Here is a 286,112-nt window from a genome sequence, read left to right as displayed (position 1 = left end):
ACTTTTCAGCACGTGGTTGTGGCTTTTGGCAAGGCTACATTTTGTCAGAACTGGGAAAAGTTAGCACACGGAGATTGCATGGCCTCTCTAATAACTTTTGTTCAATGTGTCCCCTTTTTTTTTCTCCACTCCAGGTATCCATCTCATCTGTTCTACCACAAAGCTGTGAGCATGTTACTGGAGCGATATCCACATCTTGCGGACACCATTGGGGATGGATTTGTTAGTACCAGTATCCACTGATGTTTTTTTCTTTTTTTATCCTATGACCACTCACTGAAAGGAAAAAAAAATTCAATTTTCTCTGCACCTCTTTGTAAGCGAGAGAAGCAGTGGTGACATTTTCTGCATTGTTCCGTGCATTCCTCGAGTTCAAAGTTAAGACCCTTGCCTCTCCCAGGTATAGTCTGCTTGTAGAAATATTGGTTTATCTGCTCCGCCTTTTACTTACTGAAATTAGGTGTACGACTTTATGTGCTTAAGGCAGAAGCACTTCCTCAGCGAGTCTAAGGGGATTTTTGTTTGCAATGGTCTATACTCGCTACTGGAAGATGAACCCTGAGGTAAGGACAAAAAAGGGACGACACGACAGAATTTCCCCTTTGTCCTTATCTCAAGGTTCATCACCTAGTATGTCATACCAGCTACACTGCATCCTCTCTCTTCTAGTGGTCTATAGTGTCATCATAAGATATGCATTGGCATGTTCCCCTCACTTTTCTCTTGTCAGTGACATGCGTTTTGAAAGACAAGGATGAGTCGCTGATTTTTAATGAATTAGAGGTTGGAGCAACCGAAACATGTGCCACCATCTGGACAAAGTGCCGCACGCTAAAATTCTTTGCGAATTCGCAGATGAAGGGCTCGTCGTTGTCTCCAAAGAAATGCCATTGACAACAGGAAAACAAAGAATACAACATTGACTGTGCTTACTCTATTCGCGAGCCCTGCATGAAGAAATGCCCCCTTAAATTTAATCTCCCTTCATCGCTGTATGAAAACCAAAGAAAAAAACGTGAAGGAAGTGGTCCCCTGCGTGGCGTGCTGCTCACACACAAAAAAGAAGCCTAACTGCCATTGCTTTTCAAATTTTGCAGAGCTCATGGCTTGTAGCTCTGAAGAACAAGTTTAAAAATGAAAGGAGGAAACTGCAAAACAACCATGAAGTGCAAAAGCAGCGGGAAAAGTTCGGGAGCCATCGGCGCCGAGTTAGTAGCGAACGTGCCAACTCCGAGCTACAGCGAACCAGGCGACAGGTAAAGGCACTGTTGCTGTTGCTCGAATTTCTCCCATCATGGGAGCTATAATGGGTTTGCCGCTTGTTTTTCACTTGGAACGGTTTTGTTGGGCCACCATGCACTCTTGTTTTGCTTTGCATGATTATTAGCTTTGTAGCTTTCGAACCACACTTTTGTCACATGCGCTGCATTTCTGTAGCTGCCAGTTCTTAATTTGAAGGTGCAGCAGTATCCATTATACTTAGGGCCTGACTTTTTCGCGTTTAATCCGAATCCGACCGATATTTCCCCCCCCACAACGACATTAGAAAAATTCGAGTTTAACCCAAATTTACCCAAAAACCCATTCCAAAACCAACTCCTTAAGTCAGGCCCTAATTATATTTCACTTCACATTAATTTTTCTTAGAAATGACAAACACCTTAGGGCTTGTGCAACATCGTTTGGAGCACATCATTGATGGGACACTGATGGGACATTGATCAGAGGACCCTCCACATCAAGTGTCTTCAACATTCCTTTTTTTAGAATATTCCACTTGGGACAGATCATGAGGATGATGCAAGCCTTCAAGCACACGAAGAATGGCTGAAGACTGAGCACAAGAAGAGGAGCCCCAATGAAGAGCAAATCAAGATACGCATGGCAGCAACTTACAAAGGAAGGTGCGCAAAGCTGGCGGTAATGCCTGTGCAAGCGTCATTAGAAACATACCCCTACATAATGATTGCAGAGCGGGTAAGATCACCAGCAATTGTCCTCGATGCATATTATAATGGCTTGCTTGGCTATCAGTTTTTCAGAGACTTCGAATGTCTCACGCAGCGGCTGGCTCTCTCTGCGGTCCAAGATGGCATTCAAGAGGTGGTCAATCTTACACTCAAAGGCACAATTTCCACCAGCAGTTCACTTCTTCAGATTGTGCAACAAATCCCCCACTTGGATGATGTCTGCTCAGCACGAAAAAAGCGTAAGCCACTGCTTGTTGTAGTGTATGTTTGCATACGGCAGCCATTTGGTAATTACATTTGTTCTGTCACAGACCTTTTTGCTGTTGCTGCAGTGCGCATCATGTGCCGTTGCCTACGTGAGCCGGATGGCATCTCGCAGCTTTTCATTCATGAAGACGTAGATGTAAGTTTTTTTACTTGTGTACAACTTTGTCACATAGCTTAGGTTGCTGCTTAGTCATCGGTTTACATGAGACTGTGCATTAATACAGTGTGTGAGAAGGGTACAGTAAAAGCCTGTCAATTTGCCACTTGCGAATTCGAATTTCCAGATAATTCGAACATTCATGGTCCCGCCAGCTTCCCATAGACATCTATCTATAATGCCCCTCATGCCTCACATGCAGATCTCTCCTACTAAGGATAATTAAAACTGAGTGCCACCTCCCATGTAAAAAGGTAGCCTGCCAAAGTGATTTTTGCCATCTCAAAACTACCACCACTGATGTAAAAAATTAGAGCTGGTGCTTGTGTGTGTGGGATGAGGTCCGCCTTAGGAGTAGAACAGAATTGCACAATTCCGCAAAATTATGTGGCAAGCGTCTATCTCCATGCAGCGTACCGGAATCCATGAAGTTCCGCGAAATCCTCATAATTTTGACGGACTTCTTTACAAAGGAAACTTTGGGCGATTCCAGTTTTACCAGCGCTGGATATGGCTCTATTTCCTTTAACTTTTGTTAATACAAGCGCCTTTTAATTCAAACTTCTTTTGCGTCCCCATGAAGTTCTAATTAGCCAGCTTCTACTCTATCAGCTTTCGATGGTAATCTTATCTGTATTGTACAGGATGTCTGCTTTAATTGAAAGCAGAACACCTCACTAGCAGAGCAACAAAGGAAAACTGGATGACATCTTTGTGGTATGTACTTGCTTTACAAGGAGGCGCTACAGCACCTGTTTATAACAAAAATGCCACAAAAATATTTTTACAGCCCTGCTCATGAAGTGTTGTTTCCAGTGGAAGCAGACACCCCGTATTTCTTGCATTGGGAGGCCATTTGTTTTGTTATCCACCGTGTTTCTTCATTACCTGCTGTCGAGTTAATTGGCTAGTCGTTTCCAGCAGCATTGTGCTAACAACTGCATGCAGTGACAGTGGCTATTTTGATGCTGTGTATGCCACAAAGCTTCATCAGCCTCTGCTGCCACGTAATACTTGTCATTTGTTCTTCTTTATCTTCCATATTCCTATCATATGCTGCTCTGTATACTAATGAGCCTCTCAGGTACGATAACATCCCTTGAGCTCAGTATGTTGCTCTTTGGTTATGCAGTGTCTTTTTTTTTATTGGAGACAGCACGTCACAAAGAGAGCAATAAAAGAAAACTGGAGACTGTCTTCCTGCTAGTTGAGTTAGAGACAGGTGGTACTTGCTGTAGAGCACCAGTTTTTAACTGAAGTAGCAGAAAAAGTGTGAAGTGCTGTGTTTCCAATAAAAAAAAAAAAGAAATGCTGTGTTGGATATTCTTTACTATAATACTCAACTTCTGGTAATTTGTGTTTCAGCCTGAAGACTTCCCTTCGACACCTTGTGTGCGGTACACAGGAGCATCTCTAGAGGAGGCACAACACATGCACCTGCTAGTTGAAAGCCAGGAACTTTTTCGAATCATCAATGCAGAAGACGGTGTGGCCGCAATATTTGCTGCCTACTGGCTCTTTCAGGCCATGTATGATGCAAAAGTTTTCAACGTCCTCACGTATATCGAACACCAGTGGTTTAAGCTGGGTGTGACAAAGCCCAGAGCATCAGTCATCCGGCTTGTGAACAAAACTGTGAGTGGTTTGTGAATGTTCATGACCCCATTTAGTGCTGTAAGTTATTTTTTCAGCAGGTGCTCATCAACTAAAGCTTCCTTTTCTTTTGCTGAGTATCCTGTATAAAGTATGAAGAAAGACTTCTTTTTTTTTTCCCCCGGAGGGCAGGGTTGCACGTGGGAACAGCCATGTTACTCAACTTATTAGTGCATATACAGTGAGATGGTGTTAGTGCATTTTGTGTTTATGCTGCATTCTCATTAGCATGTTTTCTTCAATATTGCATTGTTACATGCGAAGGTGTGTCAGCTGTTCCCTGCCTAGTCATATTACATGTAGGGTGCCCCAGTAACCGTAAAGTCAGTCTTACTAATATTCTATGCAACGTAAAAATATGCAGTGAATGGCCTGTCGGCGACCGAAAGTTTTGCCACGCATTATAGGTAGCTTTATTTCATTTCAATTCGTGGAAATTCAGTTTTCTAACTTCGAAATTTGCCTGGTTAACCTACCTTTTCTTTTTCTCATGGGAATAGAATGTCAGTTCCCAATTGTCCTGATTCTGCAAGGACGTACAGTCCCTAGCACAGCGAAAATTAGTGACGTAATTGAGCGAAACTGAGCACTTGGCTCCGCCTACCTCTGTTGCCCCCCCCCCAATTCCTGAGCTCGAAAAACCCCAACGAAAGGAGGAAAGGCCACCACGACTAGCCAGGAAGAGAGGATTTTGGAAAAAGCACGTCACTTTTCCGCAGCCGTGATACATGTGACTTTACGGACGCTGATTTCCGATCCTGTTCCTCCAGCTGGGCGTGACAGCCTTTCGTCGTTTTTCTATTTTTTTTTATTTTTTTTTGCGCTAAGAAAAGGGCGATAAAGATAGGCGGAGCCAAGTGCTTTAGAAAATTTAGGAAGTTCAATTTAGAAAAATTAATTTCCACGGATTGAAATGAAGTAAGATTACCTGTGACGCGTGGTGAAACATTCGGTCATCGACAGGCCGTTGACTGCATATTTTCATGTTGCATAGAATATCAATTTTAGACTGCTTTCATGGCTACTGCGACATGTATATCCTGCCACAACATTGTTTGTGTTGAGTAACTTTCTCTTATTTATTGAGTATTTATTTTAGTCAGAGCTTACTTAGCCACTTAGCCACTGACTTAGATGTGACTTTTGGTTTCACCGTGCCAACAGGTGGGCACTGCTTTGGAAATTTTACGTCACTGTTCAAGTGAATGTCTAACACAATAAGCACATTTAACTATAGTTGGAAGTTCTGAAAAAATGGATGTTGGATAGGAGTCCGCACAACTGCTTTTTAAAATTTTGCCAGCAGTATACAGAGTACTGTTTATGCTACGTTCATTATGGTTGTAACATACCCGTACCTCAGAAGAGAAAGTGTTCCCTTATCAGTATGTCAGCTATCTTGGCACATGTCCTGAAACACTGTGGTCTTGTGCATGAACGGACACCCATCTGGTTCCAGTATTGCCATCTTACAAGTGCTATCATCCCTGTGTGCTTTCGTGGCAGTGGTATCAACTTATTTGTGTTAGAATTTTATGAGACTATGCAAATAAAGTGTCACATATCGTTATTTTCCATCTGCATTTTCTTTCAGGCACACATTTTTCTCACCTACACCCTTCTTAGTAGGGTGTAAATTCGGCAAGGGGTGTTGATATACACCTCAAAAGGAGTCAGTTATGGTACCTGGGGTGTAACCAAAAAAAAGGAGTATAATTACACCATTTTTTGGGAGGGTGTAAGGCTGGCCAAGGGTGTTAAGATACACCTAAAATGGAGTCAGTTATGGTATGTGTGAATTACACCCCAAAAGGTGTTCTGGATTTAACAGTGTATACCATGGATATCTTTTAAGCGATAGCATATAAAAGTGAACAGGCTTCCGTGGGTATACATGCTTTGTGCACCTATGTAGTACTGTAGACGAGTCTTGGATGATACGAACTCCTTTTTCATGCCCTGTGAGATTCGTATCATCGAGATCCTGACGTAGCAGCTGTTCATTTTTTTCCCCTATGAAATGATTTCGCATCGTTTGCCGTTTTTGCACAGAGAATTGCACCCCGAGAATGCCGCACAGTACGCATTATATCTGGGAACCTTAGGCGCCGCCTGATGTCAGCGTCCCCTGGGCTTGCAATAGGTGCAACGCAAAAATGACACGGAATCCGATTTTTCGGCTACTGCTCTGGAAACTGCGTTCTGATGCTTTTGGCAATCGGGAACCACATATCCGTTTCCTGAACAGCAGCCGGAAAACCGCATTGCGGGTCATTTCAGAATTTCAGCCATTGCCTGTACAAGGACCTGAGGTCACGTGACATCTAAGCTGCTCAGGTTTGACGCATACTGCGTCGTGTTTTTGGGTGCAGTAAGCGGTATTATAAGGATAGCCAAACAGCCCATAGAATAACCGGTATCAAACACCTCTTAAAATAAGGGTAAAAAATTTTACGATTTTTTACGCTTACTATCCGTCATTCTTGTATGCGTAAGGTGTTGACCCTTATAGTATGGGTAAAATATTTGACGATTTTTGACTCTTACTATCCGGTTTCTTTGTGAGAGTGCGGTTAGGGATATTGGTCGGTAGTTAGTTGTCAAGTGTTTATCGCCTGTTTTGTGGACTGGAACCACCATACCTGTCTTCCAGTCATTTGGTAGTTCACCAGATGTAAGGGATTGTGTAAATAGCTTAGATAGGATAAAGGAGCAATACAGTTTGGAATTCTTGAGAAACTTGGAGTTAATATTATCGGTGCCGCATGAAGAATATATCTTAAGAGATTCGATAATCTTAACAATACCAGGAACACTGATTAATACAGGATGCATACATACGAAATTGCTATTTGGAAAATCATGAGGAAAGTCCGCGACACTACTGGTAAACATTTTCGTTTCATGTTCATGTTCATGTCATGTCGTTCGAGTTCATGGTTAGACACTTTGGCAGATAACCAAGTTTCTGTAAGCACTACGATGTCCGCATCGCATGTATCAATAATGTGGGTTAGTTCATCGCGTTTTTTTTTTTTTTCAGTAAGCTACGTATGCTAGTGACCAACACAGATATGGCGGAATCACGATTTACTTCACTGCCTCTCTCTGGTTGTTATGCAGTCCAGTTACTGGGCGTGGCTGGAGCAACAGTGCCATTAGGGATAGCCTTTTGTTTGGCTCTATAATGTTAGCACTCGGACCTGTGTGGCTGCATTCCGTAATGGCACTGAGTTTAGGAGCCGCTGACGTAATTTGAGAGATAACATCAGAGCAGAATCATAGACAAAACATTTGTCACCCGCGTGTAATCTTTTGTACTGAAGACGGAAAGGCGTTTGAAGGGATCGACCGTATTCAACCAGTTTTTTCCTAGCCAAACGGGTTGCTAAAGAAAAGTCTTCAGATACCGATATATTGGTTCCCTTTAAACGTGTTCTTGATTTAAGCACTTTATCTTTTATTTTGTAGGACGAGAATTTGACTATAATGGGTTTCGTTTTAGTCTCTGAAATACTTCCCATTCTGTGCGCCCGAGCAATGCTGTCGCTCTCTATTGCAACCTGCAGTGAATCGCGAATAAAGTTGATCACTGCACTTTCTGATTCGTCACACGTTTCGTGTAACTTATCGGGCAGACCATGGATTACAACGTTGTCACGTCGAGACCTGTCCTCTAAGTCGTTCAGTCGCGCATGAAGTGCCATATTCTCACTTTTCATAGTGGTGTTAATCATACGTAGTTCATGCAGTTCACTTTGAACGGTATCAATAAACGAGACGCGTTGTTCAACAGAGTCGAGTCGAGTATTAATATTAGACAGTTTGCTCTCGATTGATTGTTGATTCTGCTTTATCGTCTGGACTGATTCGATGAGAGATTTCGGACCTTCATCCAACGTTGCTGTGCGTTAATTTAATTCGTGCAGCAGCTCAATGACCTCATTCAGTTGCTTAGTTTGTGGTTGCGCGGAGGTGGCACCATTTTTAGGGCCCGGATTACTTTCAACATCTCCGCATAACAATAGATATTTGGAAAGAACAACGCAGTCGGAAAACAGACTCAAATACACACGTGGGCTCGGCACAATGAGCAAAAAATGGTGATCACTACATGCAGTGGAGAAGTAACTGACCTGAATAACGCGAAAGGCATGTTTAGCGAACATTGCAAACCGACATTCGCCGAGCCCACTGAAGATGTTGCAGTCGAGCAGAGTTCTTGTAGGAATACTGTGTGACGTATTCCCAGATGATCCAATCAAAAAGCATGGTTCATCCACGCGTTTTGATAAAGTTCGAAGTGGGTCACAATCCTGAGGCAGAGGTACTTGTAGAAATGATTCCATACTGAAGAAGTCGTGCTGTACCGGACGATAGTGTATATCGCTTGGGATGCTGCCTGCCACCAACAGGATCTGGATAACGAGAACGGCATGTTCAGCGAACATTGCAAACCGACATTCGCCGAGCCCACTCATGGCAACGCTTTCATTATGATTTGGTGATCCCCCCTTTTTTTCTTCTATCCATCACCATCATAATTTGGTGATTATTGGTGGAAAAGCCGCAGTAGCTATCACACTCCAAACGTGGGTCAGCAGCAAAACTATACTCAAAGAAAAAAGGGGCTACAGTCACAGGCGTACAAGGTGCCTTTATCTTTTACTTTGCTTTATTATTTTATAACATATTATGATAGCAGCATAGATCTCGTATATGAAGGTGCGTTAGCTGCAGCGGGCGGAGAAACACGTCAACGTCGGAAAGAGTCAGGTCATCGCTGCCTGCGAGCACTTGAAGTCCTCCAGCGAAGTGGAAAACACACAAGTGTAGAAACACAGAAAGAAGAATAAGACAAGCCAGCTGAACTTCGCAAAAGAATTGTTTCCTTGAGAATGAGTACTATTTGTTTGGGCCCCTTGAAGAGCACCTTGGGTGAAAGACGTTCACCACATATGAAGCCCTCCAGAAAGGTGTCCAGAAGTGAGAGAACTGAAGTTCTGAGGCTGGAACAACATAGAAGGGACAATCACATACAAGGCCTCAAGTTGCCTAAGAAATTAACGATGAAAGATGAAAGTCACTGAAAAGGTTAGCCAGCGGTGATCCAGAAGATGTGGGTTCGAGTCCTACAGCTGGCCAACCTTTTCAGTGACTTTCATCTTTCTTCGTCCAGAAGTGGTTACGGTAGCAGCCCACAGAGCCACAGCGACGGCAGAGGTGTCTAAATAACGTCGATCGGTGCTCATTCAATGAACACAGAGAAGCAGCGCTGTTCCGTGACACCACCTAGAGAGCAAGCGTGTGGTATAAGTGGTGTCCTTCACTCCCAGAAAACAGCTTTTTTTTTCCCTTAGAGTGTAAGGCTCGTAATGTTGCGGTCATCTTGTAAAACTCAACGTTCACAATAATGCAGGAATGTGCTGTCTTAGGTTAAAACCACACACCCGCACTGAATTACATAAACGCTGCGGTTATCTTGTAAAACTCAACGTTCACAATAATACATCAAAGTGCTACGTCTTAGGTTGAAACCACACACTACACTGGATCAGTTATAGGCCTAACACTCTTTATGAGTTCAACGATAATCCAAAATACGACGGTTAATCACACTAACTTAGTGAACGTTGCTAAATGCGTAAGTTACTCCAAGCACATTCTTCAGGTACACGTTAGAACGCACAATTGAACATTGGGTTTGTCTGACAAAGTTGAGCTGGCGGACATTCCATCGAAGAGAGTATGTAACTAGCGCGTGACTAATTACCTAGAATTCAGTAATGAGCTCTTTAATTGGGGGATTACGGGCAAAGATAGCGGAGTGAGAGGAACTCTGTTTGGAAGCATCTAGAATTTTAAATATACTGAAACGAGCATGTGCGTTGAAATATCGTTAGCTGAATTCTGCTATGCAAATGAGCTGAAACCGGAACCGCGAGCATCAGAAGCGAAGAATGGACTGCCCTCATTTCACGTGCTTTGGAGCGATGCAGATGATTGGGCCAGGCGCTGATCTGCTGGCCAGAACAACCACTTGGCGGCATCCTGGCAGAGGGCGGTAGCAATGTGGGGGAGGTAAACATTCTTTCCAGCACCGTGTGTCGAAGATTTTCGGCGCACGTCAAAAGAACCCCAGGTGGTCTAAATTATCCGCAGTCCTACCCTGCAGCACGTGCAAAATGTCGCCACAGTGCGCAAGCAAACTCTATGTGTAACATCACGGTACCATTATCATTATTACCACTTGGCGGTCAATTACCATATTATCACCGCTATGGTGGTCCAGATAAGCAGACGACGATGAAGGTCACGCTCTCCTCAGGCGAGCGGTTTTGGTTTTGGTTTCGGAACATTTGAATGGAAATATTCGGCGATCATCGCACGTGCTCGTTTCAGGACTGCTAACTAATAGAATGGTTTCTACGACGGAGTAGGAAGACTAGGGGGTGAAACTGCCCATAGAAGCAAGCGCCGGCGCGCGACCACATTGGGGAAGACAAAAAAGGCAGTTGCTGACTTTACGCGACAGATGGCAGGGCGGCGCTGTCTTCCGTTTTGCGCTTTTGCATGGAAAGTTATGGGGAAAGCAGTGCTTTTCGCGAGTCCGGCAGCCTTTACGGATGAAAACAAACTGATGAACGTGAACGATGTTTGTCTTGGCAATAAAAGGTCACGCTTGTCAACTACATAACGCTCCTTGTTCAGGGGCCCATCAACGGGAAACAATTTCATTCTTTCGCCTCTCGGTTCTGTTGAGCAGACGACGGGAGCACGATTTCCGCGAAAGCGTTTCATCTTCTTCTTCTTTTCTAGGGTTTAAATCACGTGTTTTAATCACGCTGCCCGACAAGCGACAGTATCACGTGACTGCATGCTTCGCAAATTTTGCGTCCTCGTGCAACAGATGGCACTGTGGGCTGGGGCGCGGAGCGCGTGCCCCTCGTACATTCTCCAAGGTACATCTAAACTGGTAGCGAAAACAAGCGAAAATACCAAATCAGACCTATCGGCAAGGCTACCATCATGAGGAGCGAGAGATCCTGGGTGTTGGTAGTAGAGGTACGATCGTAGACAAGAAAACTGTACAACATGGGTATGGCTTGTGTGCGTACTAATAGGTCATTCAGAATTTCAATATAGAAAAAAAAAACGTTCTGTCGCCCCACTCGTGCACATATACGAAATCATCTACCACCCCAGTACATTTCCGTAGCCTGTTCCTTTGCGGGTTTGTCGCAGTGGGCGTGTTGCATGTTTATCCGTGCATCTCTGTCTCCGTGCCGTGTGTCTGTGCATTGTAATACGGAGTTCGTACACTTTTTGGGTTAAACGGGAAGCGACATTCACATCTCAGAGCCGTAGACCAAGATTAACACGTGTGAACAGGTGAATACAATGCCTCCCCTGTTGCTGGCCTCGCGAGAAAAAAATATGGGACGAGCAGCCATGATAGTGTAAGTGTAAGTAGGAATCAGCTGTGCACCAACGATGGCATGTTTCGTTGCAATGGACATTTAATGGCCACTCATTGAATAAATGCAAGCGCCTAATCACAACGTGTACGTATAGTTCTAGGTGAGAAATGGAGCTTGTGTGAACCTAATTTTTGTGTGGTCATAAGGATGCCCTTCTGTTTGGAGTTGTCAAAATCTGTGATAACTGTATGTATTTCGAATTGATATGTTTCATTAAACCTGATATGATTTATTTTCCTGTGTGTTCGTCTGGTATTGTTGCCTGGGTGAGGAAAAAGGAATAGAACGCAAACAAAGCGCGTGAACTTAAACCTGCCATAGCTAATTATGCAGTACCTCTTATTCATACTGCTGTCGTCACATCTGACATCATTTATTTACAGTCGTAGTAGTCCGCGCAACGGATTGATGGCGGTGGCCGTCTCTTTCATGGCGTCATTCTGAAGACACAGGGACCTATGGGAGTTGCGCTATCTGTTTAGATATACCTTGCATTCTCTGGTCGCGGCAGAGAGTGAAGTTCCATCTCCTAGTCTTCTTACTCCGTGGTTTCTACGAATACTGTCTCCCATTGTGCTATATCTCTTTTGCCCGAAAGCCATTAATTAAAGAGTTAATTAACCTTAGGTAAATGGTCATCTATAGTAGTTAAAACTCCCTTCAAGAGGGTGTCTGCCAGGCCGTATAACCTAGCCGCAGAAAGGGCATTTATGCTGTTCCCCATTTATGCTGTTCCCCAATTCCTTTATGAAAAATCTGCAAAGCATAAACTAAAAAATAAAAATAAAAAACTCGGTCAGCGGAAAGGTAGTCGGCAGCTTAAGAGAGGGGCAAACGAGAAGATGGCTGACGTCAGGTGGACGAGGAAGCCAGTCTACTAGTTTTGTTAACGCGAATATTCACAGGTTTGCTTTAAAAGCATGCATATGTGCTCGAAGTGCGACGGGCGAATTCTGCTGTGATTCAGAGGCGTCATGCTGCAGCCTAAGCTCTAGGCTTCTGGGCGGAATTCATATGTAGATCCCGAGTAGTCCCAGTAGTCCCGAGTAGCACATATATTGCTTTGATGATTAAAGGAGCATTGAGGTGACCACAATTTTTTTCCTCGTTTTTAACTGGGGCGTCTTCTGCAACGAACATAATGAGCTCTTGCGAGAGAACGATGAGCACAGGTGACATAGGGAGCGACCGCGAGGCCCCTGTTGCGCACATCTTTGAAAAAGTCTCTCCTCGTGAAAAGAGCGCGTCGCGCACCGAGCTGACGTCGTGACGTAATGTGATCCCCCATCACACGATCCGTGGTACAGCCGCACACTTCAAACATGTATAAGCGGCGCGCAAGCTGAGAAGAAAACAACAAACAAATACAAGTGGTTCGGGGATCTGACCCTGTCACTCGATGATCGTACTAACCGTCCGCGGGTGTTTTCTCCGACAATTTTTTGTAAATTCTACTGCGCGGCTATGACACTCCGCAGAGCGGAAATATCTCCTGGTGGACAGCTTCACAGATGAGGCAGGGTTTCATAGTCCTTAAAGGGTAAATGTGATGATTACTGAATACCGAAGTGAAGGGAAGCGACGTTCACTTTCGGGTAATACATATCACACCGGGTGTAACATGACTGGTGACTGTCGGGAGGGAGGACGCGAACAGATGGCCAATTCCACTTGCAGAGCTGGGTCAAAATTTTACTCCAACAGGTTGCAAAAATGGTTCGACTGGCAGCACGCGGTAAGATTGAGATTGTTGCTTTGGGGAAACAGAGACAAAACCTTTACTCCAAGCAGCAGTACTTTTTCACCCGTCAATTCAGAGCCGTGTGACACAGCTGAAGTACTCGGTTATATAGGACATATCTCTGCTCTGTCTCAGCTCTGCCTTAGCGGCTCTGAAGCCTCAGTTTGAGAAGTACTTCCCGCAAGCCAAGACAAGAGGCGTGACTGGATCAGGGACCCATTTGGTAGGATCTCTCTTCCCGAGGGCAATAGTACAGCAGAGGAAGAGCAGTTCATAGACCTGAGTTCAGACTCAAATTTGAGGTTCCAGTTTCCGCAACAAACCACTACCGCAATTTTGGGCAGGTTTGGCCACGGAATACCTGCTATTGACGAGAAAAGGCATGGAAATATCGCTTCCGTTTACCACAACCTACTTATACGAGCTAGGCACAGAGTACAGGTCACAGCTTGGCATCGAGCGTGGACTGAGAGTTGTCACTACGGAGAGGTAGCTATGCTTCTGTGGTCGTGCGCTCCTGCCGTTGCGCAGTGCTTTTTGCACAGTAAACTCGCTCTGAATGTAGTTCAAAGAGAATGTCAGTGTATCGTTTTGATATTCGAAATTGTTGTTAGCCATAGAAGTAAGCGTATAGTGGACAATACGTTAAAGGCACTGCTTTTCACTAATCAATGGAATACCTCGTGAAGCCAATGCCGTGTAGTGAGGAGGTGGCCCGAGAACTTTGGCTGACTTGATGGCTTACGGATACGTTTATTTAAAAGAAAAGAAAGAAAGGAAACGTTAGCCATGTAAAGAGCCAGCTTATACAAAGGCTTATAGACGTTGGTGCAGCGTTTATCAGTTCACATACACGCACAATCGCGCTGACGTTGTGTAACCTCCAAACAGCGGTGCAAAAATAAGGAGAATAAAATCAGCTGTTGACCTTGAATTTACAGAAACATAAGGACAATCAGCCTGCCTACTTATCAGGCGCATCCTATTTCCAATACATGCATCAACGGCCATTGCGTGCCGGTTGCGGCACCCCAGACAACGACCCCAGCGCCCGTCCACGACTTCAACGACTTCACCATTCATCGACCTCTCCCTGCCCCGTGTGCTGTGCCGTGCCATGGACATGTCCAGTCCCAAGCAGCACAATGTACTGAAAGTCAAGTGCAATAGGGGTTGACGGTATGTGTCTTATCAATGTTCTTTAGTTGCACGAGCCAGTTCAAGGCCTTCCACCTACCCGTCCACCCCTATTGCACTCGACTTTCAGTACATTCTGCTGCTTGGGGTAGTGCGCGTCATCCACGGTCGCGCTTGCTCTCTCCCTCCTGTGTCGACGTGATTCTTTGATCTTTCTTATCGCCGCTTCGCGTCTGAGGGGGGGAGCCCTGTAGCGAGCCGTGGACAACGACGAAGATTGCCACGCGCCTGGAGCACCGGCCTCAGTTCCACCGGCGCGGCCATGGAGATAGGCCACCGTCATCGCCTCTCCGTGGCATACCATCACCGTCGGTCCGGACTCATGTAGAGGAACTCCACCTCCTCTACAGTGCCTTTATATGATGCAGCCATGCCTTTCCACAAGATGTCTTTTTCTTTTTTCTCTTTATTTTTCTTTCTCTTTCAGTCTTACCACAGAGGCTCCTTCGAGGAAACGCACCAAAAATAGCCGATGCCCATTTCGAATACCAACTATTCTTCAAAGTGAATTCCTCGTAAATTGTGGGACCAAATAAAACACCTGTTAATTTCGATTTTGACATGGTTGTGGCTCTGTAAAGGCTGGTCTAGAGTCCGACGTAGTCCTCGCCCACCGCCACACGCGTTCCGCGCCGAGAGCCATCGTTCGCTACGCCACGCTTCCTCACCCTATCGAGGTCATGGTCTAACGCGATTCAGAGCAGCACAAAAAAAAAAAAGAAAAAATAAGAGAAAGAAAAAGAAAAATGAAAAAGGAGTTTTCTTTTTTCATGTTTCGTAGTGGGAAAGCGGTCATATCTGTACCCGCGTGCTGGAATCCCACTAAAGAGAATCTGTGTTCCCATCGTTTGTACTGTTATGTTTGTACTACTGTAAAAGGGTTGGTACTCCCAAACATGGACTCTGAGTTGAATTAGAAAGACGCACGTTTTCCCAGCCTTTCTCCTTGTTTTGCTTGTCTCTACAGTCCACCCGTCGTTTACTATACAGGGTGTCCCACCGAAAAAGGGCCAGGGGCTAAAGAAAAAACGAAGTGCTCTACACAAGTGTAACCAACTGTACGTGCTTGGCAGTTGTGTGGTCTATCCAAAAATATTTTTTCATCGCCCCTTGTCAATTAATTAGCGGTAATTAATTTTCTGACTTTTTAATTATCGGTTTTAGCTCTCAGATGTCAATGAGCAAGTTGTAGTACATGTCGAAAAAGACCCAACTGAAGTGGTTCGAGGTGGCCATGGCTTGTGGTTTCGTTTTTTCCCGGGTTTAAAAGTTGGTTTCAGATGCCGGGCGGACCGCAGATCGCTGCCCACAATCCGGCACCCGCGCGACGGTTCCAGCGCCCTCCGGCCTTGAGATTAGCGCTTGGAGACCACCCTTGGGCCACGTCACACAAGAGGAAGATATTTCACCTGTTTCACGGCACACCAATCAGAGAGCACTGCAATCGTCGCGCGCGGGCGCCGAATTATGGGGAGCGATCTGTGGTGCGCGCGGCTTCTGAAACCAATTTTTAACCCCGGGAAAAAACGAAATCACAAGCCATGGCAACCTCGAACCACTTCAGTTGCGTCTTTTTCGACATGTACTACAACTTCCTCATTGACAGCTGAGAGCTAAAACCGATAATTAAAAAGTTAGAAAATTAATTACACCTAATTAATTGACAAGGGGCGATGAAAAAAATGTTTTTGGATAGACCACACAATTGCCAAGCACGTACAGTTGGTTCCATTTGTGTAGAACACTCCGTTTTATCGTTAGCCCCTGGCCCTTTTTCGGTGGGACACCCTGTATAGGCACGGATGTTCCTTTCCTGTTTCGATCAAAAGCTCAATGGGCGACGTCATGTTGGTAAATGATAGTCCACGCCGTACACAGCTTTCTGGCCACCGCCAGATGTAGAGATTTGCCTCATAATTGCTCTGTTTCCCCGACGCCGGCTGACGTAGTCGCGCGTTGCCGCTGCGCGTCGATATGCCCCGCTCCGTCGGACTCGAAACCAGTCTTATAGTATGGTAAGTCGGCATTGTCGAGTAACGGGAACGCGTTCCTTTTGCTGCTGTGGTAGCGGGTAACGCATTTAGTCCCCTTTTTCGGTGGCGTGTACAAGTTTGCTATTCACGATAAGGTATTCATGGAAGGTATTTACGATAGCGGTTGCTAAAACACGACAAGCCAGACACCTGATTCCTTTGAAGCGGCTAACATCATGTTGTGAATCTTTGGTTTGACAGCTTCATTTATTGTTGGAAAGTATTTATTCTGAGGCAGGAACATGCAAACAGACAAATTCAACACAAGCCTCTTTCATATGTGTCTTTATTGCATCGTTTTTGTAGAGCGCTTGCGACCCTGTGCACAGTGTCTTTCATGTAATGTCGTCAATGCCGTCCGATACCACGGAGTTACAGTGTAAGCGACATACCGGGGAGCATTCGCGCAAGTATAAAGCTGCTAGATTTGCCGCCACTGCTGTGGGAGACGCGGGCGTGTTGGCTAAACAAAATAAACGTAAGTAACGTGTGTAACATGCCGCCGAAAGGCGCACTACCGTTGCTGCCCAAGCAGGGGCCGAAATACGCGTGACTGCATAAATACTAAACCGATACTCACAAGTACTCAAGTCACAAGGAATGCAGGAGCGCAATGTGGGAAAGTCATTTTTTTCTGTTGTGCCCCCCCCCCTCCCCTGGCACAGGGGACGTTCAATTTGGGCATCGTGGGTAATGTGAATGTGCCGGTCACATGTAAGTGCTAAACGATAGACTGTGCGTTCTCGTGAAGTGTTAAACGTGCCGTAAACAGGCCGCCAGACATTTCACAAATAATGGTACCCCATGAAAAGACGAAGGTCAGAATACCCAAATATACATTTCGTTCGGCTCGTGCAGGCTCAGTGACCCATATAAACGCTTTCAAATATGAGTAACCAGCGCGCCTCTCTCCACCACTCATACGTCGCATGGTTACATATGCTTTTGCCGTCCAGTCGGGGGGCCGAGCTCCGAACAAGTTTCAAGTGAAGTTTCAAATTATCATTATCAGCTGTGAGGCGGAGTGTTCAATTGGTTTCCGTGGAACTACATTTTGCGCTCCTTGGTTTCGAAATTTAGCGTCATGACATCTCCAACATCTCCGGGTGGCGCAAATGTCAGCAATTGGGATGCTATCACATGACGCGATTCGAACTCGGGTACCTCCCAGTCACAGCATGACATGGTCAGCACCCTAACCACTGTGCCACGAGAGCTGGTGACGCGATGCCGTGTGACTCAAACCAAAATAGGGCAGCCTTGTCGTCGTAACCATTGGAAGATGACCCATCGCGCACCTACCTAAGGTTCCGGGACAGTAGCGCCGGATATTCATTCTCTCCTGCGGTGTGCTGCGTGCTACTGCGCGGAAGACGTAGTGCGCGCATATCCTTTCCAGTTTCAGGTTGTAACTGTTTAGATTTTGAAGAGAATAAGACTAGTCAATTCATCTAGTCAATTTCCGCAAGTGAAATAAAATCATACGTGGAACCTTTGATCGTAATTGGCGAGAAAAGCGTCACTTCAAAATGATGTAAAGTTAGAGCGCAAGGCGGACCTAAAACGCGAAAGAGTGCAGTGAATATTTCATCCGTATGCTACAGCGTTTTGGTTTTGAGCACTAGACATTGCAGGATGCTTTCACTGCCTAAGTTGCAATAATATAACGCAGAGAAATGCGCACCTTGTATACCTGTTTACGTCCCCTTTAAGCAGGGTTCGTACTAAGCTGCGTTTCGTTTTCGTGTGGATACGGGCGAACGTTAGTTACAATGGCAACAGACTCTTGCGAGACATTCCGCAGCAGAGCGCAAGGAGTTGGGCCGGGCTGAAATATCTTCGACGCACGCATCGAGCCGCAAGCAGGAACCAACCGCAGCCTTCTACGCTTTTGTGCTCAAGCGCTTGTTCCCTTCGGTGTAAGATGAATTGCAACATTGCCGTAGTAAAGAGGGAGTGTACGGAAGTTGCTAGAAAGAAAAATGCAGAATTAATTACACTTTAACACTTTAATTACACCCAAACTAACTGCAGTCTGCGTTACGCCGAACTCAAACGTGGACTTCAAACTTTCCGCCATAACACGTCGTGAAAGGCGCGCATTGGCTGACACTTGCGGTGCCCGCATGTATGTGAACAGTCCAGCGGATTGTTGATGTCGTAAGTATACGCGCGCATGTATCTGGACGCAATGAAACGCGGAAGTCAAAAATTCAAATTGGGAGTAGATGAACCAAGTAGTGTGAACCAAGCTTTAGAGTGTGCGCAGCATGGACTATATCTCCTAACACAGTATTCACAAGGTCATTCACTGAAAGAGTTGAAAACCACCAAATCGAAGAGGAATCGTCCGAGTGATCGTGTACGGTGAAACACACACGTTCAGGTTCAGGGCCCTAGGAATAAATAACGACTCCTAGCAGATCGGAAGGTCTTAACGATAATGCTATGACTCATATGACGTTGATGATCTCTGACTTGACAGCTTCCTCTATCGTATCGTTTCCGTAGAGTGCTGGCAATCTGCCAAAACTCCCGTTCCTTGGTCTGTTATAATGACAGTAGTGCTATCGCATTTCATAGATATTTAGCAGCGAGCCAAAGAGCACACTCATTTTTTTTGGTCAGTCGTTTCGCTATTCCGTGAATTCAAACCTATGATCCTCAGACATTCCATACCGCGTCATTTTTGCCTGCCGTGGTCGTGACAAATGATTTACGACCAACAATGTTGCAAACAGGCAACTTTTTTAATTGCAGTCTTTCTTCAACACAGAGGCAAAAATATATCGTCCGTCCGAAGCAGCACGGCAATATTGGCCCAATATTAGACCCATATGGGCTGCCAGCAGGATTAGCAGTGTTGGTCCAACCTTGGCTGCCAATATGGGGAGAGCAACCAGGCTCCATATTGGACCATGATGGGCTGCCCATATTTGCAAGCCCATTTTGCCCATGTTTCGCCAATATTCCCGTGGTAACGCCAACTGGGAGTCCGTGTAATAATAGAGCGTTATCCAGTATAATATGTGCCACAGATGTTACGTCTCTCTTCTCCTTGCTTTTTCATTTCAGCAGATCTTATTGATCCTCGTTGCATAGCGTTACAAAAACAACACTGCATCGCCCTAAAAACCAAGAACAGGCGCTACGTCCGTCTTGTTGAAGGAACCTTGGCGGTCCCACGCAACTACTAATGCCAAACACCCCTCAGAAACCTTCATTGGGATCGCAATTGTACATAAACCAAAAGTTTCCAACCCACTCCTAGAGTACAAATGAGCGAAACACTTTCGTGACGGTAACGGACATACGCCTCGGCAACTCACACCGCCTGCAGTAGCTTGTGTGGGAGAGATTTACTGAACGAAACTTGAAAGCACGTAGCGTTACAGAAGAGACATCCCTTCTTATCAGACATTGCGTTTTTTACTTGACCTGCCGCAATTCCGTTGTCATTAGAGGAACCAACGACATTGTGGCCCGAATGAAACGTCCGATCCGAGTGTCGCGCATGCGCATTAGTTGTAGGACACGTCATTCACTCAAACGACCACGGCCTCTGTCGGTTTTATCGATTGGCATTGGCATCGCGAAGCAACATGGCGGCTGTTTGCAGCAAGTGGAAAGTTGAGTTGTTGAGTTGCTGTGCAGGTTACACTGGGATTGCCAGGTATGTTAACTGTTTCAAACAATGTGTATCGTTTGTGGGACATTGTTGGATGTAAAGAACGTATGGAATTGGGCATTTCACACGCTTCAACGTCCAATCTTGCCGTGCTGCTTGGGCAGGTGTACAAGTATACCAGCAGGGGTACGTGCCATTTTCTGCATTTTCAGTTAATATGGGTTGTACACGGGCAATATTTATTTATTTATTTATTGGTTTTACGTGCCCGCCAACAGCGTGAGCTTACATAGAGGTGTACAAAACGAAGGTTATAATTTACAAAAAAGATAAAATATTACACAGAAGATAAAAATGAAAAAAAAAATATCAGCAAAAATGTCCACACTAGTATTTCCAATGTCATTAAAGCAACACTGCATGTGCGCCAACGGAGAAGACGAGTGACAAAAACGTGGATAAAAAGTACGATGGGCTGTACAATGTCTAGATGGCGCATGAAAATCAACACTGGCTAACAACAGAGGAGCATCTATTTTACCATGCACGACATAGAACAAGAAAGTCATACCTCGAACGACGTTGTTTCAGTGATGTCATCTTAAGCTTCGTAAGGAGGTGGTTGTATTCATAAAACCATTTTCTTTCCGAGTGCCGATCATAGATGATTCGCACAAACTTATTTTGCACATTTTCGAGGAGATCTGAGAGTGTGTTAGAGAGACAGTTCCAAACGACGGATGCGAACTCCAACTTGCTTCGTACTAGACAATAAAACAAGCAGACAACAGCGCAAGTTGTCTCGCGACGTAAACACCCAATTATTATTACAACAGCGCGAAAGTCACTAAAATTCTTAGACGACAAATGAAGCCCATCATCCTCATTGCGGAGCAATACAGGGATGACACATGGTTGTTGAAATATGGGGCCCACATTGCCAGGATTTTCCCCCATATTGGTTGGCAATATGGGGCCCATATTGCCAAGTTTCACCCAATATGGCGGAAATCCTGGCAAAACGGGTCCCATATTGAACGCGTACCGCCAATGCCCAGCCAATATTGGTCCAATATTGTGTGCTGCTTGGGATACTGTGTTCGCCACTGTTAGGGCTCCTTCACACGGCCGTTTCCCTCGCCCGTGTCCATATTGGTACAGAAAATAACCCATTAAAACCTATGGTGCCGTTCAGACGGTATTTTTTTTCACGGCCTGTGTGTCCTAGTCGCGGCTGTCACTGGGTGTCTTCTTCTTGCCCGTTTACGCGGATCACACTCGCCTATGTCATTCGTCTGGGCACAGATAGCGACCCGTGTACTTTTCGTTTTTGCCTGTGTGTCTCAAAGATGAACGTAAAAACAGAAACGAAGAAGTCTAATTGCAAAATGCACCAACATTTCCCCATTTCTTATCGAGAGTTTATACCACTCCATCATGCCCTCTTGCTAAGCGATGATGCTCTTACAACATTTTTAGAGGTATACAGATTTTTTATGGCAATTGGTTTATGGCAATTTGCACTTATCTGGAGCTCTTAAAAGCTTTTTGTGTCTCCAAGGTGTGTAAAAGCTAATAAATAGCTTATAAACACGGAAACATTTCGATAAGTTCCAAGGAAACTAATAAGCCACGTAACATCGCATTTCTTTTTGCAGTACTACGACAGCACATTTCCATTGACTAAGGAACAGAAGGCATTTGAGAAAAAAAATTTCAACAAAACTCATCCTAGATAATGGTATGGTATTTGACACGCATCAAGTGTGTCTCATGCAACAACACTGCACTGTGCACGGATCTCCCTTTATCATTTCAGCTGAAATAATCATGCTGGAAGGATTGACGTGCGTCTGCCGTAACAACATCCACTTCTTTTTCTACATCATGGGCAGCAGCCACGAGAACGAAGTAAGGTTTGTACTTTCGTGCTCGTTGTTACCTAAAAGCATAGGTCGGCGCAATCATGATCGCAATGCCTTATCAAAGCCTGATGATCGCGATAATGAGTGCGATCACGAAGCACTGACAAGGCTGCCGCGATCAATGCCTAAAAGTCAGTTGGGATAGATATGTTTACAAGTACCAAACATTGCCACACCAGCACTGGACAGCTGTTTCGGCCTTCTTGGACTTCTTCAGCACTGCGCAGGTGAGCAACGTTTGAGTGGGTGGCATCACAAGAGACTCACCAATGACACCCCAGTGCAAAGCCAGTGAAATAGATATACAGGAGGGAAAAGTAGCCAAAGTTATTTGACAGCTGACAGGTCCCTGGAGTCAGGGGTGGAATTCTTGTGTAGTTAGTTGCCAGATAAACGCCGTTGAGAGTGGTTTTGTCTTTGCGTCGCTCCTCTCGATCGAACCTACCGAGAACTCCACTGTGTAATCCAGACGGTAGCGAGTGAGGTATCGAAAGATACACCATATACTACCACTTCTGCTGCCGAAACATTGGGTTACGCTCGTGAAGTTCCGACGCCATGGATAGGCTGAAGACTTCGACGGACAAAGACCACCAAACTTATCAACCAGGTGTGTTCGCTGCTTCAAGAGCCCCACGCCACCGTGACTGCCCTCAACGGCCTCCGTGATCGTCTCATCGCAAGCACCGATAAACTCAAGCAACTCAGCGCCCAAACCGTATTCCTCATAGCGGACGATGAGCTGGAAGCCGAGTAGTCTACTGTGGGAGACTACAAGGACCAATTTGTAAAGACACTCAGTGACAACCAGAGTAAATTAGCTGTCTTACAAGTGTCCTCTAACGATCCCCCTACCGATGGCAAGTCGGTGGCCCGTGGAAAGAAGCCCCATAACACTGGCTTAAAACTTCCTAAGTTTCAGTTGATGCAGTTCAAAGAATAATTAGTGCAGCGGCAACCGTTCTGCGAGCAATCTGAAACGGCTGTCCACAACAGCGAAAACTTGTCAGAAATTGAGAAGTTCCAGTACCTGTGTTCTGTCCTCGTGGGTCCGGCATCGAGTGCGATATCGGGATTGCAGTCCACTTCCTCATGCTACAAAGAAGCCACAGACATTCTCGCAGAACGTTTCGGAGTCAAACGCCGTATTGAACGTGGAGATTTGAGCAACCTGAGACATATCCCTCCGGTGAAGTCATGGGAAGACATTCCAGCTCTCCGAAAGCTATACGATCCTGTGCAAACGAATTACCCGACGTACAATCGCTCCGTGTCTCAAGTGCAACGTATACTTCCATTATGGTGGACATTCTTCTGTCAGTGCTTCCCTCAGACATCGTCGTGGAGTATCATCGGAGATTGAACAGTAGCACTCAAACTTCGAAATTTTCTTACCTGCTGGACGATGATGCCGCCTGCGTCGCATCGCAGGTATCATCAGGATCAGCATCGGAGGCATCGCAGTTCTCCAAAGCACTGGTGAAGCTCCTCAATCTGTTGCGCGTGGAAATTGAGAGCGGATAACATTCGGGTGTACTGGACAGGAAGTGGGACAGCGCTCCGTGCCCTAAGCGCAAGCAAGAAGTAAATCATCCATCTGCACCCGTGCTTCACGGCACAAAGAGAGATCTGTTTGTTTCTTCTGCGCCTCTGAAAGTCATGCTAACGACACCTGTCCTTCTGACGTAACGCTGAAGGAAAAGACGAGAAGGTTTGCATTCGCGAGATGTGTTAGATGCACGAAGCAGGGGCATCTCACCAAAAACTGCTGCTACTAAGTGCTAAGTGCAAGAAGTGCGGTGGGAGACACTGTGTCTCGATGTCTGGTCCATCCTGGAAGCCCAATGTATCGCAAGATGATGCCCAGCAGATGGTGACATTTAACTTATTTTCCGGAAGCACTTCTCTTCCACCACACGATACGAAATTCTTACTACAAACTTTTCATGCTTGGAATACCACCGATCGGAACTCCGCGTACCTTCGAGGTATATTCGATGGCGGCAGTCAACGAACGTTGATCTGCGAAGATCTCTTGGACAAGTTGGAACTCGTGCTGACTTGGACAACCAACATACGCCTCAGTACATTCGCAATTTCGTGTAGCCACCAACCAAACCAGAGCTTGAAGGTTGTCCAGTTACGTCTGCAGAGTCGTGAAGGCGTCGTGTGAAGAAGTCATGTGAAGACGTAGACCAGACTCCTATCAGCTAGTCGTTTGTTGAAAGCTTGAGCACCGAGGACATGGAAATTTTCTTCTCCATCCTTCTATTCCCGCAGTAGAGGGCATCAGCCAGCTCGTTGGGACAGACCAAATGTGGAAGCCTCTGGCGGGACCGTTCGGTGATGCGAGGACCATTCGGAGCCTGGTAGCCATCTCCACGGTGGACGCTTCAGGGTGAGCCGAGCACCGCAAGCGCCATTTCTAACGCTACAAACGTAATGGCCTGCGTAGCGCAAGCAGGGGTGTCCGCTGTCGAACAACAACAACAACTTTATTATGAGATGATGAATGGGGAGTTTCATGCAATCAGCTTCATCCAATTTCAGTTCCCGTTTCAGTTGCAAGGAGTTTCTTCCAATGACGAGAACGGAGTCTCGCTACGCCACTTGTGGGGACTTAAGTGCATAGTGTTTGGGATCACTTTTTTTTTCGGCCCCCAACATGCTTGAGTAGGCGCACTTGCCCTTTCATCTATATACCGGCCGCGTCACCCGTGAGGAAGAAAACCCTAGTCATTGGGACAGTTCCCCACGCAAGACAACGTAACCTGTATTACTGTTCCTCAACTTCTGTATGTGTATCAGTCCTTTGTAGTGCGCGCAAGCTTTGTGCTCGCATTCAGAACATTAGTGCTCGTATTAAGATGACTTGATTTCTGTTACCATGGGTGTTGCATTTTGCTTTAAAGCCGAGCAGAACCGTCAATGCTACCTCACTTAAAATAAATTAAGGCGACAAAGACACAGCATATGACGTTCACGCGGACAATAATATCCAAAACAGTTGCCGTAACAACAGTCCTCTGTGTCAGTTGCTTACGGGACGCATCCTATCTAAAAAATCCTCATGGGGACATCTATCACAGAGGCAGGTAGACATGCAAATGTAAAGAACTATTTGCAAGGAAACTTCCCTGGCGCCAAACAAAAGTCTAGTCAACGTAACGTAATAAGAGCATGAAGGCGCTCTGTCTCGCTATAGACTGCCCTTGTTTAATAAGTACCCACCCAGCAAGTGGGGGCGGGGGTGGGTTCTGATGCCTTTTAATATATGGGAACATGCACAAATTTTAACTTTATTGCATACAGCATTTTATCGGTGTGTTATTTGTTTATTTCTTTTCCATATGCCAGTGTCGCTACCCATGACAGCTTGTCTTCTCATTTTCAAATGTATTCATCATTTGATCAGCGTATCTTGTGTGTTGTTAATGATATGGATAGTAAATACAAATTAACGTTTCACGTTTACATTCACATTTTAATTCACGGTCTGTAACCCTATGTGCGAGAAACGGAATTTCAGAGCGGAATGCATTTCGGCCCGAATGCCCTGTTTAAATTAGATGGCTCTGCTCTTGTCTTGCAGCGTCAACAGAGCGCAGGATTTTCCATGACACTCCTCGCGAAGTGACTATCATAGAAAAACCTGCGCCATGCAACTGTTGCAAGGCAAGCGCACAGCCATCTCATATAGACGGGGCCTAAGAACGAAGCACATGAGTAGTAGAGATGGCCGCACCTATCACAGGCAGCACAGACGCTATCCCGGCAGGAAACAAAAATAAATAAACACAAGTTGGAAAGAGACGCGCCTACCACTACGGGGACGTCCTGTGGCGGACGTGGTGGACGCGTAATCCGAAATAAAATACGTAGTTTTGGCTTGATTTCGTTCGTCGTCGTCATGTCTCCTCCACGGCGCGTGTCAAAGTCAAGTCAATCGCTTGTCATGCGTCGACTACCTCGTCGAATATGATGATGCTATCAGCAGCTACGCGAGAGAAGGGCACGCTGCTGGAAAGGCTCCAGATATCAGCAAGAGCCGTGGCCATGCCATGCCGAACACTCATAAGAAGTGGTTCGACCTCGACTCGTTTCCGAGTAGCGTTTGACGTATGACCACACACTGCTAACTCAAGACCTCTCAACGAGCACATGGAGAACGTCATGACCTCCTACATGACGGTGGCTGCCTTTCTGGATTTAAGGCGGGCGTTTGACACCGTGAGCCACCCTCACCTTCGTCAGGGTTTGCTGTATGCTGGCGTCGGCGAACGAACTTGCCAGTGGATCTCTGACTACCTCACAGATAGGACCATGGAAATGATAACAGCAGACGGAAAAACCAACTCAATGCCAGTTAACCAAGCACTACCACTAGGGGGAATGCTTTGCCCTACCCTTTTCAATATTGTCATGGCTGGACTGATACCCCTACTCCTCCAAAGTGTGAAAATCACTGTGTAGGCGGACTATGTGTGTATCTGGGCCAGCGGACGACATGCCAGCCGAATCAAGAACACTTTGGAATATGCCATGGAAACAATCACAGCATTCTTCGAAGAGAGCGCTATGAACCTTTCCCCGGAGAAAAACTGTGTTCATAGCCTTCACCAGGAAAACCTCAAGGACTCCAGCTTAACAGTAAGGGGTGAGGCAATCAAGAGAACATCCAGCCACAGATTCTTAGGAATCGTCCTACACAGAAACTGTCGTGGACATAAGAGATTCGAATAGTTTATCAGAAGACCAAAACCTATATCAACATTATGAAGATTATGGCCGGTGTAAGGTTTGGCAATACGAGCATGATCATGAACTTTCATCAGGCACTGGTACGCCACTCACTGGCACATAGCATTCCACACCTACAAAATATCACTGCTCATCAGGAAAGACAACTGGATGCAATTCTAGGAAGGAGTCTTATGATTTGCCTTGGAGTGCCATGAACAACCAGAACGTCTCTTGTTCTCGCAGAAGCACGGGGGCCCCCTGCGGTCGTACTTAGGTGCCAAGAGCTAGAAAGACATCTTGTTCGACTCATCACACGGCACTCCGATCACGAGCTCATCAAAAAAGTGGTAGGTAGGCACATGAGCAGCGCAGCCCGGACTATAAAGCAACTACCGAGAAGTCTCCCAAAGAAAAGGATACAAAAAATGAAGCAAGACCGACCTCCTTGGCCCTTGTACGAACCTAGAGTACACGTGACCATCCCAGGCATCAATAAGAAGGCTGACACAAACTCATCAGTGCTCCGGACACTGACCCTGACACATCTACAAGAAAAGTTTCTAGCCAAGACAATGATATATACGGATGGTTCATGCTCCCAGGGGGAATCTATGAGTGCTTTTGTTGTCGAAGACGTCAGGAAAAGATACCGGCTATCCCATGGCACAAGAAACCTGAGACTATCCAACTACCTATCCCACATCGATCCGGAACTAAATGGTATCATCCCTAGAAATCAGCATATAGGTCTATTCAAACAGCCGTCCACAGAATTCACCTGGGACAACTCTACACTCAGGCGACTCTCTACCGAATGAGGAGATCAGCATCGCCACTATGTGCTACATGTATGACGCGGGAAGATACGCTCCACGTGATCATCCAATGCCCCGCCTTCAAACAGCACCGACAAAGGCTGGAAGCTGTCCTAAGCAAGCTCGACTCGCCCCCCTTCAGTTTTTGTAAGATGCTAGATAAATGGCTCTGCTCAAAATTGCAAAAGATAAACAAAAAAATTTAAATAAAGGGGCATCGCAGACCGCTTCTAAACCTGGACTCAAAAAATTGAGACCCAAAGCGAAAGCGCCACTTGTCATTCACTCAAGAGTGACACATGCTAAATACTTTTCTGTGCATATCACCTATACCACCTACAAGAAATGGAGCTGCAGGCGACATATGAAGTCACCATATACCTCCATCAAACACTCAGTTAAAAGAAGAAGAAGATGATGAAGCAGAAAGGTCCCAAGATCAAGTCGGACTCGTTGCTCGTTTTACTTCGGTTTCAGATTAACCGAACCGCAATGACGAACCGAAGCGTTCGGTGCTCCGCCTGTCAGTACGGATGTTCGATGCACTGGGGTTTCTCGCACTGCACTTCATCCGCGTGACACTTTTATTTCAAAGTATATGGGAACTAGGACCAAGTTGGGACGAATCTCTACCAGAGGATGCGCAGCGTGACTGGACGTGATGGACTGCAGAAATAATTTTAACAGCCGTCCAGCGGTACCCCCTGGCGGGAAGGAAGGGCTCAGCGGGTCTGCAGCTTCATGTGTTCACGGATGCCAGCCCCCTTGCATATGGCGCATGCGCGTACCTACGAGCAGCGAACAGAGTCGGGCAGGTCAGTCTGCATTTGGTATTTGCAAAATCACGTGTCGCACACTTGAAGAAGCTAACGTTGCCGCGACTGGCACTGACGGGAGCAGTCATTGTAGCTCGTATAGCGACTTTTTTTACAAGCATCACTTCTTGACAAAAGAGTACCCACATTCTTCTGGACTGACTCAACAATCACACTGTCTTGGATTCGAGGCTCTGCCAATCGAAGCCATTTGTTTCGAACGAGGTGTCTGCGATACAATCGCTCATTGATCCATCTGCGTGAAGCCACTGCCCTGGCCATCAGAACCCGACCAACGCGCTGTCACATGGACAAACAATCGAGAAACTGAGTGCGCGTCAACAGCGGTGGCACGGGCCTGCCTGTCGTTTACAAGCGGAAGAACATTGGCCACGCACCGAACTTCAAAACAGTGACCATCTACAGCCTGTCGAAGAGGAAAAACGACGACAGGATGCGGTTGTCATGACTACTGTGGTTACTTCACCACCGTTGGTGACAGCGTTGAGCCTCAGCAACTACATAAAACCCAATTAACAACGGAGGGGAAGTCAAAACAACTGAAACAAGGGGACCTCGCCATCCTTTGACACGATAATGTGTCGAGACGCATCTGGCCAATCGTCCGCATCGTCACTTGCCACCCAGGAAGAGATGACCACGCGCGTGGCTAAACAGTGAGGCTTCCGACGGAGACGGCGACCAGACGGTCCGGACAACAACTATACCCACTCGAATCGTCGAGACCATCGTGTAGACGCGTTAGATAACCAAGCTGTCCTGCGCTCATGTCGGGGGGGGGGGGGGGGAGGACAGAATAACAACAACTTTATTAGGAGATGATGTATGGGGAGTTTCATCGCCGGGGACGATACTCTACCCCATTGCTGGCGGTGATGCGGGGAATGAGACAAGAGCTCCTTCACAATAAGGATCGAAGTCCTATTGCGTCCTGTCCTATGGCGGGTGTGAAGATGTCGTAAAACTAGCGAAACGACGCGAAATACGGAAAACGTCACCCCAAACCACAGACCAAGGGGTAAATACAACTCTGGAGGAGTTCGCAAGATGTCGTCGAGTTACACCCATCCCGACGGTTTGGTGCAGACTTGCTACCGAACTCATAAATAATTTTGTGTTTGCGTAGCGGCCTTTGGAGTCAGGGGTAGAATTCTTGTGAAGTTAGCTGCCAGATAAGCGTCGTTGAGAGTGCTTCTGTCTTTGCGTCGGTCCTCGCAATCGAGCCACTGTGTAACTCCAAACGTAACGAGTGAGGTACCGGAAGATACACCATATGTTAGAACAGCCTCTGCCTGTTCTAATGTGAGGCCTTTCTGTGCTAGTCCACTGATCAGTCACAGTGAGTCACTGCCCAGAGCATACACATTTTTATTTTCTCTACAGCCTACGCTAGTATGCAAAACAATGGAAGAGTCAAGATCACGGGTTCCATCCCGGCCGAGGACTGTAGCAATGTGGGGAAGGTAGATATTGCCTCCAGATTCACGGCACAGGTGAATAATAATAATAATAATAAAAAAATCAAGAACAAAACACTGGTGGTGGAAATTACTCGCAGTCCTACCCTGCTGCACGTGCAGCATATACTCACACAAGTGTGGTCTGAGTCACGTTACGTGTAAATATATTCCTTGCTATTATATCAATTGACAGAACAGCCACAGAACCTAGAGCCTGAACAGCTGAAAACCGAAACCACAGCTTCGTTGTTCCTGGAATGCCCATTGCGTGCTCATGCCCCGCGGAGCCGTGCCTGCCGCGAGGAATAGTCAAAGTCATCATGGTCATATTGTTGTGGACAGGGTTTGAGCGAGCTAACCTTCCACTGCAGCCGGACCATACGAAGTCATTGATCCATCGTGTAGTTCACGGGAAATACTTTCTCTCGTGACGTCATCCAAATGATGGGTCCCAATACTGGAATGACCGCGGCAGAGAAGCTCAGTGTGCGTTCTACATGGCTCTGATTCAGCTCCTGCCGGGAGAACGGCATCGACATCTTCCTGGAGTTGTCCGCATTGTACCCCGCGGTGCTTCAAATGTTCAATTTCGCTAACGACCCAGTGGATACATTGGCCAAGGATCCTAAATTCGTCACCCACTCCATGACCGTGATCGGTCAGGTGACGGCTATGGTGGATGATCTGGACAATTGACCTTCTTCGACAGCTAATCAAGAAGAACGCCCGCATACACAGCTATCGACGTGGTGTTCTTCCTGAGCATTTCGCCATCCTTGTCGAAGTCGAAAGCGATGAAAGCCTTTGTTTTGAATGCAAATGCATCCGTAATAGTTTGTGTCTTACGTCAATATTTCAAGAAAATTTCCTAGTTCTCGGAACTCCCAGGCAGCACGGGCCATGCCATTTTTAATATATTCCGTAATGGTCAGCAGCGCCCCAAGCAGTGAACAAACCAACTAGATCCACAAAACTACCCATTGTGTAGGGTGACATCTTTTCCAGTAGAATTGGCTTCTTCTTTGCTTCTCGCAATTATTTAACGTCGTTTTGGATGGGTCACGGATACCGATTTCTCGATGGCACCTCCACGTACTGAGGTGCATGACTGGAAAACAAGCAAAAGCCAAAAACCTAAGGAAATTGGGAAATAAAGAAAATCCTTCTCCGACACACCTAGGCTCATCCATTTTTAATAGGGATGGGCCAACCGAAACCTCGAATCCTAGGCAGGGATTCGAGATTCGGGAATCCGAATGCCTGTGCCAAAAACGAAGAATCGAATCTTTCGAATCCACCAACCACGTTTAGCAAGGTGAGACGTTGGGCGTGTAGAAACACGCTTGTAGTAGAGTTGCGCAGAATACAACATGGCCACAGAAGAGAACCTGCAGAAACCTGGCCGTCACATTTCGTTCTGCCGGAGAAATGCTATCTCCTTTTCAGATAGGTGTATCAACGGTGTCGCCATGCATTCACCTCATTACTTATCTATTACATCTGCCTCCACTATCTCCCGTGTCAATCGGCAGGAAGACCTTCAGTAGTCGATGCGGCAGCACAATGTACTGAAAGTTGAGTGCAATAAGGGTGAACGGTATGTGTCATGTCAATGTTCTTTAGCTTCAGGAGTCTGTTCAAGGCCTTCCACCTACCCGTCCACCCTTATTGCACTCGACTTTCAGTACATTGTGCTGCTTGGGTGGTATCTGAAAAACTAGGTACACACCCACATCACTTGCAGTGGAGTGCCTGCCAGCCTTCCCTTTTGTCTTTTGCCATGACTTAGGAAGGCTTCGGACAGTTTTTAATTGCGGGAAATTTCTTTTTTAGTTAAACTTCCAAGCGAACCTCACTTTTCTTACAAAAATATGAAGTCCTCCACGGATAACCACAGACCCAACAAAAATTATGCACAGCATCGCAACAGAAATAGTCGAAAAAGACTAGTAATATTTCCGCTTTAGGCACGCCTGCTTGATTGTCGCAAAGAACAGCGCACGGAAGATGCGGGGAGAGGAGGAAGTGTTCCCGCCTCTTGTTTTACATTTCTTTCCCCAGCTTATTGACGTTGATGTTGGTGACAACCGTCTTATGACAAAAAAAAACAACCATTTTATCACAAAGAAAGTAAAACAAATGAAGGCGGGAAAGGGGTTTGCCACGCTTGCGTATTCGTTGTAACTTTGAGAATTTGAGTCTGTTCTCTTTTCTCAATGTCGTTATTCTGCCAAGGGTCCTGGTAAGAGCCGGGATGCATTGTTTAAAATTGAGAAAGGCGGAATGTCAAGTTTAGTATCATTTTTTTTGTTTAGTACCTCAAGAGTGACCATGAAATGAGGACATTTCATCTTCTTAGAAGGGGTCTGTCAGCGTCACTGTCAGCGTCATTGTCATCGTCAGCTGACATGCTCATCGTCAACGTGCGTAAGTGGCGCCACCACAGCGCGGCGGCGATTAACGGCGGTGCGCACGTCGTAATTGTCTGTCGTCATTCATAGGTTACTGCAGCACGTTGTGCGACGAACTATTCGGCACTTTACCATCCTAAATTATGTCTGTAAATACGTCTCACCATGGTTAAACGTTTGTGTCTCTTGCTATCCCGCCTGCCGCATGATTTATTTCAAGAGTTTGGCGGAAGAAGCAGTCTTGAAGTGAGCCACGGCCAGTCCACCTCCCTTCCACACTTGACAACCCAGGACGTTCAATTTTTCATCCCGCCTCACAGTTTACATTACTCAGGTCTGAAAGAGTTTATGCGGAAAGTCATACATTACGAGTTTAAACGCAACATGGTTTTGCTGTTAATTGATTCTTAGTTTTACGGAAAGAATTCAGACTCGATAGTGTATTTATTTCCTGTGGTCGACGAACAAAATGTTAATGAATGACATTTAAGAAGTATAAGGGTACGTTTTCTCTTAAAAGTGAACCATTAGTTAATTTGCTTTTCATTAAACAGATACATAAATTCTGCTTCAGAATACGTTTCAATAGAAGTGTTTTCCCCCTGGCTTTTTAAACCCCTTCTTAAGAAAGGATTCGAAAGATTCGAAATTCGTAAGGTTCGTGGATCCTCACAACCTTCCTTGGATTCGGACTCGCATTCGGAAAATTCTGGATTGGTATATTTCCTCCTAGTCAATTATGGACATGACGGGGCAAAAGGTTCCTCGGTGCCTTGACGGACCTGCAGGAAGCAAACGTAGACTAGGAGTACGCTATAGGCCTGTTACGCTGGGCCAGGTGGCGCTGCAAACCTTGTGTGTCAGCTCCACTAGTGGCGACCATTTCAACACACGGTCGCTTCCTAGCAGGTGGCACTCATTCAATGCTGGCTATGTTGGTGTGGCTTTACCGTTTATAGTCTGTTTTACGGATGCAAAAAAGTCGAAAGGACTGTCAAATTCCTTCGAAAAAAGTTGAAACACGTGTACGATGTGCAGCGCGATATAATGTGTGCAGCACGACGACGATGTTTGTATGCACGTGTGTATATCGCGAATGACGGTGTTTGTTAGAGTGTTTAGTGTGCTTATGGCGGGCTAGAATAAATGGTGTACCGATCGCCCTATTCAGTTCATGGAGAGCGCGTGGGCATGGCCGTGGACAAGATGGCGTCGATTTGCACTAGCATTTGCGGCGCTGCTCGCAGCGCGCCTGGCAGAAACATTTTTGTGTCGCTCAGAAGAGCACATGGCTTCGAGTCACTTGCTTCTTCCGCAAGATGCGTGGACCCACACCGCACCGCTTTGAGGTACCGAAGAGTGCCATCCGCGCCAGAAGGCACCGTACCTCGCGCAGCGCGAGATCGTTGTCTGCTGCTGTATGTGTTTGCTTTCTGAGCAAAAAATAGAAAGAAAGCAGTTTTGTACAAGGACTGTCGTCGGACTGTGGGGCCGCTATCCGTCTTTGCTTCTATTTTCACTCATGAAATCCAGCGCGTGGCCATGAGTACGTCATTGTTGAAGCGACACCGTAGCTATATAAACACCATAGCTGATTACGCGCTATACGTTACGAGACGGACGGGAATGGAAAAGCGAACTTCGCGGTCTTGTTTCTTGTCGAGTTGCAAAGGGGGCAGAAAAGGCACGTGGGCGATTCCATGCGAAATGATCCAGCGGACCTGCTCGGCCCCCATAAAACGATCCCGGATTTTTACGAAAATTTTTTTAGCAGTCCCTAATCGTGCAAAACGAGACACCAGGAAACATTTCTTCCCAAATCTCAATGTGGCGGGTGCTAGACATGAGCAAAGTTCGCAGCGCTGGCGAAAACCGTGCCTGGCATGAACTGCAGGTGCGGCTCATAGAAAGCACCTAGAACTGTGCGGTTTCTTCTGCATATAGAGGAAACTATGCTCTACACAGCGTCCAAATCCCGGTTGTCGTGCTGTAATCGGTGCAGGTATACAAAGGCCGGGAGTTTCGCATTTTCCTCCTACTCCGCGATTTTTTTGCGGAAAATCAAACCATTAAATTTTGATGAATATTTTTTCCTGCCAATACCCCAAGGAATCCTTCAACAGGAAACATCGCCAGACACGTAACTTTCATAGCCATTGCAGGAAAAAAAGAGGAAGTATGCGATTTTTCCAAAATTCGCTACAATCGAGCGTAAAACACGATATGAAGAGGTCGGAAGAGACGCCTGAAACCAACGCAGTTTTATAGAACGAGCCTTCCTCTACAACATATTAAAAAATCTCGAGGGTGTTTTTTCATATACAGGAGAAAATATTTTTTTGTAGTAGAGGGTATTGCGACCACAGTGACCCACGTTGCGTGTATCCAGTGGGGTGCTATATTTTTTTCTTGGGCTCCTGTTTTAATTCTTTTTATTTTTAATTTTTCTCTGGTCTGGTTGGGTTTTAATGGGCAAGCAATATGCAGTGGCACAGACTTCTGCAAGGTTACCATAATCTTTGCTTCTGTAGCATAACACGCGTATTGCAATCCTTGGTGGTTAAGTTTATGGCATTGTGTCCGGTGTGCGCGGTGCCGGCAACGGAGATTGGGGATTAGCGGTGATGGGCAGGTGTAAGTAATACTTTTTGTCGTGTGAGCTAAAGCCATGCGCGAATGAGCTTTTTGACATCCGCATCCTATCCAAAAAATCCGCGTCTCCCACAGCACGCAGGAATAGTTCAGTTTCTATGCTCGATATATCAGGCCAAATATCCAGCAAATAAACGTTATTTCCCGTCAGCACAAAACAGCAAAAAAAACGCCAACAAAAAAAGCTGTCACCAAACTTCATCCACACGGGCGACTTCCTCTCTTTCGTTCTGACAATGAAAACCCCGGAGCGGCATAGCTTTTCTAGCGAGGACAGGACCTGAGCGTCCATGATGCTACCAAAGGATACACGACAGCAAGTACAGATTCCACGAAAGATTATACGGCACCAAGCACAGCAGCACATTTTGCACCAAACGGGATAAGTAGAGTCTTTTGCAAGTGAAACGCAAGATCGGCGCCGAACGCGCACCTCGACTCGACTCTATGTTCTGTACCAGTGATTTCCCCAGAAATGAGAGAACTGATGTTCTGAGGCTGGAACAAAATAGAAGGGGCAATCACATACAAGGCCTCAAGTTGCATTGACTTTCATTTTTCATCGTTAATTTCTTAGGCAACTTGAGGTCTTGTATGTGATTGTCCCTTCTATGTTGTTCCAGCCTCAGAACATCAGTTCTCTCATGTTCAACAATTGCCGCTTGCGTCGCTCCCTGTCGTATGAATGTGTGTATGAGTGTGCAAAAATGTAAGAGTGAAAGGAGGATGAGTGAGAGAGAGTGACTGGTTGTCCTTTCAGATGACGCACACTGGAAGTGGCTGAGAAGGCGTGTTAGCCTAGCTCAATTGGTAGAGCCTTGGACTGGTAATCCAGAAGATGTGGGTTCGAGTCCTACAGCTGGCTAACCTTTTCAGTGACTTTCATCTTTCATCGTTACAAAGATGAAGTGTCGCCAGCTAGAAAGACTTCAATTCTGACGCTAGCCCCTGCCTCCTGGTCGAGGCAAAAATTGATGGACTTCTTTGGAGCCCCCGAAAGGCAGGTTCAAAAAGTTAGAGAACTAAAGCACAGCAAAGGGGGCCTCGGGTATCTCTCAATTATTCATTAATTTAATTAAGTTACAGGCGTTAAATAACTACGCGTATGAATACTAGGAAAACAACGCTTCAGCGGTTCGGCCGTTCGGCCACCATTGGGGACGAGGCTATTTGAGAAAATAGAGTAACGACGGAGCCGTACGGTGTTGCGGGATGTGCTGCAAAACCATATACGACTACGCTCGAGCTAACTTCCAAGCCATCAACGAGGGTCTTGAAGCTCTGTTTTAAAATTCCTTTCATGGCACCTCGCCTCACTCCATTGAGGATAACTGGTCCCTCTTTCGTGACAACATAAACTACCGTACCGAATACCATGTTCCAAAGATAAGAGTGAAATCTTATGACCACAATCCTTGGTTCACGAAAAGTCTCAAAATCTTGCTAACCAAGAAAAAGCGTATATTCAAGAAGGCAAAGCGTCTTGGCGACGACGTATAATGGGCTAAATTTCACTACTGTGAACGGGAATACAGGCGCTCGATCAAGGAAGTGAAACATAAGTTCTTTACCATCTACCTCCCGTCTCTCTTGACGAATAAACCAAAACAATTTTTGAAAATTTTATCTCCGCCAAAATCCCACCTTATCAGTCTCACTGACACCAACGGCGATACTATCGCCGACAACAACTGCGCCAACGCTTTCGCTTATTCCTTCTTTTCGTCCGTTTTCAATACCGATAACGGGCACACCCAAACTCCAGTATCAGTAATCGCCTCCTCACCTATGGTCCCCATTCATATCACCACTCACGGCGTTTGTAAAATCATTGCGCCACTTAAGCTGTCGTCAAGTGCTCGTCCGGACTCTATTAACCCGAAGGTTCTATACAACACGAGATCTATTTCCAGCAAGATTCTTGCATATTTACTCAGTCACTCCAAGATTCTGCTTTACTGCAGGACTGAAAGACGGCGAAGATTGTCCTCATCTACAAATCAGGCAACTGCCACATCGTTAATAACTACCGCCCCATTTCGCTCACTTCTATAGTATGTAAAATTCTCGAACACATAATCTTCTCCAACGTAGTTAAGTACCTTGAAGAAAAATGCTTCTTCTATCCCTTGCAGCACGGGTTTCGAAATCTCTTTTCGTGTGAAACTCAAGTAGCCAGTTTTGTTCACGACATCTTTCTCCACGCGGAAAATAATCATCAGACTGACGCCGCTTTCTTAGACTTTCGCAAGGCCTTCAATATGGTGCCGCACTCTAAGCTTCTATATAAACTCTCTCTGCTTAGCCTCGACCCGTATGTCGTCCGTTGCATAGCTCAATTTCTGACTAATCGTACGTTATTTGTTACTTGCAACAACCACCTATCCCCAAATGTACCTGTGCTTTGCGGTGTCCCTCAGGGTTCAGTCCTCGGCCCTCTCCTTTTCGTTATCTATATAAATGACCTTCCTTCAGGCATATCTTCCACGATTCGTCTCTTTGCTGACGACTGTGTAGTGTACAAGAAAATCCTCTCTCCTTCTGACCAACTAACCTTACAAAGCGACCTTTCACTAATGCGGCGTTGGTGCAATGAGTGGCAAATGCCTCTTAACACTGCAAAGTGTCGCATTTTGTCGTTTTCTCGAAGACGAGTCTCCTGTCTTCCTCCCTTCCCCTACACTCTAAGTTATATTTATTTATTTATTTATTTATTGTTAGTAACGCAAAGGCCAGAAGGCATTACATGGGTGAAGGGAATACGAAGAAAATTATAACAACAATAACGGTAATAACAGTAACAATAATGAATAAACAATGTGACTGGGAGGCCAAACAGCCCAGACAAGTGCAAAATTTAAAGTACAAAATAAGATGATTATTTTCGCTGCCAGGAAAGGTGATGCGCTGCTGCAGATTTGAAGGATGAATGATCATGGATGGATGCGGTTCCCTCGGGCAATGAATTCCAAAGTTTGATGGCGCGCGGGTAGAAGGAGTGAAAGAATGCGTTTGTGTGACAGAAAAATGGCTCGCACTTGTAGGAATGATTGACACGCCTGCTCGTATAATGAGCTTGGCGAATGTAGGAGGTTAGGGGCACAGAAGAATGGAAAAGGTTATGAAATAAATCTAGAGTTTGAACAGTTCGGCGGTGCTCTAAAGGGTCGAGGTCAAAAGTGCATTTCAGACCGGTGACGCTAGTGGAAGAGGAGTAGTCATTGGCGATGCATCGAACGGCATGATTTTGGACGAATCCGATGGATCGAGACAGGAACGATTGGTGACGATGCCACATACATGAGGCGAATTCCAGTTTTGGACGGATGAGCGTTGTACACGCCAAATGCTTCACTTGGGAAGGTGCATGACGGAGATTGCGTCTGAGGTACCCTAGACATCGGTTCGAATCATTGATAACATGGTTAATGTGAGCATGCTATTGGAGGGTTGACGTAATATGAAGACCGAGGTACTTATGACATGAACTGTTGGTGATAGGTGTGCCGCTCAGTGTGTATGGGTAGACGTCTTGATGTTTCCCAACGTGAAGGTATGTGCATTTAGACAGATTAAGTGGCATCAGTGATGTGGAGCACCAGGACTCCACAGCTTGAAGATCGTTCTGTAGAAGTGTTCGATCAGCTGGATTATTGATCTGTCTGTAAATGACGCAGTCGTCGGCAAAAAGGCGAACTGTGGAGCTGAGGCTATGTGAAATGTCATTAATGTATATGAGAAATAGTAGAGGCCCCTGGACAGAGCCTTGAGGAACTCCTGACTTAACAGGAGATAAAGAGGAAGAATAATTGCTAACATGTGTATATTGCATCCGTGGGAGGAGATAATTTGACAACCACTGCAATAGATTCTCCGGTAGATTTAGTTGAGGTAGTTTTACAAGCACTCTGCTGTGAGGAACTTTATCGAATGCTTTTTTAAAGTCCAGGAAGATAACGTCACTGCTTATACCCTTATCAAGATGAAAATGAAGGTCGTGTATGAACGATGGAAGTTGAGTGGTACACGAATAGCCGCGACGGGAACCGTGTTGGAAAGGGAAGACAAAAGAGCGGGATTCTAGGAAATCCGTAAGGTTCGAAAAGATCCCGTGTTCTAATAGTTTGCATGGGGTACTTATGAGTGATATAGGGCATGTAGGATATCACATTAACCCGAGCAGATTCTTACAAATATCTTGGAATCCACCTTTCCTCCAACATGACTTGGAACGAGCACATCAACCACATAACTAACGCTTCTCGCTCCCTATGCTTTGTTAGACGCACCCTCAGGTTGGTGCCCTCCATCTTAAGCTCCTAACCTTCACGGCTGTTGTACGAAGCAAGCTGGAATATGCATCACCTATTTGGGACCTTCCCCAAAAGTATATCTGCGACGCCATAGAAGCCATCCAGAATCGGACTGCCCGTTTCATTTCCAACGACTACTAATTCAATACCTCTGTAACCGGATTAAAATCAAATCTTAATCTCGACTCACTCGAACATCGTCGCCGTCTTGCCAAGTTAGCCCTCTTCCATAGGTTCTTTTTCATCTTGCCACCGCACCAATCGCCCATCACCCGCTCGAGTGTCATTTTTCCTCGCATCGGCCACACTAATAAGGTCACACGCTTTCATTGTAATACCAATGTTTTATCCAGATCATTCTTTTGTTCAACTGCCATCGGATGGAACAACCTCCTATCATCTCTCGCAACTATTATCGACCATACAGTATTTTGTAACACCCTCTCCCGTTCAGTTCACCCACAAGACCACCACGCTTGTATGTTAGTTGCTATGAAATTTTTCTCCTCCCTCTTATCATATGTGTTGATTATCTGTACTTATGTGAACGAACTCCCTGTTTCGTGCTTTAATACTTGTTTTCATATAAGTTTGTAATGTCGTTGTTTCTTTATTTTCCTGTTCACTTACTGCTAATTGTGTTGTTCTTTTTTGCTTGCTTGTTTGTTTCTATCAAGTTGCTGTAGATGTATCTTACGCTCCAGTTCCCACCCCTATGTAATGTCCTCCGGACCCTTGGGGTTCTCCAAATCAATCAATAAATAAATATGAATCTTATACGAGTGCGCGCAAGTAGCGTCTGATGTACGTCCAGGGTCTCGTCATGATACAGTGCGGAATACTGCGACACACTTGATTGAAAGCATTGCTGCGAGTTAGCTTGTTTCCCGACTGATTGTGCGCTGAACTGAACTTGCATTTTTGTAAAACAACTTCAATATCATGCAGTCGTAGCGAGATAGTTTCCTTGGTTTTGTGGCATATCGCGCTCACTTCATCTGTTTTCTCTTGGGCCCCGTTTGGGCTATCGCGGTCTCAATGGGGGTCCTGACACATGGTTTGGGAAACACTGAGGCATACTGTACATTGTTACATGTGACATATTGTAGTGTACTGAAGCCAGCTTCACTGCTGTATTGTTTCTTCGCATGGTTACTTCTTCATGGTTACTTGAATGAGGAATGCGGAGAATGAGGAAATGTATGCCTTGCATGTTCTGGATGTTCTCTAATTGCTGACCCCTGCCGTTGGGCTAAAATCCAGCAACTACACAAAAAGATTAACAAATGCAGAACAGGAGACAGAAACACGGACACAATGACATGATTGAGATCATGATATGCTGCCAATTTTTTTCTGTGTCTCTGGTTCTACATCTTATGAACATGTGCCACATTGCCAGCACCCTTTCCTTCTAGCTACGAAGAGAGCCTCTCAGTAATAAAAATGCAGGTTGTCAAATGCACGTAAACAGTGCTTACATTTTTGGGGTCTTCGCTCATCTAATGTTTATGGCAGAAAATGCTCCTGTAGTTCACATGGCATACTCAATGTGAGTGTGCTCCACAGCCACAAACTACATTGTACATTAGCACTGCAGTATGTTTATCGGCACACATGAAATTATCCTTCATAAGTGCATCATGCAAGCTCATTGATTCTGATGCTAATTGCTCATGAAATAACATGGGGTGGGATGAAAGACACTGGAATTACATGTTGCGTCACTAGCAGTGCCGTACTCACTCAGCAGTGACATCACAAGCAGTGATTTTTCACTGAAGTAGCCTGTAACTCTGTAGCCTGTAGCCTGTAGCCTGTAGTAGCCTGTAAGCCTGTAACTCAACGATGTAATTCACATCTTGGTTGTAGAAAAAGTAAGCACATGTTTGTTATTACCTGGTATACAGTTGAAACTTGTTAATGTGATGACGGTCATTCTCGTGGATTTTGGCAATAAAACCGTTTTAGGATAAAAAAACACCTGTCAAGTTGTAAGCTATGAAAAGTAGTAAATTGAGTGAGGCATTTTAAATTGCCTTTTTCCCTTTATATTTTCAATGCTGACATACATCAGCTTATGTAACTGTCAATCTGGGCTATTCCAGCCAAAACCAGCCAGAGATGTAGCTTGACTCTCTTAAATATCACTGAAAAAAATTGTGTGCATTTTTTAGACGATGCATATGTCGAATGTAAATCATCTTTTTGTTTTCTTGAACAATGGGGGTGCATTAAACTGTGCCGAAATATGAAGTTGTCCCTTACGAGCTTCCTTCTGACATTTACATATACATCATTTGTGCGCTTTCTTTGCCTGGTGTTAGAGGGGAAGCACGGGTCTGCCATCCAAAAGGGCATGTAGAACGAGTATAAATCTGGTGACGTAGTGTGAACTCAAGAACGGATGACATTTTGGGTAAAGTTTACGATACATTTCCGGCAAATTAGCATTCTTGAAGGAGCCCCAGATTATTTATGCTTGTAACTGATTGCTTGTGATTAGCTTCACATAAAAATATCAAGCTGATCTATATTCATTGTTTAACCAAGTGTTTGAGAATTTCCGTGTTTCGGTGGTGTCAATCGGCAGAACAGTTTGTAGAGTTGTGTTCGCTGGTTTATTCGTGCGGCGTTGTGATTCTACGCGTGTTGTACTGTTCCTGGACACGACTATTATCCCACTATCAGTCTATCAGCTCCGGAACTGGAATGCTTCGTGAGGTGGAGCGGTTGGAGAGTGAGGAACACGCTCAGGCGCCGTCAGATTTCGAGGACTGACAACAAAGACAGGATTACGTGCCACACAAGCGCTTTCCGCTCTGCAAGCTGCGAAAGAACATACTCATCATAAAATGGTACGCACCCATAAAACTGCCTCGGTATTAAGAAATGAACGGTGTGTTCGTTTTGCTTCTAGTTCGAACTTGGTTACAGACTTCAGTGTATCAACAACGCAGTGAACTTCGTATTTACAGTGCACCCATGTCTCAGATCTTTGAATAAGTGCCTTGTGTCAAATAAATATTTCTTTTCGCCAAAAGAAGCTTCAGTTATTTTGAATATCGGGTAACGGCGGTATAGGCGTGAAATCCGGTAGAAGTCGATGGTAGCCAGAACCGGCCGAAAGGTCAGCCAAAGTTAAGGCTCCTGATTGGCCGACCGGCATTGCAGATTTTCTACAACGTTGCGCTCTCATTGGTCGTGTGCCCAGTGTTGTGTGAATTATCTCAAACTATGGGCTCTATGGGGAGCTGTTAGAGCCTGCGCAGCCAGCGCAACCGCCCAACGGTCAGTGTTCAAACTTGTTCTCTCGTGTTCGGTGTGTTGCTGGGAGCTCACGCTAGAGGAGGTACACTAAGCGGGTTTCGCCACCGTGAAAACAGTGTAGCCGCAAGCATTTCCTGCCAAATTCCCGCCACTTGCTTTCAATTGGCTCCGGTCCCCCACGTGACCATTCTCGATCATGATTGGCTGAGGCTCATTTCACCGGTGGATTCGGTTGCGTTCCCTATCACCACCGGTTGCGTTCGTTTCCTCCGAGGTGCCGACCCGTCTGACCGTTGTGCAGCTGTCGTCTGTGTGGGCAGACGGTTATTTCGTTTCGTGGATTTGGAAGATGTTCGAGCCACAGACGAACGCCGGAATGAAAGCTAAGCAGAATGTCAGTGATCAGACGTTTAATACTGCCGCCTAACAATGTGCATAACTGAGTTACGCCTTGTACATCACTTTCTGCCGGTCATCTGTCATGACTTGGTTGATGTGCTATTCTGTATCGCGTTAGTAGTTCCGTTTTGTTCTGCGATTTGAATGCGTCTGATGTGTAATACACTGGTGTGCATGAAAACAAGAACAGCATGTATCGCGTACACCTGGCTCCCCGAATTTTGTCATTAGTCGACACGTCAGTGCGTAACGATAGACAACAACAACAACTTTATTTTTGACCTTGGAGAGTGGGGAGTTTCATCGCCACAGGCGATACTCTACCCCATTTCTGGTGGGAATGTGGGGAATAAAATAACGAGCCCCTTCACAATAACAATCGAAGCCCGATGGTGTCCAGAAATGTCAGAAGCCCGCACCGTCTGCGTAACGATAGCATGTCTTACATTGCGTATTAAGTCAATTAACCTTGCTTATGCTCTACGATATCGTAAACTGGTTCCCGTTTTATTTCATTCAGAAATCGACAGCTGTTCGTGGCCGTGCGATCGCCAAGCATGTAGCCCCTGTCACCTGAAACTTCTACAGCTGTGCTAGGAAGAAGCGATGGCTCGTGTGCTTCACTACGTGCTACGTATGTGTATAATGATATCTACTTTCTCGAAAGCGAACAGCTTCCCTGAAAGATTGTATCATATAATAGTCACGCTTTCTGCTGTTCAGGAGTATCTATTCGTTATTTACTTATTCTGCAGTATTCTGTAATAATCGTGTAGCTCCACTTCCATTCACATGTTACTTCTTGTTTATACTTTTACCATGCCAATAAATTTGTACATGTGCATTCCTACGTCTTCTGTATTTTCATTTTCTGCTTCCCGATAATATTAGCGGATGGCCAGGCGAAGAGCCGGGAAGAGAGGGGGGAGGGCGCATCCAAGTGAGAGGGGTATAGGAGAGGGCACGCAGCGCACATGCGCAGTTCGATCAACTCAGCGCGCGCTTTTTGGCGCCTTTTTCCCGCCACTTCTTCGCGATTCGCTAGGGATGATCACGTGGCCAAGGAGGGCGGTGGTTTTCGTGGCGAAACTGTAGAAGCTACAGCTGCACTCCACTGCTCACGCTACAGAAGTGTTTAGAAGTTTAGTAAGTTTATTTCTTGCCCGGCGTCGCGCGTATTTGGTCTGCAATCTGTTGGTCAACGAGGCAGTTCCTGCATCATGTTCAATGCAATGAACGATGGCGTAACAACAAGCCCTGCTGTAGCAACTTCTAGTTTCGGGGGTGAGTTTTCTTTCTTCTTTGTCCTTCGCTTTCATATTTGTTTCTGCTTGTGTTCAGAATCAGCGGTAGAGCTGTGGAGCACAGCAGCAGTTTTCTTTGTCTGCAGAATGTGGTTGCGTATGAGTGACGAACACAATGGAGTTGTGGGACTGAAATAAATGTGTGGTAATCAAATTCATTGATTACCCTCAGTGCTGTCTGTGTTGCAGTAAAATACGGGTTCAGTGAACACTTTGCCAGGGGCAACATAATTAAGATTATTGCATTGTTTTAAAACAGTGCATACGTTGAGCAGTTCTTTCATTGATAGCTGGCTGTGTAAAACCGCACACATCATGTTGGCGGGGGTATCTCTTGGTTTCATGTATTTATTATTTTTATAGGTGCTTGCAGACTCATGGACTGGAGGTGATGAATGCAACGCTTGTTCTGTGAGTCATTTGTTGGCACTTCAGCGGAGCTGCAGCTACAGTCACATTTCAGGTAAATGAAAACCGTTACCGTTTCAGATCTGACTGTGCTGTTGTCCAATATCGCTGGATTTCTATGTGTTCACTAATATGACGGTAGTGTCAGTTACAGTTGGAATGTTTGAACCGCGTGGTATTTATGTAATTGATGCCATTTAAGTGCAGGCTATCAGAATGATTACTTTTCAGGTTCCGTAACACCATTTCCTTTTTAGCGCGTGCGCATTCTGATTTGCAGAGTAGGATGTGTCACGGTATCTTTAGTAACGTCGACTTCAGAAAGTTACAGAATGCTTAGCACTGCTTCAAACATTGGTAACTTGCGTTACATCGAGGTACACGAAGGTCTGCCAGAACTTCAGTTTCTCGTCTTTCAGCCCATGATGCATGCTGTGTCAAAATTAGCAAAAATAAAGCATGGACTACTATGCCTTCCCCCACGTGAGGAGTGCTCGAATTACCTGATGTCGCCCATGCTCTAATTTTGCCATGGTGTTATGCAAGTGTATAGAAAAAGGTTTCGTCTTGGAATTGTCACTCGGGAGTCAAATGGGTTATGTACAAGCAAAATATGATCCGACATGTATTGATAGGGAAGTATTTGACGCTTGCATGGTGCCTGAATAAAAAATATGCATAATTTTCAGTTCTTCAGTAAACAAGCTGCATCCAACATTTTTACATGGAGGCGAATACTTGTCTACGAAGCAGGATAAAGGCTCGCTATCCAATGGGTTCCCGCCCCTTGCGGTGTCGAAGGCAATGAACTGGCGGATAGCGCCGCCGCAGCAGCTCTGTCGTATCGGACATGGACGTGTATTGCACTGCTGAGAGGCGATCGGCTGTCCATACTTCGAAGCCTTGTGACTCCTCTGGCTACCCGCCGACGGACCGCCGACATACTACCCCCGGCCATGCTGAGCAGAGTTGACCCAGCGCTCGCTTTTTGCATGCCAGCACATATCTCTCGTCAAGACGCCGCATTAGTTCATCGAATCCGCCTCGACGTGGCCTTGACAGCACAGTGGCGCTACCGCTTGAGACAAGTGAACTCTCCCCAGCCGCCGGCTCTAAAGCGAAACGCACCGCCTCCAAAATAATGTCGCCACCGGCGCGCGTACGCTAACGATCTCTGATTGGCTGCGTAATATATGTATAAATATTTGGATGCTCATTGGTCTAGAAAACTGGCGTCAGTTTTCTTTGCGCTGATTGGGCGAGAGTCATTTGACTGAGGAGCGAGCATCCGAACGCGCGAACCGCTCAACGGAAGCAGCCGAACGGAGGAAAGAGAAAAACGACAGGAGACATCGGGCGTCTGTCCGGCCACGCGTGTTCTCTCGGACTGCAACCGTTGTGCACGCAGACGCTAGGGGGTAGTTTGGGAGTTTTGAATGCTTTAGATTTAGATTGTGGCGAACTGCTAATGTGAGAACGGAATGGCACATCCACCTCATCATCACAACAGCGGGAAGACGAACATGACATAGAATCCCTGCACCTCCAAAGGACGCAGAAATCGTCAGAGAGGAAGTCTGCACTCTTTCCGACGTACTGCAGGTGATCGGTAAGACAAGTTTTATTACTTTTTTGTGACTGAAGGAAGTAATGCAGGTTTATCACGTTAAGTGTATTACGTACAACATTTACGAGTCACTCATCAGTACGTTAGCGGCGTTTCATTGTGCAGTGCATTGCCGTAAATTGTACGTTTCTGATATGCCGGTAATCAAATTATGTGTGGTTATGTAGCTGCCCCTCATGCGCGTCGCAGCCGTTCATTCACTGTGATCTACGAACATTCGTGACGAATGCCTTGGTGTTCAAATACGAAATCAAGATCGATTACCTATCATAGCAGTGATTTTCGTGCAGAGTTACGGATCATCAATATATTTTTTGTTTTGTTTTAGTTCTACCGCAGCCATCGGCAACAACGACGCACATAGCTCAGCATTGGCTTTTGAACTGCCCTTCGATGTCGAAGCACCTAAAGCTCCACAAGAACAGTGAAGCCTGTTACAAGACGTAAAAAGATATGTACTCTAGCTTTTTCGAGGCAGTTCCCGAGGACAAATAAAGTTGATTTGCCATACACCATCGCTTTTTGATTGTTTGCTTTGGGACAGCATGATCGTTGCTCTACAGCAAGACAGCAAGCGCCGAAGACAAACCACAAACGGACGAGGCTGGGGGGATAGGGGGAACGAGAGGAGAGACGAAAAACCCGAGGAGAGAAGGGAAAGGAGGTAGGTCTGCGCATGCGCACTGGGCCCCAGCTTTTTTCCCGCGCTGGCCAGCAGAGACGTTGTGAGTGGCTCCTGGGGATCACGTGGTTTGGGCGCCCGCCATTTTCCCTGGACCATTGCGTAAACGGCAGCTTCCGGCGGATGCTCTCCCCACTGCAGTCACTGCGGTGCTGTTGAAGATCTCGAGCACATTCTTCTCCATTGCCCACACTACCACCCTTCCCGCTCCGTACTCTCCGCTTCCCTCAACGAGCTAGACTCCCGTCCCCTCTCCCTCACAAAATTGCTTGGCCCCTGGCCGCATCCAGCTCACCAATGCTCTGTCCTCAAGGTTCTCTTCGCCTTTTTGGACGCCACAGGACTTCGATCCTCATTGTAACGGGACCCATTCCTTCATTCCCCGCTTCACCTTCAGCAATGGGGTAGAGTATCGCTCCCGGCGATGAAACTCCCCACCCATCATCCTGAAATAAAGTTGTTGTTGTTGTTACATGCAGGCATTTATAGTTTTATCATATATATTGTTTCTATTTTCAGTGCATCTTGGAAACGTTCCTTCCTGCTACCCACAGTCGTCTACCACCCCACACGTGTGTAAAGTACTTGTTGCCTTTGGAGCAATCAAGATCAGTGCATGACCCGAAAACAGAGGCATTGCTTGCAGTTAACAGTGATACTAGTACTGCGATTTGTTAGTATGTCATTGTGAATCACACACGTAACATGAAAAACGGTTAGGAGCAACTAAGATCTATTTGAATAAGAACTTTCGTGCAAGAGACTGCACTTCTTCAGGTTACACAACTAAGTGTGACACAAGTAAATATACCAGGAGAACAGATACAATAAAACAGGTTTCCAGAGCTAAGTAAACAACCAGACAGTAATACAATGCATCACGTGAGCAACCGTCACATAAGAATCAGGAAACAGAAAGTGTACGGGTAAATGAGACATTCGGAGAATTGGGGTTCAAACGATTTGGTGGTGAAAAAACGGGGGCACAGGTGGATGTCTAACCCCGTAGGAGGAGAACACAGCTTTTGTTGAACTGCGCGGGAAGGTCCGGGTGACCTTATGGGCTGAAGGGAAAATGGAGCTAAGAATGCTAAGAACAGAAGGTGAATGAAGTAGCTTAGCTGGATGATGGGTTGAACAACTGCAGAGGACCGCCATGAACGTTTAGTCTGTTTAGACTGTTTAATTGTTTAGTCAATTCTGGAATCTGGCTACACCACCGATTGCAAACGCAAAAATCGCGAGTCCTTCTTCATTTCTAAATTTTCTTCTTTAAAACCACGGGGACTAAACGTTCATGGCGGTCCTCTGCAGTTGTTCAACCCATCATCCAGCTAAGCTACTTCATTCACCTTCTGTTCTTAGCATTCTTAGCTCCATTTTCCCTTCAGCCCATAAGGTCACCCGGACCTTCCCACGCAGTTCAACAAAAGCTGTGTTCTCCTCGTACGCGGCTAGACATCCACCTGTGCCCCCGTTTTTTCACCACCAAATCTTTTGAACCCCAGTTCTCCGAATGTCTCATTTACCTGTACACTTTCTCTTTCCTGATTCTTACGTGACGGTTGCTCACGTGATGCATTGTATTACTGTCTGGTTGTTTTCTTAGTTCTGGAAACCTGTTTTATTGTATCTGTTCTCCTGGTATATAGTATACTTGTGTCGCACTTAGTTGTGTAACCTGAAGAAGTGCAGTCTCTTGCACGAAAGTTCTTGTTCAAATAGATCTTAGTTGCTCCTAACCGTTTTTCATGTTACGTGTGTGATTCCCTCTTCGCGGGCTCCTTGACAGTGTTTCTCTTTTTTTTTCCCTTTTCGACGTATGTCATTGTGCAAAGAAAGGAAGTGCTCACGGTGTCTGGTAATTTGTCTGCACGTTTGCAACTCCAGTCAATGGTTACCCTGTATGTTAATATAAATAAATCTTGTACCAACATCCATGGTGCCTCGTTGAATTTTATAGACATAGTTTGCATGAACCACACATACCTGCATGTGCACGTGAGGGACATATACCTGGATGAACCAATACACTAGCCACTAGTGCCAAAATGTATGTGTAAATTATGTATAATTTTAGACATCATGGCTAATACATGTCTATATGACGGCTCAGTGTATAGATAAGTGCTGTCCCATTTTAGACATTTGGTCTAATAAAGGTCTAAATCGATGCTATACTTATCCGGCTAATAGCCGTATTTTAGCGTAACATTAGCTGGGCTAGAGGACGGATACGGAGCAATACAGCTACTTTGTTAGACGTTTAATAGACATTCCCAAAGTCTACATTTAGATATGTTTTCACGTATACTAGCGCACCATGCGTTGCCTGGGAAGTAACGAGACACCGATTGGGTCGCACGACAAAATGCACCACACCACATATTCTTGACTCAACAGCTCCGATTGCGCGGTCAGGTGCACGCACAATCATCCCACTGCCGTTACAACAACTTGTTTTCATGAACATTATGCTAAATAACATACGCATTCAAGCATACTCGCGTCAGGAATTGATATGCACCCCGATGTAGTCCGTTTGAGAATATCACCGTGCCGTTTTATGCTTAACCACATGACTTAAGTAAGCGGCGAGTATAAATGCCAGGCAGTGGTGAACTTAGGCCTAAACAGTTTCCGTTTGTACGACACGACGAATACAGTACTTGTCTCCGCACACCTAGAGTGGAACTTCTGTTCCGGTATGAGAAAGCTAGCATTATGCACTTGCTACCGGCCATGGCAATGGGATTTAACCTAATTTCAACAAGAAAGCTGCTCACCTGAAACCGAGACGAAGATACAAAGATACAAAGATGCAGCTAGCAGAGCGCCAGCAGCCAACTTTCGAAACCGCAGTTCGTGAGCCCACGTTTGTGAGAACACGGTCAGCAGACGACGATCCCTCGGATCTCTAGCTCGTATCAAAGCGGGAGATAAGAGGTGGTTTGATTCGATCACATTTTCGCTGCCCTGATTGCAATATGAGGACACGATGGACAAACGTCGATCGTGTTCGTTGCAGTCCTTAAACAGAGTATGCTCTGTGAAATAGTTATACAGAAGAGTCTGTACCCACTTACAGGAAATTTCTCTGCTTTTTCTCTGTTATTTTGCAGAATTTGTTTTCAGTGTACGGCCGTTATGGCCCGCCGACAGTGACGAGCGTCTCCTGAAAGGCCATCACCAGACGCTGCGGCGCCAGCACTCCTAGGTGAAGAAGTGGTGAACTAAACGGTCCGCGCCCATACCTTCCTCATACTGTTCAAAATGTAGCTCATACTGCGCGTAACGTCGCTCGTACTGCTCATTGCTTTTCTCATATTGCTTATGTCTGCGCACATAGCGCGTCGTTGGCCTTGCCGTGCGGCTCATAACATTGCTCATACTGCCCATAGCGTTGCTCATACTGCTTATTGCTTTTCTCATATTGCTCATTGCTTTGCTCACATTGCTCATTTCTTTACACGTAGAGAGTTCTATCTTTTTTTTTTTTTTCAACCGGGTTTCGTTTCCGATCGCAGACCGGATAAGGAGTTTTCCTGTTAACTAATTTTCGGATAAGTGGGAGGCGTTCGAGTTCTATCACCGGTTGTCTGAAGTCTTTCCAGTCGAATGACGGCTCGGTTCCCCCTGAAGTTGGCCCAGGATGCATACTAACCCCCTGTCTCCCAATCTTTCCTGTTGCTCCCTATCAATCTGCCTACATCTGTGCATCGCTCATAGCGACAGCTGCTTCGCGGCGCTAACACGGAATTTTAAAAAATCCCCGCGATGCCTACCGTTTTGTTACGAGAAAAAAGCGTCACTGCAAAATGAAGCTGAACTATATGTGATACTCCTGTGAATTCTTAAGCAAACATGCTATACTGAGGGCAGCGTACTTCATCTATGAAATTCTCATATACCCCGCCTTTCCACCCCCATCCCCATTCTATCCTACTGTCATCTCCACTTCTGTCCACGCCTGTATACCGTTCACAGTAGCTTATCAGTGCTAACACACGATAAAAATACGCTAGTTTACTTTCGGTTATACCAGTCAAACTGTACTCAAATATATTATTTCGACCTTTTGTTTGCTTGATTTTCACTCTGATTTGTTTTTATGGACTTGTTCAATGTGGAAGTCATTGACACTGATACACCCCGACAAGTACAAATATTTTTATTTTACCTGCAATCAGTATACAAATGCATGCATAAACAAAAAGCAGAAAGCCTACAGCATGAACTGCGAAACTGAAACCACAGCTTCGTCGTCCCCAACTGCGTTGTGCGTGCTCGTGCTGCGTAGCTATGCCTACTTCGGTGTTTTCCACCAGGAATAGGCAATTAACGCCGTCATCGTCATGTTGATGTATACAGTGTTCGAAAGGACTATCCCTGTACTGCATGAGGCCCATACAGAGTACTCGCACCAGTCTATGGGAAATTTCTTTTTCCGTGACCGCAGCCAAATTGTAGATCCCAATATACTGGAATGACCACGGCGGAGAAGCTCAGTGTTTGTTCCACATGGCTGCAATTCAGAACCCGCCGAGAGAACGGCGTCGACATCTTCGTGGAACTGTTCACGTCGTACCCTGTAGTACTTGAACTGTTCCCTTTCGCCAACGACCCAGTGGATACGCTGGCCAAGAATCCTAAATTAGTCGCCCACTCCGTGGCCGTGATCGGTCAGGTTACCGCTATGGTGGATGCTCTGGACAATGCCGACCTTCTTCGACAGCTCATCAGGAAGAACGCGCGCATACACTACTATCGACGTGGTGTTCTTCCAAAGCATTTCACCATCCTTGTCGAAGTGATGAAGACTGTGATGTGTAGAGTGGACCGGGGCTTCACGCAAGTAAACTCTTCCAAGGGCTGGGAAAAATTTTTTCGCCTTCTCACTGACATCACGGAAGACGTGTATGACAACATGGCGCCTTCGAGAAAGTAACTCTTAAAGGACAGTACAGTGTTTGTTAGGAATTCATAAAAAAATAACGCATAGGGCTCCTACAAGATACAGGTTACTGATGCTCACTTTATTGATATGGATATTGCCACTAATCTGATAGTGAGTAGTGTTTCGTTGTCACCGCCTATTGTCTAGCGTTGGGACTCGTAAAACGATAACCTGTAGGGCCCCTTGATCATGCACGTTAGTAAAGCGCACCTTATTCGTGTGGATTAAATGAATGATGGTATCATTATAATATTCAATACATTTTTGTTGTCGCAGCATATTGTTTTAGTAAACTGTAAATCCTAGAGTGCCCGAAATAAGAGTGCCATTAGCTATAGACCCACTTCTATTTGTAAACAAGAGGACGCATTTGCGCATGCGCATACTGCAGATGCCGCTGGTGGGCAGAAGGGAGTAGGAAACCGCATGATGTGTACGGTGTGTATTTGGCTTTTCTGTACCGCGTAGCACATCGAGTAGCTACAGCACTTTGCGGCATGCTCTTCAACCGAAAACACCCTGTGACTCGATGATCGAGCGATTTTTGCCCACCAAACAGGACAGGAATGCAGCCACATCGCTATGACGTCATGTACTGAAGTGAGTCTAAGGCTGCGTCGGCGTTCAAAATGCCATTGAAAGTGATGAAAGTTTTTTTTTTTTTTTTTTCAGTCAGTTTTTCTGTGGGTACGAATGTAACTTAACTGCTGGCACGCACGCTGTTAAAGATTCGTGCATGTTCCACACTTTATTTGAATTGTTACACCAACACAGTAAACTTTTTACACTTTTTTGGTGTAAATGGCTTGTCCCATGGCGCACACCTCTTTGGTGTTGCCTTTACACCCGAACCAAGGGTGTTGTCTAAAACACACTTTAATTAGGTGTATTCCTCATCAAGCACTGTCCGAATTGGCGTTTAAAAATAAGAACACTGTTAAAAGGGGAGTATTCTATTGAAAATACCTTTCAGGATGGAGTTGTTTTGTGGCATATATTCCCTCTCAAACGGCTAGTGTAAGACAATCTCCTGCTGCAGCATACTGAGACATACAGTTCGACGTTCTTGCGTCCATGGCAAGCACCCTGAACACAGCAGACTTCTAGCCGCGGTTTCATCGCACAGCCCCACAGCGCAATGCGTCACAGCACGCCCCGTTAGGTACCGTATGCGTGAGTGCCGAATCTTGAAGAGACGTGGCACCTTCGGTAGCATATATTGGCGTATCGGATGGATCATATACTGAAATCAATTTGTTGGGGGCAAATTGGTTAAGTGTAGTAGCGCGGAAAATATCTGTAACGGTGCCGGGAATTAGTCTTAGCAATTAAAGCGTACGCCTGCAATGAGTCAAGGATACCATCTAAATTCCTGACATCCGTCCCTGTCAAATACTGTGTTTTTAACTCAAGTTATCGTTTTTAATGTGATTAACTGCTGAGTGGAGCTGTGAAACCAGTATATTTTTTCTCTCACGAATTAAAACACTATTCTCAACACCATAACCCCAGTTCGTAATAAAGGTGCATTGCACGTAAACACCTCTTTCAACACCTCACTTTACACCCTTAATGATCGACTTGGAATAAAACGTGGCGTATGTTGATATTACACCTTTACTAATGCTCTTTTTACACCATTTATTGCAGTTTGCGGGATAAAAAAGGGTGATTTTATAAGAATACACCTGTTTTGAGTGAATAAACGTGTAAAATGATTTACTGTGATAAGAACGTGACGTAGCTTAGTTCTACCTTCTGTGGGTGTGTAACTATCTGTACTTTAAAAACTACAACTGAGTGAGACATTGTGCACGGAAATGCACTGTTTAGGCCCTAAACTTTCTTGGCACGCAAAGGCATGCTGTTATGTACTCCGTAACGTAACCCATACGTAGATGGTATGCGAAGCCTAGAGATGGCGAATTCCATTGGCAGAGATCGGTCAGGTGCGGATTGTTCGACTGGGGGAACACGGACAAAATATTCGCAACAAGCAGCGATACTTTTTCACTCGCCATTTCACATGGGCCAAAATGAGCAGAACGTGAAGAGAGAGAACAGGCACGCGCCATGTCGAATGAGGGTGCTCATGTCGGATACTTTCAACTCTTTACGTATCAACGTTTTTCACTGTGTGAGCTAACTACTAGTGCCTCCACAACTACTACTTGTACTTTCTCGGAGTCATGCGGAATGTACCGTTGTGTTCGTCGTTCATTGGCGCCATGCGCACGAGCCGCATGTTTTTTTTAACTGATATGAGCTAATAAAACGTACAAAACCGTTATCCCACTAACGTATGCCCCTGCTACCGTTCACATGTGGCGCGGTCCCCTTTTTCTAAGCTGCCCGCCTTCCAAGCCTCTAGCCACGACAGTTGCCACGCTAGTCACGACTCGCTTCGCCGCCACGTGGCTCACTTTTTTTATCCTCGCTCAGCCATGCTGTTCATAACTGAAACGATGCCACGCAAGAGAAACTCGTACAGTCGGAAAATATACTTCATTCGCGACGAAATGGAACGACATGGCTTCGGCACGGCGAGTAGTAAGGAAGTTATCCAGCGGCTAATGTGCGCAATACACGAGGATCGAGAAAGCGTCTCAAATATTGCCGACGGTACAAGAACGCCGTCTCCCCCACAACACCAGCGAGCTGTCGCCGAGACATCAGAGGGATTTTGACCAACTTTTGATCAAAGCGCAAGCCTATAGCAAATCGCAGCCCTTCTACAGCAAAGTAACCCTCTTTTAACGGTGGCAACTAATCAGCCTCGAAACGTACAAGTCACAATCCCACCAGGCAACGGAAACAGCAATGGCGCAAAAATAACGAATGGCGCAACGTGTTGTTATTACATTGTGTATAATCTTGGCAAAAATAGTTTCGTCCCTTTGCTTCTAGCGAAGTTGCCCAGAAAAAAACATGACAATTAATGCGAATTCTTCACGTTATTTCACCAACAGCAGTAGCTGGCGGGTGCGCCTGACTAGAGGTGTGCGCCGAGGGCATTTTTGTCGACGATGGCGTAGCTTCTGTTTCAGGGCCGACGGCGGCGTGCCACGCCGATCTGCTCCCCGTGCTCCCCGCCCCGCTTTACCCCCTGCCGCGTTACCCGACTCCCGCCTTCCCGCTTCTGAAAAAGATATGCTGAAGTACACCGTGTACATGGTGCTTTCGTTTTGTATAGTCGTTTATACACTCAAGTTTTACAGGTATTAAAGGAACTGTAAAGTGAAATTTGACCCCCTGTTTCTGTGTTCGACCTGGTAGAGTTTGCCTGTGGGATACTGCACACATAGCCTAAGTACTCAAAGCGCGTTAATTCTTACACAGCATAAATTAGAAAACTTAAATCGAACAGTAGGTTGCGCAGGGCAACAGCTAAAAGTCATGATATGAGTACTCCCGTCACGTGGTACCTAAGTAATACACGACGAACTTACGATCGGCTACGAATTACCAATAACCGCTAATTGTAGAATAACAAGAAATACAGGGACCATTTTTGAAAATATCGAAGAAACAGTATCCCAAAATACTGTCAGTGCGGTCAGCGCCCCCTGTTAACTCTCATCTCAACCATATCGCTCGGCATGTATTGCGTCTGCCGAGATTTGTGTATGCAAAAAAGTTCATTTCCTGGCGAAATTGAACAGAACTTCAATTGACATCAATGCAGCAGGTATCTACTGTAGTGTTCGGGGATACACCAAGTGTGCTCTTTCGACAAGGACGTTGTGTACCACAAGATTCCAACGGATAATGCGCGGAAACGAAAGTGGTTGCAAGCGCTTGGTCAAGACATTCGTGATCCACGCCGTATATGCTCAACCCATTTCTCTGACGAGTCGTACAAAATGGTAGCAGCAGGCGGTCGAAAAGTTCTCAAACGGACCGCAGTTCTGACACCAGTGTTTCTCCTTGACGTCTGACGATGCGAACGCCAGTGCACACGAGGTATGTACCGATACACAGGAATAATACATATATATGTATAGTTCATTTCAAATTCAGATTGATTTTTGTGATGCCTAGGCTGCATAATGTACCAAATGGAACATCCCCCTTCTATTGGGGAGCCCAGAGCTCTCGCAGGAGAATATAAACATCAGAGCAGATAAATTGTGCGCTATAGATACTGACCATATTATTCATTTTCAACGACACAGACTTCCATCGTGGCTGACACGAAAGTGAAAATCGGAAGTAAAAGTGTGCAAACGGATGATTTACCGTCGACACCTCTCAACCTTTATCCAGTGATGATTTCAACACGTGTTGTCTATACACGCTCATGCTCACAGGTGGGTCAAGCTCTTGTGTTTGTTTAACATATTAACTTCTGCATTCCTTGCAGGTGCATGATATGACAATATCTTCACCACTGGTGGAACCAGCTGCTGAGTCAACAGTTTTGAATGGTGCATTGCCTGCTGATACTAAAAGCTCTTCTACTTTGCAGTGCAGTGTTGTGCCCTCTGCTTCACCAGACCAGAAGTCGTACATCAAATTCAGAACTGCACTATTAGAACTGTTTCAGAAATGCAGGACTTACGGTGCATCGCAAAAACTTCTCAACGACTGAAACAGACTGAAACATTAAAATAATTCATTTTACTAAAACACAAGCTTTCGAATAGGGCCTGTCCTTCCTTCATCACGTACGATACACACACACACACTTGGTACAGATATTTATACTGATGTACTTTAGAGAAAGGGGACAAAGAAGGTGGTGAGGAGAAAATACAAATTCTTGTTAGAAAGGACTGAGGGTGAAAAAATAATACAAAAGAAGGCACACGAGCTCTGCGTATTTGAATTTTCTGTTACAATAATTCTATTTGCAAGAATGTAGGAAAAGGTAAAAAGAACTAGCTTGTAGTTACTTATAGTAAACAATCTCAATCTGCAATTGCCATGCTCGGAAATTATTGTGGGCCATGTAGTCCACAAGATCTTGTAAGAGAGGGTTAAAAAAAACTTAACGCTGCGGTCAAGTGCCGTGCGGGTGCTGAGCTAAACCCGTGGATGCAACATACTTGTAACCACCTTTACAGGTGTAGTTCCAATACTGAGGGAAATCGAGAGCTTCTGCTTACCATGTGGAGAAATATGACCTTACGTATACACATGAGCTGTCACTCAGGAAACAGTGTATATTAACTTCGAGATAATTGTCTGGGTTTGACCCGGCACGCTATCGACATCCGCGACAGCCATTAGAGACCATGTTTCGATATAAATAGGGAAGGCACTTAGTCATGACGATATTGTCTTTCTTGGCAGAGGATGTAGATCATCTCCTGAGGAAACACCGTCAACTTGCAACGACGTAAGTTACAGTGCAATAGCAGCGGTCTGCAAAAGCCCTAAGCCCGCACCAATGACTGCAATTGGGGTGGTATGGGGGAAAACATGAGAAATTTATAATGATAAAATGAGAAAAGGTTACGAAGATGGATGTGCACAGAAAATGTCTAAAATTTTTCTTCACATGCTTGTGGAGTCAATGATAGGAATACCTCTGAAGAGAAGCCTCTCCACCTGAGGCTTTCTTATACTGATGAAGTCTGAAGTCGTGATGTTTGATAAGCAAGGTGATAGCCTATGTTCTCTTAGAGCTTATGAACTGGAACGTGTTTGCAGCAAACACTTGTGCATTGCATATATATATTGCAAAAGCATGCATCGTTACTGATTGATAAAGCACTTACAAATTCATATGGACACAGAATGGGGATGTTCTCCTTCCTTGTTTGTTCGTTTACTGTTATCACTCGTATGCTCATTCATAAAAATAGTGATCAACAAAGCAATTTACAAGCTTTGGTGTCTGTAGAATGTATTTCACTGTGTAGTGGCTGTCTGGTTACTCCAGAAGGACATGCAGCGGACCTCTATTATGCATAAAAGGGATACTGTTGTGATCAAGCAGTGTTCACGACGAAACCAGTCAGTGTACCTCTGTCCAAATGGCAGGCGTTCAATGCTGCCCACAAGCACCTGAAAGAAAAGTGAGAGCTACACCTCAGTGAAAGCGAATAAACATACACATGGTCCGACAGCACCCACTGCATCACATGTCAAAAAGGCAAAAACCTTTGTATGCTTCAGGAGGAAAGTTTTCCCTTATGGCATGTACACCACGTGCTTTGGGGACTTTTCTGCAGTGCTTTCCTAATGGTCCCCAGAGCCACCCGGTAAACTGTTTGTAGGCAACGTACCGAAAGTTCCTGCATGTACCATGGGCAGGGTAAAATTATATGCAACTTTAATGATAACAAACTGAAGGCACACGCAAATGTACTCAGTTGTTCACTTCGCTGTTCCTGATAAGGGCGTAGTCGTCGCTTTCTCTCACGTAGCAGTAGAACACCTGGAGCAACTCAGTCTTCAGCCACAGCATTCCAAAGTACAGATTTCTTGAAATGCAACCGGGGAGCTGCTTCAGTAACCTCACATTTCGCGGGAACAAAGGCATTCGTCTGCCGTCGGCATCGGCACACATTTGCCGCAAGGACACCTGAACCGAAGGAGCAATACCATATTTCCGCTGTAAGGCTCTCAGCATTTTCTTTACACATGAAGACCCGTTTCCCACGCGGCCAGGTGACGACAATGACGGCAATTCATCCTCCGTCGACGATTCTGCGGATGATATCGTGTCATGCTGGATCTCCGGCGTGCCCTCGTAAAAACAAAAGCTTTGCCGGCGTGACTGCTGGACTATCCCAAGCTCGAGGGCATTCAGATTTGGAAAAATCGACATCACACGGCGTGGACCCCAAAACATTTCGGCCATTACGGTTACGCCACACACCCGAACGCGGATGAGAAAGACGAGACTAGCCATAGCTGACACGAGCCAACCCAGTGCTGCTGCTGAGGGAGTACTCAGCTTTTCGCTCGCACGCGATCTTTGAAATTCGATTGCTCAAAGAAAAGAGGGATTCGGAAAGAAATATTTCATAACTGAGATGTTCTCTTCCTAGGCTTTCATAAAATCATAAGGCTACCATGGGTTGAATTTCACTTTACGGTTCCTTTAAATATAAAAAATGATCAGAATGCAGTGAATAAATGACAGGCGCGCAAAGTTGACATTCATTTTTCATCATTTTCAAGTTCAAAATCTTCCCTTGCCTGCGTTCAGTACTTTCCCGCAGAATTTTTGTCAAACACATAATTTTCTTGCAGAGGTAACTCCACAAGCAGCGTATTGGGTTTCAATGGTGTGCTAAATCACTCAACAAAATGAAGAGGTTTCAATATGTCAGCGAGATCTCTCGTCGTCCTTACCTCTAGAAAATTTGGGAAACGAGGGCTCCTTCAAACAACCCAGCCACCACGCCAAAAAGTGAAGCACGGACACCACAGCCACCCTCGGCAGCAACTCCCTCAACCATCATGGTACGCCATCGGTGCTCGGGGTGTGCACTTACAAGCATATTCTTGCAGCCGGTTTCGGGGTCATATAAGGACTTCAACGTTACCTTGATTTTCGTTATATACCTTGCAAAATGCCGGCTCTGCGTTGTTTTAGCTATTGCTGTGTGACAAATGCTTCAGCTTTTGTATAGTGCTTGCTTTGTTGCCTGAGTCTAGGTGTCTCGACATAAATAAATACAACCTCTAAATATATTTTTCGTAGCTTTTGTTGGTCCCTAATTGCCTGGAGGCGTTTTCAAATTGCATTACTGGCTACTGTAAAACAAGCGATTGAGTTTTGCAAAATGAAACATCACATATCGGTGTCGAGCTGATGCTTCTGGTGAAGTAATGGTATGAGTGTAACAAACGCACGAGTGGTGTGTTTGTCCAGTCCCTCTATTGGTTACCCATACTCAGGCTTTCTACATCAGGAAGAATGGTCATTGTAGGGTAAAACCCTTTAATTTCGCGGCCCTAAATTTTCATGAATCGAGTAACAGGGGTATATTCGCGGCGACTAAATTTCGTGAGCTCCTCAAGCTTTTCCTCTGTTTTGAACTATTGTATTGGAGTGCCCTTAAAGTTCTCGAATTTTCTGGATTCGGGAAATTCACGAAAATTAAGAGCTTGCGAAATAAAAGGGTTTCACATATCTTTATCCTAGCTCTACGCTTGCAGAATGCGCGTCTGTATTCGCCATTGAATGTGTAATTGCATAGTTTAACCTATTGCACTTACCCTTTTGTTATCATGACAGAGACAGCATAGCCTCGAGCCGGTGAAGACCGACGAGTCTATACGGTCCGGAGAACACACAGCGGACTCATTATGAATCCCTCGTGTGATTTCTCTATGCGTCTTGCCTTGTCGCTGTCTTGAGACTCAGTCATGTTGCCTCTGTCGTGTGGTACAAAATAACGGGCACGCGACGCACATTGGATTGCTTGCTGCAGGCGGTTTTTCGTATTGCATACCCTAGAAAGCACAATATAACGGGTATCCCACGCACTACACCGTATAGTCATCTTTGCTAGCGGCACCGTGTAACACGTGCACCAGGCGTTAGAGTGTAGACCTTTGTGTAGAAAGCACGCCGTGACGCCTGTTCTAGGCCGCATTTTTTTTAATGCCTCTTATTAAGTGTCACATGTCTAAGAGTGTATTCACTCCTATATGACAAGAACCGAGTACAGGAGTATGTCTTTACATCGCAGTCGTAAACAAGGTATTTACTAGCAAAGAATTGAGTTTTGGCGCAACCGGAGAAGGAACTAGCGGTTAGTTTTTACAGTATTTTTCGGTATTTTTCTATTTCAGGTAACGCTGCACAATATTTTGTCCGAACTCTTGTTTCCTGACAGAAGTACGCTGAGAGGAATCCCAACGTTATCCTCACTTCCCTGTGTGTGTGTGTGTGTGTGTGTGTGTGTGTGTGTGTTTTATGCAGCGTTCCAAATAATAGGAAATTTCTTGTTATATGGAGGACCTAGACGTGATACAGCAGTTTTAAAGGTAATTTCCTGCAGCATATTCCGCAGCCTTCTCAGCTCACACATAATTTGGCAGAAGAAGATGAAGTGACATTTTTTTCTCTCTCTCTCTCTGTCATGGGTGATGTTCGAGCTGTGTGAGGGCCGTCCAAATTCATCAGTTAAGTGAAAATTTTCCCCAGCGGACTGCGCAACGGAATAACTTGACGTCAACTCGCCATGGCACATTCGAGGAGAACGGTACATATCTTTCAACCCATCTCTGAACAGTGTGTAGCGATAGTTATGGCACGTGCATGGAACCATCCTGTGTGCAAGCACATTTTTGTGGTGGTTGCATTATTCACGCATAGGTCTCCTTGTCGATACGCGGTGCGCACAGTGACGCGGATCAGCACCTTTTCTGTGCCAGGATATCGAAGGAAGAGAGATAGGCCAAAGGGTCGGCCCAAAATCGGCAAGACTCAACCCAAGTACTGTACTTTAGGCAAAATCTGCGTAATATCAGTTTGCCAACCATAACCATATGCTCCTTAGTTTTGTAGGGTGTTTCCTGGTATACTAGCGTCTTCGTAGTAATAAGGGTACTAAATAGAACTGTTTCCTGCATTACTATTTGGTACTAAAGGATAATGCTAGCTGTTTTACTGGGAATAATGTTTCAGAGTAAATGCACCTGAAGTAATGTTTCGTCTTTACACAGCATGGCGTGCTTACAACACGCTAATGGGATAGCATTTGCGACTGTGCTGGGACACGCTGACGCGCTTATACTCTTCCAAAATTATGGTCAGTCATGAATTTGAATTGCACACATTATGGTCAGTCATGAATTTGAATTGCACACACTAAAGTGCAAAAAAATTTCTCTTCGACACAAAGATTTCGTCATCATGACTATAATGCAAAAGGAGCGAGGTTCACCCATTGCGCCCGTTTGAAATTAAAACAGGAATAAAGGTGTCAATTTGGAGGTTCCTGTTTCCTTCCTCCGAATCGGCGCAGAACTTCAAGGCTACGTCACCCTAGACTACGTTATCCAATTGTCAAAGGAAGAATGTTGGGGGAACTGCCTCTTCCTGCATTTCAACGCGGTACGAGGGGAGCTCCTACACTCTAAAAAATAAGTGCCACATATATAACTCCCACTCCTGGAGTCACAATGGCTCCATCAAGGCAGGGGGGTCATTTGATGCCATCAAAGGGAGTCATTTGACTCCCACTTCCATGTATTTGTTTTGACTCCTACCGGCATCAAGTGATCCCATAGGGGGAGCCACTTGATGCCCCCGGGAGTGGGGGGAATCTTCCACCCCCACACAAAAAATGCGCCAAAACGAAGCACCGTTGCAATAAATTCAGTTTCCCTGCAGTACTCGCTAACTGCGCCAGTTCCTGGCCAGAACAAACAAATATAAATTTAGTTTCGTCACTTACACCAAGGTGTACTGGCAGTTCGAACATACAGCAGAAATACATAATTTGTTGCAAATGGTACTCTACATTTTTAACAAGCTACTGAATGGTTCCAGACTATAGGCTTAACATAAGAGATTTTTATTGCTTTGACAATTAGCACTCCTTTGAGACAAGATAGCAGCAACAGGCTAAGTGACTAAGGGCCGGTTTCACCAACGCGAGTTAAAGTTAGCCTTAAACTGAGATCACGGAGCGGCGCGCGATGACGCTGACTGCAGTTTAACTTAACTGCGTTTCACGAACTCAAACTGCGAGTTTAGGATGACCAGTTTACTAATCGGGTTCTCTGGCATGTAGACCGAGTTTCATTGGTTAGATTGTTGGTTTCCGGTACGGTCGCCAGGTGGCAGCATGGGAGCTGTTTTGTTCTCCGTTCTCTCGGCTTCTTGCATCTACGCAGTGCCCGAAGTACAACAATTAGGATAGTTTTGGTGTGCGTACACAACTTCCTTGCGAGTGCTACAGGGCGGATATCCTGGTTAGTGCGTGTGCGACGATTGTAAGTTTTCGAGTCAGGTTGCCACACTGTGCTGACAAGCTGCTTACGTTCAACATACAGCTACGCTGTACGCTGAAGTCATGACTGCAAACAACTGTGCACGGGTTTTGGAGATTGCGTGACGTACTGTGTTCGGTTTGCGTCGTTCCATGCTACCGACCGGTGTGCCACGAAAATAATTTGTGTATCTTTGCTGTTTTACGTGTCTGTACTGCGGTAAGCAATTCGTAAGCTTGTCTACATCCCCTCCCACAATGCCTGGCTCCGTGGAGATAGCATTACTGTATTGGCTAGTTCCATCTCAAATCGAACAATCCGGTACACTTGATGTCTCGAATGAACGGGAAAAAAATATATGTTGAAGCCATCGGTGAGTTAGGAGAAATAAACGCTTTCCGAATTCTCTGCGCTGCGCGGTTCAGGAAATAGGAGAGGAGGAAAAAACTGCCTCTCATAAGGCGACGTCGTCGCGAGCGGGTTTGAGCGTTCGCTACAAGGCCATTTCTTCTCGCATTATAGTAATTTGTTGATCTGGCTTTAGACCACTTAGGGCACAATAGGATCCTTCGTTGGCAGTGCTGTACCGGTTTTTATCTGTCTGTGAAAAAATATCAAAGTTGACTCAAAGTGCCGAAAAACACCATATTCACTGCAGCTTTGCGGACGATGTACAAAACGGATAAGACTGAGCTTTATGCCGTTTAATTTGTCATTCATAGGGCTATCGAATGATGCATAATTTGTTGCTCTACTCTGTAAGGAACGTAAGCGATACCTCTTTTAGTAGCACCATACCACCGAAAAATGACGAACTTCGAAAGCCTTTATCTAAAAAACCCCACCAAAAACTTACTTCGAAAGTTTTATATGTTGTAGGTAGTTCCTTAAACTATGCACAGAAGCAAAATCAAAATTCGGACTTGATCGGTAGGCGCACTGTGAATTTTTGCCAGCCCTATACGCGGAGCGCATTCAAGCGGAGGCACCGTGTCCCGCGTGTTGCAAAATCGAATTTTCCAAAGTGACTTTGAACTTCTGTCTTCATATAAAAAGTAATTGCTGTCATTTGAAACCATTCTGAGGTTTCAAGGTTTCCTTTTCAAGGTTCTGAGCGTTTGCGTTCATAACAATGTTGTAATCGCTGAATCTAGATTGTGGAGCAATCATATGTGCTCGCATTTTTTGCGGGATGTCACACATGCATTGCAAGTGCTGGGAGCCCGGGAAGAACAGAATGATTTTACATCTTTGTAAGAGGCATATCTGTTCAGGGTTATTCTAAACAAGCATATTTACTGTACGCATTATGGCAGGAGGGACGCTGTGACTTCCAGTATTCTTTGAAACATTTCTTTCCTACGGCCCATGACCTCGGACGGGGGAAATTGCACTCAGGAAAATGTTGTTGTGTAGTGCCATACGCACACACTCACGGCTAATTCATGGTGCCTTTTGTGAACCTTGCCGAAACAGCCCGACTGGCGCCGCTGTCCGACATGTTATTCGGTTCGACATGCTGCGACCATGGGAAGGTCCTGATCGCATTTACTCACTGAAGACACCTTGCGCAAAGTTTCGCCTACACACTGAAGACGCTTCACTCACTTCTCGACTACAGAAGTGCATGGAGTGCCCTTATACAGAGTGTGCGACGGCATCTGCATTACCGTAGTGTGTCGTCCTGGTATGTCACCTACCTCAATGCCCACTTCGTTGTACTGCGCTGATCGTGTGGATTTCGCTGACTACCGCATCATACACAAGAAAAAAGTGCTATAGACAAAATATTTCCGCTTTGCTTCGGAGATCGGCGTAGCTGCCATAAAGACTGTGGTTCCACCAGATCAAGCCGAAGGCGTAACAGAAATGGGACAGCTATGCAGAAGAGCTGCTTCAAGTACTTCACAGCAAAGGTGGCTGAATCACAACACGCAGCAATGTTGCCCACATTTGAAAGAAAATCTGACAAGAACCTGCCATCAAAAGTAACATTAAGGAAATGGCTTCCACAACGGCCTAAAGCAGTTCATGACACGAGCACTCTCATCCACCCGGAATGCTCTGCATAACTTACGTTACCCCCCCCCCCCCCCCTTCTTACCTTCGTCACCTTGTCTTCTTCGCTGTCAAGTTCTTGCTATTCTGTGTACTGTAAATGTGCTTCGATATGATCACCGTGGACAAATATACCTCTTATAAAGACGCAAATGTATTCTAAAGCATTCTGTTCTTCACGGGCTCCTAGCACTTGCAATGCATGTGTGTCATCCCGCAAAAAAATGTGAGCACATATGGTTGCTCCATAATCTACATTAAGGGATTACAACACTATTATGAACGCAAGCGCTCAGAACGGTTTCAAATGATAGCAATTACTTTTTAGGTGAAGACAGAAGTTGAAAGCCCCTTTGGAAAATTCGATTTTTCAACACGCGGGACACGGTGGCACGCATTGAATGCGCTCCGTGTATAGGGCTGGCAAAAAATTCACAGTGCGCCTACCGATAAAGTCCGACTTTTGTTTTTTCTTCTGTGCATAGTCTAAGGAACTATCTACAACATATAAGATTTTCGAGGCAAGTTTTTGGTGTTTTTTTTTAGATAAAGGCTTCCGAAATTCGTCATTTTTCGGTGGTATGGTGCTACTTAAAGAGGTATCGCTTACGTTCCTGGCAGAGTAGAGCAACAAATTATGCATCATTCGATAGCCAGATGAATGACAAATTAAACGGCATAAGCTCAATGTTATCCGTTTTGTATATCGTCCGCAAAGTTGCGGTGAATATGGTGCTTTTCGGCACTTTGAATCAACTTTGATATATAACGGACAAATAAACGGATAAATATATAACGGACTCAGCACTGCCAACGCAGGATCCTATTGTGCCCTAAGTGGTCTAAAGCCTGATCAAGAAATTTCTATAATGCGACAAGAAATAGCCTTGTAGCGAACGCTCAAACCCGCGCGCGACGACATCATATTATGAGAGGCAGTTTTTTCCTCCTCTCCTACTTTCCGAACCGCGCAGCGCAGAGAATTCGGAAAGCGTTTATTTCTCCGAACTCACCGATGGCTTCAACATATATTTTTTTCCCGTTCATTCGAGACATCAAGTGTACCGGATTGTTCGATTTGAGATGGAACTAGCCTACTACAAGTAGCACTGAGAAGCAGACATAATTAGGAACGCTTGCATGTACAAGAGCCTGTAAATTTATTTGTAATAAAAGAGGCAGAACAGCGTTTTTCACTCGTTTTTAGCAATTATTCTAATCTGCAATCATCTTCCCTGTTACTATGGTCTGTTATTTCGCAGACGACAGCATTTTCGAAGCTCTGCCTTATAGGTATTACTATTTATTTTCCCACGATGGCGAAACGAAGCCCGAATTTTACCGAAAGTGAGATATCTACTCTGCTAGACCTCGTCAGTAAATACAGAACTGTAATTGAAAACAAGAAAACTGATGGGAAGACAGTTGAGCAAAAAAACGCTACGTGGAAGAAGCTAACTTCGGAGTTTAATGCACTATCAACTGTGCACTTGAGGGTCACTGAGCAGTTGAAGCACTGCTACGAAAATCAAAAGAAAAAATCCCGTAAGGAGCTGGCAAAGCACCGGAATGCAGTGTTTCGCACTGGGGGGGGGGGGGGGGGGGGTCCACCACCATCACCGCTCTCCAGTACCACAATTCAGATTGCCTCTATGGTACCTGGAAATCTACAGCCACTGCAGAACTCCTATGACTCGGATGCTTCAAGAATATTTGATATTTACATCTGCTCCATTATTTTGTTATCCTGGATATGCGTAATTCTCAGGTGAATGGAATTGACCTTCTTTATTTTTAGATGTCATTATCAATGGGACAAGTACAAATGAGATTCCTGTGGTAAGTCTTTTGCTTATTTTACTCCGTTCAGTGATGTTATGTTCTGTAGAGCTGAAAACATTTTGCTGGCGTGTTCGAGAGAGAATGGCTAAAAAGCAAGTGAGCTGGTGATTAGAACTCGTAATATGAAAATCCACAGACTAGGAAGGCACAAAACACACACATCGACAGTCTCAACTTGGACACTTTGTCCTTGTCATTTGTTTTCATACTTCCCTAGTCTCAGGGGTTTAAATATTATGAGATGTACAGATCCCAACAAAAGTTTACGGAACACTAGAGCGGCATATTTCTTGATCTCAGCAACACCCTAGCGGCAAATGGGAGTGGACACACGTACTGAGTGGTGTGTCGAGTACCCGGTCACCTGTTTGTGAGTCTGTTTGCTCCTGTTTGTAGCAACCGTGTCGCTCAGATACACCACTCCAGTGTTCCGTAACCTTTTGTCGGGGCCTGTACAAGATACTTATACAAGGCAAAGAACAAACATTTGCTCTTCTTGCTGTTCTTCCTGGCATTGGACCTCATATGAAAATCAAAATGGCATCCTTGATGCAATGCAGTCATAGGCAAGCCAAGCTAGGCTTGCCTATCATTTAGTTTGTCCGCCAGCTAGCCCACATCTACATCATAGATCTTGATGCAAAGCCTGCATTCTTCTTTTGATATTACAGGAGCGTCAGACTGATTCTGAGGCATGTCTCAGCAGTGAAGGTCTGTGGAATGAGGACAGACATGAACAAGACACCTCAACCTCAACAGACCAGGCCACCACAGAAATATCTTTCTGAAAGTCTAGCCGCTACAGCAGGAGCACCATGTCTACCAGGTGTCCCAGGGACAAGCAGGCAAGTGCACGACACCTCGTCACGTAGGAGGCCTGCGCCACCTCGACGCTCTCTGATGCAGCCAGCACAGAGATCTGCATTGTGGTACAAAAACTGGCAAAATCGAAAATCACGCTAAACCAGAAGAGGTTGGACGTGGCAAAGCTCGAGGAATCCATAGCTAAGGAAAAATTGATTCACGCACAGATGGACACCGAGTACAAGGCTTTACTCCTTGAGTCAGCCCAGCTGGACTTGGAAATAAAACGAAGAAAATTAAATACATGAGTGTGGGAACACACAATGGCTATATCCTCTACGACAATGCATTTATTGCTGCAAAATCACATTGAATACTTTAGGACAAGATACTTCAGAAGACTGAGTGAGAGGACATGAAGGGCTGAAGAAAGAACATGAATTCCCTCTGCGGCTTATGTCTGTGAGCTTCCACAAGAGACTTTTTGCCCGCTCCAAAAATTATCAGGTTACAGTCAACCCTCGATTTATGAACACCCTCGGTTCCCGGAAAAATCGTTCATAAATCGAGGGATTCATGAATCGAAAATTCCGTTAAGTTAGTACTATCGAGCTGACGAAACAGTATTTGCGAGTTGGGACTGTGTTTATAATGCAGTATATTGTGTAATTTTGCTTTCGACCATGCCTTCTGCTGTACACTTGGTCGTCCCTGATGCGTCCCAGGGAATCCCATTTATTGTTCGGATTTCGAGGGGTTAAAACCAAGGGTGCAATATCTGGAAAAAGATTTGTCCGTTCCGGTGTCATTCATAAGACAACGGAATAATCCCTTTGAAGGTTTCTGTTGACACCGGAACGATCCGTTTATAAATTGAGGGCAAAAACGCTAGGCAACTCCTAGTTGGTTCACAGAAATTCCATTCGTTATTCGGATATCGAGGTTCATAAAACGAGGGGAAAATGCATGTAAAAAGTTTGGTTCCTCGTGCTTCTGTGCATAAAACAAGGGAATTCACAAATCGAAGGTTCATAAATCGAGGGGTTGACTGTATAACCAAAATGTCCATTCCAGTGTTACCAGTTCTGAACTCACAAAGCATCTTCAGGAATGCCAAAATTTTAGGGAAGACCTAAGACAGAAAGCCCCTTGTAGGAGTTTATAGAGATTAGGAGCAAAGGAAATTGCGTAAGTATGCCCCCTGTGTGAACCCACTTTACTTTTCTGAGGTTCCTTTGCCTACAGTCACCTTGTTTGAAATAAACAATTGTTTGTTTGAGAATATGTTGTCATGTGTATATGCCTGTTCCATCATATGCAGCCAGCTAGCCAGCATTTTATGCATCCTTCATATGTCCTGCTTATCATCATTCAGGTAGCAACTGCTGCAGATCCTCATGGCTCCTTGCAAAGTTTGCAATTATTTGGGCTCTAGAGCTTGTGGCTCCTGGCTCTAAAGGACCATTCCACACAACATCAACTGATTCATGCTCGACAACTGATTCACAAATGTCAAGCATGCAATTGTCCTTTTGTTGAGCAATGTTATGCAACACCGCTGTTGCAACAATCACCGCCAGAGCAGTGTCAATCTTCAAACGTAGCCCCATCTTCAACACAGGAAATCTCCTCTTCCACACACCAAAGAGTCTGTCTACAGTGTTTCTTGTTGCAACATGCTTATTCTGATATCTCTTTTCTGCAGCAGAGTTAGGTGCTGCTAAGGGTGTAAGCAGATAGGGCCTGCAAGGATATCCTGCATCCCCGAGCAAATGACCTCCTAAGTTTGTCTCGAGGTGGGCTCCAATTCTCGAGCTATCAAAAATTGTGGCATCATGGGTAGCACCAGGCCACCTAGCAACAATGTTAGTGATCCGCAAGTCAGTGTCACATACACACTGTACATTAACTGAAAAGTAGCCCTTTCTGTTTCTGAACAGCTCTGCTGTGTTACCACCTGGTGGCTGTATTGCTACGTGTGTACAGTCAATTGCTCCAATGACTCCAGGAAAGCCTGCAATGTCATAGAATCCAAGCATTGTCCTTTGCTTTTCATCTCGCGCTGATGGGAATTTTATGTAGAGAGGTGACGGTGAGGCAAGAACATGTGATACTCTCTTGATTATACGGCAGACTGTAGACTTGCTTATGCCAGACGTGTCGCCTATAACTATTTGAAAAGTTCCACTAGCATAGAAACGGAGGCAGATTAGGAGCTGGGGTATTGGTGGTACTGAGGAGTTCCTGTCTGATGTAAACTCGAGGTGCTTCTCAATTACCAAGAGGAGATCATACACTGTATGTTTCAGTAGCCGAAATCTGTCATGAAACTGCTTGTCATTTAGGGCTACAAGAGGGTCCGTGGTGTCCCTAGGATAATATCGTGACGGCTGAACTTGAAAACTCAGGTGTAGATCTTCCAGATCCTCGTCGAAGTACTCCATGGCTTTGCATCAGAAGTGATTACCTTCTGTCTGTAGCAGACGACACATATTTATACTGAAGACGATCATAATAATTAAATTTTTTAATGAATACCCTACCATGTAAACCTACTTTTCTTTACGCGCGTTGGTTATGTGAAAATACGTTTTTCAATAAGTTTTATTTTGTGTCAGCGCATACTATGTTTTGTTTATAATCGCAGACGGTAACACACGCACGCATACACGTATGCCTTCGTAACGAGGTGCGAACTGGTTACATTCACCTAACACCCAAGAAAGCTGTCAACATACTGTTTGACTGAAATGAAGCTATTTATGTACAAGAATAGCAAGTAATGCTTGAAATGAAAGGACAGGTACTCTAACATATGGGGTACAAGGGTCCGCGATGCTGCTGATAATCCACGTACTTTATTCACAACATCTGCGACACATCCCTGCGAAACGATGCTCATTACCAGACCAATTTCTCTTCTGAAGCACAAATCCGCCACGAAATCTTCCGCTGCAATACCGCAATACAAACGTCGCCATATTTAACTCACGGGTTAACCGGCCGTTGACGAGCGATCAAGAAATCCGTCAACTTTAACGGGACATTTGGCTAACCGGCGTTCGTGAAACAGGGTTGGTGGTTAACCTCTAGTTTAAGGACCCTTGATCTCGGTTTAACTCTTAACCAGCGTTGGTGAAACCGGCCCTAAGTTACACATGTTTTGCTCTTTAAATTGAAACACCTGAACCACCTGCTCACCTTTGACGTTGTTCACAGCCCTGCACAAAACTGGTGACCCACATCGATTAAGAACCAGCACTTGCTGGCATGCGTAGTGGCTATTGACTGTCCTATACATCTTGAAACCAGTTGCATCCAGTTAGAGTGAACAGCTGAATTATTTAACTTTTGACAGGATGAATGTTTTTGCTCTTGTTCTTTTTTCATTTGCGGTGAGACCAAATGTCATCTACACGGTAGTGCCTTCAAAAACCCACCAGCCTGATATTTTCTGTACTGCAGATACGGAAATGGTACATATGGGTTTCCGAGCTGAGAGAGAACGAGTTCTCATTACCTGAGAGAACAATTCGGATGTGATTCGATATGAAAAGTTGCCTAAAAAATGCGCAAAATAGAATGCAAAAAGGTTTCTGGCAACAGCACGATCGTTATTGTGAAGGGGCTCGTTATTTTATTCCCCCCATTCCCACCAGCAATGGGGTAGAGTATCGCTTGTGGCGATGAAACTCCCCACTCTCCAAGGTCAAAAATAAAGTTGTTGTTGTTGTTACTGATGTGCAGGCTGGTGATGCTGCCACCCCCAGAATTCAGGTAACACTTGCATACTTTCGGTTGATGCTGCCGTTGTTACTGTATAAGAAGTCTGCTATTAACACTTACGCGCTGTCTTCAAAATATTTCCGTATCCTGTTTCATACATTCAAGTAACATTTTACTGCTATTCCAGATTAATTCCCAGTTTGCCCCTGATAACAAGAACATCTGCTGTGTCCTTGCAATCTCACAGGCGTTTGTCACTCAGCTGTAGCACGCAAAAACTGAATAAGTGTGGGCTTTCCAAGGCAACCCCCTCTACAATGGAGGGTTACATGGAAATCAACGAAGCACAGCAACGAGCTATGGCAACTAGTAGTACTTAATCGATGTACATTATGAAATTTGTGCAAGCGTCAATCTGTATATATGCTCCAAACAGTGATTCCACGTTAATGTAACGGTTAATTAGTTAAGCTCTAGGACTGTACACAACGTTAACGGTAAAGAAGGTAGCATGCTGGATGTCCGAACGCATGAACCCTTCGATCAAAACAGAGAATCATACAGAAGCTTGCAGGTCATCTGTTGTGTGATGGATGATGGTAGGATACACACGGGCCTCTCCCGGCTTCCGCAAGTAAAGTATTTTAAGAGTGAAATTATGAATAGCGCCAGGAAAACAGTTCCACATCATCGGATAATAATATAATTTCATAAGTTTTATCTCTTCCACAAACAGTCCATATGATAATTCAGGCGTTAAAATTGAGTTGGTATGTGCTTTTGGTATTTGAATGAAACAAGGTAAAAGGATGATGTTTCTTATCAGCACTGTAGTGATGTGATTGACCCAAGCCATTTTTGAGAACCTACTGCAGGGAAAAAAAAAAACTCTTCAAGCAAAAAAATGGTGGTTTTGAGCAGGTATGTTACATCATCAGGTACACATTATGTGTTTTATTTTTAACATACTTTAAAAAGAGGGACGTACATGTGGTCATCGAACCGGAAGCCCATTTCCTTGTAGCGATTGTCATGTGCTGGAATCAGTTGAAGTAGGTTACCTGTAATGACAAGAATCAGACCAGTGTTCGGCCATAGCGGTGTCAAAATTCGAAAATTTCAGGTGAAGGACAGTACACAATGGAATATAGATAACCGCCAATAATTTCCCATTAGTCATTTTCTGCCGTATGTTGCAGCCACAATACCAAATATGAACGAAATAGTGAAAGAAAATGCCAAAGCTGGCTTACTGTTGAAAAAGTGTGCTCTACACACCACGCCATCTTCTTTAGTTATTTTCGCATAGTTGGGCCTCTTGGGCGCTATCCGTGTAGGACCTCGTATTGCTGTAAAAAGAAAGTGATGTTCGCGTGGAAATTTTCGAAGTTCAATTGACTAAAAATAAATTCCCTGCAATTAAAAATTGTCCAAAGCCTTCCTGGATGGTGGCAAATGTTTCCAGAACTGGTAATTACAGAAGTCCCACAATGCTCCACCGCCTACATCGCCAGTTCCAATTTTTTTATCACTTTACATGAAACACCCTGTATATGCACTAGATATTAAAACATAAATGTGTACTGTGGCACAAACAAACTACTAGCGTGGCATCCGAAGGTGCATATTAACTGCAGTGAGCCTAATTGGGTGCTCCAACACTAGCCAAACTTTACCTACTACTAAAATGAATCATTCAAACATTTAGCTAACTCACTAACTCCGATATCGTACAGCTCCAGTTGTAGGGTCAAATGCCAGTAACCTAGGGGCAGTGATAGAATCTACCTAAAATAAATATTTTGATCTTGATCTTTATCTGCAAATACATATCTGTATTCAGTAAAAACCCTCTATTTAACCTAATGCATGCATGTTTACGGATAATCTTTGTATGCGCCTTTATGTTTATTATGACAGAGGTTGCACGATGGCTGAGATAGGTGTAGAAATATTCCACATATCTTGGAGACCCACCCACCCCTTCTCAGCAAAATAGACCTACAACACAAAGAACTGCTTACCAACTTCTTGATGACTCCATCTGTCTTCTCTCTTAGCAGTGGTGGGAGGAAGCAGAACAGAGCACTGACCAGGGCACCTAATGCGATGGGCAAATTACAATGGCGACTAAATATGTGACACACCTGTAAATTAGCAAGTGTCAATCGCTGTATTATTCAATAAATTGAGATTGAGAAGCATCATACCTTCAACACAGACCCACTGCTTTCTGACCAGCAGACACCTTCATAAATAACCGCAGCAGAAGGTGTACCACTGGGAAGAAGCAGGTATTCGCATGGTCCTGGTGTACCGCAGAATTATCTGAACTGCTAGAGTAGAAAGATGATAAGGTGAGGATTACATATGCATCTAACTTCTGCAAAGCAGGTGCCAAGGTCAACAGCAACAAAACCATGGCTCCAGCTCTCTCCTCCCATGTATGGGTGTTGGCACACGCTTACTGTGCTTCCATTTCAAAGGCAAGGGGCTGGAAAAAGACAGATGCATAATGCATGAAGATATAAAACGCAATCTCAGCTGATGCGGTGTTATTAAGTACAGCTAGCTCAGATGAAGTTGTATACTGCGCAGATATTACACGCTTCACACACAGACACAAAAGAAAAGCTTTCCATAAGAACAAAACGTACACAAAATCATAACATATCTAGCAACTGCATTATATAAAAATCACACGTTATGTGAAAATTCCGTCCTGCGTTGAATTGCGCAAATTCCCCAACCAGTCTGCTTTTCACCTGAATAATGGAAAGGCAGACCACAGGCAGACATGCACATTCGAAAAACGGGGGGAGAAAAAACAACGGATTTGTATGCTCAATTACACAGCAACATGCAGGCAGACGCGACACTGTTTAAAGATCTTCTAAGCATGTGCGTTTGTACGATCGACTTTTGCGTGTACCCTGAGACACACACTCTTCCTCACACAGCACAACTGTCCCTGTATTCATTGTGCAAAGAAGCGCAGAAAACGCATGCAATACAGCGAAATCAGAGATCCATTTACCTGTATCAGCAGTTTGTCCGTTACGGTATCGAAAGCTTGAGCCCCGTAACGCTTACTTCACGTCATCTGCACGGTGATCGCCTCCCACTGAGATTTTGCTTCGTCGACGACTTGTATTTCACAAACAGAGTGACACTCGTGCTATCCTCACGCAAACGTCCCGCGAAAATGATGAACGAACAGACTAGACCACGAACTAGAAAGACCATGTGCAAGTACCCTCGCGCGTTTCTGCATGTTTCAAATCCGTTAACGGGATCCAAAATCTGGAGCGGCAAATCCCGGAGCCTCAAATATGAGTTGGGAGACGCATTATGCGTGTATGTGCACGTTTTCGTTTCTTCTTCTTCGTTTTACTTTTTAGTTGCCTCTAAGCGGTGCACAATCATTGTTTGTACATGGCACATTAGCAGAGCAAATTTTACCTATTTTACTTATTCACCTATGCGTTTTACTGCATGCGAGCAGCAGTTTCACGCAGTCTCACGTTTTGAAGGCAGTGCCTAGCGCAGTGTTGCCAAATGTCGTTCGCAGGAAGCGCTAGGGCGTCCCGAAAAGTCGCTAAAAGTCGCTAAAATCGAAACTGAAAGTCGCTAAAAAAAGTCGCTGCCCCTACTGTGCCCTTTTTGTTCGTTGCACGTTGTGAAACAATGTGGTGACAGATCAACCAGGATGTGCCAGCGAATGAGCGTGGGCCAAGAGAGGACATGAAAAAATTGGTCTGAGTGGATAAGAATGAGAGAAAGTAAAGGAGATTCGGAACCTTGCATATCTTCTGCAAAACGTTTTCTGGTTTTGTCATCGGAGGCACCGAACGTGGTTTGTTTATTGCTTGCAAAAGATTCCGATGACTTCTCGTCTTCTATGCTTTTTTATGTCTGACAACCTCGCATAAATTTCACACTTGCAATAGATGCACAGGGCCCTTTTGTCACAGTCTTTCACTGGACAAAGCTATCCCTTGAATACCGGCAGCATCACCCTCTTGCGGTACTTCTGGTCTTACTTAGGGGGCATTTTGGAAACCACTTGCGTCTAGTCCACGCTGCTCGTCAGGAAAGGGGCAAACTGGCAACAGCTCAAAGAAACTAGCACTGCGAAGAGCAGCAACGAAACTGCACTACGCTGAGCCACTGAAGCTCTCCGTGACATGGGATTGGCCCGAGCAGTTACGGCCGGCAAAAGGTGGCGCGATTTTATATTATTCTTCGACAGAGCTTGTCGTCCACCGAAATGTGACAGGAAAATCACGATTCTTCCTGGCTTCATGAAGGCTAGCGCATGAATGGATTAACGAGATTCCCACTGTCCCTAAGAACACAGACAGAGGGCGAATCCACATGCAACCGAAACAACAGCCACTGTGGGAGCCTGGCCGCTTCGGCGGGACTTGTCCCGCTTAGGGGGTTTGTCAGACCTGAATCAACACGGTGGCTATCTTTGCAGATCAATGGACGTCGGGTTTGATGGAGTCTTCTTTTCCCACCGGTCCTGTTGTGCTTGATCCTTGTGGTCTCGCTAGTCCCTCTCCCCTTCCTTCCCATACTCACTCCCCCATTTTACTATCCTATCTATTACCTCGTGCGACACGGGGGCCTGTTCACTTACTTTTCCACTATTTCCTTTCATTCATTTATATTCTTCAGGCACCCTGCCTCCCACTCAGCTTTCATTTATTCAAATACTTCATTCGTGTCGCTAAAAAGTTGCTGAACATATCAGAAAGTCACCAAAAAATCCGCTAATCCCAAATACAAAATTTTGTCGCTAGACAGACCCCGAAATCCGCTAAATTTAGCGACTTTCCCCCAAATTTGGCAACACTGGCCTAGCGGCTCCACGGGTCCACTCTCCTCACGTTCTCGCACGCAGCAGATTCTGCTCGACGGAGTGCGAGAAGGAATGGGGAAGTCACTGCCAGAGAACGGCGACTGGGGGGTCAGGCGCGCATCTGACTCCTCGCGACTCCCTTTTTTTTTCTTAGAGTGTACTTGGCTGTGACGCGTAGGAATACATGCCTCGGCGGGACGTACGCATATTCTGTAGTAGCGGAAGCCTTCGCTAATACCGCCATACAAGTTAACAGGAACAGAATCAGTCCATGAACGCGATCAAACACACAAATTATAGCCAACGCTCGATAAACGAAAGTTTACGAAACGGAGGTTACACAGTCACTGCGAGGAGCCAAACTGCGATCTGAGTATAGTATGGAAGTATGGATCAGATTGTAGATGCATACGCAACAGAAGCTAGAGCTGGGACGGTTCTAATAGCGGCGTCATATGATTATGATGTCCATTCTTTTTATTGTACGTTCCACAATGCTACTCCAGACACACACAAAGAAAAGGCGGGGGGGGGGGCGGGCTCGGCCGTGTCTGAGTGCTATCCACGAAAGCGACACCATGTCAGATGCGGCAAGATATACGACTCTTTATTCATAGCGTGAAATAAGCGGGTAGGTTGCCGCTTTACCCTACTTCATTTATTCAAGAGGGTAAGTCCTCGCTGGATTTTAGTGAAAGAAATAAAAGTGTCATTACAAGAGGGCAAGGACTCGCTGTGCGCTCTGACAGGCGAATTTGCTTCCATAGCTAATATTTTTCAGTGCTTCCCTAGCTTCCTCGATCGCTCGGTGCTGAACTTTTTTGAACTGGCTTTTTGGGTTCCTGTCGATCCGCCCTATCTTCTAATTGCCGTTTCTTTCGATTCTGATCATGATTTAGTTTCATATATGCCGATATTCTGATAAATTTCAAATTTGCAAATTGATAAAATTTTGGTTATTGCTGCTGATGCCGACATCGCTCAAGATTTAAGTAGAACCTCTGAAGCGCTCACCAACGACACCTTGATCGGCGTCCTAGCTTCACGCGTTCGTGAGATATACTGCACGCTAAGTACGCGTGCCCCTATATTTCGGTCTTTCTCGCACGCGCACGCCACATCCAGAGATTGTGTGTGCCGCCGCAATGACCTTGTTAGCTAGGATCTTACGCGTGTAAGCTATCTGGATTGATGAAGCTGGTTGCAATCCGTATATTACCCACACAGTTAACCCGTCATCAAATTCTGCATAATTTCGTTGCATCGTCAATTTTGACCTGGCTACCAAACCGAATTTACGTTATCACGTGATCATGTGATTTCTACAGGTCTTCCCGCTCATTTTAATCCATTGGTCACTCAGTTTAATCCAAGCGCTACCCAATTTAATCCAATTGTGTACGACTCTGTATTCAGTCATGTCATGACAGCGACTTTCATGATTTCGCCAATGTATCATGAGTTCATGCATGACTACTGATTCAGCAACCCCTGGATCTTGCTGTGTCATGCCGTGTTTTATGACTGCTTTTTGTCATTATGACATTTTATGACTATTTTCATGACATGTGCCATGAATCGATTTTATGGGACTACCGCTCCTTCAAATAGTGTCATACAGTGTTTTATGACTGCCGACGGTCATTATGACGTTTCATGACTATTTTCATGACATGTGCCATGAATCGATTTTATGGGACTGCCGCTACTTCAAGCAGTGTCATACAGTGGTTCGTGACCACCGACGCTCATTATGACTTTTAATTACTATTTTTACAATATGTGCCATGAATCGATGTTAGGGGATACTGCTGCTTCACCAGGTGTCATGCAGTGTTTTGTCTCTACTGACGGTCATTATAACATTTCATGAGGACTTTCATGATACGAGCCCTGAATCAATTTGTGGCACTTCAAACACTGTCATGTTCACATTCTCTGACTATTTTCATGATACGGGTCATGACTCGACTTTATGCAGATACCTTAGCTTCACGCAGTGTCATGCAGTTTTATGAACACCGATGGTCACTAAGGTATTCGTAGATAGTCATAAAACATTGTATAACACGATGTGAAGCAGCTGAGTTGCATCGAGTCGGTCATGATAGATATCTTGTAAGTATCATGGAATGTCATAATGAGCGTCAGTAATCATAAAACTATGTGACACTGTCTGACGCAGCAGTACGCAGGTCAATATTGGGATACGCAGCTGGTATGCGGAGCCGTTATCAGGTGTGATAGGCTAGAGCTTGTTCTGAACAATGCTACGAGGTTCATTTGTAATATACGTGATCGCAGAGCAAGTATGTCCGAGATTAAAAGGCGGTATAAAATTTCGTTATTGGCAGAGAGACGTAAATAGCTAGGCTTGTTCTTATATATAAATCATATCATTCTGGTTGATATGTTACCCCTGCTCATTTTCTCTCTCGTGGTGTAGAGCATCCTTACAAGCTAGGATCAAAATAAGGTTACACAGACACACATAAATACCCCACACTGGTGGCTAGGTATTAGCGAATGGAATGACTTGCCAGCAGACGTTGTCGCACTGTCAGATCTTGGTAGCTTTCAGATAGCACTCGAGAAAATATTATTTTGATTGTAACACACGGACTTGTCTAAAAATTTCTGTTTTCTGTTCCTTCTTCTCCCCTATGTAACGCCTTTACGTAAAGGGTCTTTAAGGAAATGAAATAAAATAATGTCGGTTCATGCCACATATAATGGAAATGGCCATGTAACGTCATAATGGCCGTCTGTTGCCTCTAAAACACTCGTGACACTGTATGAAGCAACGGTAGTTGGATGAAGCCGAGTCATGACACAAACCATGAAAATAGTCATGGAATGTATTAAATACCATTGGTAGTTAGAAAGCACTATGACGCTGCTTAAAGCAGTGGTGGTCCCATAAAATTGATTCATGGTCATATCATGAAAACAGTCATGAAATGTAATAATGACAGCGAGAAGTCATAAAACACTGTATGACAGCTCGAAACAGTGCAAGTCCCATAAAATCGATTCATGACACATATCATGAAAATAGTCATTAAATGTCGTAATAACCAACGGTGGTCATAAAACACTCCATGACACTGTTTCAAACACTGGTAGTCCTATAAAATTGATTCATAGAACATGTCATTAAAATAGTCATAGAATAGTCGTAAAACACTGTATGACACTGTTTGAAGCAGCGGTAGTTAAAAAAATTGATTCATAAAACATATCATGAAAATAGTCATGAAATATCACAATGACCATCGGTAGTCATAAACACTGTACGACACTGTTTGAAGCAGCAGTAGTCCCATAAAATCGATTCATAAAACATATCATGAAAATAGTCGTGAAATATAATAATGACCATCGGTAGTCCTAAAACACTATATGACTGGTTGAAGCAACGGTGGTCACACAAAAATTTATTAATGGCACATACCGTGGCAATTCATGGAATGTCATAATGACTGTCGGTGGTTATAAAACACTGCATGACACTGTTTGGAGTAGCGGTAGTCCCATAAAATTGATTCATTGCACATATGACAATAGGCATATAATGTCGTACCGACCGTCGGTAGTCGTAAAACACCGCATGACACTGTTTGAGGCACCAGTAGTCCCATAAAATCGATTCACGGCAGATATCATGAAAATAGTCACGAAATGTCACAATGACCGTCGGTAGTCACAAACCACTGTAAGACACTGTTCGAAGCACCGGTAGCCCCATGAAATCGATTCACGGCACATATCATGAAAATAGTCATGAAATGTCACAATGACCGTCGAAAGTCACAAACCACTGTAAGACGCTGTTTGAAGCTGCGGTAGTCCCATGAAATCGATTCATGGCACATATCATGAAAATAGTCATGAAATGTCACAATGACCGTCGGTAGTCACAAACCACTGTAAGACACTGTTTGAAGCAAAGGTAGTCCCATAAAAGCGATTCATGGCACATGTCATCAAAATAGTCATGAAATGTCATAATGACAAAAGGCAGTCATGAAACACGGCATGGCACTGCAAAATCCAGGGGTTGTTGAATCAGTAGTCATGCATGAACTCATGATACATTGGCGAAATCATGAAAGTCACAGTCATGACATGACTGAATACACAATCGTACACAATTGGATTAAATTGGGTAGCACTTGGATTAAATTGGTTGGTGTCTGGATTAATTTGATTTCCCCACTGGATTAAATTGGGCAGCACTTGGATTAAACTGAGTGACCAATGGATTAAACAGCGCGCACGTGTTATCCTTCCTACGTTGTATTGAGAGTGTATTCCATATACAATCGAGTACATAATGCACCTGCTTCCAGTAGCCTATGAATCCCACGTACACTAACCCCTTTAGAGACTTTTCAAGTACGAGTACAAGTAACTAAGAAGCATATCTAGCTAAGAAGTAGCTGGTCAGGCAACACACCATCGTTGTACCGACATATTAGCAGCTAACGCAGGTTATATTTGTCCTAATCGGGTGTAAGGGAGAGACTGAGATCAGACCAAAGACAACTAGCCCATGGAACGAGAGAACGTAAAGTGTTTTATCCAAGCGCCAGAGCGCCCTTACGTCTTCATCCACAACAAGGGGACACGGCTTCATCTGCGAGAGGCCTAACCAAATCGCCTCATGAAGGCCAGCCATGACTGACTGCAAAGCCAGGCAGAGATGACTGTTAGGAAACCCCAACGACATGAAAGGGGACTGTGAACAGGATAAACGTGTAAATAGGTTCACTGTGCTTCTCCAAAGGAAGGAAGGCGTCAATGCTGGCACGGCCTCACGTTACATTGGGTTTACCTGAAGATGCCTACTAGTTATCCTTCGGAAGTAGTTACGGAATTTTTATATAAAAGCCAGGAACACACCTTAGATGTCGTTTTTGCAGTTGATTTCTGCGGCAAGGCGAGCATCCTCTCGAAGAAAGTGTGCGACCGCAAGATGAATAATTACCTAAAATCATTAATTAACTCTCTAATTATGGGATTCGGCAAAAGCGAGATGGCAAAATGTGAGACTATCCAAGTTAAAAGCCATTCCACGTTTCAAAAATGTTGAAGCACATGTGCGCTAAAATGTCCACCTCCAATTTTGGTATACAAATGTGCCAAAAATCCAACTTAGGCGACCGGGAACATAGCGAGTACAGCGCTCATTCACGTTAGAGGGTCACGTGATTCGGAGCGGTGGAGATGATTGGAGTAGTTGACGATCAGCGGGCCAGATAAACCGCTTTTCGGCCCAGATAAGCCACGATTGGCGAGGGTCATGCGCTCATAAAGCGCGCTTTTTCTGTATCATCTCTTATGCATACCACATCGCACGTGCGCTTTCATTCTCTTTTATACGTGGAATGGCTTCCAACTCGAGTAGTCTCTCATTATGCCGTCCCGCTTTTGTCCGAAATCCCCTAATTAAAGAGTTAATTAATTCAGTTTAGGTAGTTATTCATCTCGTAGTTGCAAACTTTCTTCGAGAGGATGCCCGCCTCTCCATATAACGCACATGCAAAGACGACATCTATGCTGCAGCATGCGAGAGCACGCTCTCATGGCTTATTCTATAAAAATTATGTAAAGGATAAAAAAATCACCCTGTATGACCGAGGGGTGGGACCGCACGTCCAGTGCTGGTGACGTGTATCGCGTCACGCTCCAGGACTCTCATACTGGTGTGGTGCTGGGTAGTTCCGGCCGTTCAGAAGATCTGCGCCTTGAGTCGTATGTGGACGCTTGCGTGCTGCAATATCGCCTCCGATATCTTATGTGAGTCTAGCGTTGGGCGAGAGCCCTGAACCTTCCAAGAACGTTGGTGTTGTCCTGGGGCCCTATTCTTGTCAAAGTAATTGACCTCGATTACTTTGTGTCTCGCCTGTCATTGGTCGCTACGTGAAGAACAGAGGTACGTGTAGGCCACGCGCCCTCAACCAATAGTCAACTCAAAAGTCGAGCTCTTGATCCTGCAATCTTCGCGCTTTATCGGAGTGTCCATATCACAGCGAGGCCGCCCTTCCGCGTGTTCTCGCCGGAAGCGGAAGGTTGCAGGTTGTATCGTGAAGCATAAATTTGTGCCGACGTGCGATATGTGCGCGTAGAGTGCATAGCCTACAGCGTGGCGTGACTGCCAACGTGGTGAAATGCGCAATGTTTCGCAATCCATGCACATGAAGGTTATTCCGCAGTGAACGGAATACCTCTTTATCACATTAATGAGGCTTGTGCAGTGACGTCACGTTTAGTCATGTGACTCGAGAAAACATATTGCCGCACCGGAGTTACAGTAGGAGGGCATGTCGTGAGTTGTTGCGGTATGCGGTATATTGGAAAAACACACGCTGTTACCTCATTCGGCCCGCAGTAGGACGCATGTGACGCATCGACATGTTTTCCCGAGTCACGTGGCTCAAAGGCGCTCAAAGGCTGCGCGTGACGTCCTGTGCACGAGCCTCATTGTAATACACGTGTACACCTATGCGCCACGTTTTTCCCTCCTTTCCCCCCTGTCATTTATTTCAGTATAGCACATAGCGCCCCCATGTCGTAGGAAAGCGCGACCTTCCTATACTGTTCGTGCGCTAGAGACACCAGTGGACGACGGCTAGGGATACCGGCTAGAGATAAATAAGGGGACCCTAAGGGCGGAGCGTGTTCTGGTAGCTCTGCCCAACAGTTGATGACGTAAAGCAATCGAGCTCAATTAGTTTTGACGAGAACAGCTCCCCTGTCTGTCTAACAATTAGAAGCTCCGCCGGGGTATGCCCATAGATCCATGGTGTTGATGGATGTACTAGCAATGCGATATCAGGAGCCTTGGGTAGAAATGTCCATGCCGTTTGCACCGTGGAGTGGGATTACCCGTTGCTGTGCGCGTAATACGGGCTTGATGTGGCGTGCTTAATCCCATTCGTCGATAGGAACCGCTTAAACCTGTTGTGTGAGCGGACAACATCTGGGATGTCTAACCTTGCCAGACTGAAACCGATGAAAGTCGCGTGATATAGCACCTGAACAGTCACGCCGGCGTGCACGCACAGCTAATTCTAGTGGTAGGGAAAACAAACAAACAAAACAAAACAAAAGAAAATCAGATGTGCAGCGCAACAGTACATAATTTACTTTGCCCGTGTTATACAGCTAAATTTCGGCTTCTCTTTGACCCCGCCTCGTAGATGACACATTTATTGCAAACCCACGTAAGTGCTAAGACCTTTGACAGCGACGGGCTCAATTCCGTGAAGATCGTGTCTTATACGTCGCATCGACAACAACGCAGCGAGATGAAGCGAAGAAAGGAGGTAAAAGAAATGACCAGATAATTGACAGGGACAGCTGTTATCTCGTTCCTCGTTGATCACTTGCAACCTCAATGTCTCCGACGGGATCTTAAACGGAGCCACCGCCATTCTAAAGCACACCGAGTTTGATGAATGGTGTGTGCGTGTGTGTGTGGGGGGGGGAGGGGTATGTAAGGATGATTTAAAAAGAGAGGGTCTACCGAAGCGCGCGTGGCGTCAGGAGAGTACGGGTACATAAACAGCTCTGTCGCTGTCGTCCATCTGATGCTAATGTAACTTGCACCATATATGTGATGATATATGCCGACTAGTTTCGTATCGCTGTTCCGTCGTTGTCACGATTCTCGAAGCGTAGGCAAGCGGGCGGCGGTTTCCGTCCGTGTCTTCGTGGAGTAAGACTGCTCCAAGTCCACACGAGGATGCATCTGAGAGAGAGAGAGAGAGAGAATGCGGTCGCTGAGGGTCGTGCTATGTCGACATCGAACAGCTGTTACTACAGGGGTCCCAATGTCAGGCTGTGTCAGATGCCAGAATATCACGCAGCGGCTTAGTTATCTCCACGAGCCATGGCAAGAACTTCATGAGATACTTCAAGATACTCAAGTTTTACGTACTCTAGTCAGTTGTCTGCTCCGTTGTAAAGGCCACATCGAGGCGCATGCGGTGGATTAATGCAGCATCCTGACGAGATGTGTTTCGTGGCATGCGGAAAGCGAGCGTGGGATCAACTCTGTTCAACATAGACAGGCTTCAACAACATAGGCTTGAGACAAATTGATTCTCCCACCTGCTGCCACTGTGGTGCTCTTGAGGATCTGGAGCACATTCTTCTTCATTGCCCTCACTACGAACCTTCCCGAACCACACTCTCCGAGTCTCTTCGTCAGCTGGACTCTCGCCCTTTCTCCCTACCGAAATTGTTTGGTCCCTGGCCCAATCCAGCCCAGCAACGCTCTGCGCTCAAAGGTCTTCTGACATTTCTGGACACCATCGGACTTCGATCGTTATTGTAAAGGGGCACGTTATTTTATTCCCCCCTTCCACCAAGCACTGGGGTAGAGTATCGCCTGTTGCGATGAAACTCCCCACTCTCCAAGGCCGAAAATAAAGTTGTTGTTGTTGTTCTGCTCCGTTGTTTGATTTTCGCGCGCTTTAATTCCGGGGAACAACTGAGTCGTTCCCTCGACTTATGGCCGAACGGTCGTCCGGAATAAATGCTCGTTACTAAGTCGACCTGGCCTCGTCAATAGTTCGTGACCCGGAACATCGAGCTTCCTGCACCCCACTACACCACTCTTCGCCTGTGACGCACCATCAATGCCCGACATGAATCCTGCCGTTGCGGCGGCATCGGTTGACCCTGTCGCCCTCTTGGCGCAAGTGGAAGCCCTTCCTGATCACTTGCAGACCTAATGCGCACACGATCCACGTATGTGATTTGGCAAGGCAGTATTTCACCGCATTCAACAGATACCATGTCCCACTCCACCCAGCCCTTCTACTGGGTGACACCCCTCTTGTGCCGTTTGATAACGTCATTAAATTTTTGACCACGTGTGGGTTTCTTAGTCAGATGTAGATGATAAGCATTGCTCCGCTTTTATCCAATATCACCGAACTCCTCATGCAAATATCTCATTGTCACACTTGTCGATAGCTTTTAACTGCCATGCTCGCTAGCTATCGTCATCCTCCTCTCTCTCTTATCCTGGTCAATCTCATCGCTCATCGCTCATACCTGTAGATAGGTTTTAACTACCGCACACTCTCTCTCACATCATCTTTCCCATAATCATCTCCGACACACTCACCATAGTTTTGGCGCTCTATGGCCTTTGTTGCCTTTGTGCCATTAAACACATAATCAATCAATCAATCAATCAAGGTGGAAGCGCAAGTCACTCTCGTCAAATCACTTCGCGAGCACCTAAATTTCGGCATCATCATTCGCGCATTACCCAAGGACGATGCCTGCGAAATTCAAGGCCCCATTGTGAATTCCCCAAGCGGCAAGAACTCGTTTGGTGCACCCCTGTATCCGAACAACGCCTACAACAACAGCTATTGACCGCTGAGGATCGAGGAGGCCAGAATTCGATACAGTTACTGCGACACATGCATCGACTTATTGGAGACAGAACCATCGATGACTCCATCCTCAAGGAGCTTTTCTTTCAGCGCCTCCCGCCTCAGGTTTGCTTGATATTGACAGCAGCACGTGATCACAACCTTGAGGCATTGGCGTCAGCTGTCGAGCTGTTTGCGACGTCCCATTGTAGTATGGCAGAGGTCACAGCGCCGATCGAACCACCTTGTTTTGCTGAGACCTCGAGCACGACGTCGAATTCGTCTGGGGAAAACGTCCAGAACTCATTCTCTCACCTTCCCACAACCGTATCAGCGTTAATCGCCAGCGATAGTCAGCTCAACGCGGCGGTGGCGAGTCTTGCCACTTTGATGACGAATTTGTCAACACAACCGCAGCGATCTCGCCACACGACTCACGTTCCCCTGATCGCGCGTCCCGAAGGCAAGGGGGTTCACCTGCTCCGCCTCCGGATAGCCCATTTTGCTGATACCATTACACCTTTGGATCCAGGGCAAGGCGATGCCGAGACCCATGCACCTGGCCGGGAAACCATCATCCCAGCTCCTGAATCCGGCAGGCCTGGCTGGCGGCGATGAAAACCGCCTCTTTTATGTGCTCGACAAGGTAACCGCTGCCAAATGTTTAGTAGACAACAGGGCTGAAGTGAGCATGGTTCCTGTATCTGACGCTGACCGTCGCCATCCCTCTCCAGGCCGTGAGCGCTTCAGACATTGCCTACTTTGGTGAGCGTTCTCTGACATCAACATAAGACTGCGACGGCAGTTCTGTTGGGTTTTTATCGTTGCCGAGGTTTCCCACGCTACCTTCGGTGTGGATTTCTTGAGTCATTATCAGCCGTAGCTGACTGGTCGATAACAGCACCGTTCTCAGCGTCTACGGTATAGCATCACATACCACTCAATTTGTCCGACCATCCCGCTCCAGAGCTGTTTCCCGTTACCTCACGTTCCTATACGAGTTCCTGAAAATCACAAGACCTCACACCGCCGGCTCTCCAATGCTTCCAATGTGACACATCATATCCAGACGAAGGGGCCACCGGTGCATACCCGTCCGCGGAGGCTTCCACCCGAAAGACTGGCCATAGCACGAAGAGAATTCGACAATACGCTTGAGCGCGACATTATCCGAGAGTCATCAACCTCCTGGGCATCGGCTCTACACATGGTTCCCAAAACAGATCCGGGGGTCTGGAGACCATGTGGCCATCATTCGTGCTGTCAACGCCATCACTGTTTCTGACAGATACCTAATCTCCCACATCCATGATTTCACCTTTCATTTACATGGTGCGACGCTATTTTCCAAACTAGATCTGATAGAAGCTTGTTAGCAGATTCCGGTGGAATCCTGCGACATACCGAAGACATCGATAAGAGCACCTTTCATGCATGCACCTTGCATGTTATTCGGCCTCAGAAATGCCTCCCAGACATTCGAGTGGCTTATTGACCAGGTCATACGAGGGCCGCACTTCGGCTTTGCTTACATCGACGACATCTTGGTCGCCAGCTCCGCGCCTGAACAACACGAAAATCATCTCCGACAATTATTTCAGCGTCTCCACGAGCATGGTCTTGTTGTCAGTCCTGCTATGTGCGAATTCAGGGTTAATGCACTTGACCTTTTGGGGGCATCGCATAGGAGCACGGGGCATTCGTTCGTTACCTGGCAAGGTGCAAGCCATTCAGGATTTTCCTTGCCCCCCCCTCCTTACACACGCAGCAAGTTGCGGGAGTTTCTCTGGCTTGTGAATCTCTAGAGGTGCCTTGTGAGCGGCGGTGCACGGATTCCGGAGGATTCTCTGCATCATTACAATAGACTCCAGATGCGGACGATACTTTCGGACATGCGAAACGTGCTACCCCGAATGCTGCGCTCCTCGCCCACCCCATTCCCGGCGCCAGGACCTGTCTCGTCGTGGATGAGTCCGACGCCGCGGTAGCCATGCTACGTTAGCTAAGCAGTGACGGCAAGTGTGTTCCCTCTTGTTCTTCTCCAGGAAGTTAAAGCCCCAGAACAGCGCACAGCACCTTTGAGCGAGGACACTTGGCAGCGCACCCGGCAGTGAAGCACTTGGAAGCTCGACAATTCGTCATTTATACGCAACACAAGCCTTTGACTTTTGCCATCGGTTCAGGTAGCGCCAGACTTGTACACGTTACTAAAAAAAAAGTAATTGATTATCGTTACCGTTACCTTGTACGAAAAAGTAATTTTTTACCGTTACAAATTACTTGCCGGAAAAAGTAATGAAGTAACGCCTTGAAAAGTAACGCGTTACTTTGCCAATGACTTTCGATATCTGAGAAAACGATATAAAAAAAGATAGAAAAAATATATAGAAAAAAGATATCCACAAAAAGATATCTCTTTCGCTCCAGCGCTCTGAACATGCCGGATAGCTGAGGCCACGGCGACAAGTCCTTGCAGATCGTCGACATCGTTGTGATATCGACAGTATTCCGCACAAGACTGACAGGGGCTCATGGTCACAAGAGTGGCATTAGGTTATCGGGGTCGAGAGTTCTGTGAAAAATGTGTCGAGAGGTTGAGAGTTCTGTGAAAAGAGTCCCAACTGGAACTCCCACAAATGACTCATCAGGTTCACGGTACAACCTACAGTCCAACTTACTGCATACAGGGCGGGTTACGGATAGGTAGTACACATGAATGGGGAGAGGACAGTGGACTCAAAAATACACTACACGTGTGGAACACTGTGGCAATTGACCTCGGGGTCCTCGGGTACGTAATTGTTGCGGGAAAAGTCCTAGAAATATAAGACAGCTGCCTTGCACCGAACTTGCAGAGGGCAGTTGGTTTTGTCTTCTCGCGGCGGTGAATCATCCCATATATGTGTGTGTGCGTCGTCCCGAATAATGTGGAATCTTTAGTTTCCAAGTAATCGATTACTTGGTAATTGATTACTGAAAATTGTAATTGAATTACTCAAAAAATTACTGGGCCCCAAAAGTAATCGATTACGTTACAAATTACTGAAAAAAGTAATTGATTACAAGTAACGCAATTACCCGTTACCCGTTACTTGGCCTACATCAGGGAATTTACTACGAACGTGTGTCATGTCGCCGGTACTGGCATCTCTGTTGCGGACGCCTTATCTCGTATTGAGATCAACATGTGTTCAGCAGTGGTACCCTCCTCTGTCGACTATAAGACGCTTGCACAAGCTCAATTAGCGACGCTGAACTCGGCGCTTAAAAAAATGACATAAAAAATCCAACCTTACGTTTTGAAAAGGTATCCCTGCGCATGAATGCGCACTTGCACGTACGTGACACATCAACTGGGTCGCCGAGAGCACACGTCCCCGAGCCGTTCCGACGTCCGGTCTTCAACCTTCTACACGCCATGGCCCATCTCCCAGCGTACGCGCAATCTAAGGCGCATCACGCAACGCTTCATTTGGCCCAGAACGAACGCAGACGTCCCTAGATGGTCGCGTTGTTGTGTAGCGTGCCAGGAGTATAAGGTCCAGAGGCGTATTGTTACACCGCTGAAATCCTCCGCTCCCATGTAAAGTGCTCGTAGAACCCCTTCCGGTATATTATTCCGGCAACGTCGCTGCGTGAGACCTCCTACGCCCCGCATATCACCTTCCCGTTCTGCCCTTCATGTATCTCGCCTTCTCTACCTCATGTCTTCATGCCTCATGATGGCACCACAACCCTTCGCAACAGCCCTACGACGGTCCCTATCTTGTTCTTGACCGGTAGCGAAAGTACTAGAAGCTTCGCATGTAAGGCCGGGAAGAGACCGTATCGCTTGACAGAGTCAAGCACGCCCAAGTTGATTCATCTTCACCATACGGTCCACCTGCCATATCCGGACTTCTGCAAGCACAACGTGCTTTCGACAGGCCAACTCCACCGCGATTGTCCGCACGACGTGTCCAATGGTCTCCGGACTTGTGTAGACGCACCTCTACCGACACCTGACCGCTTCGCGCTCAGTTTCTAAGAAGGGGGGGGGGAGGTACTGAAGAGCGCCGAGGCGGACTAGGGACCAATCAGTTGCCTGCCCCGTGATTTGACTACCGCGTGCTTTCTTCTACAGCTGATTCTTTCCTTCGACTTGCAGCACTTCACTTTGTCCGGAATTAATGTCAGTACTAAGTCTACCTGACCTCGTCAATAATACCAAAGAATGACCTGAGATGGGTAAGATGGTGACCTGATGGCCTGTTTCTCTGTATTTGCCGAAATCCCTGCAGGTTCGAGAATGTGTCCTATAGAACAAGTTGTTCTTGTTGTTGTTGCCGAAGTGACATTTTTGTCTCTTTGTATCGACGTACAGTCCTGTATCACTACTATGTGTTTCTTAGGTGGTCTTCTGTCATGCTTCTGCTTGAATGTGAAGACTGAGGGCACCACAAATTCATAGAGAATCCGCCCTCCACTTGACACGTTTAGGACACAATCAGCCTCTTTGAAGTGCCGTGAACACACTGCTCTCTCAACACTGAACTTTTCTGTTGACGGCTAGCAACCATTTCTGTCTCAGGGAAGCTATGAACAACAGCTTACGTCGCAATGAAAACGGGGGGGGGGGGGATGTGCTTCCTTTCTCGAACATGAGACGTCATTCCGGAAACGGTCGAGGAGGTTAAGAGCTGATGAGAGCGATGGAGGCATTCGCTCCGCGCGCGACCTTTGGATTGCATTAGCTTCGTAACTCAGCATCGCAGAGACATAGCGTTTTGATGTGCACGTTCGGTACACGTAGACCAATATGTACCAGGTGATTTCTTCAAAAGTTTGGAAATGGTTTCAGAACCCCTTTGATACACCTTCAGGTGTCTCACGGCACACTGATTTTTGCCTTGAGTGCGTCTGCTGTCCTCGTTTCGTCCCTGTACACACGGTCATAGCATGTCCATGGCCAATCCATGGCACCGTCGCGTACCTTTCAATCCACTGGTTCCTGAAGGCGCTATCGAGGTATGCACGAGCTTGGGCGTGAGGTCTGGGCAGGAGCACCGTCGTGTTGGAACCACACTTGGCGAAATATTGCCAGCGGAAAATCGGCACAGAAGTCATCTATCAAGGCCTGAAGAATATCGCGCACATATCGATCTGCAGTCAACGGTCCCTTCAAGGAAGACGTCACCAATGGGACTTCCATCAAAAATACCACACCAAACGTTCAAAGACAATTTGTATTGATGAGGCGACTCGCGAAGGTGCGGATTAGTAGGGCTCCAATAACGAGCATTATGCAAACTGTAATATGCGCGCGAAAACGAAAATGGCATTGGGCATTTGTGACCCCTTTCTACGTAGAGAATGTCGAACCTCTTGAACATGAGTGCGCTGGAATTCCGCATTCGAGAACTATCGCTCACACATAACCTCTGTTCGTGCGATAGCGTGCTGGAAAGTGTGTTCTTCGCAGCAGAAGATTCCTCGTCCAAGATTTACCGGAGTCACATTCGTCCTCACCAGTGGCTCACCGCGCCGTGAACACGGACTGGTTTGTGAAATTTACATGTATCAGGGAGAAGCACTTGTGTAAGCCGAAACAGACGCTGTTTTTTAGTCGTGCAGGTGTTCCATGTGGGAGATGCAAACCGATGGATACCACGGAGCAGTGTTTTTGCTGCCGAGAGGTAGAGAATGCGTGTGAAAAGCAGACAGACAATTGCATCACAACTAACGAATATTTCGAAATACTGTGCCTGGACACCGAAGTACTGCAAGTGTCTTTTGCATACATCCGAGAAACTGAAGAAGAGCAGGGGGGGGGGGGGGGGCAACATACGCGGACGCGCAATATGGTCTTTACGCAGTACTTCAACGGCAAACTGGACGGAAAACCCTTATTTGTGCAGGAAATTCCGTTACATCACCTGTCGGCTATTCATAAGGGGGATACGGGGTGCTCTGAGGAAGTACAATAGAAATTGTTCTTCTTGTCTGCGTCGTGCACGCTATTAGGGACGCTTCCCCGTCACTGTGCAGACTTGTAGAAATGCATATATTCAACATGATAACATGAGACATATTGAACATCATAGACATTGAACATATACAGGGTGTCCACGCTAAGTGTGAACATATTTTTTAAAAATATATGTAACACTTTTTCCAAGATGAAATCAATTGCAATATAGCATATGCTGAAGGGCACTCCCTAGCAGGGCATTAGCAAAGTCCAAAGGCAATGTCTTAATTAACTTCCATTAATTAACTTTTTAATTATAAAAGCTACAAAGTTGTCCCAATGAGAACATCCGTTCCTTTCGGTCACCTGATATCGCAGCCGTTTTCAGAACAAAAATCCGTTTGATAGATCACCTGCAAAAAATTCATGAAGGAACGCCATTTTTTTCTTTATTTTGTTCATTGCGCTTCTTAGAAGACGCGTATTTCCTTCATCCCCAACGGGAGAGGCGGAAGGAGCACAGTGCCGCCTCATGCGTCGAAGATGAGCTTTAACTTGCGGAAACAAAACAAAAACAAATGTATCGGGTGACTCTATCGGAACTGGCCTTATCTTGGGTTGCATTTTCTGTTTCCTTTTAATCTTTTTCCAGGACGCGAGAGGCGATAGTGTGCTCTTTCTCCCTGTCACATTGGGGGTGAAAGAAAGACGCGTCTTCTAAGAAGCCCAATGAACAAAATAAAGAAAAAATGGCGTTCCTTCACGAATTTTTTGCGGGCGATCTATCGAACGGATTTTTGTTCTGAGAACGGCTACGATATCAGGTGACCGAAAGGAAGAGATGTTCTCATTGGGACAACTTTGTAGCTTTTATAATTAAAAAGGTAATTGATGAAAGTTAATTAAGACATTGCCTTTGGACTTTGCTAATGCCCTGCTAGGGAGTGCCCTTTAGCATATGCTATATTGCAATTGATTTCACCTTGGAAAAAGTGTTATATATATTTTTAAAATGTCTGTTCACACTTAGCGTGGGCACCCTGTATATTGATGTCAGCAAATTTTCATTTCTTGCTTGCTGCAAGTTTTTGTCATTGCTTTTTCTTTGGAGTCACAGCATATTGTAATTATTAGTTTGTTCCTGGAGGGTTAAGTAACCTGGGGGCATAGCTGTTTTTGTAGATTATACTCATGTCTTGTATATATAAGGAGTAAATAAGATAATTTTCATCAGTGTCATTCAGCTGAACTGTGGTCATAACCTTTTAATATACTTCTTATTGACCAGGTTTCCAAATGCCAATTAATATTTGAACCGAGATTGGGATTTAACACTTAATTAACTCTGTTTTGCTAAAAGGAGTACTTGCAACTGATTCATTATCATATGACCAACTAACATTTCTAAAGGAGGACTTCAGGGCCGACTTCAAGTATTGCGACCCTTGATCTGGGTTCAAAGTTAACCATGCAGCATTAGTGTGGGCAATAATACTCCAAAATGGCTAAATAATTTATTGTGTAAGTTCTCTGTTACTGTAATTGAGATGTACTTTTGGAAAGTACTTTAACAGCCCTGCAAATTGAAACTGGCTTCAGTGTACATGACAAACGCATCGTAACATTTTATTGAAATATAATGTAGGAGCAGGGGGGTAGGACTCGCTCAAAAGAGCGTGACCATACGGGAGCTGCCATCCGTTGGTCATGGAAGGCGTTGGCTTCCGTTGGCTGCTTCATTCCGCTAAATTTGACGTGCTCCTTTCCCAAAATTCATCACTTGCTATCTAAATTCCGCGTACTATGTGCGTATCTCATGTGTATTCGTTAAGCAAATAAGCAGTGAATATCTTGCAACTACATCACTTGCTTGTGTGCTGCCGTTCGTTCACCACTTTATTATCACGAAACTCGACAGACCAGAGCATGGAATGGCGGGTGGTTTCGTTTTTGCCATTTCCGGTTCCCGTTGGTTTGCAGAGCAGCATGAAAATGGCGGTTTACTGTGTGTATTCATTTTTGGAATTCTGTTGCCTTCGGAAATACATGCCTACATTTGTTACGATGGGTAACGATTTATTGATTTCGCTCGCAAAGCATACAAACGCCACTTCAACACCTCATAGGCGGTAAACATCTTCATCCGTGCCGGTGGAAAGCAAAGGGTTGGCGCTGTCGCAGGTAATCTCATAGATAAAATATGGTTCACGTTTGATATGGCAACGTTTACCTTGTGATTCAGATAGCACTACTCAATTCTGCATGTATTCCGAAGATTCGTGCGTTCTCAACGCAATTACACGGCTGGCCTCGCCGTCTCGCTTCCTACGGTGGACGCCGTTGCCTCCATCGGCTCGTTCCCCAGTTTGTCATCCCACGTGACTGCCAGTGTTGGCAACAAACGGAGCAACTCCGCTGTAGTTAGGGAGCTGAAATTCGTCCACTAACACTGTCCATGACCAACGGATGGCTGCGCCCGGGCAGTCACGCTCGGGGATAGGAGAATCCCATTGACGGCGCGCCAAGTACGTTCTCTAGAGTCTTCCTATATTAACTCTATGATATCTTTCTTTTTTTATTGTCCGAGGATTGAGGAAAGTAGGACTTCCTGCCCTGTGACGTTTTGACGTAGTTGATAGAGTTGTAAAACCTGCAACAAAATAAAGAAGATAAGTATAAACAGTTTTGTCTTTCCCTTTTGAATTTAACAAGAAAGTTATATTTTACCATTTGTGCCCTTTTGTAGTCTCTGTTGGTGAAAAGATTACAGCAACAATAATGCTGCAGATAGATCCAACAATGACCTGTCATCTTGATGAAGATGAAAACTTTTCTTCACGTGTGCTAGGTGAAGCAAAAGAAATGTACTATGAAGGTTGTACAAAAACAGCAAATCTCCGTCGACTAAAATTTTATATATATGCATGTCACCACATCGTGTAGTTTCCAGTTCGCCAGTTCATTGCCTTCGACACCGCAATGGGCGGGAACCCATTAGTGAGCGAGCCTATGTCCTGCTTCGTAGACAAGTTTGTAAGCGGTTAACACATCCATTGTTACACATCGGATTGTGACACAATAGTTCAAGGAGCAACTATGGGGTCTTCGATCTCGGGAATGTAAGGCGCTTGTCGACTGCTCCGGTGCACCCATATGAGATGGCAATGGGAAAGCGAAAAACTCCTTGGTGTCTGACACTCCGGGGTGCGTCGATGACGCATGTGTCGCGTTAAGCGCCCGGCGGCTTCTGCTTAACGCACCCTATGTCATAACAAAGCTACCAAGACCAACAAGGGCACAGTAAGGTGTCATTTCGTCAAAATGGCGAACGAGTCCTCTCGAATTGATAAGACTGTACCATATCTTTAAGGCGGTGCATCACCACCGACGCTCTATGGGAATCCCCATACATTTTTCAACTCCCGTAGCGCCGCGAAAATTTGGTTGATCTCCGTGCAACTGCTTTTAAATGGAAGAGGATGCTTATATCTAGTGCCTGATCGAAGCAGATTTTGCGTTTTAGACTCAGAAATTTTTATATCGTCGTCGAAAGGTTTGGGAAAAGCTATATTTCGAGATTCCGCCCGCTTACAAAATAGAGCCGCCCAAAATCGAAAATCTGGCTCGATCACGCACTAGAAAAACATATGAAGAACCAATACCAACAAAAAGATTTCATCTATGTTAAGCCGTTGACTCGGCACACGAGTTTTTGTCAGGTATGGTCATCCGTGGAGTATGCCGCTTCAGAATGGGCAGCGCAGTGCTGCCATCTCCCATGGAGGGTATCGTCACAAGACACAACAATTTGAGCGCTGGAAATGCTATACCGCTGCACGTGCAGGTGGACGACGAGGCCGACGTTGACTGTGACGCAGGAGCACGAGCACACGCAGCTTAGCCCTGCCGCAAATACGTGAACGGACTATACTATACATGAGCTGTTCATTCATCGATGTTTATTTTCTCGGGGGGGGGGGGAGGGACGGGGGAGGGCATGATCGTGGCATGTCATTCCCCCATATAACGCCACCGGGACGATCGCGTTTAGCCTCACTTCGTTGGAAATTGTGTATTAAAAACAGGAATGCAAGAAAAAATTCGGAGCACCAGTCAGCTAACGTATAAAAGGAAACATTTGAAGCAAAGCCATTGCGGACAGGCACGAAAGCTTCTGGCTGTTTGAGACATGGAAATAATTCATGAGTGCAGAACAGGGTTGCGCACTCAGATCACACTGGAGATCACTGAGTCACTTAGTCACTGAGATCACACTAAGTCGTGTTGCAGGCAATGCTCGCAGCTTGTTGATGAATGTTGACAATAACGCCGCCGAGCACTTCAATTCTGTTATCGCGAAGTTTGTTGGGGGAAAGCGGATCAACTTCTGTCAGCGGCGGTCTTTCCAAACACGTGCATTTGCCGCAGCCGTATCAGTGAACTCACGTGAAGGTTTGCATCATCGTGTGCACAAGGAGATGTGTCAAACAGAGCCAGGGAAGTACACTTTGAGCCTTCAAAAACGTTGTAATGCACGTGAACAGGCAAGGGCCAAGCGCCGTGTCAACACCAAAGCCAAGAAGGCCAGCCTTCCAGCCCTGTGTAAGTAGCCCGAGCGCCGAATTGCTGACTATGGGGAACAAGCGCAAAGACCAAACATGGAGCCAACGTCCTTCGCAACGGCATGCATCGACTACAAAAAATTGATTGAGCTCTCAAAGGAGGAGCATGCCGCATTACAGGAAGACACCATAGAGCAGTCGCTGAGCCTCCGGTGGAAACAAGAAAGGAGAAAGCGGCTTACGGCGTCTTTTTTTGGTAGAGTACGCAGAATGCGCCGCGCTACAAGTGATTTAGTTACATGTCAGTATTTTGGGCTTTAGTTACATGTGAATATTGTGGGCTTTAGTTACGTCTGTCTGTCACTAATGCACCTGTTCAGTAGCTTAAAGGCGCTCGGAAACCATCACCCATTGTTGTGCACTTGCGGACATGAAAGTCGTTTCTGAACGCAGAAAAGGATTGCGCAGTGAACTAACACTGCAGTGCAAAATGTACAGACTTTAGGTGTGGCTGACACTGAGCGTCCACCAAGCATCGGACAAGATCATATGGACGTGAACATCGCTGTAGTTTTGGGAGTCCTCTCTAGTGGAGCCCGATATTGAGCCCATGCTCAGTTCTGTGCTGCGCTGAACATGCCTTGTATAGTGACCGGAACATTCGCGAAATATCAGGACCAACTGGCGGACGGTAGCAAGCGTACAGGACAGAGTCACGTACCGGAACTGAGGAAGTGCGGTCTGTGGAAGTGCACTTTTGGAGAGGTTACGTATAACCAACCGGCAGTACTGCCTCTTCGTTGTAGGTACTGGACGACGCCTTGCGGAACGAGAAAAGGGTGGTGTACGTACCTTGCGCGAATTTATAACGACTACCTCCTGCTAGAGCTTGTTGACCCTCGCTATCCTCGAAGCATGCGAATTAGAGTTCCCGATTACAGAAGGACGTACGCCAGGCCAGAACAATTGTAATCAGTGTGCCGTGCGGTTTTTGCTAATCGAGACAAGGTCGTGATGTCGGCAGCCACGACGAGGACGAAAAAGAAAGCTAGAGAGGATTTCTGGAAGTTCCTGCGCGGATAGGCAAGATGACACTCACAATGACAATTTGTTATGAAATGCTCTCACTCCGAGATCCAGACTGACAGAACCACGAGCTGAAGGTCACTTCCAGACGAATGGGACATCAGAGACCCAGTTCGCGGCGTGCTGATCTGTGCTTGGGCGAAGTCTGGGGCCGCGGTTAGTGACGACCAGGATGAGCACAACAGACCCGAATTATAGAGACGACCAAACTGGAAACCTCCATTCGCACTTTACGTTCCAATCAGCTGTATGGTCCAGGCAGACACATTTTTCTCCTCTACCCTGCTTTTCTTCCCTTTTCTTCTTCTCTTTTACATTTTTCCTCCTTCTCCACTGATGTCCAAGGATATGGGAAACGTTATGCAGCCTCTTTGCAGTTTTATTTCATTTCCGCTGACTGTGCAAGTAAATGAAGCGTTTTGCACCACCACAACGTGGTCTGAAATTTGTAAGCCCAGGGTGACAGAAAATAACAAAAACAGGTTGCGGCTTCGTTTCGCAATTTCCGCGTAATGTCGGTAGGCTATAACATGCCGACACCAACGTGTTTCAACCGCGTCGTGTCCAACCTAGCTTTTTTTGTGTGTTACGAGGAATTTCATTTATTATATGCGAAAGCATTGCAGAAATCACACGAAACGACTGGTGACTAACCCTTCGCCCGAGAACAACACAGCACAGAACAGCAACAGATCGACGAAGAAGTTCAGGAGACAGCTGGACAGCCTGTGCGCATTCAAAAGCCGCGCCACTAATTGTTCCGTCTGGATGAGCGCGATATGCGTGTTTACAGTGTTGGACTTGGCATGGGTGAGCACGAGCGGTCATATGTTTGCACAAGATTTCGCTTGACCCGTCGCGCGCCAAGAGAAAACAAAAATAACACAAAAGGAAGACGTTACATCAGCGGTACCGTATTTCCAAGCAAGCGCCAAAATGTTGTGAAGCGGTGTCTGCGCGAACCATTTCGCTCGCTGCGCCATCCCTCGATTGTAGACGACGAAGTGCCGGCTCTGATGCACCGCCTTAAGGGGCTGGGACCCGTTCATTACATCACTGACGCACTATATTGCACGCCGAAATACTGAGAAAAAAAGAATTATTTTTCTACGTGTCGTACTTAGCGAGATACAAGCCCTCGAACACACTCCCGAGCAAGCGCATACTTCAGAGATCTCAGAGTTGCTATTGGCCGCCCTAAGCACGTGATTTCTCGTGCGCTGCCTCACTGGCGGTGGCGGGGGTTATCAGCATGTCAGTCCCGCTTGAATTTTGGCATTCGAGGTGCCCATTTTCTCCTCTTCTATTACCCTCTTCGCTGTGAACGCAAGTCAAGATCCGTGCAAAGAACCAGACTGCACATAACGGCTTACCTACTGGCACCGATGATGATGTAACAATTATTGTAGACAGACAGTCTTTTTGAGTGTTACAAGTTGTTATGATTAATGCACATGAAACCCCGTGAGCAGTAGATGCTTTAGCCCTGTGATAAGAACAGAGCGAGTGTGATGGGCATTAATGCTCTGAAAATACCACTGTTGGGGGTAACTCGTCACTGTAACTAAGCTACCTTTTTCCCGTAACTTTTAATGTAACTCGTTGCCTTTGAGCTCCAGTAACTTATTCAGGAACACGTTCCTATTTTAGGTAATTTTGTCAAAGTAACTTCGATAATGTTCAAAGTTCATTCTGTTGGATTCCGGTCTACAAACATGACAAGACGCGCCCTTTCCCTCGAATGAGACGAGAGCACTTGAGCGCTGGCAGTACGTTCAGAGTGCCTCTGACTACGCTCCCTTGTTGTTGCGCCGTGAGCGCTATGAATTCTATTTTGGCCCTACATTAGGAGGCTCAGGTGTCGCTCGTCATAGCGACGAGTCGTGTATTTATAGTGACAGCGGACACTGTGAAGCAAGATTGAAACTTGGTGCGACTGTGCATGGAACAACCTTCAATGCCAGCTTTGTGCATTGTTGAAGTACCTCATATTACGAGATCAAAATCATCAAATGCCACGCTTCCTTCGTCATATCAATCATTGCTATAGTTTTCGTATATCAAAACTATTATAAAACCTTGCACCACACATTGTGAGACCAAGATCTGAATTAATTATAGAAATGTCAAGAACAAAAAGTTTATATTAAGTAACAAATAATGTGAAAGTAACTATTTACTTTTCCAAAGTACTTGGTTACATTTTTTTGCAATGTAACTGCTTCCTTTTAACGAGTAACTTCCTCATCTCTGGAACACATTATTATATCGATTATCCTGTAGTCAGAAAATGAGAAACGGAACTCGAAGAAATGACCGCTGTGCAAACAATTCTGTATACAGGGAGGCTTTTGTTTTTGTTTTCATGCACATTCTTTTAGAAAAAAAAAAAAAACTGCGTAGTCAGCGTAGAATGTCGTCTTTGTAGATGGAATGTTCGGCCGTGCGCACATTCTGCCGAAGATATTATCGGACAAAATAATAATAAGTCACAGTGCAGGACATAAGCCTCGTACTGTGACGACATACTTGACGCACTGTACTTGCAAACTGTAGCAGGAACAGGACCATGTTTATCTACGTTATTGTTTACTTCTAGTGTCGTCTTATTTCGTTTGTATGAAATCGACAGCTTGCTGTTTACCCGACCTGGAATATTCAGGCGTTGCAAGATTGTTTGTTTGAAGACATGAACACATATTGGGTACCATGTCGTACGTGTCTATTAGTCTTCTACTCTTGCAACATCTGTAGGTTACAGATTTGATAAGCTGCAAGGTGTCAATTCCAGATAAATATGTCGCAAGCTGTATGGTCGACTGTGCGTTAGGCCTGGTGTTGCACAAAGTGGTAAAGAGTGCTAACCATTACAACATGTGCAGTTGAAAGCAACGAAACATACTCTTCCCTGTTGGTGGTAATGCCAACCTGTGCCACGGTAACGGTGACGATAACGTCAAGATGTGGCTGCGGTGTAATCGTCCGTGGCTTTTTTCCTGGGTATCCTACTGTATACTCTCTCTCTCACTGCAACAGGTCCCTTGCCATTAGTCTCCTTGACCATGCAGCTAACATCTTGTTGAGGATATCAGGGGTACCACAGTATATAAGGACCATAACATTCGAAACGTATACCAGTGTTGAAAGTCAACTGAAGGAATATTCGGCTGTGCACTTACAGTTTGTACCGCAGTGCATGTTTGTGAGTTATGGATAGGCCTGTAGATTTCGACAGTTACGTTAATTTGAATATGTTAGCTCCATCGAGTTTCCATGGAAGCATGAACGCAACGATTGATTCGCTTGCGGCACTTAAATTGCAATGCATCATGCGGCTCACTTGTCATTTCGCAGGCTCTGAGCAGTGGACCTCGCCCCATGCCATCACCACCACCACCCTATTCATCATCGCACACCACGCTGTCTCCTCCACATTTAAACCATCCACAAGACTATACACGAAGTAAGTCGCTTCGTATTGAGGTCACTCGAGGCAGCAGTAGCTCGGACAGCGATGTGAACGCCGACACTGCGAAATACACACCCAACGATGTGCCGTGCGCAAGTAGCTCCAGAAGACGTTCCTCCAATGACGACACGTCTCGCAGAAAAACTACGTGCCACGAAATTGAAATTCTCAGAACCATCAGGAGTCGGTCACCGCCGAGAAATCGCGACATAGAGGAAAGTGAGGAAGTGGATGAAGAAGAAGTGGATCGAGCGCGAGATAAACCACGAAAATCGAATCGGATTAGCTTGCTCCCGAGCAACATCATCGATAGAACGGAGAACCACCGTGGCAGCACTTTTGCACTCAAGCGATACAGGTCCTCTTCTAAGAAGCGGCGGAAAACGAAGTCTGCTGCGCCTGTTCCGACACTTCAGGCACCACTGGCCTTAGAAATCCCAGTCCAACAACCACCGAAATCGCGGTCTTCTGGCATCTGCGGATTCTTTGCTTCTCTACTGGGTGCAAACTCTTCGGAGTCACCGCAGGTGCCCCCGTCATCTCCTTTAATTATTATCGCTCCTGTACCTTCGGCGACGTCTGTTCCTGCTCCCTCCGACTCTTCGTCATCGGAAGAGTTGCAGCCAGAGTTTGAAGTGTGTCGCTTGGATGAGGACGGCATAGATCTGATCTGCAGCAAAATCGACCTGAGGAGTATGGTGATTGATCAGATAGAGGAAAATGAGGCGAGGAGTGGGAAACAGCCGATAAAAGTAACAAGGAGTAGAAGGAAGAAGAAAATGAAGAAAAAGAAGGAAGAAAAGAAGAAAGAGGAGAAGGGGATAATAAAAGAAGAGGAAGAAGTGAAGAAGGAAGTATTCAAGATTACTGAAGAGGTCAAGCCCAAGGAGGAAGTCGCAAGGAAAGAACATGAAGAACCAAAAAAGGCAGAGGCAACACAAGCGAAAGTGGCAGAGGCAAAAGCATCCATCCCTGTGCCGCCCAAAGTGGAAGCTGCGTTGGTTCTTGATGATCAAGTTTCACCAGAACCACTTCCACAGGTGACGTGAATAATAGATTTGTCAGGAAAAAAAAAGGTTTGAAACACGTAGAGTAAGGAATCTAAGCAGCAATATTCTATGAAAACGCTTTATATTATATGTACTGAATGATCAATGCGAAATTGTTCATGAGCTTTTTCTTTGCATAAGGAAACAACCATTGTTTAAGGTCACTGTCCCACATGTCCTGCTCGGATTAGTTCATTACACAGCTGTTTGGAATTGCAACAAAACTCAACGTCCGACATCCGGGGTTCCTTATGTGCAAGCCCTATAGCCTAGGTACTTTCAAACAAATGGGCCTCTGACAAAAGGCTGATGAGCCTTTCTGTTCGCCTTAGGGCCAGTTCTCACTTGGCGACGCCCGACGCGACGTCGCGAGCGGGTGGCGGAAATAGACGTGCATTTCCGGCGTTGGAAGAGGAGAGACGTCGAGCCAAAAAAATTGCCATGCCGGTCTCTTTCACGACGTCGGCGAGAGGTGGCGAGAACGATACACTGACGACTAATAAGATGACAGAGAAAGGCCACGCCTCTTCAGTTTTCGTCTGCTTTGGGCGACGGAATGCCACTGTGGTGGGAACATTAAAACCATGCGCCTTGACGGGGCGGCGGAAATGCCCGTCTTCTTCCGCCGTCCGTTCACGACGCCGCGTCGGGCGTCGCCAAGTGAGAACTGGCCATTACTGTACTTACTTACTCACTTACGCCTGTCTTCAGTGGAACCACCTTCCGGCAATATTCATTTAATTGTTGATATATTGCAGTTATAATGCCCGTCAAGGACTCTTGCCTTTTGTGCCTGACCTCCGTTTCCCAGACAAGTGAAAATAAATAAACACAAAACAAAAATATTATTATGTTATAATTAAGTAGCATAGGCATTTCTACCATATGGCAGAGGTTGAAGTGCGATTTCTACAGTACGCATATCCGCATTCTGTTTCTGAACCACGGTGTAAGATAAGTGGAGATGATGACACCCACGCCAGTGGACCGTCCAGATAATGTTCGCTTTCAAGACCCCTTGCCTGGTTGCCATCTCACGGTGCACAAGATAGCTGCCGAGGCCAAGAGCCGAAGACACCCACTTGCAACGCCGCGCGAGGCGAAGGTCACATTTGGCTGTCCTGTCAGTCCTACTACGCACCGAGAGGGCGCTCCCTGACGCTCAGAAGCAGAGCCATTTATAGGGAGATTTTGGCCGTTCTGTGATCTTTTGCCGCCTCATGGGCGGAACGTATTTTGACGTCAGAGTCGTCGTTGCGCCACCCAAAAAGCCTGAATCCAAGCGGAATCCACTTATCAGCCATCTAGTCCGCGCCATATTGATGCTGTCCGCCAGCTCGTCGACAGCTTCGTGGTCGCGCTGAGTGTATTCTACAGAAATAATCTGCTTATGACCCTCAGGCGCCAGTGATAAGGGGGCTTTGTTGCCAAACAGAACAGAGTTCAAGGACGAAAGGTTTTCGAAGCAAGAAGTACGCACGTGTCTTCTCTCCTTGGATTGTAAACAACGATCATAACCAATATGGCGTGGGCGACCGGTTGACGACTGGATAATAATAGATCACGACAGGGGGGAGGTCGTTCAGCCGTGACGTCGCATGACGCGCTTTAAGTTAGGCTTCTCCTAATGGCCAAACTCTCTCTATAAACGGCTCTGCTCAGAAGTAAAGTCCCGAACGAGGGACTTTACTCAGAAGACCAACACTATCTGGACGAGGCCTTCGCATTGCGAGACGAGAGTGTGTCATCAGCTCTTTTCTTTATCTTTCACCGTGTTCCGAACCGTGTTCCCTGTGTGGTTTCCGTTGCATAGTTTGCCGCGTATCATAGTTGTTTTATCTCTGTCCTGCTATGTGCCCCTCCGCTCTCTAGTATTCTGTCGTTACTAATGATAAAACGACTAAATAAATGCCGTGTTCGATCAGTGCAACAATTGGTCGGATGCCGTTCAGGACAGTATTATTTATATATGTTACAACCATTAGGATTTTAACAATGCCTTCTCGCACTGGATGTTGGCAACGTACCCATAATCCTCCTTGCATATTGCTTTTGTATGTCGTACTCAGTTGGCAAAATTTTCTCCGAAGGAACAGTTTTGATGAGCTCTCAATTTATGCAATAGACCATCAAGATGTGTCCCCATGTTCTCGAGTAAGTCATCCGCAATGAGTATAGAACTGGTAATAAAAGCGACGTTGAACCACATGAAGATACTGTGGCGAACCTATTATTAGAACCATCTGTGCCCAGTGCTCAGCTTTCAAGTCTCAAGAATTTGATACGCTCCTTCACAATCCACTTCGTCCAATTGAAGACGAGGCAGAAAATGGAAGGCAGCGTGGCAGTAACAGCTCCCCATAGAACGCATACTTTGAGATAGTTCACACAGCGCTGGGGACAATGCAAATGAAATTGACAGGACCAATAAAGATGCAACGTTATGCATTCCAGTCGGCCAACCAGGGCCTTCTTGCTTGTCTCGCCTTTCAGCCAGTCACACGGCAAACTGAATGGCATTCCCAGAGAAGGACCGAATGTCATTCGTTTGTCATGCATCGAGCTGCACGAAGAAACAGAATGTCATTCGCAAACGACGTCACTGTTGACGGCACACCAAGGCCGAACATATGAAGCATTAGTTATGCTTTTATTTATTTCTCCTGAAACTAGCGAAACGTTAGTATATTTCACAGTGCCGTTGCGTTTTCGACGACACTTAGTTGGCTAACGTAGACGGGTAGAAATCCAGCGAACCGGAAAGGAAGTATGAAGGGAATTGCCTCAGGACGAGAGCCGCCGATATTTCGAACAGTGCTGTCGAGAAGAACAGTCTTGTTAGAAATATCGCTGGCTCTCGTCCAGAGACGATTCCCTTCGTACTTACTTGGCTAAGCAGTGCAAGCAAAGACAAGTAAGAAGCACATCTCGAACGCGCTTGGCAACATGGCGACTGGGAACGAGGGTTGTTCTCCGAAAAACAGTGTTAAGGCCTTCGTCCTTCGTGTCAAAAGTTATCAAAGTCGTGATACAATATTGAAGTGCAAGTTTTCATTTGTCTTTGATTTCTTCAAACGGTTTACCGTTGTTGTTTTTGCTACCCCTCTACTGCGAGGGTACGCAGTCTGTGCGAGAGGGAAAAGCGAATGAGAAGGGACGGAAAGCAGTAACGAAAACCGCCTGGATCCCAATTTTTTTCAGGAACCGTAACCTGAACGTAACCACAATTCACCATCAGCAATTAACCGAACCTGAACCGAAAAATGTGATTTCGGTTACCGGTTCATATGAATTTTGTTGACGCGTGAACGCGAACAACTCTCGTTAGTGGTTTAGTATGCGCGTCTGTTGAAGTAGATCTCTTCAGCACGTGTTTTTCATTCAGAAGTTGTGTAGGCAGCATACCATCTTATGCTCTTGGACCTGTAATCAGATGACACACGCATCGTATGACGTCTATAGCGTACGTCCCTTGTGAGCTATGAACGATATTATTGTGATCATTTAAGATACCAAGCGTTGCACGTTGTTTCCACATCTGTTTGCTTTGTGAGCATCTCACAGCTTCTGAACGCACGTGCGAAATGAATGTGCGCGAGATAATAGAGACTGAAAAAAATATTTTACGGGGAATGTCGCAAACGACCTCGCCGTGCATCGCCCTTTCGGAGCGCAACAGATAAATATGTTCATTTTTACCCCTGTGTTCTTTCTAGCTAATTCTGCGACATCCACGCCGACATCCAAACCGAAAAAATACCTGTTGAATTGTTTGGTGACCGGTGGCCGCAAATATTAAAACGGCGAATCCCGTAACCGAAACAGCTTTCTGAGTTCTGACACTGAACCGTAACGGAACCGGCATTCGTTTCGGTTTCAGCACCTGCGAACGAGTTTACCGACTCATACGCATGAATAGCCATTTGGTTTCACCGTGTGACACGGAACGAATGTAATTCAGTGCGAATGTCATTTGCTGAGAATGACATTCAATTTGCCGTGTGACAGGGGGTATTACTCTGACATTCAATTTGCCGCGTGACAGGGGGTATTACTCTAAGTGCGCTGCAGTAGGTCACCACGAATGCTTTTCGGACGGCTGTTATTCCTGTACTTCAGGACTATCTCACAGTCAACAGACGATAGCCACGGACCTGGATCCTTGTCACGCACGTTAATTTCTAGTTGGGGCTTTCCTTCAGAGACATGTCGTATTTCGCACACATTCCGAACGGTGCGATGTTATCCGAACAACTACCAAATGACAGATACGGAAGACAGGCATTGGAAGAGCTAAGCAGGCCCCCAAGCGTCATTTCCCGGGTTCTCAGGGGAACGTACCCTTTGCGTCTCCAACTCACGGTGTTTGTGAGGCTATCCTCTGCATTTTGTAAACACGGCGAAGGCTGGAGAGTTGAACGCCGATCAATCCCGCCGAACGGCACGTACACCGGAAAATACGTCACGTGCCAGATGTGGTACCACTTTTCCCTGGCATGAGACGAGGGGCGCGCGGGGTGCACCCGGGAACGCACACCGGAAGTTGCTTTGGACGTATTTAGTGCTCCCCTGGCGTTCCTGTGTCCAACCTACTTAACGCGCCCATTGGGATTTCGCAGTAACAGCACAGCTTCCCTCTGGGGTGCACAGGAAAAAAGGGAGGTGGTGGAAGGGAGTCTGGATAGCGGACTGTATGGAGGAAGAAAACACGAGCAGCGTCTCTTCCCTCCGGACGAACATAGCCACCCTCTGGCGGTCGCTCGAGTCAAAACCACCATTACGTCATGTACACCACGTGGTCGTCTCTAAAGTTTCGTTTTTGAAAGATTTTCTTTCGCACTCTCCTCTCCGTGCGTTTTTCCTTTACCTGTCATTTATTGTTAAAATGTGAGCACCTCTGCAGAAACGACGTATGGTAACGTGTTCCTGTCCCGGCTGCAGCTCTCGTTCAACAGAAAGCAGCTCTGCTACGGGATCACGTTTCCTTCGTAAGTACTCAATCGGCTATTTTAGCCGCTTGTGTGTGCTCGAGTCATCTTGAATTGTTGGTTTAGGAGCGAGCGCTGCGGCACAGATACATTTCATATCCTCTGTTGTTGTATACATCTGATTAACGGTGTTCTGAGCACAACATTATTTACCACTTAAAACATGCATACGTTGGCGGTGCGTTGCTACGCGTGATGTTATCGATCCCGCGTACTCGTCCTGCGTTCTGCAGACTGTGACTGGTCTTGTAATAGATGAGTAAACCTCTGAACACACAGAAATAAAAGTTCACGCACGCGTTCAACATAATGGTGAAATCTGAAGTATCACGCAGCTACAGCTCGCGTGGCCTGCTTTGGTAGGCGCCGTGCTGTCCGGGGGTCATGTGAGCGGTCACGTCGTAGACAGGAGCATCCCATAATGCAATGCGAAGGCGGCTACGTTCGTCCCGATGGAAAACGGTCGGAGGGGCACCTCCTGTGTTTCATTGCAGATATTATGCAGCAAAAAGAAAGGGACACACATAGAGGAAGACACAACACGATGACTGCAGTCATCGTGTTGTGTCTTCCTCTATGACTTTTGCTGTGTTTTTGCTGCATAATATGTACAATGTCACGTTACCAACTACCCGAATTATCAACAGTGCCCCTGTGTTTCCTTCCTCCATGGGGGAGTGGCTGTTCTGCCGCATCTGCTGTACCTTTACCGCCTTTCAATATGGCGCGCGGTAATTCGCCTTTAAATTTCTCAGTTTCTTTCTGCTGTTACAGAGGACTCCAAAATTTGACATCGGTGAACTGCTGCAAGTTGACGTACCAGTAATATTTGTCTTTGGTAAGTCTCTAAAGCTACTCACTCTACAACGAAGTGGTCGCCTTTCTCTCAAGGAACAGGTCTCCATCGTGGCAGTCGTGTGGCAAATCGACGTCACACCGTAAAAGATCGTGAAATAAGTGACTCCGAAACTTGCATAACGACGTCGCGACATTCCCCCCTCGGTCTGCGCTAATGCGTTCCAACTCGTCCTTCTCTCAGCATCTGTGTCTGACAGACGCATGGGTTTCCAATTTACGTCCGCACTTTTCATGGTCGCACCGAGAGGGGTGGCAAGAGGTGGGGGGGGGGGGGGGCGTGGACCCACTGGAACAAGGTCGTTTGCGAAAATAGCGCTCTTTTTAGTCATGGGTTGCAATGATTATTCTCAGATATCATCATTGGAACTTCTGAACATCCACACATTGCGCAGAGTCCGTCTCCAGAAAAAGATGTGGTAGGTGGTGGGCATTTGCTCTCTTGCCCCCTCTCCCTTTGGCCCCCCTTGGAAAAAAATACTGGGAACGCAAATGACACCTTTGTGACGCTACTTTGCGGGTAAAGCTAGGTTCTCATTAGCGAGTTTTAGAATACCGTACGCTGTCGCCTTTGCGTACATAATGAATAGCCCGGTGGTGCTGCGCAATGCGCAAAGCTCTGTGTAGTGAGCATGTGCAGAACCCCCAACGCTCTCCCTTGCATAGGCAAAGACTATAGTGTACGGTACAGTACAACTCGCTATTATTGCATTTGTATGCGTACGGACGCTTGCGTATACGTACGACACCCGCGTACATTGCGTTACGCTGTTCACATACATGCGATCATCACAAGTGGTACCAATAAGAGCCCTGCGTCGCGTCCTTACTCTCCAACCGAAGATTGCCTCAAGCCGCATGCCCAGGGGAACGAAACCTTTCAATTGATTTTCCGCCTGCTTGTTGGTGCGTGCCTTAGAAAAAGTTCAGCTCGGGCGAAGTCCTTATCTTTTGCCGCAGTAGGTCCCGCATGCGTCTCTTGCCACGGTAACTGACGCTCGCCGGCACTTTCACGTAGTGAAACGCAGAAGTGTGAACAGTGGTTAAAGTAGCACAAAAGTCATTTTTAACACCCTGTTTTCTTCCTATAAAACTGTTAAGTAGGCCAGTAAGATGCACCATGCGAAGTAATTTACACCACATGGTCATAATTATCGCAGAAATTGAATTTAAAATACGCCGCATAACGCGACCGTGCGCAACGGTGGTGAAGAGCTGTACCAGCCTGTGATCTGCGTGGAACCTCGCGCCGACGCTATAAAGAGAACGCTCGCTGATTGGCCTAGAGAAATGTTGTCTGCTACTCCGCTGTCGTCTGCTACTCGGCTGTTCGGGGTTCTGAAAAAGCCTTTCTCCTCGCTCGGTAATGATTCGGCCGCTCCTTCTATCCCCAATTCTCCGGGAGAACTGGCAAAAGTGGTTTACGGCGGCAAAGGGACAAGGCGCTGATCCCCACTGACCGGCGAACCAGAACGAGTTCTCCTTATAGCGTCACCGGTGACGTGGAATCATACCTCCTCACCCTCGTTATAGTTGGAGTGACGAGTTAAGGATGAACGCGCGGAGCCATGTTTCTGTGAGTTTTTTTCTGGGAAACAAATTTCACACATCAAAACCTTTCGCGCTGTTCGGTATAATGACACACACACTTTCATCAGATGTCTTAATCTGAATTTTTTTTTTATGGCCCTGTGTACTCCTTTAAAGCACGGTTTGCACTATAGCGTTCCAATGCGCGTGAATGTGTGCGCGTCCGTGTTGCCATGGTAACCAACCTGACTCGCCCAGCGTACCACAGGCCATCATAGGCCGCGCTCTTGGTAGAGGAGGATGCCAACGCGAACGCACGCACGCATGGGAACGCAATAGTGTGGAGCGCGGTCTAGCTCGTACGCTTTTGAAACCCATGCTTTACCGATTGGGACATTCAGCGAAAGATATTCCATGAAAAAATCTCGCGTAAACAGGGGCTAATTTTTTCGAGTCATTAAGTGGTTTCGATTTACGTATTTCTTACGCAGTGCAGCCCACCAATGCGATCCTCCGCTCAGATACCCAGCTGCCAATTACGTGTTCGTCCGCCTGGTTCGCACGCAGAGGCGACGGAAAGTAAGCGACAGAAGAAATGTTGCGGTGCATTGGCCATCACCATGAAGGCAGGCACTGCGGCTGTTCCCTATCTTCCGTCACCCCTGTGTGAACCAAGCGCATGAACACGTCATTGGCGGCCGGATGCCTATCCGAAAGAGCGCATTGGCATGCTGCTCCTTATAAGAAATCTGTAGGCTAAAACCAGTTACTTACTCTAAAAATCGCTGTGTGTTGACTCTTTCTTCTTTCTTTCTGTTTTTTTTTTCTAGAACATTTCTTGTTGAAGGTTCCAGTCGGTCAGACACAGAGAACCCAAGCAGCACAATGTACTGAAAGTCGGGTGCAATAGGGGTGGGCGGGTAGGTGGAAGGCCTTGAACTCGTGAAACTAAAGATCATTGATAAGACACATACCGTCCACCCGTATCGCACTCGACTTTCAGTACATTGTGCTGCCTGGGAACTCTCATAATAACTAAAAAACAAGCTAGCGAATGGGGGGGGGGGGGCTCTTAATACTTATGTGAGCCGCCATAAGAAATACGGTAGGCCTAGCGTGTTATGCACGGCGTCACTCACGAGTTCCATGCGCAGTACTTTCATGGAGCAGCACAATGTTTAAACGGTACGATACTTGCTCCTTACGGAATAAGACAATCCAAGCGCACACGTGAGAGCAGACAAAACAAACACACACCTCGCACATGGCATGGCACACGGTGCCCAGTGGAAGCAAGCACGACTTGGATTGGATTGGATACCATGGCACCGAACGCGCCTGGTCTTAACGCGTGGAAAGACAAAGGTATATATTGACAGGTAGCGAAACTCCCATATACTCCTGCCTCTCAGAAAGACGCCACGATAGAGACCGTCGGCGCCGTCCATCCGTTGCGCGGACTACTACGATTGTAAATAAATGACGTAAGATATGACTTCAGCAGTATGAATAATAGGCGGTCCATAATTAGCCATGGCGCTTTCGCGAGCCCTTTCACCTGCACCACCACCGCATTCGCGTACTTCGTTTGCGTTGTATTCCCTTCCTCTTTATCTGACTGAACCACACTAATCACCCAGAGCAGCAACACTAGAGGTGAACGGAGGGAAATTAATCATATCATAATCGTAATTATTAATTGATCATATCAGGTTTAATGACACACATATCAGTTCGAAATAAATAGTTATTACAGGCTTTGACGAAGGGTACGTAAGAACCACAAATAAACAGGAAGTTTCACTTAATGTCCATTCCTCACCTACGGCTAAAGGTACACGTAGTGATTAGCTGTTTCTATTTCTTTAATGAATGATCATAATTGGTTCGTTGCAAAAAACATGGCATCGTTGGTGCACAGCAGATTCACACTCACGCAATTATGGCCGGTCTCGCTATGACGAAATCTTTTTTTCATGGGGCCAGCAACAGGTGATGCATTGTATTCATCTGTTCACACTTGTTAATCTAGAGCTCCGAGATGTGAACGCCGCTTCCAGTTTAATCCAAAAAGTGTACGCACTCCGCATTACAATGCACGGACACATGAGCCCGCCCTTACACATGCGCAGTGGAGCAGGATAAGGAAACGTACTCGGTGGTAGATGATTTCGTATATGTGTACTACTGGGGCAACAGATAGCTTTCTCTATATTTAAGTTAAGAATTATGAATATTAACTTATGAATAAAGAGCCATGCGCGCGTCGTAAATATTTCTTGTTGACGATCGTACCTGACTTGAAAACCCGAGACCCTTCCCTTTCGCGATCGTACCTGTGCTACCAACACTCAGGCTGCGTTCCAATACCCCGGTTAGTCGACTGCCTAGCGGTCTAAGCGGAAGTGCCGCCATGTTAAGTCTCGTTCCAAATCTCGCCAAGTCCGCTATTCAGTCGACTACCGCCCAGTGCGCATTGATGCAGTCTAGTTATACGCCTGACCATCTGACAGCCGGGATGGAGACGCGCGTTGACGGTACCAGCGTGCCCGCTGTTTCTGCTGACTTTAAATGTAAAGTTGCACATAGTGGTATGTTTTTTGAAACTGCGTAGAAAGTTGCAACACATGTTTAGTTGTGAAGGTGACAGTTTATGCACGATGTCCTATAAACTTAGCGCATTAGAGTCCTGCTGCGCTTGCGCCGTACGCATTTCTTGCGTGAGCAACGAGATGGCGCCACAGGTGCCTCGTGGCGCAAGCTCGGCTAAGCAAGCCTGTTCCAATAGTGACAAGCAAAGAGGGTCTACTCAGCTGCCAAGTCAGGCGGCTTCGTGGGCGCGAGGTATTGGAACGCAGCCTCAGGGTCGCTTGAGTCACGGATATGACAGTGTTGGCGGGTCACATTCGCTACCTGGCTAAATCTACCTTGGAAAGACTGTGGCCGAATCTACAATCTCGATCATGGCGCTTCCCGGACTTGGACGCTGGGACGAGTGCTCGCCTCCATACAGCCCATTTGCTCTACCCCCATTGGTCTCTCTCCCAGCTTTTCTTATAGCCTCTCTCCTCGTGATTTCTCTCGCAGAACAGGCTCCGAAGGTGTCCGAAATTAAGTACAATTTAAAAGTTAGGGGTTTTATTTAATTAATGAGTGTATGCAGATGAACCGTTCAGTGCTCAGTTCTTGGTCGATGTCTCGGGCATGCTCGCTGACAAGCAAGTTTTTCGATTGTGCCACCCGTTTACGAATTATTCAGCCCGGGAACCTACCTGAAACATATAATCATACAACCCAGGACAAGGCAGCGGCATCTGGTGAACATGACGGAATGTAGGTAACTGCTCTGACGCCAAACGCACAGACGAACAAAACACAAGCCTCGAGATGCCAAAAATATGTCGGAAAGACCGCCATGTTTCAGTCTTTCGTGTTACTCGGAAGCTTGAGGCTTGTGTTTGGTTGATCTCTTCCACCTCAGAACTGTTACTTCCTCTTCGCACGAACAGCGGACCTGTACCGCCGCCCTATAAGGATGTCCACCAGGGAGCTATGCAGCATGGTAGAATTGTTGAAAACCGAATTTTCATTGAATAATTGAGTTGAACTGTTAATCATATGGGCTATAGAAATTAGCAACAAGTAGCAACACTCAAAACACCAGAGTTGAAGAATCAATCAATAATATATCGCATTTCCTACGCGTAAGAATATCGTACTTTCTTCAATTTAGCGATTGCCTAACGAGTTCTAACGAGTCTCTTCTCTTCCACTTTACACAGGAGGTCCCGGCTCCGGTAAAAGGACCCAGTGTGCTATGATAGCCGAAAAGTACGGCTTTACGCACATCCTTTCAAGCGATCTCGTTCGAGATGAGGTACAAGCTGGCACGGACGTTGGAAAGGCGATAAGTGGCGTCCTGGAACGCGGAGAACTCGTGCCTCTGGTAAGCGGCGTTTTAAATGAACCGTAAAACATTCATTTGTGCTCGTTGGATCATCAGAGTGCTCAACGTTGTGTCGTCTGTGCTCGTCTTCTTAGCGCTTTTATGGTCAATTCAGTGGAAAGATTGCACGTGTGTGCAGCACTAGACTACGTGCAGGCTGCTGGTGTGGATGTGACATGGTGTCAAATCTAAAATGCACCGCATGCGAATGAAACCGTTTAAGGGTTGTTCAGAGCCTTGTGGCGTACGCGCCCGTATTTTGTTCCACTGTGCCAATATAATTATACATTGTTAATTTGCTACATTTTAATTATTCATTTGAAGAGCGGGTTTTTTGACGCACGGCTGCATCGTTGGCCCGGTATTATTCGATGGGACATTACGTAGCTGCACAACTTTACATAGGCTTGAAACGTTGTAGTGGATGAGGCAGTTAGGGCAATCAGAGGGTCTGGGTGCGAACCCCACTGCTGGTGTCCTTTCTTTAACTCCGAACATTCCCATACGTCAACGACACAGCGACATATTGAAAGGTAATCGAGTTGCGCTGGGCTCGCCACATTAAACACCTTGAAACTAAAGTGCTCCCCGCAATTAACATCTTTCTGGCTCAGGATGGGGCTGTGATCATCGTTCCCTGCTCGCAGTTCACGCGGCGTTGGTGAGGGCGACTGTGCTTTACAGCCTTCTTGTTCTGCAAAGGATATCAGCAACATCATTAAATACCCTACGGTCCCTGTTTGCTCGAAGCCTTCGTCGTTGCGTCGGCTGAGGCAGGGCAAACCCTGGCTGAAACTGGTGAACTCCCGGTTGAGGTTCTACGTGAACGTGAAACGGCTCGGCACTTCCTACGTTTGCCTGCTCACATTCCCCGTCACCCGCTCCTCAGGAAACTTCGATACCGCCCTGAAAGCGACTTCTATCGAGTAGCGCAGAGGACACGCCAGACTCTCACTGGCTTCATAGCTAAGGACATTATACCGCCGGAAGCCCCCTGGTTTCTGCCGGTACCGCCGACTTTCGTAAGCCTTCCGAACCTTCTGCAAAGAGGAGATCAGGTCCCACCCTCAAATCCTCCGAGCCATTTTCATGCTCTGGTAGACGAGAAGTTTTCTACGTTTAATGCAGCATATACAGATGGCGCATCCCGAAAACAAGAAGTCCGCCTCAGCATTCGTCATACCATCCGAAGGCGTAGTGCAAGGACGACGCCTTTCACAACCAACCTCCTCAACAGCTGCGAACTCTATGCCATCCTTTTCTTTCTACAACACATCGCTGATTTTACCCACGGGAATGGGCAGTCTTCACAGACTCCAAATCTGCACTTCAAGCTATCGAAAAATTCCGGCATATGAGGCCCCTCCGCACCCCTCGTCACAGATGTGTTAATGGCTTACCACACTGTCTACGCAGCAGTCCACAGGCTAGTTCTCCAGTGGGTTCCAGCCCATTGTGGTGTCGTGGGGAATGAGCGGGCCGACAGCGCCGCAGAGGCAGCACTCTCGTATCGGAAACGGACCAGTGTTGTTCTGCTGAGAGGAGACCGCCGTTCCATTCTGCGCCGCCTCGTGACACCCCTGACTTCCCGTCACTGGACGACCGACATTCGCCCCCTATCTATGTTGAGCAGAGTTGATCCAACGCTCGCTTTCCGCATGCCAAGAAACACCTCTCGTCAATATGCCGCATCAATCCACCGAATGCGACTCAATGTGGCCTTTACAGCTCAGTGGCGTTACCGCTTGAGACAAGTTGACTCTCCCACCTGCTGCCACTGTGGTGCTCTTGAGGATCTGGAACACATTCTTCTTCATTGCCCCCATATCAACCTTCCCGAACCGCACTCTCCGAGTATCTTAGTCAACTGGACTCTCGCCCCTTCTCCCTATCGAAATTAGTTGGTCCCTAGCCCAATCCAGCCCAGCAACGATCTGCGCCCGAAAGCTCATTCTGGCCACCATCGCACTTCGATAGTTATTGGAAAGGGGCTCCTTATTTTATTTCCCACATCCCCACCAGCAATGGGGTAGAGTATCGCATCTGGCGATGAACCTCCCCACTCTCCATCTCAAAATAAAGTTGTTGTTGTTTGAAAGGTTCGGTGGGTGAGTTTTGCAGTGGTATTCCGGCCACTGGCTCGTTTGCCACGAATGTAGTTTCAGCAAGATTGTGCATCACCTGACAGCAGCTTTTCACGAGGCTGGCTGGACGGTGCGTTCGAAAACCAATGAATGGGACAGCGGGGACCGAATTCGTGGCCGGCTGAGTCGCCCGGACTGAGACCGCATTTATGGACTTGACACCATCACCCAGTGTGCACTAAAAGCTAAACTCTCTTAGGTTTGTCCCAATATCGCTTCAAGTGTGGTTTGACGTGCAACAGCTGACCTATCAAAGGACTGCCGCATACGGCGCGGTCGATTCCGAAACTACAATCCCGTTTTACTGCGCGTTCATCACTGATGTTAACGTCGAAAATCCGACGAGTATTAGTGGAGGTATTCCTGTGCAGTTTGATGTAACGCATCGCAAGAGCAGACGACTGACGGTGACGGTATTCCGGAATTCCCTCTCTGGAAACTTTACGCGGACAAGTCCAATCAGTGAGCGCCCTTTGCTGCGCACAAGTCCAATCGGGGAGCTGCTGGAGCCCTTGGCGACCGACCGGCAGGCGCGAGGGATGGCGTCTACTGTCTGCAGATCACGGAGAGTCGGAGATCGACTTGTGGAATGTTGTTTCTGGTTAGCGTCGAATGTGTTCGAACAGCTAGTAGGGTACCACCGTGTCCCCCGCAACATGGTCGCGTCGGAACTGATACTGGTAATCGAAAGTATTTACCAATGTATTTTCAATTTTAATATATTTCGGTGCGAACGCGAAGGAGACGACCTCGGAGACAATCGCCTGCACTTCCATTGGTGTTCCTCGCTGCCGTCATAATGGTGTTGCGATCGCTGGTGCTTGCTTAGCTGTAGGGAGAGTGCGAATCTTCGTTTATTTAATAAGTGGGCCGCATTTGGAGAGAAACTCGGCCAAGTTAACTGTGAAGCGGCGACGAACATTACACGTTTCCAGATGCTATAGTCCCTTTAAGGAGGTATCAACGCTGCATTACATCAAGTACATAACTGTTCATCACGTATAGGTCGTAAGGAAAAGGACATATGAAGGACTCCGTATCGGGGAACGAAGGTCGTTTATGATTATGCTGTGTGTTCGTAACAAACATGGCTCGAGACAGGAGTCGTTCAGACTTCCGTCCTTCCATTCTCCTGCGTTTTCTTTGTTCTTTTACAGCGACAGCTGTGAAGGGCTGAATTTCGTGAAGATCTCGTCCGTACGCCGCATCGCGGAAATGCTTCTCTTCATAGCCGCGAGATGAAGCGAAGAAACGAGAAAAGGGCACGCGATGCATATTGGTAATTTTGGAGGGCCACGTTGGCTTTGACATTGGCATCACGTGTCATCACTTCACATGTCAGGGGTAGGGTTGCCACCAGGCCGGTATTATACCGGCACGGGCGGTTATTTGATCGCTGTGCTGGTTGCCGGTAGGAAAGTGATACCGGCTGCCCTTTGCCGGTATTTGTGGCTCAACACCTTTCATAGAGGCTTTTACGGGGCTTTCCCTTCAACATTCCGCTACAGCTTGAATAAATCTAGAGCACTGACCCAACTCCGTAGTCACCAGTCGTTTCCATAGTTATTCATTATGATTATCATTGTTATTTATTAAGTCGTGTTCGGAGGAGACAAGAGCAGTGGCTGTGTGGAGCCAGCTAGAACTTAGGCCGTATATACAACCATCATGAGATATCCGCCTGCAAAGAAGGGTTTGTCTGCGTCGATTAGTTTTTCAAAGTGCAGTCCAATCCGGTTACTTCAATACGATCCAGTGTAGCGCGATGCATATTGGTAATTTTGGTAGCGTGTAGCGTTCATGCCTGCTTATAGCAATTTCTAGCTTCAATGATCCAGCCACGCACAGGACCATACGTTTCGTCGTATTATCTTGAGCGAGCAAGCTCGCTCTTTTTCTCTCTCTGTGTGTGCTCGTCCACCCCTCACCCACTTTCCCTTTCCCGGAAGCCGTTTCTCCTTTCCCTCTATTCCACCTCCTCTCCCTCAGCCGGTATTTTTCATTACGAAAGGTGGCAACGCTAGTCAGGGGCCGCGCGCGTACCGGCTTCCCGTCGCACGCGGGAGCAGCGAAGACTGCGTCGCGTATGTGTGCATAGGTGAGTAGCTGCGGACCGCGATCGACAGCATCAAGCATAAACGTACGGCAGGCGAGCTCAAACAAACAAATCTGTCGCTGTCGTTTGATTTGATGTCACTATAACTTGCATCCGTATCTGTCAGTTTATTTTCTTTTCTTTAAGACGTAAACGCATTTCTTTTTTTTTTCCTGGATCAATTATGATACTTAATTAGCTGGGTTTAATATACGCCTGCGATTAGAGAAAACTCTGAAGAACCTTCAGAAGATTTCATTCGTGTACTTCTTTCCTTTTTTTCTTTCAAGATTTGATCTATTTTAAGTGGAATACCGTGTATGTGTACATGACGAGCGTGCCTTTAAGCGATTCACATATTGTACATGAAACAGCTACGAGCGTTGCAAAGATGCTGTTTCTGTGTACGGGTTCTGACTATTCTGTAAAAGTACACAAAATTGTGGCAGGTCGTCCCAAATAAACCTAAAAACGGTTCTTTGCTCCGATCTGAACCGGCAGTGAGAGTTTCACAGTGAGGATGGTAATAGGAGCAGAGAAAATGGGCACCACGGATCCCGAAACTCGTGCAGCTCTGACAGACCCACGGCGGAAGGAAGGAGCCACATGTAGTTGATTGGAATCGTGATACTCACGATTCCAATGCATGGAGGAAGGAAGCACAAGGAGTGGCTCTTTCCCTCTAGAACAGCTTAGCCACTCTCTAGCGGTCGCTCGAGTCAAAATCGCCATTACGTCCTGTCCACCACGTGATCCTCTCTAGAGTTTCGATTTTGCAAGGCTTTGTTTCTCGCGCTGCTCTCCGTGTGTTTTTGCTTTTCAAAAGTCATTTATTGTGAAAACGTGAGCATCATCGAATAAACGACGTGTGGTAATGTGTTCCTGTCCCGGCTGCGACTCTCGTTGAACGGAAAGCCGCTCTGTCACGGGGACATGTTTCATTCGTAAGTAGACGGATCAGTAGTTGTTTTAGTCGCCTGGGCATGTTCGAGTCATCTGGAATCGTTCGTTTGGGACCTGGCATTGTGCCGCAGATTCATTTCGTATCATTTGTTGTTGTACAAATCTGATTATTGGTTCGCTAGGTGCAACTTTCTTTAAAACTTAAGCAAGAAACGTACATACGCTGGAAGTCAGTAGTATGTAATGACCACGACTATACGGAACGCACATCTTCATCTAAACACGATTAATTAATCAATTACAGCTAATTGCCCCCCACAGTAATCAGCACCCTCCAGGGAGCCACCACACTAATTGGGGAGCGTCTAACTCTTGTCCAGACCAAGATGTGTGTTTCCGGATGCTCGTGGTCATAAAAAGAAAAAAATAGATACAGATAGGGTGGAGAGGAACAATTTATTCGAAAATCAACGACGCCGTGACGAAGAAACCGCTCCGGAACGTCCGACTGACCAGCGCCCGCCATGTTGGTAGTTGGCACCCTGCAGTTGCAGAGATCGACGACAGGTGGCCACCTAGTTGCAAAGCATCACACCAGATGGCGCCACCATCATAGCTCTATGCAAGCAAGACACAGAAAAAGAAGATTCTAGCAGCAGATAAAAATGTCAACACTGCTAAACAAGTCTAGGCATGCAAGAGAAAAGGCCTAACCGCTACTGATAAACAGCATGGAGAAAACAGTACACATCGGGGAAAAACCTTAGGGGGGACGACCGGTTAGGCCTAACCACAGCATCACAACACTACACAGCTAACACAAGGCGGGAACCGCAAAACGCTAGGCACACAACGCTAAACATGTGACAACACAAAGAAAAGGCTTGGTCACTGCTAAACAAGTCTAAACATGTGCGTACAGGGCACGGCAAACATGCGAGAAAAAGTACGCGGTCCAACAACGCACATACATCGGCAAATCACTCACGTTTTCCCCCGCGACGACGGTGTGTCCACTCCCCACGGCAGCCAGGCGCAAACTGAGCCGGCGCGGGGACTGCGGAGTGACCGAGCGCACGTCTGCACTCTGCGAGATCTAGCGAGCAAGTCACTGGGACGCCGTGCTGTGGCAGATACGCATGCGCGCGCGCGCTCCTAGCGCCCTCTGCGCCGCCCGCCCGCCTGGTTTCGGTTTCACTCTCTGCTCCTCCCACTGCGCGCGCTCTCTTAGCGGTAACAGGTGGCTTCTCAGTTTTGGTTTCGCTCTCGTTTCTTTGCGTGCGCTTATTTGTATAAAGGCAGCGTGCACTGCGCTCGCGTCATCATTCTGACAGATACGTGGAAAACGCCATGTGTGGTTTATTCTCCTGCGTCTCTCGTCATCGCCTGGAGAAGCCAAAAAACTAAGAACTTTGCAAATTTATTCGCGGCATCGTGGAGGAAGCCTTTCAAGTCCACCGCCTGGAATGGTTGCAAGCACGTGACAGCAGCAGTAGACTGACTAAAAGGAGTCCAACTTTAGCCTGGATAATCTGTGTTGGGCAGTTCCGATCTAGAGGACAACGACGACAACGTGTAAATCAAAGAGATGCATTTGGCTACGAGTCTCAGTCTGTTCTCTTCTTTCGCGCAATGTGTATGCACGCGACATGTCTTCCCACGAACATTTTCATTTCCGTCATCCTTTTCGCTGTATTTTAAATGGCCCCCCCATGTCCGGCAAATCTAGTTTCGTTGTGAATGTACTGAGGAACCTGAACGACGTCGTGGACAAGCCGTCACAAATATTCTACGTACAGAAATATGCTTCGCCAAGCATGCAGGACGAATTTGGGGACTTTCTAAAATTTACCAAGGAGCTACCGCAAGAGTGGGACACGTCGCGCGCTTCGCTCATCGTCGTCGACGATCACATGACCGACGCTGGTTCCTTGAAGGAGGTGACCGATCTTTTCATTCGGGGTTCTCACCACGCCAACGCCTCGATCTTCTTACTCGTCCAAAACATCTTTTTCAACAGTAGCCATTTTAGAACTATAACCTACAACACCAGTTACGTCATCCTGTGGCGCACCGCGCACCAGATGGAACATTTCGGGCAACAGCTATTTGGCAGAAAAAGATTGGAGTATTTTCTGGACGCATATAAACAAGCAATGTCGTCGCCCCACGCTTATTTACTCTTGGATCTTCACAACTATACGCACGAGGACCACAGGTTGCATAGCAATTTCTTTACGGGTGAACGTCAATATATCTACGCTCTGAAATGAATCTCAGCTATCACCTCACTTTAGTCAAAGTACTCTCCACTCTACCCCCTCTGTGCCGCCGCGGCGTCTTGAGACGTTCTTCTTCGTCCGACATGAAACATCTCTCCGAAATTTGCCTCTATGTATTGAACGGAAAGGTGCGTCTAGCTCCAGACACGTTCTCGCCTTTGAAGAAGCACAAGCGCTGCTTGCGACGGCTCGCCTACAAAAAGATTCAGAAGAATCTGCAGTGTTTGAAAAGCTATCCATCTCAGCAGCGATGACAGGGCGTTCTTTCGTTGGTGGTTCCTCTCCTACTTTCTGCCGTGTTGAATCTTTTTGCCAATGGCCAGGAGAATTGAAGTGACCACCTCCTCCATCGGGAACATTCTTTCCTCAAAGGAGAGTGACGACGTCAAAGTGAAACTCTTACTGCAAGCACTGTATATTTATTTTTTCACGACATACACAAGACGCTTGCGAGACGATCTTCTAACGTGCTGTCCCGATGCTCGTCGCCGGTCACCGTGACGTCGAGGGATGTGTGGAGAAGCCAGTAGTGATGGACGATAGGTCGGCTGAAACCCGCGTTGATGAGGCACGGGTTGACTGTCTCTCCTCGTCTATACTTTTCCAACAGCTCGAGCTTGTAATCTATGAATCTCTTCATTTTTTTTGCAATCTTCCCACTGACGGTGAATAGACATAAGGGTATCATCTTGAGAATCGAGCGAAAGTCACCCTTGCAGCCATTGCCGTGAATATAATCGCGTAATCGTAGCAAGTCCCGATACATTCGCGTTTGCACACAGGTTGCAAACCTCTGCTCGGGCATCATGACTGAGATGGAATGAGAGTACACACAGCCTTTTTTTATTTATCATGAGAGGTTACACATGAATGAGGCTCCAGCTTTGGTTTCATAGCTGGGAAGACAGCCCAGATACAGACGAAGGATCGAGTCTAACCTGGGCTTTCTCGACCAGAGTCCACCTCAACGACAGGTGGTCAGCTGATCGCCGATCCGCAAAAAGAAGGTCTTCGGAGGAGGCTTGAAGGTCAGGACCAGGGGTAGATCTCCCGTCAGTATCCATTCGTAATCTGCACGAAAGAAGCGTGAGCCACACGCGTTTTTATTTTAAACACACACACACACGTACAATCTTCTTCAGTCACAGAGTCACACCGATGGTACATCTACTCCGTCTTCCATCAATAGTCGAAATCCTTTGCAACGTACGTCGAACAGTACTGTCCGACAGCCGAGAAATGGGCGAATCGATCGGTTCGTCCAATGCCTTTGCTCTGAAAAAATGTGATCGATTATAGAACGTATTAAAAATAACGAGGAAGCGTACCTTTAGATCACAATCCACCCAGTTGGTGCGGAAGAAGCGAGCACTGCCAATATCCCGAAATACGTGAGTCTGGAAACGAAACTCTTCAAACATTTTGACGATGATGACGACATGGGTATTACTTACGAGGACCTACCTAGCTGAGCATGATGGCACGAATGACGACCAAATGATCACTTCAACATTTATAGTAAAGCTTTTCCTTTCACTCTCTATAACGTCCTTGAACGTGTTTGGACATATTTTGACGTGTTTAGACACGAATCCCGCGATAAGAAAAACGTCACGCAGCATGAATGAGACTAGTGGTTAGTGTATCGCGTCCAGTGTAGCAGGTTCCTGCGGTCGAATCCCACTCTGGGCCTTCTCGTTGTCATATAGAAGTCTGCCAGAACCCACCAGAGTGTTAGCTAGACATTAGTGTAATGTTTTATTCAGCGTCGATGGTATCATTGTCATATGCGACATCGCTAAGAAAAAAGGCGCGAAAGACGGAAGGCGGGGTGGGCGAAGTACAGACAACACCGTCGCAATGCGAGGAGGAAGAGAGCGGTGTAGCGACTGATCGAAAGCCCATGAGGGCATCCATCCATTCACAACATGAGTCGTTTTGTGGACCAAAATGTAAGTTGACCGTCTCTGCTGTGAGAGTGTATTTCATGTATGGCATTGTTTTTCAGGAACGAATATCCGCAGTCACTCCATGACACTGAACACACACAGGGACCCATCCCATCCTCTTTCATCATCATCAATCTCAAGTGTTCCTCAACTGAAGGGAAAAATAAGCATTGTTTCCTAAGAGGGAATCTCGTACTTATTTTGTTTGACCATGCTGTCTCATATGTCAGTATGACACCATCGATGCCATGCTCGTGGCCGTAGAAAGAGAGCACGAAGCTAGAATAGAGAATCTCGGTAACAGCCCAGTCATCCTTTCAGATGACGACGATGACAATAGGGTCAGTAGTCCGCCTTTCGTGCTACCTGAAACGGACAATGACAAATCCCTAGATGGGCACGACAGTGGAGACGAGCTGCTCATGTGGGAAGGGGATCAGTCATATGCAGATTTCATTCCTCTGTCTGGTAGGGCTAGAGATGAATCACCAAAATGCAAGCTCACAATTTCGAAGGGATGAGGACCCCGTTGAGGGTCGTAGAATCGTTGAATTACGAGAACACGTCCTAGAGAATCATCCCTCCGTCACGGAGAGACGATTTCTTCCTTTCTTTGTCACAGATGAGGCATTCGACGGGACGGCTACCAGGTACATGCTTCTCTGTTCTCCGCACGATGACAACGTTGACGATTTGCGACTCTACCTACCGAGCATAGCTCCAGTAATCACGCGCGTCCTGCAAGCATATCCCATGCCTTTCAAATTTTGTCTGTGCTCGAAAGCGCTCATGATTAAGGACGGAGCCGACGGCTTGACTTCTCATCTGCTTCACGTGAACTTGCAGTTGAGAGTGGTTCATAACCACCAAGAAATCGAAGGCGCGATAAATTCTGCCATCGCAGAATCCTCGCAACGCGTAGAAAACTATACGAGAGAAGGGTCTGGTTTCACCTCCAACGACGTCCAATGTGTCGACTCAAGACCGAAGCGGATTGGGTGCACGATCAAGCTTCCCAAAATGTTGAAAGGAAAAAGAAAGGCTCTTACAAACGTCAAACTCCCACCGAATCACGAAAACGAGTGTTTCAAATATAGCGTGCTGGCAATGTTGCATCCATTGAGGAGTAAACCAAACCTTCATGTCAGATGCCACAAATACATGAATCCTTCGAATCCGGAGACACGCGTAACGTACTGGCCACCTTGCTTCCCAGTCACTTACAAAGACATTACCCTGTGGGAGAGAAAAAACAATCTCCGTGTACATCTATGTGTTCGACGAGCAGACGAGTTCGATATCTACCGGACGGGTTCCCTGCAAGCTCTGTAAGGATAAGGTCCATCTGCTCGAGGTTAGGGAGCACATCTATGGAATCAGAAAATTTAGCACTTTCATGGGACGAAGTGACTATTTTTATTGCGAGAAATGCACGTCCGACTACAGGACGAGAGAGGCATTGCAGCAGCACGAATGTCTGTGTCGAGACGTAAACGAAGTGATTCTCGAACTGCCAAAAGCGGGGGACAGTGTCTCCTTCAACAAGATACAGTACATGCATCCCTATCCCTATTTTGCGGTGCTGGGCACGGAGAGCGTTTTGGAAAAGGACGCACTCGTGAAGGATGAGCTCGTACTGCATGGTTGTAGTGAGAAGCTGGGACGGAAAAATGGCAGGCCCAGACGGCTATTTGGGACCTAACGTGGCAGAAAAATGCTTGCTCGCGCTTAAGCAATTTAGGGATCAAATTGATAGGTTGAACCTTTGTCCCTCACCGTTGGTCATGAGTATGGAAGACCACTTTCGACACGAGAGTACGACTCACTATAAATTTTGTGTAATTGAATTTAACCATCATACACGGAAGGTGTCGCATCACGACCACACCCGCTTCGTTGAGCCTGGTTCATCGAATTTTGTCGCGACGCTGTGTGATGCGTATTACCTTACGTGTCGTAACACCAAAGAACTCGTTGTGTGCACAACTTGCAATACAATTTGAGCTCCCTTCTTTGCCATATGGACGTCCTAAATGTGGGTGAACCGTGGATCTTAGCTTCGAGCTCGGAAAAGATAAGAGGGTTCAACATTGGCGATCTCCATTTCCGCGATACCACACTGTTTTTTCAACCTCTCTTTGTCGAACCTGGTGGAAACTCTGCTCGCCAGCAGTGGCGAGAACGCGCTTCATTGTACCCGTCAAATGTTTGGTGACTGTTTCCGCCACCTCCTCAGAAAGGGCATTTGTCCGTACACCTTCGTTGACAGTTTCGAAGCGTATAATTTGCCCGCGCTACCGCCAAAGGAAGCTTTCAAAAGTGACCTGAATGACCAAGAGATCACGGCCGAGGACTATCAGTACGCCGTCGATATTTTTGAATTATTCGAATGTAAGAACCTCGTCGGTTACACGCGTCTCTACGTCACGCTGTCAGCTCTGTGATGTCGTGCTGTATTTAAGGAAGATTGCGCAAGAGACGAATGGGATGGATATCCTACGTACCGTTCCCTCAACAGTTACGCGTGGGGCGGCGCTCTGAAGCTCACCAAAGTTCAACTCAAGCCCATGAGCGATCACGAGATGTACGAAACGATCGAGAAGGGAATCAGGGGTGGCATTTATAACAGCTTCCACAGCTACTGTCGGGCTAATCACGAGGGGAGCGACGATTACGATCCCCAGCAAGAAAAGACTTTTATCCAGTGCCTCGACGTGAACAGTATTTACCCGTACGTGATGACTTTCCATCTCCCGACAGGAGGTTTTGAGTGGGTCGGTCCTTCGAGGTGGAGCGAGATCGATTTCCTCAACATTCCTCACGATTCGGAAGTGGGTTACGTCTACGTGGTAGACATGTCGTATCCCGCAGAACTGCACGCGGTCACCAGGGATTTTCCCCTGGTACCCGAACACAGATGTGTGGACGAGAACGAACTCTCCCCCCACCAAAGACACTTAAAACAGGCGTTGATGCTGAACGCCCCTCCCAGAAAGAAACTCTTGCTGACGTGCCAGGACAAGGAACGCTAAGTCGTTCATTATGCATTGCTCGCACTGTACGTGAGGATGGGCATGAAAATAAAATGTGTTCACAGCATCCTCTCGTTCCACAAAGACAACTTTTTGCGAACCTTCGTGCAGAGAAACGTCGTGTTGAGGAATGCCACGACCACGAAATTCGAGCGACTTCTGTAAAAAACCATTTCGAACAGTACGTTCAGTAAGACGATACAAAATGTGAGACGGATGAAAAGGTACGCTGTACCCTACGACAAAGAAAGTGCACTACGAAAAGCTAGCTCTGTCGACAATCAGCATTTTCACATTCTGAGTGACAAGTGCATCTTGCAGGCACCCTCTTTACGTGGGCTTTGCCATATTAGAGATATCCAAAGTCCGAAAGTACAGCTCCATCTACGAGTCGCTCTTTTCTCGCTTGGCGTGTCCAGTGCAATTGATCTATAGCGATATGGACAGCATAATTTTTCCCTCACGTGTGAAAGCCTGGAAGAGCGGCCGATGAAGACTGAGAATGAGTTAGATCTGTCTTCCTATCCGGCTGACCACCCGCTTTTCAACGACGAGCACGCGAACCAGATGGGGTACTTCAAAGACGAGACGGGATGTATTGTTATTCAAGAAGTTATACCCATCCGAGCGAAAATGTACAGCATTCTCTTGGCTGGGTCACACAAACGGATCGCGAGAGCGAAAAGAGTTAAGAAAGACGTGGTGAGGAAACACTTATTGCACGAAGTGTACTGAGATTGTCTGTTCAATGAAAAGACAGTCTCTCAGAAGCAGTGGACCATCCAGAGTATAAAGCAAACAATGTACACTATTTCAAGACTCAAGAAGAGCTTGGTCCCCTACGACGACAAGCGCTTTCTCGTGGATGCTGTACACTCGTGCCCTTACGGAAGCTGTGAATACGGTAGGCTGTGATGATGATTTGACGCATATAGGATTATGGTAGTACTCTCTCTTTGTGTAGCACCAGAAAACCCGGAAGGGAGCCTGAGAGCGTCGTCGTCAGGCATCGAGTGACCGTGGAACAAAGAGCAAGTCCTTCGCGCACGCGCATGTAATCGAGAATAAAAGTTCTAGTCCAGATATGCTTCTCTCTTTCTCCCTCAGAGAGGAGAAGCACAGGTTGTGGCAGTGTGATAGTGGAATGGGTGTACGAAAAGAATGACCATTCCGTCATCGTGCTGGTGCAGTGACCTGCGCAATGACGACGCTACGATGAAGATTTCCCGTTCCTTTTCTGGCACGTCTGATCATCTCGTAATGTTCTCTTTGTGAGATCAAACAAGTCAGGGAGGTTGCAGGCATCTATCGGCAAACTCCTTTCTATGTATTCAATAAAGATGTTTCAGTGAAAAAATACAGAATCTCGTCAAAGTTATTAGGACTGTTTAAGGCGTTGCATTTCGATAACCAAACGGTATTTCAATAAATCGGTGACAAAGTTCACGATGTAGACTGCTTGCAAATGTCGCTGCTTCCGCAGGGCGTACTTAATATGAGCAATGGCACGAGCGAGAAGGTCCACGATGCCTGCAGCGATGTAGTTGAATTCTGCGCTGGCCAAGCTCACAAATTCGCTCATCAGTCCCAGGGGTCCGTCTGGAATCGTTATACAGACGTTCTTGTAAAGGGCGTAGATCCAACGCACCATCTGCTGCAGCGGCCCCCGCGAGATTTCTCCTATATTGCCAAAGCCTACCATATCTATCACGTAGTGAAAAGCATTGATGACGAGCTTGTTCCGGGGACTTTTGTTGTTGAAACTTTCATTCTCCACTTCTTCCCAAGAACCGTGGGTGCGGGAACAATTTTGTAACGAGTGGTAGCTGAACATCTTCATGTACTGATGTGAGCGCAGTGCGCCCCGCCTTTATACAAATTATCGCGCGCAAAGAAACGAAAGCGAAACCGAAACGGAGAAGCCGCCTGTTACCGCTAGGAGCGCACGCGCAGCGGGAGGAGCAGAGAGCAAAACCGAAACTGCCCGCGTGACCACCTCTATGACGGGCGGGCGGACGGGCGGGTGGGGGCGTAGCGCAGAGGGCGCTAGGAGCGCGCGCGCGCACATGCGTAGCTGCCGCGGCGCGGCGCCCAGTCACTTGCTCGCTGGATCTCGAGGAGTGCAGACGTACGCTCGGTCGCTTCGCAGTCCCTGCGCGGTTCAGTTTGTGCTTGGTTGCCGTGGGGAGCAGACGCACTGTCGCCGCGGGGGGAAAGGTGGGTGATTTGCCGATGTTTACGTGTTGTTGGACCGCCCTCCTTTTCTCGCATGTTTGCCGTGCCCCGTACACGCATGTTTAGACTTGTTTAGCAGTGACCAAGCCTTTTCTCCGTGTTGTCGCATGTTTAGCGTTGTGTGCCTAGCGTTTTGCGGTTCCCGCCTTGTGTTAGCTGCGTAGCGTTGTGACGCTGTGGTTAGGCCTAACCGGTCGCCCCCCTAAGCCTTTTCCCCGATGTGTACTGTTTTCCCCGTTTAGCAGTAGCGGTTAGGCGTTTTCTCTCGCATGCCTAAACTTGTTTAGCAGTGTTGCTATTTCTGCCGCTAGTATCTTGTTGTTCTCTGTCTTTCTCACATAGAGCTATGATGGTTGCGCCATCTGGTGCGATGCCTTGCAACTAGGTGGTCACCTGTCATCGATCTCTGCAACTGCCAGGTGCCAACTACCAACATTGCGGGCACTGGTCACTCGGACGTTCTGGAGTGGTTTCTTTGCCACGGCGTCGTTGATTTTCGAATAAATTGTTTCTCTCCACTCTATCTCTATCTATTTTTTTCTCTTTTTATGACCACCAGTATCCGGAAACGCACACCTTGGTCTGGACACGAGTTAGACGTTCCACAGTTAGTGTGGTGACTCCCTGGAGGGAGCTGATTACTGTGGGGGGTCGCATTTAGCCCTAATTTATTAATTAATCGTGTTTAGATGAATATGTGCGATTCGGGATAGTCGTGGCCATTCCATACTACTGAAGTCACCGTTGCCACACGTGACGATACCGGTCCCGCGTACCCATTTGCGTTCTGCACACTGACTGGTCTTCTAATAGAAGAGTAAACATGCGAAAACACAGAAGTAAAAATACAAGCATGCGCTCAACACGGTACTGTCATCTGAACTGTGACACAACTACAGCTCGCGTCGTTTGCTTTGGTGGAGCCGTGCTCTCTGGAAGGCCACGTGAACGGTCGTATGGTAGAGAGGAGCATCCCAGAATGCAATGTGAAGGCGGCTACCCACGTCCCGATGGAAAACTGTTGCAGGTGCCGATCCTGTGTTTCATTCCTATATGGACAGACCCGACCGCCGCCAGTGAAACAGCACACCAAAAGTCACCTGACTACAGCTGCCAATTGGGAACGAACGCAGCATTGAGGTCTGTGAAGTCCGCGCTTTTGCGCAGTCCGTCCGAGGGCTTGTATCTCGCTAAGTACCGCACGTAGAAGAATATTTCTTGTTAACTATGCATTCTGGCGTGCATCAGAATGCGTTCATAATATAATAAGGCACATCTATGAAAGAGTCTCAACCCCTTTAAAGCACAGCCATAGCTAGGACACTGTGTGTGCAGTGCATATTTTCACATTGTTCGTTGATTTTGCTTACTTTGTGTTACAAGAGAAGTCTTATCAATGGTCCGTGAGGCGATGCCCAGGCGGGGCTCGTGGCAGGCGGTCAACGTTTCGTGCCGCCCATGCCCAAGCCAGATCGACGGACCACGGGTCAACCGAACCCTTATGTCAGCCATATGAAAGCTGAGCTCCATCTTTGTCTTCTCAATAAAGGCAAATCTGAGCGGGGAAAAGACAAATTGATAATGCGGCGCAGCGTGTTCCATTGTTTTGTCATTCTAGGTTAGGCATTTGTCAGGATGGAGCCCCGGAACCAAGGGTGGTCCCATCGGCCTCCTGGATTTTCACTGCTTATGTTATTCCACACGTCGTAATAGAATGTTACTGAAGGAGCAACTAAACTTTTGCGTACTCTTAAATGTAACAACTGACTATTTCACATAGATGCCAATTGCTAGGGGAGGTAGATAGGGTACTGATTATAATGGTGAGACTATTAGACGTTCAGAGCATGCGCAATGAAAGTTTATTTTATTACTTTTTGTTTTCAGGAATACGTTATTTTTGTACTGAAGCAAAACATTAAGAAGGTCCTAGGAACCTCAAAGGGGTACCTGATTGACGGTTTTCCCAGAAATGTGACCCAAGCGGAGATATTCCAAGAAAGAGTGAGTATCATGGAATTGGGAACATTTTTTGAAGCGCACAGTTCAACACCCGTAATAGCAAATCTTTCGACGATGAATTCATGTACGACATTTATTTTTATTGAAGTTCATATCTGTCACGGTGGAAACGTAGCGATACCGGATACCACTTACAGGCTGCGCACCGTGCGAATGAGTGGAAGGCGCTCATTATTTAAATAAAAATTCAATTGAGTTCCTTGAAAGACACAACTTCTAAAGCAGGGCACCGTCGGCATTAAAATGGGTAGTACCCCTGTAGGGACCTTCAGTGGACACCTTTGGAGAAAAATCTGCCTCCGAAGCGGGTCATTTGTTGCAGTAATTAATTGGTTTCGGTTTACATATTTTTATCGCGCTGGTAGAGGAGAAACGCAAAAGGACGCTCTTCCACTCCCTTATCCACCAATGAATTACGTGTTCTTGAGCTTACTTCGCAACGGGGAGTGCTGAAGCAAACGTAACAGCGTCAGACAGGCTACGCCGGTCCCCACCTCGCTTATCTGACTGATATGCACCCTTTCTCTGTTATGATCGCACGAACGAAACACAGATAACACATAGTGCAGCTTGGGACAAAAGCTGATGGAACACCGGTGCGTCGCATTTCTCCATTGGAGCGACAGCCTAGCAGCAAACGGCAGCGGACAGACATACTGGGAGATGAAGAGAATAGCTGAGCACCCGTTTCTTATTCGATCTCTTCCTGATGGCTGCAGGAGGCCGCTCCGATGAAGAAACACGCCAGTGCCGTGTTCCGTAAACTTTTGTCCCAAACTGTACCTTGATCTCACATGCTTTCGATTTTTCTTCAGCACTCATCGTTGCGAAGTGCGCTCAAGAACACGTAATTCGTTGGTGGATAAGCGAGAGTGAGAGCGTCCTTTTGCGCTTCACCGCGTCCAGCCGCGACAAAAATATGTCAACCGAAATCAATTAATTACTGCAATAAATGACCCGCTTCCGTGGCAGATTTTTCTCTAAAAGGTGTCCACCGAAGGTCCCAAAACGGGTAGTATCTACTTTAATGCCAACTGCGCCCTGTTTTAGAAGTCATGTTTTTCACGAAATGCATTTGAATGTTTATTTAAATACTGAGCCCATCGCCCTCATTCACACGGTGCACGGCTTGTAGGTGGTATCGGACAGATGCGTGTGGAAAAGAAAGTTCTTCGATTGGTGCACCCAGTTGTGAATTATTTAGCCCAGAGATTTAACTAAGACACCCTGTATATATAACACAGCTGAGTAACCCCGTGTATGATCTGTGTGAAGGCTAAATACCGTCTTGTGAAGTAATATCACGTGGATAATGCACATTCCGTGTTGGATTACAATACTTTTTTCAGGTTCGTATAAAAAACTTAATAGTATTACGACAATGCATAACAGTACTATTATAATACGAAGTACCCTAATACTTGCAAACCACTGCTGCAGATGGCCCTTGTGCTGCCTCTACAGGCTTGTCTTAGTTATTGTGTATATTTGGTAGCGCCCCTTCGCGGATTGTACGCGGCAGTTTTCTTCGTTTTCATTTTGGAACTGGGACTGTTGTGCTGATGCATGGAGCGAAGCCGACGTGGCTCCCGTCCCGCTTATGAAGACTGTCTTTTTACCGTACTTTGAGTTATGTATGGTTTAGCCTTCTGATTAAATGTGTGCAACTAAGTAACGTCCTCATTGAGATCAGAAAAGTAAAAAGACACTTCGCTCTGACGGCTGCTCTCCGTACACAAGGCTTCGGGACCATCATGGAACACAGCACTAGCAACGAGGCTGCGGGTGACGCTTCCAGTGTTGGAGCACCTCAAGCTACTCGACCAAAACGCAAGGTGACTTTGTCGCTAAAGGCATTGGAAAGGTTCGAGTCTGATAAAGAAGAATTCGAAGTCAAGTTAGACAGGGCATGGGAGGAAACGGAAGTGTACCTGTCGAATATTTCAACTACTGCTTCTGCCGAGGTCATACAACGGACGCTGAACGAGTTAAGGGCCAGCTTCAAAGGGTATCAACTTCTCTCAGAAAAGTATTTTACCTTCCTCACACGGATCGACACCGAGGAGAGCCTCCAAGTACGAGACGTACAAAAGGCTATTGATCAAGAACGCGATACTTTGGTCCAGGGGACAGTTATAGAAGCAAAGCAGCGTTTGGAGAGCCTTCTGGAAACAGCTTCGCTTCGTTCTAATTATTCCGGACATTCCACGCTTTCAAGACGTTCCATGAGATCTGCGCGGTCCAACATTTCTTCTGTGAGTGCGTCAGCAGCGAGAGCGAGGGCCGATGCTGAAGCTGCCAAGGCCCGCTCGGCTTACAGTAGGAAGGAGGCAGAAATGAAACTTGAAAGAGCTCGTATGGTGGAGGAAGAACAGATGGCAGCTGCTGCCGCCAGGCGCAAGAGAGTGGAATGGGAGGCCAACTTACAATTACTTCGGGAAGAGAAGGAAGCAGCTGCGGTCGAAGCGCAGGCCAGGACACTTGAGGCAGCTGCTGACACAGAAACCGCTAAACTCGACGACGTTACAGTGGATGGAGATGGTTCGGTCCAGCAAGCCAAAGATTACTTGCTACACCGAACTATAAACCTAGACGAAGGTTCACGTATGGCTGGACGAAGTTCACTTGGAACAGACGACTTACAGCTTCAAAGGACTGATGTTCACGGCGGAGACATACACCGAGCACAGACCAATACGAGCACAAGTCTTCCACGCTGTAATCCACACGCGTCTTGGCAAACGGATATACCAAAGCAGTCTTACAACGCAAGCACGCTTGGAACTGGTTTAGAGATGTGTTCTTCTGCTCCTTTGAACGTAACGCCTGCGAGCATTATACCTACTGGTCAACGGATGGAAATGGACCCTCTTCACGCGGCTTTAAGGCCTGAAGTCGAAGAATTTAGAATGGCCAACGCTCGCCACGAGCCTGTTAACCATGTGCCAGTCACAGAGGCCGTCGACAGAACGACGACAGGTTTGGCAAAGTTTCTTCTCCGACGAGAATTGGTTAACACTGGCCTCGCCAAATTTGATGATCAGCCCGAAAACTACATGTCGTGGAAGTCATCATTCAAAAACTCTATCGACCACTTGGGTATCACCGCAAGTGAAGAATTTGACCTTCTGGTGAAATGGTTGGGAAGCGAGTCCTCGCAGCACGTGAAACGGCTCAGATCAGTGCACGTAGGCAATCCTTCTGCAGGGCTGCAGTTAGCGTGGGAGAGGTTGGAGGAATGTTATGGTAGTCCGGAAGCCATCGAGAGTGCTCTCCTGAAAAGACTTGAAGCCTTCCCCAAGATCTCCAACAGTGACCACCGCAAGTTACGAGAACTGGGAGACCTGCTTTTAGAATTGGAATCAGCAAAGGCAGATCCTCGCCTACCGGGACTGGGTTACCTAGACACAGCTCGAGGTGTGAACCCCATCGTGGGAAAATTGCCATATGGCCTTCAGGAGAAATGGATCACGCAAGGGTCAAGATACAAAGAAGAAAAGAGGGTAACATTCCCTCCATTCTCCTTCTTTGCAAAGTTCATTCGGGACATAGCAAAGACCAAAAACGACCCAAGCTTTCATTTCGGCTCATCCACTTCTTTCAACACTACTCGTCTCAGAGACGACAGAACCCCACCTAGGAATGCCAGTAACAGGACATCAGTCGCTGTCAAGAAAACGGATATTCTGTCAAAGGCATCCGATCCTGGCCCTACGGCATCTAGGGGCAAGCCTGACAAAGATGCAAGCAAAGAATGCCCTCTGCATCGGAAACCACATCCGCTGAACAAATGCCGTGGCTTCCAAACCAAGCCTCTGACGGAACGGAAGGCTTTGCTCAAGGAGTTCGGGATCTGCTTTAGGTGCTGCTCGTCGTCGGACCACTTCTCCAGAGACTGTGTGCAGGTCATAAAATGCGCGGTGTGTGGCAGTGAAGGACATGCATCTGCCCTCCACCCAGGTCCTGTCCACCAAGACACCAGCACATCAGCAGGTGATGTGCAGCACGGCGGGGAGGATGACGTTCATCCTTTGTCAACTAAAGTGATGTCTAAATGCACAAGTGTGTGCGGAAGCAACACTTGGGGTAGGTCTTGCTCGAAGATATGTCTAGTCAGAGTGCACCCAAAGGATAAGCCGGACCTATCATTCAAGATGTACGCTGTACTGGACGATCAGAGCAACCGGTCGCTTGCCAGGCCGGCCTTTTTCGATGTGTTCGGCGTGCAGGGAGATGAATCCCCCTACACACTCAAAACATGTGCTGGGACAGTTGAGTCATCGGGAAGACGAGCAAGTGGATATGTGGTAGAGTCCATCGATGGACGTGTAAGAGTTCCACTACCCACACTCATCGAATGTATGCAAATTCCCGACGACAGGAATGAGATTCCTACGCCAGAAGTGGCGCACCATCATCCACACTTGAAGAAAATAGCTGGTTTAATCCCACCTCTGACGGACGACGCCGAAATACTGCTTCTACTCGGCAGGGACGTTTTGCAGGTGCACAAGGTACGGCAACAACTGAATGGTCCCAACAATGCTCCGTATGCCCAAAGGCTGGACCTCGGCTGGGTGGTAGTTGGTGATGTGTGCATCAATGGGATGCGGAAGCCAGACCGTATCAGTACATTTACCACTACACTGCTAGAGAACGGCCGCGCGAGCACTTTTACTCCGTGTCCAAGTCATGTCTTCATCAAAGAGAATGTCGCACAAGGTGCTGCGATAGCCAACTTGACGTCGATGCCAGCTTGGTCATGCGATACGTTGCCGTACATCCAAGGGCTGGGTGACTCTGTGTTTGAGACGTCGAAGGACGACAACAAGCTGGCTCCTTCAATTGAGGACAAGCAGTTTCTGGAAATAATGAACAAGACATTCACCAAGGATGAAGCAAACAGTTGGGTTGCTCCGCTTCCCTTTCGCACAAGGAGGAGTCCACTACCGGACAACAGGGAACAAGCACGAATTCGGTTTGCCTCGCTCTGCCGTACCTTGGACAAAAGACCGGATATGAAAGAACACTTCTTTACGTTTATGGGCAACATCTTTGCCAACGGACATGCTGAGTTAGCCCCGGAACGACAAGAAGGAAAAGAAGTGTGGTACCTTCCTATTTTCGGCGTATATCACCCGAAGAAGCCGGAACAGATACGTGTTGTTTTCGACTCGAGCGCGAAGTTTCAAGGGACATCCCTAAATGACGTCCTTCTAACTGGGCCTAATCTTGGAAACAGTCTTTTAGGAGTACTAATTCGGTTCCGTAAGGAACCCTTCGCCATCACCGCAGACATTCAACAAATGTTTTACTGCTTCATCGTTCGTGAGGAGGACAGGGAGTACCTAAGATTCCTCTGGTTCCGCGACAACGACCCGAAGAAGGATGTTGTGGAGTACAGGATGTGCGTCCACGTATTCGGAAACAGCCCATCGCCAGCTGTTGCAACGTATGGACTTAAGCGAACCGCCCTTGAAGGTGAAAGGGAGTATGGTACCGACGCCAGGCGATTTGTAGAGAGAGATTTCTATGTGGATGACGGGCTGAAGTCCCTCCCTACCGAAGAAGCCGCCATCGATCTACTCCAGAGAACGAAGGACATGCTGGCTGTAGCAAACCTGAGGCTGCACAAAATAGCCTCCAACAGCGTCGCAGTGATGAAAGCTTTCCCATCTGAGGAGCATGCGAAAGATCTGAAAGATCTAGACTTGGGAACTGACTCCCCTCCGACACAAAGAAGCTTGGGCCTAAGTTGGAACATTAAACATGATGCCTTCACCTTCCACGTTCCTCCCAACAAGAAGCCACACACCAGGCGGGGTCTTCTGTCTACAGTTAATAGTTTGTACGACCCTCTTGGATTCGCAACTCCTGTCACTGTACGTGGTCGGCTGTTGTTGAGGGAACTGTCCACCTTGACAGAAGATTGGGACGTCGAACTACCACAAAGTAGTGAATGGGAAGTTTGGAGGGACTCTCTATCAGATCTCGAAGATATCGAGATACCTCGTACCTACTCGGGTATATCTCTCGCCACTGCGTGTCGTAAGGAGCTCTGTATATTTTCAGATGCCTCAACAAAAGCCATTGCTGCAGTGGCTTACTTAAAACTCACGGATGCTCGTGGTCATAACCATGTCGGGTTCATCCTCGGGAAAGCCAAGCTGGCACCGAAACGTGGACATACAATTCCAAGACTCGAGTTGTGTGGGGCGGTGCTCGCAGTGGAAATGGCTGACGTTATCATCAGCGAGCTCGACGTTTGCCTTGACGAGGTGAAGTTCTACACCGACAGCAAGGTGGTACTCGGCTACATATACAACGAGTCCAGGAGGTTCTACGTATACGTAAGCAATAGGGTCGAAAGGATCCGGAAGTCATGTCAGCCCAAACAGTGGAATTATGTTCCCACTGAACAGAACCCTGCTGACATTGCCACACGGGCAGTATCGGCTGATCGCCTTGCAAAGACAACGTGGTTAACTGGCCCTAACTTTTTGTACAAGACAGACGACTCGGGCTCAGATTTCGAATGTCAAACGTTTCGATTGATAGACCCTGAGGCAGACGAGGAGGTTCGTCCTGTGGTGACCACCCTTGCTACCAGCGTGTCGTCGCAGCGTCGGCTGGGTGCTCACAGATTCGAGCGGTTTTCAAGATGGACGATTCTCATTCGAACAATAGCGAATCTTCTGCACATCGCTCGCTCATTTCATTCTCGGGGTGATACTGCATCGGTGACCTGTCGACACTGGCACATTTGCCTCGAGCCCAGGACTAATGAAGAACTTTCCGCTGCGAAGAAACTCGTCTACAGAACCGTCCAAGGCGAAATGTTCTCGAGTGAGATTCGATGCATCCAAAATGAGCACAGACTACCGAGGGACAGCCCACTTTGGAGGTTGAACCCCTATATGGACGAGGATGGCGTCATGAGAATCGGAGGACGACTTCAGAACTCGACACTTGACCAAGACGAACGGCACCCTGTCATCATGCCCCGTCGACATCATATTACTACACTACTGGTCCGACACCATCACGAAAGGGTTGAGCATCAAGGCCGCCATTTCACTGAAGGTGCAGTCAGAGCGGCAGGATTGTGGATTGTGGGAGCAAAAAGCTGCATCGGCTCGATGATTCACAAGTGCGTCAAATGCCGCAAACTGAGGAGCAGACCTCAGAAGCAAATCATGGCTGATTTGCCAAGAGACAGACTTAGCATGGACCCACCGTTCACCTATGTGGGCCTCGACGTGTTTGGACCATGGAAGGTTAAAGCGCGCAGAACTAGAGGTGGACTCGCACATAGCAAAAGGTGGGCTGTGTTGTTTACTTGCCTGTCCGTACGTGCGATACACATTGAAGTCATTGAATCGATGGATTCTTCGAGCTTCATCAACGCTCTCAGACGGTTCTTGTCTATTAGAGGTCCGGTTAAACTGCTGCGGTCCGATTGCGGAACCAATTTCGTCGGTGCGTGCAAAGAGTTGAAGATCAACACTGCGTCGCCTGGCCACAACGATGTTGGCAAATATCTGCAAACTCAAGAATGCACGTGGGTTTTCAATCCCCCTCACGCCTCTCACATGGGTGGTGCTTGGGAGCGCATGATCGGGATTGTTCGTCGCATCGTGGACTCTGTGCTTCTAGGCACGAACAAGTCAGTGATTTCGCACGATATGCTTGTCACACTCTTTGCGGAGATCGCAGCGATCGTAAATAGCAGACCTTTGACTCCGGTGTCAACAGATCCGGAAAACCCAACGATTTTGACTCCAAGTATGATTCTCACCCAGAAGACGGGTAGAAACCCTCCACCTCCTGGAGAATTTGGGCATGACAATGTCTACCGACGGCACTGGAAACAAGTGCAGTCAATGGCCAACACCTTTTGGGGCCACTGGAGGAAGGAATATCTTCCAACATTGCAGGGCCGTCGCAGGTGGCAAACAGCTCAACGAGACGTCCGAGAAGGTGACATTGTGTTGCTGAAGGACAAGGATGCCGAGAGAAATGAGTGGCCTATGGGTCGCGTTATCAAGACTCTACCCAGTTCTGACGGGAGGGTGCGTAAGGTAGAGCTTAAGATCCACAAGAACGGACTAGTGAAGGTTTTCCAGAGACCCATTTGTGAAATTTTCCTTTTATTAAGTGATCATGAACTGTAAACATTTACATGCTTGTTGGGGAATTTGTGGTATCTTCAGATACGAGACGGGGAGTGTGCTGCCTCTACAGGCTTGTCTTAGTTATTGTGTATATTTGGTAGCGCCCCTTCGCGGATTGTACGCGGCAGTTTTCTTCGTTTTCATTTTGGAACTGGGACTGTTGTGCTGATGCATGGAGCGAAGCCGACGTGGCTCCCGTCCCGCTTATGAAGACTGTCTTTTTACCGTACTTTGAGTTATGTATGGTTTAGCCTTCTGATTAAATGTGTGCAACTAAGTAACGTCCTCATTGAGATCAGAAAAGCCCTTTCGCTTTTATACAGTTTTTTTTTTCTTTTCTTTTTGAGAATAAACCACACATCCGATATCGTGCAAATGCTAGTGGAACCTTTTGCGTACAACAACTTTATTTCGGCTTTGGAGTGTGGGGAGCTTCATCGCCACAGGCGATACTCTACCCCATTGCTGGATGGAATGGGGTGAATAAAACAACGAGCCCCTTCACAATAACGATCGAAGTCCGATGCTGTCCAGAAATGTCAGAAGAGCTTTGAGCGCAGAGCGTTGTTGGGCTGGATTAGGCCACGGATCAAGCAATTTCGATAGGGAGAAGGGGCGAGAGTCCAGCTGACGAAGAGAGTCGGGGAGTGTGGTTCGTAGAACCACCTTTTGCGTAGAAGTCACATTCTTTTGAACCTTTTGCGTAGGATTGTTTTTATGATGCAGAATCTTATATGTACGTCGAAAAGTACGTAGGTCACTGTTGTGAACACAAAAAAGTTCTTCATCATCATGGTATTCATAATATTTTCGTTGCGTTGTTGAGAAATTGTTCGGCTAAAACAAAGCCAGGAGCTTCCGATAATTGGACACGGATACCATATGTCTAAAGGCGAATGTTTTCCCAGTCGTTGAGCAACCCACAAATTGGCTGCTAAGTGTTGTGAATGTCATCCAGCCACAATCTTTATGCTTTTTAGATAGTGATAATAATGGCGGAGGCAGTAGAGTTTCGTTTCTTCTGTCCAAGGTGGAAGTTAGCCTTGGTACGGCTTGGTACGCTGGGGTGAAAAGAATAAAGTGACCCCGCATAGTAACGCCGGAGAACCGGGCTCACTTACGGTTGTTGCCAATAAAATTCCTCGCCGGACCCCCTTTTTTTTTTTCACTAGTATTTATGCGCATGCGCCCCGGACCCAATTACCTTGCGTGCGCAAGAGAAGCTTATCTCTGTTTTCTATAGATGGTGCTGGGTGGGGGCGACAGAAGTGGGGACCAGTGGAGACACAGCGCGAACTCGTCGGCCTCACTACAAGACAGTTTTAGTGCATCAAGGTGAACCTGTTTTGGGGCTCACCAAGGGTGGTGCGCTGGGGAGCCGCTAGATTATGAAAAATGTCAGTTCCGCAAGTCGGCTTTTCCAGAGCTCACGAGCGGTTGTACGAACGATACGAGACGTATGGCGAAAAGAGAGAGACGTATCTTGAAAACAGAACGAATAAAATCATTTTACATGTAAAATTCCGTGTTTGACACCATCAGCCATGTAACATTCTGAATAGACTGCATATTTAAATATTAAAACTTCTTTCTGTTTGACGTTTTCTTGCCAGTATTGCAATAGTTTTATCATACAAACGTCTTTAGGTGCATTTTGGAGCTTTCGTTTGGTGCGGCTTATCTAGTGATGCCAGGAAGAGGCTGTTCAGTGAACGTTGGTACGACGCTAGTCATGAACCAAGCAAACCAGCCGTAGTGCATTCATTCCTTCATGTTAACGCTGTCAGCATTAGACATGCGTCATAGATCACGTTCTCAGAACCCCTCACTAAATCTCTAATACTTCCGGAGCGTCTATGAAAAGTTCTTACATCTTCTGTTTCTGCTGCTTCTAGGTGTGCAAGATCACTCATGTGGTCTACTTTGAGGTGTCAAACGAGACGATGCTGAAAAGAACTCTGGAACGTACCAAGGCGTCTGCAGGGGAGGACCGAACAGAAGACGTCAAGCGTAGCATAGATGTTTTCCTCAACGAGTCCATACCAGTAATTGAGATGTATCAGGAAAAAACTATTAAGGTACGTCTTACATACACAGCCAAATGGGAGAGGATATGGGTAAGGGGGTAGTGGATAGCTCAGCATTCTTTTTTTTTTTTTTTGTACTGGAATTACACAGATTCCCAACAGGTTTCCGTGGGACCCCTCTCGAGGTACCTCGTGTCAAAACCGCCATTACTTCCTTTGAGACTTTGTGTTGTGTCGTCTGTTTTTCGTCTTTTTCCCAGTCTCGGGTTTTCGTCATGGATTACTTCCTGTTCACCACGTGATCCTCTCTAGAGTTTCGGTTTAGCAACGCATTGTTGCTCGCACTGTTTCGCGTGCTTTTATGCTCTTTCAAAGTCATTTTCTTTTGAAATGCGGAAATTAACATCTTACGACGGCTGTGGCTGGAACGGAAAGCAGCTTTGTCACGGGAATAACGTTCCATTCGTAAGTACGTACTTGATCGGTTGTTTCGTGCCCCTGTGTGTGAGAGAGTCATCTTGAATCGTTCGTTTGCGAGCTGGCGCTGTGCTGCAGCTGCAGATTCATTTGACTTCCTCCATTGTTGAACAAGTTTGATTAATGGCATTGTTTATCACTTCAGTAACGAATACACAGAACGTGGCCACGTCGTCACACAAACGTAGCTGTCATAGTGTCATGAATAATGTTTCGAGCCCTTCGTGTTTGTCCTGCAGGCCGTGACAAGTCTTGTAATAGAGTAAATCTCCACCAATAGTAAATCTAGGAACACGCAGAAATTAAACTGCACGCTCGCTTTCATCACAGTGAGGACTCCCGTCGCCTGGTTTGGCTATCATACGCATGCTCATGGGGTCACGTGAGCGGTCACGTGGTAGACAGGAGCATCCCGGAATGCAATGCGAAGGCTGCACGCCCGTCCAAATGGAAAAAAGTGGGAAGGGCCGCTCCTGCGTTTCCTTGCTGCATGGTACACGTCCGCTTGATCCGGCGTGTGTTTTCAGTGAACGCCTTGTAGTTTTCTCGTTCTTTTTTCGTTTTTTTTCTTTTTTCAACATGTAGAGACAGGAGAGGTGGTGCAAGGTTTTTCACCAAAACTTGCGCCAATAAGTCGATTTCTATGCCGGGTGTTGCTTATTTTGGCTTCTCGAGAGGTGAAAAGCGCGTCGCCCTGAGTGGGAGGCAGCGCTCCGAAAGACAGGAATGAGTAGAACGATTCGACACAGAGCAGAATATGTTCCGAAAATTTCGAATATGAAATGTTCGACATCAGAGCATATCATGTGGATGATAAATTTGTCTTCCAAGAAAGAAAAATGTTGCAGAGCTACGTTGATTCTACGCTGTTCCCGGGTGCTCCTATGTTAACTCAACAGGGCGCGTACGCTAAAGGAAGACTCAAAGATGTACAAATATACAAGCTGACATTGATGCTACCTCCTTTGATAATCGACAAAAGTCTGATAGAACTAAAAATATACAGATTGTACACGAGGTTCTAAAAGAAGACTCGTCATACGCGGCGAACACAAGTACGACACGTATGTTAATGTCTGCGTCCAACGGTGGCTCCGAAGGAACTTCGTCGCCCTCGTCCGAGCCAGAGCAAAAGGATATAGGGTCGTAAAGGCTTGCACTCAGGATGAACACTGCTCCTAAACCGCCATGAACAGCCGCTATAAACGCATACTTCTGCTGCTACATACCAGGCGACGTCATGCGTCGTCTTCGTGTGTGGGCGATCTGGGAAAGGGACATTTTGGCCTCCCCCTACAGTGGTTTCGATTTAAATTAGCTGATATTTCCACATAATACATCGCGTAAGAGGGAAACCATGTCCATAGCCGTTATTTGGAGCTAATATATACCATGAACGAGCGTCTTGCAACATTTGTTTTCAAAGCCCGTTCAAAAGTTCGTTCCGAAGTCTCCGTTTAAAGGGAGACTTCGGAACGGTCCTTGAAAAAAAAATGATAGGAAGGATTCGAAAAACATTAGGGGAGCATCATACTAAACACGAACCACCCCCTCGATACCGAATGCAACATTCGCATTCATTCTAAGCGAGTAATTAATTCGTCCATGATGACAATAGCAAACCAAAAGCGAAATGTAAAGTACAGAGCTGTTCGACGTGAGCCAGACTTGTGCGTAACGCGTTACTAGTAATTGCGTTAGTTATAATCAATTACTTTTGAGTAATGTTTCTAGTAATCAGTTACCGGTAACCGTAATCAATTACTTTTTTCGAGTAACGGGCACAACTCTGGACGTGACCCTGCGTTAGAGAGTTTTAGTATATCGTACGTAAGTGATGGCGTTGGTGGTTCTGCGCAATGCGCGAAGCTCTCTTTCTGTTATGAGCGTGCGCAGAACCAGCAACGCTATCCCTTACGTACACAAAGGCGATAGCGTACGATATACTAAATCTCTCTATTGGCGTCTTCTACGAAACCTTAATTCTCCCTTGCCGGGTGATGTCAGCAGCGTGTTGTTCGTGTTGTTTTCAGTGCCCTCTCGTTTCACAGAGGCGAAGCGCGCGCTTCGCAATAAAACCACTGAAATCTACGCAGTTTTGGAACGAGATGTTTCGTACACATGTTCTTGACAACCCAAATTTACGGATACGTTACAATCTTTGTGTTGATTTTGTTGTGGAGTCCCACTTTAAGTCGGACAGCGCATACTGCGACAAGAACAATAGATTCGCTGGCGCGACTACTGACCAGAGGGCCGGTGAAAGCGTAGTAACTTTCTGCATCTGCTTGCGCAAATAGAGGGAGATAACCGAGAGATCGTCGGAAGTGTCGACCAAATCAGGAGTGGCACGTCCCACGAAATCGATAGTCATAACGCATTGTGGGGAAAATACGGAGGCGTTTCAATCTCTCACAACATCGCACCATTTCAACAACCACAGAGCAATAGCCGTCACACTGAAATAAACACTTTTTACACAAAGTGTCTTTAATGCGTCCTCACTCAACCACATACAGCTGACGCTGGAATTCGCGTTATAGGAGTCGTAACTGTCCTCGAACTGTTTTCATTCCGCCAGGAGGAATTTTTCTACTTTAGTCCCAATTCACGTAAGTACATAAGAGATGTAATTAAAAATTCACTGGCGATTTAGCGGTAAATGCAAGAGAAACGCGTTAGCATTAAGCACCTTTTCCTGTCTATACTTGACTTCCGGTGCAACTCGACTTCCGGTTGTCCACCTCCGGCCTATGCTTGACTTCCCGTTCGACACTTTCAATTACTATACAATGTGTTGTGATAAAAAAAATCTAACTGACGACGTACCCGCTGGAGGATTGTGGGACTTTCGGCAATTACCTTCTGGATAAATGATACTTTTGCCACCACTAAGGAAGCCTTTGGACCATTTTAATTTGCGGGAATTATGTTTTCAGTTGAACTTTTAAAATTACCATCGAACCTCACTTTTTTTTTACAGAAATATGAAGTTCTCCACGGATAACCACACATTCAAAAATCTGTGTACAGCATCGCAACAGAAATGGTCGGGAAAAAATTGTAAAATTTCCGCTTTTGCCCCGCCTGCTCGATTGTCGTGAAGAAGAGCGCAGGAGAGATGCGGGGTAGAGGAGGAAGTGTTCCTGCCTCTTGAAGGAAGTGTTCGAAAGTAACCGCAGGTTACCTGAGGTAACCTTTAATTTCATTTTAGTCCCTTTAATTACGTTTGCTCTTTTTAATTACTCACAATTTCTCTTTAATTGATGATAATTGCATTTAATTACCCCCGGTAACCTGCAGTTACCTTCGGTAGTCTTTAATTTCATTCAATATTTGCCTTCTGTACATATACAGGGAGTCCCAGAAAACGCGTCATTGAATTCTAATAAAAAACTACACCACCTAGAATCATGCGGTCAACGGCATTTGTTCTTACTAGTTTTTTGCCGCATCCTGATATTCGCCGAAGATAGAAGCACAATCGGGACGCAAAGTTTTCAAAGCAAAATCGGAAGTAGTTGGCGCCTGCAGTAACCTAACTACTGTAGTTAACTACCCGAAATAGTAGTTTCACTAGTAGTTACCACTACATTTCTGCAAGTAGTTCATAACTACTTTTTAACTACAATCAGGTAGTTGAACAGCAGTTTAACTACTGCCCATCTTTGAGAAAAAGTGACAGTTCCTGAAATTGGGAGAGGGAACGTATGGTCCCAGCTGATGTCGGACGTGATAAGCCATGCCTGCGTTATCTCTTTCTACCATGCCGGTGTGGGCTGGGTTTCCAACCTCCTTTCGTCGGACTGACAATGATTTCGCTCAAAAATTCGTCCCCCGCTATCCTCTGGGGGATCCGTAGAGCAGGATTTTCGGCTATTTTTTCCGATAAGATAGCTCCTCAATATTCCTGTGAGTTACCATTAATTTGAGTAAATTCGGCACGCTCTTCACATTGGTGGGGTAAAAAAGTGACCTTTACTTTACACCACCTGGAATCATGCGGTCAACGGCATTTGTTCTTACTAGTTTTCTGCCGCATCCTGATATTCATGCCACTAACCTAAGTTTAATTACGTAAATTTTTGTGAAGTGAACCCTGAAATTAGTAAAGGTAGCTTTTTTACACACCAACATGAAGAGCGTTCCGAATTTACTCAAATTCATGATAACTGACAGTGTTATTCAGGATCATCCTATCGGGAGAAATAGAAGAACATCATGCTTCTCGGAGCACTTCAGTATCACGCGCGAGGACTCTTTGAGCACAATCGCTGTCAGTCCGACGAAAGGTGGTTGGAAACCCAGCCCACAGAGTGATAGAAAAAGCAGTGATGGCCACTAACTACTTCTACAGTAGTTTAACTATAACTACTAACTAGTTCACGATTGAGTAGTTTAACTCGTAGTCCAACTACTTTTCAAGGGAGTAGTTAAAGCTACTTCTTTAACTACTGCAATGTATTTTATCTACATGTATAACTACTTAACATTGTCCATCAACACCAATCCCTTGTTGTGTTCTTGGACACCTAAATATGAATCACAAGCAGTGATAATGATATTTAAAATATACTCCTGTGCCTACATCGCTTAATTCACATACTGTCGTAAAATCCACTGCCTGTCTCTTGTGCATTATGCGCTGACAAAAGAGCTTGCTGTGGAAATATTTTCTGATGAGTGAAAGCTTCCGCTATAAAGGTACGTACAACATACGATGGACCATGTACGAGATTTACACTCAGGCTCCTTCGTCACAGACGAATGCGCCACGCACAAATATTGTGGTGGGAGCCGATTGCGCCACTGTGGACCGCAAAATATTTTCGCTTAGTCACGATGATCGATCACGTAGCCATCCTATGCGGTTTCAATGGAAATTGATGTAAATGAGGCTTCACTATAGACAAGCATTAAAAGTGAAGATTTAATACACATGCACCTCCGTTCACATCAAACAACTAGCTCCAGCTAAAAGTCGGAAGCACAGTCGAGCCGTAAAGCTTTCAAAGCAAAATCAGAAGTAGTTGGCGCCTGCAGCAACCTAACTACTGTAGTTAACTACTCGAAATTAGTAGTTTCACTAGTAGTTACCACTACATTTCTGCAAGTAGTTCATAACTACTTTTTAACTACAATCAGGTAGTTGAACTAGTAGTTTAACTACTGGCCATCTCTGAGAAAAAGTGACAGTTCCTGAAATTGGGAGAGGGACGGTATGGTCCCAGCTGAAGCCGGACGTGATAAGCTATTTCTGTGTTATCTCTTTCTGCCGTGCCGGTGTGTGCAGGGTTTTCAACCTCCTTTCGTCGGACTGACAATGATTTCGCTAAAAAATTCGTCGCCCGCTATCCTCTGGGACATCCGTAGAGCAGGATTTTCGGCTATTTTTTTCCGATAAGATGGCTCCTCAATATTCCTGTCGGTTACGATTAATTTGAGTAAATTCGGCATGCTCTTCACATTTGGAAAATTTCCTAGATCAGTTCGCAAAAATTTACATAATTAAACTTGGGTTTCATGACATGCAGATCAGGAGGCGGCAAAAACCTAGTAAGAACATATGCTGTTGACCGCATGATTCTATATAGCGTAGTTTTTTTAAGTAAAATTCAATGACACGTTTTCTGGGACACCCTGTAAGTAGTAATTGGTCTTGTCGTATGGTAGAGGTGTCCACTCAGCAACATGGACACCTGGGCCCTGGGCCGTTGACCCCTGAGTCCTTCGCGTATTTTTTCCCGCGCCCGACGGGTAGTGCCCGGGTAGAGGTGCTTACCGGTGGGCGTCGCGTGACCGGAGGGCTGCGTGCGCGCTTACCCTCGCATATTTTTCAGCCTGGGCCGACTTTCGCCATTTTTCCATCTGGGCCGATTTCATTCATATTTTTACCCGATACAACAACTGCGTGGTGGGCGGTTTACATGCAACTATAGACATGCAAAGGATAGCCACAAAAAAGTACAAGTGAAAATATATTTATTAAAGTCGTTAGTGTCGGGAATTATGTTGTGACTCTGTGTGAAGGAGAAAAACCAAGCCAAAAACCTGATGCAGAAGAAAAACAATACGATACATGTAACAAAGGTTATACTTATTACAGGTATAATGCTATAGCATTGAAGTACACAATATTTTTTATTAATGGTAATCACACAAGTTTTCAATTAATCAGAACTAAAATGGGATAGCACATTTAATCAAATAAGATACTTTTATTCACTACGATTACAATCAAAATTACAAGTTTTATTATAAAAAGTCTGACATTATTATATGTGAGCACGATAGAGGAGTTTTAATTACAATGTTCTGATAGATGGACGTAACTTCAAGCACAATAGCTAATATTCCAATATGGCACAATTAATGAGATTCTTATGAAGTGGTCGGTAGAGTTTGCAGAGGGCCTTCGTTTACCGTCGGGCATTCTTCAACGTAGGCCGACGTCTCTCACGATTTTTTTTCAGCGCGCGGTGGCTGGTGAGGGGCTGTCCGGGAGCTTAGCAGCGGTCCGAAGGGCCGGGCATGCCCTTATCCTTGTGTATTTTTCACCCTGAGCCGACTTTCCTGGTGATTTTTTCGCCTGGGCCGACTTCGTTCGCAATTTTTTCTGGTGCTGCGTGAGTGGTTTTTATGTAAGTAGGGGCATGCACAACACCTGGGCCGAATTCCTTCAGATTTTTCACCCTGGGCCGACATCATTCGCATTTTTTTCAGGCGGTGCGTGTATGGTTTCCACCAAAGTAGGTACACGCGGGCGAGGAGCTGTCCGATAGCATACCAGCGAGCCGGAGGGCTGCGCGTGCCCTTATCGTTCCGTATTTTTTTCACCTGGGCCAACTTCTGTGACAATTTTTCTGCCTGGGCCGACTTCGTTTGCAATTTGTTCAGGCGCTGCGTAAGTGTTTTACATACAAGTAGGGACATGCACACTGGCATCCCAGCCAGGCGATGATACCGTAACACCTGGGCCGACTTCTTTAGCAATTTTTCTGCCTGGGCTGGCTTCTTTCATAGTTTTTTCAGGCGGTGTGGTAGGCGGTTTACACACAAGTAGGGACACTCACACTGACAACACCTGGACCGAATTCATTCGTAATTTTTCCGCTACAACAGCTACGCGGTGGTCGGTTTGCATGCAAGTAGTAACATGCACACCGGCAACCCAAACAAGCGTTGGTGCCGTCACACCTGGGCCGACTTCATTCGCGATTTTCACCCTGGGCCGACTTCATTCGTAATGTTTTTTTCGCTACAACAGCTGCTCGGTGGACGTTTTATATGCAAGTATAGTTATACAAAGGATAGCCATACAAAATTATGTTGTCACTCTCTGTGAAGAAGAAAAACCCAACCAAAAAACGTGAAACGGAAGAAACACAAAACACATAATAAAGAATATGGGAATATAAGTTGGGAGAAAAACTCAACCAAAAAAAGGAAGCACAAGAAACGCGATACACATAATAAAGAATATGGGAATCTAAGTTGAATATTCCAACACGACACAATTAATCAATTTCTTATGACGTGAATAGCACACCTGCAAGGAAATAACGAGAAACACGATCAAGAGCTAATAAGAGAGCCAAACCCATGCATCATCCAAACAAGACATACGTACAGGAAAATAATTGAAAAATAATCGATCAAAACGAGAAACATGACGATTTCAATACAGGCACAGAGCTAACGCTGAATAGCAGAGAAACACTTTGAACGGCGCAGCATCCACAAGTAAACAATAGATACACGCAAGGAAATAATGAGAAACACGATCAACAGCTAATAGAGAGCCAAACCAATGCACCATCGAACACGTAAACAAGAGGTGCACGAAGGAAAAATAATTTAAAAGCAATATCCAAATGTTAAACATGTACGGACTTAACACTGAATAGCAGAGAAACACTCTAAACGGCGCATCTGCCAACGTGTAAACAACAGACACATGCAGGAAAATAATATCGAAACAAACTATCAAACAAGAAACATTACGCATTCGACGACACGGGTGACCATTTCTTAGAATTCTAAGCACATTTCATTCGAAAAATATCCGTAACTTTTAATAATCACAACATAGAGAATTCGCATTACGTTATAGTGTATATAGAAAAATATCAATCCATTCGATTAAAATTATCTGGCATCATGAAATAGTTCTTAAATCCTTCGCGTGTCAAAGTGAGCAGCTAAAGCTTGCGTATTGTGAAATTACACTTTCTACAGCTCAGTTCGTAAATTGCGGCAAACACTTACTGATGTGTGGTAGTCTCCACTGGTCCGGAATGCAATCTGATAAATTTTAGCAATTAATGTACAAACAAATATCTTGTATACAATGTGTGACTATATGGACGGCTTTTTAATTTATATCTTAAAAATTGTAAGAAAGAGTGTACAGTTTTGACTTTGCAAATTTAAACACGAAAATTATCTTTGGTTTGGAGTTTGCATTTTGTCTCATTATGAGCTAAAAACTTCTAAAATTAAACAATGCCCTTTCCATTTGTAGTGCCGCATATGCCGTGACATTATGAATAGGCTGATAGTTTTTCAGTATGGCTAATGAAAACCTCAGGTACATTTTGTGAATTGGATCTATGTTTATGTGTGATCTGTGCTGTTTCGGTTAAGTTTGCAAAAGGAATATTTACTTATTATAATTACATATCTTCCATTGTGTTTATGCATAGTGCTCCTCTTCATTGTATAGTGGTTAAACATTTCTGATGACAGTTGTGTGATTCGATTCTCCTAAAATGGGATTGCGTTTGTGTGCCGCGTGTTACGATGGTTAGAAATGTAGACCAAGGTATATCTAAACTGGTAGCGTAAGCAAGCGAAAATACCAAATCAGACCCATCGGCAAAGACACCAGCAAGAGGCGCGAGCGATCCTGGGTGTTGACAGTAGAGGTACGGTCGTAAACACAAAAACTTTACAACATGGGCGTGGCCTGTGTGTGTACTAATAGGTTATTCATAATTTCAATGTAGAAAAAACTTTCTGTTGCCCCGCACGTGCATATATACGAAATCATCTACTACCCGAGTACATTTCCGTGTCCTGCTCCTTTTGCGCATGTGTCACAGTGGGCGTGTTTATCCGCGCATCTCTGTATCCGTGCATTGTGTCCGTGCATTGTAATACTGAGTTGGTACACTTTTTGAGTTAAACAGGAAACGACGTTCACATCTCGGAGCTGTAGACCAAGAACCACTTGTGTGAACAGATAAATACAATGCATCCCCTGTTGTTGGCCCCGCGAAAAAAAAAATTTCGTCATGGGACGAGCGGCCATGATAGCGTGAGTGCTAGCAGGAATCAGCTGTGCACCAACGATGCCATGTTTCGTTGCAATTTACCTATAATATAGCCACTCACTGAATAAATGCAAACGTCTAATCACTAGGTGTACGTGTAGCTCTAGGAGAGAAATGGAACTTAAGTGAATCTTCCTAATTTCTGTGTGGTCATCACGATGCCCTTCAGTCTGGAATTGTATAAATCTGTGATAACTCTATGTATTTCGAATTGATATGTTTAATTAAACCTTATGTGAATTATTTTTCTGCATTCTCGTCTGGTGTTGTTGCTTGGGAGAGGGAAAGGGTATACAACGCAGACAAAGTGCGCGAATGTAAACGTGCCTGGATGGCGCTGACCGTCTCTATCATGGCGTCATTCTGAAGACACAGGGGCCTATGGGAGTTACGCTACCTGTGTAGATATACCTTGTGTAGACTCCGCGTACGCGTCATTCTTGCAAAATCCTTCGCTTACATCGCGTCATTTGAGAATAGATTCCTTTCAACATATACTGTCCAATTGTTTGAGAAATATATACACTGTGCAATTTAATTCATAAAATAAGGTTTCGCCAAAAGAGTAGCGATCCTCTTTTTAAACTAAGATTGATGTAGCATGACTCTAAATTTCAATTAGCGATTCTTCTTCTACAATTCTTTCCTTTGAATGGCGATGTTGTACAGAGTGTAGTCGTGTAAAATCTCTTTGATTGTCAGCGCTGATTCTATGCGAGGATCCTTGTACATAGTGTGGAATATTCAATTCTATAGCAATCATTGTGTTCGATCTAAACATACTAAATATAAGCTGTTTTCGTTGCGATGCATAGAATTCATTACATTGATGACAAATATTACATTTATTATTTCAGTTATACATTTGTTTATTTCGATAAATTACAATTGTCCTATTCCGAAGTGTGAAGTTTTTGTTTGTTGTCTTAATTGATGAAATTAGAAGACATCATATATTTTAGTCTTATTATTGGGCGCTTGAATCCAGCGTTGATTGATGCAGGCGATATGTTGTAGCCGTATTTGTATTGCTTCAGCAACTTGCACTTTGTTGCGACAAACTTGCACAATCTCTTGTTGATGTTTCCTTTCTTTGTATGAAGATTCTTGAACGGCGTACAAGACAGTATTAGACGAAAATCGCCCGATGGTCCACTGCAATTGATATGTTCGTTGAGTTTCAATAAGTGATCAGACCTTGTACGAGAACTTCTGCTCATTCGACATCATTGCAAGAACTGATAGAAGAAAATAATTCCGTAGACGCTGTAGTGAAACATATCACGTGATAATATTTTTTATGTACTTTCCATTTCGACTGTTAGGTGTAATTTCAACAAATCCGTAATGAATCGTGCAATATGATGTTTGACACGATGCTTGTATATGATAATTTGATCTGATTGCTTTCTTGATTAATGCAATGCCCACTGCAATGATAACAATTACATCTGGTCCAGTGTATTTCAATTCTTCGTTAGCAGACCTCAAAAACTCCTCTATCAATCCCAGCGGCCCTTCCGTTGTTGACGTGCAAATATTTTTATAACTATTGTAGGCTCGGCATACAACTTCTTGCGCCTTCAATTCCGTAATTTGTACCATATCTCCGAATACGACCATGCCGAAGACGTATTGAAAGGCTGTGATAATAGAATCATTTCGTTGCTCTTCTTTTTCGAAGCAGCTTTTTATCATGTCCTCCCTTGACCTATGGTAACGAGTTCAAAATCCATCCATCTCTTCGCTGAAACTTCCTTGTTCTGTTTTGTAGTGTGCTTCTACACTTAATTAAACCATATCGGTGCTCATTTTATTTATTAAAAATTTATTATGTTATCAAGTTTAGAATGTTATTAATATCCAGCTGCGTGAGTGTTATGAAAATCAATTTACAAAAAGATATGATGAGTAAGAAAAACGTGTGCTTTCAATGATTCTACGTACACGACCGCGCTAGAAACCTCCGTTCCCTAACTTGACTTGCAGGAGCGAGTTTATGGTTTTTAACTATACGTTGTGTACCAAGACGATTGTAGAATTCCCCTACTTCCTGCGGGTGTAACCTTAACGAAACTTTAAAAAAAATATAACGAAAGTGTGTGGGAACTTTATGGCTAGCGGCTTCCCTTTCTCACTTCGAATCCACTAGTGGGTCCTGAATGAAAAAGACGTGTTTCTGTGATGTATTTGCACTGCATGGTTAGGAAAATGTTTGCCTAAATTAATTACTGCTTTGACTTTGTTTCAGATGATCACTCGATTGATATTAATAAAAATATTCTACTAGATGGGAATGTATTTTTGAGCTGTGTGCGTTGATTTCCGCTATAGAAAGCTTTTACAATAATTTGCATTTCAGATGAGTTGTTTATTTGCGGCTTCTGCATATTGAAATTACGGTTGCAAAGTTATCGTTAAAAAATGATGTAATTAAATTTGTTTCTCGTTTTCGAATTAGTATTGTTTCTATCACTGAATAAACTTGACTTTCTCTCTTTGCTTCAGATGTGCACTCGATTGATATTTTGTGAGTTGAGAATAATGTATGCATGATAGTTGTGCCTGATCTGAAATACATTAAATGCAACGTTTCTCGTTTCAATTGAGTATTGTTTCCGCAGATGATATTTCTCGCTTGCTTAGATAATGTTTGGCTAAAACCAGTTTGCACTGCTATCGACGACTATTCCTAGATTTTTTGCTTGGTACTGTTTGTTTTTTATAGAATTCTTATGGTGTCATTGAGAATCGAATAATGCTAACATCTATTTGCGATAGTTGATCGATAACAAGTTTCGACTCTGAGCACGAGTCCTAAGAATATTTCCCTTTAGAGGAAAGAATGTGAAAGAGAGAGAGAGAATTCCCCACCCCATAGACTGACAAAGGAGGTTCGGTTTCTTCGCTTTGGGCTGTATAGAGGGATAGAGAGAGAGTGACCCCCACCAGGCTCAAGTAGCAAAGATTGGCTGTACTGTGTGTGTTGGGTACCTCTGTCAAGGTAATGTTTATAGTGCCTGAGTAGGACCAAAATTGTATATTGTTCGACTAGATTAGGTCGCAAGGATGATTTTATGATAGTTCAAACAATAGATCACTTCCATTTCAATTTATTAAATTTGTAATGTTTCTTGTTTGATTCGATATTTTCCTGCATGTGTGTGTTGTTGACAGATGCGTCATTTAGAGTGTTTCTCTGCAACTCAGTGTTAAGTCCGTACATGTTTATCGTTTTGATAGATTGTTTTTAAATTACTTTTCCTTTGTGCACCTCTTGTTTTCGTGTTCGACGGTGCATTGGTTTGGCTCTCTATTAGCTGTTGATCGTGTTTCCCATTATTTCCTTGCATGTATCTATTGTTTACGTGTGGATGATGCGCCGTTCAAATTGTTTCTCTGCTATTCAGCGTTAGCTGTGCTAGTCGGTGTATTAAAATCGTCATGTTTCTCGTTTTGATCGATTGTTTTTCAATTATTTTCCTCTACGTACGTCTTGTTTGGATGATGCATGGGTTTGGCTCTCTTATTAGCTGTTGATCGTGTTTCTCGTTATTTCCTTGCATGTGTGCTATTCACGTCATAAGAAATTGATTAATTGTGTCGTGTTGGAATATTCAACTTAGCTTCCCATATTCTTTATTATGTGTATTGTGTTTCTTCCGTTTCATGTTTTTGGTTGGGATTTTCTTCTTCACAGAGAGTCACAGCATAATTAATGCCACTATTGGCTTTAATATATTTAATCTTGTACTTTTGTGTACGGCTGTCCTTTGTATAACTATACTTCATGTAACAGGTCCACTGCGCAGCTGTTTTAGCGGAAAAAATTACGAATGAAGTTGGCCCAGGGTGAAAATTGCGAGTGAAGTCGGCCCAGGTGTGACGGCGCCAACGCTTGGTTGGGTTGCCTGTGCGCATGTTCCTACTTGTATGCAAACCGACCACCGCGTAACTGTTGTAGCGGAAAAATTACGAATGAATTCGGTCCAGGTGTTGTCAGTGTGCATGTCAATACTTACATGTAAACCGCCTACCGCATCGCCTGAAAAAATTATGAAAGAAGTCAGCCCAGGCAGAAAAATTGCCAAAGAAGTCGGCCCAGGTGTTACAGTATCATCGCCTGGCTGGAATGCCAGTGTGCATGTCCCTACTTGTATGTAAACCACTCACGCACCGCCTGAAAACATTGCAAACGAAGTCGGCCCATAATTTCCGACACTAATAACTTTAATAAATATATTTTCATTTGTACTTTTGTGTGTGACTATCCTTTGCATGTCTATACTTGCATGTAAACCGCCCACCGCGCAGTTGTATCGGGTAAAAATACGAATGAAGTCCGCCCAGATGGAAAAATGGCGAAAGAAGTCGGCCCAGGCTGAAAAATGTACGAGGGTAACCGCGCACGCAGCCGACCGGTCACGCGTCGCCGACCGGTAAGCGCCGCCCGCAGGGCGCGGGAAAAAATACGTGAAGGACTCAGGGGTCAACGGCCCCGAGCCCAGGGGTGGTTGTTGCTGAGTGGACACCCCTACCATACGACAGGGCCAATTACTACTCCTGTATCTTGAATTTATTACCTTTAAACCCAACTTTCTTGCTTTAATTACATTGAATTACTCTTACCTCTTACTCTTAATTACCTTCAAGTACTTCAATTTCATTTTCATATAATTTACCTTCATTTAAATTTGCCCTCTTATCTCCCCTGTACGTCTCCACTTATAATTCTGCGTGGGTGAAGCTTTACCAGCTCTCTCTCACACCACACATGCATACAACTTTTAATGGGTGTCAAAATGGAAAAAGCTGCATATATGTATGCGTGTGTTTGCGTCGATGTATGAGATGAAGCCCCACCTAGGGTACATGTAAATGAAGTAAATGATTTGAAATTGAAGTACTTGAAGGTAATTAAGAGGTAGGCAATGTTAGAGGTAGGCAAATTAAGAGGTAGGCAAATTAAAGCAAGAAAGTTGAGTTCAAATCTAATGAATGTAAGATATTTGTATTTAAGAGAAAGAAATTATTGTTATTAAAAAGAAAGAAAGAGATATATGTAATTAAGAAGAAAAAAATTAACTGAAATTATAGATTGCCGAAGATAACCGCAGGTTACTGGAGGTAAATAAATGTAATTAACGTCAATTAAAGGGAATTCAGAGTAGTTAAATGGTGTAAATGCATTTAAAGTGAATTAAACGAAATTCAAGGTGACCTCAGGTAACCTGCGGTTACCTCCCGATTGAAACAATCATCGGAATTATTCTGGTGTTTTCCGGTGTTGCTGGCGTTAACACTTTACTCTTTTGGTGTTTGTAACGTGAACATCAAAAATGTGTGGCGTGACACCAGGCTGATTCTAGCGCTGCCGAGTTCCCTGATGTCAACACCAGAGTGGCCTACTACGACACCAGAATGATTCTGGTGCCTTCTAGAATGCTTGGTGTGCACACTAGACAGACGCATAGTCTTTTAATGTGACCGTTAGAGCGGTCTGGTGTGGTTCACAGACACCAGACCTACAGGCGCCAGAGTACGAGCACTACCAATGCCACCTAGACTATAAGGCCGCATCATTTCCCTCTAAGCCGCGCTCCGACGTCAAGCTGGTTGGACCGGAGCGACACCGATTGTTTCTCGTGTAGCTAACCATGTGCACAGGTAGTCATGAATTCCTGTATGGCAGCCAACGTGCTGTGTACCAGTTTCATCAGAATGTTCTTGAACAGAAAAATAGCAAAGTATAACGTACGCATATTGCATAGCTAAATTACAACTTCTATCATACCTACATATAGAGACCAGGTGGTGACTCAGAATGTTAATGGGTGTAATGTACCTTGTCACCGAAATGAAACATCCTGCTCCTTCGTTGGACTTTGGGCAGGAGAGCTCTGCAATGTGTTTATAATCCTGGCTGCACCTATGAGGAAAATTCAAAGGCACTAGATGCTGCTACAGTTGTCTGCTGCATCCGCAACACATACTGATTGTGTTCTCCGAGGTGTCCAGCTGACACTTCAGCTCCTGGTTTCCCTTTTTCTGTACACCTTCTGCGTGTCCAAGCATGAAAATAACAGATATATTACATAGAGAAAAACGTGAAAGAGTGCAAATTTAAAAGGCATATCATTGCGCCAGTTTGTAAGCATACGACTAAGGCAAAGTTAGCCTGTGTGACCATCATGAGTCGACACCTGCTAATTAATAAACCGTACCTCGTTAAACCCTAAAATTTCACACTCACCTAGCTATAGCTGCTATGCAGTGTGCCTCGTTCTTTTCTCACTAATAGTGTCAGAAAAGTTCGTTGGTTGATGTCAACATAGGCACACACTCACACACACCAAGTAAAAGCTGCGGCCTGCACTGGAACTTGTGTCCTCCTTTTCGGGCAGGTACTGCTTACCCGCGTGTTACGGCTCGCTTCGGTGCCCAGAACGTATTCGTCGTCTTCAACGCTGTAACACTGGGACGAGAGATTATTTTTATTGTAGAGCCCACACCGGGTGTCGATAAGACACGAAATTCATATAAGCTCACCGAAATTTGGTCCGTAACCGCAGGTTCTTCTTCTATCCAGCACACAACGAGGACGCGGCAGGGCTGCCTTTCGATGCCATCTTGATTGCCTCGATTCTGTGAGAAGACTCGCTCCTTCTCTAGGATCCGCTATAGTCCATTCCGGGAAAATATCCCACTGCTGCTTTGCAATCCCCCCACCCCATCTCATACAACACATTCTGAGAAACCGGATGCGTGCGAAGAAAACCATCTCACCATCTCACGTGCAAACACCGAGCTCTCAAAAAAAAAGACGGGGCCGGACTAAACTGATTCAGCCATGCAGATGCAGCGTCCTGATCCGCGTCACTGTGCGCACCGCGTATCGACAAGGGGACCTATCCGTGAATAATGCAACTGCCACAGCAAATGTGCTTGCACACAGGACTATTCCATGCGCGTGCCTTAACTGTCGCTACACACTGTATCAGAGATGGGTTGAAAGAGATGTACCGTTCTCCTGGAATGTGCCATGGCGAGTTGACATGTGGTTATTCCGTTGTGGAGTCCGCTGGGGGAAATTTTCACTTCACTGATGAATTTGGACTGCCCTCACACAGCTCGAACATCGCCCATAAGAGAGAGAGAGAGGCCGGAGGGGGGGGGGGGGTAGGAATCCTTCTTCTGCCAAATTCTCTGTGAGCGAAGAAGGCTTCCGGAATGTGCTGCAAGAAATTTCCTTTAAAATTCCTGTGTCATGTCTGTATCCTCCTTATTACTGCGAATTTCCTATTATTTGGAATGTCGCATTAAAAAAACACATAAAAGTGAGGATTACATCGGGATTCCTCTCAGCGTACTTATGTCACGAAACAAGAGTCCGGATGAAATATCATGCAGTGTTTCCTGAAAAAGTAAAATAGTGAAAAATGCTGTAAAAACCAACCACTAGTTAATACCTTCTCCGGTTACGCCAAAACTGAATAGGTTGCTAGTTAATAGACTGTTTACGACTGCGATGTAAAGGCATTCTACTGTACTCGGAGAGTCGCTAGTTCTTCGAGTTTGTCATATAAGAGTGACTAGGAGGGTCGACTACGACGGCACGGTATTTAACCAGTTGTGCTGGATGATAGCGATGTGAGGACATGATAGAATTTCCTGTGTTGACTCGACATGTACAGCTTCGTGAACGCCATAATGTGAAAGGCCCGAGTACGCAGCCCGATGGATGGCGCCCTGCCAATGTCGTCCCTTCAAAATTCCCAGCAGTCGTTCGTGCAATGCATGATTCTGCAGGACACACTTGTGCGTACACTGCGAAAACAGCGAGATAGGTATTGGTGACTCCACCTTATAACCTCAGCGCGGGATTATATCTCCTCGTGCACTCTTGCGTAGTAACTAAGCTACAGGGGTCTGGTAACAAAAAATAGTAACTGTAACTGGATACCGCTTTTGGTTAAAGACTTAAAGTAACTGTAACGAAGTTGCTCAGGTATGGCAATACTTTTCACCCGTCAGTGCCCTATAGCTTCGTTGTGTCGAGGCTTCAAGTATACGCTGCCGTTTTTCCCACCCAGGAGTTCCACGATTTTTGTCATCTTACACTAACTCCCTTAGACGAACTACTACCTTGCGGTTAGGACCGATGGGAAAGCCTCTATTTATAGTACCATATACCTATGTTAAGACAGCGCAAATGCAAAAACAAAGTTTTCGAAGCTCACATTGATTTTTTTTCTAGAAGGCAACTGTAAAGTAAATAAGATCCTTTGACGTGGTAACTGCAGCTGTAACTACAGGTTTTCCCGTCGTATTTATTCAGTATACTGTGGAGTTTAATCCTCATGTCGCCTGCTCCCAATTTTAATGCCTATGCTGTGAAATTTAATAATACATTTTCGGGTTATCTTTTGATTTGCTATTTTCATTACAATGTGATATTATAGGACAACCTGCGTGATTTATGACCTGTTATGACTATTTCCTTGTTTACAGATATACAGGGTGTTTCCTTTTATCTGCAATAAATTTTCATAAAAAGGGAAATTGCCATAGGGCAGTTTTACTTTTAGCATTCGATTAGTCGACGGGGCTGCTACTGTAGGAATCAATTTTTTTCTTTATTGACTTCTTTATTCATTATTGACTTTAGGGGGCACATTGCAATTGCAATATTAAAGCCTGGTCACCACATGATCCGCTGGAACCACGATAAAGCACTAAAGTAATCTCAGCGCGTGCTATAGATACAAGTGTTTCACCTCGGCCGTTCGCTGGAACCAGAAACTAACCACAAAAAGAGCGACGGTGACGTCGATATATCCGCCCTCACACTAACGTCACAGAAAAACGTCATACGCGATGTTGGCGGAATGTCATTGTGATGTGATTGCGTATGTAGTGAGAGCGGTCCACTGATCTCTATGTATAAAGGCTGGATCGCGTATGGGAGAGGGGCTCGTGGGAGAGAGGTACGCATTCGGGCCGCCATGTTGGTGGGCCCTAAAACGCTGTGTGTGCCCATTGGAAACAATGGGAGGCAACAGAGATTGTGAGTATTTATTGCGCTACAGGCGTTGATCATTGTTTGTCGTCACGCGATTTTGTAAGGTGCCAGTATACTGATGTATCCTAACAGTGTTTTGCAGGTGCCCTGCTTTTCGATTCTTAATAACGTTATGTTTTGCATTCCGAAACTAGACTGTCACTGCAGTGCAGCGCTGGGAATTGTACTACAGCACGTTTCCCAGCCAATATTTCCATCAGAAACGATGTGAGGTTAACAACAACCATGTATATAATATCCTGTGCTGCGTTCTGGACAAATATTTTTCCGTCACGAACGGTCCGGGAAAAGATATACTCATATACTCGCATGACAGAAAGATATCGTTCTGTATAGACTCTCAGCCGTTGTTTTAGCCGTGTATGCGTTTAGTATGATTTATATCAAGCATCGCCGCAGAAGGAGTCTTTTAGTGAACGACATGGGTGCCATGCCTCGCACACCGTCAAGGAGCTCAAATAATTACTTCACGCAATTCGTTCGCGCTCGTTAGAACAGTTAGTCAGGTTGTGATGTAAGCTTAATCAATTAACTTACTTAGGAAGTGGTGACACCTGCTTGAGACACAGGACTTATCTCTTTTTGAAGTACAGCCCTTCTATGTTTGTTTGTTGCTTTCCTTCATTTGTTCTGCGTATTTGCAGGCGCGGTTGTGCCAAACTGAATGTCCATCCAGCACTGGCTTTGTCATGTTTGTTATGTGAAGCACGTTACAAAAAATGCAGCTCCACATCTGAAACACCAATCAGTATCATCGTCATCTAAAAGGGGCACCGTTGTGAGACCAGACACGCTTTCTGGAGATCTTCTATGGCACTTTCCGCAGTTTGCACAATTTTCTTCAGCATCGAAGTCTCTCATAGGAACCACTTTCATTAATGACTCCCATCTTACCCTTTGATGTGCAGGGGCCCTCTTGCACTACACACGTATGGTCTGCAAATTGCAACAGAACGATTTGGAGCTTGAAACAGTTGTGCTTTTGTCATTTTGGACCTCGTATATCCTGTCTGTGAAGCGTAAACAAAAAAGTCTAACACGATATGCTTTTGTAAAGAAGATCACTGATGATGAGTAAAGAGAGTATACATTTTTCAAGTTCGACATTTATTTCTTGCACTTATGCATTTCAGGATACAATGAACGTGCAGGGAGGTCGCAAAAGACTACATTTATTGTTTTGTGACCTTCCTACAATGACAATATATATTTTAGGGATGACAATGGACAGGTACACTCTCTAAATTTGTAGCACTCAATTTTAGGTTGGAATGAGCAAAGAATAGCAACTTCCCTCCTGATATTTTCTCATATATGCCGAATTTTAAATTTAATGTGATCAACGGTACATGTAAACAACATCAGTACCAGAGAAATGCATCCTCAATAAATAAATTTCTTCTTATAGCATATATGTGCATGCCTATTAACTGAAACGATTATCACAGTTCCCTGACATGTTTTAATTTCTGAGAGTGTACTGTAGAGGCTGCTTAGAGCTACAACAGTTCACACAAGGTATTATATACTGTGAATGCCTTTAAAAATCCCATGTGACACATATGCTTTTACTTTCTGGAGGTGATGTGGTAGTCAAAGTTTGTGGGCATTACGCAGGTTCGGCACCCATTTCTTGAGTATGTCGAGGCAGCTGTGAAGTAACCTGTATTGATGATTATTCCAATTTTTATGGTGCATCGACAACAAAGGCAATATAATACATCAGAACATTGGTTTGGGTGCAACCAGTTAAAAATGAATGTTGTTTAATAAATGCATTGGACAAATGTTAAAACATCAGTTTAAAACATGGCTTACAATCCCTGTATCTTCTAAAAATTGAAAATATTAAAACCTATTCTAAAAAGAATATGGGGAACTCTTCTAAAATAATTATAATTATTATATTGCTGGGTGAAGGAGCCTAAGGTGTGTTTCTGATGTCAACATGTATGAAAATGTGCAAATTTGAGAGAGGCTAACCACAGTGCATGCACTGAGGTGGTTCATTCCCGTAAAGTAGAAACCAGTGGATGAGGAACTTGATACTTATCTGTACACCCAGTCGTATCACACTGCACAGATTATTCACTGGGTAGTCCACATGACGAAACCTGTATTGACGAGACACCACTTTTGCCTTAAAAACTGCTACAAATAGCACGGCACGCTACAAATTATTATTATCGTAACAAGCTGACGGTACAGGTGAGACACAAGGCGTTATCCAAGTCGCGCCACACCACCGTCACGTAGCATTCTGTGTCACAAATCAAACCAAGGCACAAAACAATACCAATACATGAAAAAAGGTGACAATCTTGGTCTAGTTACGACGTAATACCGAACTTGTGCGCGAAGGTAATTCAAAGAAATGAATGTGCACTCGCTTCCGTAGAGAACACCGTGTACCATGCTAGCAATGCATGCAAAAAAGCGCTCGAGTGCTCGCACATATATTGATGACAACACTACCAGTGTACTATAACATGTTCTTTCAAGCACATTATGCACTCAAACTGTATTTGCCACCAGGTAACATGCAAGTGTGCTCGATTGAACCTCGGAAGAGCGATCAAACAACCTGCATCCAGTGCTCGTTTTGAACAAAAAAAACACTTCATAATGGTCAACTAAATATACAGAATGGACGCCTATTTATTCCTTGATAAAGAATTACTCACCTGTAGAAATTTAGGCCCTGTATCCTTGCCAGTACGGTTGGTACGACCGTAATTGCAAGAAGTTGCCATGATCGCTGCGGTGACTGTTGTGGGTACAGTAAGATGGCGGCCGGTTTCCTCACGCTCGCGCTCCCCATCCGCGGTCCAGCCTTTTACAATCGAGATCAGTGGAGCGGTCTTATCGTTTCACGATCACGATGTTTCACGATCTTTGTTTTGTTTGTTTTCTTTTTCCTTCCTTTCGTTCTTATAATTCCTTCGCAGTCGCTTGCCGTATCGGTCGTCCCATCTAGTCAGGCACAGCTCTTGCCCTTCCCCGGTACGATAAGCGCTGACATGTAGCGGTGACGCGCAAAGTTCTTTGCAACCAAAAAAGAAAAACAAAACAAAAGAAAGATCGTGAGGCATTACGTTTTTCTGTGACGGTAAGTGAGGGCGGAGATGTCAACGTCACCGTCACTTTTTTGGCGACCAATTTCTGTTTCCAGCAGGCGGCTGAGGTGAAATACTGAGGTCTATAGCACAGGCTCAGATTACTTTAGTGCTTGATCAGTGGTTCGAGCGGATTATGTGGTGACCAGGCTTTAAAGGAGCTCGGAAGGAGTGAAGTAAAAATAACAACAACTTTATTACGAGATGATGGCTGGGGAGTTTCATCGCCGGGGGCCACACTCTACCCATTGCTGGAGTGAAGTAATTCTATCAACAGGTGCACAAATATCGCAGAATGAAATTTTGAAAATCAGACCGTGCGCAACGGTGGCAATGTCCAGACCGCGCCGTCGAGCCGCTCCCGTCATTTTGACGTGGGGAAAGTGGAGCCGCTGATTGATTTAGAGGAACGTCGTCTGCTATTTTCCACTCGGAACCCCGCCGCAGCGGTGGAATAAGTTTCTTTTTGCTTTTTATTTATTTATCATATACAGTACACTAACATCCATCTACAGACACCGCTCAAGGTTAGGCTGTGAGATTGTGGAGGCCATCCTCATTGAACTCCCCGAGCAAAGCCAAAGTTAACCAAAAATCGGTCAACCTATCCCCGCTCGACCTCGCATTTCCCTCCCGCGACCTTCCGGAGTAGTCGGATTATGGAAATGAACTTCCGGTGCCAGTTGAACTCTGTTCTTTCCATGTCTGTGTTTTGTATGGTGTTCGTTATCGTGGTGACTGTTTGTTGTTCTGGTGTTAGTGGCAATAGGTATAAACACAGTGCAGCACTAAGCGCTGCTTCAGTTCACACTCAAAATGATCGCTGCATCGCTATGATCACTAATTTGCCGGTCACTTCGACTAGCAACTTTGCTAGCAATACAGTTAATGTCTCACTCAGCCGGGGGAGTGCTCTTGCCGATACGTTTTCAAATACAATCCAGTGAAATCTATCGCAATATGCCGGCACCGGCACGTCACGGCTTCAGGCGTTGAACATCCATTGGCTGTGTTACACACCAACATAGCCAAGCAGTGTCATAAAACCACCAGAATTTATGGTCAACTTACCAATCATCGAGCCTAAACGAGGAATTAGCCGATGCAGGCTACAAACGTGGACGACACAAACACGCAAGTTCGAGTTCAACCGTGCCCGGCGCCTTTTGTTTCGTCACCAGAAGCGGCCGACAACGCCGGAAGTTTGCGCCCGCCGACATAGCATGCACTAAAACAACACGTGACTAGCGTAAATGTTATCTGACTATACTATGCACAGTCGCGCGCGAGAAACTGCCAACGGTGAATTGTGACTAACCCAGACATAACATTGCAAACACCCAACTAACTAACCTACTAATAAAATAACCAACATGCCGCGCTGCTGCTAAAATGTGGCTTTCGTTCGCTAACATGACTTGGACACATATCGAAAACCCGCCAATTGGAGTGGCTAAATAGTGACGTTATGTTCTTAATCACGGCATATCATCTTAGGAAGTAGCATTTTCCCTGGTTTTCCTTGTTTCCAGAACATGAATCCATCCCATCCTAAAGTTGGCAATACAAGAACATCAATTTCGAGAACCGGGGTTTCACGACTCGGATACCGAGGGTCCTCCCTTGTTCATGAAAGGGGCCGTAAACAGGCCACCAAACATTTCTGAAATAATTATACCCCATTAAAGAACGCAGATCATAATACCCAAATATACATTTCGTTCGGCTCGTGCCAGCTCATTGACCCATATAACTGCTATCAAAGATGAGTGACCAGCGAGCCTCTCTCCACCACGCATACGTCACATGGCTACGTAGCGTTTTGCCGTCCAATTGGGAGGCCGAGCTGCGCACATGACGTTTCAAATTACCAGCCAATAAATATACTTCGTTATCAGCTGTGAGGCGGAGCGCTCAGTTTGTTTGTGTGAAACGACGTTTTGCGCTCCGTGGTTCCAAAATTCAACGTCTTGACATCTTGAACATCTCCGGCTGGCGCAAACGTCAACAGTTGGGCGGCTATCACATGACGCGATTCGAACCCGGGTTCCACCCAGTCACGACGTGACATGGCCAGCACGCTATCCACTGTACCACGCGAGCTGGTGACGCGATGCCGCGTGGCTCAAACCAAAGTACGGCAGCCCAGTTGTCGGAACCATTCGAAGATGACGAAGATGTTTCATCGCGCACCTACCTAAGATTCCGGAACTGTAGTCCCGGATATTCATTCGCGCTCGTGGTGTGCTGCGTGCTACTGCCCAGAAAACGTAGTGCGCGTATGATACCTAAATTAAACGCATTTATCTTTCAGTTTGAGGCTGTAACTGTTTAGATTTTGAATAGAAGAGGGTTCACGTTCATCTAGTCCAATTCTGCATTTGAAATAAAATCATACGTGGAACACTCGGTTGTAATTGGTGAGGAAAGCGCTACGTCAAAATGACGTAAAGTTAGAGCGCGGGGCGGAGCTAAAATGCGAAAGAGTGCAGTGAATATTTCATCCGTATGCAAGCTCCTTTTGTTTTTGAGCGTTAGTAATTGCAAGGAGTTTTCACTGCCTAAGTTCCAATAATATAACAAAAAGAAATGTGCACCTTTTGTACCTGTTTACGGCCCCTTTAAGAGGGCGTACCAGCTCTCCGTCCCAATCTATTTCCTATGGCACAGTTTTTATGCTTTTTCTCGGTAACCACCGCACAGATATAGACGCGGGTGGTTTTACCATAAAGAGGAAGACGAGATGAAGAGAATAATGTTATTAGACTTGTCATACATGTCGTATGTATTTTACGGCGACGTCACGAATGTGAAAAAAATACACAGTTTTCCTACTACCTCTTTGAACAGGTTTTTATTAAACTTCTATAGCCATTTCGAAAAAAAAACTTTCCATTTAGTTTCTCTTGAAATATTTCAGGAATCGATAGACACCAAATTTATATGTCTACCACTTTTAGTTTTTCTAAAAAAAGCATGAAATGTTAGTACGCGTAAACACGACCGAAGCCCAGCGAAACACGTCTGAAACACGTCATTCGTCGTGTATCAGTGAGAAAAATGTAAGAGTGAAAGGGGGACGAGTGAGAGAGTGATTGGTTTGTTCCTTCAGTTGACGCACCCTTGGAAGTCGCTGGGGAGGTGTGTTAGCTTAGCTCAGTTGGTAGAGCCCTGGACCGGCAATCCAAGAGATGTGGGTTCGAATCCTACTGCTGGCTAACCTTTTCAGTGACTTCCATCTTTCAACGTCATTCTGTGTTGCCATCTGGACCGTATCTTTCCGCCGATTAAGCTTGCGCGTGCGCACCGTACTGCTGGTTCCTCTCTCTTTACTTTCATGGACCGCTGACTTAGGGTATGGCCTTGGAGACCAGAACAAAATCTTACTTAGCTGCTCGTAAAGGTATTATCGTCTGGGACAGCATTGTCGTGTCAGAGCTCTTCGAGCTGTCTCATAAGGCTAACGAGAATCTCCCGTATTTCCGGTTAGTGCAAGCCGGGCTTTACAGTCATTCTTTACAGTAACTTTCAACAGGACTGTGCTGTAACGTTCGTAATGCTGAAAAAATGCTAAAAATTCTACTTTCGCCTCCCATAATAATAATTCGACGTTTCCTTTTCTTTTCGCTAAGAGTGCACGCCTCAGTCAGTTCCAAACTTCCGAAGATTTCGGGAGGATCTCGATACTCCCGGTTGCGAAATCCACGATCCAACAACAACAAAAAAAAAAGGTCCCTGGTTGTGTGGACGGAAAAAATGGTCCCGCAAGCACCTGTGCTGCCAAAAATACAGGGGCGCAGTTGCACATAGCCGATGGAGCACATAACAGCCGACCAAGTGTTACCATTCTCTCTCCTGATTTGAAATTCCATTAAATAGGTAACATAAAGTCGATATAACTCGCTACACTAGTTCGCTAGTGAATCGTTCTCTATATGCTAGTATTTTTCTACAGTTGGCCAGACACGAGTTTTGCAGTCGTCTCCTGCATCTTTTGTGTGTCGATGTTTATGTTCTATGAATGCTGTACACTCATTTATTCACTGTTTCATGGCCCGTATAACTCCCCTTCTGCTGAAGATACGGTTCATGGACATCGAAAGTATGAGAGAACAACTGCAAGGTCTGTGTCGGACCTAGAATAAGAAAATACCATACTGGAGCGCCATCCAAAGATGTAATTTATTCATTTGACGGATTTATTTGTCAATGTTTATTATTTGACATCAATGATTACTTGAAGAAAGGGTTGGGTATTAGGGATGAAAGACAAGACGTTTACGAGCAAGCGGATTACACAGAGATTAATGTTCCTTAGGATAACGGCATTTACAACTGCAGCTTTCTTTGTTCTTTTCTTTCTTAGATCTTTATTGATTTTTAATTTTTATTTTACTTTATTTTTTCATCAACGCTCCAGGTGAACCAATAAGAAAAATCGATCAAACGACCGCTGCACCATTATTTCTGCCCACGCAATGAGGAACCATCGTCCCCGGACGAAACGTCCCCTGGCAGAATGTCCCTAACTGACTGCGGAATGAAAGTTAAATTTTGAGTTCTTGTTACACTGCCGTTGCTAGCTTCCGCGACGATACATGTCTGTTTTCATGCTGTCCCGTGGAGATTGTGCGTCCTGGGCAGACATCTCTCTCAAGGGAATTTTTCGCAAACTCGCAATTTCCTACTCCGGCAATAAGGGTTCGCAGGTTATAAATTTATAATAGGCCGTAGAGACTCACCAATTTACACATAATTATAAGCACACGCACAAAGTCACAATATTTTTCACGTAAAGTCATAGATAGCAGAACTGCAGATAGTAATCAGCATGCCAGATCTAGCGCTGCAAGCTGTTAGTTTACATGCGTGTATTACAATGATGAAAGCAATTTTGGAAGCACATATATTCCACCACCACATTCTCTCTCTCTCTCTATGTGTGTGTGTCAAAGTTCATTTCCTTACTCACGATAAAGAACAAGTAAGAAACCACACCCAGTTACTCTCGGAAGAAAAGGTCACCGGGGAAAAGGCCCCTGAAGTAAACGCCGCACGAAACCTAGCGATCGGCACGAATATCAAACGCGTGCATTATGCAAGATGTTCGGAATATAGCCTCAGTATCTCTGTTGTATGAAGCGCAGTAATGTGATGTATCACTTGTGAGAAATCATAATAAGCATTTTCCAGTGCCTGATACGCCTAAGCTTGTTGTTCATTATTATTTTAATACTGTATATCATTTTACTGTCTGTTGCATCTTAGCGTTGAATTGTCCAATGAACAACCGACCGCACCCCCACTGACGATCCCACGCTCTTTTACGATCCACACTTCCGGATTATAAATTAATCTTCCAACTTGGGAATGTGTTACCATGTACAATACAGTACAGAATTTCGATTATGCCTTTTATGCATGTCGATTGTGTCTTTCGATTCTGCGCGAATCCAGTCGGTAACATCTCATTACGGCCGAAAATCCTTTAATCCCTAAGTGCCTCATTACGGCCGAAGTCTCAATACGGCCGAAGGTAGTCTCATTTCGGCCGAAGATGTTTCATCACGGCCAAAAAGAAAAAAGAAGCGTCCACCATATTAGCAATCGCTGTGTTGTATGCTTCCCAAAGTGTCTCCGAGGCGGGTGTGCCTTCACGGCTTGTGTCACACACAATGGTTCATGCACGCAATAATTCGACAGTGTTTCATGCATCCCTCGTGAAAAATGTTTTTATTCCCATACTGTGTCATACGATATTTGTATCTGTTATGCCATTTTCTCTCGGTATTCGAGCAACATCCTACTCATTGGTTCTGGGAGCAAACTGTATGTGTGTGTTCTGAAAAGTCTACTCCACAGGGGCGTGTACCAGGAGCCACATGACCTATGACCATGATCTTTTCCCCCGCTAGCTGCCTTCTACAATTTACGTCCACCTGAAATTAAAAAAAAAAAAGTACATAAGGTGCTATACAAAACAACATATGCTCTTGTTTGATGATGCCTGTAAGCTATATATTGTCAACCAGACCTTAATGAGCGTGAATTTTCATTTTTGGGGCTATAATCTGCAAATTTTCATATGTTCAAGACGTATTCAAGAAATTATAGACAACAATGACAATTATGTCATAATGATGCAGTTGCATAGCCAGAAAAACATTTCAGGAGGTGTTTTATAAGGCCGCTACATGAGGTGGAGGAGTCCCCCACGTTCATTCTTTTGGGGCACTACATTAGTGGTTATGCCGCTGCACTGATGTCACAATGTTGTAAGCATGTGTCATACTGGGCATTCGGAATTACTCAGTTACAATATGTAAATTCAGAATTAGTATTCAGAAGTTACCTGCAGGCTTCATGCTGAAACGTGTGTGCGCAAAACACTTCCGATGTGGTGGGCGTCGTCGTTGGTTTAATCATACACGCAAGACAATTGCGGGCACATGGAACGTGGAGCAATGGCAGTAACCTGAAAACGATACGTTTTTTGTAACATATGAGTAATCAAAAACAGACTGCTATACCTTCCCACATGTTTGGTTTTGTTGTTTGTAGGAAGTGCTAGTAGGGGCACAGCACTTGGTTGGTCACATGTAAGCCACAACGCGAGACGTGCCGATATCCCGATTACGCGATAAAAAAAAGTCTAGAACCATGCACACTTCTCCATGCAAATACATCAGCATCGCCAGACAACATACCCATTTGTATCCATGCACAGTGTAATGTGAAATTATGTGTAGGAATGAAAACTGAATGCCAACATACCTGTAATCCACCGTCGCATAAGTTTACTTCGGTTTTCTCGTAGCTGCCATGGAGCGCAGCACACCAGTTGCGTTTCGCCATTCACATTTCGCAAGCGTCATGCAATCCCACGTGACTTCCTTTTGATCAGTGAAAATCACACCCGTCATGGACATATACATTCATCTCAGCGCTAATCACGTTTTGCATGCTATAGAAAGAGAGGGGATCAATACGCTTCATTTCATGTTTTGATTTCGTGTTTGGTGCTACTCTCACTTCGGATGGTGTCCGGCAACGTTGGGTGGTGGTAACTCGTTTCTTGTGCGAGCGAGCAGTTGCGTGCGGTTTACGATGTGTTTTGCTATTTTTGGAGCTATAATCTGCAAATTATCAGACTTTAGCGTGTTCTTTTGTTCTTTATTTTCCGTCGCTGTCGTTCGAGCAGCGCCTGTTGTTCCGGCGGAAATTTAGTTGAATGAATCGTCACAGTCCCAACGTATATCGCGCAGTGTTCACCAAGCCCAAGTCAACCAAGCATTCTGGTGAGTTATGTTTTCGTAGACTGTCTGGCTTAGCAGTGTGCTATCCACACATAGTTGCATTCTCATACAAGTAATTTGACTGAATCAAAATAGCCGAAGTACCTGTAATAGATGCGGCTCGGTTTGTGTTAGTAGATTTGCGCCGTTTCTAGTTCGTTCCGCGTTTAGGAACAACAAATTTATTTGAAGTTAAGACGTTAAGATACGGATAGTGTACCACCGTACAGCAGCATTTATCATTGTGAGCTATATTTCATTTGCCAAAATTTGTCGTCATAATTGTTCAAAAATAAAAGCACAAGTCCGCGTACTTGAATTGATCTCCTTGAATTGCTTACGGCGAACATCTGCAAATGTTGTGCTTATGTGCCTTCGCGCACCATACAAGGCACAAAAACATATCTGATTAGAATAATTATTTCAACAGGAAGAACACATTGTTATTTATAGCTATTTTTCCATTCCAGTCATGTGGCAACTCGAAGGATTTGGAAAAAGAAACACAACAACAACATGGCTAATAGGATGTTGCTGCCCAGGGAGTCCTGACCGAAGAGGTGAGCTGTTAAGATTGCAGATTATCATACGATTCTGTTGTGAGTTGAGAAATTGTGTAGCAGTGCACGAATTAACATTCGTGCACTACTACACAATTTCTCGAATTAACATTCGTGCACTGCTTTTGTAAAAAAGAAACGAGAAAAGGAAAGTCATGCATGCATCCTTTCATGAATTGTAATGTATCACTATTTCATATTCACATGTTTCCATTAAGTGAATGAACTAATGAAACTAAATTCATCTGGTCATGCTCTGTGTTTGCTGGAAGTCACATTTTTAAGGCTTGTCATTTTTTGTCTAGATGAAGATTTATGTTAGCCTTATTTATTTATTTATTTAATAATACTACTAGCACCCTGGGGTGCTATCGTAGGAGTGGAACAAACAGAGCGTACAAGAGAAACTCGTACAACAAAGCATACAGAATTACAACATATGCATCAAAAGCCAAAGTGTATTACACTGTCTTAGCCTTGTATGAAATAACGAAGACATATCAACACGTATGTAGCTTGTGCACATTAAATTTAGCCATGTAAAGTCAAATGCTTTTTTCATGTCCTAGCCTATTCATGGTTGCTCTTTGCTTATTGCAGGTTTACTCATTCTAGAAGCAAGAACTGTACCATTGTAAGGCGAATGGAAATAAACTGACGTTGACTGAGATAGGTGTTCCTTCTCGGCCAGTGCCTGTAGGATGACTCCAAACAACGTCACAACAAAGTTCATCTAGCTCTCCACAAGTAGCTAACTCCACATAGTAGACTGCTTCACAGCAACATCAACACCACCTTGTGGGTGTGCACATTACACAATATGCTGCATTGTGCAGTAGTATGATAACATGTTTCTTTCTCTTTCTCTCTCTCTCTCTATACAGGTATCCCAGCTAACTACAAACATATTTTTTTTAAAATATATAACACTTTTTCCAAGATGAAATCAATTGCAATATAACATATGCTGAAGGGCACTCCCTAGGAGGGCATTAGCAAAGTCCAAAGGTAATTTCTTAATTAACTCTCATTAATTAACTTTTTAATTGTAAAAGCTACAAAGTTGTCCCAATGAGAACATATGTTCCTTTCAGTCACCTGACATCGTAGCCGTTTTCAGAACAAAATCCGTTCGATAGATCGCCCGCAATAAATTCGTGAAGGAACGCCATTTTTTCTTTATTTTGTTCATTGCGTTTCTTACAAGACACGTCTTTCCTTCACTCCCAATGTGAGAAGGAGAAAGAGCTCACTATCGCCTCTCGCGTACCGGAAAAAGATTAAAAGGAAACAGAAAATGCAACCCAAGATACGGCCAGTTCCGATAGAGTCACCCGATACATTTGTTTTGTTTCCGCAAGTTAAACCTCATCTTCGACGCATGGGGCGGCACTGTACTCCTTTCCCCTCCCACGTTGGGGATGAAGGAAATACGCTTCTGCGAAGATGCGCAATAAACAAAATAAAGAAAAAAATGGCGTTCCTTCACTAATTTTTTGCGGGCGATCTATCGAACGGATTTTTGTTCTGAAAACGGCTACGATATCAGGTGGCCGAAAGGAACAGACTGTTCTTATTAGGACAACTTTGTAGCTTTTATAATTAAAAAGTTAATTAAGACATTGCCTTTGGACTTTGCTAATGCCCTCCTAGGGAGTGCCCTTCAGCATATGCTATATTGCAATTGATTTCATCTTGAAAAAAGTGTTATATATATATATATTTTAAATATGTTTGCAGTTAGCTGGGGCACCCTATATATATGATAAGGGCCCTAAGGGCACACTGCATGGCTTATACCCTGCTGAATGTATATCCATACCTGGCTGCAACATTGCATATCAATGAAGCTTACAATGCACACGTTGACTTTTTGCCGTTATGAGACATCTTCGGCCGCAATGAGACTGTCTTCGGCCGTATTGAGACTTCGGTCATAATGAGACACGGGGATTAAAGGATTATTGGCCGTATTGAGACTTTCGGCCATAATGAGACATCGGCCGTAATGAGACATCGGCAGTAATGAGATACAATCACTCAGCCCGCTAACAAAGAAAAGGGGCGGAAATGTTAGCCTCTGAATAAGGGACAAACACACAAAGCCCTGGACCGATGACACAGAAAATGTGGGTTCGAGTCCTACAGCTGGCTGAGCTTTTCAGTGACTCCCTTCTCGCAAAGGTTAGCCTGCACTACGGCGGCTTGCTATTCCCGGCTAAGAAAAAATAAAAAAAAGAAAGGAAGAAACAAATCAAAATAAGAAAACAAAAACCTGACAAACACAAAAGGAAAATAAACACGAAATTCATCACGGTTCACCCAGAAGGCCACAGACTCGCATGAATTGAGCAAGTGCCTTTGTCACTTCACTATGTTGTGTAGGGCCTAGCAACGTAGTTTCAACGTTGTTTCAGCTGTTTCAACGTGAAACAGTGAGCAAGCGGATTACACACAGATAAATGTTCCTTAGGATAACGGCATTTAGAACTGTAGCTTTCTTTGTTCTTCTCTTTCTTTCTTTTGTTGATCGATTTATTTTTATCTTTATTATTTTTTTTTATTATTTATTATTATTATTTACGTATTATTTTTATTTTATTTTTTTCATCAACGCTCCACGAGAACCAATAACAAAAGTCAATCAAGCGACCGCTGCACAGTTATTTCCGCCCACGCAATGAGCAACTGTCTTTTCCGGAACCCAAATTCACGTCCACGAAACAAGGAAAACCAACGACAATGCTCGATTGCTTCGTAAGATGATATGCCGTGGTTAAAAGTCCGACATCACTATTTAGTACAGAAACTCAACAAATTTCGATGTCTGTCCAAGTCATCTTAGCGAACGAAATCCACATTTTTGTAGGCGAGGCGGATGCGAGGGAACAGCACGTTAGTTAGTTGATTATTAGGTTAGTAAAAGTTCGGTGTTTGTATTTTCATGTTCAGGTTAGTCTAAGTGGGCTTTGGCAGTTTCCGCGCACAATAGCCAAGTAACATTTATTTACAGTAGTTTATTTTTCAGCAGGGACGTCGATCACTTTATTTTGAGATAAGCCCATTTTTTCGATACTGGTTCCCTGGATTTTCCATCTTTCGACAATCCTTGCTAGTTGCACGTTGGATGACCCAAAACCTGTACCCGTCTGTCTTTGCACGGCGCACAAACGGAGGCCTTCTGAGGAAGATAAGGAAAAGCTCCGGGTCGCTGGGGATTCTCCGCTGAACTAGTGTCTACGCTGAACGAAAGGTCTGGTGTAATGTGAAGTACCCTGTGAAAACCAAGGAGTGTCTAAAAATATAGTACTGAAGTTTCCGGGTAATAATCAGCGCATGATGAGACGAAATTTGTGCTCCGAGACCTCCTCGCGCGTCAAGTTCCTTTCATTTTACCTTGTTCATTTATACATAAAGACGGCGTTCAAGGTCTTTTAGGAGCGTCCTTCTTCACCTTCTTTCCTTTTCTTTTTTTTTTTTTTTTTGAATAGCTATTGCTAAATGCAATGCATTTATTTAGGCTGATTGAGTGTAAGTATTGAGCCTATCAAAAGGCCGAAAATCATAACACCGAACTATCAGAAGGCCGAAAGCCAAAAGACCGAAAAATCATAACGCCGAACTGTCAGAAGGCCGAAAATAAGAAGGCTGAAAATGGAAAGGCCAAAGAGACACAGGGTGAGCACTCCAGTGAATGACCACTGAATGGGATGGTGTAGATTACGAAAAAGTTTTGTGGCTATTGTATTAGAAATCAAATAACTGGAATGCATAGCATTTTGTGCTCGCAAATAGACTAGCCAGCGAAGATGAAAAACAATAATCTACAACATGTGTACTACGAAAGGAAGGTGTGTTGTGGGTAAAGTGCGGATAATTGTGCACTAAAAGCCCCTGAAATATAAGTGCAAGTAAGAACTGAAATCTAGATAGCAGGTGAAGCACATCACACACGACCGAGTGTTATCGTTCGCTTTGCGGATTTGTTAAAATTGGGAGACACAGGGTTCTTTTCTTTTCTTTTTTTCATGTGTTAATGAATAATTAAATCTACATTCCATTCAACGAGCAACATAAAATGGATAGAGTTCGCTGCATTAGTTCGCTAGCGATATCGTTCGCTGGATGCTAGTATTTCTCCACTGACGGTCAGACACAGGTGTTAAAGTTGGTAACATCTCATTACGGCCCGAGTCTCATTACGGCCGAAGTCTCATTACGGCCGAAAGTCTCATTACGGCCGAAAATCCTTTAATCCCCAAGTGTCTCGTTACGGCCAAAGTCTCAATACGGCCGAAGGTAGTCTCATTACGGCCGAAGATGTCTCATAACGGCCAAAAAGAAGCATCCACCATAGTAGCTCTGTATACTGTGTTTTATGCTTCCCAAAATGTGTCCGAGGCGGTGTGCCCCCACAGCTTGTGTCACACACAATGGTTCATGCACACAATATTGCGACAGTGTTTCATGCATCCCTCGTGAAAAATGTTTTTATTGTCATATGTGTCACACGATATTTGTATGTGTTACGCCATTTTCTCTCAGTATTCAAGCAACATCCTACTCGTTGGTTCTGTGAGCAAACTGTGTGTGTGTGTGTTCTGAAAAGTACTCCACAAGGGAGCCCACTGGGAGCTCCAGGAGTCACATGACCTATGACCATGATCTTCTCCCCTACTAGCTGCCTTCTACAATTTACATCCACCTGAAATTTACAAAAAAGTACATAAGCCACTGAACAAAATGACATATGCTCTTGTTTGATGATGACTATAAGACATATGCTGTCAAGCAGACTTTTTTTTTTTTCATATATTCGAAACATACTCAAGAATTATGGACAACAATGACAATTACGTCATAATAATGCAGCTGCATAGCCAGGAAACTATTTCAGGAGGTGTTTTATGAGGCTTGACATGGGGTGGAGGAGTCCCCCTCGTCAGTGCTTTATCCAGACCCCCCCTAACTTTTTTGCCTGTGCACCCCCTACAGGGGGTGCCCTTGCGATTTCAGCTTCAGATACGTCTGTAATGATATGTTAAGCTGTAATGACGTAACTATTCCAACAATTTTTTCCAACACCCTTCTCGTGCTTGGGATTCTGGATAAACCACTACCCCTTGTTCATTTTCGTGGGGCACTACATTAGAGCTTATGCCACTGCACTGATGTCACAATGTTAAAAGTGTGTGTCACTCTGCGGATTCGGAATTCCTCTAAGCTACAATATGTAAATTCAGAATATCCGAAGGGTAAACATCAGATGTTACCTGCAGGCGTCATGCTGAAACGAGTGTACGCAAAACACTTCCGCCGTGGTGGGCGACGCCGTTAGTGTAATCATACACGCAAGACAATTGCGGGCACATGGAGTAGTGGCAGCAACCTGAAAACGATACATTTTCTTGTTACATATGAGTAATCAAAAATATACATTCCCACATGTTTCGTTTTGTCGTTTGTAGGAAGCGCTAGTAAGGGAACAGCACTTGGTTGGTCACATGCAAGCCACAATGCGAGAGGTGCCGATATTTCGATTACGCGATCAAAAATTAAAAGTCTAGAACCATGCAACTACTTCCCCAGCATCGTGAGACATGACACCCATGACATGACACCATGTATTCACGTATAGTGTAATGATATGCAGGAATGAAAAAGATGCCAACATACCTGTAATCCAGTGTCCCATAAGTTTGATTCGATTTTTTGGCAGCTACCATGAAGAGCAAATGCACGATTCACAAGTTTCGTTTCGCCATTTTCATTGTTGATTTCGCAAGCGTCGAGCAATCCCACGTGACCTCCTTTGGATCAGTGAAAAGTGAAAATTACTCGCGTCATGAACATATATGTTCATCTCAGCGCAAATCACGTTTTGCATGCTATAGAAGGAGGGGGGATCAATACTCTTCCTTTCGTGTTTTGATATCTTGTTGTTTTGCTACTCTCACTTCGGTGTTCGGATGGTGTCTAGCAACGTTGGGTACCTCGTTTCTTGTGTGTGTGAGCGAGTGGTTGCTGTTTACGATGTGTTCATATATCGCTTTGTAGTGCTGTAATGTGCAAATTAGCGGACTTTATAGCGGCTCTCTATTTTCCGTCGTTGTCTTTCGAGCAGCGCCTGTTGTTCCGGTAAAAATCGAGTTGAATGAATCGCCACAGCCCCAACGTATATCGCGCAGTGTTGACCAAGTCCAGCAGGAATTCTGGTGAGTAATGCTTTCGTAGGTTGTCTGGATTAGTAGTGTGCTGTCCACACATAGTTGGATTCTCATACGAGTAATTTAAATGAATCAAAACAGCCGAAGTGCCTGTAATAGATGTAGCTCGGTATCTGTTCGTAGGTTTGCGTTGTTTCTAGTTGGTTGCGCGTTTAGGAACAACAAATTTATTCGAAGACGATAAGATACCGATAATGCATCACCGTACAGCAGCATTTACTCGTATCATTGTGAGCCATATTTCATTTGTTAAAATTTGTCGTCGTATTTCTTCAAAAATAAAAGCGCAAGTCGGCGTACTTGAATTGATCTCCAAGAACTGCTTACGTCGAACGTCTGCAAATGTTGTACTTATGTGCCTTCGCGCACCATAGTAGGCACAAAGCATATCTGATTAGAATAAGGGGAAGGAAAATTAGCAGGAGCTCTTTGGCTGCACGTATAGCATATGTTTGTAAGTCAAACGTCGCCATGCCAGTACTGGACAGCTGTTTCGGAACAGCTGTCCAGTACTGGCATGGCGACGTTTGACTTACAAACATCTGATTAGAATAAATACTTCAAGAGGAAGTCATTCAAATACATTGTTATTTATAGCTGGTTTTCCATTCCAGGCATGGTATGTGGCTGCACGAAGGATTCCGAAAAAGAAAAACAACATGGCTAATAGGATGTTGCTGCCCAGGGAGTCCTGGCGAAGAGGTGAGCTGTTAAGATCATCATAAGGTTCTGTTGTGAAGTGAGAAATTTTGTAGTAGTGCACGAATTAACATTCGTGCACTACTCAAGAGCAGCATTCAGGGACACCCCCTCTGAAACCCGGCTTGACCTGATAGCAGAGGACTACGCAAGGAAGCTAAGTTTACAGGGTGGTGCGTGAGTACGTGAGGAGGAACAGATCTGGGCAGGGAGAGGAGGACATATCTGAGGCGAACAATTCCCGTTTCGCGCCCAGACCTGATAACAACACCGATAACACGCCCGGGAGCATTCGCGTAAGATAAAGAATAAGACGTGATGTATAACTCTGGGAACGAGCATGAGACTTTCCAGATATCGGGAAATTGCCGGATGAAATTGGCAGGTTGGCGCCTGTGATAGCCTTCTGGACAACAAATTCACTAAATGCGAGTTCTAAGAGTGCAGCAAGGACAGCAGCTACGGTCCGCAGACGATACACAGACTACGTAATTTTATGATACCGTCAGTATCAAATTGGTATCAAGAGTTATTACGAGCTAAAATAGAGGAAACTGACAAATTGGTGCCAGTGAGTGCCACTTGGGCGACGATTTGGCAAAATGTCTGAAGTATATAGATTGGGCTGGTTGGTGTAAATCCACAAGCGACCAAAGAACAAACACGAAACAACAACAGAGCGACTTGTGTCTGATCTTGTCTCCTGTTTGTTCTTTGGTCGCTTGAAAATGAATGATTTGACCAAACGCTACTTCGCCGGCTCTGGCATGGGAACCAGGTATGGGCCGCGGACTCATAGCTATTGAGCATGGATACACACACTACGTAATTAAGTGATGACATCTTCGATATCACGTTTATATCCAGATTTATTACTAAATGAAATGGAAGATACGGACAGTTTGGCGTCTGCGAGTGCTGTGGCGATGTGAGTGGCAATAATTTGATCAAACGCGACTTCTTTGGACCAGATATTTTGGAGCAGAACTAAATACCAGATTTGGAGATAACGCTAAACAAGTGCTACGCGCCCTCGAGTACATTATTTATTTCTCGCTTAAGATGAAGTAATGCTTAGATCAGGGCAATCAGGGCTCTCACACACGCGGGCCGCATGTGCATGGCTTGCAGTCAGCTATTCTGTGTCCCGAGGGCTCTTGACCACTAAATAGAATAAAGCTGCCCCCCCCCCCACACACACACACACCACACGCGCACACCAATAATGAAGAATTCGGAATGAGACCAGGTTTTCAGGCATTGTTTTTACCCTTGCTCGATGTAGTGCTGCTCCTGTCGACGTTAGGAAGGACATTCACATTCGAGCAGTTCTTGTGACTCATGAATGTCAGCTAGTAGTTATAGCGATTAGCGATCTGGTCTGAACGTGCATTTTGATAAACTACACTGTAAGTAATATGATAATTGAGAAGTTATAGTGGAGACAAGTGCAGAGAATGACGTCATCTTAATTATTACACTAAGTTTATGGGCTTCCAGCATAGCAGCAGCCTCTCCGGATATCATGCACCAAAAACCGTATACTGAGCACAGAGAGGCGCAGTGAAAAAAAAAAGCAAAAAATACATGGAGTAGTTATGTTCGAGGGTCATTGTGTGAATATTTTTAATTATTTCTCTTTCCATGATTTCCTTTTTCTTTTTCACTTTGAAAATGCAAGCAAAATCAGCAATACAATGTGTAAACCGACACTTTCAGTGCTCCTGAACGTTGGGATAATCGTTCGTGAAGAACTATGTACGAAGAACTTGCAACGCCTTTCAAATTTTCAATGTCTAATTTGGAAAAGAAGCTCATTTGTCTCTGCTGGTGTGTCAAGTGAAGTTTCTCATTGACGAATTGTATATGCGAATGCCTAATAACTATACCGCTCAGCTGTTCACGCTAAGGTACTTTGCTATAATTGCGGTCCTTTCCAGGGTGATTACCCCCACCCCCCAGGGAGGTGTACACTTCCCCTGAATTTTTCCAACCACTCCCCTGTAATTCATGAGATTTCCCGATACACCTTGGCCACCAATGCATATACGCATAGATATGTATCCATATAGATATACCACCCTATGGTTCTCTCCACTCGAAATCACGCAGACATCTTATCACGCCGGGTACCGCATCTTGGCTTCTATGCGCATTGATAATAGTGCCAGCCGCAACAACAATGACAAAGAAGAAATTGTCGTTCTTCTTCGCTGCTGATACGAGTTGCGCAACGGACCAAAGGCTGATACCTTCCGTTTGAATTCAGCGTGAGAGAGCCGCGACGGCAAGGAAAAAAACTTGCCAAGATACGGGGCACAAAAGTGAACTTGCACAGCAAGTCGCCGGCAGTCCGAACATTTACACGGCAACAGACACCTACGAGCACTGGTGCTAAAGTCTGAGGAAAAGACATCATACATGAAAATACATATCCGTTACAACAACAACAAATAGTTCATGACTATGGCCTGGGGTGGTTCACCGCTTGAGAGCATATCCGTTACGAAGCCATTTGAATTTCACTGTTCATGGTAATCAACCAATTTTTCTCGAAGTGCAGCACGAATAAACAAGTCCATGGTTTGCTTACACCTCGACCTGCAAGAAATGACCCACAGTGACCCTAGAAGTCTGCCCAGGACGCACATTTCCCCAGGGCGTCAGTCGTGACGCTGCCCATATACGTGAGGCCGACAACGGCAAGCCCTGTCACCATCACCACCACAGTATCCTTCTGAAACATTGCATCACTTGCCAACTTCTTTGAGAAAAGTAACCTTTCTGCAACCCCGATGATGGCAGAGGCATCCAAGGAATACACAACAAAGAGTCACTGGTGTATTCTGCATAGCGAAGCCATTATCAACGACTTATACTAGGCCCTTGTACTGGGATTTTGACAGTGGTGACCGCAAAATTTGGAAGAGGCGCCGGCAGAGCCCTCTAAAACGGGCAAAACCCTTTGTATCATGCTGTCAAAGGCATATTCGAGACGGCTTATGCTATTGCCCTTCCCACTGGGATTGTAACGGAGGCGACCGCAAAATCCGTAAAAGACCGCAGCAGAGCCTTTTAGAACGGGCAAAACCTCTTTAATCATGGTTCCAAACAGATATTATCAACGGCTTATGATGCTCTTCTACAGGGATCGCAACAGAAGCGACCACCAAATGCGGAAAAGGCAGCAACAGAGTCCTTTAAAACATACGAAACCCCTTGTATCATGGTACCAAAGGCATATTAATGACGGCTTACCCTGTGCCTTTCTACCGGAATTGCGCAAGAGGAGACTGCATAATTTGGATACGGCGGCAGCAAGGCCTTATAAAACGGGCGAAACTCCCTGTACCATGGAGCGAAAAGAAAGTTACCAGTGTCTTGTGCAATCCTATTCTGCTGGAGTTATAACACAGGCGATCGCCAAATTCGGCAAACGTGGCAGCAGAGCCCTCTTAAACGAGCAAAACCCCTTGTGTCATGCTGTCACAGTCATATTATCAACAACTTATACTATGTCATTCTACCGAGGTCATAACACAGGCGACCGCAAATATCGGGAAAAGGATGCAGCATAGCCCTTCAGAATGGGAGAGACCCCTTGTATCATGCTGCCGATGACATGTCATCAATGGCTTGTGCAATGCCGTTCTACTGGGATTATAACAGAGACTACCACAAAATACGGAAAATGCGGCAGCAGAGCCCTTTAAAACGGTCGATACCCCTTGTATCATAGTTCCAAAGTCATATAAGTATACGCAACGGGTTATGCATGCTATTGCCGTTCTACTGGAATTATAACGGATGCGGCCGCAAACTCCATAAAAGGCTACAGCAGAGCCCTTTAAAACGGACAAAAACCCCTTTAATCATGGTGACAGACATTTTACACACCTATAAAGACGCGACGGCTCATGTTATGCCCCTCTCCTGTGATTGCATCGGAAACCACCGCAAAATTTGGAAAAGGCGGCAGCAGGGCCCTTTACAATGACTCAAATGACTTGTATCGTTGTGCCAAAAAGATACTATGAACGGCTTGTACTGGGATTGTAACAGAGGATACCGCAACGTTCGCCAGCAGATCGAGCCCTTTAAAACGTGCGAAGCCCCTTTAATCCTGGTGCCAGGCCGTACATGAAGTGGTCGCGTTTGAAGAAACTGCTTCCGAAACGACACTCCCTAAGCAAAAAGCGTCCTAAGCTAATTTTGTAATATGTATATGTCAAAGAAAGATCACGGGGTTTGAACCCCGTACCTTGTTCCCCTGTTGCACCCTGAGAGGTCGGGTTTGACAAAATCGCTTCCAAAACGGCACTCGAAATGGCCAAGTGGCGAATTTCGTCAACTTCGGGGCTTAATATCATTTGATATAAAAATAATATTAAAGATGTCCTAAGCTAATTTCGTAATATGTATATGTGAAAGTAAGATCACGGGGTTTGAACCCCGTATCTTGTTCCCCTGTTGCACCCTGAGAGGTCGGGTTTGACAAAATCGCTTCCAAAACGGCACTCGAAATGGCCAAGTGGCGAATTTCGTCAACTTCGGGGCTTAATATCATTTGATATAAAAATAATATTAAAGATGTCCTAAGCTAATTTTGTAATATGTATATGTGAAAGTAAGATTATGGGGTTAGAACCCTTTATCTTGTTCCCCTGTTGCACCCTGAGAGGTCGGGTTTGACAAAATCGCTTCCAAAACGGCACTCGAAATGGCCAAGTGGCGAATTTCGTCAACTTCGGGGCTTAATATCATTTGATATAAAAATAATATTAAAGATATCCTAAGCTAATTTCGTAATATGTATATGTGAAAGTAAGATCACGGGGTTTGAACCCCGTATCTTGTTCCCCTGTTGCACCCTGAGAGGTCGGGTTTGACAAAATCGCTTCCAAAACGGCACTCGAAATGGCCAAGTGGCGAATTTCGTCAACTTCGGGGCTTAATATCATTTGATATAAAAATAATATTAAAGATGTCCTAAGCTAATTTTGTAATATGTATATGTGAAAGTAAGATCATGGGGTTTGAACCCCGTATCTTGTTCCCCTGTTGCACCCTGAGAGGTCGGGTTTGACAAAATCGCTTCCAAAACGGCACTCGAAATGGCCAAATGGCCAATTTCGTCAACTTCGGGGCTTAATATCATTTGACATAAAAATAATATTAAAGATGTCCTAAGCTAATTTCGTAATATGTATATGTGAAAGTAAGATCACGGGGTTTGAACCCCGTATCTTGTTCCCCTGTTGCACCCTGAGAGGTCAGGTTTGACAAAATCGCTTCCAAAACGGCACTCGAAATGGCCAAGTGGCGAATTTCGTCAACTTCGGGGCTTAATATCATTTGATATAAAAATAATATTAAAGATGTCCTAAGCTAATTTCGTAATATGTATATGTGAAAGTAAGATCACGGGGTTTGAACCCCGTATCTTGTTCCCCTGTTGCACCCTGAGAGGTCGGGTTTGACAAAATCGCTTCCAAAACGGCACTCGAAATGGCCAAGTGGCGAATTTCGTCAACTTCGGGGCTTAATATCATTTGATATAAAAATAATATTAAAGGTGTCCTAAGCTAATTTTGTAATATGTATATGTGAAAGTAAGATCATGGGGTTTGAACCCCGTATCTTGTTCCCCTGTTGCACCCTGAGAGGTCGGGTTTGACAAAATCGCTTCCAAAACGGCACTCGAAATGGCCAAATGGCCAATTTCGTCAACTTCGGGGCTTAATATCATTTGACATAAAAATAATATTAAAGATGTCCTAAGCTAATTTCGTAATATGTATATGTGAAAGTAAGATCACGGGGTTTGAACCCCGTATCTTGTTCCCCTGTTGCACCCTGAGAGGTCGGGTTTGACAAAATCGCTTCCAAAACGGCACTCGAAATGGCCAAGTGGCGAATTTCGTCAACTTCGGGGCTTAATATCATTTGATATAAAAATAATATTAAAGGTGTCCTAAGCTAATTTTGTAATATGTATATGTGAAAGTAAGATCATGGGGTTTGAACCCCGTATCTTGTTCCCCTGTTGCACCCTGAGAGGTCGGGTTTGACAAAATCGCTTCCAAAACGGCACTCGAAATGGCCAAGTGGCGAATTTCGTCAACTTCGGGGCTTAATATCATTTGATATAAAAATAATATTAAAGATGTCCTAAGCTAATTTCGTAATATGTATATGTGAAAGTAAGATCACGGGGTTTGAACCCCGTATCTTGTTCCCCTGTTGCACCCTGAGAGGTCGGGTTTGACAAAATCGCTTCCAAAACGGCACTCGAAATGGCCAAGTGGCGAATTTCGTCAACTTCGGGGCTTAAGATCATTGGATATAAAAATAATATTAAAGATGTCCTAAGCCGATTCTGTAGTATGTATATGTGAAAGTAAGATCACGGGGTTAGAACCCCGTATCTTCCCCTGTTGCTCCCTGAGAGCTGGCGTTTGACAAAATCGCTTCCAAAACGGCCAAATGGCGAATTTCATCAAGTTCGGGGCTTAATATCATTTGATATAACGATGATAATAAAGATATCCTAAGCTGATTATGTAATGCAATGTATATGTGTATGTATATGTGAAAGTACGATCACGGGGTTTGAACCCCGTACCTTGTTCTCCTGTTGCACCCTGAAAGGTCGCGTTTGACAAAATCACTTCCAAAACGGCACTCGAAATGGACAGTTTTATCAAGTTGTATAGTTTAATATAAAAGCGATATAAAATACAAAACGGTATCATTTGTATATTACTCACTGAAAATAAAGTTGTCTGTTCTGTCAGCCACTTCGAGTTCTGGAAAAAATGACCGTTCTCGTTTCGAACTCCTTCAGACCGGCCGTACAGTCTCAGCGCATGCGTATTACGATAATACTGGGACTTAGTCCGTCGAGCGCCTAGGAGGGGAACCCTGTCTGAGTCGCAACTTTGAAGGCCCTGGGTGCATCAGGATGAACACTCACACATCGTGCCGTGGTTGGTATGTGGCCTGGAGGACGTACTGAACCAAAATAGGCGATGACATTTGCAGAATTTGACTGCCTTTGTCGAAAAAATCGTAGTCTAAACATGGGCGATGTGCAAAAATCGACGGAATCCCCATAGGCGCAATGCATTAAAATTCATTTGGCCAGGGTGCACTAGGCTTACATTCTGCTGGTGCCTTTCATGTCTCCAGGAGTTCCTTACATGGTGTTCTTCTCTACTAGGCGATGACATCTTAAAAAATTTATTCTGTTTTGCTGTTAATTGGCATAAACGCTGTCTCCCATTGAATTAACATCCTGTAAGGCAGCTTCCCGCATAGCGGCTGAGTATAGTGACGGAGTGCGCCGGCGGGGGGGTGACCGCGAATTTTGGGATTGTTTATAAAAAAGAAACCAGAAATGGAAAGTCATGCATGCATCATTTCATGAATTGTAATGTATTACTATTTGATATTCACATGTTTCCATTAAGGGAATGAACTACTGAACCTATATTCATATCATGGTCAGGCTCTGTGTTTACCTGGAAGTCACATTTTTAAGGCTTGTCATTCTTTTGTCTAAATGAATATTTATGTTAACCTTGTATGAAATAGCAGACACGTATCAACACGTGTGCAGCTTGTGCACATTAAAACGAGCCATGTAGAGACAAATGCTTGTTTTTTTTTTAATATTCTAGCCTATTCATGGTTGCTCATCGCTTCTTGCAGGTTTACTCATTCCAGAAGCAAGAATTGTATCATTGTAAGGCGAATGGAAATAAACTGACATCGACTGAGATAGGTGCTCTGTCATGGCCAATGACTGTAGGATGGCTCCAAAAGCGTCACAACAAAGCCAATATTCATCTAGCTCTCTACAAGTAGCTAACTCCACATAGTAGCCTACTCCACATAGTAGCCTACTTCACAGCCTACACTACCTTGTGGGAGTACACATTACACAATATGTTGCATTGTGCTGTGGTATAACAACATACCGTTTGTCTCGCAATATGTGTATATAAATATGATAAGGGCCCTAAGGGCACAGTGCATGGCTTATACCCTGCTGAATATATATCCATACCTGGCTGCGACATTGCATATCAATGCAGGTTACAATACACATGTTGACATTTGGCCGTTATGAGACATCTTCGGCCGTAATGAGACTGCCTTCGGCCGTAATGAGACACTTGGGGATTAAAGGATTATCGGCCGTATTGACACTTTCGGCCGTATTGAGACATCGGCCGTAATGAGATACAATCGTTAAAGTTGTCCTCACATCTTTTTCTGGGCCGATGTTTATGGGTTATACAAGGTCAACACCCACTAATTCAGTTGTTTTATTGCCCTTACAACTCCACTTCTGCTGAAAATACGGCTCATCAACATAGAAAACATTAGAGAACAACTACAACATTATTGTCCCGGTTGAGTTGGGAACTACGTCCGACGATCCGACGATAGTCAGCGCCTCAGGATAGTGGGCATATGCGTTTCATTTCATTGGTACGAATACAGAAGGTAATGTATCATTGCGCTCAGTATTCCGTAGTACTGCCCTTTATAAAAGAACGCGGCCACCATGTTTCCAACATATCTGCCAGAAATACGTAGAAGGCAGGACCTTGGAAAATCACCAGTGATGAATCACCTCGTGTCATAGTCAAGATTCATTTGTTGTTGGAGAATCGCTTCCTCATCTTGCCGCGTTATCTGTGTTCAGCAAAATTTGCGAGAGAGGAACAGAAAGTGCAGATGTAATCGGCACAATGCAAGTGGTGCAGCAGGTGTAACCGCATTTATGTTTCTTGTTCAATGGTTTTACTATGCATTAGCATGAATGTTCTTTAAAAAAATCCCGTCTCCCAATTAAACAAATAACGAGATAAGACTTGATCGGCTATGATCCGTTCCCTCAGCTGTTCACAACGGCGCTTCTGTAATTTCCGTGTTACGAAAAAATCGTCTCCGGAGAAATTGTCCCGGGTGGGAACCTAGGTTAGAACCCGGTTCTAGGTTAGTTTTCAGGGGTTGGGTTAGTTTAGGCTTGTTTTTGAGAGTCCTCAGTCCATCCATCGTCCTCATCACATTATAACTGGATATTCCGAAATCCTAAGCTGTTATTTGAAGAAAAGTAATTGATAACAGTGCAAACATGAGTAGGAAACATCTACCCTGTGTCCTTTTATTTTTTGTCGAATCGTTCCTCCTGGCATCCAGAAAGAAAAAAAAGTCTATGTTGGGAAATATCGCGACTCCCGCTGCGAGGCCTCGCCACTCGACCTTTCGGTATCTTCCCTGGTTGGTTTGCTGTGTGTCGACCCGAAGCCTTTATCGCCTTTCGCCTTCTTTGTACGGTTTTGCATTCTAGCACACCAAGGCGAGAACAAAGGGAGTCCCCTGTCACTGGGGGTTGTCGACTGACATAGTTTTTCTGAGCCGATGTAATGTGAAAGAAAAAGAAGGGGGAACATGGGGGAAAGAAGTCCTTCAAATATCTTACTGAAGTTTCCGGGTAATAATAAGAAGTCTATTCTGCAACGAAAATTTTGAAAAGTATTTTGCACCAACGCCTTGTAAATGAATTCAAATATTTGATGATGCTTACTTACCAGAAATATATATACCAAAATGTCATTTTTGCATGAATAATAGTTATTATCAAGGTAAATTGCATCTAAGCGAGTGCAGCAAAAAGAAAAGAGAAGGGAATACTGTTTCGAGCACTAGATTTTCCTGACTGGCATTGTAAGCGCTGTGTGTTTATAACCTAATTTACAGCCGCTGGTACGTCCAGTTGAGAGTCTCCGAGATACCGACATCTCGGGCGAGCTTTGATAGCATATGAAGTTACCTTTCCTTGGCCATTTCCTGATTTCATTGGCATTTTCAATTGGCAATCGCCTTGTGCTCTGACTCACTGCTGGCAACATTCGTTTATAATACCATCTGTGTGTGTACTGCCCATATTGCCATCCGTACTATCCGATCACACTTGTACGTCGGCATACTGTAAGTATGCACTAGTAAAACAATACGAATTGCAACTAAAAATTCCATAATCAGTCAGCACAGACGCCAGTGACTCGTGGAAACAATAATTGTAGCATAAATATATAACAACAAAATAAAAATAACAATGTACTCATATAGCAATAGGAGACAAGCAAAAAGACGTGAATGTCTCGAATGGAACTGCGAACCTTTCGTGTCAAAGTCCGACACTTTACCTCTCGACAAACAGCGCAGAGGGTGCGGGCCGCCTTAAACTCGTGACGTCAACCATGCACAATGGGGATTATTTCGGATTCGAAGGCGAACGGCGTGATAAGGACGGCGACCGTGGCGCCATCTAGAATCGGGAAAATCGTGAATCGGAGTTGCTCCTCGACTGGTATGGCTTCTTAACAGGGAGAAAGCAGAGCAAAAGAAAAAAGAAAGAAAGAAAAGAAAACCCGGCAGCACTGACCCAGATAAAAGCGCGGTCGCCGCTTTCCACTTTTACCACAATTTCCTATGGAACATATTTCATGCTCTTTCTCGGTAACCACCGCGCAGATTTTAACGCTGGTGGTTTCACTATAAAGAGGAAGACGAGATGAATGGGATAACGTTACTACATTTCTGATACATGTCGTATGTATTTTACGGCGGCGTCACGAATGTGAAAAAAATACACAATTTTTCTCCTCCCCCTTTGAACAGGTTTTTATTAACTTCTATAGCCGCGAAAATACTCCAAAAGCCGGGAGATGACATAATGAAAGAAAGAGAGGACTCCGACTTAACGTAACAAGCAAAGAAACAAACAAACTTTAAGCAGACGTTTCGCCTGTCATACGACGGGCATCATCAGTGCAAGACTGAGCGGGAGAGCCGACAACCAGTCGCTACTTAAGCAGATTACAGTATTGTTCAGGAAGGGGGCCACGGTTTTTGTTACAATGCAAGAGATCAGCGCCTATGTGCCATGATTCCAGGAGCTTCCTCGGTCTCAGTCTTTGCTCGCATGCCAAGGTCACGGCGTTATCGTAGTCGAAACAATGCCCCGTGTTCCAAGAATGCTCGCTGGATTCGGTCTTGAGCCATGTGGCATGTGTTGCGTTCCGGACGTCGCTCTTGTGTTCTTTTATGCGGGTCCCCCTTATCCGGCCTGTCTCGCCAATATAGCACCTGTCACAACCTAGACATTGTAGCTTGTACACCACGCCAGACTGGTCTTCTGGGGCGACAGTGTCCTTTGGCTTGGAGATGAGGCTGCGCAGTTTAACGTGCGGTCGGAAGGTCGTCCAGGTTTTCAATGGAAGTAGCGCTCGGCGGGTAGATTCCAAAACGCCTTTGACGTATGGAATTGTGAACCGGGTCAGGCGGGATCGGTCGTCATCCTGCGGTCTACGTAGCTGCATACGTTTCCGGGTGTCCTCAATAAATCTGTGTGGGTAGACTCGCTTGTCCAGGGAAGCGGTAATCGTCGCATCTTCACAAGTCTGCAATACAGTCTGCTTAAAGTTTGTTTGTATGTTACGTTAAGTCGGAGTCCTCTCTTTCTTTCATTACTTCTATAGCCATTTCGAAAAAAAACTTTTCAGTTACTTTCTCTCGAAATATTTCAGGAATCGATAGACACCACATTTATATGTCTACCACTTTTCGTTTTTTATAAAAAAACATGAATGTGAGTACACATAGGACCGATTGAAAGCATGTCACTCTGTGGCGCCATCTGGTGACGCAAAGAAGAAACCGCGCTGAACGTATCCATCCGCCGAGCAAGCAGTGCGCGTGCGCATCACAGTTCTAGCTCGTATGGGGCATGCTGGTTCCTGCATCCTCTTTCTCTCTCCCTCTTCTCGTTACTTTCATCACCCACTGAGCATGGCCTTGGAGACCAGTACAAAAGGTTGCTTAGCTGCTCGTACAGGGATTATCCCCTACGCCTGCATAGTCGTGACAATGAAAAAATGGCTAGGAAGCAAGCGACCTGGTGATGATGATGCATAATGTAAAACCCCGAGACTGGGGAACACGAAAGGTTCTCCTTGTTCTCCCGAACTGACCTCCTATTTTGTCCTCAACTGGTTCTTCCCTTCCCTGTGTTTGTATATATTTCTTGTATGTGAACTAAGATTTTCAGCTGTGTTTGAGACTTCGTGTTGTGTCTGTCTTTTCGTGTTCCCTAGTCTCGGGGTTCTACATTATGCATAGTCGTGCTTGTGTAATGTAAATAGAAAGGACACCGACATCCTCTCCTTTTCACTATCTCTCTGCGCACGGAACGCGTATGGAAGAGTGAGACGAGTTTATTAGCTTCACAAGAGCAGCATTCAGGGACACCCCCTCTGAAACCCGGCTTGACCTGATAGCATGACATTTTTGGGACTTGGAGCCGGCGCGTCGTCAACTATGGATGCTAATGCTTACGTTGTTGCACAGGCAATCGTGATCCTGCTGGGCAACTCGACAGCAACGCTGACATGGCAGTATCAAATCTTCGAGCACCCGGACACTTCATCTGCCTTCTACTGTCTTCCAAGGCCACGTACCCCTAGAATTTGCCTCGAAACTGATACGCCAGTCACGCCACCGTGGCCTAGCTTCGCCTCACCATTTATCTACATAAGCAATTCCAGTGACACATTTTTGGGACTTGGAGCCGGCGCGTCGTCAACTATGGATGCTAATGCTTACGTTGTTGCACAGGCAATCGTGATCCTGCTGGCCAACTCGACAGCAACGCTGACATGGCAGTATCAAATCTTCGAGCACCCGGACACTTCATCTGCCTTCTACTGTCTTCCAAGGCCACGTACCCCTGGAATTTGCCTCGAAACTGATACGCCAGTCACGCCACCGTGGCCTAGCTTCGCCTCACCATTTATCTACATAAGCAATTCCAGTGACACATTTTTGGGACTTGGAGCCGGCGCGTCGTCAACTATGGATGCTAATGCTTACGTTGTTGCACAGGTTGGTCCCTTTCCTAGCTTTCAATCCTATGTTCTGCCGGCTCCTGGTCCGAGATATGTTAATTTGATGTACGTTTATATGACCTATGTTAGCAATGCTTGTGAGTTCCGAAGCAACAACGTTCTCTTGCTAAGAGTTGGGAATATTTCATTACCTGCAGATATTCTATCGATGTTGGCTTCTAAGCTATCTGCTTGTGTGGCAGCCATAAAAAGGGTACTGTTGATTATATCTGGTGACGTGGAGACAAACCCGGGACCCCCTAGAACCCCTGCTGCTACCAGATCTCAAAATGCTACACCCTTTACGTTCGAAACCATCATGACCAAAATGCAAGACATGCAAACACTCCTAAACGCAGGACAAGCTAACATTCTGTCTGAACTCCAAACAATTAAAGAAAGTCAGAGGCGCTTTGAAGAAAAACTCTGTTGTTTGGAGGAACGCGTTGGTAAAGTCGAAGGAAGTATTGCCTCAATGCACGATACGAACCGCATGCTGTCATCCGCTACAAACGACATTGTGGAACTACAACATAGATGTGCGGACACAGAGGGAAGACTGAGACGGGAGAACTTATTGTTCCTTGGGTTACCCGATGCTGCTAATGAAACCTGGGGGCAATCAGAAAGTCAAATATTGTCTTTTTGCGCTGAACGGCTAAATGTAACACTTGATCCGAACATGATAGACAGAGCACATAGGGTGGGGCGTTTTGACTCATCTAAGCTACGTCCAATTGTTGTCAAGTTCGCTTTGTACAAAAACAAAATGTCTGTTCTAAGAAACTCTGGTAAGCTAAAAGGTACCGAATTCAGCATAACGGAGGACTATACCCATGAGGTCCGCTTAGCACGCAAGAAGTTGGTTGATTTCGGCAAAACACAAAGGTCTCCTTTCAAACTACGTTTTGACAAATTGTTTATTGGTGGCACAGCATACGAGTACGATGCTATTAGCGACGCAGTCGTTACGTGTCAAAGATAACTGGATAAGTGTGAACTGCCCATTCCCCCTCACGAATGCAATGTTCTTTTCACCAACATTAGAAGTATCATGCCTAAGAGATTAGATTTTGATTGCTTGGTGACATCATGTGACCCTGACGTGATAGCTTTATGTGAGACATGGTTGAAGCCGCATATTTTTGATAAGGAACTATTCAGTGATAGCCCTAGATACGATGTTTTTCGCTGTGACAGAGTGAACCGCCCTGGAGGCGGTGTATTGTTGGCTATCAGAAAATGTTTCAAGGCTGTTTTGGTCCCTGTAGATTGCTGTTTAGAGATTGTATGTGCTTACGTCACATGTCGCGGAACAAAATACATGTTTGCTGTATGTTACAGGCCTCATAATCATGGTAATACATTCCCTACTCAGCTATACGATGTACTTTACCAACTGCAAACCTTACATTCCACAGCGAAACTGTTTCTATTTGGAGATTTCAATTACGCAACCATTGACTGGTCGATTCCCTCTTGTAATAGCAACTCTGCGGAATGCAACAAGTTCATTGATACTTGTCTTACCTTTGGCTTGCAGCAGATCATCAAACAATCAACTCGTATAACGCCTGACACATCAAACATCCTTGATCTGTTGCTTACAAATGTCCCCGATACTGTACACAACGTAACTGTTAAAAATGGAATAAGTGACCACGAGACTATTATCGTGCAAATGAGCTTGCAAAGCGTTGAACGAGATAGTTCGACCAAAACCATTCGACTTTATTCCCAGGCGGACTACGACGCCATCAACAATGGCATGCAGCAATACTACGATACGTTTTCTGAAGATTTTCATGAGAGAAGTGTTGACCGCAACTGGACAATGTTTAGGACAAAAATCAATGAGCTTGTTAACAAACACATACCTACCATAAGAGTACCTGCTGATAAAAGTAAGCCGTGGTATAACAGAGAGCTTAAACGACTTGGCAACAAGAAGAAGCGCTTATTTAGAGATGCCCGAATGGTTAACAGTGTATCTTCTTGGGCTAAATATAACAGTTGCGAATCTGAGTACAAACTGAAACTACAAATAGCCAGGTCTAAGTTCTTTAATGAGGGCCTTGGCCTTCTATTACAAAACAATCCACGCCAATTTTGGCAATTTGTCACACCGGAATCTCGAAATTCTAAGATTGTCTTGGAGGGTTTAAGCGGCCAATTATTACCTGATTCTGAAGCCGCAACGGTTCTGAACAGTTTTTTCTGCTCAGTATTGAAGATATGTCTTCCATACCTCAGCTGCCGCCTCTTAACCATGAGCGCATGGCCGTTACTGTCACATTCCAAGGCATATGTTCCATGATTGACAGACTGAAAATATCGTCGTCCGGTGGTGACGACGGTATCAACGCTAAGATACTTAAAAGTACTAAAATGGTTTCATCACTGTTCTTGTGTGACATTTTCAACCAGTCCCTTCGGCTAGGTGTTGTTCCTGAAGACTGGAAAACTGCTCGCGTGACACCAAATAACAAATCAGGAAGCAGATATACACCATCAAACTATCGACCCATCTCGTTGACAAGTGTATCTGGAAAGCTCATGGAACACATTTTGTACTCATCTATCATTAATTTTCTTGAAAGCAACTCTTTGTTATCTAACACTCAACATGGTTTTCGCAAGGGACTAAGCTGTGAGACGCAGCTGTTACGGTTTACTCATGACATTCATCTTAACTTGGACAATAGGATACCGACAGACGCTGTTTTTATAGATTTTTCGAAAGCTTTCGATAAGGTCCCGCATTCACGTTTACTCCACAAGCTATCTCGACTAAACATTGATAACGCAGTTTCAGAATGGATTCGGCATTTTCTTCACTCACGGGTTCAGTACACAATTGCAAATAACACCTGTTCAAGCATTTCACCAGTAACATCCGGAGTACCGCAGGGATCCGTGCTTGGTCCGTTGCTCTTTCTGATCTACATCAACGACTTACCAAACTACATCAAGTCCAATATATGCCTGTATGCTGATGACTGTGTCATATATAGAACCATACATAATGAACATGATCGAGCCATATTACAAAACGACTTACATTCTTTTCATCGGTGGTGTTCCGACTGGCTAATGGAAGCTAACTACTCGAAATGTAAGTCGATGACTTTCACTCGGTCATGCCAACCTTCTAACTTGAATTACGTTTTGGGAACATCAGTACTAACGCAGGTAAATAACTATAAATACCTTGGACTTCACCTAACACCAGACCTATCATGGCGCACACACATCCGTGCTATCTCATCCAGTGCAAACAAATCCCTTGGCTACCTCAGGCGAAACATCCGTATGGCTTCACCACTTGTTAAAAAGCTTGCATACACAACAATAGTGAGACCCAAGCTCGAATACGCATCTGTAATATGGCACCCTTGGCAGGAAACACTAAGTACTGAATTGGAGTCTATTCAAAACCGCGCCATCAGGTTTATAATGAACAACTATAACCCGCACAGCAGTATCACAGATATGAGGCATACCCTCGAATTACCCACACTGAAACAAAGACGTATACATGGCAGCATAACATTCCTTCATAAACTTTTCCACAGCCCTCTTGACATAAAACACGACATGATATTGAAACCCTTCCGGTCTTCATCACGCATTAACAACCTGAAAAAAATCTGTCCAATTCATGCTTCTACAACCTCGTTCCAAAACTCTTTTTTACCACGAACTATTGGCCTCTGGAATAACCTGCCGAACAGCATAGTGACGATCACGGATAACACACGCTTTCAACAGTCTCTGACAGAACACCTGAAAGATTAACACTGAACTAACTTGTTAGATGTTTTCATTATCACTAGACTTACCTTGATAGTTACAAAGTACGCTGTACATTAATGAGATGCATCATCATCGTAGTCATTTTTTTTTCTTTTTTTTTCTTTTTTGTAATTTGTTATTGTTATTATTATAACTTGTAACATTGTAATTAGCATTACTGTGTTTTGCTTTGCCTATGTCCCTTATGTAATGCCCTCGGGCCTTTAAAGGGACTATCGCATCCGGCAACGTATGTATGATACCGATAGGGTAATGTTCCTCACTGCTTCAGAGTCAACTTTGCCAAACTTCTCTTCCGAAAACATCTTACATATTAAGTAAACGAGTTTTAAAGGTCCGCATTCCATCTGCAGCCTACATCATGATGACGTAAGCCAGGCGCACGAATTGGAGCGCAGCGTAGGCGATTGTCTCCGAGATCGTCTGCTTGGCGTTCGCATCGCACTATACTACGTGAAAAGTCCTCGGTAAATATGGCTGACTTTCGCTTACCAATGTAAGTGCAGACGTAACAATACGTGAAACACCGCGTTACGCTCCTGGCTGTACGAACACGTTCAACGAACCAGAAACAACATTCCTCTAGCCGGTAACAGAGAAGACGTCGTCCCCTAGCATTCGGCCTCGCCCGCCCGCCTGTCGGTGGGTTGCCAAGGCTACCAAGGTCCCTCCGGCCGCTCCGTGATTGGTATTCTCCATGTCAAAGGGCGCGCAGTGATTGGCCTCGTCCGTATGACGTTTCCAGAGAGGGAATCCAGGAATGCGTCGTCTGCTCTCGCCAAGTTTTATGTCAAACTACACAGGAACAACGCTGCCAATTCGCGTCGGGTTTTCGGCGTTATTATCAGTGATGAACGCGGAGTAAAAAAGCACTACAGTTTCGGAATCGACCGGGACGGATGCGATAGTCCCTTTAAGGGTTAAATAAATGAAATGAAATGAAATAGCAGAGGACTACGCAAGGAAGCTAAGTTTACAGGGTGGTGCGTGAGTACGTGGGAGGAACAGACTTGGACAGGGAGAGGAGGACATATCTGAGAGGAACAATTCTCTTTTCGCGCAGCAAGGTAAACAGCTACAGTCCGCAGACAATACACAGACTACGTAATTTTATTATGATACCGTCAGTATCAAGTTGGTATCAGGAGTTATTACGAGCTAAAATAGAGGAAACTGACAATTTGGCGACAGTGAGTGCCACTTGGGCGACATTTTGGCAAAATGTCTGAAGTATATAGATTAGGTTGGTTGGTGTAAATCCACAAGCGACGAAAGAACAAACACGAAACAACAACATAGCGACTTGTGTGTGATCTTGTCTCCTATTTGTTCTTTGGTCGCTTGAAAATGAACGATTTGACCAAACGCTACTTCGCAGGCTGTAGCAAGGGAAACAGGTATGGGCCGCGGACTCATAGCTATTAAGCATGGACATACAGACTACGCTATTAAATGATGATATTTTCGATATCGCGTTTATATCCAGAGCTATTACTAAATGAAATGGAAGATATGGAGAATTTGGCGTCTGCGAGTGCTGTGGCGATGCGAGTGGTGGCGTCTGCGAGTGGCAATGATTTGATCAAACGCGACTTCGTTGGACCAGAGATTTTGGTGCAGAACTAGATACATTCAGAATCGAAGGCGTGTATATTCCCAAATGCCAGCAGTGGGTAGGAATACAGAAGGCCACCGACACACGAGGCGGTGAAGAAGGAGGAAACACTGAGTGAATTTTATTTTAGTGTATTTACAATACTGTTTACCCATACTTGGAGGTATAGTCGCAGGTGGATAGGTCACATGGCAATTTACAACAACACAAGAACATACAATAACAACAGATGTTGCAGTTGTTGTTAAGGGAAAATTTATTATGAACGTAATACACAAGCGGTCCTCAACGCACTTCCTGACTAACAGTCCCATGTCAGATATTGTCTTCCGTGGGTAGGAAAATTTGATTGGCTGAAGTGTGGGAAAGGAAAATCAGAGCACGACTGGACGCTGCTGCATTGAGAGAAGCCATCGAACAGTCTATACAGTGCTTTGAGGTAGAGAACGAAAAGCATACCTCATTTGAGCATCTCAAAATTCTGGTCGACTGTCCACACCGACGAGACTTTAATGTTCCTACACATCGTTGATGAAGGTGCCCCATTCCTGCAGTATTCAGTTGTGCTGAAGCAAGATCTCTCACTGTTGGTGTTCAAGGACAGGGTACAGCTTACAGTCCTCACAGAAACCGTCCCCAAAACCGTGGAAGACACAAGAGTTGTCATGGGAGTATTGAAGGAAGTAGAGAACTTTGATGTCAACTGTACTCCCCCTGAAGGCGTCGACGCATCGCAGCCGGTGATATCTCTCGTACGAACACTGATTAATGATTTGAAGTCAGCTTCAGTGTCGCCAGATGAGTCAGCATATGCCTTTTCGGAACAGATAAGTCTCTTAACCAAGAAGCCTCCGGGTCCTCCTCAAAGCTCGTCTTGCCTGACCCGTCAACCATAAAACGGGTTTGCGCTGGATATGAAGTTAACCCCCAGCGTGAGCAAAGTGATGGGAATTTTCTTTCCTACATGAAGAAGAGAGCAAAGCAAATGGCAGAGCGTGAAAGAGTGGTGACATTAATGCTGGACGAGGTGCACCTGAAGGAGGGCTTTGACTACAAAGGAGGAACCATTGTAGGGGCTTTTGTCAATATAGCTGAACCTGCGAAAAGTGCACATGTGTTTATGACTCAGAGCTTGTTGTCGCCAAACAAAGACGTGGCCCATATTGTACCCGTTTATAGGATCACGGCTGAAGTCCTGTATCAGCTTCTCCGAAGAGTTATTGTGGAGCTTGAAAAGATAGGCTTTAGTGTCATTGCTGTTGTCACTGACACCAACTCCATCAATCGCAAAGCCATGTCTTTCTTTGTGAATCCTTCGAGATTGGACATTGTCTTCCCACATCCATCTGACAGCAGTCGACCGCTCTTTTACATCGTGGACTCCGTCCATTTGCTGAAATGCATACGCAACAACTGGATCAACAAAAAAAAAAAATCATGGGAGGGTCATGTATCACTCTTCTTTTCATCATGTACTCGAATGAGCTCCCACACCTATGCCCTGTGCAAGTTTCAACACCCTGTGCAAACTTCATTCATCTGAACAAGAAGAATTGACATAGCTGAGCCACGGATTGACCATGAAAGCACTGAACCCATCCAACTTTGAACGACAGAACGTAAAGTTGGCACTGCAAGTCTTCAGCAGTTTTGTGGTGGAAGTGTTGAGGCAGCGTAGCGATAGACTTGAAAATGCAGATGAGACTGCTGAACTTGTGGACATAATAGTGAGATAGTGGTCAGTGGTAAACGTGAAGACTCCCAGAAAGGGCCAAAGACTCCGTGATCCCCTCCAGCAGCCAGTGACTTCGATGACTGAGCCCCAGATTGTGTTTTTGAATAGTGTTGTTGAATGGCTTGACGAATGGCAGCAGTAGAACATTGACTCGAGCAGATTAACACGGGAGACCCATCAAGCTTTTTGTCTCACATGCTATGCACTGACAGAAGTCTCAAGGTACTGCCTGGAAGAACTCGGCTTCACGTATGTTTCCTTGGAAAATTCCAGACAGATAGTCTCGAAGAGAGATTTGGCCAATATAGAAGGTTATCTGGAACACAGTATCACATATCCGTGAGGCGGATCTACGAGTCTGAAAACAAACTGAGACTGCAGAAGATGATGTCTTTGCCTTTAGATGAAGAAATGGGCGAAATGTCAAACTCGCCTGCTGATGATGACCAGGACTTTGACACTGAAATCACAGATGAAGACATAGCAAGTAAAAGAGATGTCATGGCTGCTATAACCTACGTCGCAGGCTATTGCGCTCATTCGACGTTAAAGAAGTTAGCTTGCAAGCCATGTGAAGAGAATCTGGTCCTAACGCACCGAGAACTCGTAATCGAAAGTTCAATGATTGAGAAAATGACGAGAAAATGACGAGAAAATGACGATGAAGTTCCCTCAACCATTTGTGGTGAATTCAGTTCTCTATACCGAGCTTGTAGTAGAAAAACTGATGTCTGAGAAACATGCTGTGCGGTTTCATGCAGCTAGGAACCAAAGACAATTGGTGGTGAATCTGACGCAGTCACTGCTGGATACCTTTGAGGACTTCGACTGCTGTGTGAATGGCCACGCGCCAGGTCTGGTACTCTGCCACATTCTCTATGCAGCAACAAATACAGTGCTCAAGAATTACTGCAAGAAAAGGAATGACATGCCACTTGAGCAAAAGACAGCAGGGAAGAACAGGAAGGCAGCAACACTGAAGCACACTTCGCTTGTACATAGAGGTTGTAAATATGGACAATAACTTGTGAACAGCAAAGCTGCACCTCAGTCTCAGCTCGATACTTTTGCACGACAGTCAGCTTATTTGACAACTGTGTGTGATAGTTACGCTACATCTGTCGTTATTTTGAAGTCAATCACCATGTAGTATATTTCCTTATACGTCTATTGTGTTCGTTCATTAATTTAGCTTGTTGTGAAAAATTAAGCAGCTTCCCCTTATGCTGGGACTGCAATGTCTTGGGTTTGGAATAAAATGTTCGGTGTTGCTTCTTCCGTAAAGATAGCATTCGCGCGGCTTTTATTGCACCACTGCAGCTGTTCTGCTTCACTGTTATAAGGAAATAATAGAGACTAAAGCGCGATGTGCATGCGAAGGCGCGTTTGCAATCCTCTCTTTGTGCTTGCGAGACTACAGTCGCTGCTCCCCAGAGCCGAGGGACCGATCGTGGTGACATCACGTTTGCATGGAGTGGCCTTGTTACTCTAGGTGGCATTGGCACTACGCGTGAAACCGCAATTTACAATTATCATGAGTTCGTTAGCACAACTTTTCCAAAGGAATGGTACTTCGCTTCGCAAATAATTCCCTCGTGTGTCGAAATTAACACGCTTTTTTAGCTTTCACTGGAGTTTGAAAACGAAACTGTACGATCTCATTGTCACATAAGACAGCGCCATCGGCATTAGTGTTTGTTTTGAATTCAACGAGCTGGCCGAGGTGGTTGTGGTAGCGTTACGTCCTAGTTTTGAACATAAAAACTACGCACAAATGTGAACAACGTTGAATATGTGTTTCTGAAGTTCTGCATTATGTGTCGTAGTTTGCTTTCCAACCTGTGCACAGGTGGAAGTATGAGAAAATACAACGGATGCATTCGGGGCAGATGTGACTACCGGTCGTTGGTGTGACGTCTTTGAATGTGCATTTCGTCCGGCATCATGTGGGCTGATACGGACTACAAGAAGAGAGGACGGAAAATGTGACCGAAGAGTCGATTATGCTTTTCTAATGTGGTGTATTCACACTTGCAGAAGAAATAACATTGCACTTTTTTGTACTTTTATATTATGGTGTGCATGCTTCTCCTAAATGTGTATCATCAACGGTAGCCATAATATAGACAGTATTGTTACACGTACTTGTCTGTTCCTATTCCTGATTATTCAGTATACTGTCTGCAAACAATTAGCAGACTCCTAACAGCTGGGACACTTTTGCAGTAGAAACAAACCTGTGATATCTTGTTGTATTGTTGGCTGATTTTAATAACGGAATAACGGGCAGAGCGTGTTGGTTGAATGTTGTACATTCATGTATGCATGGTACAAACCAGGATCCCTTCATGGTGTTTTCTGATGCTCGACTACTGAACATTACATAATGCATGCTGTTTCACGTATTCGATCCCGTGAGGTACTTGACTCCTCAGCACCCTCACGAGCCTCTAAAAGCTGTGCATAGTTGTAAACGTTTAGAGAAAAACGAACAGGACAGCAGCGTGTTCTTGCTGTGGTGCCGCGCTGTACTGTCTTTTTCCCAGCTCTCCCCCGCTCACGTGTTCAACTATATGCACAGCATTTAGTGCATTGTGAGGTTCCTGAGGAACCAAGGACATCACGGGATTGAACGCATGAGACATCATAATGTTCAACAGTGGAGCATCAAAAACATCAGGGATCCTGGTCTGTAACATCAGAGCACAAACATCAGAGATCCTGGTGTGGAACATCAGAGAAAAGACACTAGGAACACCAGGGAATTCTGATGCTAAGGCTACGGTCCCACTTTCCTCCTTCCATATCGCGCGAGAAAGCTGACACAAGGGGAGCCACAACCCTATATCCAGTTGGTGTCTGGCAGCAGCGGGTTCTGTTCCTAAACAGATTCTCTACAAAGTCCGTACTCCCAAAATACCCCTTCGGACTTGGGTTATCCCGCAAGCCTGTTATCCCTTCACAAAGGCCAAAGTCAATGGTTGCGGGGTGAGGGGAACGTTTACCGGAAGGCGTATCTAGACATATCTCCTACGAAGCAAGCAAGCAAGCAAGAATTCTTGCTTGAAGAAGCTTTCCGAGATCGTGCAACGCGATGATCGGGGCACAATAAACAGAGTCAGTATCACAGCACGTGCCACATGTAATATTATCGAGATCTAAAAAAGAAAATTTGATCACGATCTCTATCTCTTTTGTTTTGTTTCTTTTTCTTGTTGTATGTATCTTGTTTCTTCTTGCCATAAAAATGCCTTGTCACACACATGAAACAAGGGACATACTGAATTTCGATACTCTAGCCAACGAGAAAATGCCACGATAAGTGTGAAATTATACATATACATACATACCGGCCTCGGTGGCTCAGTTGGTAGCGTGTTCGCCTTCTGATCCCGAGATCGCTTCGAACCCGGCCGAGGACGCCAGCAACTTGGTGGCAGGGTACAAGTTGCTCAGACACGCCGTCTTCCGCGAGGGACGTTAAATACGGGGTGCCGTGTGGTGAGCTTTCATCGCACGTTAAAGAACCCTCAGGTGGGCAAAAGCAATCCACAGACCGACCGCTGTGGCGTCGCTCATGATCTCGGTTGTCTCGCGACGTAAACACCCAATTATTAAAAAATTAAACATACATACATACATACATACATACATACATACATACATCTGCTTTATCACTCAGAAAAATGTGTAGCACGCCGGTGTTTTCTCTCACTGTTGTTTCGGGTACCTGTTGTTTTGTTTGTTACGTTGCTGCCTTCATCATCTGAAGTATTGAGGAGATAGCGAGTCTTCCTTGTTTCGTAGCTTGATACATTTAGAAGGCGTTCGACGGTTTGCACGCCTGTTTCTGTGTCACCTTTTAGCTGTAACATTCTAAGCGGGGAATCTACTTTGTAATAAAGTGTGGTCAACCCTACGTGCGCTTTGTACTTGTGACAAAAAATTACAGGACGGTTATATTAGTGTAACGCGAAGTTCAGCGTCAGTATGCGTGTGGTGAAATGAAGCCGCGTGAAAGTGAAAAACGAGAGAATAACATTTTGACTCTGCGTGTTTCCCTATTATATTACCTGCAAAAAATGTCGTTGATCACACATTTTCCGTGACGCGCTTTCCTTCTTTCATGCTTTTGAAAGTGTTACTGAAACACTCTGTGTGAGTGGTGCACAACGCGTAAAACAATTGAATAGACCGATCGCTGTGGCGTCGCTCATGATCTCAGTTGTCTCGCGACGTAAACCCCCAATTATAATAATTATAATAATAACAATTGAGCAGTGAACTCCATACTTTACGAACTAAAATTGCCACCTCCACCAATTGTGTTGATGGGAAAGTTATGCATCAACTTGTGCAACTTCAGGGAGGTGAATTGCATTGTTGCGTTTTTGGTGATACGATATGCCATGTTAGTTCCTCCTGTGTCGCTAAGGTGTGTGTTGGGAGCGCGCAATCAGATTTTTGCGAAATTCACCACGGTGGTGGCATTCGCCCCACGCTTTTTTTGCTTTGTCATTTCTTTTTACAAATTATCAGAACTCTCTCTCCGGTTTCGGCTTTTTTGTTTTTATGATAATCATTTTCTTCGGCCTTGTGATAGTTAGGCTTCATGATATTTCGGCACGTAACAACCTTAAGGGTCGATTCACACGATGCAACTTTTTGCTGCAACTCGGTTCCCGCCACAGTTGCGCGCAACCGAAGCTGCGCCAAAAAGGTCCCTTTCATACGGCGAGCAGCTCAGAATGCCGTAGTGGTCACCGAGCTCGCCAGATGGCGCGAAAAAAACATCATTATCATCATCGCACTGCGACTTCCACTCGTTACGACTTCAATCTGTTGCGAGTTTGATAATTTTGCATAATTTCCACTGGTCAGTGATAATTTCGTCGTCTCGCGTACTGCCGCTGCAATAACTGACACATGGAAGTCATCCTGATTGGTCGCGCTTGCAAGGCGGAGCCGCGTGATTGACAGGTTCCAGCTAGAGTTGCAGGAGAAATCGCTTGTGAAGCGATCGGCTCTGCAAGTCCTGCAACTCGGGTTGCGCAACCAGAGCATCGCGTTCACACGGTGCAACTTGGTGGCACGACCTGGTTACGCGCAACTAAAGTTGCATCGTGTGAATCGATCCTAATTTTGAAAACAGCCACCCGGCCCCTTCCTGATTCCGTTACATTGTATAACCTTGCTGCTTTATCACCAGAAGCATCGCGATTCCGGGGCTATCGTTTCTCTTCTTGTTGTTTATTATTATTGCGTTTATTGTTGCGTATTATTCTTATCTTTAGTCTAATACCGTTTAGCGAGGAATAAATGGATTTTCTAATAGATCGTAAATGCAATATGGCACAAAACGTTATGCGGACTTGGTGAATTTCGGAGTGCCATTCAAGAAATCATGGAACGAAAATTCATTCCAAGCTCTCCTACGGATAAATGGCGTTAGTCACACAGGTTCCGTAGCACAGTTGCCCTAAAACAGTTGACATGGTTACAGAAATACCATGTTGTTATTTTTATTTTACTAAGTTATTAACTAACTAACTAGCATGTTTTTGTGGCTTCATAAGAAGAACTATTAGCTGGGAAGCCACATATGTAAGGACGCGTACAGGATCGGACACACATAAGAGTATCGCGGGTGCGCATGACCTGCAAGTACGCCAGCGCCGCGTAACGGATGTTCGTGGGTTTGAGACCTCGCGCCTAGTGAACGTTCGCCACCTCTCGGTTGGGTTCCTCATTGCTCTCGTGGCGCCGGCGGGCGGGGAGACCCACCTGCCCTTGCTATTCAATGTCTGCTGGAGATGTTTTGATCAGTGCGTGGCGCGACGTATATTTGTCCTATCGGAATCGAGAATAAAAGTGAAACAGGCGCATGTCGCGGCATACGTTGTGTCGTTACTACGGTGTTAAAACGGTGTTGTTAAATCTTCCGATTTTGTCGTGTAGTAACTGTTTATTGTTATGTATAGTTATCTGTTTATTTTCTTGTTATGACGTTTGCAAAGGATGCATCGTATGTCATTACATGCGCCTGTTTCACTTTCCTTCTCGATCCCGATAAAACGTTGATGTCGTAAAAGATTATGCCGCGCCACGCACCGATCAAAGCATCGCCAGCAGAGTCTGAATAGCAACAGCAGGTAGGTCTCCCCACCCGCCCGCGCCACGAGAGCAATGACGAACCCAACCGAGAGGTGGCGAACGTTCCCTAGGCACGAGGTCTTAAACCCAGGAGCATCCGTTACGTGGCGCTGGCGTACTTGCAGGTCATGCGCTCCCGCGATACTCTTATGTGTGTCCGACCCTGTACATGTTCACTCGCAAGAGTCAAGGACGTTGGCAGATGTAAGGAACGTTTTACGGAAGGTTTTCAAGATCGTGCAATGCGAAAGACAAGAATATTTCACACTGAGGCAGTCTCACAGCATATGCCTAATCGGATTTCGTCAATTCCCCCCCCCAAAAAAAGGTAAATTTTATCACGATTTGCTATATCTTGTTATCTCTTTCCTTTGTTTTTCTTCTTGCCATAAACATGGATTTGTCCGACAAACTCCCCTTACGACAAACAACGTAACGAATTTTTACCATGGTGCAGACGGTACCTGAATTCAGTCATGCGCCCAAGCGGCAAAATGTACTGAAAGTCGGGTGCAATAGGGGTGGACGGGTAGGTGGAAGGCCTTGAACAGAGTCGTGAAACTAAGGAACATCGATAAGACACATACCGTCCACCCCTATTGCACTCGACTTTCAGTACATTGTGCTGCTTGGGCGGGGTACATGACGGCACACACGTGCGTAATTCGGGGACGGATTTTTCTTTTGTGTGTTTGTGGCTGGACACGTTTCCCTGTCGATAGACAGTGTTGTCCGTAGCGGTGCCACTAGCAGCGCAGCTGTTTTCGTTACTTTTTTCAGTAGCGTAGGAGCGGTCGCGCTAAATTTCTAACCAATAGCTGAAAAATAATTTCCGTTAAAAGTTTTGGTAATGTGTCCGACGCTGCTACCCCTACTTTCCCGCTACTTTAGTGGGTAAGACAAAAGAAGTAACTCATATTCTACGCTATTTCACTTCGACAAGGCGGTTTCCGTGTCTGAAGTCTCACAATCCGGCATGATCAAAGTGATATTCTCTAATTTCTGTGCGCTCTTATTCTGCCTAAGTTTTCAGAGCTGGTATCGAGATTTTTCGTGCTTATTGTTCCCGCATAAAACAATACTACTAGGATAGTGGTACTACGAACTTAGAGAAGAGGAAGTGGGTAAAGGATAGGGTAGTAGATGAGGAGGAAGAGATTAACAAGGTTCTAACGGAGAACGTACGGAACGTGCCTGACCTCCATATATTTAGAACACTACAATTTTATTGTCTAAGCGTTTTGTGGGCTTTACTCATCATGGTTACGTACATGTTCGTCATAAAAAAGAATATCTTACGAGGCAGCTTGGTATTAGCGCCACTACATATTTCCTTCCGGTAGCGGTACCGCGCTGCGTTTCGGTCACGTCGGGCAACACTGAGTAGGACTTTTTGGTCGGCCATCTTGGTGGAGTCAGGATTCGGGAGCTGTGAATGGGAAGCCGCTCGGTTCAGCTGGCGGCCGAAATGACTGAACTGCGACGTTTCCCTACGTATGATGACAACATGTGGAAGAACGACTTAGGCGCACTTGCACACCTGTCAGATGATACGGTACAGAGCTTTTGTGCTCTTTCGGCACCGTCGTCACGGCAGCAAAAGAAGTCCTACGCTTTCGCCGTGGAAGCGTACACACTGCCTTCTTCACTGCTCACAAACAACTGTGACTCGAAGTACGTGAACTGCTGTTTTGTAGTGGAACACATTGTCCACAATATTGACTTGCACGCGCAATCGAGCTCGAGCAGCCGCACTGCGTTCGGTGTTTAGTGCATGCGCCGTTCGTGTGCATTCGAAGTGACGGCAGTTTTCCTTCACCACCACTGCGGTAAAATGTGCGTCCGCCGAAGTTTCTGGTCACATTCTTGCTTATCGTATGCTATACGTAAGTGCTATTTCTATGACGTTCTGAGTTAAAAAAGCAAAAAGCAAAATAAACACACTGTGCTATCAGCGCAAAGATGTGAAGAGTGTGTTGGTTGAAGTTACACATGGCTATTAACGAAAAAGACAGAGGTGGGCACGGATAGCCCGTGTCCGTCTGTCCTTTTCTGTCATCGCCACAGGTATGCAATGAACTTCATGTGACTGAGTTACGTCTCGCTTGATGGCAATAAACCAATAATCCATTTCTTGTATAGTGTCTCATCATTTGGAAAACGGTGAAAGGACACCAATAAAAGGCAGAACACTGTTAGCATGTAACATGTTTTGCGTACCAGCAAGGCTCGAGGAGAACAACAATTTTATTTATTATCTCATTCTGAATAAGCTGCCCTTGTGGAAGCCCTGTTTGCTCAGGTCATTCAGGATCCATCCACAACGAGGTCCGCACATGAATGCCTTAGCTAACACAGCATCGCAACATTGCGCGATCGCAAAATTCCCCTCCTATGCAACACCTATCGTTTCATTCGAGTACCTCACGCGATACGTGACCGTTATGCGCGATCGCTGGATCATAGCCTCCTATATACTCAGTATAAAGGAGGCTATGGCTCGATGAGAGCAGCGGACGTTCTGGAGAGAAGCTCAAGTGCAGTTGGAAGACAAACACACAAGCTATCTGGCACACGAGACTGCACGTAACACAAGTACTAGCTGTTTTTCTTGTTAGCCCTGTTTCATTACGTTCAGTATTATCAACGTACAACGCCCTCATCACTAGGGCCCGGAGTTTTAGGCATTTGCTTGTAAATGCCTATAAACGTCTAAATACGGCATTTCCGGGGTTGCCTGCCTTTTTATCGAGTCTACTGGACTGTAGCCTTCTTTAACGTTTTTAGATTCCATAAGTGTTTTTTAGAGGTGCAAGTGCGAGTGGACCTTTCAGGCTAATGCTGAGTGTAGCGTTTTGGTATTCGTTTCTGCGTGTTTGCACCTTTTGTTCCATTTTGTGTTTGGTTTCCTTCAGTACCCTGGGTTACTAGAAGGGGTTGATGTATATTTGATCAAAACATTTGACCTTTCTTGGCCTTTCAATATCTTCGAGGACAGATAACTCAAAATATTACTCAGTATAGCGCGGTTCATGGCCGAGCCATCATTGGTGTGCCAGAAGCCATTAAACGAGCAAGATTTCCCGGAAGGAGCATTCGGAAACACCCACAAAGCAAAAGAGCGTACCAGATTAACGTGCCTATTTTTGTATTTGATTGCTTATTCTGGTGTTTTTGAGGGACTAAACGCCTGCCTGTTTCCGTCGTTTTTAGTGCCTAAATTTCCAGGCCCTACTCATCACTTAAAAAGAGCCCGTGGTATAGTCCGTGCGTGCCATTCACTGCATTTCACGGCCGCTTCAAGGGTTACTGCCAGGCATACTGAACAGAGCAAAGTGAGTGATACCAACAACGTTCCCGTCGCTGTCTTTGGTTCCACGTTGTTTACACAATGGAACGCAGCAGTGCGTGGGCATTCTTGTGTCAAAAAAAGGTACGATCCCGCAGTGTATGTGCACGTACAGGACGATACATGTAGTACAGCAGCAGCCTAACGCGCGCGTTTCTCGACGCTACCAATATGGCCGCCCTAGTTACAGCCGCTACCGTGAGATGGCGCGTCGCATTTTGCATATCACCTATTGCGTTTCGTTTTAGAGGAGTAGCGAATAGCGGTACTCCGCTACCTAAGCGTAGCGGGCCTAACACTGCCGACCGAAGCGACAGGACGCAGAAAAGCTGGTGCATAACCTGGTTCTTTTCGTTCGATTGGAAAACAATGAAGCAAAAAATAGAAAAGATAAAGGAACAAGACGAAGAAGCGTGTGCTTGGGACACGGAAGAGAATTAGCTCTTAGTCCTTTCTGTGTTCGCATTCGTTGCCTAACAGAGACAATTCTTTTGTAGGAGCCTGCTTGTTGCCCCTAACAGCTTTATCTAACACGCAGAATGTCAGTGACACTTGCAGTAACCGAAGATGATTCAGCATGCGCAGGGTGGTGCGCAATTGCTATGATTCAAACCTATTGCGGTAATTAGGTTCATTACGATAATTATATTGATAATACCGACTAGAGTTTTATATTCCATTGAGACCAGGGCTGCTTGCGTACCGAAGATACTGCTGCACGAAATGCTACAGTCGTTCATTGTACCGCTAGACTTGGTCCACAGGTACACTACACGCACGTATTGCTCACTAGTCGCAAAAATAGGGTTCTACGATTTTTGGTTCCGACCACAACAACGATTATGAGCCAAAGCTACGCCGAGGGCACGTTGCGAGAATGTGAGAAAGACAAACAAGGAAGCACACAAGAGAAGTGTTTCGAATAACAGCCTTGTGCGTTCCCCTACGATATCCTCTTAGAATTGGACATGTGGTACAACAACCGAAGAAATGTGAATGTGCGCGCTTTCCCGTTATTTGTCTCTGTCATCTGTCATCTGGCCGTTTGCCATGCTGACCCTATTGCAGCAGGACAGTGGTCGGAAATCTCGTGCAAGGTGGTCTATTTCCTGCTCTCGCATAACGTATTCAAGTGTTAGAAGACTTTTGTGGGAGAAGCTAATCCAGTTTGCTAATAAGCATGATAACTTTTCATGAGAGCGCAGGACGTTGGAGAAGGTAAAAAAAGAAAACAAGAACATAGGGTGAGACTAAAGGAACATACGGGTCAAATATCAGGTACGTGAGTACGGGCATGGTGATGAACATGCCCGTGCTGAGTTCATCGTACTGTGGAAGCGGCCATTAACTTGGCGAGGGTAAAACAACGGGACGATATAATACTAATTGGGGGTTTTCGTCGCGAGACAATTGAGATCATGAGCGACGCCACAGCGGTCGGTCTGTGGATTGATTTTGCCCAGCTGAGGCTTCTTTAACGTGCGATCACACTGCGCCCCGTATTTAACGTCCCTCGCGGAAGACGGCGTGCCTAAGGAACTTGTACCCTGCCACCAAGTTACTGGCGTCCTCGGCCGGCTTCGAACCCGCGATCTCGGGATCAGAAGGCGAACACCCTACCGACTGAGCCACCGAGGCCGGTACAACGGGATGAGGTAGTGAGGCAACTGTAGCAAAGATATAGAAAAGGGGGAGATGGAACACAGCCATTAGAATTTGGTAAATGCACATATTGTTCATGGTAACATCCGGGTCGAGCAGAACCGCAACACATCGCACGCGCGTCTTTTGGATAGCTGCAAGTGAAAGTTGGCACCACTGTGGTAATTTGAAAAAAGGTAAAATGCACAAAAGCTTGGCAATGCTGTCATGGGGAGAAATAAAATATCGAAGTGAGATACACAGCAGAAGAGAGTTCCAAAGCTAGAAAACACTGTCAATTCTCACCCTGTTACTCCTGCGCTTTACCTCAAACCATAAAAAAAATCATCGGGGGAAAGTCGTAATACAGGTGCTTCTCAGTCTTGCCCCCCAGAGTCTCGGCAATGATACCAACTTTCTGTATTCCACTGATGCCTAAGACGATACAATGGGGCAAAGACCACAGCTTGGATTACCTACGGGGAAGAACAAATAAATAAGCGCAAACGCATCAGCGCAAGCGCACATGCGCACTGCACCAGTACAAAGTTACAACTTACCGTTTCTCTTTCGTCAGCCGCCGACACAGCTTGTAGACCGATTTCCGGCCGCAACTCTGCGGTTTCCGAGGATTCTTGCACGGCCGTGTCATTGCCGTGCGTTTCCAGTCTGTGCGACCCGGCAGCAGCAACGATACTATGAACGTGCAGCCTACCGCAATATCAACAGTTCAAATCACAACACGACTGTCAACACGGCGTGGAGTGGCGAACCTTCCACAGCTTCGCCGCCAATATGCTGGCGATGACTGAGTCCGCAGCACAGCAGGACGTAAACAACGTGACGTAATGAACAGAAGTGACGCAAGCGCCACCTTCCGCAGAATACTGGAGTTGATCACACGGTAGTTACATGCTCCGCCACGATGTGGCCACAGGAAATCTTGTATAGTTTCGGTTTTGTCGGAATGTGTTGGAATGGATTCCGAACGTAATAAGCCTAATAACGTAATGTCCCTGCGCCGTGCTCTTCCAATCATGCCGAAATTTTCAGGAATTGTTTTGCGCATAATTGCCCATCCACTGCCACCTTTAGGCTTGTGTGGTGACATTAGAACACCTCGATACAGAAGACCAAAGAAAGGCATTTTTTGATGTTTTTCTCAAGGGTCTTCCCAATTATCGGCGTCATATACCAATAAGAGCGAGACTGTCCACCCTCCATGCATCATAGAACAACGCAATGTAACAAATTGTGCACCGCTATTTGCTCTCCCTTTTTGCAGTCAGATTAGTAGAAAGACCACCCATAATCGGAGATACTGGCATGTTCCGGCCCTTATGGCGCCGCAACCGCATGCCTGGCCGAAAACCGGGAGACGGTCCCCCCAAGCCAAGAATCATAGCTTCCGAATGGCACCAGCTTCACCACCAAGAGATGAAAATGAGAGCTACAGGATTGGTACAAATTTGCCTCTTTTTAAGAGAGGAGTGAGACCATAGCCGTAACTTAAGAGAAGAAAACACCGGGAATGTCCCAAATCACAGCCACTCATAACACCAGAATGATTCTGGTGCTTTTTTTTTTTCAATAGGGCTTCGGTAATTTAAGGGTGCTTGAAATTAATTGAGGCTAATTAAGGGTTAAATAAATGAACTTATATATACGAGGGGTGTTCAAGTCAAACCGGGACTTTTCATTTTTCGCAAAAGTAAAATGAACTTACAGGCCAGAAATTAGTTTTATTTTTCAACGTAATCTCCAGCTGCACTAACGCACTTGTCCCAGCGTTTCACGAGGGCTTGGATGCCAGCAGCGTAGAAATCCTTACCGGCGCGTAGCAGCCATAATCGGACCGTATTCTTGACCTCGTCGTCGCAGCTGAAGTGGCGGCCCCCAAGGAACGCCTTCAGTGGCCCTAAGAGATGGAAATCGCTGAGGGCGAGGTCTGGACTGTAAGGGGGATGTGGCAGCAACTCCCAGCCAAGTTCCTGTAAGGTGCGTGTCGTGAGATGCGCGGTATGCTGGCGTGCATTGTTCTGTAGGAGGAGGACTCCTTTGGTGATGAGGCCCGGCCGCTGAAGCTTCAGCGCCTTATGCACACCCCTGAGAACCTGGCAGTAATATGCACTATTGATGGTGGTACCACTGCGCAGAAAATCAACATGAACAACGCCAGCCTTGTCATAGAAAACCGTGGCCATGACCTTACCCGCAGACGGGGTGCTTCGGAACTTCTTGGGAGCTGGCGAGCCCGAATGCTTCCATTGTTTTGATGCGCGTTTAGACTCAGGAGTGAAATGGTGCACCCACGTTTCATCGCACGTGATGATCCGATCAAGGAACGGCTGTCCTTCAGTGTCGAAACGGTACCTTAGCTCTTGGGAGATTTCCAGTCTTCTCTGCCGGCCAAACACGGAGAGCTGCCTCGGGACCCAACGGGCATTAACTTTCCGAAACTGGAGGTGTTCATGAATGATAGTGTTCAACGTTCCCACAGAAAGTTACGTCTTTCGAGCCAGTTTGAGACATGTTATCCGTCGGTCCTTGAGGATCAGGCGCTACACAAGTTGGATGTTCTCAGGAACTCTGAAACTGGGCTCTGAGCCGCCCCGGCCGGGATCGTCCTGCACTGATGTACGGCCGTCTCGGAACCGTTTGAACCACTCAAACGCTTTGCTGCGGCTAAGTGTATCGTGGCCATACTGAGCCTGAAGTCTTCTGTGAATTTCAGATGACTTGACGCCTTCATTCACGAGAAACTTCATGACAATTCGCTGTTCGATGTGCGCGCTCACCTCGTTGTCGGCCATCTTGTCCAGCACGTGTCTTGTGTTTTGCACAAACTTTGGACCACTACGTGGTGAACGCGGAGTCCTGTCGCGTGTGAAAATGACGAAAAAGAAGTAGCGCGAGCCATTTGTACACCCAGGAGACAGAAAGTCCCGGTTTGACTTGAACACCCCTTGTAGTGGCTGAAAGTGTCGAACCGGAAGTCAAGTATAGACTGGAGGTGAAGAACCGGAAGTCAGGTTAGACCGGAAATGGATAGGGGAATGAAGTACAGGCGGGAAATGGACAACCGGAAGTTGGGTTTAGACCGGAAGTGGATACCCGGAACCCAAGTATGAACCTGAAAAGACACTTAAAGGGGAATCACTTCGTCAGAAGTCTATGGGCGATTTTCGTTCGGACACGACACGTGAGCGCTCTAAACTATCATCTTAAGATTGGTACTGGTCTGTTCTCTTAGCTTTTCTCTAGTCAATTACATATTTTTTAGGGGACAAGGTTGAGCCGTTGATTTTTAATAAATTAAAGTTTGGCGCGTCTCGAACACGTGCTGCCATCTCGATAGAGTGTCGCACACTTAAATGTTTGCGAATTCGGGCTCAATACAAATCAACGGATAGTCCTGGAATTCTACAAAATGTGTCATTGACGAGGGTAAAGCAAGGAGAACACTCCAGTGTTTCTGTTTTTACGACGTTTCACGCTGTTTCTGAGCGGTGTGCGAACAAACTTTCTCTATTGTCTCCATGGAGCGGATGTACAGCGAAAGGGATGTCAACTTTGTTCAGCGTCGGACGCCCTGCGCGAGGCGTCAAAGGGCGCGTTAGGTTCGTGCTCCGGGAACGTTCCCTCTTTGAGGGGACCATTTAACACCTCCAAAGTGAGTTCCGGTGCACGTTCCCGGGTGCACCCTGCGCACCTCTTCTTCGGAGCTGGAGAACGCTGGGGAAGAGCGGGGCCAGTTCCGGAGCGTGACGCATGTCTCGGTGTACTGACTTTCGATACGGCGCAACCGTTGCAACACGTCGCAAGCGCTTATGCTCTTTGTGTTTCCGGAGTCATCGGATGTCGGCGGTAAATAGTGATACGATTACAGATGACTGCTATGGTCTACTGCTATATTTATTTAAAAGCAGAGGATAGAAGAAAGATCGATAGGTGGCGCGCGCTCAGCGGCTCTGGCGCAGAGCTTCTGGATAGTCTCACAAACACCATGGAGTGGAGACTCCAAGGGTACGTTCCCCTGAGAACCCGTGATATGGCGCTCGGGAGCCTGCCTAACGCTCCCAAAAATGTGAGCGTGCGCCGGCAATCTGCCCATGCCAGATATTTTTGCCCAGCGTCGGCGATTCCGGAAGCGTCAACTGCGGATGTACATGAGGCCTGTCAAATCAAAGCGCGCTTCCGCTACAAATCTGCGCCAGCTACTCTACCTTGTCATCTGCACGTGGTCCGCGGCTCGCGTGAGTCGTCATCGTCTTCTTCTTGGTATGGGGTGCTGTCGTCTGCTCGCTGTCTTTCCTATTGCACCGTTAAAACGCCATGCATTCTCTGCCAAGAAACATGTTTTCCTTTCGCAGTATTGGATATGCCTTTCGGTACATTACTAGGCACACGTTTTTAGACAGGTGTTGGATTTCGTTGCAAACTGTGTGATTTCACTAAGGTTTCACTTTCTGCTCTCGCAACAGTGACATCTGAGCAGGACTTTCCGACGCCGTCCGCTGGTTTTTCGTCCCATGGAGCTGTTGAAGGCGAACAAGTGGCGGCGGAACGCGCGTGGCAGTCCGCCGCGCGAAATTAAAAATTCGCATATTCATTGCAAAAATTCGCTCCATTTAGGTTGGCCTTTAATGCTAACGCACTTCTCGCATTTACCGCTATATCGCCACTGAACTTTTCCACTTTGACTCCCCTAATGCTAACACATTAATATCGTCACTTTAACGTGTGCTGGTGTCTCAACCCGCGCCTGTGCCTGCAGTGTGGTAGCCATAAACTATTTCGGGGGGTTCTATGGGGACTTTACATGGGGAGGGAGGAATCCGCCCACTTTTCCCTCTCTCAAATGTACTACCAAATATACGACTTCGGGGGTTTTGAACCCCCCCCCCCCCCCGGCTACGGCCCTGTGTGTAGACGCAGTGAGTAATGCTCCGTTTATTATTTCCAGATATCGGCGGAAGAAGACCCTGAAGTCGTGTTCGAGTCAATAGTGCCTTACATCGACAAGATCACTGCAAAAGCGTGATGGTCGACTGCACCCTGTTATTTCTTCAAAGCACATGCTTCAGGACACAGCCCCAATATTTTTGGATCATGTATTGTAAATTTACGTATTGGCGATCATACAATACGTATACACTATAATTACGCCATCTGTTCTTGATATCGTCTGGGCTGGTAGGTGGCATATTTGGCCATGCGCTAGGAACGCGTCACCGCAAACCCTTTCGGTACTGGACGTTCGTACTATGCCTTGTTAGGTGTATAAAATATTTCTTTCGTGGTGCACCCTTTCGTACCAGTCACAATTAGGCTCGTTCGATATCCGTGGCCATATATGTGTCGCGTACAGTAGAAGATATGTTCCCAGCTCACCTATAGCTTCACTGTTCACAGGTTCAAGTTTTGCACTGTATAAGGTAGTGTCAAGGACACCGTAGACGCCCACAAATAAAGATGCTGTTATTTTGAAGTTGCGAGCACAAGTGTAGTTATTGGCTGTCTCTAAGAAACTTCCAGGTCGTTACAATGATAGGCAGCAGATGGCGTTTATCGGTGCTATGTGTCCCTTTATACTCCATTTCACTTTACTGCCAAGGCCGAAGTTGCATCATTCCCAGAGCTCCACTGAACACAAAAAACAAAAACAATGCAAATATGTACCTCCACCCACACACTTGAGAAATAGTTGTGGAGGAGCTAAGCATTCCTTTCAGAAGTGGCACTCGGGGAATTCGCGCGACTGCTGAGGAATTCCAGATGGTCGAAATTTCCCCCTGTCGTACCCTGCGTGCAGCAGGTCACCACACATGATGTGTGTATTGATGCGCGATCACATAAAATAAAATGAAACAAAGTAAAAAATAAAAAGAAAGAGGAAGGCGTGCGCCTCACCTTTTCAACAAATCACAGCACAGGACGTTAGCTAGGAACGTGCTATGCGGTGCTGTTTGAAAGCACCGCGTGGCGCGCTCCTTTATTTTTCATTTTTTTATTTTTTGCACCAATTACGCGCTGCATATTTTGTAAAAAAAAAAGGACTTAACGCCTCCCGTTTCCAACAAATCAGGGGCGAGAACAATGTAATTCGGAATGATGATAGGCTACACTAAAAGAAAAAAGAAAACAACAAAACAGATGGTGGTGGTGGTGGTGGTAACTGCTGAAAGTGGTAGCGCCAAGCTTCACCACGTAGCATGCTCTTAGCCAATCATCATCCCGAATGACATCGTTCTGCCTCTTGATTGGTTAAGAACGGGAGGCGTACGCCTTCTTGGAACACTTATGTAATTCAAAGATAGGCATACGCCCCGCGCTTTCAAAAAATCGGGAGTGATAAAGACTGCGGGGCAACGACGCGAAATACGTCGACAAAGACGAGGAGCTGGGGCGCGAGCACAGAGAGCAAAAACAAGCTGGACGGTTTCACGTCAGTTCGGGCTAGCAGGTCCCTTCGATCCCCTGGATTTTTATTATTTTTTAATGTGTAGAAGCACATCGTACATGATGATCAGCAGCAGTAAAATGAATAATTTCTACTGAATAGTTTTCGTGCAAAAAAAATCGAGAAAATTCCGGCTCTGAATTCGAGTGTGTCAGTTTTGCCGTGTATTCACGCATATATCTCCTAAGTTTTTAAAGATATCGTAGTGAAAATATTTTATGCTTTAGTATGCCTGCAGGCCAGCAATCCGAGCGCATATTTTGGCGCGCGCTATAAGAAATGGCGAACATGCTCTCTCGCACCGTTTTGTGCCAACATCGACGCATGATTTCTCTAGCTGTAGATGTCAGTCATTACAATACTTGGTATCAGTTTACGCACCTTTTAATCCTCTTTCATTATGACATATCTATCGTGCGTATATCTCCCATAGGTATGTGGTGAAGCAGCCAAATGTTTAGGCATGTTTCGAGAAAAAAAAACAAGGATTTTGCGCGTCCGTTTCTCAAAAAGGCCCCTTTTGATTTCATTTATATTTTGCCAGGGCATGGCCCGATGTTAGACTTTTCAGGTGATGTAAAAAAAAATTCTGCTTCAAAAGGCGTACACTGGCGAATAGCGCGTTAAAACGCAGCCCTACTCTGCGCGCGTACGTGCCGGAGCCCGGCTGGCGGTACCGCGTGATGGCGGGCCTCCACTCGATGCGTCCTTTGTCTGGGCAAAGCTGACCGGCCTTAGCCTTACCTGAGCTACTTATTCGTCGGCTAACTTTTGACGTTCTGCTGAAGAAAGAATCCATGCCTGGGAGTTCGTTATTTCCCACAAAGCATCTGAATGAAAGTATGTTGCCGTAAAGCCGTATTTCAACGAATGGTCAGCGGAGGTAAAAACTCTCACTCTTGCGAGCTGCTTACATGGTGATAAGCATACTGTACAAATAAATATCAAGTTAGGTGTTGCTTTTTCCAGGGTTCCCGCAAGTTCCTTAGAAGCTTGCTCTACTTCATTTTACGATATTTTTAAGTTATGCGGAGGGCTTTCAGCACAAAACGCGTGTTCTGTGCTGAAGTTGGAGCAGTACCTTTCCTCTCATAGCTAAGGAAGTGGCCGAGTTCTCACATTTGTCATAATTACATTAGAGACGTTCAGAGCAAAGCCATACGGGAGGAAAATACTAATCCACCTTCCAAGACGCACATAATGCTCTTCGATTTCACTGAAAACTGAACTGTAGCTATGCTTAGCGAAATACAAGCGTGCCACTGGGGAGAAACAGATTTCCATATTCACATGTGTGGTAACAGCTGGCACGGAAACGTACACTTTTGGTGTGGTGAGCGAGGACTTGTGTCACGATTCAGCAAATTCACTGTTAGCTTCCATCGCTATTGAAGAGTGGCTTGACGAGCTCAGCTAGTTTCCTCTTGCAGCTAATGATTTACATGTCAGATGGAGCAGCGAGCTATTTTAAAAATCGGCATGGCCTCTATGAGGTCTCCAAACCTAGTTTTGCGAGCGCGACATGGCTGTTCGCAGGAACAGGCCACGAAAAAAGTGCGGGTGACAGGATCGATGAAATAATCAAACACCATGCTGGACCCCCCTCTTGCGTTCACCCCAGCAAGATGTCATCCTAGGGTCACAATATATTATAACGTGCTTGCAAAAACACCTAAAGCGCGTTCATTTACGCCATCTACGCGCTGAGGATGTGGCTTCTTGTAGAATGCAAAAGAAAAAGGAATAGGCAAATGTATACTGCATCAAAGCGGCATACAAGGTTCGCATGACTGGCAAAGCAAGACATCGGAAAATGGAGGCCGGGAAACATTCATAGCTCGTACAGTGGACAGTGAATGCAGAAAAGTGGCGTTTTCATAGAAATTGAGTGAAATCATTTGTCGCTCTCATTGCGAAATTCGGCTTCCGCAGACTTGGAAATATATCGATATAAACTGCCAGTTTTGACTACACAAAGCTGCCCCTTTTCTTGTACGGCATTGACAGGAGGCTCGCCATTCCGCAGCACCGCCAGCCGGGCTCCGACACGTACGCACGCAGAGTAGGGCCGCGTTCTAACAAGCTAATCGCCAGTGCACGCCTTTTGAAGCAGAATATTTTTATGCCAGATGAAAGGTCTAACACCGTGCCATGTCCTGCCAAAATATAAATGAAATCAAAAGGGGCCTTTTGGAGAAACAGAAGCGCAAAATCCTTGTTTTTTTGTTTTTTTTTCTTCGACATATGCCAAAACACTTGCTTGTTTCATCAGATATCTGTAGGAAGTATACGCACGATACATATGTCATATGAAAGAGCATTAAAAGCTGAGTGAACTGATGCCAAGTATGGTAATGAGGGACATCTACAGCCAGAGAAATCACGCGTCGAAGTTGAAACAAAACTGCGCGAGAGAGCATGATCGCCATTTTTTATAGCACACAGCCTTGCGCCTGCGCGCCAAAATATGCACCCGAACTGCTGTCCTGTTGGCATACTAAAGCATAAAAAAATTCACCACAATATATTTTAAAATTCACGAAATATACGCGTGCAAACACGACAAAACTGAAACACTCCAATTCAGGGCCGGATTTTCTCGATTTCTTTGCACGAAAACTATTGCGTAGAAATTATTCGTTTCACTGCTGTTGATCATCATGTACAATGAGCTTCTGAATATAAAAAAAGTAATGAAAATACTTGGGGTGGATGGGACCTCCCTGCCTGAACTGGCGTGAAACCGGCTAGCTGCTCGCTAATAAAGGGTAATGAATAATGGTTCTTCCTGGACTGAAAGAGAACCGAAACGTAAATTATGTTACCGGTTCGCGAAGAGGTTCAGGTGTGATTAATTACTGCCAGACGGAGCCCATACAAATTCACGAGTCGAAATGGACATGCACAATGGTTCAATGTATACAGGCTGCTTAACGTGAGGATGTGATTGAATTTTTAAAAAAATAGGCCCAATAATACATTTGAAACCACCCGCTATATGCTCATAATGGTATTCGCTGTACAACCCATGTACACGGTGGTTTGCATACTTATTTCTTTACTTGAACTCGAAAAATCGTCAAGCAATGGTGTCTTTTTTTCGTGTGTAATCGACGGTTCCCAGCCGACGATAACACAATATTCAAATCCGTAGGTGGATCCCCAACTATTAAGATAGCCCAGCCCGCCGCTGCGTTTGCTAGACGATGGCTCGTTCTTCTCATGACTTCCTCCAGTGGTAGGTTTTTCAGATGGCGTCACATTTAGGGTAGCCGGGGACGGCTCGTCTTCTGGAACATCTGCTAAGCTTTCACCAGTGGGCTTGGCAGCAGCGAACAGGGTGTTCACGTCACTATCGGGCGGTGAAACACAGGCGGTGTGTGGACCTTGTGAGCTGTCGGTTTCGGGCGCTTCAGTAGACAGTCGAGGCTTCTTATTGGCATACTTTTCCATTGTGCATGTCGTGTTAACGGACCCTTCTCCTAGAACAACGTGTCGAACAGAAATGGTCGTCGCGTCTGCCAGGCCGCGTTTCGCGGAACGCAAGGCCACTAACAAACGCGGCGCTTGCCCTCGCTGCTTGCTCGCATGGCAACGGTTGGCAAGGGGCTCCCGGCTCTGGAACCTCAGAAATCGCTGGTAAAGGAAAGGTGGAGGGTTCTTGACTTCACAGCCTGGTGGGGCGGGGGGCGCAATCCTGCCCCCGTTTTCTATGCTTATGCCTCCCGTATTCTCGGCGCAGCTGCTTCTTGCTCCTGCGTGGCCTGTAAATTTACAAAACAGCGCTGCAGGGTGAGCTCGAAAGGTTTGAGGTCTTTCGTGATAGGCAAACTATTTCAGTACAAGATCTTATGCATAGTCTCATCCAGAGCAGAATAACAGCTGCCGCGTAATTGCATGTGAGAACGATTGTCGAGAAGCTCGATTTTGCAGCAACACGTTTGTGAACTGACGGAAGTCCCGTAAGCAACGAGATTTGGCCGAGGCAGACCAACAATTAGGGACGACACAGACAAGTAAGCCTCAAACGCCCAGAAATTAACGAATGGAAACAACTCAGGGAAAAGAGGTGCTGGGAAAAGAGGTGCAGAGGGAATGGGAATAGCGTGGTTGGTTGTCCGTCCCCCCCCGTACTTGAGGCACTCAATGGCTCAAGGGAAACGGCGTGCTCGTGTGGTGTAGCGGTTAGCATATCTGACCGGAAATCAGAAGACCCAGGTTCGATTCCTGGCGTCAGCACCTCTTTTCCCTGAGTTGTTTCCATTCGTTTGGAAGTCCCTTCGCAGTGACGTTATTAGCACTGGGAATAGCAGCTTAAAAATACATTTTTATCAGTTCAGTTTGAAGTGCTTTTCTTCCTGTTCCGATGCATAACGTGTTACCTCACCCGTGACAGCGGGAAATGCGAGATCTCTGTGAGTTTCTTTGCACCGCAGAAAAATTCTTATAATTGTACTGTACCACTCGAACTAACAGTTTGCATCACATCATTGGTCGACGTTTCACACCTGGTTTCTGCTTGCTCAAGCGGTGTGTCGCATGTGGACTCGCATGTGGAGATGCGAAGCCCCGAAAAAAACCCCGGAAATTTTGTGGGGAAAACCAGTTATTTTCGGCTTTTTTCCTTGTCTCCGGAAAAATAGCCCAAAATTTCCAGGCGACAAAATTCAAAAATGTAAATTTTCGTGCCTTTGATGGGTTCCAACCCGCCAACAGTGCCTTAGGTGCCTCTAATCCGCCAACAACCACTAACTTAGAGCTCCGTCTGGCCGCTCCAAGCGATCGCCATCGCGTTCACATAATGTCGGAGTTCTGGTCGGAGTTGACGGGTTGTTCTAATTACCTATCGCTGAGTAGACAGCAGCCTCATGGGATGCTCTGCTCTGCATTTATGCCTAGAGGATGAACACTACTAAAGAGAAAGAAAGACTACTAAAGCTTCTAGCTCATTGTATGCTGTGGTTTGGCCGGCAATGCTTCGACTCAGCAGTAACCACGTTTGTTTCAATTCCGTCCAATTTTCGGGAAAAAAGAACCAAAAAACGTTCTTTTTTTTTTCGAGCGATTCAAAATTTCCGGAAATTTTGCATCTCTATGTGGACTTCTCGTTGGTGGTTCCACCAATCGTGCCTTCCAACATCTTGAATGCACTGAGGAAAGAAGAACATTATCTATTGATAATCATTGCAGAAAAAGCAAACATGCAAACTGAGACATAAGTTGCGCACGTAATTTCATATTCCGCGTTACACAGACGTGAAAAAATTTAAAGCGACCGGAAAGTGAATATAAACCTATCGAAACTTTATGTTCAACGAAAAGCTTGAACCTTCAAAAGTTCAAATATCAAAGAACTCTGCTGAAATCGTTGTAGTTTTTCTGTAATCGATATTTTCATGATTGCATGTCCAGGGACCTAGTAGGAAACCGAGCAGTCTGTCAACAATTGCATGACCCCGCGCCATCTGTCGAGGACGCATGTATTACGCGCACTTCCGGGCGCTAATCCGGCGAAAACGAAAATGGCAGTGGGCATTTGTGACCATGCACTTTCTACGTTGAGAATGTCGAGCCTCTTGAACATGAGTGTGCTGGAATTCCGCATTCGAGGACTATCGCTCACACATAACTGTTGTTCGTGCGTTAGCGTGGTGTAAAGTGTGTTCTTCGCAGCAGAAGATTCCTCGTCCAGAGATTAGTCGGAGTCACATTCGTCCTCAGCAGTAGCTCACCGTGCCGTGAACATGGACTGGTTTGTGAAATTTCCATGTATCAGGGAGAAGCACTTGTGTAAGCCGAAACAAGCGCTGTTTTTTCGTCGTGCAGGAGTTCATGTGTGAAATGCAAACCGACGGATACTACGGATGGATACTACGGTTTTTGCTGCCGAGAGGTAGAGAATGAGCGTGGAAGACTGACAATTTCATCAGAACTAACGAATATTTCGAAATACTATGCCTTGACACCGAAGTACTGCAAGTGTCTTTTACATACATCCGAGAAACCGAAGAGCATGGCAACATACACGGCAGCGCCGTGTGGTCTTTACGCGCTACTTGAACGGCAAACTGGACGGAAAACCCTTATTTCTGCAGGAAATTCCGTTATACCACCTGTCTTCCATTCACAAGAACCATATGGGGTGCTCCGAGAAAATACAATAGAAAGTACTCCACGGGACCTCGATCTGCGTCATGCATGCAATTAGGGATGTTTTCCCATCAGTTCGCAGACTTGTAGAAATGTTGATGTCAGCATATTATAATTACTAGTTTGTTCCTGGAGGGTTAAGTGACCTGTGGGCATAGATGTAGTTGTAGGTTATGCTCAAGTCTCAATTGTATATGTGAGGAGTAAGTACGATAATTTTCATCAGTGTCATTCAGCTGAACTGTGTTCATGACTTTTTAGTATACTTCTTAGTGACCACGTTTCAAAATGTCAATTAATATTTGAACCAAGATTGGGATTTAACACTTAATTAACTCTGTTTTGCTAAACGGAGTACTTGTAACTGATTCATTATCACGTCACCAACTAACATTTGTAAAGAAGGACTTGAGGGCGGACTTCAATTATTATTAACCCTTGATCTGGGTTCAAAGTTAACCATGCACTATTGGTGTGCATAGTACTCCAAAATGGCTAAATAATTTATTGCATAAGTTCTCTGTTACTGTAATTGAGATGTACTTTTGTAAAGTACTTTTGACAGCCCTGCAAATTGAAACTAGCTTCAGGGTACACTACAAATGCATCGTAACATTTGATTTAAATATAATATAAGAGCAGAAGCAACGTTTTGTCACAACTCAAACTATATCTTTCTTTTTTATTGTCCAGGGATTTAGGAAACAGAGTAGGACTTCCTGCCCTCTGATGTTTTGACGTACTTGATAGAGTTGTAAAACCTGCAACAAAATAAACAAGAGACATATAAACACTTTTGCCTTTTGCTTTGGAATTTAACAAGGTAGTTATATTTTACCATTTGTTCACTTTTGTGAAGTTGTGAAACACTTGTGTGTTTTTTCTCTGTTGGTGAAAAGATTACAGGAACAATAATGCTGCAGATCAAACAATGACCTGTCATCTTGATGAAGATGAGAACATTTCTTCAGGCATGCTAAGTGAGACAAAAGAAATGTACAATGAAGGTGGTACAAAAACAGCAAATCTCCGTCGACCAAAAACTTTATATATGTGGACGTTACCACATCGTGTAGTTTCCATACAAAAGTAGGACTAGGCAAGGTTGTTTGGTAGTTGTTGGTAGGTTGTTGGCATGTTGATGTACTATACCGTTATAACACATCAATATAGATGAGGGGCAAACACAGTAGACAGCGTGATGGCTGCAAACTCAAGTGAAGATTTATTCAACAGAACAAGAAACCGAAAGCATGAGTAGAGAAAGGCAGTGCCCATGCAGTGTATGGTGAACCACACTAATCTCTGAGAAGGTAGGATCGGAAGAGCAATAAAGAGAAATGACAGTTGCGTCCGAGATAGGGGTACTCTGCAAATTTAGGACCAATATGATGTGGTAACCTTGCATGGCTCGCTACAGCTTTTACACACACTGAACAATTCCAGTAGTGGGGCTTCAAAGAAAATGAACGTTTGCTGTTTCACTGGGCATTCAAGTGTAGAGGATGCATCGCTAGAAAATTAATTAGCGTTCCTTAGGCAAAGTCATAACTACATCTCAACAGGAAGTATTCTCGTACCCTTCAAACAAGCTAGTAGTTCTGATCGGTTTCTTCTACTCTTGTTGACGTCATACTAATGTTTTGCACCTGTACAAAGACTAAAAAAAATGTCACAAAGTCTGCAACACGTAACAAATCTAGTGCTTCCATCTGTGGACTTTGCATACTTGCTTTCAGCTATTTCTGTCATGTCAACTTGAGTGCCTGGATCACACACACACGAAGCAGTCTTGCGCCACTTCAACACTGGAAGGCCCCTAAAATTACATTTGTTGATGTTGACAATGTTGAGTACGAGGCAAGTAGGATAACATATTTTAAATGGAATACGTCATCGCTATATTATAATTTGTACATGTGTGACGCCTATACGTACCTAAGACGTTGTGTTGAACTCGTCACCTCGGTAAACCAAAATCACTGGGTACATCAGTGTGCTTCGTTACGTCTTCGCAATTCGCCTTCTACGGCTTATTCGTAGTCATCGGCAGCAAAATGAGCTCAGCTCACACGACACTACTGCTACATCTAATAATCGAGTGTTTCGAACCACATTCGTTTTCGCGCACTCTCCTGTTTAATCTTGTGGTAGAAAACGCCCGCCGCCGATGGTGAACGAACATGATTTTTGCATCCCCCAACACCTAAACTACACCAGGCATATGTAGGTCTCTCGAATAATTGACACAACAGCCACGAACATGTCATTCACTTATACTTTCTGCTTCGCGCGACCAACATCAACATGACCAGCCACGACGTAAACAATAAACGCGATAACACAGATGGCGCGGCGGATCGTAGCTCGTAGCGGCGAAGTAGCTGAATGCTTTATTAACGTAAAAGCTATGGAAGTGAGCGTCATTTTTAAAATGTCGTTTAGCTGTAAGATAATGTGCGTCAGCTTTGTTCTCTACAAAATTAACTCTCACGTGGTAACGGTGGACCAATCCCTGGGAGCCCTGGACCCGAAACCCAAGTTGCTCTTTTTCGCCGTTCGCTGCAGCACCGTTCATCTTCCGGCAATCTTCAAAATATTTATACGTAAAAAATATGCCGAATTGACAAGTAATGCTTTCTGTGTCTTATCAAACAACGATGTTGTGCACGATAGTGGGCAAAAATATGGGGGTTATTTTTCACTTTTCGGTCCCTTTAATATCTGTCATTCTCGCAGGGGTGACATAAATCCGCCATCTTTGTAACTACCCTCAAGCGGGTGCTTATTTCAAAAAACCGCCACCTTGTCCTGGTTGCACCTAATAGAAAATTTGCATTTGAAGGTCATGTGACTTGGTTTGCATGTCGTTTTGCCGCTTGTCGGCGTATTTCCATCGTCATAAAGCCAACAGATTAACGTATTTTTTCAGCGTAACTATGCGGGCTTTGTCCGCAACATGGTAGCCCATTTCTCCTCAGTTTAAGTACATCGCACCGGCTAAGTGTGTCTCGTGGTGGCCACCGATGATGAGGACGAGGATGTGCCCCAGCTGCCACATGCTACTGCGCTACGCTGCGTCAGTTCTACCGGCACCTTCCTAAAATGGGGCCACGTTGATCTGCTCAGTGGGGCATTCCATCATCGCCGGTCAAGGCTCGTATACAGGAAGACCACCGTGCTCTACAGTCTTAACGCGCGGTCGTCATCACATCCTTGGAATTTGTTAGCAGTACGAAGCCTTATGTGCAAAACTGCGCCTGCGAGAATATCGGATAAAAATAATTACCGTGGTGGAAAAACATCCAAAACGTCGCGGAGAAACAACAGCCGCTTTGTTTATAAACGGCTTGGCCGCCGATCACGGGCGCCGCCATCTTTATGGTCACGTGTGCCTTGACGTTTGCTGTGACGTGTGACCAGGACCTGTCTACTGCACTGCGTTCGCTCAGCACGCTTTCGTGTACGGAGCAATACATTGGATGCCACCCCTGTGGTCATTCTGCACGGGCAAAGCCCATGAAGGAGCTCCGTCTTTGATATACCTACTGATTCCTCACCTCTGACACTGTGTGACTTCGCGCAGAGTGCGAAAGTAAGTCCATAATAAGGCTGCCGTCATTTGCAAGGAGCGTGCCGAGAAATTTGTGAACTATGCAGTATAAAGCTGCACGTAACGGCACCCGTACAAAGGCTGCGGTTCACCTTTCCAAAATACAGATCAGTGTCATGACCTTCAAAGGCTAATGCAATGCAGCACATCCACTGCAATGATGCATAGCCGTGGGCAATGTGCACATGAACCAAAGTGTTCTCACCTGTACTTCCGTGTCAAGTTTTCGACCTTACTGTGAACTTTGCGCCTCGTTTTCTTTACTCCCTATGCATTGAGTTGTTCAGCAATCTCGGGATAGCGAGGCCGTTCCGCTTCTATCGACGGTTGTCCCCTATGCACGACTCTCAAATGGAAATTAGCGCCGTGGTTTCGTCGTCTGTCGATGCCTCCCTTGACGACTGCTAACCTTTCATTGTTCTTTTCGTCTTTGTTTGTTTTGCGAAAACTTAACAGTGTAATAGTCTAGAAACCACTAGAGCACGCCAACTATACATTCAGACAAAAGCGCGAGCGAAGCGGACGACACCACGGCTAGTCTTCAGGGTGCGAGGATACCTGTCCGAAAGAAGCTGCACAACAAAAACAGCACAGAGAGCGAAGCATTGAACGTTAGAAAACAGCAGTCATGTAAATAAGCGTCTGTCGACGCAATTTTGTCTCACAAATGAGGGATACACGTCGGGTTGACAAAAAAGGACAGACTTCGTTCAGTAGCGTCCGAAGACGATGCTTTGGCTGTCTTCGCGGCACACTGTCAACCGAATTCCGCGACGCCGTCACCGTTACAACTCGGTTGCCGATTACGGCCTTCGCCTTTGCTGTCTGGCACGAAGCCAACTGCTGTAAGTATCTTCGACGGCAAGTTTTACGGCCGTAAACAAGACGGACAGAAGTACTCGTCACGTAAGTTAATTTAAGCTGCGTTAACTCCGCATTGTGCGCGACAGTGGCCAAGGCCACTACACCAGCGGCGCTTGTTCTGCTCCTATCCCCGACGAGGTCCATTAACAGAAACGTATCATTCTTAGTAATATCTTCTTACCATTGCGTAAATTCCCTGTATCTACATTTCCACACTTATGTGGGAGCGCGCTAATGGCAAATCTCAAGCGCAGAGAGGGAAGGTACCCTGTCCGACAGCGTAGATAAAAACGGTGCGCATCAGCTCCACGGGAGAGATGCGAAGAAGCCAGGACAGCAAGGACACAAAGTGCGGCAGGAAGGACCAGGGGTCAGAACCGGTATTTTTTTTTCGGTCCGGCTCGGGTTTAGGCATATTGGTTCGGTTCGGGTTTAGCTCCGGTGAACCGAAATTATCACCTTGAACCGTTTCAGGTATATCGGTTCGGTTCGGGTTCGGCTCAGGGAGAACCCTCCCCCCCCCCCCCCTCGCACACACACAAAAAAAATCGGTCAGCGGTCGGGACATTTACAGGGATTGGAACCGTTACTTTTTTCGGTCTCGGTTTAACCGGTACATGGGCAGTAATTCTGCTACACGAAAGCGAGCTTACGCTCACTGTACACGGTTGTAAGAGGAAGGTGTGAGACAGGGCCGGATTTAAGGGGGGGGGGGGCGAGGCAACCGGGGCGCTTGCCCCGGGGCCCCCACCACGAGCGTGCCCCCACCAGTGCTCTTGTCTTGTAATTATTTTTTTTTGTAAATAGTAGGCCCTGTGGAGGTTATAGCCAATGTTACGCTTGCAGTAAGAACTGCCGTGAGCCAAACATTTTGTAGCATGGTCTGATAAAACCAGATTTGAGTATTGGATCACAAGTTCCACTCCTCCGCCGACCATCCTGACGGCAGGCTGAAATTGCAGCAATGCTTGTGTTCAAGTTAGACGCTCGTCTGATTACGCCATTCCGAGTAACCGCCCTCCCCAGACGCAACGTCGCGTTGTCTACAGAAGAAGCGCCGCGTTTCTGCAAGGCGAAAGCGGGGCGTTTGCATGGTTGGAGCCCAAGTCTTCAACTGCGACCACAAGCACTTCTGTGGGCATTGTCACATCTACTTATAAAGCCTACGAATCGTCTCTAGTAGGCAGAGGGCAGAGGGGCCCCCACCAAGCAAGCTGCCCCCCCCTTTAAATCCGGCACTGGTGTGAGATAACCATTCCATGCGAAAAACCTTTCAGGAAAGCAGGTGAAACCACAAGACAAGTAATAAACACATTTAGTATTTACCTGATACTTTACTGTATTGTATTCTCGTGGTCGTCTGCTGAAAACGGAAAGCGACGTCCTGGAATATTTTTGGCAGAACCCGGTCAGCGCCCTATTTTGCTGCGTTAAAAACCGGCGCTATACAGTCACAAACCTTTACTCGCATCTGGCGTCGTACAAACAATAAATAAATAAACAAAAAACACCTCTGTCAGTAGTACAATTATTTCACCTCTGAACCGATTCCCGAACCGGTAACCGTATGAATTTTTTTTTGTTCAGTTCCGGTTCGGTTCAGGACAAGCAAAAAAATTGTTCGGGTTCGGTTCGGTTCGGTTTCGTCAGGAAATAACGTTTTTTTCGGTTTTCGGTTCGGGTTCAGTTCCGGTTCTGATCCCTGGGAAGGATTCCCACTGATGTAAGAGAATAAAGCTTCTGATTGCTATTTCTTGGTTGTGTCCGGGTTCTCGGGAGGCTGTAAGAGCAGGCAGGGAAACCCCGGTGGGGACAGCGGAGGCGAACCCCGCAAATTGGCGCCCACACGTGGGGCCCGACCAGTTATGCCGCACTCCCGGGGACACAGAAGGCGAGTGCATTTGCTGTCTTAGTAGCACTTGTCGCTCGTGCCCTTCGCTCGCTGTCGCTTTTGCTGTTTTGTTCGTAGTTCGGGAGCGTGCGTTTGCTGGCCATGCCGCCCAAGAAGCCTCTCGAGCCCATCCACGAGCCCGTCCACGCTCTCTGCGCTTTATTGTCGCAGCAGCTTGCCAATAGCACGGCCGCCGCCCAGCCGTCCTTGGAACCCCCGCTACGCATGAACATGACGGTACCGACATTTTCGGGCTACAGCGACGCCAAGTCCGTCGAAGATTTTCTTGCGGACCTGGAGGCTTACCAAACAGCCGTTGGAGCAACCGACGAAGCCGTCCTGCGCCGGATACTACCGGCTGCATTGGTAAGCTCAGCTGCTCTATGGCGCCGGTCTCAGCCCGCATTTCCGTCTATGAATAAATTTAAGCGGCTGTTTCAGAAGGAATTTTTGCCCCCGGATTACGTAATGCGTAAGCGTGAGGAACTCATGTCCTGAACGCAGCACGAGGAGGAGAGCCTGTTGGAATATACCCGGGCAATCCAAGAGCTGTATCGCGGAGCTGAACCAGGCCTCCACAGCTCCCATAGGCACAATGGTAACGCGCTTCGTGGCACGGAGTACTGTAAAAGTGGAAAGAAAATGTACCAGTTGGTTCGCCGCTCCTCTCAACAGATGGCGCTGAAGAACATGCGATATAACAGGCTAGGTAGAGCAAGATACCGCTCGCCCCGAGGTCGAGTATCTAACACAATATCCAATCCAATCCGTTTCCTACTTTCCCCTCCCATCTCCCAGTTTCTGCCATGGCGCGCGCCGCGATTTCATGATTTTGCCTTCACTGCGCGCTGAAATCTAAGAAATGCGAGATGCATTTGTAGATTGACAAAACAAAATTTATGACCAACGTACGTGTCTGATACAACAACAAAAGCACAATCACAATTGTTTGCACGAAAGGATTTGCTTATTTTCTCATGTACACGAACACATAGCAAAGAATATCACATACGTAAATAGCGAATAAAAAACTATCATCGTGGAAGAGTGTGCTATGGAATAGAACAATGAAATTAATCGAAAATATACAAGAGGCAATCAGCAACGATTTTCTGTATCACTGGGGAAAGACTGGAAAGTATAAAGTGCACAGAGCAACAAGTCTACACATTTGTAAGCGAAAAACAATGCGTATGTGCAAATACTGGTTGCTCCGTAAGTGATGCGTAACACTTATTTGCATTTATTTTGTGGTATCGTGATGTCACATATCAAAGATTGAGGATCTCGTATACAGTTTGAACCTTCGCATTATTCCCTTACATTTGGTTACCATCCCCCCTATCATAAGATGGGAGCAGCACGTCATAATGTTGACTGTGGTAGAAAACAGAGGAACACAACAAGGGGGCTAAGCAGCACAATAAGTATTCAAGGAGCGCATATTTGGTGTCACTGCGACATGTGGCATATGTAAAGTTTCTGAGCCTTTCTTGCAGCAACTGTTCGCTTGCAAGTGGACGCCTTTACAACTTCTCAGTTTTAAAGCTGTAGATGCTACAGTAAACGAAGACGACACAACTTCAGCACAAGCTGGTCTTTACATGTGTCACTGCAAAATTGAGTGCCGAAGCTGTGATCACACAAACGTGCAGAAAGCAACATGAGAACACCCTTTTCGCGTAGCACTTTCTTCACAGATTGCAGAAAGAGTACCTCCGGTCTTGAAACACACTTGAGACAGTTTGACGAAGGTAACGTGACGCCTGTAAATAGTTCCCCAGGTACATCATCGGCAACAAACAAGGCAAGAAACTGGTTGTGCGGAACAATGCTGTGGTCTTCGGAAACCTGTGCTTCTGAACAGCTGTACATTATGATTCCTTCCGGAAAAAGTGAACGACACGGCCAGCTATGCAGTAGTGAGCATTGTCCTGTATGAGTCTGTGTTCATCTGTGAAATACTCTGTCGTGCCTGAATCCACATCACTCAGCATATCCCTACTCTGTTCTTCATGTTTAGTGCTCACAACCGACGACACAAGATGGTGCAGCAGCTTTTGAGACTCAGAAGGTTGTGCGCGACCTACAAGAAAAAATGCACTTCAATGCAGTACACAGCACACGAGGAACCTAAACGGCACCATAACAATTACTGCTCCTTGCGCTGACTCACATAAGCAATGTCATGCACAACATTTGTGTGGTAAAGACAGCTATATGCACAGTGTGGCATGTCACAAATTATGTGGGACAGAAGTGAACAAAGCAACCCTGGACAGCCACAGAAGCAGATGGCAGGTCAGTGGCACGGTTCGGGTTCATATGACTTGCTGCACAGTACACTGCTGGGAAATCGGAAGGCATGTTTCATGTTTGTTCTGGGTGTAATGTCTCCTCAAATCACCAGGAAACCATATTTGTAACAGGTGTTTTTGATTGCCACAGAGTAGCATTCAGCTCCTTGTACTACACTCAAGAACTGCAAAATACAGTAAATCAACAAACAGGACAGCTGGTCGCACCAGTGAGACCTACATTTCCACGTTTTCCCCCCTACATGTATCTATCTATCTATCTATCTATCTGAAGCTCACCGAACTGTTCGTGGCTTCATCCAAAGTGGGTTTCCCACAATGGCCAATTCAGTATCTGAACGAGTAAAACAGGGGACTATAGGCTATAGCTCATGCCATGAAACATTATGCAAAACATGTTACCTAGAGGCAAGACTTTGGTAACAATTCCTGAGGTAGATGGGGCCGACATGGATGTCACTTGTTCGTCACTAAGCATGTTTATGAACTAATTTGGTCGCAATATTAAATGTAATGTGGCATAACCTACAGCACTGTACCACTACGCACTACGCACAATGAATAAACAACTGGAGAGTGGACAATCTAGACCAAAAATGATAAAAACTTTGGCTCCATATAAGATGTCAGGCATGTGATTTGCAGAAACAGGTGTACGAATCCCCATTTTCTCTCTGTCATGGCTTTCTTTGTCGGTGTTGTTATATTTTCATTATGCGATAGCCGAAGAGACATCCAGCCTGTGTTTGGGCTTCTGGATGTCTTCGGCTTTCGGTTATGGTATGTTTTTTTTTATTGCGTGCTAGCGCCGCGAAGCAACTGTGGCTATGAGCGGCGTACAGCTGTGGACAGACGGAGAGAGGACAGCAGGAAGGAGTGGGGGACAGGGGTATTAGTATGCGTCCTGGGCCGACTTCAGGGGGAACTGTGCCGACATTCGTCTGGAATGTCTTCGGAAAACCCATGGAAAAACCTCAGACAGCACAGCCGGTGGGTTATAGTATGTTGTTTAAGTCCATATAGTTTCACTTCATTATAGTGACACAGATAAGGCTTGGCGCGACGGAGCTCCTGTAACGAATCGGAAGAATAATGCCGAAAGCAACACAAATCATTGCGTACATGTTCTGAAAATCAGCGACTGGCTATATTTGAGTTTAGGCACCAGCATACCTGCCTTGCGGAACCAGCATACCTACCAAAGAACGGAGCCGACGGTCTGTCACTCGCACAGATGGCCGAGCGTTTCCACGTGGCTTTTCTGTTGCTCCGGCGAACTGGCCTTCGGTGAAGTGTACGCAGCATAGCCAACGGTCCTTTGACCGGTGTTCGCCAGCTTCGGACAAGTTGGCGTACGTTTCCCCAGAAAACACCGTGAATTCATATCACAGCAAATTTCAAAAGTGCACAAACAGTGCCAAACAGATGCGCTTGACAGCGTGAGAAACATTCGTACCTTTCGTCATCGTCTCTTGGGAAGCGGAAAAGCGAAATTTCAGGAGTTTTCTTGCACCACTTCGCGACGCAGTAACAGCCCATGGGCTTCCACGCCACATTCCGCAAAGACTTCAATCAGCAGCAAACAGCAAAAGGCACGAAAAACCAAAAAAGCTCCACCAACGAGAAACGAATGCGCCGCACAGACGAGCCGGAGACCGGAAGCCTGGACGTGTTTCCGGAATAGCCGGTTCCGAACGGTGTTAAATTCCTTACATCTGCGTGTTTTTTCTCGAGTACCGACTGCAACGCAATTTATCAATGCATTGTTGTTGCGGCGAAGTCACGAAACTGTTTCATGTACCAAACTCGATTAGTTTCGAACTAGGTGTCGCTGCCGTCAAAAAACGACCTATTTGCCCCCTGGGGACATTCGCTTGAACGCCGCGCGTTCTGGGTAAGGACGTTGCAGCTTTGGTAGACAGAGGAGCGGCTATATCCCTTATAGGTGACACCACCCCCGACTAGTGCTGGGAACGGAACATTTCCGTCCGGACAACCAGGAAATGCCTATGGCTTGCATCAGATGCAGTGGTACGAAGTTGCAGGTTGGGACAAAAGTTTACGGAACACGCGAGCGATGTACTTTTTCTGCGGCGCGACACCCTAGCGGTTGCCGGAAGCGGGTGAGTTCACTGTTTCGGAGGGGTAGAAGAGTGCGCTGTTAGCGACACACAGCGGTAGCTTCCACTTTAAACACGCACCCAAGCAACACTAAAACTCAAACTGGGTGTCGTTAACAGCGTACCCTTTCACCTCTTCGAAACAGTGCACTCGCACGCTACCAGCAGCTGCTAGGGCGTCGCACCACAGAAAAAATACATCGCTCACGTGTTCCGTAAACTTTTGTCCCAACCTACCAGTCGGAGAAGCAGTACGTCTCACTTCGACCGTCGACGGACAAGGTGTCAGACAACGCTTCATCTACCTGCCCGGATTGGCGGGACTGATGATCCTGGGACGCGACTTCGCTGGTAGCGGAGGCTACCAGCACGCAAGCGGTACTACCTTCTACCCCGACGGAGTGGACGACGCCGGAAACGGAGCAGAACCGGACCGGTGAGGAGACCCAGGATTCCCGAGCTGGACAATCTATGCCCGTTGAGCTATCTTCCGGATCGGAACACCTAACAACGACGGTCATACCCGCTGTCTTGGAGGACAAACAGAAAATATTCCCAGGAAGCCCGGACCAGCGACGCATGCTCGCTAAAGCATTGCGGCCATTCAGTGGCGTATCTAGGGTGTGGCAGGTGTGGACAGGTGCCATGGGCGCCAGTTGAACAGGGGCGCCATTATGTGGTCTGGTGTGAATGTGCCAGGTCGGGTACTCAACCTGGCACATTCATAAATGATCTAAAGCACCCGCCATTAGAGAGGTTGTAGTGTGAAACCTAGTGCGGACCACACGAAAACGCATCCCCAATGAGATCATGTTAACCATGTTGCCATGGGCGCAGGTAGCTCTAGATACGCCACTGCGGCCATTCTCCTGTATGTTCACAGAGAGACCAGGTGTAACCCATGAATTGGAGCACCGGGCAGAAACCGGCTACGCAAGGCCCTGGCGATGTAACCCTCGGCCTTTGAGCGTGCCTAAGCGCAAGCTCCTCCTTCGATGCTGCGCTGGATGAAATGATCGAAACCGGTGCTGTGAGACCATCCCGCAGCCCGTGGGCTTTTCCGGTGGTTCTTGCGCTGAAAAAGGATGGAACCGCACGGTTCTGCGTGGGTTACCACCGACTGAACGTGGTGACTGTAAGAGATTCGTACCCTTTTCCCTCGATAGACTCGATCATGTATTCGTTGGGATCCGCCCACGTGTTTACAACTTTGAACTGCAGTAGAGAATTCCTGCACATCCCGATAGCACCGGATGATGTTGAGAAAACAGCATTTACCTCTCACATGGGATTATTTGAATTTGTCCGACTACCCTTTGGACTGTCTAATTGCCCCGCTAGTTTTCCGCGAGTGATGGACGAGTTTCTTTGCGACGCGAAATACAATTTCTCTATGGCTTACATGGATGACGTAGTAATTTTTTACGTACATTCCCGGAACAACTTTCTCATTGAAAGCGGTGTTAGGACGAATGCAGGCTTCAGGATTGACTGTCAATCACCGAAAGATTCAGTTGGCTACCAACAGCATCGATCTCCTCGGGTTCAAGGTGGAGTCCGGCACGGTCAGGCCGAACTAGGACAAGCTAAAGGCTATCCTAGAGTACCCCCGCACGGCGGATGTTAATAGCTTACAGCACTTCCTGGGTGTGATTGGCTGCTATAGACAATTTATACCGCGATGCGCAGACCTACCGAAACCGCTAACTTGACTTTTGCGGAAGGGAGCACGATGGTCGTGGGGTCAAGCGCAGGAGCAGACGTTTACATCTCTCGCTAAAGCGATTGCGGAAACTACCCGCTTGTATCTCCCGGACCTGAACCGCCCATTTGTACTTCAAACATATGCGAGCGATTACGGCCTGGGTGCAGTCTTGTTACAAGAGCACCACGGTGAACTCCAGCCCGTGGCATTTGCAAGCCGTTCGCTGACGCCTCTCGAACGCAATTATAGCGTGACGGAGAAGGAGTGCCTAGCAATCATGTTCGCGCTACATAAGTTCGACATGTATTTGGATGGTGCGAAATTCACTATTCAAACTGACCATCAGGCACTGTCCTGGTTAACGCGGTTCAAAAACCCAGCCGGACGGCTCGCACGTTGGAGTTTAACGTTGCAGCGATATGACTTCTCGGTGGAATACCGTAAGGGAACCTCAAATAAGACGGCAGACGCGCTATCTCGTTGCGCAGCGCACCGTTGTTCCTTGAGGACGTCGTTATTCCGCAGGAGCTTGTGGCCGCGGTTAACCAGACCCTCTCGGAGGAGGAGCTCTCGTGGGGACAGGTTGTAAGCAGGAACGACATCCAGGAAGCGTAGAGGACTGACGGCCTTTGTCAGCATGTGTCAAGGTGACTGGAAACGGCAAACCCGGTAGACACGGAAGACACTGAGGAGAGGTACGACACCTATCAGCTGAGCGAGGATCGTCTCCTGGTCCGGTACATTCCCCAGGCGGACGACGAGGAGGTTGGCGATAGCCCCCTTAGGATCGTAGTTCCAAGGAAGCACCGTAAGTTATTCCTCAAATACTTCCATGATTCTGCATTTCGGGTCACGGTAGGGCAGCATGACTTTCTAAGTTGTCTCGTATCGCGACTTGGCCAGGCATGAGACAGGATGTTCTGCGGTATACACGCAGCTGTCCGATATGTCGGAAGTCTAAGCCGCGTGGAGGACAGCCTCCCGGTTTGCTGCAACCGATTGTTATCCATAAACTTTGGTAGATAGTCGTATGTGACGTAATGTGTCCTTATCCCAGAAGTCCCCCGTGGTAACCAGTATCTGTTAGTTATTACAGATCACTTCACGAAGTGGGTTGAACTTTACCCGCTGCGGAAGTTTGTGTCCGCTCGGATCTGGGACAGACCGCTGGACGTTTTTTCCCGGTTTGGATTCCCGGACCAGCTTATCACGGATAACGCCTCGTATTTTACAAGTAAGCTTTTGTCGATAGCTGCTCTGCGTTGAGCATACGTCACGTAAAGACGTCCCTTTATCAGCCTCATGCAAAAGTAACTGAGCGGGTTAATCGCAACATCAAGATGATGTTGACATATTTTACCGAACGGCATAAAGATTGGGACACCCCTCTTACGGAGCTTGACATTGCCAATCGTGCGACGGAAAATAGGTCGACAGGATTTACCCCGGTTTATTTGAATTTTGGGCGGGAAACTGGATTCCCCCTCGAAAACACATTGCGAACACGGCACGCACAGCCTGGTCGTTCGTACGCGGAGTATGCTAATGATCTTCGCGATAGGATTTCTAATGCCATTCGTTTGGCACGAGAGTGTCTTTAGGTCGCTAAACTGGAGCAGTCTCTCCAGTACAACAAAGGTCCACGCCAGGCCATTGACCGAGTAGGAGACCTGGTTCTAAGGCGAACACATCCCCTTAGTGATGCCGCGAAAAGCTTTGCTGCCTCTCTCGCTGATCGGTGGGACGGTCCTCATCGGGTAAGCGCGCAGCTAACTCCGATCACTTACAGGCTCGAGCGTTGCAGAGACAACGAGGAAACGGGCCCCGTCCACGTACAAGACCTCAATACCTTCCGTAAGCGCATTTTGGACACGGCAGGAGGGGGGAGGACCACGATCCAGCATCGCAAGCCCGCTCTCCCTGAAGTCCATCTAGGGTCGGTCAACCATCCCCCGAAGAGAGTACTGCCCAGGGCGGGGTTCCCGGCATTACCCGCTGTAACCTTCATCCACGTAAGCAACCGAGGTGACGTCTTTTCGTTTCTTTGCGTGTCCAGGCCCCGTCGGAGGTCCCGCACCCCACGAAGGTCCCCTTTTTTCCGGCGCTCAAACATGGTCACTACGGCTCCGACCATCCAGCCTACGTCATCACGTAGCAACCTGGACTGCCCCAGCGGGCAACCTTAACGCCGGACATGTTTCTCACCGGCGCTGGCGGGACCAGGTGCACCCGCTTCGCTCCAACTCCCCGGCCGTCATCCCAGACCCTTTCCGGAGCCACACCATGGAAGACAGTTACCCGCACGAACCACCGCCTCTTCTCACACCTGACGAAGTTGCCCAGCTCTGCCCCGTTTGTGGCGTGCCTCAGATCTGTCCAGACACCCACCGCGCAGGGGCCCTCCACGCAGGTCGGGTCCAGCAGCAGTCCTCCTCACAAGCTTCACTCGACTTACGGGCAGCGGTGGCTGTTATCCAACGGCTCCAACCTCAACTGGTTCAGCCCTCCTCCCAGTGCCGCTCCCCTCTGGCCAGGCCCTCTCCCCGCAACACAGCCGACGACGACTTGTTGGACCTGCCAGACCTCCCTGACGTCGGTCTCCCATGAAAGTGGGGAAGATGTGGGGGCGCGCTTATGGCAAATCGCAAGCGCCGAGAGGGAAGGTACACTCTCCGACAGTGTAGATAACTGTGCTCATCAGCTACACGGGAGAGATGCGAAGAAGCCAGGACAGCAAGGACACAAAGTGCGATTGGAAGGATTCCCATTGATGTAAGAGAATAAAGTTTCCCATTGCTATTTCTTGGTTGTGTCCGTGTTCTCGGGAGGCTGTAAGACGGGACGGCAGGGAAACCCCGGTGGTGACAGCAGAGGGGAACCCCGCAACTTGTAATATCTCTTCTGGAATGGGTCTCATACAAACCTAATAATCAACATGCACTTTACAGCATGGCACATCCCAAAGCGCTACGCCACCCGTGAATCGAACCCGGGTCGCAAGAATGGGAATCTTGCATGCTACCGCTACACCGGCGGCGCCGTTTCCACTCCTATATCCCCTACGAGGTCCATTATTACAAATGTGTCATTCGTAGTAATATCCATTTCTTTTCCTTATCGCAGTGTAAATTCCTTGTATCTACGTTTCCACTCTTATAATATCGCTTCTGTAATGGGTCTCATACAAAGGTAATCAACATGCACTTTAGAACATTGTCCTTGACAGATGCAAAAGCGCTCCGGCGCCCGGGAATCGAACCCGGGTCGCAAGAACGGGAATCTTGCATGACACCACTACACCAGCGGCGCCGTTTCCGCTGTTATCTCCGACGGGGTCCATTAATAAAAACGTATCATTCCTAGTAATATTGTCTTCTTTCGTTTCCTTTACCCCAGCGTAAATTCCTTGTATCGACGTTTCCACACTTGTAATATCGCTTCTCGAATGGGTCTCATACAAAGTTAATCATCACCATGCATTTTAGAACATTGGCACATGCAAAAGCGCTGCGCCGCCCGGGAATCGAACCCGCGTCGCACGAATGGGAATCTTGCATGACACCACTACACCAGCGGCGCCGTTTCCTCTCCTATCTCCGACGAGATCCATTAATAAAAACGTATCATTCGTAGTAATATTTTCTTCATTCGTTTCCTTTACCCCAGTGTAAGTTCCTTGTGCCTACGTTTCCACACTTGTAATATTTCTTCTGAAATGGGTCTAAAACAAAGTTAATCATCACCATGCATTTTAGAACATGGTCCTTGGCACATGCAAAAGCGCTGCGCCGCCCGGGAATCGGACCCGTGTCGTAAGAATGGGAATCTTGCATGATATCACTACACCGGCGGCGCCGTTTCCACTCCTACCTCCGACGAGATCCATTAATAAAAACGTATCATTCGTAATAATATTTCCTTCACTCATTTCCCTTACCCCCGTGTAAATTCCTTCTACATACGTTTCCACACCTGTAATATTGCTTCTGGAATGGGTCTCAAACAAAGTTAATCATCAACATGCACTTTAGTACATGGTCCTCGGCACATGCAAAAGCCCTGCAGCGCCCGGGAATCGAACCCGGTTCGCAAGAATGGGAATCTTGCATTATACCACTACAACAGCGGCACCGTTTCCGCTCGTGTCTCCGACGAGGTCCATTAATAAAAACGTATCATTCGTAGTAATATTTTCTTCGTTCGTTTCCTTTACCCCCGTGTAAATTCCTTCTACATACGTTTCCACACCTGTAATATTGCTTCTGGAATGGGTCTCAAACAAAGTTAATCATCAACAGTCACTTTAGTACATGGCCCATGGCACATGCAAAAGCCCTGCGCCGCCCGGGAATCGAACCCGGTTCGCAAGAATGGGAGTCTTGCATGATACCACTACAACAGCGGCACCGTTTCCGCTCGTGTCTCCGACGAGGTCCATTAATAAAAACGTATCATTCGCAGTAATATTTTCTATCGTTCGTTTCCTTTACCCGCGTGTAAATTCCTTCTACATACGTTTCCACACCTGTAATATTGCTTCTGGAATGGGTCTCAAACAAAGTTAATCATCAACATTCACTTTAGTACATGGTCCTTGGCACATGCAAAAGCCCTGCGGCGCCCGGGAATCGAACCCGGTTCGCAAGAATGGGAATCTTGCACGATACCACTACAACAGCGGCACCGTTTCCGCTCGTGTCTCCGACGAGGTCCATTAATAAAAACATATCATTCGTAGTAATATTTCCTTCACTCGTTTCCTTTACCCCCGTGAAAATTCCTTCTACCTACGTTTCCACACATGTAATATTGCTTCTGGAATGGGTCTCAAACACAGTTAATCATCAACATTCACTTTAGTACATGGTCCTTGGCACATGCAAAAGCCCTGCGGCGCCCGGGAATCGAACCCGGTTCGCAAGAATGGGAATCTTGCATGATACAGCGGCACCGTTTCCGCTCGTGTCTCCGACGAGGTCCATTAATAAAAACATATCATTCGTAGTAATATTTCCTTCACTCGTTTCCTTTACCCCCGTGAAAATTCCTTCTACCTACGTTTCCACACATGTAATATTGCTTCTGGAATGGGTCTCAAACAAAGTTAATCATCAACATTCACTTTAGTACATGGTCCTTGGCACATGCAAAAGCCCTGCGGCGCCCGGGAATCGAACCCGGTTCGCAAGAATGGGAATCTTGCATGATACCACTACAACAGCGGGACCGTTTCCGCTCGTGTCTCCGACGAGGTCCATTAATAAAAACGTATCATTCGTAGTAATATTTCCTTCACTCGTTTCCTTTACCCCCGTGAAAATTCCTTCTACCTACGTTTCCACACATGTAATATTGCTTCTGGAATGTGTCTCAAACAAAGTTAATCATCAACATTCACTTTAGTACATGGTCCTTGGCACATGCAAAAGCCCTGCGGCGCCCGGGAATCGAACCCGGTTCGCAAGAATGGGAATCTTGCATGATACCACTACAACAGCGGGACCGTTTCCGCTCGTGTCTCCGACGAGGTCCATTAATAAAAACGTATCATTCGTAGTAATATTTCCTTCACTCGTTTCCTTTACCCCCGTGAAAATTCCTTCTACCTACGTTTCCACACATGTAATATTGCTTCTGGAATGGGTCTCAAACAAAGTTAATCATCAACATTCACTTTAGTACATGGTCCTTGGCACATGCAAAAGCCCTGCGGCGCCCGGGAATCGAACCCGGTTCGCAAGAATGGGAATCTTGCATGATACCACTACAACAGCGGCACCGTTTCCGCTCGTGTCTCCCGACGAGGTCCATTAATAAAAACATATCATTCGTAGTAATATTTCCTTCACTCGTTTCCTTTACCCCCGTGTAAATTCCTTCTACATACGTTTCCACACCTGTAATATTGCTTCTGGAATGGGTCTCAAACAAACTTAATCATCAACATTCACTTTAGTACATGGTCCTTGGCACATGCAAAAGCCCTGCGGCGCCCGGGAATCGAACCCGGTTCGCAAGAATGGGAATCTTGCATGATACCACTACACCAGCGGCGCCGTTTCCGCTGTTATCTCCGACGGGGTCCATTAATAAAAACGTATCATTCCTAGTAATATTGTCTTCTTTCGTTTCCTTTACCCCAGCGTAAATTCCTTGTATCGACGTTTCCACACTTGTAATATCGCTTCTCAAATGGGTCTCATACAAAGTTAATCATCACCATGCATTTTAGAACATTGGCACATGCAAAAGCGCTGCGCCGCCCGGGAATCGAACCCGCGTCGCACGAATGGGAATCTTGCATGACACCACTACACCAGCGGCGCCGTTTCCTCTCCTGTCTCCGACGAGATCCATTAATAAAAACGTATCATTCGTAGTAATATTTTCTTCATTCGTTTCCTTTACCCCAGTGTAAATTCCTTGTGCCTACGTTTCCACACTTGTAATATTTCTTCTGAAATGTGTCTAAAACAAAGTTAATCATCACCATGCATTTTAGAACATTGGCACATGCAAAAGCGCTGCGCCGCCCGGGAATCGGACCCGTGTCGTAAGAATGGGAATCTTGCATGATACCACTACAACAGCGGCACCGTTTCCGCTCGTGTCTCCGACGAGGTCCATTAATAAAAACGTATCATTCGTAATAATATTTCCTTCACTCATTTCCCTTACCCCCGTGTAAATTCCTTCTACATACGTTTCCACACCTGTAATATTGCTTCTGGAATGGGTCTCAAACAAAGTTAATCATCACCATGCATTTTAGAACATTGGCACATGCAAAAGCGCTGCGCCGCCCGGGAATCGAACCCGCGTCGCACGAATGGGAATCTTGCATGACACCACTACACCAGCGGCGCCGTTTCCTCTCCTATCTCCGACGAGATCCATTAATAAAAACGTATCATTCGTAGTAATATTTTCTTCATTCGTTTCCTTTACCCCCGTGTAAATTCCTTCTACATACGATTCCACACCTGTAATATTGCCTCTGGAATGGGTCTCAAACAAAGTTAATCATCAACATTCACTTTAGTACATGGTCCTTGGCACATGCAAAAGCCCTGCGGCGCCCGGGAATCGAACCCGGTTCGCAAGAATGGGAATCTTGCATGATACCACTACAACAGCGGCACCGTTTCCGCTCGTGTCTCCGACGAGGTCCATTAATAAAAACGTATCATTCGTAGTAATATTTCCTTCACTCGTCTCCTTTACCCTCGTGGAAATTCCTTCTACATACGTTTCCACACCTGTAATATTGCTTCTGGAATGGGTCTCAAACAAAGTTAATCATCAACATTCACTTTAGCACATGGTCCTTGGCACATGCAAAAGCCCTGCGGCGCCCGGGAATCGAACCCGGTTCGCAAGAATGGGAATCTTGCATGATACCACTACAACATCGGCACCGTTTCCGCTCGTGTCTCCGACGAGGTCCATTAATAAAAACGTATCGTTCGTAGTAATATTTCCTTCACTCGTTTCCTTTACCCCCGTGTAAATTCCTTCTACATACGTTTCCACACCTGTAATATTGCCTCTGGAATGGGTCTCAAACAAAGTTAATCATCAACATTCACTTTAGTACATGGTCCTTGGCACATGCAAAAGCCCTGCGGCGCCTGAGAATCGAACCCGGTTCGCAAGAATGGGAATCTTGCATGATACCACTACAACAGCGGCACCGTTTCCGCTCGTGTCTCCGACGAGGTCCATTAATAAAAACGTATCATTCGTAGTAATATTTCCTTTACCCTCGTGTAAATTCCTTCTACATACGTTTCCACACCTGTAATATTGCTTCTGGAATGGGTCTCAAACAAAGTTAATCATCAACATTCACTTTAGTACATGGTCCTTGGCACATGCAAAAGCCCTGCGGCGCCCGGGAATCGAACCCAGTTCGCAAGAATGGAAATCTTGCATGATACCACTACAACAGCGGCACCGTTTCCGCTCGTGTCTCCGACGAGGTCCATTAATAAAAACATATCATTCGTAGTAATATTTCCTTCACTCGTTTCCTTTACTCCCGTGAAAATTCCTTCTACATACGTTTCCACACCTGTAATATTGCTTCTGGAATGGGTCTCAAACAAAGTTAATCATCAACATTCACTTTAGTACATGGTCCTTGGCACATGCAAAAGCCCTGCGGCGCCCGGGAATCGAACCCGGTTCGCAAGGATGGAAATCTTGCATGATACCACTACAACAGCGGCACCGTTTCCGCTCGTGTCTCCGACGAGGTCCATTAATAAAAACATATCATTCGTAGTAATATTTCCTTCACTCGTTTCCTTTACTCCCGTGAAAATTCCTTCTACATACGTTTCCACACCTGTAATATTGCTTCTGGAATGGGTCTCAAACAAAGTTAATCATCAACATTCACTTTAGTACATGGTCCTTGGCACATGCAAAAGCCCTGCGGCGCCCGGGAATCGAACCCGGTTCGCAAGAATGGGAATCTTGCGTGATACCACTACAACAGCGGCACCGTTTCCGCTCGTGTCTCCGACGAGGTCCATTAATAAAAACGTATCATTCGTAGTAATATTTCCTTCACTCGTTTCCTTTACCCCCGTGAAAATTCCTTCTACCTACGTTTCCACACATGTAATATTGCTTCTGGAATGGGTCTCAAACAAAGTTAATCATCAACATTCACTTTAGTACATGGTCCTTGGCACATGCAAAAGCCCTGCGGCGCCCGGGAATCGAACCCGGTTCGCAAGAATGGGAATCTTGCATGATACCACTACAACAGCGGGACCGTTTCCGCTCGTGTCTCCGACGAGGTCCATTAATAAAAACATATCATTCGTAGTAATATTTCCTTCACTCGTTTCCTTTACCCCCGTGTAAATTCCTTCTACATACGTTTCCACACCTGTAACATTGCTTCTGGAATGGGTCTCAAACAAAGTTAATCATCAACATTCACTTTAGTACATGGTCCTTGGCACATGCAAAAGCCCTGCGCCGCCCGGGAATCGAACCCGGTTCGCAAGAATGGAAATCTTGCATGATACCACTACAACAGCGGCACCGTTTCCGCTCGTGTCTCCGACGAGGTCCATTAATAAAAACATATCATTCGTAGTAATATTTCCTTCACTCGTTTCCTTTACCCCCGTGTAAATTCCTTCTACATACGTTTCCACACCTGTAACATTGCTTCTGGAATGGGTCTCAAACAAAGTTAATCATCAACATTCACTTTAGTACATGGTCCTTGGCACATGCAAAAGCCCTGCGGCGCCCGGGAATCGAACCCGATTCGCAAGAATGGAAATCTTGCATGATACCACTACAACAGCGGCACCGTTTCCGCTCGTGTCTCCGACGAGGTCCATTAATAAAAACATATCATTCGTAGTAATATTTCCTTCACTCGTTTCCTTTACTCCCGTGAAAATTCCTTCTACATACGTTTCCACACCTGTAATATTGCTTCTGGAATGGGTCTCAAACAAAGTTAATCATCAACATTCACTTTAGTACATGGTCCTTGGCACATGCAAAAGCCCTGCGGCGCCCGGGAATCGAACCCGGTTCGCAAGAATGGGAATCTTGCGTGATACCACTACAACAGCGGCACCGTTTCCGCTCGTGTCTCCGACGAGGTCCATTAATAAAAACGTATCATTCGTAGTAATATTTCCTTCACTCGTTTCCTTTACCCCCGTGAAAATTCCTTCTACCTACGTTTCCACACATGTAATATTGCTTCTGGAATGGGTCTCAAACAAAGTTAATCATCAACATTCACTTTAGTACATGGTCCTTGGCACATGCAAAAGCCCTGCGGCGCCCGGGAATCGAACCCGGTTCGCAAGAATGGGAATCTTGCATGATACCACTACAACAGCGGGACCGTTTCCGCTCGTGTCTCCGACGAGGTCCATGAATAAAAACATATCATTCGTAGTAATATTTCCTTCACTCGTTTCCTTTACCCCCGTGTAAATTCCTTCTACATACGTTTCCACACCTGTAACATTGCTTCTGGAATGGGTCTCAAACAAAGTTAATCATCAACATTCACTTTAGTACATGGTCCTTGGCACATGCAAAAGCCCTGCGCCGCCCGGGAATCGAACCCGGTTCGCAAGAATGGGAATCTTGCATGATACCACTACAACAGCGTCACTGTTTCCGCTCGTGTCTCCCGACGAGGTCCATTAATAAAAACATATCATTCGTAGTAATATTTCCTTCACTCGTTTCCTTTACCCCCGTGTAAATTCCTTCTACATACGTTTCCACACCTGTAATATTGCTTCTGGAATGGGTCTCAAACAAACTTAATCATCAACATTCACTTTAGTACATGGTCCTTGGCACATGCAAAAGCCCTGCGGCGCCCGGGAATCGAACCCGGTTCGCAAGAATGGGAATCTTGCGTGATACCACTACAACAGCGGCACCGTTTCCGCTCGTGTCTCCGACGAGGTCCATTAATAAAAACGTATCATTCGTAGTAATATTTCCTTCACTCGTTTCCTTTACCCCCGTGAAAATTCCTTCTACCTACGTTTCCACACATGTAATATTGCTTCTGGAATGGGTCTCAAACAAAGTTAATCATCAACATTCACTTTAGTACATGGTCCTTGGCACATGCAAAAGCCCTGCGGCGCCCGGGAATCGAACCCGGTTCGCAAGAATGGGAATCTTGCATGATACCACTACAACAGCGGGACCGTTTCCGCTCGTGTCTCCGACGAGGTCCATGAATAAAAACATATCATTCGTAGTAATATTTCCTTCACTCGTTTCCTTTACCCCCGTGAAAATTCCTTCTACCTACGTTTCCACACATGTAATATTGCTTCTGGAATGGGTCTCAAACAAAGTTAATCATCAACATTCACTTTAGTACATGGTCCTTGGCACATGCAAAAGCCCTGCGGCGCCCGGGAATCGAACCCGGTTCGCAAGAATGGGAATCTTGCATGATACCACTACAACAGCGGGACCGTTTCCGCTCGTGTCTCCGACGAGGTCCATGAATAAAAACATATCATTCGTAGTAATATTTCCTTCACTCGTTTCCTTTACCCCCGTGTAAATTCCTTCTACATACGTTTCCACACCTGTAACATTGCTTCTGGAATGGGTCTCAAACAAAGTTAATCATCAACATTCACTTTAGTACATGGTCCTTGGCACATGCAAAAGCCCTGCGCCGCCCGGGAATCGAACCCGGTTCGCAAGAATGGGAATCTTGCATGATACCACTACAACAGCGTCACTGTTTCCGCTCGTGTCTCCCGACGAGGTCCATTAATAAAAACATATCATTCGTAGTAATATTTCCTTCACTCGTTTCCTTTACCCCCGTGTAAATTCCTTCTACATACGTTTCCACACCTGTAATATTGCTTCTGGAATGGGTCTCAAACAAAGTTAATCATCAACATTCACTTTAGTACATGGTCCTTGGCACATGCAAAAGCCCTGCGGCGCCCGGGAATCGAACCCGGTTCGCAAGAATGGGAATCTTGCGTGATACCACTACAACAGCGGCACCGTTTCCGCTCGTGTCTCCGACGAGGTCCATTAATAAAAACGTATCATTCGTAGTAATATTTCCTTCACTCGTTTCCTTTACCCCCGTGAAAATTCCTTCTACCTACGTTTCCACACATGTAATATTGCTTCTGGAATGGGTCTCAAACAAAGTTAATCATCAACATTCACTTTAGTACATGGTCCTTGGCACATGCAAAAGCCCTGCGGCGCCCGGGAATCGAACCCGGTTCGCAAGAATGGGAATCTTGCATGATACCACTACAACAGCGGGACCGTTTCCGCTCGTGTCTCCGACGAGGTCCATTAATAAAAACATATCATTCGTAGTAATATTTCCTTCACTCGTTTCCTTTACCCCCGTGTAAATTCCTTCTACATACGTTTCCACACCTGTAACATTGCTTCTGGAATGGGTCTCAAACAAAGTTAATCATCAACATTCACTTTAGTACATGGTCCTTGGCACATGCAAAAGCCCTGCGGCGCCCGGGAATCGAACCCGATTCGCAAGAATGGAAATCTTGCATGATACCACTACAACAGCGGCACCGTTTCCGCTCGTGTCTCCGACGAGGTCCATTAATAAAAACATATCATTCGTAGTAATATTTCCTTCACTCGTTTCCTTTACTCCCGTGAAAATTCCTTCTACATACGTTTCCACACCTGTAATATTGCTTCTGGAATGGGTCTCAAACAAAGTTAATCATCAACATTCACTTTAGTACATGGTCCTTGGCACATGCAAAAGCCCTGCGGCGCCCGGGAATCGAACCCGGTTCGCAAGAATGGGAATCTTGCGTGATACCACTACAACAGCGGCACCGTTTCCGCTCGTGTCTCCGACGAGGTCCATTAATAAAAACGTATCATTCGTAGTAATATTTCCTTCACTCGTTTCCTTTACCCCCGTGAAAATTCCTTCTACCTACGTTTCCACACATGTAATATTGCTTCTGGAATGGGTCTCAAACAAAGTTAATCATCAACATTCACTTTAGTACATGGTCCTTGGCACATGCAAAAGCCCTGCGGCGCCCGGGAATCGAACCCGGTTCGCAAGAATGGGAATCTTGCATGATACCACTACAACAGCGGGACCGTTTCCGCTCGTGTCTCCGACGAGGTCCATGAATAAAAACATATCATTCGTAGTAATATTTCCTTCACTCGTTTCCTTTACCCCCGTGAAAATTCCTTCTACCTACGTTTCCACACATGTAATATTGCTTCTGGAATGGGTCTCAAACAAAGTTAATCATCAACATTCACTTTAGTACATGGTCCTTGGCACATGCAAAAGCCCTGCGGCGCCCGGGAATCGAACCCGGTTCGCAAGAATGGGAATCTTGCATGATACCACTACAACAGCGGGACCGTTTCCGCTCGTGTCTCCGACGAGGTCCATGAATAAAAACATATCATTCGTAGTAATATTTCCTTCACTCGTTTCCTTTACCCCCGTGTAAATTCCTTCTACATACGTTTCCACACCTGTAACATTGCTTCTGGAATGGGTCTCAAACAAAGTTAATCATCAACATTCACTTTAGTACATGGTCCTTGGCACATGCAAAAGCCCTGCGCCGCCCGGGAATCGAACCCGGTTCGCAAGAATGGGAATCTTGCATGATACCACTACAACAGCGTCACTGTTTCCGCTCGTGTCTCCCGACGAGGTCCATTAATAAAAACATATCATTCGTAGTAATATTTCCTTCACTCGTTTCCTTTACCCCCGTGTAAATTCCTTCTACATACGTTTCCACACCTGTAATATTGCTTCTGGAATGGGTCTCAAACAAACTTAATCATCAACATTCACTTTAGTACATGGTCCTTGGCACATGCAAAAGCCCTGCGGCGCCCGGGAATCGAACCCGGTTCGCAAGAATGGGAATCTTGCATGATACCACTACTTTTTTTTTGCTTTTTTTTTATTACATCAAAATTTTCAACACGACACCATCTCTTTGGCGTCGTACACTTAAAAACACCTCACAATGAGCAGTCCTTGTGGTCACTCCAGATGACTGTCACAGGAAAGTTATCAAGAAGTCCTCAACTTAATAAGGAGCCATGAGCTGTGTGCAAGAGTCTCTGCTACTAAAATCGACGGGGCGGAGGAACACTCTCAGCTCTTCTGGGAATGAGTTGCACAATGTATCGCGCAAGTTGATTGCACTGCGTAGGAGTTCGTCGTCGCCGACGCCGCGCTCCTGTAATACACTCACAGACCAGTTGATCTTAGTTACGAGCAGGACGAGCGGAATTCGCGGATGAGACCTGCCATTTGCAATGTCCATGCGATGAATCCACAGTACGTGCAGGCCAAGGAGGCACAGAAGGCTTAGGCCGACGCTGCACTCCGTTGCAACTTCAAGGAACTTCAGACGAATCCACGTGAGTTCCTCCTCGATACCAAAAGTTTTACGCAGAAAGCCCCAAAACTGTACAGCATTTCTGCATCCCAGGAAAGTGTGAGGCAGATCCTCCTCCGCCGCGAAACACATGTCGCATTTGTTGGACCACGGAACCGTGAAGCCCTTCTTTATCAGCCATGACTTGACCGGCAGGGTCTCAGTGTGAAATAATGTAAAAAACCTCTGGGTACCTGTGGATACTGGCAGCTTCTTCACATTCTTAAGGACCATATCTTGCTCTCTCCCTGGATAGTTGCTTCGATACAACGGTGCAGGAAACAAACTGTTGATCATATCCCAGTACAACTTCTGACGCTTAACCGAGATTAGATACTCCCAGGAGAACATATCCTTCAAGAAGTTAACAGACTGAGCTACTTCCCTGTAGAAAGCGAGACCCATCTTACGCTTCGGAGGGTTCGCCGTCGTCACTGTGAATGCGGGTGTGAAGACACAGCCAAGCGTCTGAAAAGCCCACTGCAGGACACCGTGCTTCTTTGTCCGAAAGTGGAGAAAACGATGGACTAAAAGCTTGACAGCTACGTTGACCAATCCAAATCCACCCCCTTGTATGGAGTGGAATATGTTAGTTCTTCTCATCCTCTCCATTGGCGAGTTCCAGATGAAGACAGCGAAGATCCTATGCACGCGGTGCGCACATGATGCTGGACACGGTGTGACCTGGGCATGGTAGAAGAACACTGGATAGACTGCAGTATTGCAGATGAACGATCTCGTTAAGAAAGACGTGTTCCTTCCAGCCCACTTCAGGAGCGGAGCTCGAAGATGGTTGATATGTGGACTCCACTGTTCAGTCAGAGGCGTCGTGGGATCGAAGGTGATGCCGAGATACCTCTTGATCGTCATGTCCTATGTGATTCCAGAGAAGTGCTCAGGCGCTGTATCCCAGGGCCCTAGCCAGACTCCAGAGGTTTTCTCTAGGTTAATGCTGGCGCCGGACGCTTCACAGAAGGTAGCGACGTGCTCGAGAATGAGTTCGACCTGATCCCTCGCAGAGAAGATAACCGCTATATCGTCCGCATAGGAGAGAACGCTAAAGTTACCCCCGTGCGTTTCAAGGCCTTTGATCCTCTTGTCGGCCATGAGGTTCCTGCATAGCGGCTCTAAGTACAGCGCAAACAGAATAGGAGACAGGGGACAACCTTGCCGTACTGACTGCTTCACGGGGATAGGCGCGCTCGGGTTGCCGTTGATGAGTAGTGTAGCCGTTAGCTCTCTGTAGCACGTTCTTATCCAGCCCTCCATATAGTCGCCCACATCACACCACTTGAGGAGTGCAAAAAGAAAGCCATGTAGTACTCTGTCAAACGCGCGACTGAGATCGATCTGAAGTACCGCTAGCGCCTTTTGGAGTGCGTTTGCTACTTCACATACTGTGCGCATCAGGTGAAGATTCGTTACTAGTGAGCGGCCTTTAAAACCATAAGGTTGATGCGTCCCGACTACGGAAGACAGTCCTATCTCCAGGCGTCTTGCCAAGATCTTAGGAAGAACCTTGTATTCAGTGGACAGCAGACTGATCGGTCGGAAGTCGCTGACATCGGTAGCTTCACACGCCTTCTTTTTCTTCCTGATAAGAACTACATGGGCTTGCCTCATTGAAGGAGGGAGGAGCTTCCTTTTGTAGATGTCATCGAAAACGATTTTCAGGATGGGTGCTAGACGCTCGCTGAACAGCTTATAGAAGGCTGTCCCAATGCCATCAGGCCCCGGGGATTTCCTAGCTGGCAGCTTTTTGATGGCCCAGAGTACTTCTTCAACACTGATTTCTTCCTGCAATCTATCTTTAACTTCATCCGGAACCTTAGGAACTTGTGCGAATAGGCGTGTGTTCAGTTCATTCACTGGGTTTGACGAAGGCGCTAACAAATCTTTGTACACTTTAACAAAAGCTTCTTCAATTCCTTTGCTGTCACGTACTATGCCGTTACCAGTCTGTAATGCTGTGATGGCGTTCGTCGAAAAGTGTTTCCTCTCCAATGTCGCAAAAACTTTAGCTGGTCGTTCCTCTCTCTCAATTAGTTGAACTCTGCTGCGTATAACGGCTCCTGCGTACTCCCTGTTCAGCAAGGTCCGCAGTTCATCTTTACAATGCCGAATGTCTTCTATAAATAGGCCGGGTGCACGTTCTTCTTCCCGAATTAGAAGCTTCAATGTGTCCACCAGACATTTCTTCTGGTACTTCGCTCTCTGACTCTGCAGTTGTCCAACGCTGATTGCGGCAGCCCTGAAACGGCACTTGAAGAGCTCCCATGAAACAGCGTCAATCTTTCCTGCAACAACATAGTCGTTCAACAGCTCTGACACCTGAGACCAAAAACCTTCGTCCTCCAGCAATGCTTCGTTGAACTTCCAAGGAGTGCTCCTTGGTGACTACGTGGTTCTCTCAGGTGTCACAGCAAAAGTCAGAAGCACCATGCCGTGATCTGAATAGCTGGAGGGTTCGACGACATATCGGCTACCGGTGACATCGATCTCCGCAGACAGATATAGCCGGTCCAGTCGTGCATGCGAGCTTCCTTGCCAGTGCGTGAAACGGAAGGTGTTGTTCCGTATACCATTTGCTGCATCAACTAGGTTGTTCTCGTACAATAACTTGCTCAGTTCCGTTGATCCGGCGTCCTTCCACGATGTGTGTGAAGTTTTATCAGCAGCCGACAAAACACAGTTAAAATCTCCCGCTAGCAGAACTTTGCCCGGGACATTCACAAATTCCCGCAAAAGGATAAAGAAGTCTTTCCTTTCACATGCTCCATTCGGTGCATATACTGAGATCACGCGTAATAGTTCCCCTTGGATTAGGCAATCAACGAAGCTGATGCGACCTTGGCAGTCATGGCCGATATCTGGAACGACCTTAATCTTCATGGATCGTTTCACAAACACCGCTGTGCCCGCGCTTCCCTGTATAGCTTGAGAATGAAAAACCTGATAAGACTGTTTGAAGAACTGAACGAGATCCTCCTCATTTCCGTCGGTATCAATCTTAGTCTCTTGCACAAACAAGATATCGATGTTTTTCGCTAATAACATGTCCAGAAGGTATTGCTTCCTTTTCCTGCTTATGAGACTTCTGACGTTGAAAGTAGCAACTGTAATCTTCATGGTGAGGCAGCTTTTGGGTCTCTAGTAAGGTGACTGCCCTTATCTCGAGTGTCGTACGGAATCTTGGGCACTGCCCATTTCTTGCGTTTGGTTCTAAAACTAGGCCGCTGCCTATTATCCGATTCCAAAGGGGTGTTATTCGGATCGCCCTCCATCTCTGACAACTCGGACTCCGTTGTGTCAGGGCGCCGGCTTAAAGTGTCCAGGTTAGCACCATGATTAGTAGGGGGTTCCTTTCTGTTGCTGGGTTCAGCGTTGCAGTTGGGATCGGTAGGTTGTGACTGGTGTTCTAAAGGAGTCACGGGCGCATCGGGCGTTGCTACGCCAGCCGGGGCACTTAAAATAGCATCGTCGCTAGCGTTGGTGGGCCCTGAAGGGATGTTCATTGCGTTAGCCGTTTCCTCCTGGTCCATGACGACGTCGGCATTGTCCTCCTGGACCGGGCGCGTCATCTGTGCGTAGGATCGAATACAATTTTCTGCGAGGTGTCCAAAACGACGACAGGTAGTGCACCTCGGGGTTTTGCAGTACTGCCTAATGTGGCCTACTTCTCTACACCGGAGACATAATCTTGGCCTCCCGGGAACAGACACAAGAACTTGGCTTCCACCCACTTTCATGAGATGTGGAATCCTCTCGGCAGAGACGTCATCATGTAACCTAAGCTTGACAACTCTCGTTGTTGTTTCTACATGCCCGAAAGTGTCGTCGCGCCATCTCTCGCGCTGCACATCAGATACCTTGCCGAAGCCCTGGAATGCCAGCTGAAGTTGGGAGTCGCTCACATGATAGGGTATCCAGAAGACTTTCACTGTCAGTTCCCTTTGGGACGGGTCAAGTAGTAGGCACCTCTTTCCTTTTACCACACACTCCTTATGTCGGAGTATCCTGTCCTTTGCATCCTGCGTGCTAGTCGTTAACAGCCAGACATGATTCATTAGGTACGCGCCGAACTGCGTGATATCTTGAGGATTGCCAAAGCTCTTTAAAGCAGGCTTAAAGTCTTCAATTCGATAGGGCCTACCGGTAATATCCGCATGCATAATGATGGCATTGCATCCAAGAGAATCCTTCGGTAGTACAGGAAGCACAATTCTGTAATCCTGAGGCACACTTGAAGCAGAAGATCCTTCTGTATAGAGGCTAGGGTTAGCCTTGTTTACCGCTCCAACTGAGCTCATGATACCACGTCCGAACTCGTTCGCAGCCGGAAGTAGAATGCATGCATGATACCACTACACCAGCGGCGCCGTTTCCGCTGTTATCTCCGACGGGGTCCATTAATAAAAACGTATCATTCCTAGTAATATTGTCTTCTTTCGTTTCCTTTACCCCAGCGTAAATTCCTTGTATCGACGTTTCCACACTTGTAATATCGCTTCTCAAATGGGTCTCATACAAAGTTAATCATCACCATGCATTTTAGAACATTGGCACATGCAAAAGCGCTGCGCCGCCCGGGAATCGAACCCGCGTCGCACGAATGGGAATCTTGCATGATACCACTACAACAGCGGCACCGTTTCCGCTCGTGTCTCCGACGAGGTCCATTAATAAAAACGTATCATTCGTAGTAATATTTCCTTCACTCGTTTCCTTTACCCCCGTGTAAATTCCTTCTACATACGTTTCCACACCTGTAATATTGCCTCTGGAATGGGTCTCAAACAAAGTTAATCATCAACATCCACTTTAGTACATGGTCCTTGGCACATGCAAAAGCCCTGCGGCGCCCGGGAATCGAACCCGGTTCGCAAGAATGGGAATCTTGCATGATACCACTACAACATCGGCACCGTTTCCGCTCGTGTCTCCGACGAGGTCCATTAATAAAAACGTATCATTCGTAGCAATATTTCCTTCACTCGTTTCCTTTACCCCCGTGTAAATTCCTTCTACATACGTTTCCACACCTGTAATATTGCCTCTGGAATGGGTCTCAAACAAAGTTAATCATCAACATTCACTTTAGTACATGGTCCTTGGCACATGCAAAAGCCCTGCGGCGCCCGGGAATCGAACCCGGTTCGCAAGAATTGGAATCTTGCATGATACCACTACAACATCGGCACCGTTTCCGCTCGTGTCTCCGACGAGGTCCATTAATAAAAACGTATCATTCGTAGTAATATTTTATTCGTTCGTTACCTTTACCCCCGTGTAAATTCCTTCTACATACGTTTCCACACCTGTAATATTGCTTCTGGAATGGGTCTCAAACAAAGTTAATCATCAACATTCACTTTAGTACATGGTCCATGGCACATGCAAAAGCCCTGCGCAGCCCGGGAATCGAACCCGGTTCGCAAGAATGGGAATCTTGCATGATACCACTACAACAGCGGCACCGTTTCCGCTCGTGTCTCCGACGAGGTCCATTAATAAAAACGTATCATTCGTAGTAATATTTCCTTCACTCGTTTCCTTTACCCCCGTGAAAATTCCTTCTACCTACGTTTCCACACCTGTAATATTGCCTCTGGAATGGGTCTCAAACAAAGTTAATCATCAACATTCACTTTAGTACATGGTCCTTGGCACATGCAAAAGCCCTGCGGCGCCCGGGAATCGAACCCGGTTCGCAAGAATGGGAATCTTGCATGATACCACTACAACAGCGGCACCGTTTCCGCTCGTGTCTCCGACGAGGTCCATTAATAAAAACGTATCATTCGTAGTAATATTTTCTTCGTTCGTTTCCTTTACCCGCGTGTAAATTCCTTCTACATACGTTTCCACACCTGTAATATTGCTTCTGGAATGGGTCTCAAACAAAGTTAATCATCAACATTCACTTTAGTACATGGTCCATGGCACATGCAAAAGCCCTGCGCCGCCCGGGAATCGAACCCGGTTCGCAAGAATGGGAATCTTGTATGATACCACTACAACAGCGGCACCGTTTCCGCACGTGTCTCCAACGAGGTCCATTAATAAAAACGTATCATTCGTAGTAATATTTCCTTCACTCGTTTCCTTTACCCCCGTGTAAATTCCTTCTACATACGTTTCCACACCTGTAATATTGCCTCTGGAATGGGTCTCAAACAAAGTTAATCATCAACATTCACTTTAGTACATGGTCCTCTGCACATGCAAAAGCCCTGCGGCGCCCGGGAATCGAGCCCGGTTCGCAAGAATGGGAATCTTGCATGATACCACTACAACAGCGGCACCGTTTCCGCTCGTTTTTTTTTTTTAATCGTTATTTATTTAAAAGGACCACATTGTACACACACTTTTTTTTTCGCTCCCTGGAGCGAGGAAGATGCGGGCGTGAGACCCCTTGTCTAAAAGCAAGCTTGTGTGCGACAGAAGCTGCTCGTAGAGCTCCTATACTGTGCGCTGCCTCGTTCCATGATTATTCAGCCATTCCTGGTTCTGCTGCAGTTCCTACCACCGCGGATATGGAGCTTTCCTCAACCTCTCCTTTAGCTTCAGCCAAGGTCGTCCTGCGTCTAGATCTCTTGCTTCTATCACGCTGATTGTGGTGACCAGTGCACTTACGAACACATTCCATGGAGACCTGATGTCCACCACACAATTATAGAATTCCATCCTATGTCTCCAAATCGCATATAGCCCGAGAAGCACAATAATGTCCATCGCCACCTCGCATTTGTCGCTGCTAAACCTGAGGAACCTGAGGTCATTCCATTCCAGTTGTGTGTCTGATCCGACGAAGGTTGTTAACGCCGCCCAGAACTGAATAGCTTTCCGGCATCCCATAAAGACGTGCGGAAGGGTTTCATCCTCTTGATAGCAGCTGTCACACCGGAGTGACCACGGGACGAAGAATCCTTTGCTTTTCCGCCACACCTTGACGGGCAATGTTTCCGTATGAAATGACCAAAAGAAATCTTTGGCCGATGTTGACACCGGGAAGCTTCTAACTCTGCACAGAACATCTGCTTCTTTCCCCAACCGAACGCTTCTGTAACGGGGAAGCGGCAGCAACAGGCTGATAGTGTCCCAATAAAGTTTCTTCTTTTTTACTGATGATAGATATTCCCAAGAATATCTTTCAGTGAAGAATCGGACAGCTTTGGCTATATCTCTATAAAACCGCAGAGCTGCTGACGGTTTCAGGACACGAGCTGTGGTCACTATCCATTCCAACAGATAGACAGCTCCGATGTTTTGTATCGCTCCCCTGAGTACCTCGTTCTTCTGGTCTCGGAAGTAAATGAACTTATGCACCAATAACTTCACAGCAACGTTGACTAGCCCGAGACCGCCTTGGGATAGGGGATGAAAGAGATTCTCCCTTCGCATTTTCTCCATTTGCGAATTCCATATAAACGTCGCAAAAGTTCGGTGCACTTTGTGCGTGGTTGCTGAATCGCACGGACCAACCTGTGCATGGTAGAGTACCACTGGGTATAACGCCGTGTTACAAACGAAACTACGGTTGAAAACCGATATTCTTCTGCCATTCCAATGACGCAGCTGTGTTTGGAGACCTCTGATCCTGGCCTGCCAATCTTCTTTGAGTACAGCCATTGTTGTAAATCGAATACCGAGGTATCTTCCCACCGCAGTCGACCAGGTTGCGCCCACGAAATCTCTCGGTGCGCTGTCCCATTGTCCTAACCATGAACCAAACGTTTTTTTCAGATTGAGGGCAGCTCCCGATGCAGCGCAGAAATTCTTGATGTGTCCCACTGCCCTCGCAATCTGGCTTTTGGAAGTACATATGACGGCCACATCATCCGCATACGCCATAAGTTTTATTTCTATCTGCTGCAACCGCAGACCTTGAATCATTTCGTCATTTATAATCTTTCTGCACAGCGGCTCAAGATACAAGGCGAATAGTACAGGAGATAACGGGCACCCCTGTCTGACTGATCGCTGTAGTGGGATGCTCTTCGTTTTCTCGCCGTTGATGAGAAGGTTCATAACTAGTTCCTTGTAGCAGATTTCTACCCAGTTTTGTACGTAATCCCCGACCTCGCACCACCGAAGCAATGCAAACAGGAAATCATGTCGTACACGATCAAATGCTCTGCTTAGGTCTGCTTGTAAAACTGCTGAAGCGGGACCCGTTGTGCTAGCAACCTCACAAATTGTTCTCATCATATGAAGGTTTGTTGCGATCGATCGTCCCTTGATGCCATACGTCTGGTGTTCGCCAATGATGTCACGAAGTACATACGCGAGACGCTCAGCCAAGATTTTTGCCAAGATTTTATAGTCCGTTGTTAGTAGGCTAATTGGCCTGTAGTCACTCACTTCAGGAATTTGCTCGTGTTGTGTCTTCTTTGGAATAAGTACTACCAAAGCGCGTCTCATGAAAGGTGGAAGAAGTTTCCTGCTGTGTATATCATCAAACACATTCACTATAACAGGAGCGAGGTCCTCGCAGAATTTGATGTAGAAACTGGAGCCTATGCCGTCGATGCCGGGCGCTTTGTTTTTCTTGAGCTTCTTGATAGCTCTTTCCACTTCCGACTTTGTTATGGGAGCATTAATTACATCCCTTTTCTCCTCGCTGATTTTTGAGAGCATGGCACTATACTGACCAAAGTTTTCTCTTGCCGAACACTGTTCTTCAAACAGGTTTTGATACGTATTCAGGAATTCTTCTTCGATCCGAGAGGCGTCTTCAATAACTTCTGACCCTTTCCTTATTCTTCTTATAGAATTGTTATTAGCCCGTTTCTTCTCCAACGTTCTAAATACTTTAGCTGGCCTCTCCTCACTTTCTAACGTCGTTACTCTGCTTCTGATCATTGCACCTCGGTAGTGCTCTAACTTCAACTTGAAGATACTCTTTTTGCATTGACGTATATCCTCAATGAACATACCAGGGTTTCGTTCTTCCTCAACCACCAGCATCTTTAAGGTGTCTACCATCGCCTTTTCTTCTGCTCTTCTTTCAGCTGCTCTTAGCTGACTGTACCGGACAGCAATTCTTTTAACGTCCGCCTTAAATACCTCCCAGCGACAGGCGTCCACGCTTTCTTCTATCACTTCTCTTATTTTCTCTTTAATCTCCGCGATGAAACTTTCGTCCTCCAGTATGCTTTCGTTGAATTTCCATGGAAGATCACTACTCTTTCGTGTTACCCTGTTTTGCAGTCTAGTTAGTTCCGCCGTAACCAACCCATGGTCAGACATGAAGAGTGGCGTGACGTTGTACCTCGCGTCTGCCGTATCTGCCTCATCAGAAACATAGATTCTGTCGAGCCTCGCGTGACTGGTGCCCTGCCAGTGTGTGTGTTTCACCTTGCATTCAGGAGCAACATACATAAAATCAATAAGGTTGTTTTCCTCGATGATTTTCCTCAGTTCACTTGTGCTACCATCGTTAATCGCACCTTTCCCAGTCTTATCTGACACTGTCAACACACAGTTAAAGTCGCCACACAGGAAAACTTTTGCTGGGGTATCCAAGAAATCCTTGAGATAGCGGAAGAATTGCTTTCGCTCGGAGGCGTCATTCGGGGCGTAGATCGAAATAAATCTAATCATATCATCGTTCACCAAGCAGTCCACCGCACTGACCCTCCCACCTTCGTCGTGTCCTATATCGGGGATGACTCGCAGCCATTCATTCCTGCGCACAAGGATTGCCGTTCCCCCACTCCCGCTGCTAGCACGTGAATGGAAAACTTGAAAGCTCTGTTTGAAAAACTGGATGAGATAATCCTCTTCCTCCACTGACGTGATCTTGGTTTCTTGGATGCACATTATATCAATTTTCTGTTTAATCAGTAAGTCCAGTAGCCACTGTTTTCGTTTCCTGGAGATTAAGCTTACAACGTTTAAAGTTGCTACTAATAACTTAGCCGTCATTGTTGTTTTGCTGTATCTGAGCTTTCCCACGATCCCTTGGGTCGTATGGTATATTTGGTTTTACGTGTTTTTTGAACTTCCCACCTGTCCTCTTCCGTGAGGCCCATGACTCCACTGGAGTTAAGGTGTTCTTCCAATCTTCTACGGTTTCCTCTTGTAATGCCTGATCACTTCTTATTTCTTCCTTTTTTTCACTGTCCAGCTCGGCATGTTCCCCCTCACAACTCTGTTCGCTGAAGCTAGTCGAATGAACGTCCCGCAGGTCTTCTTCATGCGTTGTTACTTGCGCTTCAAGGAGCTTTCTGTCATCGTCGACTTTACTGCTGGTCGCACCGGTTACTGCATCACCCTCCTTATCCGCCTCTTGTTTGCTTTGTTGAATTTCTTCCATATCGGCCTCGTCCATGAGGTTCTCATCAGCTTCTTCACGCACCTCCTTCGTTACAGACGCATAGGAGCGTACACAGCTTTCATCATCATGTCCATATCGTCGACATTTACTACATCTCGGAGCCCTGCATTGTCTCCTGACATGACCCAGCTCCCTGCACCGTAGGCATAGGGGGAGTCTTCCAGGTATTGACACAAGAACCGATTTCCCACACAACCTCATCTGGAGAGGGATAAGGTCCACCGTCACGCCTTCTTTGAGTTTCATTTTAAGTACCCTTGTTGTCGATTCAACGTCATGAAAGTAGTCGTCGGTCCATTTTTCTCGACTAACGATTATTTCCTGTCCGAACACCTCAAACGCCTTCCTTACACTGTCGTCGGGTACATGATATGGCAACCAGTGCAGCTTCGCTACGATTTCCTGTTGACAACAGTCGATAATCAAGCAGCGCTTCCCCTTCACAATGCATTCTTTTGCATTGAGTAGCTTCTGTTTTGTTTCCTCGTTGTGCGTCGTTAAAAGCCAGATATGGTTCAACTGATAAACACCAAACGCCGCGATTTCCGTACCTTTGATCAGTTCTTTCAGCGCAGGTTTGAAGTCTTCCTTGCAGTAGGGTCGTCCGGTGATGTCACCATGCAGCACAACAGTATTTTTTCCAACTTTTCCAGCAGGTAAACTCGGCAGAAAAATTCTGTACTCCTGGCATTCCGTTGTCTTCATATTCACACCGTTTTCCCGGCTAAGCCTAGCCGTTGTTGTCACTCCATCGGAGCTCATGTTACCTGCGACCGTTCCGTACGAAACCGGAAGCAAGAATGACCGTTTCCGCTCGTGTCTCCGACGAGGTCCATTAATAAAAACGTATCATTCGTAGTAATATTTCCTTCACTCGTTTCCTTTACCCCCGTGTAAATTCCTTCTACATACGTTTCCACACCTGTAATATTGCCTCTGGAATGGGTCTCAAACAAAGTTAATCATCAACATTCACTTTAGTACATGGTCCTTGGCACATGCAAAAGCCCTGCGGCGCCCGGGAATCGAACCCGGTTCGCAAGAATGGGAATCTTTCATGATACCACTACAACAGCGGCACCGTTTCCGCTCGTGTCTCCGACGAGGTCCATTAATAAAAACGTATCATTCGTAGTAATATTTCCTTCACTCGTTTCCTTTACCCTCGTGTAAATTCCTTCTACATACGTTTCCACACCTGTAATATTGCTTCTGGAATGGGTCTCAAACAAAGTTAATCATCAACATTCACTTTAGTACATGGTCCTTGGCACATGCAAAAGCCCTGCGGCGCCAGGGAATCGAACCCGGTTCGCAAGAATGGGAATCTTTCATGATACCACTACAACAGCGGCACCGTTTCCGCACGTGTCTCCAACGAGGTCCATTAATAAAAACGTATCATTCGTAGTAATATTTCCTTCACTCGTTTCCTTTACCCCCGTGTAAATTCCTTCTACATACGTTTCCACACCTGTAATATTGCCTCTGGAATGGGTCTCAAACAAAGTTAATCATCAACATTCACTTTAGTACATGGTCCTTGGCACATGCAAAAGCCCTGCGGCGCCCGGGAATCGAACCCGGTTCGCAAGAATGGGAATCTTTCATGATACCACTACAACAGCGGCACCGTTTCCGCTCGTGTCTCCGACGAGGTCCATTAATAAAAACGTATCATTCGTAGTAATATTTCCTTCACTCGTTTCCTTTACCCTCGTGTAAATTCCTTCTACATACGTTTCCACACCTGTAATATTGCTTCTGGAATGGGTCTCAAACAAAGTTAATCATCAACATTCACTTTAGTACATGGTCCTTGGCACATGCAAAAGCCCTGCGGCGCCCGGGAATCGAACCCGGTTCGCAAGAATGGGAATCTTGCATGATACCACTACAACAGCGGCACCGTTTCCGCTCGTGTCTCCGACGAGGTCCATTAATAAAAACGTATCATTCGTAGTAATATTTCCTTCACTCGTTTCCTTTACCCCCGTGTAAATTCCTTCTACATACGTTTCCACACCTGTAATATTGCTTCTGGAATGGGTCTCAAACAAAGTTAATCATCAACATTCACTTTAGTACATGGTCCTTGGCACATGCAAAAGCCCTGCGGCGCCCGGGAATCGAACCCGGTTCGCAAGAATGGGAATCTTGCATGATACCACTACAACAGCGGCACCGTTTCCGCTCGTGTCTCCGACGAGGTCCATTAATAAAAACGTATCATTCGTAGTAATATTTCCTTCACTCGTTTCCTTTACCCTCGTGTAAATTCCTTCTACATACGTTTCCACACCTGTAATATTGCTTCTGGAATGGGTCTCAAACAAAGTTAATCATCAACATTCACTTTAGTACATGGTCCTTGGCACATGCAAAAGCCCTGCGGCGCCCGGGAATCGAACCCGGTTCGCAAGAATGGGAATCTTTCATGATACCACTACAACAGCGGCACCGTTTCCGCACGTGTCTCCAACGAGGTCCATTAATAAAAACGTATCATTCGTAGTAATATTTCCTTCACTCGTTTCCTTTACCCCCGTGTAAATTCCTTCTACATACGTTTCCACACCTGTAATATTGCCTCTGGAATGGGTCTCAAACAAAGTTAATCATCAACATTCACTTTAGTACATGGTCCTTGGCACATGCAAAAGCCCTGCGGCGCCCGGGAATCGAACCCGGTTCGCAAGAATGGGAATCTTTCATGATACCACTACAACAGCGGCACCGTTTCCGCTCGTGTCTCCGACGAGGTCCATTAATAAAAACGTATCATTCGTAGTAATATTTCCTTCACTCGTTTCCTTTACCCTCGTGTAAATTCCTTCTACATACGTTTCCACACCTGTAATATTGCTTCTGGAATGGGTCTCAAACAAAGTTAATCATCAACATTCACTTTAGTACATGGTCCTTGGCACATGCAAAAGCCCTGCGGCGCCCGGGAATCGAACCCGGTTCGCAAGAATGGGAATCTTGCATGATACCACTACAACAGCGGCACCGTTTCCGCTCGTGTCTCCGACGAGGTCCATTAATAAAAACGTATCATTCGTAGTAATATTTCCTTCACTCGTTTCCTTTACCCCCGTGTAAATTCCTTCTACATACGTTTCCACACCTGTAATATTGCTTCTGGAATGGGTCTCAAACAAAGTTAATCATCAACATTCACTTTAGTACATGGTCCTTGGCACATGCAAAAGCCCTGCGGCGCCCGGGAATCGAACCCGGTTCGCAAGAATGGGAATCTTGCATGATACCACTACAACAGCGGCACCGTTTCCGCTCGTGTCTCCGACGAGGTCCCTTAATAAAAACGTATCATTCGTAGTAATATTTCCTTCACTCGTTTCCTTTACCCTCGTGTAAATTCCTTCTACATACGTTTCCACACCTGTAATATTGCTTCTGGAATGGGTCTCAAACAAAGTTAATCATCAACATTCACTTTAGTACATGGTCCTTGGCACATGCAAAAGCCCTGCGGCGCCCGGGAATCGAACCCGGTTCGCAAGAATGGGAATCTTGCATGATACCACTACAACAGCGGCACCGTTTCCGCTCGTGTCTCCGACGAGGTCCATTAATAAAAACGTATCATTCGTAGTAATATTTCCTTCACTCGTTTCCTTTACCCCCGTGTAAATTCCTTCTACATACGTTTCCACACCTGTAATATTGCCTCTGGAATGGGTCTCAAACAAAGTTAATCATCAACATTCACTTTAGTACATGGTCCTTGGCACATGCAAAAGCCCTGCGGCGCCCGGGAATCGAACCCGGTTCGCAAGAATGGGAATCTTGCATGATACCACTACAACAGCGGCACCATTTCCGCTCGTGTCTCCGACGAGGTCCATTAATAAAAACGTATCATTCGTAGTAATATTTCCTTCACTCGTTTCCTTTACCCTCGTGTAAATTCCTTCTACATACGTTTCCACACCTGTAATATTGCTTCTGGAATGGGTCTCAAACAAAGTTAATCATCAACATTCACTTTAGTACATGGTCCTTGGCACATGCAAAAGCCCTGCGGCGCCCGGGAATCGAACCCGGTTCGCAAGAATGGAAATCTTGCATGATACCACTACAACAGCGGCACCGTTTCCGCTCGTGTCTCCGACGAGGTCCATTAATAAAAACATATCATTCGTAGTAATATTTCCTTCACTCGTTTCCTTTACTCCCGTGAAAATTCCTTCTACATACGTTTCCACACCTGTAATATTGCTTCTGGAATGGGTCTCAAACAAAGTTAATCATCAACATTCACTTTAGTACATGGTCCTTGGCACATGCAAAAGCCCTGCGGCGCCCGGGAATCGAACTCGGTTCGCAAGAATGGGAATCTTGCATGATACCACTACAACAGCGGCACCGTTTCCGCTCGTGTCTCCGACGAGGTCCATTAATAAAAACGTATCATTCGTAGTAATATTTCCTTCACTCGTTTCCTTTACCCCCGTGAAAATTCCTTCTACCTACGTTTCCACACCTGTAATATTGCTTCTGGAATGGGTCTCAAACAAAGTTAATCATCAACATTCACTTTAGTACATGGTCCTTGGCACATGCAAAAGCCCTGCGGCGCCCGGGAATCGAACCCGGTTCGCAAGAATGGGAATCTTGCATGATACCACTACAACAGCGGGACCGTTTCCGCTCGTGTCTCCGACGAGGTCCATTAATAAAAACGTATCATTCGTAGTAATATTTTCTTCGTTCGTTTCCTTTACCCCCGTGTAAATTCCTTCTACATACGTTTCCACACCTGTAATATTGCTTCTGGAATGGGTCTCAAACAAAGTTAATCATCAACATTCACTTTAGTACATGGTCCATGGCACATGCAAAAGCCCTGCGCAGCCCGGGAATCGAACCCGGTTCGCAAGAATGGGAATCTTGCATGATACCACTACAACAGCGGCACCGTTTCCGCTCGTGTCTCCGACGAGGTCCATTAATAAAAACGTATCATTCGTAGTAATATTTTCTTCGTTCGTTTCCTTTACCCGCGTGTAAATTCCTTCTACATACGTTTCCACACCTGTAATATTGCTTCTGGAATGGGTCTCAAACAAAGTTAATCATCAACATTCACTTTAGTACATGGTCCATGGCGCATGCAAAAGCCCTGCGCCGCCCGGGAATCGAACCCGGTTCGCAAGAATGGGAATCTTGCATGATACCACTACAACAGCTTTTTTTTTTTAACGTTTTAAAACATTTATTGCATTTATTGCAAACATTTATTCAGATATATACAGTTAAAAGTTATCTTGCATCCTTGCAAGGTTCCCCTATCTCTCGTCTTGTAGCCGTGGCCATGCACGGTCGCTTTTCGACCGCGGCATGTCCCGTGTCAAATCCATTCTTCTAAGGAGTTTGCTCCAGTACTGTTGACCGTCTCTCTCGGTTGCACATATCAGTTCAGCTGTCCAGCGCAACTGCCAGAGGAATGTGTTCCAGGGTTTCCTAGGATGAGGTTTGCAGCTAACAAAATCTCTCCGATATGCCCACCAAGCATACACTGCTATCGCCACAATGACGTCCACCGGCGTGTCCTGATGCGCGTTCTCGACTTCCAAAAACTTCAGCTCGTGCCACTCAATGAAGACTTCTCTGTCAAGTACATCCTTTACGAGGCTCCAAAACTGGATTGCAGCAGGGCATTCTAGGAAGGCGTGTTGTAAGGTCTCTCGGTCCAAATAGCAGATGTCACATTTCGAAGACCATGGGATTGAAAAACCTTTCTCTTGCTGCCAGGTCTTAACTGGAAGGGTTTCAGTGTGGAACATGACGAAGGTGTCTTTCACTGCGGTCGATACAGGCATCTTCCTAATCCTTCTGAGAACGTCGCCCTTGAATTTACCGATTGCAAGCTCACGGTATCTTGGAGGCGGAAAGACAAGGTCTATGGTATCCCAGTAGAGTACCTTCTTTTTAACTGTCACCAGATAATCCCAGGAAAAGCGTTTTGCAAAGTAATCTACCGCCTTTCCGATTTCCTTGTAGAATCCGAGCTGTTTTCTGTTCTTCGTGCTTGGCCGAGTTGAAACCACCCAGGGTGCTAAGAAGACAGAGCCGTATGTTTGTAGCGCTGCTCTCAGCGTCGGGTTACGTTGGTCCCGAAAATACAGGAACCGTTGTACAAGCAGTTTTACTGTTACGTTGATTAGTCCAAGGCCACCCTTCTGCAGGCAGAGGAAGAGATTAGTCCGCCTCATTCGTTCCATCTTGGAGCGCCATATAAACGTTGCGAATATTCTATGGATTCGGTGCGATGTTGCCTGTTTGCACGGGGAGGCTTGCGCATAATATAGTACAGCTGTATAGACAGAGGTATTGCAGACGTAGCTCCTGTTTACCAGGGATATTGATCTCCCATTCCACTGTAGAAGAATTCCTTGAAACTTGCCGAGCTTCGCTTTCCAGTGGTCATCGGCGCACTGTGCTTCTGCATAGCTGATTCCCAGATACCGTTTTATCTCTCCTGTCCATGTCGCTCCCAGGAAATCTTGCGGTGCCTGCTCCCATTTGCCAATCCAGCTTCCTTCGGTTTTCTTCATGTTGAGCTTCGCCCCGGAGTTCGCACAAAAGTTGTCAATGTGTTCTATGCATTTGGTCAGTTGACCTTGAGAAGTGCATATGATCGCTAAGTCATCCGCATAGCTCATCAGCTTGATTTCACTGCCATGAAGACTGAAGCCTTGTATACTTTTATCATCTATTATGCTTCTGCACAAAGGTTCCAAGTAGAGGGCGAATAAGACTGGGGATAAAGGACATCCCTGCCTCACCGATCGTCGAACGGGAATATCTTTAGTTCTCCTGCCGTTGACTATGAGTGACGTCGTTATATCCGTGTAACACACCTGAATCCACCGATGCACGTAGAAGCCCACGTTACACTTCCTCAGCAGGCCAAGTAGATAGTTGTGCAACACCCTATCAAAGGCTTGACTAAGATCTGCCTGTAGAACAGCAACTGGCTCACCCATCGTACTTGCAGCTTCCCAAACAGTTCGCATCATGTGAAGATTCTTCGCAATCGACCTGCCTTTGATGCCGTACGTTTGATGCTCACCTATGACATCCCCTAGAACGAGACCGAGACGACGAGCCAATATTTTCGCTAAAATCTTGTAGTCCGTTGAAAGGAGACTGATGGGACGGTAATCCTTAACTTCTCGCGGGGCCCCGCTATCTGTCTTCTTCGGAATTAACACCGTCAGTGCCCGTCTCATCGAAGGTGGCATGAGGCCTCGTTTGTAAATATCCGAGAACACTTGAGGCAGTATCTCTGCCATATCATTTAAGAACATTTTGTAGATGCTGGGGCCAATGCCGTCCACTCCTGGCGCTTTATTCGATGGCAGCTTTTTAATAGCCCAAACGACTTCATCCACACAGATCGGTTCTTCTAGTTTATCCCTTTTCTCCTGGCTGATGACGGGAAGAGGACGGGCGAAACTGTCCAGGTTCTCACCTTCTTTTGTCTCTGGTATGCTAAACAAGTTCGTGTAAGCGTTCATAAATTATTCTTGTATGGCATGGGGATCAGAAACAACTTTCCCATTGCTCATTATCTCCGTTACTGTCTTATCTTTCGAGCGCTTTCTTTCCAAGCTTAGGAATACCTTGACAGGCTGTTCTTCTTTATCAACGATGGCCTGCCTGCTTCTTATCATCGAGCCACGAAAATCATTTTCCATGAGCTTTAGGAGTTCCATCTTGCACTCCTTTATATCCTCACCAAACAGGCCGGGACTTCTTTCCTCCTCTTTTATTAATGTCTTGAGCGTCTCAGAGAGGGCATTCTTCTCCTCCCGTCTGTCTCTGGCATACTCCTGAGAAGCCTTGATAAGGTACTCTTTTAGTCGCTGCTTGAAAGCCTCCCATATACAGGCGTCAATCGGTCCTTGCTCCCTTATTTCGCTGATCATTTCGCCGACTTCCCTGTTGCATTTTTCCTCTCTCAATATGCTTTCATTCAGTTTCCACGGGAGCGTATTTCTGTTTTCTTGCGTCCACGGTTTGGTGGTCTGGACAGCCACTGTGACAAGCGCGTGGTCTGAAAAAGCAATCGGCGTGGTGTGGCTGTAGGCGCAGCTAACTTTGCTCTCCCCAGAGATATAAATTCTATCCAGTCGCGCATGAGACTTGTCTTGCCAGTGCGTGAACTGAATGTCCGAGTTCCCCGTTGCCTCCTTTGCATCTACCAAGTTGTTCACATGGAGGAGTCTGCGAAGTTCAGTTGTGCTACAGTCGTTGATTCTGCATTTTCCTAGCCTGTCGCGTTGCGAAAGGACACAGTTGTAATCGCCGCACAAGAAAATATTGGCCGATGTGCGCAGAAAGGTCTGCAGGTATTCAAAAAATAATTTCCTTTCGGACGTTGAGTTTGGTGCGTATACGGATATAATCCTAATCAGATTACTCCCAAACAGGCAATCAACAGAACTCACTCTCCCTTCCATGTCGTGACCAATATCAGGGACCACTCTTAGATAGTGCCTTCTTCTGACAAACACCGCTGTGCCATTCCTTCCCTCCCTCGCCTTGGAATGGAACACTTGGAAGCTATTCTTGTAAAACGCTATAAGCTCTTCTTCCTGAGAGTCCGTCTCAATTTTTGTTTCCTGCGCACATAGAATATCAATCCTCTTCTCCCACATCAGCTGAAGCAACCACTGTTTCCGTTTGCGACTGACTAAGCTGACGACATTCAGCGTACCAACAATCAGCTTTTCCTGCATACTTTGTTTAATTATGAGCTTGTCCCCTATCCCTTGGGTCGTACGGTACCTTTGGTTTGGCTATTTTAGATCGTTTTCCGGGAACCATTTTCCAGGCATTCCCGCTTTTTGTGTCCGCCGGCGCTGCCGTGGTGTTTTCTGCTTCTGCCTTAGAAACATCCGGTTCTTTTCCTGTTCTATTACCGTTGTTGCCTATGCTGTTCGCGGCGAATGCAGCCTTATCGCCCTCCGTTACTTGCTTGTGACCCCTATCTTGAGATTGCCCTTGAATCAAATCATTTGGACAGGTACTATCGGACGCATGTTCCCGCATAGCGGGACGGTCTTGCGGCTGACGTTGTGAATCATCCTTTGCTTCTTGTGAAGTGGCAGCAGTTTCTGCAACATCCATGATAAGGTCTTCTAAGTGGTTATCTTCAACTGTTTCTTTGGTACGATCAGCGTAGGTTTTGAGACAGCTGTCCTTGTCGTGCCCGAAGCGTCTGCACGCTTCGCATTTTGGTGTCCTGCATTGCTGTCGGATGTGTCCTGTTTGTCGACACCGAAGACACAGTGGCGGTCTTCCCGCAATTGACACAAGCGTGAGGTTCCCCAGAATCCTTAACTGATGCGGGATATTGTCGACACTAACACCGTCTTTCAACCGCATTGTGACCGTGCGTTCTGTAGTTTCAGTGTTCTTAAAGAAATCATCATTCCATACCTCTCTTTTCACCACAATATCGGAGCCAAACGGTGAGAGTGCCATCCTGATTTCCTCGTCCGGCGTGTGGAAAGGTATCCAATGAAGCTTTGCGCGAACTTCTTTAGGTGACGTGTCGAGGGTCAAACACTTTCGTCCTTTTACAGAGCACTCACCCATTTCCAAAAGTTTCTGTTTTGCCTGAGCTGAACGTGTTGTTAACATCCACACGTGGTTCATTTGGTAGACTCCGAATGATGCAATATCTTCCGGATTCAAAGTTGTTTTCAGCGCTGGCTTGAAGTCCTCTCGTCGGTATGGTCGTTGCGATAAATCCGCGTGCAGAGCGACAGTATTCAGTGCGAATTTTCCCCTGGGTAGTGTTGGCAGAACAAGGCGGTAGTCATCCTTCCGCAAAGTATCGTCGAATCCATGGTAATCCCGGCTAGGCCTAGCCGTAGAAGGCACTCCAACGGAGCTCATTTTAAACGTCCTACCCCAACGAAAGCCGGAAGTAGAATGTACCACTACAACAGCGGCACCGTTTCCGCACGTGTCTCCGACGAGGTCCATTAATAAAAACGTATCATTCGTAGTAATATTTCCTTCACTCGTTTCCTTTACCCCCGTGTAAATTCCTTCTACATACGTTTCCACACCTGTAATATTGCCTCTGGAATGGGTCTCAAACAAAGTTAATCATCAACATTCACTTTAGTACATGGTCATTGGCACATGCAAAAGCCCTGCGGCGCCCGGGAATCGAACCCGGTTCGCAAGAATGGGAATCTTGCATGATACCACTACAACAGCGGCACCGTTTCCGCTCGTGTCTCCGACGAGGTCCATTAATAAAAACGTATCATTCGTAGTAATATTTCCTTCGCTCGTTTCCTTTACCCCCGTGTCAATTCCTTCTACATACGTTTCCACACCTGTAATATTGCTTCTGGAAAGGGTCTGAAACAAAGTTAATCATCAACATTCACTTTAGTACATGGTCCTTGGCACATGCAAAAGCCCTGCGCCGCCCGGGAATCGAACCCGGTTTGCAAGAATGGGAATCTTGCATGATACCACTACAACAGCGGCACCGTTTCCGCTCGTGTCTCCGACGAGGTCCATTAATAAAAACGTATCATTCGTAGTAATATTTCCTTCGCTCGTTTCCTTTACCCCCGTGTAAATTCCTTCTACATACGTTTCCACACCTGTAATATTGCTTCTGGAATGGGTCTCAAACAAAGTTAATCATCAACATTCACTTTAGTACATGGTCCTTGGCACATGCAAAAGCTCTGCGCCGAGCGGGAATCGAACCCGGTTCGCAAGAATGGGAATCTTGCATGATACCACTACACCAGCGGCGCCGTTTCCACACCTACCTCCGACGAGATCCATTAATAAAAACGTATCATTCGTAGTAATATTTCCTTCACTCGTTTCCTTTACCCCCGTGTAAATTCCTTCTACATACGTTTCCACACCTGTAATATTGCTTCTGGAATGGGTCTCAAACAAAGTTAATCATCAACATGCACTTTAGTACATGGTCCTTGGCACATGCAAAAGCCCTGCGCCGCCCGGGAATCGAACCGGTTCGCAAAAATGGGAATCTTGCATGATACCACTACAACAGCGGCGCCGTTTCCACACCTACCTCCGACGAGATCCATTAATAAAAACGTGTCATTCGTAGTAATATTTCCTTCACTCGTTTCCTTTACCCCCGTGTAAGTTCCTTCTACATACGTTTCCACACCTGTAATATTGCTTCTGGAATGGGTCTCAAACAAAGTTAATCATCAACATGCGCTTTGAACATGGTCCTTGGCACACGCAAAAGCCCTGCGCCGCCCGGGAATCCAACCGGTTCGCAAAAATGGGAATCTTGCATGATACCACTACACCAGCGGCGCCGTTTCCACTCCTACCTCCGCCGAGATCCATTAATAAAAACGTATCATTCGTAGTAATATTTTCTTCATTCGTTTCCTTTACCCCAGTGTAAATTCCTTGTACCTACGTTTCCACACTTGTAATATTGCTGCTGAAATGGGTCTCAAACAACGTTAATCATCAACATGCACTTTAGAACATGGTCCTTGGCACATGCAAAAGGGCTGCGCCGCCCGGGAATCGGACCCGGGTCGCAAGAATGGGAATCTTGCATGATACCACTACACCAGCAGCACCGGTTCCACTCCTATCTCTAACGAGGTCCATTAATAAAAACGTATTATGCGTAGTAATATTTTCTTCGTTCGTTTCCTTCATCCCAGTGTAAATTCCTTGTACCTAAGTTTTCACGCTTGTAGTATTGCTACTGAAATGGGTCTCAAACAAAGTTAATCATCAACATGCACTTTAGAACATGGTCCTTGGCACATGCAAAAGCGCTAGGCCGCCCGGGAATCGAACCCGGGTCGCAAGAATGGGAATCTTGCATAATACCACTACACCAGCGGCGCGTTTTTTTTTATTTTTACGTACGTCGCTACAATAAAACCATTACATCATAAAAGGTCACCCCTCACTGTGGTGGCCGGCCGCTATTAGTGCTAGCGTACCTTCAACTCGTAGTACTACGCAAGGCACCCGCTGTGCACTTTACATGATAGTTTTTTTCCCACGGGTTGTGCAGGAATTTCTGAAGTGTCTGAAGTTCCGTGGCTCCACCCCTGTCTGTGTCCATCACGCTAAGAGTCCACTGCGCTACCTGGGCAACATATTCCCAATGCCTCTTGTTTCTCGGTCTACCATCTGACTTGTCATTTCGGTCTGACCAGATTGCTTGGATTCCAAGCAACAAGATGACTTCCCCGGTTTGTCCAGGCATGCTCTGTGTTGGACGCAGATGTTTAAGGCTCTCCCATGTCACATCCAACCTCTGCCCCAGAGCTTTCTCAACATCTGACCACATACATATAGCATTTCTGCATTCTGTAAACAGATGCCGAACCGTCTCTTCCGCTGAACAAAAGTAGCACTTCGTCGACATCACTAGGACACCCTTGTTCAGTAACCATTTGTTCGTTGGAAGAGTCTCGGTCAACAATCCTATGAAAGTGTTGTTTACGTACTGCGCCACCGAGTAATGCCTTAGCCTAGCCATTACATTTGCCTGCCTTTTACCCGCCGTCGGACTCCAATATATGGGTACCGGGCAAACATTCTCCACCACCGCCTAGTACAGAGTCTTTCGCTTAACTCCTACTAGGTAATCTCATGAAAACCGCTGTGTAAGAAAACGCACGGCGTAAGCCATCTCCTTATAAAAGGCACTCGCTTTCCCTGCACTTCTACCCAGGCCACACCAGGATGATACCGTCCATTCTCCAAGATAACAACAACCTAAAGTTTGCATGGCCCACCGTAAGAGCGGGCTGCGCACACTACGAAAATACATGAATCGATGCCCCAAGATTTTCACTTCAAGATTCACTAGGCCAAATCCACCCATCTTTAGACCTCGAAACAAATTGTTCCTGGCCATTCTCTCGAAGGATGAATTCCAAATGTTCTGGGCAAAGATCCTGTGCACATTCCCAATCACCTGGGCGTTACACGGCGCCGCCTGGCCCACATACCACAGCACAGGATACAAATCAGCATTAGAAAGATACGCCCTATTTAGAAAGGTCAGCGACCTCCCCCGAATTCCTGCCACCTTTCCACGCACCGCTCCCAGGCGGGATGTCCATGATGACATGATAGGAGCGTCTCGGTCTAACACAACTCCAAGATACTTAAGCCTCCCCACTTCAAAAGTGACCTCCTTGAAGTTGACAGGGGTCGTCCCCCAGTCCCCTAGCCACGAGCCTTTAGTCTTTTTTATATTCAGCACCGCACCCGAAGCTCTCGAAAATTCACCCACATGACAAAGCACCTTTCCTATTTGTTCTTTGGAAGAACAAATCACAGCCAGGTCATCGGCGTAGCACAACACTTTCACCTCCGCTGTAGGCGTTCTCAGGCCAATCACTGTAGTGTCCTGTAGTATACGTCTGCACAGGGGTTCTATATACAATGCAAATAACGTAGGCGAGAGGGGGCATCCCTGACGAACAGATGCTCGCACGGGGATGCTTTCCGTTGTCCTACCATTCACTACCAGACTTAGTGTAAGTTCTCTGTAGCACAGTTTAACCCAGTTGAACACATATTCTCCAACCTGGCATTGTTTCAGCAACTCGAACAAATATTCGTGTTTAACCCGATCGAAAGCCTTGCTCAGATCTGCCTGCAATACGGCGAGCGGCGTCCCAGTCATTTCGGCCCATTCCCACACTGTCCGCATAATATGCAAATGTTCGGTGATCGATCTGCCTTTTAAGCCGTATGCCTGGTGGTTTCCAATCACTTCCCTGAGCCCCAATTGCAGTGTTTTCGCTAAAATCTTGGCAAGGATTTTGTAATCACTACAGAGCAAGCTGGTGGGTCTGAAGTCACTTACTGTAGGAACTGCGCAATTGTTCTTTGGCAGGAGCATGGTATGCGCTTTTCTCAAAGACGGCGGAGGTAACTTCCGTTTATATATATCAGCATATACCCTTTCCAATACTCGAGCTACTTGATCACAAAAGGTTTGATAAAAGGCGTTTCCAATGCCATCCGGACCAGGCGCTTTATTCTTTTTCATACTTCTTATCGCTGCAGCTATCTCGTCGGCTTCAATTACAGTATTCATTTGATCTCTTACTCCTGTCGATACTGTTGCAGTCCAGGTAACTTCCGCAAGTATGCCTGCATCCCATGTTCTTTCATTACTGAGAAGTCTTTGGTATTCCTCGACCAATATTCGTTCAATTTCACTTTCCTCCTCAATGACGCCTGCTATGCCTTTTAGTCTTTTGATCGTTTTTCGTTCAGCGTGCTTGCGCTCCATTGTCAAGAAGACCCGCGAAGGCTGTTCATCCGCAGCGAGAGCCTGCTCCCTGCTCCGAACCACCGCTCCCCTGTATCTCTTCTGAAGGATTCTAAGATACTCATCCACAAAGCTCCCTGGACTTGCTTCTTCCTCCTGCACCAACTTCAAAAGAAGGTCTTTATAAGCATTCCTCTCTTCATCCTCCTCCCTCTTTCTTCTTTCGCCTTCTTCTTTGGCAGCCCTTTGCACCTTCCACTTGAACTTCTCCCACGTACAAGCATCACATGCATCTGACTGCAACAGGTGGCTGACCTCTGAAGCGATTTTATCACAGAATTTTCCATCTTTTAGGAGTTCCTCATTCAACTTCCACTGGCCCTGCCTGCTCATCTGCCGAACCTCGCTCTTTCCCAGGGAAATAGTAGTCACAACCAAAGCATGATCCGAGAATGGCACTGGGACAGTTGCTACCTCGCACCGACCCCTCTTCAGCGAGGCGGACATATAGATCCTATCTAGTCTGGCATGGCTGTCTCCTTGCCAATGGGTAAAGTTTACTTGTCCGATGTCACATTCCTCTGATGCATCTACAATGTCAACTGCATCACATAGTTTCCGGAGTGCAGACACACTTCCATCTTTCACGCGACGCTTGGGTTGTCTGTCACTGTCCTTTGTGGTACCCCCCCCCCAATTAAAATTTCCTGCCATCAAAATTTCCGCCGAAGTGTCAGTAAACCCATCCAGGACTCGAAAAACTTCGTTCTATCCGTCACATTCGTTGGCGCGTAAACTGATAACACGCGAACCAGTCTTTTTCCTAGAAAAACATCAACCGCGGACACCCGACCTTCGAGATCATTTCCAATTTCGGGTACCACTGTTATTTCTGCACATCTTCTTATCAAAACCGCTGTTCCGGATCTATTTGGGCTTCCTATGGATAAGAAAATCTGATAGTGGCGTTTATAAAACTCGACTGCTTCAATCTCTCCTTCCAAAGTTGCAATTTTGGTTTCTTGCAAACAGGCAACGTCCACTTTTTTCTCCAACAACAAATTCAATACACACTGCTTTCGAAAACTCGATACTAAACTTACTACGTTTAGTGTGGTAATTATAAAAGAACTGCGCGTGTTATTTATGTGCCTTCTGCCTTGGTTTCCTGCCCGTCTATTTTACTATTTTCTCTGCTTGTCCCTTCCCTATACCTGTCTCTGGTGTCATACGGAACTGTCAGCGTCGCAACAAATTTCCTTCTCTTGCTTTGCACTGTTTTCCAGCTCCTTTCTACCAGTGGCTCCTCCCTTGGCCTCCGTTCTTCACCGGTGTCTTCTTCCATACGGTCTCCACTGATTAAAGTCTTTAACCCTGCATCCTCATCTATCCCTTCGTCATGCTTTGGAGGTCTCCCAGTTTCATCTTCCTGGTTGTCTTCTAGGCTTGTCCTACCTCCCGCCCCCTCTTCTACTAAACCGCTGTCGTCTGTTTTGGCGGAGATCGCTCCAGGAATGGGATCGGTGCCGACGCTTCTGCCATCGGCTGGATCTTGTCTTTCTGCTTCCACTGATTCCTCATGATCCATTGGTATTCCTTCTAGGCTGTACTCTCCTGAAGATCTTGTCATGCTGGCGTAGGTCTTAACACAATCAACCACCTCGTGGCCTACTCGGCCACACCCAGTACACCGCGGGGCCTTACACAGCCTCCTTACATGTCCTTTTTGGCGGCAACGCAGACATATCGGCGCCCTGCCTTCCACCGTAACAAGCACTTGACTTCCATTAATCCTTGCTTGGTGAGGAACACTTTCAACAGTCACGCCCGGGTCCAGTTTGAGCGATAAAAGCTTTGACGTCGTCTCGACTTGCTCCATTCCTTCACTTTTCCATTTCAAGCGGTTTAGCTCTTTCACTTCGCCATACACTTTGAAGAAACTTTTAATCGTTTCGTCAGCGACATGAAAAGGCACCCAGTGCAGTCGAATCTTGACTAATTTCTCCCTCGGGTCCAAAATAAGGCATCGTCTTCCCTTCACGCTTAAGTCTTTCATTTCCAGCAACACGGCTCTTGCTTCTTTATTTTTGAGCGTTATTATCCAGCAATGGTTAAACTGATACGGACCCAAACAAGCAAGGTGGCTTCTTCCCTTTGATAACCTTGAGAAGAGGCACCTTGAAATCTTCCATTCTGTATGGCCTTCCCCTTAAATTGGCGTGTAGCACCAATGTATCCTCATTCAGCACGCTGGACGCAGAAACAGGCAACAAAGTCTTGTACTCTTCATCAATGCGATCACCAACCACCTGCTCAACCTGGCTGTCACCAGCCATATTCCTTGCTGCGTCGGAGCTCATGTCGTGCACAACCGTCTCGGACGAAACCCGGAAGTTAACTTCGACTACACCAGCGGCGCCGTTTACACTGCTATCTCCGACGAGATCCATTAATAAAAACGTATCATTTGTAGTAATATTTTCTTCATTCGTTTCCTTTACACCAGTGTAAATTCCTTGTACCTACGTTTCCACACTTGTAATATTGCTTCTGAAATGGGTCCCAAACAAAGTTAATCATCCACATGCACTTTAGAACATGGTCCTTGGCACATGCAAATGCGCTGCGCCGCCCGGGAATCGAACCCGGGTCGCAAAAATTGGAATCTCGCATGATACCACTACACCAGCGGCGCCGTTTCCACTGCTATCTCCGACGAGGTCCATTAATAAAAACGTATCATTCGAAGTAATATTTGCTTCATTCGTTTCCTTTACCCCAGTGTAAATTCCTTGTACCTACGTTTCCACACTTGTAATATTGCTTCTGAAATGGGTTTCAAACAAAGTTAATCATCAACATGCACTTTAGAACATGGTCCTTGGCACATGCAAAAGCGCTGCGCCGCCCGGGAATCGAACCCGGGTCGCAAGAATGGGAATCTTGCATGATATCATCACACCAGCGGCGCCGTTTCCACTGCTATTTCCGACGACGTCCATTCATAAAAACGTATTATGCGTAGTAATATTTTCTTCGTTCGTTTCCTTTACCCCAGTGTAAATTCCTTGTACCTACGTTTCCACACTTGTAATATTGCTTCTGAAATGGGTTTCAAACAAAGTTAATCATCAACATGCACTTTAGAACATGGTCCTTGGCACATGCAAAAGCGCTGCGCCGCCCGGGAATCTTGCATGATACCACTACACCAGCGGCGCCGTTTCCACTGCTATCTCCGACGACGTCCATTAATAAAAACGTATTATGCGTAGTAATATTTTCTTCGTTCGTTTCCTTTACCCCAGTGTAAATTCCTTGTACCTACGTTTCCACACTTGTAATATTGCTTCTGAAATGGGTTTCAAACAAGTTAATCATCAACATGCACTTTAGAACATGGTCCTTGGCACATGCAAAAGCCCGGGAATCGAACCGGGGTCGCAAGAATGGGAATTTTGCATGATACCACTACACCAGCGGAGGTTTTTTTTTTCCACTGGTATTTTTTTATTACTATGTGCACATCACACCACCACAGTAATTACATTAAAATTGCATATCATCAAAAAGTGTGCTCCGGCCTGGAGTCACACAACAACAGAATTTCTTAAGCCAACCTGGCACATGTCCTCTGTACTCTGCAAAGCGCCTCATTTGTAACAGTTCGTCGGCCAAGTACTCCATTGGTGGTCTCCTTGGCTCTTCATTTCTGCCAGCGACTATAACTTTCCATAGACTAAACATTGCTAGGATACACAAGGTGTCATACGCGGGACCGTTTTTTTCCACTAGGGGCAGATATCTCATAGTGTGAGGGTTCAATCGTATCCTTTTGTTAATCATCCGGCTCAAGTCGTCCCACATAAACTGTTCCCTCGATACAATGTATGAATACATGTTCACTGGTCTCAGGTTCATTACAATATCGGCAGTTGGTGGACCATGGTACGAATATACCTTTATCCGCTAACCATGTTTTCACTGGTAAGGTATTTGTATGCACTTTAAAGAAAAACGTCTTAATCCGTGGCTTGATACACATTTTCTTCACTCTGCTTAGGATGTCTGATCCTGCCCAGCTACTGCGAATCTCTCTGTAAAGAGTATTGGGAAAAGCGAATCTATAAGATCACTTTTCAGTCTCGCTTTTGACACACTAAAGAGGTAGTCCCGCGAAAACCTTACCAGCAAGAAACGCATGCATAACAGTACTTCAGTGTAAAAACCTGACAGCTTGAATGTACGATCCACTGTTGCCACTACTAGTTCTGGGAGGTACACTTGCCCAATTCTTTGCAGCATACATTTTAACACAGGGTGCGTAGAGTTACGGAAAAAGAAAAGCCTCATAACGAGTTGCATCACGAACAGATGTTGTAGTCCCACCCCACCACTGCACACCGGTCTGAAAAGATTGTCCCTGCGCATTGCTCCAAAGTTCGACATCCACGTGAACGTAGCGAAAACGCGCTGAAATTTTTGAATCTTTGTCCTTGCACGTACACTGCAGCACTTTCAGACAGTACACCAGCTTCGCAACGAGGAAGACGTTACACACTGACGCACGTTGAACGATGGACAGTTCCCTTCCTTTCAGGATGTTGGCATGAGTTCGTACTTTGCTGCACAGTTCCAGCCACATCCTATTGGTATTTTTACTTTCCTGTAACGGGACTCCTAGGTATACACTTGGTGCACATTGCCACTCAATCCCTTGAAACTTCGCCGGCGTCGTCCCCCACTGCCCCGCCCATATCCCAACAGACTTTTCTTTGTTAAGGCTTGCTCCTGAATGCTTGCAATATTCATCAATTTCTTTGAGGACGCCGGTAACGCTCTTCTTGTCAGCAACGACAAATGTGATATCATCCGCATATGCCAACACCTTGACTTCACTATTTCCAAGTCGATAACTTCTAATGTTCTTATTGTTGATGATCTTTCGGCATAACGGTTCGATGTACAGGTCAAACAAGAGAGGGGACAGCGGGCATCCTTGGCGAACAGACGAACGAAGAGGAATTTCTGATGTGCAAGTATTGTTGATAAGGATTCTTGTTGTTACTTCTCTGTAGCAAAGTCGCACACGTTCCGAGAAAGCATGACCGATGTTCATCTGATGCAGTACAGAAAATAAGAAATCATGGCGGACTCTGTCAAACGCTTTCATCAGATCGGCTTGGAGCACTGCTGCCTGGTCGCCTTTTTGTGTACATATGTCCATTAGCGTGCGCAGCACGTGTATGTTCATTTGGATACTTCTGCCCTTTATAGCACACGACTGATGGTCTCCAACGAGATTGGGAATCACTTTCTGCAGTCGAGCTGCAAGTATTTTAGAGTATAGTTTGTAATCCGTATTGCACAGTGATATAGGTCTGTAGTCCTTGACACCGGGCACACTCCCTTCGGCAATTTTCTTAGGTATCAGTACCGTACGTGAACGTCGAAAAGTTCGCGGCCGCAACCCCCGTGTCTCAGATTCTCGGAATACTTGTAGTAACACTGGCGAGAGAAAATCCGCAAAGGTTTGGTAGAATTCTCCTCCCAAGCCATCTGGCCCAGGCGTTTTATTTCGTGCGAGAGACTTTATTGTATCTTGGACTTCTCCCAATGGAGGGGGATATCTAATGCCTGCTGCTCCTCATCTGTCAAGCGGGACAGGTTCCACTGCTTCGTTTCATTCCCAGCATCAACGTCTGAGTTTCTTTCTTTGCCTATGAGGTCTTCAAAGTAGTGTTCGAAGCACATGAGTATATCCGATTCTTTATTAATTATCACCCCTTCATGTTGGATCTGTTCTATTACTTTTCGTTTCCCGTATTCCTTTTCTTTCAGAAAGTACCTCTTGCTGGGAACTTCGTCTGGCAAATACTTCTGAGACCTGCACCTGACTCTTGCCCCCTCATACTTCGTATAATTTATAAGTTCGAGCTCATACTTCGTATCCTTCATTTCCTCTTCGAAGCTTCCAGGATTTTGCGATTCTAGTTTCATGACAGAGTTCATCCTTTTCTTCAGACCTTCTATAGCGATAAACCGCACTTGCTGTTTAAATTGCTCCCATGAAGGGATCCAATCTTCGTTGCTTGATATAAGCTCAGCTATCTCATCTTTCACAGATCCAATAAATTTATGGTCCTCTAGCAACTTTATGTTCAGCTTCCACTGTGACCAGCCTCGTTTTTTCGTAGTTTGAGAATTATACTGCCCAAGGGCCACTTTCACCATACAGTGGTCACTAAAATATGCTGCGTGTACACTGTAGTGTATAACCGGCTTGGAGCTTGATGTTGTTACGTAGACACGATCCAATCTTGCATGTGCATTCTTTTGGAAATGTGTAAACACAAGCGGTTTCCTTTTGCCCACCTCGAAGGCATCTATCATGCTGTTGTTCGTTAATATTGATTGTAGCGTTACTTTACTTGCATCTGTTGAATGTTTGAAATGGCTTCTATCGGCATAGTTCAAAGTGCAGTTGAAGTCGCCAAGCAGTACTGTGTTATCACATTTCTCGGCGACATTGGCCAATGACTCGAAAAAATTCACTCTATCTTGCACGTCGTTGGGGGCGTAAACACTGACAAACCGCCACATCTCTTCATCAACAATGACATCTAACCTTGCTATCCTCCCTTGATTATCAGTCCAATATTCAAACGGTATCATGTGTTGCCTTTTCTTCAAACAAAGCAGTGTTCCTCGTGAACGCCCAACAGTGTGGCTTACAACTACATCGAATTCCTATTCAAAAACATTTGATATTAGTGTGGCAGTATCCTCTTCTGAGCTTATTTTTGTTTCTTGTACAGCTATTACATCGATGTCAGGATAATCCTCCAGATACCGCTTCAAGTGATACTGTTTTCTTCGAGAACCTAGTCCTCTGACGTTGATTGTAGCTACTGTGATTGCTTTTCCCCCCATTGATAGATATTTGTTTGTCTTTCAGAGAAGAAGGGTACGTTACTTATCTGTTACGATACTTTCTGTTGGGCGTCTGACAGGGCATCTTGTCACCCCTAAGTAGTTCCAAATGCTATGTCATCCAGGCACGACGCAGCGATTTGCTGGCTTCAAGGTAGCGAACTTATTGGTTATGTCTTGCTTAAGTCTTTTCGGTGTGGAAGTTACTCCGCAGTGTGGTTGATCTCTGGCTACGTTTTCATTCTCTACACGTCTTTGGCCACTGATGCTGACTTTCTGATCATCGTCTTCCGTTTCCATGCGCTGTTGTTCTTGCCTGATGTTTTCTTTCGTCTTGAGCATTTCATCTCCATCCCCGTTCGTTTCATCTGCTTTTTCGTTGACCTTCTCCGTTGGCATGTCGTCCTCTGTGACTTCGACATACATCTCTCTTGCCTGCTCCTCCGGTTGCCTCACACGTGATGCGTACGTCGTAACACATTCTTCTTCGTCATGTCCGAACCTCTTACACTTTTTACACCAAGGAGTGTTACATACCTTGCGAATGTGTCCCGCCTGCTTGCATCTCAAGCGTAGGGGAGCACGACCCTGCACGTCCAGCAACACCTGGCATCCCTCAATGTACGTAAGATGAGGTAGGTCGTCAACCGTCGCACTTTCTTTCAACTGTAGGACTGCCTCTCTTGTGGTGGATTCTAACCCAGGTGAAAAAATTCCCTAAGTGGATCCGCTTGCAAGTCGGTTATGGAACCAGGAATTGATTGCTAGCTTGGAATGTATTTCCAGCTTGGAATGAATTCCAGCTAGGAATTGCTTTCCAGCTGGAAACACGTTTCCATTTTCAAATGGATCCACTTGCAAGGCGGTTATGGAACCAGGAATCGATTCCGAGCTAGGAATCGATTCCAAGGTTCCTTCGGAACCCACTTGCAAGTAGTTTATTGAAGCCGAGCCAGGTTTCACCATCAGTTTCTATTCTGAACTGCTGTTGCGGCTCTGCAGGAGAGCCAGCCTGTGCTGCTAGCCTGGAATATGTACAGAAGCCAGGAAGGAAGATGTGATATTTCCTCCGCTTTCTTTTCACAAAGCTGCTGCCAGTATGTGGCCTGTTCATTAGCCTTCTTTACTTCAGCAGCTGACACAACACATTCAGAGTCCGAAACGTCTGACTCGGAGAAGTCTTCGCTGTCGTGGTGTCTTTCTCTTCCCACCTAGATGCAAAATGAATAAACGTAAATATACCGTGAGCACATAAAATATGGACGAATTTACATCAGTTCGTGGTGCCCCATGGGCTTCGGCGGCGTTCTTTTTTGCATTCTGTAGATTGCACTGAACAGATTTTTTGGCATCTCAAAAAAATACATGTCACGAATTGGTACTAATAGACATCAATGCTACTTCACCTGAAGATGACTTAGACTCACCAACTGTCAGCAATCCTGTCCATCCCAAAGCTGCAACACAAGACACAAACGATGAGTGAATAGGAGTGCTGCTTTTTCACTTGTCGTCCGTGTCCTCTGTTACTGCTTCGAGATGAATAGTCAACTCCAAGTTCCCCACATTCCTACTTTAGTATCTACAATCCTATTTTGTGCACTTCACAACATTATACCCGCCTGATAGCCAGTAAAAAGTGCTTCTGTCCATACCCGATTGTGAGTGAACTGGGAATTCTGTAGGAACTGTGTAGCAGCTTTGCTGATTTTTGCCAGGCCCCCAGTATTCATGTATTTCTGCATGAGTAAATAAAGACAACAACAGCAACAATAATAATAATAATAATAACAATTCAGTTTCATTGAAAAAAACCGTAGAAAAACATGTTGCAGAAGTACACCTAATGCCATGCATAAAATTGTAAATGTTTTGCTGCAACACTCACGCAGCGTTTCTCACTTCAGTCGCGCTGGCCCTTATTCCGCACGATTCATAGTATCTTGCAAGCGTACTCCATTTTTATGACGAACTGCCAGCTAAAAGACAAGACACATAACAAAGTCAGTTACAAGCATGCGCAGGGGCTCTTGGAGTTCACCCACTAGCTAGCGTGCACTTACGCCATTTTAAATAACGGTATATATACAACAGGGAGTAGATCTACACATTCAGATAAACGTGCATAAATATCAAATCATAAACTACTCACCATCGTAATTGCAGTCACATGCGTCGCTCGTAGTTTTTCGTGATTTAGCTGGTGCAGAATTTGTAGAGACAAAGAAACTATGCGAAATGCAGCACTTGACTATAGAGATTCAAATACATTCACGTTTTTTGCCTGTCTTGAAGAGTTGAAAGACGGGAACTGCTACCACCCGCCTACCGCAGTGGAGTGCAGCTGTAGCTTCCACAGTTTCGCCACGAAAACCACCGCCCCCCTTGACCACGTGATCATCCGTAACGAATCACGACAAAATAGCCGGAAAACGGCGCCAAAGAGCGCGCGCTGGCTGATCGAACTGCGCATGTGCGCTGCGTGCCCTCTCCACACCCTCTCACTCATCTTCTCCCCCCCCCCCCTGTTCCGAGCGCTTCGCCAGGTCATCTGCTAATATTATCGGGAAGCAGAAAATGAAAATCCAGAAGACGAAGGAATTCACATGTACACATTTATTGACACGGTAAACATATACACAAGAAGCAACATTTGAATGCAAGTAAATCTACACGATTATTACAGAATACTGCAGAATAAACAGAATAAATAGCGCCGAGCAACAGAAAACGTGACTATCATATTATACAATCCTTAAGGGAACCTATTCGGTTTGGAGAATGTAGATATTATTATACATATCTATAGCACGTGATGAGTCGTAGAAGCCATCCACTTCATCCCAGCACAACTGTCGAATTTTCTGGTGACAGGGTCCACATGCTCGCGGATCGCAGGGCCACGAACACCTGTCGGTGTCTGAATGAAAAAACAAAAAACAAGGGAACCTGTTAATAATATGGTATATATGGTAAACCGGAGCACAGGCAACGTTAATTGGCTGAATACGCTCTGTAAGACATGCCAGCGTTACGCGTCTAATGTCGACTAATGCCAAAATTGGAGGAGCCCTGCGTACGCGATGCACGTTGTTTTCCTTTCATGCACACCAGTGTATTAAACATCAGACACATTCAAACAGCGGAACAAAACGCAAGAAGCAACGCCACGCAGAATCATCAACCAGATCATGACTGATAACCGGCAGAAAGTGATGTAATACGGGGCAAGGTGCACACAGTTAGGCGACAGTATTAAACGTCCGATCACTGACATGCATCATACGTTTGTCTGCTTACCTTTCATTCAGGCGTTCATCCATGGCTCGAAGATCTTCGAAATCCACGAAACGAAATCGCCGCCTGCTCACATACGCAGACGCGAGCTACACAACGGTCAGACGGGTCGGCGCCTCGGAGAAACGAACGCGGGCGAATCCACCGGTTAAATGAGCCTCAGCCAATCATGATCGAGAAGGGTCACGTGGGAGGCCGGAGCCAATGGAAAGTAAATAGCCGGAATTTGGCGGGAAACGCAGGCAGCGACACTATTTTCGCGGCGGCGAAACCGGCTTACTGTGCCTCCTCTGCCTACCGCTCGCGACTAGAGGTGTGCGCCGCCGCGCCGAAGCGTCGCCGCCGGAGGTCGGGACCTCGCCGTCGCCGCCGTACCAAAACTGTCAGCGCGCCGCCGCCGCCGATGTTGAAAAATCGGCGCGGCTTTGTAATGTGCCCGTTTTGATTAACTTTCTATAAACGAATATCTCCCATACCTAATATTTTGTTTGCTTTTCTTTTATCTTAGGTTCCAGGCTTCATTTGTGATGTTTTTAGCAGTAACAATTTCATCTCCTGATATGCTGTTTATGCTTTAGAGTTTTGTTTCATAGCCGACCCTGGAGGCACAACTCCAGGAAAACTTGTCATTCAATTCTTGCAGGTTGTTTGCCTGTCATCCACCAACACCATAGTACTGGTCATTATCCATATACAGGGTGTTTTGTTTTTCATTCGTCACAGAATTGTTGTTTAAAAAATAGCGGAACGAAATAGATGCCGCTTTTGAGTTGGTCAGGCGAATATTATCTCGAAGAAAGTATGTAACTATAAGATCATTAATTACCTCAAATACATTAATTCTTTAATTAAGGGATTTCGCGTAAAAACGGGATAGCAGAACGGAAGATATTCATCGTTGAAAGCCATTCCATGTTTAAGAAATTCTTAAACGCGCACGTGTGTTGAAATATCCGACGCTGAATGTCGCTATGCAAATGAGCCGAAACAAGAAGTACGCAATTTCCGAGCGCAGAAATGACGCGAGCTTCGCCTTATCTGGATTGGAAAGCGATCTATCTGGCCAACAGATTAGCGCCTACATCAATCAGCTCGATCGCTCCAAAGCACTTGGTCTTCTCACGTGGATTGCCCGTCGCTCTTTCTGCGCTCGAAAAGTGCGTAGCAAATAGTGCATTTTGTGTGTGCCGGAGAAAAGCACCCAGTCAGAGAGGGTGTTTTCAATCGCGGAATTGCGGGGCTTATAATGCGCGCGAAGCATGGCAGACTCAACCCACTCGTTCTGGACAAGTTTATACTGTAAAACTCTTTAATTTCGCGAGACCTTAATTTTCGCGAATTTTGCGAATCGAGAAAATTCGAGGAACTCGAGGAGCGGGCGAAATTTAGTTGTTGCGAATATATCCCTACTCGATTCGCGAAAATTTAGGGCTGCGAAATTAATTGATTTTACAGTATTTATTCATGATAACTACAGCCTCTGCAAAAATACTGTTCAATGACGTTGTGGGTGCGCCTTATGTCATATCGTTTGCTAACGTTCGCATATTTATATGGTTTCACAAAAAGAGCCACTGGATCAGTGGACAGAGCTTTCACGCGTCGCCGTCCCTTGAACGTTCGGCACTCGCTATAACTGTTATGTGTAGTTGCCATTAAAGGGATGGCTCGTCGTTCTGATTATCTAGCTATGTTGCGCTCTCCAGCGCTTAACGCGCCCAGTCGAAGTTCTTGGGCGACGACCTTCTTGAAGTGCTTTACTTCTCCTAATGTTCCTTTGTGTGTTCGGTTTTCTTTCATAATACTATCCAGTGCTGACGCACTTGTTTGGTGCAAGGTACAGTAAACACTGCCACCGTCGCGGTGTCTATGATGGAGAAAATACCCCCGCTCTGAGGTGTTCGTGCGTCCCCGTTGGAGAAGAGAACATATTGACAGCCCACGGGGCGCACGCCGATATGACAGCATCGGCGTGAGGCCGCTGATGCCGCCGCCGCCGGGCCTTCAACGTGCTCTACGCCGCCGCCGAAAAAAATGCCCACGGCGCACACCTCGGCTGCGTCTACTAAAAAAGCGCCGACAGCACCGGTAGGGGGCAGCGCTAGCGACAGCAGGCGCTGGTTTAGTAGACAAGCTCGCTGGTTTTGCTGAAAATGGCGGTCAACGAGCAGACGACGAGAGCGTTGTGACGCCCTCATCTTGGCCTCCAGCCCTCCCTCACGCTTCTACACCAATATATGCCCAAAGGCGACTCCCTTTTATCACGAGGGACGTCTCAGTTCTGTATAATTCGTTGATCCGTCGTATACATTGCAAAAGTGCTCCTGTAGAGAAGGAAATATGTGCAGAACCGAAACCGCGCGAAAAGGGGCGCGGGAGGTTTATTTCAGTTAGTACATCGCGGCACATGAAACGTACTTCAATTAGTTCCGTGTATATACCGCGCTGCAGTCTGCTTGCTTCTTCTGGAGCGACAAGAACGTTCACGCATCCTTGCGGTGTTTTTATTGTGACAGTGGCTGCGTCTACTAAAGCAGCGCCGCTGCCAGCGCTGTCAGCGGATGGCAAGTTACCGTCTACTAGGGCAGCGCGCTCGTTTCGTAGACAACCTGCTGTCGCAGCGCCGCTGCTCCCGCTGGCCAGCGCAGGCAGCAGGTCGGGAGCCGCTGAGCGCGCTGCTGCTGGCTGTGTGACGTCACGATAGCAGACGACATCGCCCGCCGCGTAGTTTGAACATGGCGTCTACATCGACTGCTGGGCTCATCACTGTCACAATAAAAACTCCGCAAGGATGCGTGAACGTTCTTGTCACTCCAGAAGAAGCAAGGAGACTGCAGCACGGTACGTACACGGAACTAATTGAAGTAGGTTTCATGTGCCGCGATGTACTAACTGAAATAAACCTCCCGCGTCCCTTTTCGCGCGGTTTCGGTTCTGCACGTGCTTCTGTACAGGAGCAGTACAGGACCAACGAGTACTGAGACGTCCCTCGTGATAAAAGGGAGTCGCTTTTCAGCATATATTGGTGTAGAAGCGTGAGGGAGGCCAAGATGAGGGCGTCACAAAGCTCGTCCTTCTCTCGTCCTCTCTGCTTGAACATATACGAGCTTCCCTGCACCTTCTCCCTTTTTGTCATTTCTTCCAGACAAGACCTACTTCAACGAATTTTTGGCAAGACACCCGGTAGGGCCGACACTCAGCAATGGTAAGTTCGTGTGGCTGCCTGCCCTGGCTGGCACAACCAGTGCCACTGTTCTATTTTATTTTTGTTTAAGCACCGGATATCATTGGTGCAGGAGGTACTGACATGGATTGTCCACTGACAGGGAGTCAGTCAGCTACAACTTCAGTGACAGGTTTGCATTGTTGCACTTGCTCGTTCTGATATTGATATTCACTATGTGGACGCTCATGATGTGATACATCACCCCCCTGCCTCTTTTTATCAGATGCTTCCCAGCCCCCTGCAACCCCTGCTGCTACGCACGTGTCAACAAGTTAGTGCATGACAGACAGTGTAAACAGTGGCTATTATGCCACAAAAAGTAACTGTGCAGGCATGTGTTGCAGAGTTCCATTGGACGGCAGAGAGTACTCTTTTACTGCTGGAACTCTACAGGGCCCGGCACAGCCAGTATTTATCTGCATCACCAAAAAGGAAGAAAGAAGTCTGGGAGGAAATAAGCAAGGAGATGATGAACACTGGTGGCCATGAAGGTGCATATTTTTTTGTTCATTTATCAAATTTTTTATTCATTTTGGTCATACACTGAGGGACCACTATAGTCTTTATGCAGCTTGCATACACACAGTTGACGAACGTGTACCTACCTAACAAATGTGGCCTCAGTCAACATGCCTGATTGGATGGAATTGTCCTGAATGATACTGTGGAAAAGTTACAAAGCAGAGATGGAATTAGTACACTGTACTTCAAGCGGAAGGAAAACAGGGTTCACCTTCATGCTCAGGGCGAACATTACTCAAGATGTACCGAGCTGCCGTGCTCTGGACAGCTGATGCTTGTGCTTGATTGGGCATGGGTGGCTTATAGCAGGGGCGCATTCAAGCTGCAAACATATAAGCAAAGTATATATGCAAATTCAATCACAGCACTAGAACTGAAATGAAGATTGCCGTGCATAAGCGTCACGTGCAAACTTTTCCAAGGGAAGGGCCACAAAGCTGTAACACATTGGCAGTGGGGGAGTGTGCAGTTGGTCCAGAGGCCAGC

The 286,112-nt window shown here is 45.9% G+C and overlaps 2 protein-coding genes and 7 non-coding genes across 9 annotated transcripts; 3 read left to right on the top strand and 6 right to left on the bottom strand.

The window, feature by feature from the left end:
• Nucleotides 1-51,458: 51,458 nt before the first annotated feature.
• On the top strand, nucleotides 51,459-51,920 carry LOC135385015 (myoglobin-like). The gene has a single exon (XM_064614193.1). It carries the CDS (start codon nucleotides 51,459-51,461, stop codon nucleotides 51,918-51,920), a length of 462 nt encoding a protein of 153 aa, XP_064470263.1.
• A 9,028-nt stretch (nucleotides 51,921-60,948) lies between these two features.
• On the top strand, nucleotides 60,949-213,380 carry LOC135368727 (FYN-binding protein 1-like). The gene is made up of 7 exons (XM_064602201.1): nucleotides 60,949-61,099; nucleotides 100,482-101,636; nucleotides 107,408-107,471; nucleotides 112,801-112,964; nucleotides 129,492-129,608; nucleotides 139,696-139,878; nucleotides 212,856-213,380. Exons 1-7 carry the CDS (start codon nucleotides 61,079-61,081, stop codon nucleotides 212,931-212,933), a joined length of 1,782 nt encoding a protein of 593 aa, XP_064458271.1. The 5' UTR covers nucleotides 60,949-61,078; the 3' UTR covers nucleotides 212,934-213,380.
• A 5,139-nt stretch (nucleotides 213,381-218,519) lies between these two features.
• Trnas-gga (transfer RNA serine (anticodon GGA)) lies at nucleotides 218,520-218,591 on the top strand. The gene has a single exon. It is a non-coding gene; the product is annotated as a tRNA-Ser (tRNA).
• Nucleotides 218,592-237,349: 18,758 nt separating this feature from the next.
• Trnag-ccc (transfer RNA glycine (anticodon CCC)) lies at nucleotides 237,350-237,420 on the bottom strand. Its single transcript has one exon. It is a non-coding gene; the product is annotated as a tRNA-Gly (tRNA).
• Nucleotides 237,421-238,998: 1,578 nt separating this feature from the next.
• Trnag-ccc (transfer RNA glycine (anticodon CCC)) lies at nucleotides 238,999-239,069 on the bottom strand. Its single transcript has one exon. It is a non-coding gene; the product is annotated as a tRNA-Gly (tRNA).
• A 29,011-nt stretch (nucleotides 239,070-268,080) lies between these two features.
• Nucleotides 268,081-268,151, bottom strand: Trnag-ccc (transfer RNA glycine (anticodon CCC)). Its single transcript has one exon. It is a non-coding gene; the product is annotated as a tRNA-Gly (tRNA).
• Nucleotides 268,152-268,905: 754 nt separating this feature from the next.
• Trnag-ccc (transfer RNA glycine (anticodon CCC)) lies at nucleotides 268,906-268,976 on the bottom strand. The gene has a single exon. It is a non-coding gene; the product is annotated as a tRNA-Gly (tRNA).
• A 202-nt stretch (nucleotides 268,977-269,178) lies between these two features.
• Trnag-ccc (transfer RNA glycine (anticodon CCC)) lies at nucleotides 269,179-269,252 on the bottom strand. Its single transcript has one exon. It is a non-coding gene; the product is annotated as a tRNA-Gly (tRNA).
• A 5,296-nt stretch (nucleotides 269,253-274,548) lies between these two features.
• Trnag-ccc (transfer RNA glycine (anticodon CCC)) lies at nucleotides 274,549-274,619 on the bottom strand. The gene has a single exon. It is a non-coding gene; the product is annotated as a tRNA-Gly (tRNA).
• Between the last annotated feature and the right edge of the window lie 11,493 nt (nucleotides 274,620-286,112).

Source organism: Ornithodoros turicata, chromosome 1, assembly GCF_037126465.1.
Source record: "Ornithodoros turicata isolate Travis chromosome 1, ASM3712646v1, whole genome shotgun sequence".
Taxonomy (NCBI): Eukaryota; Metazoa; Arthropoda; class Arachnida; order Ixodida; family Argasidae; genus Ornithodoros; species Ornithodoros turicata.
This window is presented reverse-complemented; position numbering and strand designations above follow the sequence as displayed.

What these genes read in the sequence shown, in the direction of transcription:
- LOC135385015 (XM_064614193.1), top strand. Translation starts at nt 51,459, where the DNA reads ATGACCACGGCGGAGAAGCTCAGTGTTTGTTCCACATGGCTGCAATTC.
- LOC135368727 (XM_064602201.1), top strand. Translation starts at nt 61,079, where the DNA reads ATGGCACATTCGAGGAGAACG. An exon ending in ACCAGTAATATTTGTCTTTG is followed by an intron (nt 107,472 to 112,800) that starts GTAAGTCTCTAA and finishes CACTTTACACAG; the next exon opens with GAGGTCCCGGCTCCGGTAAA. An exon ending in CGGAGATATTCCAAGAAAGA is followed by an intron (nt 129,609 to 139,695) that starts GTGAGTATCATG and finishes TGCTGCTTCTAG; the next exon opens with GTGTGCAAGATCACTCATGT.